Source organism: Panicum virgatum, chromosome 7K (genome assembly GCF_016808335.1).
Source record: "Panicum virgatum strain AP13 chromosome 7K, P.virgatum_v5, whole genome shotgun sequence".
NCBI lineage: Eukaryota > Viridiplantae > Streptophyta > Magnoliopsida > Poales > Poaceae > Panicum > Panicum virgatum.
The window spans coordinates 35,339,565-35,613,364 of record NC_053142.1 but is presented as its reverse complement, the minus strand read 5'-3'; the positions used below and the strand labels follow the sequence as shown (position 1 = coordinate 35,613,364).

The following is a 273,800-nucleotide window of genomic DNA, read 5'->3' as shown; positions in this document are numbered from 1 at the left end:
TTCCTTCCGCATGCAACACCATTAGAAAAGTAAGTAAATTTATGTGAAATATATACGAGGCACACATAGGAATAGTCAACAAAACATGTCAAAGCATGTTTATTTAGAATATCTGTTTTTCCAACCTTGCAAACACTGAAATATTTTTCTAGCCAAAATGCGAAGGAAATTGACACGAAACTACCAAGTGCAGTGCTGCCAATTCACTGCGGGGCACATGCGAAAAAGCTTAGAATTCATAGGGTGACAGAGTCGGGAACAAATTGCAAACCACATGCCTATAGCATGAATCTCGTAAGTGTTTAGTAGCAAGTTCAATCAATGCCTCAAATCAATAATTACTAGTCTCATACTCCCTCCATCCTGAAATAAATGTTGTTTTAAAAAATTTCAGACACATTACTCATCCTAAAAAATGATTTTGTTACCCTTAATTACTTCTAGCAATTGTGATTGAAAATCATGTTATTTATTTAGTTTTCTAGATCCTCAATAAATGCATATGCATTGAAACTAAAAAAATTAACATTTACTAATTATTTAATTAGCTCTATGCATTTTCCTATACATTGGTACTTCGTATTGCTTTAACTGGATGGATCTCATTACAAGCTAAAACAACACTGGGGTAAAAATTTGAATACTAAAATAACTCTTATTTTAGAATGGACGGAGTAAGTGTGTGCTGATTTGATTAGTAGCCTGCCTTGTGCTATGTTATGAGATCTGTGTGATCAAACCACAAGACTGAATTTTATATATGCCCGCCTCATTCACATCTTTTCGTTTGTTTGTTAGAGTTGTGCACATGATAAATATGTAAGTAATAGGCATGGCAATTCCACACATGGGAGTCATGTTAATTTCTACAATAATTTCTACAAAGAATAACATTGCATCAGCCATCATTGATAATAGAATTAGATTATGAAACTAAGATTAGTCAATGAAGAAACTTCATGCAAAAGGGGATCTTACCAATGCAAAAGATGCTTTCAGTTTGCACGTAGAAGGGATGCCGTGCGCCACCTGCTGAATTTGGTTCTGAATGATAATCTTCACTTCTAGTCAAATCTGGATAATCTAAAACTCTCTTTAATTTTGTTACTATGATTTATATATATGGCTGCATAATGTCTAGCTCAAATTTTTGTTTTCCAGGAAGAGGAAAGGAGAGGCTTCAAAATCCAAGAAGGGATCCAAGAATACTTCAAAGAAGTCTAAGAAAGCTGGTGCGGCAACCATCTCTACTTCCTTGGTAGTTTAAGAACCAGCAACCACCTCCATTTCCTTGGTCACTCAAGCACTGATTCGTTCAGGTCCAACAATAAGAAGGGCGGCAGTTTCTACTTCTACTCCAACAAGACCTCTAGATTCACCGGTGAGTGTTAAAATGTAACATATTGGTATTTTCCTGTAACATTAGCTCCCATTGGTATCTTATATTTTTACGGAGCCGAATGTTTTTTGTAGTATTTTACGAAAGTTGTCATCTTTCGTCGCTACAAAACCAATTTGATCTAATCACGATTCAAAATGGATTATAAAAACTGGATCGGAACTTTACACGTACACCCCTACTCGGGATTGCGACTATTAATCACGGTCCAAATTAAATGGTACTCCCTCCATCTTGAAATGTAGGTCATTCTAAAATTTTTCTAACAGATTATGGAGATGGAGAAATAACTCTCCTACCTCTAATTATTAAGCAATGAAACTCTATTTGGGTAACTAAATATGTGCTAATTAATGTAGCATGCTCTTTTCTATTGGAAGAGATCCGAAAACGATGCACAATTAAAATGGTTCGATCCACTCTCAGCCTAAAATACTTTACATTTTAGTACAAAATTTAAACTTAGAATATCCGACATTTCAGGACAGAGGGAGTATATTGCAAAAACCGATCAAAATTTTACACATAAATCCCTATTTTAGATGGGGACTATTCATCGCGATCCAAATCAGGGGCATATTCAGAAGTTCCGGATCGATATTTTACACATGTTCCCCTATTTTGGATCGCGTTCAAGAAAGTCCACCACGGTGGCCGGGGCTGCGACGGCCGCCGCGTCGCTGGAGGCCCTGGCGAGCAGCAGGTGCACCAGCCTCGCGGGCTCCCTGACCCGGCACCCGCCGCCTTCCCCGCAGTGGTAATAATGGCGGATCCAGGCGTCCAGCCTCCGCTTCTCCCCGTCGCACTTGGGGCCGGCCACGCCGACGACCTTGGCCAGGAACCCGTCGGCGCCGCTGCAGTCGCACCCGCCCGTGCTGCCGTCAGCGTCGCAGCCGTCATCTCCGTCCGGTGGCGGGGGCGACAGGCCTAGCAGCGCCATTAGCCGCGCAATGTCCTCCTCGACACCGCCGCCGCCATTGTCATCGTCGTCGTCGTCCTGCTGAAGCTGGACGCGCGCGTCCTGTTCGGTGAGGGCGGTGAGGAAATCCAGCGCTGGGCCGCTGCTGTCGCCGCTGGCGGCCACGCTGGGCGGTGCTGTGTCGAGGAGCAGCAGCAGGGACGCGGTCGTCGTGGTGCCCGAGAACGGCGCCGGCTCGGGTTGGCATGCCGTCGCCGGCGGCGCCGGCGACGGGTCCTGCTCCTGCCCCTGATGCTGCTCGGAGGCCAGCCGGTCCTCCACCCGCTGAAGTGAGGCGAAGAAGCCATCGTGCCGGGAGAAGGGCTGCCGCCGCATCGCGCCGTCGCCGGGAGCCGTGCGGTTGGGTTCCCCGCCGCTAGCGGTCTGGTAGGTCACGGGGATGAAAAGAAATGGGTTTTTTTATTCTTGCCATTACAATTTTTCGAAATGTCATTACAATTCACCTATTTTGAAACTTGTCATTACAATTCTTCACTTCTTTGAATCGTGCCATTTTATACGTTTTTGATGTCCTTGGACCCACTTGCAAACAAACGTATTTCCGTATGACCCAAAATACCCCTGCAACTTCTCTACCTTCAACTCACTGACGTGTGGGACCCACACGTCAGCTTCTTTTTCAACCTCCTTCCTCCTCTCTCCACCAGACCACCACCGCGCGGCGCAGCAGCATGTTGTCCACGTTCAGCGACTCCAGCTGCCGCCTCACCAGCGAGAACGCCGCCGCCTCGCCGTCTCCCGGGCCGTCCGGCGCGTCCACGCACAGTTGGGAGGGGCTCCTGCTGCCCGCGTCGGCGCGCGGGGACTGCTCGATGGAGAGCTTGCTCATGACCAGCAGCGGCATCTTGCTGACGGGCGCGCGCGCCCTTGCTGCTGCGGCCGCCGCCGCCGTCCGCGAGGAGCTCCGGCGGCACGCGCAGGCCCCAGTTGAACCGCAGGCTCGCCCCGCCCCACAGCGGGAGCACGCTCCGCGTCGTCAGCCGCATCCCGGACAGCAGCGCGCCGACCCCGCTCTTGGTCCCCGCCGCCGCGAGCACGCTCCCGGTGAACGAGAACGGCGGCCTGTAGCCGAACTCCTGCTCGCGGCCGTGGCCGAGGCCGTCGGCATCGGGGGGCGCCTCCCCGACCTTACGGGGCGCCGGGGCGGCGCCGTCGGCGGCAGAGCGGAGCGTGTGGGAGAGCGAGAAGTCGCCGAGGCGGGGCTTGAGCCGGAGGAAGAAGGCCGGCGTGGAGGGGTCGGAGGAGAGGAGGTTGAACTCGGCGGTGAGCACGAAGGGCGCGCGCGCCGGGGAGCCGAGCGGGCCGAGCCCCGCGCGGACGGCGAGCGCGAAGGGGAGGCCCGAGTCGTTGGGGCGGTACGAGAGGCGGAGCGCCGGGCCGGACGCGAAGGCGGTGGAGAGGTCGAAGCGGAGCTCGCGGCGCGGGTCGCCGCCCGCCGCGAGGCTCGACTGGAACGGCAGCCCGAGCACGCCGACGGGGAACCTTGGCCCGCATCAGAGCTCGTGGTACGAGGAGGTGGGTTCCGGGCGGCGGCGCCGGCGAGATGGAATCCCCGCGGCGACTGCGAGGTCGGGATCGATTTGGATTGGGAGTGGAAGGCAGAGGTGGGTTGGGGAACTCCTGCTCCCCGGCGAGGAGAAGCCCGGCGACGGCAGGGGGAGGTGAGCAGCGCGTGGTGGTCTGGTACAAAGAGAGGAGGGAGGAGGTTGAAGAAGAAGCTGACGTGTGGGTCCCACACGTCAGTGAGTTGAAGGTAGAGAAGCTGCAGGGGTATTTTGGGTCATACGGAAATACGTTTGTCTGCAAGTGGGTCCAAGGGCATCAAAGACATATAAAATGGCACAATTCAAAAAAGGTAAGAATTGTAATGGCAAGTTTCAAAATAGATGAATTGTAATGGCATTCTTCCAAAGTCGAAAAATTGTAATGAATCGTTCGTTCGTACCGCCGCTCGCGTGAACAAACGGCCAGCAACCTCCGCGCGCGACCATCCTTCAGGCGAGGTTGCCGTCTCGCCGGTGGCGGCGTACCCCGAGGTCTGACGCTCATCTGCGCCGGCAAGAGCAGATCTAGGTGGACATGGACTCTTCAGCGATGAGCTCTCCGATGGTGAACTCCTCCACAGCCAGCCACGCAAGCGGCAAGCTCTCCGATGGTGGCTATGAGCTCTAAACGATGTTGCAGCAGTAGCCTGTCTCGCATGTTGCGGCAATTGAGATTCCATGTTTCGTGGTTTATGATGATGATACGAGCTCAACCCAGCGTGAGCTTTTGACGTTGCAAATGCAGGCTGACCCAGTAGAAACACTGCACATCAACAATAATAATCGAGCAATGAACACAACAAAACGTTAGATTTGAACCTGCAGTGGATGATGGATCATTCGGTCCTCAATGCTATCATGTACTATGAAAGATGGCATTGTGATCTGATCATAGCCGTTCTAATATACCCCCACCAAATTCTAGACTGGTAATTATCCACCAGTTTCAAGACTGCTGCTCTAACAGCTGACAGATAAGACTTTACACGTGTCAACAAAGGCACGAACTTAATCTATCAGCAACTAAGACAGCCACTAAAGATGTACAAAAATCTGCAGTAAGGCATTCTTTAGTTACACCAATAATTTGCAGTTGCCAAACAAATGTTTCCAGTTCCCAAATCGCAGATCATGCTGCTCATCTTTGCCGAGACTTCGACTGAGGACCTATTGCAAGGAGAATCTTCTTCCTCGGGCCCTGAGGGGGGAAAAAAACATACATCAAAACTGCATCCAACTAGACAAACCAGTACAGACAACTGGTTCAGAAAAAAGAACTAATAACAACAATTCAGTAAGACTTTTCAAGAAATTGCTGAAGATCTATTTATTTAGGGTTAGGTTAAAAACAATCAACAGGAGGATTCAGAGTTGCAGGCAAAATAAACAAGAAAACAATGCAGGTTAGCATATACAATTAGAAACACATAATAAAACAGTGTTTTTCTTGAAGAAAACAGTGGTTTGCGTTAAACAATGTTGCATCTGAAGATAGGTCATTGTAGAACAATGTTTAGGGCTCTAAGACAAGAAAACAAGTCTAATGGAGAACTTTAATAATTGGAAGTAAACTTCTGCTTTGCTACATTTCATTTCTGACATCCATTAGGTAGATGTTTGTAAACAAGGAGGCCTTTTCAATTCTGGAAGATACAATGCAGGTTCAATTAATAAAAGCATGGGTAACCATTTTCAGCGAAAACATTCAAAGAATACAGTTAGCCACTCTTCCCAGCAGTAGTTGGAATAGGAGCTAGTTAATCTTTGTCGCCAAGTTGCCGCCAAGGCAACAAGGCGCACGCAAGACACCACAAGACTGGTTGGAAATGTTGAGTATAAACTGAGGTTGCATCTTTTTCCCCTATATATATTGAGAACTGAGACATCAGCCTAGGTTGCGCCACAGCCCACAACTCATATTTACTGTGAAGGGACAACACGAAGCCCTCTTGTTTGGTAAGGGACAAGGTGCTTGTCTTCTAGCCATTATTTCCACATTATGGCCATATAAGCCAAGTGTATATGCTTGGAGTGACAAAAGTATGTAATATAGCATAATATATTTAACATGAGCTCCATTTCTACCCAAAAATAAAGCTAATCAGTTTACTTTGCTAGCAGAAACAGTATGATTCTACTTTTTGACAGAAACAAGAACCAGGTAGCCTGTCGACTTCATGTTGAACTTCACCCAAGTCTCTTATCCATAGTCTAATTCAATTTAACCGTTATAGCAACAGTACTGAGTAGGAAAAAAAAATGTAAACTCTGAAGTTTCATACATTGCACATATGGACACATTTTGGCAAGTCCACATGCTAACAAGTGTTAGCTTTTCCACAGAGATGCTAATATGTTGCAGGTTAGCATGGTAATACCAAAAGGCAGCACATTTCTAACCTACCATTGGTACCCCCATGTCCTTGAGGTCGCTCTCTCCCATTTGTCTCAATGCAGCCATATCCACCTGCAAACAAGTAAATAGTTTGCCCAAAAAAATGTTGCAGTATGGTCACAATAATCACTCCATAAGTTATACATCCTAATAATCTCATAAATTCAAGTCTATGCATCACAATAGTCACATAGAATATCTGGATCAGGCATAAACTTAAAAAAAAGGTAGCAAAGTCTTGAACTATCGCATTGGAAAACAGGTAAAAAGCATGAATCCCTAACATCGAATAGATAACAATGCAAGAATAATGATGAGGACCTAAGAAGAAAACTGCAACATTCTATGAACTAACATGCTTTCTAAAACCGCAAGAGCTCTTCTAGAGAGCTTGTTCATGATCCATGCAATGGTACAATGACTAAATTGAAACAAAATGCGTGATATTACCCACAAAAAATATTTAAATAGATTGAAGCAAATAATTTAGTAATTGAAGCCTCGAAGGTTACCTCCTCAGCCTGAAAGAGAACAAGATACTTCTCCAGTCCCAGAGAACTCAGCAATTCAGTAACCGTTTGCGGCACTTCTTTCTGCAAAATTCCATAGAGCAATGTCATAACAAGCACAAGCAGTAGTAAATGATTGCATAGTCTAATAAAATTCATGTGACTCCATAAAATTTGTTAGTACAATTTTGATAAGGAACTTAGACTCCTAGGTAACCATGGGCAAACTGAACAAAAGTTAAAAGATCACATCCATTTCAAATGTGTTTTTTCTATGATAATATAGCAAGTTTCAATAAGCTGTATCAGGAACATCAATGAATGATCATTTTTCAATGATGAAGGTTGTTAGTGTTTATTCTAAGAAGGTTGTTGATACTATCAACAAATAACCACAAAAATGAGCAAATATACCACCACTCCACCAAGACCAAGCCAATGTGCAACACGGAGCTTATTGGCAAAGATACATGTCAAAATTTCAATTTCTTGTTTAAATGTTAGTTTCATAATGCCTACAGCATTACAGACCAGATAGCAGATGTGGTTTCAGAAACAACTTGAAAATGGTGAGAGCAAATAAATCAATGAAGTTGGCTCTAAAATTTCCTTTGTCTCCTCAGAAGCATTGATAAATTCAGGTCCATGAGAAAAAGTGCAGATACAAACCACAACAGGGGCTGTAGGCAGAGCTGAACTAGATGAAGTGATTCCATTAGCTCTCTGTACTGCATCGGCAGAAATGGTGGATTTGCCAGGATATGGTTGAGCTCTTGATGTGTCATGAGCATCTCTTGTAATAAAACTCTGAGGTCTTGAGGAACCAACAGATCTAAGGGATGGCAAAGACCTAATCTGATCATAAGCTCTTGGTGGAGATGCATCACCCCGAATGCTTGTGTGCCTTTCAGGTGATCTGTGCCTCAAACCATCAGTTGCCCATGAGGAGTAAGGTTTTCTTGAAGACTCCATCTTTAACAAATCATCCACACTTCTTGCAGAAGGAACTCGACTTACAACAGCAGAGGGCCTTGATCCTAGGACATCCTCTCTCGAAGAATATCTAAACCTTAACTCTGGAGGATTGTCTCTCATATCATACCTAGCCCTTGATTCTGGTGCATGGCCTCTTGCATCGTATCTCGACAAATTCTTCTGATTTCGGGAAAGCTTTTCCCGAAGATCCACTCCATTCTGTTCTGCGCCACCATTGCTTCTCTGTAACAAGCCTTTCCTCATAAGTTTCAGTCTCAGATCATCCTTGCCAACCTGGCAATCTTCAAATATTTTGCAGGCCAATGCAACAACATAAGTAGTGTTGGACATCTTCAAGTCCTAGTGAACGAATACTAGAAGTTAAGGTTTATTATCACCTGAACCATCATCTCCATGTGAGCTATCACTTTCTGTCTGTTGCCTGCAAAGCGAAAGAGCAACCACAGTGCTAAGCAATCAATTAAGAGCAGCCACAGTACAGAAGAACATAGAGTGAGCTAAAGCTTGCAGTGACGGAATGTAACAAAAAACAAACATAAACCGGACTACATGTACTATGGTCTTTCAAAAGAAAATGCTTAACAAAATATATGCTAAAGGTGGATGTCATATGCAGTGGAGGGTAGCGTAATGCATATCCATATATATAGATATTCTAATTTGGTAAAATATGGACAAGAGCTAAATTTTGGACTTGGGATGATAATAAAGTCAATGCCACACCTGAAGAAAGAACAGTATCTGAGTATTCAGTAAATTAATAACATCTGCTTCAGATGATCATCAATACAATGGAAAATATTTGATAGTAATAGCGGTAATCCAAATACATAGGCTACATGATGCACTGGAATTTACACTAATACATTAGAAGCATTTAGGCAAGTTTTTGAGTGACTAAAAGTTTCACATTGTGAAGCTTCACACAATTGGGAGTGAAGTACCACAAAGAAACGAATTCTGTCCTCATGTGATGCTGCAAAGAATACTTTGGATAGTACAATGTAACTAAGAAATTTGCAGCATTTAAAAACGATGAAAACAGCAGATCCAAGAATCCTTTGGATACCTTTTGTTTCTATGCCGGCTTTCATAAAAATCAGAATCAGTCACATTACTTCCTAACCTCTCCCTCATAGATCGTTTTTTCCCCGACAATGGCATTTCATCATCATTAGTAACATCAGATATAGCCCTCCTTTTGACAACCTGTGGTGAAGGAAATAAAGGTCAAGAAGCTGATATCAAATTTTCAAAACGCAAGTAGGCAATTCAAGAGAATTGGCAACTGTCCAGCTAGCATTTCACCTCATGGAAAATCTTAAAAGCTGTTCTTGAATACTTTAACAAATCCAAGATAGCGTAGAAACAACTTATTATACATAAAATAAAACATAACCATGCACATAGAAGAGGTCGTGTAAGTAGCTTTACTGAAGGATTGAATGATACTAATGATACTAGCAGCATAAAAGATGTGGGGCACTTCAGATCTCAATACCTCATCACTAACAGCACAAAAAATCTGAACGTGCATACAACAGATTGGTAATCTTCAATATAACCAACAGGTACAAATAAACACTACTGGAAAGGGCATGCCCTAAACAAAGCTTGCAAGAGAACATCCATTACACAAGCTTCTGTAGTTTTCCCCAAGTCAAAATATTCTGTCACTAAAGTGCTATCGAGTGCTACTTACCACATATGCACATAATAACAGTTCCCTCTTATTTCTCTCCAAGCATGCCGAAGAGACAAGCAAATAATACAACTGCAGTAGATCCAGAGATTCCTCTGCTAGACTCCACAGCATTAGAGCAACCACATAGGTATAGCTTGTGTCAGCTCACACACCCTAACAGTCAAACCTGAAGCTATTAGGTTGTCAGTCACCCACAAATCAAGCCACCTTCACAAGATGGTACCAGCGTCCCCTGAGCATGGCAAGTTTTTGTACCCTCGGCAGATAAAACAACCGAATCCAACAACATGCATGGCAGATTCAACACACCAAATCGCGTATCATCCCTCAAACTAATGCCCCACACCCCCGACGCTAGATTCGATGTTTAGCCAATAGCTACACGGACCTCCACCAGATCATTCTGGCCCCCCTTTCCTCTTCCGCTCCGTTTCTAATCAACACCCTGAACGACAGCGAATCCCTAGCGGAGAATGACGACAGGGGCGGCTCACCTGACCGCTGCGGCCGAGGGTGATGGTGACCTGGTGCCTCGAGGACGCCGACGACGAGGCCATCTCCGCCGCAGCCCACGCGCAGCGGACTCCCGCCCGAAGCCTAGGATGGCGAGGGGCTCGGCCGCTCCGGGAAGGGACCAAGTGGCGGTTAGGGTTTCGGGGGAATGGGAGATTGAGGCGTGGGAGGAGACGGAAGTTTACCGGCGCGTGGTACGGGATGGGGGGAGGTGGGGGAGGCTCCCTTTGGTGGCGCTGCGCAAGCAAATAGACGCAGGGGCGTGCGGGCCTTTTGCGCTTTTCGACCGTTTTTTTATTTTTTTTATTTTTACTCGATTTCTTTTGCCATATTTTTACAGTTTGTTTACTGGAGGATGAGAGGGAAGTGTCGTGCGATTTGCTCGTGGCGAACAAGGATTGTGAGCGATAGTGGATGGCCACATGATGTAACGGTTTTTCTTTCGTGAGAAATGAGAATGAGATAATTGAGACTGAGGAGCTGCCTTTTACTCTGGAGGTCCTTGGTTTCAAATTCAAGAAAGCTAAAACGTGAGTCCTTTCCTATCGAAATCTTATCATACTTGAAACATGCTAACTAATCTATTTTAAAATTAGTTAGTCTATTTTCTAAACACCACGGATTTGGATGTCTTTAGCGTACTTTACAAAGAATAATAAGATAGTGTGGTAATTAAAACTAAACAAATCTGAATGAGTTTAGGAGAAGAAATATATGTAGTGGTATTAGAATGTGCTCACATTTGTCAAAAAATAGTTATGGAGTAGTTTTTACCCATGGTTCAAGTACTGTAACGCATTTTCAAGTAATATTTTTACAAGAGACAATATTTTCCTAGTGCTCCATTCCAAGATTTTTTTTTTGCAAAATTCCACAGAGAAACATGTTTTTTTATAGCTCTTTATCACAAGATCGCAGGTTAACATCATTGTTCGCTACACCTTACGTATGCATCTTTTAGCTGGGCAAGACATATACTCTATTCGTCTTAAGTTATAATTCATTTTAATTTTATTTTGAATCAGGCATTTCTAAATTAATTCATTTATAGGGAAAAACATCAACATCTACAACATCCAATTAGTTATATTAAACTCACCATATAATATATCCTCACAGTATATTTTTAGTGTTATGAATATTAATATATTTCTTAATAATTTGATTAAAATTAGATAAGTTGTGTCGGTACCTTATAGCAGTGATACACCCACTCCTACTGCAGCAAGACAAGACTCGCGTAGTCATCCGTAACTACGCCATAAGGGGCGGAGCAGCCGGGCCCCACGGGTCAGGCTCTTACCTCACCGGGCCAACGGCCCCGGACTCGCTCCCCGCTCTGGGACGGGTCCGGTGACGCCACGTGTCCCTGAGGAGGGGAAGCTCCGCACCAACAGCCGAGGTCTCAGACTCCCTGCATCCATCCGGACCTCCCACGCGCGTAGAACCAACATACCGCCGGGGCGGAGTCCGGGGGCACCACGTGTCCCGCAGGCGCAGGCGCGGGCGCGAGTCTTCCGCTGGAAGACTCGCCCACCCACCGCATTCAATGCGGGTGGTTGAGGCGTGCTCTGCTGCCGCGGCACGCGGGACATCCTTTGTCAGACCTCACTGTAGACCGCATATTACCGAGGTACACAGTGCAGTCGCATGCGCCGCATCCGCGCAGAGTCCATCTGTTGAATTAAATGGATACGAAGGCACGGCACATTTTCATCATACCGCCTACGCCGCAAGCTACACGGCCCGTTTAGCTACGCTGCAGGCAACGACGCAAGCTACACCCTGGCGTCGTTTCGACAAGACAGGGCATGGCTATGCCGGACGGAGGATTCCCACGGGCAGAGCAATGAAATCCAGGAATGAGATCTCCGTCGCCTGCAATGCCATAATGTTTGTATAGTATGTCATTTTATACTATATCGTTGGGCCCACCTGTTGGGGACTCAACGGCCATGTACGCGCCTCCCTTGAGATATAAAAGGGAGGCGCTCGCTGCACACTTCAGAGATACTCCAGGACTCTCACAACACAAGCTCGGTTTCACGCCGAACAACCCTGCTCTCAACCTCTTGAGAGCACAAGCAATACAACACACAGTGGACGTAGGGTATTACGCTCCGGCGGCCCGAACCACTCTAAACTGTTGTGTTCATCGCGTTCTTCCACCGAGATTGGGCTAATCCTAGCTAACCCCCGAGTACGCACCCTCAGGGTTTAGGCGGGTGCACTACGCCACCCGGCTGTGGGTTTGCACACCACGACATTTGGCGCGCCAGGTAGGGGATTTTAGTTGGTCTTAGTTCATCTCTTGCTCATCTCCATGGTTCGGGTGGTTGAGCACTCCCACCACGACGACGACATGGAAATGACGGAGGGTGTAGCGTCATCCGCGCCACACGCCTCTCGCCTTCCTGCGCCAGGGGCAACCGTGCCCGTGGAGTAGCCACCGTCGGTAGCGGCGCGCGCTGCACGTCGGCAAGAGTCAGGGCGCCCGTCAAGGGTCCCCTCACAAGCTGCGAGCGGCGGAGCGCTGGCGTCAGCTAGGGAGTTGCTTTGCAACCCTCCGGCTGCTGCAGCCTCGCCAGACGCCCTAAGGCAATGGCGGGACGATGTTGACCGTCTCCTCCATCTGGCTCAGGCCCCCCCAGTTCTGCAAGGACTGGGCAACGACCTCCGCCTGGCAATGCGGTGGCACCCTACCACCGGCGCCAGGGCGGTGCGTCGGCATCCGTGCGCTCCCCCATAGTGAGGGGTGTACGAACAGAAGACCTGCGGGCGGAGCTCAACCGCAGGTGCGCGGGTGAGGACGCCTGCATCTCCGTGGAAAGGGCGCGAGAATGCCGCCTCAACATTGAGGGCCGCAACCTCAACGCCGACTTGGATGCAGCGGCACCCAAGCCTCCGGGAAACGCCCGGATACTGGCGGGCACCCCGATGGCTGGGGTGGGTTGAGCTACGCTGGCGGATCACCTCCGCGCGGTGGCATGGCCGTCCAAGTTCCGCCCGCACCTGCCGGAGAAGTACGACGGTACCACTAATCCGTCGGAATTCCTGCAGGTGTACGTTACCGCCATCACAGTAGCTGGTGGTAACGACGCTGTCATGGCGAGCTACTTTCATGTAGCCTTGACTGGGCCAGCCCGGACTTGGCTCATGAACCTCACTCATGGAACAATTCAGTCCTGGGAGCAGCTCTGTGCGAGGTTCACTGCGAACTTCGCCAGTGCGTACCAACAGCATGGTGTGGAGGCTCACCTCTATGCCGTGAGACAGAAACCCGGAGAGACGCTCCAGACATTCATCTCGCGCTTCACCAAGGTACGGGGTACCATTCCTTGTATCTCTGACGCATCTATCATTACAGCTTTCCGTCAGGGGGTACGTGATCAGAAGATGCTCGAGAAACTGGCGACGCACGAGGTGGAAAGCGTTACCACGCTTTTCTCCCTGGCTGACAAGTGTGCTAGGGCCGCTGAGGGCCGCGCATGGCACTCAGCCCCCCAAGACGGTGACGCCAAGGCTGGTGGCTCCGGGGCTACCGTCCAGGGGCGGTGGCAAAAAAAGAAGAACAAGAACCGGCGTCACGGGTAGCCACATCCCGGCGGCCCAGTCACTGCAGCAACAGCACCAGCTGCTGCGGCAGCCGCTGGGGGCCAGAATGCGCATGGCAAGCGCCCGCGCCCGCAAAGTGGCAACGGAGGTTCATGCCCAGTTCATCCCACCGCTCGCCACAGCGCCGCTGACTGCCGCGAGATCTAAAAACTCGCGAAGCGTGTCAGTGGGCGGCGTGAGCAGGCCTCCAAGGACGGCTCACCCCCTCCTCGCCAGCAGTCTGGCAAAGAGAAAGCCTCCGACAGCGAGACCGCTGTCTGGGAGAAGGAGCCGGGGTACCAATCCCCTGCTCGGGAGTTGAAGGGCGTTTACAGCCACGACAACTCCGACTCTGACAACGAGGAGCGCCGCAAGAAGCTGTACGTAATGTACGGCGGGAGTTGGGAGTTTGTCTCCTAGCGGGACGTGAAGACCTTTCGCCGAGATGTCCTTTCGGCGAAGCCGGGGGTCCCGAAAGTGGCGCCGCACCACAGGTGGAGGAACACCACCATCTTCTTCGGGCCATTTGACTGCCCAGAGAACATGGCCGGGGCTGGTGTACTACCTCTAGTCACCGCCCCTGTCATAGCCAACATCAGGCTCTATCACGTGCTGATTGACGGTGGGGCTGGCCTCAACGTCATCAGCTATGCAACGTTCAAGCAGCTGCAGATCCCGGAGTCCAAGCTGACTCCCTCTCGCCCATTCTCTGGAGTGGGCCCACATCTGGTGTTCCCTCTGGGGAGCATCACTCTGCCGGTCATGTTCGGGACCGAGGAGAACTTCCGCACAGAGAGCGTCCAGTTCGATGTTGCGGAGGTAAACCTCCCGTTCAATGCCATCATTGGCATGCCGGCTCTCTACCGCTTCATGGCCATTACCCATTACGGGTATTTGGTCCTGAAGATGCTTTCCCCTGCCGGTGTCCTCACCGTGCGGGGTGACCGCACCGCTGCCGTCGCTACAGTTGAGAAACTACATGCTCTGGCGGCAGAGGCTGCACGTTCCGAGGAGGACCCATCCACCTCGCGAGCTAGGGCACCCGCAAAGGCACCTAAGGTTCAGCCGTCCGACCCGGACAATGTTCCCGTGAAGACCGTACAGATCGGAGCAGACTCGTCAGGACCACCCGCATTGCGGGAAACCTGGAGGAGAAATAGGAAGACGCGCTCATCACCTTCCTCCGGGCAAATGTGGACGTGTTCTCCTGGGAATCGTCACAAATGCCCGGGATCCCCAGGGAAGTGATCGAGCACCGTCTGAGGATCTACCCCGACGCCACGTCGGTATGCCAGAAACCTTGAAAGCAGTCCATGGAGCGGCAGAACTTCATCCGTGAAGAAGTCCGCAAGCTGCTACACGTTGGCTTCATCGAGGAGATCCCCCACCCCGAGTGGTTGGCCAACCCGGTCATCGTCCCAAAGGCCTACGGGAAGCTTCGGATGTGCATCGACTACACCAGCCTCAGCAAGACGTGTCCTAGAGACCCCTATCCTCTTTCATGTATCGATCAGATTGTGGACTCCACCTCCGGGTGTGACCTTTTGTCTTTCCTAGATGCATACTCTGGTTTCCACCAGATTCAGATGTCTATAGAGGATAGGAAACATACTGCTTTTGTAACAGTGGATGGACTTTATTGCTATATTGTCATGCCATATGGTCTGCGGAATGCCTTACCCACGTTTGTGCGAGCTATGAACAAAACTTTTTGTAATCTAATTAGAGATATAGTTGAGGTGTATGTCGATGACATTGTAGTCAAGACTAAGGTAGGGTCAACACTAGTTGAGGACCTGTCCCTCGTCTTCGACCGACTGCGCGCCACGCGCACGAAGCTGAATCCCGAGAAATGTGTTTTCGACATCTCGGCGGGGAAGCTGCTGGATTTCCTGGTCTCACATCGAGGCATCGAGGCAAACCCAGCCAAGATTAAGGCGATCGAGGCGATGAGGCCTCCTGGCCGCATCAAGGATGTCCAGAAGCTTACTGGATCTCTGGCTGCTCTTAGCCGCTTCATTTCGAGGCTGGCTGAGAGGGCCCTCCCCTTCTTCAAGCTATTGAGGAGGTCCGGTCCATTCACTTGGACTGAAGAGGCTGAACAAGCCTTCCAGGAACTGAAGAAGCACCTCACCTCACTGCCAGTATAGGTGGCTCCAGAGCCAGGTGAGACATTGTTTTTTATCTTGCTGCGTCTGCAGAGGCGGTCAATATGGTGCTGGTCGCCGAGAGGACGGAGCAAGCTCGCCAGGGGGACACCAGGGTCCCTCTAGCCAAGGATGGTGAGCCGGGCCATGGACATGGGGATCCGGCAACCACTTCTCTGTCTGAAGGTCCGGACCCCGCACAAGGGGGTCCGGAGGAGCCTCGACCCAGTAGGAACCCAGAACCGCTGGGGGCCCAATGACCTGACGTGATGGACAAGGGCGAGCTGGACCCGGTGGCCAGGGTCCGGACCATCCAGAAGCCAGTCTACTACGTCAGCGAAGTCCACCATGAGGCAAATGCCAGGTATCTTGAGACGCATAAGATTATCTATGCCATACTTATTGCATCTAGGAAACCGCGCCACTATTTTTAGGCACACAGAGTTGTCGTAGTGACCTCTTACCCGCTGAGAGCGATCCTGCACAACTCCAACGCCACGGGCAACATCGCTAAGTGGGCAGCAGAGTTGGCTGAGTTCTAGCTGGACTTCCAGGCCCGCCATGCAGTCAAAAGCCAAATCCTGGCTGATTTTATAGCAGAATGGACTCCTTCCCCAAGCAATTATTGGGGTCCGGACCTCAACGCCGGACCCCCAGAGCCGGAAGTCAGGACACCAGTCTTCATCGAGCCCCACTGGACACTCTTCTTCGACGGGTCCGTCCGCAAGCAGTGGGCTGGAGCTGGTGTGATCCTCATCAACCCAAATGGAGATCAGCTGAATTAGATGGTGCACCTTGAGTTCAAGGCCACCACCAACATGGCAGAGTACGAAGCTTTGATCTTTGGCCTGACACAAGCCCTGTCTCTGGGGGTCCGGCAGCTCCTGGTGAAGGGAGATTCTCAGCTAATCATCAAGCAGGTCCGGGGGGATTGCAGCTGCAACAATCCCCAGCTCGCGGCATACCTCACTCACGTGAGAAAGCTCGAGAAGGACTTCGACGCCTTGGAACTGCAACATGTTCCCCGCGAATTCAACTCAGCAGCAGGTGATCTCTCCGTGAGAGCATCTACCTGGTCATCCGTGCCCGAGGGCGTCTTCGAAAGACGACTACTGAGACCTACCGCCCAGCCTGCCGAACTGGGAGAAGGGGATCAAGCTAGCACCTCGAAGCTAGCGGTCCCGGTGGCATTCCATCCGTGGTGCCCGCCCAGGGTTGTGTGCGCTGTTGAGGACCCTGGAGACCTCATAGCGCCACTCTCACCTACTCAGGGAGGTCCCGATGCATGGATCTCCGAGATCCAGGACTATCTGAAAGATAATATCCTTCCTGATGACGATGTGTCCGCTGAGCGCATAGTACGATTGACTAAACGTTACGCAGTGGTAGAAGGAGATCTCTACCGCCGTGGCGCCAATGGTATCCTCATGCGGTGCATTTCCCAGGAAGAGGGCCACGAGTTGCTCGCGGAGATCCATGGAGGCGAGTGTGGAAGTCATTCCTCATCTCGCACGCTTGTTGGTATGGCCTTTCGGCATGGCTTCTACTAGCCGACAGCACTCCAGGATGCGGCTGAGCTGGTAAGGTCCTGCAAAGGATGCCAGTTCCATGCAAAGCAAATATACACACGGCTCAAACTCTGCAAATGATCCCACCCGCATGGCCATTTGTCGTATGGGGCGTGGATATCTGGGGCCGTTCCCCCGGGCCGTCGGCGGGTACCGGTTCCTCTATATAGCCATTAACAAATTCACAAAATGGCCGGAGGTTACCCCTGTGGTGAACATCACCAAAAATTTAGTAGTCACATTCCTCAAGTCCATTGTGTGTAGATTTGGCCTCCCAAACCGCATCATCGCGGACAACGGGACCCAATTCAAAAGCAGACTCTTCCAAGAGTACTGCGAGGACATCGGCATCCAGCTATACTTTGCGTCCATGGCACATCCCCGCAGCAATGGACAGGTCGAGAGAGCGAATGCAGAGGTCCTTAGGAGACTCAAGACCCGCACCTATAACTGCTTGAAGAAGCATGGTGCAAAATGGGTTGATGAGCTTCCGTGCGTACTATGGGGCAACCGGACCACACCCAGCCGAGCCACCGGGGAGACCCCATTCTTCCTGGTCTACGGGGCTGAAGCATGCCCTCCCCCGGAAATTCACCTGGGCTCATCACGGGTTCAGGCTTTTGACGAATCCATGCAGGAACAACTGCGGCAAGGCGATGTGGACTTCGTTGACGAACGAAGGTGGCGAGCAGCAATCCGAAATGCACGCTACAACCAGGCGCTCAGGCGCTATCATCAATGGTTCATGCACAGTAGGGAGCTCCGGGCTGGGGACCTCGTCCTAAGGCGGATCCTGAACCGAGCAGGGCTCCACAAACTCTCCCCCAGCTGGGAGGGTCCCTTCAGGGTTACAGAAGTATGCCGGCCCGGATGCGTTCGCCTTGCCACAGAAGAAGGGGTGCCGCTACCTAACCCATGGAACATAGAGCATCTGCGTAACTTTTACACTTAGAGCAGGAAAATGAATTTTTCCTTTGTAATAAGATAGAATTAGCGTGCGGTCCAGAGCGGTGGGGGTCCGTTCTCGTAAACCTGGCCTCAGGCATCCATCGCACCATCGGCTAACATTAACGTGCGGCCCAGAGCGGTAGAGGTCCGCCCTCAAAAACCCGGCTTCTGGCATCCATCGCGCAAGCCATGTATATCAAGTTGCAAAGGAAAGATTTGCTCCTAGTTCTGTCTTTGTGTCAAAATTTTATTTCGCATTTCGATTCTTGAGCTTTTCCCTCTCTAACCCCCGTGCGGACTTTCACTCTTGTCGCTACAGCTAAGATCTGTATTGAGTTGCCGGACTACCGTATAGGTCCGGACCCCCTTGCTGCTGGGAGAGGGGTCTGGACCCCTAGGGACCTGCTTTGGAGAGGGGGTGCTTGTTTCCTGGGGTGGTCTGGAGTCCTGTGTAGCCGCTTAGCCGGTTCCGTACCCAAAGCCTACACGCTCCACCACCCTGTAACGAGTGCTCTAGTACCCGGAGCTGGGTAATTAGGAGCTCGGACCTCGTTCTAGCTCAAGGGTTGGCTTTCTAAGTCCTACACCGCAGGTCCAGCTCCATATCTCAAAGGATCGAGTACGACAGAATGGCCTCACCCACTGCTAGGGAGGGGTCCGGAACGTCGGAGCCAGGTCCAGTAAAGTCGTGTTTGTTTCCTGGAGTGGTCCGGAGCCCTGTGTAGCGACTTAGCCTGGTTCCGTACCCTAAGCCTACACACTCCACCACTCTGTAACAAGCATTGAGCTGCTTAGACCTGCGTATCCGGAGCCCCGGACCTCGTACTAGCTTGGGGGCCGGTCCAGAATAAGTCACGCGGGTCTGCTACTAAGCTTTGACTTTGAGTGGTATGCAGGTTAGGCCTTAACTGGTGGTAGCTAGCCTCAAACCATTGAGCCTACCTACCAGGGGGTCCCCGCATCCGCTTTAAGGCATCATGCAGATCGAGGTCTAGTCTCAGTGGTAGACAGACTCAAAACAACTGAGCCTGTCTCCCAGGGGGCCCGGAGCGTTCGCTTTGAGCCAGACACCAAGGATCGATTCTGCATGCATCAAACAGCTAAGTTGCAGTATCATTAGTACCATCCCAGCGAGTTTGATTTTCCTCTCTTTAGTTTTTTCTGCTATACAAGGAATAAGTCGCTCGTTCGACTTGCAATTTATGCTACACCTATGCCCAAGGACACTTGCTCAACCTCATACGGGGGTACGGAGCGTCTTCTTCGGCTCCGATGGCAGATAGGTTCTAACAACTAAACCTATCTACCAGGGGGCCAGGGTGCCGGGGTGCTGCATACCGCAAACCAGAGCAACTGACAAACAGCTAAGTTGAAATTTTCTTCTATTAAAATTTCAACAAGTACAATGTTTTTACATAACGCAAAAAACAAAATTTCGCCTGCTGTGATGGTCCAGCTCAGGAATCTACAGGCTCCCGCTTGAAATAATCAGCTACGAAGTCGACGATATCCTGCACACTTTCCCGAGCGGAGGCCTCCGTCTCCGCCACTGGACCATCGACGACGGGGGCTAGCGAGATGGCAAGGTCGTGGCTCCGGAGGCAGGTCAAAATGTACTCTGCCACCATCCGGCACAGCTCGCGGCCCTCGGCTTCAAGATGGCCAGCAAGGATCGGCTACAGGCGCCGGAGTCTATTTGAAGCAGAGTTCAGCACTGGGAGGGCGTTAGCAATTGAAGCTGGCGGCTCCGCCACTTGGATTGGACTCATTCCAAGTGGCACTAGAGCTGAGCTTGCTTCGCTCGCCCAGTCGATGATTCGCTGGGCCCCCATGCGCTGGTCCTCCTGCAGCTTCCGGACGGCCTCCTGGACTGCCTCCTGCACCTGGCATCCAGTGTCGCCTGAGCCGCCTCCAGCTGGCGGGCCTTCTCCTGGAGCGAGGCCTCCTTCCACGCCGCTGACTCCTTCAGGGTCTTAAGACACTCGCGCTGGTGCGCAAGGGCCTGCTCCATGCTGGTGGTGAGGGATTCCCGCCTGGCAAGGGACTTCCTCTCCCCCTCGAGCTCTATCTCGGCAACAGCCTGCTAGCTGGCGGTCTCCTGCTGCTCTTGGCGCCATTGATGCAGGGACTCGGAGAGTTTGTTGAGCTCTAGCTTGCGGACCTCGAGCCCCTGGCTGCGAGACTCGAACTCGGATCACTGGGCCGCAAGGCTGGCCTCCTCCTTGGCAATAGCCAGGGCTTTCTCCCATCCCGTCGCTGCGAGCTCCCGGTCGAACACCTTCCGGAGCCCTTTCCCATAGGACTCAAGGTCGGCCTCAAGCTCGGACCGGGCGGCGGCGGCACGGGAGGCTTCGGCCTTCGTGCGCTCCTCCAGGCAGATATGCCAGTCACCGAGGCGCTGACGCTCGCTCTCTAGAGCTGCCCACTCCCACCGGAATGCTGCCTCGGCGGTAGAGGTCGCCTCTTCTATCGTCCGCCGGACCCGGACCAGCACCCGGGGGAGGGGAACCGCATCCTCCTCTGGGGGACCCTGCAAGATATGCCTACCAGAGACCACCTCCAGCTCTTCCTCTGCTGCAGGTTGGGAGCTGGGGGAGGGGATATTCGGCACAAATGTCGGGACCTCGGGTACCGAGGTGCTCGCCGTTGCCGCGCCCGCTGCCGCTGTGCTCGCTGTCGCCAAGCCCGGTGTCGGCGTGACTGCCGCCGTAGCTGGGGCCTCGGGAGCCACCGCGTCGGGCGTTGCTGTGCCTGGCACTGGCGTATCCACCGCCGCCGCGTTGGGCGCCATCGGGATAGCAGAGGTCGCCGCACCCGAGCTCCCCACATCCACCGTCCCTTCCGCTGTTGCCGCCGAGGCGCCGGTCGCCTGGACCCCTGCTGACGAGCCAGCGGCGGTGGAAGAGCTGCCTGGGCGAGAGGCCGTGGCAAACAAAGAGAAGAAGCCCTTCAGCAAAAAGCGAAGCACCGGGAATAAGGGGAGTGAACGGAAGAACACTTACCCCGAAGCGCCGGGTCTCCAGCGTCCACGGAGGCTGGGCGACTGCTGCTGCCGTGGTGGCGGCGGTGGTGGAGGCTGCTGCTGCTGCTGCCGTGGCGGCGGCGGAGGCGCACCTCGTGGCGGAGGCGGAGGCGCACCTCGTGGCTGCTGCTGCCCTGGTGGTGGCGGTGGTGGTGGAGGCTGCTGCTGCTGCTGCCGAGGCGGCGGCGGAGGCGCACCTCGTGGCTGCTGCTGCCGTGATGGCGGCGGAGGCGCACCTCGTGTCTGCTGCTGCTGCGGCTGCCGCCGGGGAGAGGCACCTCCCGGCGGTGGTGGTGGCTGCCGTGGCGGCGGCGGAGGCGCACCTCGTGGCTGCTGCTGCCGGGGGGAGGCACCTCCCGGCGGTGGTGGCGGCGGCGCGGCTACTCCAGGGGTCCCGCGTGAGCCGGGGGCTCGGGAGCTACCCTGGCCCGCGTCCTCAACGATCCTCTGACGCTTTGCGGCGGGCTGCATAACTGGGGTCCCGTCGCTGCGGTGCAACCTGCGCCGGCTCGCTTCCTCCGGCGATGCGCTGGAGCTGCTCCGGGCCTGGCTGGGACCGCTCACGGTGGAGCTACCAGCCACGGCCTGCTTGCCCTTGGAAGAAGGGCCAGACCCCGCGGCGCTCGGCACGGCCTGTTCCCCGGACGCACCAGGGATCCAGATCCCACAGTCCGGGTCACCCCCAGTCTGGCGCGCTGCTAGCCCACCGTCGTCGAGGGTTGGCAGAGTGGCCAGCACTGCAGCCCTCAGGCTCGAGTCCTCGCAGAGGGGAACGATGCCCTGAGGGAGGATCAGGTGCTCCGGGACGAAGATCTCCCCCGTCACCGCCCGCACCAAGACCTCCAGGCCTTCCTGGGTCAGATCGCTGCCCTCCCCGCGGTGGGTCCTGCTGCAGTCTTGGAGTCCAGTGAAGCTCCAGGCAGGACGCGGCCGCTGCTTCAGAGGGGCGATCCGGCGCTTCAGGAAGTCCCCGAGCACGTGCAGCGAGGTCAGGCCGCTCTCCGCCAACGCCCTGATCTTGCTCAGCACGGGGTCAAACTCCGACGGTAGGGACGGCTTGGCCCTCCAGGATTGGCGGTCGGAGGCGGGTCCCCCGGTCGGCATGACAAGGCGCTCGTTGGTTTCGGTGGTGGCGACCACCCACTCCTTGCGCCAATCCTCCCACTTCACCAGGACGAAGAAGTGGCGGAAGAGAATGACGCAGGGCCGCACCCCCCACGAACATCTCGCATAGGTGGACGAAGATCGACGTCATGAGGATGGAGTGCGGTGTGAGATGCTGGAGCTGGAGGCCGAAATCCTCTAGCAGCAGCAGGAAGAACGAAGAGATCGGCAGCCCCAAACCGGTGGAAATGTGCGAAATAAACAGCACAAATTCCCCGGTGCGCAGATCGCCGAGGAGAACCGAGCCTGCTCGAATCCACCAGGCAGCCTCCTGTGGACTCCACCCAAGAAGGCGACGCACCGTGTTCAGTTCCTCCTCGGTTTTGAAACGACGGGAACGAACGAGGGACGCCATATTGCTGTGGAGGCGAGGAACAATCTGCGCAGGAGAGCAAGGGGCGAGGAGGCTCGAAGGCAAAGGGGCGCAAAGGTTTGGAAGGAAGAACACGAATGCGGAAAAGTAACCGCGGTATGCGGTTCGGTCCTTTATGAAGCCTGACCCATCCGGCGCGCCCCGGAACCGTCACTGGAAGCCAAGCGACGCTCACGCCTGGTGTTAGCCGCCCAGTCCATAACAAGGGGGCCCAGGCCCTCCTGTCAGGGAGGGCGGGTAACAAACAAAGGTGTGAAAAAGGCGGGATCTGAACCGTCGCCCGTGCGCGAAGCGAGACGGAAGCTGAGCTGACGTGCGCACACAAAGCGCTGGCATGACCTGGCTTTTCGGGAACTGCGCTGGTGGTAAAAATTCCATTTACCCCGGCCGCAGCAATGCCGAGTGTCGCTCGCGTGAATAGGTGTACCACTGTATGTGGGGGTCACGAGTCAGTAAGCCATTGCGATGTGACGAGGCAGCGAAAAACCCGATGGATGGTTAAAGCCGGACAAGACTCCTGCAGTGTGCATAGTCTAACGCCAGAGGCTTCGAGTTATGCAGAGCCAAATCACAGTAGTGGCCCCACCTACGGGTTCGTCCCCTCTTCCGAGATGGGCCTGGGGGCCACTGTCGGTACCCTGTAGCAGGGATACCTACTCCTACTGCAGCAAGGCAGGACTCGCGTAGTCATCCGTAACTACGACATAAGGGGCGGAGCAGCCGGGCCCCACGGGTCAGGCTCTTACCTCACCGGGCCAACGGCCCCAGACCCGCTCCCCGCTCTGGGACGGGTCCGGTGACGCCACGTGTCCCTGAGGAGGGGAAGCTCCGCGCCAACAGCTGAGGGCTCGGACCCCCGTAGGGGTCCCTGCGTTCGTCCGGACCTCCCATGCGCGTAGAACCAACATACCGCCGGGGCGGGGTCCGGGGGCGCCACGTGTCCCCGCAGGCGCAGGCGCGGGCGCGAGTCTTCCGCTGGAAGACTCGCCCACCCACCGCATTCAATGCGGGTGGTTGAGGCGTGCTCTGCTGCCTTGGCACACGGGGCAGGCTTTGTCAGGCCTCACTGTAGACCACATATTACCGAGGTACACAGTGCAGCCGCATGCGCCGCATCCGCGCAGAGCCCGTCTGCTGCATTAAATGGATACGACGGCACGACACATTTTCATCATACCACCTACGCCGCAAGCTACACGGTCCGTTCAGCTACGCTGCCGGCAACGCCGCAAGCTACACTCTGGCGCCGTTTCGACAAGACAGGGCATGGCTATGCCGGACGGAGGATTCCTACAGGCAGAGCAAGAAAATCCAGGAATGAGATCTCCGTCGCCTGAGATGCCATAATGTCTGTACAATATGTCATTTTATACTACATCGTTGGGCCCACCTGTCGGGGACTCAACGGCCATGTACGCGCCTCCCTTGAGATATAAAAGGGAGACGCTCGCTGCACACTTCAGAGATACTCCAGGACTCTCACAACACAAGCTCGGTTTCACGCCGAACAAACCTTGCTCTCAACTTCTTGAGAGCACAAGCAATACAACACACAGTGGACGTAGGGTATTACACTCCGGCGGCCCGAACCACTATAAACTGTTGTGTTCATCACGTTCTTCCACCGAGATTGGGCTAATCCTAGCTAACCCCCGAGTACGCACCCTCAGGGTTTAGGCGGGTGCACTACGCCACCCGGCTGTGGGTTTGCATACCACGACAAGTTGAAACTTAGGACAAAGCTAGAGTAGAATATTAGAACGAAACTGAGTAGCATATGACTAGATGAATTGGCTCAAAACTAGAGTAGCGTTCAAGTATGATCATGGTTGGAAATAGCCCGCTATAGTCTCGCTATAACCCGCTAATAGCTTTTTAGGAGATCTACCGCTACGCTATACAACATTTATCTGCTATATCCGCTAAAAGATGTTTTATGAGATTTAGCCATGCTAAATGTCCGATAAAAAGGTTTTTGTGAGACTTAGCAGCTCTAAATGTCAATTGGGTACTGTTGGGTAGTTAAGAGACGTGTTAGACTCAAATTTTAGGTGTTAGACCAACGATATTTATAATTTGTATGAGATTATTTATTATTTTATCATTTCGCTAAATGATTTAGTTTTCGCTATAGCCCGCTATAACTATTCTATAGCTTTTAGAGAAGGTTACCGCTAAACTTCATAGCCCACTATTTCCAACTTTGAGTATGATAAGATGGACGGCGAGCATGGCTCTAAAGTATCCATCTGAATTTGCGTTTACTAAAATAGGATGACAAAATGCTAAGAAAGCGGCATATAGCATCCATACAAAGGGGCTGTTCGGCTGGTTTGAAAGCCGGCTGATTTCGGCTGATTTAATAGTACCATGTGAGAAGAAATAAGCCAAAACAAACCGAAATAAGCCAGGAAAAGACAAGCGAACAGGACCAAAATGATTAGTTTCAAATCTGACAAGGTGACAATGAAGGATCTGGATTTTGATCTTTGTACTGGCATAAACCCTCCGTGGTGAGGCCTCAAACACGGGCTCTTTTCTATACGCACATGAATTTCTTCTAGAGCTGTACGCAGACGAACTCTTCTTTTATTTTGGAATCGGGTATGCACACGAGGATATATTTTCTGAAAAACTTCAAAGATATATACATACTACCGTTCACGATCATTCAACAACACGCATCTCGAGGCACCGGTCATCCCCCTCCTCCCGACGCCTTATCCTCCCCAGGGTTAACCGAACCGGTTCCGGTTCCGGCCGGTACCCAACCGGCCAAAATTCAAATTTTAAATTTGAATTCAAAAAATGAAAAATTCCCAAAAAATTCCTAAAAATACTTCAAGGTGTGATGAATCTAATGGTGTCAAATTTTCTCAAAAATTCATTCATTTAGTATAGTTTGTGGGAATTTAAAGTTAAATCAAAAAAGAAAAAGAAAAAAAATGAGCCGGCCCATGAAGGCCCACCGATCAAACCGGTCAAACCGGCCGGTAAACCGGTCAAACCGGTCGGTAAACCGGTAAAACCGGCCGGTAAACCGGTTGCACGGGAGCTTTTGAATTTCAAACCGGTCAAACCGACCGGTAAACCGGTAAAACCGGCCGGTAAACCGGTCAAACCGGCCGGTAAACCGGTCGGAATCGGTTGCACGGGAAAATTTGAATTTATTTGAATTTGGATTTGAATTCAACCGGTTTCCACCGGTAACCGGTCAAACCGGTCCGGTAAACCGGAATCGGAGCCCGGCGGTTACCGGAAACCGGTTGAGAAATAAAACCCTGATCCTCCCTCGAGCCCGCCACGGGGCACGGCTCAGTTGAACCCGTCTTCTCCCTCAGCTCCACTCCCAACCGGCAACCCACCATTCCCACGCAAACAAATGCTCCTCTCACTCTCCCCACACCCTTCCTTTCTCCTCTCCCTCCCCGCCACTTCCGCCTCCAAGCCCCGCGCCCGCCTCCGTCCTGTCCACGCCTCCGCCTCCGCGTCCCCCTCGCCGGAGCTCCTCGGCAAGTCGGCGCTCCGCCGCATCTCCGACAAGCTCCGCGGCCTCGGATACCTCGAGACCGGCTCCGAGACCCCCGCTCCGGCCCCGGACACGAGCGGGGACGCCGCCTCCGCCGGCGAGATCTTCGTGCCCACCCCGGCCCAGCTCCCGCGCCACCGCGTCGGCTCCACCCTAGACCCGAGCTGGGCCACGGCCGACGGCGAGGCCGGCCCCGCTGCGCGGCGGCAGCGGAGGGGGCGCGGGAGGGATGCTGCTTCGGCGCCGCCGTCCGCGGCGGAGCTGGCGCTGCCGCGGGACGAGCTGCGGCGGCTGCAGGGGATCGGGATCAGGGTGAGGAAGAGGCTCAAAGTCGGGAAGGCGGGCATCACGGAGGGGATCGTGAACGGGATACACGAGCGGTGGCGGAACGCGGAGGTCGTTAAGATCAGGTTCGAGGACGTCTGGGCTATGAACATGAGGCGCACGCACGAGATGCTCGAGGTGAGTGCTCCCTGTGATGTTTGTTCTTCTGGCTGTGCATGTCCAAGTCCAACTACAAAATTGGCATCCGGAGTCATGTCATTATCTTCCTTGGGGTAACACGCTTAGTAAAATAGGGTGTTGTTTGATATAATGGTGCTTGGTTTTGTCGAGCGCCACTGTAAATTTCATTTCCCGACTTGATAGAATAATTGAGGTTTTAGTATATGATCACAAAATCTTGGTGTGAAGCTGTCAGTAAGAAGAAATGAGCAGAATATCTGGTTACAATACTGGGTTGATGAGTTTGAAGTCATATGATCAGGATGTAGTGTGTTAGCATTCAGAAAACTATTGCTTCGTTCAATTATATTTCATTTCAAGTTCGATTTGACAAATGAGACATATCAGAGAAATAATGTATAGTTGGAACCAACTATCTCGGCTTGCATTTGACAGTTCAACATTCTCTGTTTCTTTTTGGTGATATAGAGGAAAACTGGAGGCTTAGTCATTTGGAGGTCTGGGAGTACCATCATATTATATAGAGGGACCAACTATAAGTATCCTTACTTCCATTACAGAGAAGAAAGTATGGATGGTTTTCTTGACGAAGAATCATCAGAGCAGAGCAGCTCGGGGGATGAGGATGAAGATCTTGGTATAGAATCAGCGGCGCTGAGTAGCAGTAGGGAGGAGGATGAGACTAGTTTTCAACATGATAGCAGTTATGAAAGTAGTGAGAATCCTGTTATAGAATGTGCAGAACAGAGGAGTACAGGAGAGGGAAAGAACCATACCGTAGGAGATTTGAGCCAGAGCTTAAGCAGAGAGAAAGATACAACTCATCCAATATTATCTACCAAACGGCTTCTTTTTGATACACATGAGGGAAATTTGGACATTAGAACTGCAGCTCCAAATGAACAGCATGCGAGATTGCACGGAAACACTCATGCTGATCGTCATGGTAAAGTTGGTCCTAGAGATCGGTCATCCTTAGTGGCTGGTGTTGGTTCTCCAAATAAGTTCCGATTACAGTTGCCTGGGGAGGTCAAACTTGCAGAGGAAGCTAATAAATTACTGGATGGGTTGGGCCCAAGGTTTTATGGTTGGTGGGGGTATGATCCCCTTCCAGTGGATGCTGATTTATTACCAGCTATTGTGCCAGGATACCGTAGACCTTTTCGCCTTCTTCCTTCTGGTGTGCCGTCTAAGCTAACAGACAGGGAAATGACTATCCTTAGGAGACTAGCTCATCCCTTGCCCTTCCACTATGCACTTGGTAATGTTTGTTACTTTGCTGTTTCCTCTGTCTTTGACAATATTGATAAGGATTGCTGGTATTAGATTCTTGTGTCCACTTTCCAGGAAGAAGCAGTAACCTTCAAGGATTGGCTGCATCCATGATCAAGCTATGGGAAAGATGTGAGGTAGCGAAGATTGCAATCAAGAGAGATGCAAACAACACTGATAGTGAACTCATCACTGAAGAATTAAAGGTAGGTAGGTACTAATCAAGTCATTGCCCAATACGGCAATACCCAGTCATACAGCACATTTTTTGTGTGCTCCTGCAATGTTCTGGTAAAACTGGCATAGAGTTTGACTTGGGTCACATATAATCAGATATGGGGATGTAAAGTTTTGCCTATGCTTCTTTCTTGCTTCTTGTGCATTTGTTCATCACCTCCACGTATGATCAGAAATCAGGAAGATATATGTTTGTGTCTGTTGTTATCCTAATCTACATGAAATTTCCAGCTTTCATTATTTTTTCAGTGTACTTACATTATCCATTCCCAAAATTTTGAATGGTAAATTCCACCTTTTTGTTTAAATGTTACAGGGATTGACAGGTGGAACTCTATTATCAAGGGATAAGGAGTCGATTGTATTCTACAGAGGGAAAGATTTCCTCCCCCCAGCTGTCTCTCTGGCAATAGAAAAACGCAGAAAGTTGGGCGGTTCTACAATCTACAAGCCCAAGCCTGACACTGAAGCAAGCACGCCTGCTCAAGATGCTTCTGTACTGAAGGTATCAAGTGATGTCCCTGTACACATTCATGAAGAGGAAATTTCTGTTCCAGAGAATAGAGCAGAATCTCTTAATACTGTGGCCCAGATTGTGGAGACCAGATTATCTCAGGTATGCTATTAGCTATCATATTTGTTATCATTTCGTCTGCTGTCTGAGTAAACGTATATACAAATATTTTTCAGGCCATAGCAGAGAAAGAGAAAGCTGAAAAACTTCTTCAAGAACTAGAAAATGCATCTCAGCCTTCAAAAGCTGAAACTAAAGAGGTTATCTCGAAAGAGGAGAGGTACATGTTGAGGAAAGTTGGATTGAAGATGAAACAATTTCTGCTGCTAGGTGGGTATTCTCCTCAACATTGCACTGTACTGTTCTGATCACAATAATTGTTTTAGAAAATGGAAACTTGCTCCACTCTCCACATACCAAACAATTAGATTATCCATTTCTTAGCTTTAGCTAGATTATCTGATTGAAAGGCTGATATTAAATCTTTATATCTAGAACTGTAATGAGTTTGCGGGTACTAAACCATATTCCAATCCGTTCTGGTCATTTCTTAGTTCTGATATTGACAGGGTGGGTCCTATGTGGTTTTCTGTTGCTTGAAGCGGAAAATTTTGGAACTATTCTGTCATCTCTTGTGAATCACCTGGGAAACTTCTATTTTCGTACAATCCTATACATCACAATGTATCTGTTACCACTTTACCAGCAATAGCAATTAACTCCTCCCGTCCAAACAGCCAGAGGGAGGAGGGACGCAACCCATTGTAAGGATAATAGCATTATCCCTGTGAAGGCACCTAACAAGATGCATAAGTGGTTTAGGAACAGATCTTACATCCTTGTTCCAGTCTTCCAGATAGAGATAATGTAAATTCTGCGCATGTAATACAGAGATTATCTTTAGGAAAGTTTATATTGTATAGCTAGGGCAATGGACAATCTTGTAGTTTCTCCACAGAATTTTCTTCCCACATCCCACTTCCATTTCTTGGGTCTTTCAATCACCTTGTTTAATTGGTTTGCAGGGAGGAGAGGAGTTTTTGATGGAACTATTGAAAATATGCATCTTCATTGGAAATATCGAGAACTTGTCAAGATTGTCTGTAAAGAACACAGCCTTAAAGATGTTGAATATGCTGCTCGAACTCTAGAGGCAGCGAGTGGTGGTATTTTGGTGGCAGTGGAAAAAGTGAGCAAAGGACATGCTATTATAGTATATCGAGGAAAGAATTACCAGAGGCCATCAGCTCTCAGGCCAAAAACTTTGTTGAGTAAAAGGGATGCTTTGAAGCGTTCTATGGAAAACCAACGTTGTAAGGTGCATCTTATATCTGTTGTATTGTTATGAGTCTATTGTGCTAATATCCTTGATATTCTGAATCATTTCTCTCGTTCATTTCAGTCCCTGAAGGTTCATGTGCTTAATCTGTCAAAGAATATTGACTACTTGAAGGACCAGATGAATTCCAGCTACTATAAAACGACCATTCGTGATCCTAGTGTCAACTCCAGAACATTACAACAGAAAAATGAAGTACATATTCGAACTTGAATGCAGTTCAATTGCCACTCAGTATATTCCATAAATGCCTGATTATTTGTTTATTTCCATATAAATGGTCAAGGAAGTGCCTGAAGTTGCTCCCAAGAGTTCAGAGCCAGAGGTTGAGGAGTTCGCTTCAGTTGTGATGGATCGAACCTTAAATTTAACAAAGTCCGGAGTTCCTTTGGATGACGATGATACACAGGTTATTATGAAATCTGTGCGTTGTAGTTTGGTCCTTTACAATCAGTTTATGCGAGCTAATGTGGCTACTGCACACTGTATTACAGAGCAAAGTCTGTCTCACTAAACTTGAAGATGACTCTTCACTGACTGCAAGTCCATGCCTGACCGGGAGATCTAGTGCAGTTTCATTCAATGATCTGAACAGACATGTGAGTTTGTCTGCTTTCCCACCATATGTCTTTGCTCCATGCTGAATTGCTGATGTTGATGAACTGATGTCGCAGCAAAACCAGCACAGCTCTACTGTGACGTTCGATTCAGATAGTCGTAGTGAAGGCGATTCAAAAGATGTGGATGCACCAAAATTTGATGTGGAATCTGATCCTCTCTTGCCTCTGAGAGCAACACCACTCTCAAATAAAGAAAGGCTTGTACTAAGGAAGCAAGCGCTTAAAATGAAGAAACGGCCAGTACTTTCTATAGGTATCTTTCTTGGTCTTATCCGAGTTTTTGCCTGCATTAACTTTAAGATGCTTCGCTAAGCATCTGATTTATGTCTTAGGGAGGAATAATGTCATCACGGGAGTTGCAAAAACAATAAAAACACACTTCAAGAAGCATCCTCTTGCTATTGTGAACATAAAGAACAGAGCGGACGGGACTCCAATCCAGCAGCTGATAACAGAACTGGAGGTTTGTAACTTGTAATAGAGAATAATTAGATCCTGAGTACCCGAATTCATCTAATATTCTTTGACGTACAATGGAAACAGGAGGCGACAGGATCGGTTCTAGTGTCACAAGAAACGAACAAAGTGATTTTGTACAGAGGTTGGGGAGCAGAAGTGGCCCAGAAAAGCTCAAAGGAAAATGGTACAGATGAAGATAAGGAGGTGATATCACCTCAGCTCCTGGAGGCGATCAGGTTAGAGTGTGGATTGCTCCCTGACGAGTCAGGATAGCTGAATGCCAGAGTAACCTCCCCACAGATCATGTTTTGAAAATGGATCGTACAATCATCGCTCGTGGATAAATGGATCATACTCGTATAGAGGACATATATATGCAACGAGAACTGAAGCTGCATAAGAGCAAAGGTGTGGAACCCTTCTCACTGACGTAGTGCTCATGCTGTCGAAGTGTCGATGCATTTGTTTGTCGCCGTCGCAATTGTTGACGACTGCGCATCTTTCCTGTCGTTTTTCCTTTTTTTTTCTGGGTGGCCCTTGATGCAATTATCCATTCGAGGATTTTGTGCGTTGTGCAGATAAGAACACAGACATGGCCATGTTTAGCTGTGCTGTCGTATCTTGTTCCAAGTAGATCTTACTCAACTCGTCAGCAGCTAACATCCGGCAAAAGGTAGTGCCGTCTGCTGGAATCCGGCCAAAGACCTGCAAGGGTGATGCACACATGGGTCAGCACCTTTGCTTGCATCATCCATCCATCCGTCCATTTGCCCTGGCCTTTGCAGCTTGCAGGCTGCAGACCGCGGGCGGGCAAGAACAGTGGTGCTACATGACCTGTCGATTTGTTTCGGCACTGCCAACACCAGCTCCCCTCCTGGCTACAGAATTGTGTCCAACCTCTCCGTTGTCTGATGAACAGATACTACAGCTATACCCAGATGAAAGGCGTCAAAAAAAAAAAAACTCCGTCGTCTGCCGTTGTAGACCCAAAGTGACTATTTGCCACACCATGCGCTGAAAAATCCTGCGCCTCGTCATGTGAAGTTACGTGAGGTTTGTTCTCGCAAGCGCCACTGTTTGGGGTCGAGCTCGCACTTCGTTGCAGGCTTGCAGAGTTACCCTGAACTGGGCTCTTGCTCTCAGTAGTAGTACTACTACCTCTCGTACGCAAGAAAGAATCGGTGTCGTGAATATTTTAGGACGTGCTAGATGCGGCTGCTCTGGTGCGGTACGTGCAGTATAAAGCCGTATCTTGCTGCCCTGAAAAGAAGAAGAACGGCGCCTATGGGCACGGCTTTGGACTCCTTTTTTTCCCCCAAACCTGACGCTTTGCCCCTGCAAGAGGACAAAGGGACGCCTTTTGGCTCTCGGCCTGGTGCGAACGCAAGCTGTTGTGCATGGATCGAGATCGCTTTTGCCTTCCTGGACATGCAGACGGCTGGGCGGCAGACGACGCACGAAAAGAAAGGTAAAACTTTTAGACTGTGTTTAGATCTGTAGTGGTAAAAAGAGTTACATCGGACATTATAGTACACTGTAGTACTTTTCGTTTGTTTGTGGTAATTATTGTCCTACCATGACCTAACTAGGCTCAAAAGATTCGTCTCGTCGTGTACATCAAAACTATGCAATTATTTTTTTTATTTACTTACATTTAATACTCCATACATAAGCCAAAATATTTGATGTGATATGGGAATAGTAAAGTTTGGAGAGAGAAATTTTGGAACTAAGGCCCTGTTTGGGAGGGCTTCTGGAGCAGCTTCACGAGCGGCTCCAGGTGAAGCCCTCCCAAATGTTTGGCCCCGTTTGGCAGGGCTTCGGCTCTTCCAAAAACAGCTCCGGCTCTGGCTCCTCAGATGGAGCGGCTTCTCTGGTGGAGTTGGAGCCGTTTTAAAAAATATTTGGCAAAACAGCTTCACTTGTTAGATTGATGTGTAAGCCGCGTGAAGCCACGATTTCATGGCTTCACCTTGCCTGTGTAAGCCGCCGACGGCTTCAGCACCGGCTTCACGTGTGAAGCCGGTTCTGAAACAAACGTTTGGGAGGGCTTCACGTGAAGCCGCTCGTGAAGCCCTCCCAAGAGCCGTGCCAAACGGGGCATTTGTTTTGTAACCGGCTTCACGTGTGAAGCCGGTCCTGAAGCCATCGGCGGCTTATACAGGCAAGGTGAAGCCATGAAATCGTGGCTTCACACGGCTTACACATCAATCTAACAAGTGAAGCTGTTTTGCCAAACATTTTCTAAAATGGCTCCAACTCCACTAGAGAAGCTGCTCCATCTGAGGAGCCGGAGCCGGAGCTGTTTTTGGAAGAGCCGGAGCCCTGCCAAACAGACCCTAAATAAGGCTGCACCCTGAGCGTGCCGCTGCACCCTGTTCAGTTGGTTCAAGGCAATCAATCAGACAGCCTCAACCCACTAGTCGCAGCCATGCCCAAGCCCAGCGGCTGCGGCTTCCCTGTTGTCTCCGCTGTTGGCTGTGTTTAGTTTTAAAATTTCTCTATCCAAATTTCACTATTCATCTATCACATCAAATCTTTTTCTTCATGCATGGAGTATTAAATATAGATAAATAAAAAAACTAATTGCATAGTTTTGATGTACACGACGAGACGAATCTTTTGAGCCTAGTTAGGTCATAGTAGGACAACAATTATCACAAACAAACGAAAATGCTACAATGTGCCACAGTATCCGATGTGACTCTTTTTACTACTATTTTACGGATCTAAACACAGCCATTGTGTCTCTATCCGTGTCCCCGAACACGCGGTTTCTCCCCTGCAGAATCTGAGCCCTCCTTTATTTTTCCATCCACACTGCCACGGCAAATCGAGCGCGGGGCCTTCATGATCGAACCTCTTGTCACAGCGCATGGCATCAACAAGGGATTTTCTTCCCCATCAAATCTATTCTTGTTTTGTGCTCTTTTTTTTCTAGAATATGCACTTTCCTACTTCTAATGTGTTAGAATATATAATTCATCAAAAACCAAATTGGATTAGTTGACCTTGTTGTTAGGCTATGGGCGGAAACATTAATGGGCCCAGATCTTAGAGATGAGCGAACCGGTGATCTCCACGTGTGCGGAGACACGGATGGGGACACACAGAGGGGACAGAGAAGCTCCAGCCAAGCCCAGCTGCATGATGTGCACGCTGGTCTTTCTACCGCGTCCGGAAACAAAGATGCTGACCATTTTTTTCCGTAGTTTTTGTGACATTCCTAGATGGTGCAAACGAGTTCAGTTTTTTCACGGAGACCAGAGCAGCTTGTCACACTTTGAAATTTTTAAATTTCAGGATGTGATTAAAATTAAAAACAAAGCAACAGTTTTCTCATAATTTTAAAATGTTATCAACATTTATTTTTCTTCACAGGGAATTTAGTATAAAAGAAAATATATTGGTTGTTTTCCAAAATAAATAAGATTGTTCTTTTGTGTTGCATTCATGCCGCACTGTATGGTTTTATTGTTTGTTGCTCAGTTTGAATTTGAATTCTTTTGAATTCAAATTTAAACTGAATGTGTTTGAATTATTTTCAAAAATGGAAAACTTTTCCTTTTCCCTTTCTTTTTTTTCAGTCCAGCCGGCCCATCTCCCTTCCCTCCCTCTCTCTTTCTCCCTTGAGCCAACTTCCCTCTCCCCTCCCTCCTTTCTTTTCCCTCTGCCTGCGGCCCAATCCCACCGGCCCGGCTCCACTCCTCCCGGCCCAGCCCGTCACACCACCTCCCCTCTCTTGCAGCCACCGCCAGGTGGACCCCACCTGTCGGGGTCGTTCCCCACCTCCCGCAGGCGAGCCGGACTCGGACTCGAGCAGAGTCCGGTGGTGGCACGCGCTGCCCGTGCCTTGCGTGGCCCGCACGCCGAGGCCGCCCCTCACCCCTATAAAGGGCAGCGCCCTCGGACCCAAACCCTACCAACTTCCGCCGCCTTGCCTCGCAAACCCTAGCTTGCGCCACCGCCTTTGGAGCTCCGCTCGAGCTCGGAGCCGTCGCATCCCGCCGCTCCGCCATCTCCCCTCGACGCCCGCGCGTCCCCGTAGCTCCGCCGCATGGTTAAGCCCCTCCTTGTCTCGTTTCCCTCCCTCTCGCGCGTTCCCGAGCCCGTGATGGCTCGCCGGAGCGTCTCGGCCGCCCCTCGCCGTCGTGCACTCCCTCCGCTGTGTCATCCTGCCGCACCGAGCCTCCCATCGCTTTCCCCGTCTCACGAGCTTGTTCCCAGGCCCGAAACCGAGCCGAACCAAGCCCCGGACCGCCGTTTGGGCGAAGTCCGGCGCCGGCGCTCGCCGCTGTGCGCCGCCGCCAGCAGTTGCTCAGCGCCGTTGCCGCTCACCCCAACCAACCCTAGCCCTTAGATCTGGATCCAACGGTCCAGATTAGGTCTAACCCGAGTCAACAGATCCAGGTACCGGTCAAACCTAGGGAATTATGCAGAAAAGCCCCCTAGTTTTTAGGAAATCAACCCGCCGTCACCTCCAGTTCAAAAGTAATTACAAAACAACCCTTTATTTTATGTTTTGACACCTGGACTTTTCTAAAATAGAACCCGCCGTCCAGGAGTTGGAGTTTTGCACGCTAGCCCCCGAGTTTAGGGTTTAATTATGTTTTAGTCCTCAGTTTCTTCAGCTAGAGCCCCTGTTCTTTCCAAAACTCTTAAAATAAGCCTCTGAAAATCTGTTTTAGCTATAGTTTCTTCGTTTTTGCTCCGTTTTTCGCGTTTCTTGCGCTCTGGTAACCATAGCAGCGAGCCCTATGCTTTAGTACGCTCTTTTAAAGTCTTTCTTTTGTTTTGGTGTATTGTTCTTTGATCTAATTTTTTTTGCTTTGTATGGTTGCTCGTTGATTGCTTCGAGTAGAAGAATCGTTGTTCGAAGATTGAAGATCAAGTTTTCCAAGTGAGCAAAAGCTAAGGAGCAGTAAGAGTAGTTTTTCGTTGGAGAAAGGCAAGTGACCCTAACCATCCCTCTATCTATGCTTTATTTATGAGAATACTTGATTTAATTGGAACATGGAGAACCACTCAGGAAAACTGTACAACCACAATACAATATGACTCTGGTCTTGGTTAAATAATTAGATCTATGTGGCGTGTCTGGGGCATTTGATTGGTGGATTTTCGGGTTATCGAGAATTGACGCAAAAAGCCAGGGACCAGTGCGTACATATAGTGTGTTGACACAAAAATCAACACACTGGAATCCGAGGGCAAGTGTTCGCCGAGTCATGAAAAGTCAACCAAGCGTGCTAGTAAATTTGACCTGGAATTGACAAGAGAGAAAACAAAGTCAAATTCGAGAGCGTATCGGCTGGGATTCCGAATATCTCTCAGATAGGCGTATCGGTAAGCTTTGCCGATACTATAGACGACAAAAAGATATTAAATGCAAGAGCATAGTAAAGAGCGCATCGGCAGGATCAGCCGATGCACTAAACGACAAAACCGGCTTTGAATAGCCGATCGTGTAAGTATGACAAGATCTAAGCTACGAATGTGTAACTTAGATGATGTGAAGCTAAAAACATATCTAAACCGGCTCTTGAGATAACATAAGTGTTACTCAAAAACCTAAAACCGATCCAGTGTGTTTTTAGTTGTGATAATGGCCAAAAAGCATAGAAAAACCTACAAATCTAGCCGATATCGATAATTGGTGAATAAATCTAGACGAGATGACATCGATGCGCCCGGAAGTCAAAGCCTAGATGAACTCGATAACTTTTGAATAGATTTGAACGAAGCCACAACGATGCGCCCGGTAGCTAAAGCTCAAATATACTCGGTAAAACGAAAACTCACCAGCAAATCAAGTCGCTCGAATATGAGACGTTCTTGATCAACTTAAAAGAACTCGTCGAAAAAAGAATAGAAAAGACGAAGTCGCCGAAAAAGTGCAAAGGAATTGTAAAGTTTGTTGTATTTGATGTGTATCAAGTTTTTCCGGCTCCTTACAACTGGTATATATAGCCTAGCGCTATCAAGTCCTAGCCGATTACGGCAAACATTACTTGACCCTAAAGAAAAGACTATCTAAAAGATAAACTACTTAAAATATTACAACCGAATCATCTAGATTTTCGTAGAGTCCGGATCATCTTCTCCTTCCTTGACTTCATCGGCAACTCTTCATCGGCCGAGTACCAGAGCGAACTAATCAGCATCTTCGCAGAATATTCTCCTGGTCCATCGGACGGACTCCATCGGCCGATTCCAACCCTGTGCATCTTTTGGTTTCTTCCAAATCGGCCACCTTCCCTTCACAAAAATCACCTTCTTTGACACGTGTCAAAAAACGGTGTCAACATAGTAATTCTTTAGAAAGACTTCGTAGCTGTCGGTGTCCTGACCCGGGGGTCCGGATCCCAACTAGTAAATGCCGCGTGTTTCCTCGTCCCAGATGATGATGCAAGAGGCAACACAGTAACGCACGGTTTATCCTGGTTCCGGCCACGGGGCCGTACGTCCAGCAGAGGGGGTGTGCGAGGGCACTGTATTATCTTGCACCCGGGGTGCTTGTAGTAGGGGATACAAGCGAGGCGAGAGAGGGAGAGAAGCTCCCAAGTCTCTGCTAGAAGTGGAGTCGGTTGAGGTGTGTGCTCAGTAGTGCTGATAGTTCTATGAGGGAAAGATCAGAGAACCTGCTTCCAACTTTGGATTGGAGAGAGCGCATCAGCCTGCGCAAAAGGAAGCCCACCCTCTCCTTTTATAGTTGTAAGGAGGGGCGGTGTACATGAGTGTAGGGGCGCGGAAGTCGTCGTTCTCCCTTGAATCGCGGGTACAGTGGTCGAACACTGTAGGAAGTGTACTGTGGGAAGGCGGCGCACGTCGCTGTCATCCTGGATTTCGTCCTTGGTCCCGTGGAGATGGCGGCGGCCGTCCTGCAGTGTCCGGGTGATAGTAATGGCGTGGGACGGTCCCGGACCCCCTGGTCGGAGTGCGGGCGTGCACATTAGAAGGTCCGGGAGCGCGTGGAAGTCCCGGACCCCACAAGGGGGAGGTCTGGGGTCTTGCCCGTGCGTGCTGAGTGCCCGTCTCGGAAGGACACGTGACATCGTCGGACCCCTTCCCCAGCGGGAGATGGTCTGGATGGTGGGTGTCGGCAGAACAGTAACGGGGGCGGCGCCAACTTGTCTTGTCCTGCGTTGAATGCCCCACAGTGTTGCTACAGCGACCGGGGTGGCAGAGCGGTGACCGGGGTCAGCGAATGGGGCGCCAGTCACATCCACTGCGGGTGTGGCAGTCTGACGCCGCCCGCCCTTTCAGCCGTGGTGGAGTGGCTGGCCTTTAATGCCTTCGTACGACGGTCGGTTGGGCGGCGGGGCCGTTTGTCCCTTATGCCGAGAGATGGCCTCGAGCGAGGCGGAGATTGGCCACCCGCTCGAGGGCAGATCCGCTGCCCTCGAGCGAGGCGGAGATTGGCCACCCGCTTGAGGGCAGATCCGCTGCCCTCGAGCGAGGCGGAGATTGGCCACCCGCTCGAGGGTAGATCTGCTGCCCTCGAGCGAGGCGGAGATTGGCCACCCGCTCGAGGGTAGATTCGCTACCCTCAAGCGAGGCGGAGATTGCCCAGCGGGTCTGAGAGGGACCCTCGAGCGAGGCGGAGGTCGTCCCGCGGGTTTGAGGGGGATGCGAATGGGCCGCATGCTGGGCTTCTTTGAGTCCTTCCCTTTCCTTTTTAGGAGAAGTAGGCCGTGGGCCTTCGTGGGCTCAGTCGTCTTATCGGGAGTTTGTGTTTTAAAAGTGGTCTTAGTACCACAATTAGGGTGTCCCTAATTGTGGCACCCGACAGTAGCCCCCGAGGCTTTGGTCGAGTCATGGGATTCGTCCAAAGGGTAATTCGGCGATTTCTCTCTTGACGTGTTTAGTCAAAGTCGTGCACCTGCTGGGCGCGCCTGAGCGCGGGCCCGGCGGGTGTGACAACACGCCAGTTGGGATAGTACGCCCGTGGGGGGTGTACTTCGAGGCGCGCGCCTCTTTGTTTGTTTGTTTGAAGGACAAGACGTGTCCGCGCGCTGAGGGGGGGCCAGGGCGACGATGGTGCCTGCTGCTTGGCAGCTGACGCTTTCGTCGCGTTGTCCCGCGCTCAGGGTCTTGACCACGGCTTCCCTGGTTGCTTTGTGGCGCGCCGTTTGAGGGCGGTCGGCCTGAGTCGATGCTGCGCTGCTTAGCGTCCAGGGGCTCAGCTTTGCTTTATTTCGTTCGGTCACGTCTCGGCGTGGTGACCGAGGGCATCTTTTGCCCGTGGAGTGCCGTGTCGTCACGGGCGACACAAGCCTCTGCTTTCCGAACAGCTTGGAGCTTGGTGCCCGGCACAGCTATAAATAGAGATCGTGGGGTTTCCCCTTCTTCTCCAGCCTCCTAACTCTTTCTTCCAGCATTGCCTAAATCTTGTAATGTTTCCTTTGCCTTTTCGTGACCGACCCCCAGATGGGGTGGCCTGGCTTTTTTAGACTTTTGGTGCTAGAAGAATGCTTGCGAGCGGCAGGGTAAGACCGGAGTGGGCGTGCGCTCCATCCCCCAGGCTCAATGGGATCAGCAGAAGAGCATTGGGCCCGTGGGGTCATGCTTCTGCGATGTCCCCTAGCCTGAAGGGGGATGGAGACGCCTGACCATGGCGTTCGTGCCAGGTTAGGCGGCTGTTCTTTGCATCGTCCCCCCAGGTGACAAGGTTGCTCTCGGGGAGACGGTGCGGAGGGCGCTGTCTGCCAGCTCGACCCCCCGCGTGGTCTTCGGTGGAGGAGACGCTAGAAGAAGGCTTGCGATGAAAGCATCCCGCTGGACCCGCGTGGTCTGGGGGCTGGTCCTCGCATCCCTAGCAGCCTCGCTGTTGCGTCAGCTAGGGGCTCGGTGCCTTTCTTCATCACGCGCTTTTCCCCAAGACAGGGAAAATTGCCACGTAGGTGGCAACGTGTTTGTATCTTTTGATGGCTTCGCGCCGGTAATCCTTTGTAATCTTTATTTGCACTTTGAGCAATAAAGTCCCTTCCTCTCCTACGGAGGAGATTACCGAGGGTATAGGGGCGTACATAGAGTTTACGACCCTCGAATATGTGTGAAGTCACCTTCGCGGGGGCGCGTCAGCGCACCCGCGGGTGTAGCCCCCGAGGCCTTGGGGGAGTGTTTGTACTCGTCCAAGGGCTAAAAAATGTTGTTCCGCTGGGTAGCTTTGCTGGGATGGCCGTCCAGCGTCTTTTTCAGCCGGCATCGGCACTTTTTCAGCCGGCCTCGGCATTCTCAGAGCTGGTACAGCGGCCCGGCGTTCAGCTTAACCCTCAGGGGAGCACACGTCAACAGCGGAGGGTTTGGTTCAGACACGTGGAGTCTTCACGATTGACAATTGTCGATTTATTCGAGGGTGTGGTTTTGAACCATGGTGTGCGAGGAGCCCCCGAGCCCAGGCCCGTACGAAGGCGTTCAGGGGAACCCTCGACTTTGATTACGACCCTCGTCGCCCTTTCGCAGGGAGGAGGGGTGAAGCGCACCATGCTACCCATGCCCGGGCCGCGAGCTATGGCTGCTTCAGTGAGCTATTAGCGGGTTGTTCAAGCGGACGTCCGTGCCCCGTTCGATAGGGGTCGGCTCGTGGTCCATAGACACGTCTCATAAAGCGCTCGCGAGGGTTCGCTAGGCGGGGCTCGAACCCATTCGGTAGGGTTCGAGGGCTCGATGCTCTCCCTCGATGGGATCCCCCTTCTAGGCACCCTCGACTGGCCTTGAACAATGCGTAGGATGTCTCGAACTCCGCGTTCGAGGGTAGCTTGTACGGTACATCCCAGCAGTCCCTGACTCTGGTGATCTGGGGCGCCTGTCGAACCCCCTGAAGGGCCAGGCTTCGACCCCCTGATCAGTAAGGCCTCGAAATGCGATTCCTTCGAGGGTAAAGAGACCCCATGGAGGAATATTCCGTCGTGATATGAAAACGTCGTAGAGTCCCGAGCCACGCGCGTGTGCGGGTCTTCCGCCGGTAGCGGGCGGCGTGGCCCGATTTGTGCGGCACGGTGTGGGCGCGCCTTTTCAGGCGACAGCCTCGGGCAGACGAAGCGGCGTGGGCGGCGGCTGACGGATGGGATAGCGCAACAGTCGTGTTTATTGCTGCGTGCGCGAGTGGGAGACTCCGCGGTCATGGGACCCATCCGTCAGCGATAGCAAAATCTACCGCATTCAATGCGGTAGATTTAGGCCGTGGCTACGGATGTGCCCGACTAGGTGAATAAATATGAAGAGAAAAGGGACGTTTTGGGTTCACCTGGCCATTTGCCTCCATCCAGCTTCGCCTTCGCCTTCTCCGCCTCCGTTGCTTCCTGAACCCGTAGCCAAGAGCGAGAAGGAGAAAGGAGAAAGAGGGAGAGAGAGACTTAGCCATTTCGGAGCCTTCCTTTTCCCATCCCCCCTTGACTTTCGGAGATGTCGGACATCCAGGAGCCCTTGCCATGGGGGAAGTCCTCCGCCACCGTCGCGGTTCTGGAGCAGCTGGTCGCCGATCGGCTGCTGCCGCGGAACTCCGACGAGGGGGCGCCGGCGTGGATTTCCCCGCACCCGGATGAGTCTGAGCCGAAGCCCCCGCAGGGCTACGTCGTAAGCTTCGTGCGCCTCCACGAGCGGGGCTTCGTCGTCCCCGTCAGCAAGTTCATGAGGGCCCTGGGCGAGTACTACGGAGTGGAGCTGCACAATTTCAGCCCCAACTCCATCTCGCAGGCGGCGGTCTTCGTCGCCGTCTGCGAGGGGTACCTCGGCATCGACGTCCACTGGGATCTCTGAATCCACCTGTTCCGCGGCGAGCTCTTCGTCGAGAACGCGCGGAACCAGCCGAGGCGGTTCGCGCGCGCCGGTGGCCTGACGCTCCATGTCCGCCCGAACCGGAGGAACCTTTACATCACCAGCAAGATGACGACAAACAACTCCGGGTGGAGCCGAGGGTGGTTCTACCTTCGAAACTTCAGTGGCGCGCTCCCGGCGTTTACCAACAAGGTTCTTCGGGAGCGTCCGGTGAAGTGGGACTGGGGGGTGTCGCCCCCAGCTCAACAAGCCAGGCTCGAGGGCCTCACCGACGCGCTGGCGCGTTTGGCGAGGAAGGGGTTGACGGCGGCGGCCGTCATCGCGAACTTTCACCGGCAGAGGGTGATCCCTCTCGTGGAGAGGGCCCTGCCGATTTACCAACTCACCCCCGGAAGCAAGGTTGAAGGCTCGAGGACGTCGAGCAAGCTTCTCTCCCGCACCAACGCCGCCCGGAGGGCGAAGTACGCGGTGGCGGATTTTCCCCAAGATCCCGCGGATCTTTGGAGGATCAAGATGCGCCCCGAGCCGGGGTATATTTCCCTGGTGAGTTTTGGCTTCGAACTCGTCGTGCGTCATGTAGTTCCTTTCCATGACCCCATTTCGTGTGTGTTGCACAGGGGTTGAGATGTGGCATCTCGAGGCCCCCGGCCCCAGAACAGCGTCTGATCAATCGTCTCCACGCGGAGAAGATGAAGAGGCGGAAGGACGCGGTGGAGGCAAAGGCCGAGAGGAAAAGGAAAAGGAAGGTGGCGCACGACAAAGCGCGCCAGCTCGCTCGGGCGGAGGGGAAACCGCAGCCCGCCACACCTGAGTCCTCAGAGGAGGACGAGGAGGAGGCCTCGGATGCCGAGGACCACGCTCTGAGGAGCGACGGTGAAGGTGCGCGTGCGAGCCCCCCACCATTCTATCTGTGGGACGAAGAAGAAGGAGCGCCCGTGGCGCCAGAGGAGCCGAGGGCTGCAGGGGGGTCATTGGCGAATCTCTCCCTCGAGGGTGCGGCGCGGAGGTCATCCTCGCCGGCGGGCGGCGAGGGGTCGCCTGCGCCCCAGGTGCTGATCCGCGGCCACGAGGCCGCGGCGGGAGAGGAGTCGTCCGCGCTGGCAGCCTCGAGCCATCGGGCCGACACAAGGGGAGCGCCATCGGGGCAGTCTTCGAGGGACAGCTCGATGCCCCAGGCTCGAAAGAGCGCCACGAGGAAGCGGAGCATGAGTGCTCGATCTGGGTAGGCCTTTTTGATTTCGTTTTTTGTTACGTATTTGGTAGATTTCTCGATCCTGCTCAACTTGCGTCTTTTGATTTCCAGCCCCGGGGCCGTTCCCAAGGACGCAGTGCGGCTTGCCCCGGTCAAGGCTCTCAAGACCGGGTCTAGCAGCACTCCGCACACGGCGCCGCAGCCCCCGCCCGCCGTGGATCTCGAGGCGGCGGCCGCTAGGCTACGGGAGGCCGTGGCCCGAGGGGCCCAGGCGGCGCAGTGAGCCCGGGAGGAGGAGGGTGACGCCGGTCAGAGCGCCGCCGGCCAGCGTGGCGCCGAGGCGGCTGCTCAGGCGGCCAACGCCGAGGAGACCGGCCAGGGCGGTGCCGGTGGCGCCGCCCAAGCGGCCGTTGAAGTTGAGGCCGGTCGGGGTGACGCGGACAGCGCCGCCCGACCGGCCACAGAAGGAGAAACTGGCGGGGACGCGCAGGAGCGCCCTGCTGGTCAAGCAGCAGAGGAGACCCTCGTCTTCGAACCCCCGAGGGCCGAGGGCGAGGGCCTCGCAGAGGACATGGCGCAAGAGGCGCCAGGGGTAGAAGGAGCCCCCTTCTCGGAGCCCACCGAGGCCCGGGACGAGGGTACCATTGCAATAGTGCCCGTGCCAACGGCGCAGGAGGGCGCGACGGCGGTGGTGGAGCTGCCGGACAGCAGCGAGGAGTATGGGGACTCGATGGATATCGACCCCGCTGATGCGGTGAGCGCCGCCGCACACATCGCCGAGTTCGCGTCGGCCAGCGCGGGCGGGCTCGTAGCGAGGGTGTCGTGGGGTTTCTAGGGGTACCCACAGCCGGGTGGCGGAGCGCACCCGCCTATTCCCCAGTGAGGGAGTACTCGGGGAAGTACTAGGCGATGGGGCTGAATCTACGCTGGGACAAGGACTCAAGAACACACGATTTAGAGTGGTTCGGGCCGCCGGAGCGTAATACCCTACGTCCACTGGGAGATGTATTGTTCTTGGTGGTGTGTATGAACCTATCCTCTGCTGGCCTTGGCTCTTGCCCAGCCTGAGGTTTTCTAGCGGTGCCCCCTCCTTTTATAGATCAAGGGGGGGAGCGGATACATTGGTCGTTGGGGCCCCGACAAGTGGGCCCAACGTGCTGTGCAGAGTACTTAAAAGACTACAGTGGTCTCGAATCTTTCCTCCGATATGCGTACTGCTGCCCCTCTGACTCAGGGGGGTCTTCTCTTGTCCCGTCAGCTAGGTGCCCGTTGGAGTAGCGTAGCTTGCGGCGTGACCTGCTGAGGCTATTATGTAGCGTCATAATGGGCGAAGCCGAGCCGTCGTATCCGACTGTTACGGCAGACTGGCAGACGCGGCATGGGCGGCGCCAGCGGCTCTACTGCCTTGGTAATATGCGATCAATAGTGTCCCCTGGTCAATCAAACGCCTCAGCTTCTGATATATTAATGCAAACATCCACCTACCCCAATGAATGCAATGGTGGGTGAACGTCTGTATGGAAACCCAGACAGCCATATCTTGCAGATACGTGGCGTCTCCAGACCACCCGGATGTGGGGTGTCGATTCCTTCCCTTAGTGAGGGGTCCGGTTTCTATACAGGGATCCGGGCCCCCATGAGGGGTCTGGGACCTTGCGGGGGTCCGGTCTCCTTGGGAGGTCCGGAGCCCCGGCTGCATGCGCACGAATTCCTGCCTCCTCCGGGACACGTGGTGTCTCCGGACCTTTCCCAATCGTGGGAACGGGTCCGGACCGTTGCTGGGAGAACAGGACTTCGGACCATAGGGGTCCGGCTGCTTGGATGTAGTTAAAAATAACTACAAGACCCTTGCCTAGTCACAGCAAGAAGGGGTACCCCAGTCCTGGGGTACCGACAGTGGCCCCCGGGCCCACCTTGGGAGAGGTACGAACCCGCAGGTGGGGCCACTACCGTGACGTGTTTCTACGCAGCTTGATTGCGTTGGTGTGCTCATGGAGAGAGCGGGTGTCCCGGACCCCTGAGGCCGGTACACCTGTTGCCAGGTTTAGGTACTAGAGTGCTCTCCATAGGGCGACGAAGGTGCAGGCTTAGGGTACGGAACCAAGCTAAGCGGCTACACAGACTTCGGATCGCTCAGGGAGCAAACACTGCTTCCCGGACCCAACTTTTGTCGAGCGGTCTCCGCCGGAGCGGGCCACCGGAGTGGACTTGGAGCGTTGCTGACGATCCGATGGAGCATGTTACCGGACCTCACAGTAAGGTGCAAAGAAACCAAGCCTTATACTAGAAGGGAACCCGGGACCTCTAAAGACAGCAGACTCGGATACTAGAGCGCTTGTAACAGGGAAGTGAAGTACGTAAACTTAGGGTACATTACCAGGCTAATCTATGCGGAGCTTCTCTTCCCCGGGATACGAGTGCCACTTTTCCAGAGCAGATCCTTAGGGGTCCGGACTGCCTTCCAGCTAGAAGGGGTGTTCCCACCTGACCATAAGCTAGCAACTCAACTAGGTTTGTTAGTAACAAGGAAAACTCCGTTTAAGAGGAAAGAATAGTTAAACCAAGGCGAATAAATGTAATCAGGGTGGAGCCTAGGTAAAACTGAGAAAGAAAAACTCCTTTATTATTGTGGTTGTCACGGTATACATCAGAGGCCGGGATTACGAGGTCAGACCTCCACCTCTCCGGACCGCTTCCTGCCTGTTTGCGCGATAGGGCCAGAGGTCGGGTTTACAAGGTCGGACCTTGACCGCTCTGGACACGCACGTAGGCGCCACGTTATTACAAAGGAGGAACTCTCTTAGTCTTTTCTTAGGAGTAACCTACGGCTGCATGCTATACAGCGTGTTCTTCTTCGGAGGTGATGGTTCCCTGGATGTGCTTGAACCGCATCATCTAGCATCACCTCGGGACCTCGGGGGACCCCTCCTTGCCTAAGAGCTGTCACATGCCTAGGTAGCATGAGACACATTCTTTGGCTTTGATTGGGAGAGGCCCCCTCCCCCTGCCGTCGCCGTTGCCGATGGAAACCAGACACCCTTGCGCAGCAGATGGACCGGTGCGACGCGTGGAGAAGTGCGGTCGTCCGCCGGCTTGTCCTTGGTGCTAGCGCCAGGGGCCCCCGCGCGAGGTGGTGGGGGTCCTGTCTGCAGCAGGACCGAGCAACGCTGAGGTGGATCTCCGGTGCTGGAGACGGCAGGAGGACACGGTCAACTTCCTCCGGGATGGCTGTCGGCTCCAGGCTCCATGTTGAGAGAAAGCCTTGAGCCGACGCCATGCCACCGCAGAGGAGGTGTGGCCGTTGCTTGAGAGAAAACCTTGAGTCGACGTAGGGGTAGCAGCGCCCAGCGGCGCCCCCGCTGTGCGCTGCCACGCCGGCTCTGAGGTGTTGCCGTGGCGACGCACAACAGACGCCGCTGTCGTGTGCCGCCATACCGTGGGCGTTGGCGCCCCAGTGCCATGGCACGTGGAGTGACTGCGGCCCTGGCTTCCTTCATCTTCTCGCTCGTCGTTGTAGAGGATGAACACGGCCCAGAAGCCCGAAGATCCAATCTGCGCCTGACCTCCCCACGGACGGCGCCAAAATGTCATGGGGTTTCTAGGGGTACCCACAGCCGGGTGGTGGAGCGCACCCGCCTATTCCCCAATGAGGGAGTACTCGGGGAAGTACTAGGCGATGGGGCTGAATCTACGCTGGGACAAGGACTCAAGAACACACGATTTAGAGTGGTTCGGGCCGCCGGAGCGTAATACCCTACGTCCACTGGGAGATGTATTGTTCTTGGTGGTGTGTATGAACCTATCCTCTGCTGGCCTTGGCTCTTGCCCAGCCTGAGGTTTTCTAGCGGCGCCCCCTCCTTTTATAGATCAAGGGGGGAGCGGATACATTGGTCGTTGGGGCCCCGACAAGTGGGCCCAACGTGCTGTGCAGAGTACTTAAAAGACTACAGTGGTCTCGAATCTTTCCTCCGATATGCGTACTGCTGCCCCTCTGACTCAGGGGGGTCTTCTCTTGCCCCGTCAGCTAGGTGCCCGTTGGAGTAGCGTAGCTTGCGGCGTGACCTGCTGAGGCTATTATGTAGCGTCATAATGGGCGAAGCCGAGCCGTCGTATCCGACTGTTACGGCAGACTGGCAGACGCGGCATGGGCGGCGCCAGCGGCTCTACTGCCTTGGTAATATGCGATCAATAGTGTCCCCTGGTCAATCAAACGCCTCAGCTTCTGATATATTAATGCAAACATCCACCTACCCCAATGAATGCAATGGTGGGTGAACGTCTGTATGGAAACCCAGACATCCATATCTTGCAGATACGTGGCGTCTCCAGACCACCCGGATGTGGGGTGTCGATTCCTTCCCTTAGTGAGGGGTCCGGTTTCTATACAGGGATCCGGGCCCCCATGAGGGGTCCGGGACCTTGCGGGGGTCCGGTCTCCTTGGGAGGTCCGGAGCCCCGGCTGCATGCGCACGAATTCTTGCCTCCTCCGGGACACGTGGTGTCTCCGGACCATTCCCAATCGTGGGAACGGGTCCGGACCGTTGCTGGGAGAACAGGACTTCGGACCACAGGGGTCCGGCTGCTTGGATGTAGTTAAAGATAACTACAAGACCCTTGCCTAGTCACAGCAAGAAGGGGTACCCCAGTCCTGGGGTACCGACAGAGGGCGTCCGAGGGGAGCCACCTCGGGGTGATCGTCCCGTCCGGTGTCCCCTCAGAGTTCCTTCGCAAGGAGCAGGAGGAGGAGGAGGCCTGGAACAAGCAGATGGGCGTTGGGCGCGAGATCTTGCAGGCCCTCGACCGCGCCTATCAGCTCCATCAGAATGCGGATTACCAGGTCAGCCAGGTAAGTATTTCCCCCCGGAAATTGCTCGGATTCGATTTTAGCTTTTGCGCGTCTTCACCCACGCCGTCCCTCTTTGCAGCAGCTGAGGGAAATCTCGCGCGAGAAGAGCGCCGAGATGAACCGGCTATACTCCCAGATGAGCCAGCTCGGGCAACACAACGTCGAGCTGGTGCTCAAAAACATCGATGCCAACACAAAAATGGCCGATCTGGGAGCGCGTCAGCGGGCGCTGGAGGAGGAGCTGGCGCGGGTTGTTGGTGAGCGGGACGTCCAGAGGGCGGCAGCGGAGGAGAAGGCACAGGAGGCCGAGGCACAAGCTGCCGAGCTGTAGCGCCTTCGGACGGCGCTCGAGGAGAGAGCTCGGGAGGCTGAGGCGCAGAGCGCCGAGTTGCAACGCCTCAGCGCCACTCTCGAGCAGCAGAAGGCCGAGCTCCTCCACAAAGAGGTGGCCGTGGTCGCGCTCGCCGGGGCCCTCCAGGAACAGGGTGTGGCCCTCGAAGAGAGGGAGGTGACCCTCCAGAACATGGGGGCTACACTTAAGGAAAAAGAAGCCTCCTTGTCCTCGCTCGAGGAGGCCGCCCGTACCCAGAGGGAGGAGGCGCAGAAGAACATAGTGGGTGAGTACCTTCGATTTTTCGTTGATTTGTTACTTTTCGTAACTGACGTCGGTTTCCTTTGCTCAGAGCTGAGGCAGAAGGTGGCAGACGAGACCGCGGCGAAGGAAGCGGTCCATACCGCGCTGACGGCGGCACAAATGGAGTTTGCTGAGCTGGAGCAGACCGCCGTGAGTGTGTGTCAAGAGCTCGAGGGGGAGGGTGCCGTCTCGGGCAGTTCAGTGATCAGCCGCCTGCGCGCGCTAGGCGACCGGATTGCCGAACACGCCAAGAGTACCTTCCGCCTCGGTGTCCTGCGGGCTCTTGCCGTGGCCTCGACGCATTACCTCATGGATCTCCAGAGGGTGTCATCGGGGTACGTCGTCCCGGATGATGCTGACGCGGACGCCGCATCGGCCATCATGGATGAAGCCGACGCAGCCGCAGAGGAGTTCGCCACCGTCCTTGCCGAGAAGCTTGAGGCGGACATCCCTCCCATCGCCGAATTCGACGCCCCTGAAGACCCGCAAGGGGGAGATGGGAGCCTGTAGGACAGTTGGGCCTCGAAACCCATGTAAATAGATTAGTGTTTATATCATAGTCGCACTTTGTAATCGCACTTTATGAATATAAAGGATTTTGTTTCGTAATTTGAATGTGTGGCCCGTCGAGGCCTTGTGTGATCGAGCCTGTGTTCCTTTACTTTATTTCCGTGTTCTTCGTATGCGAGGAAGTTCGCGTTCATAAGCAACGTAGGCGTAGGGTGGTGAGGGGGGTGCCGTATCCCGGAGGCGTAGGCGGCCCCACGACTCGGCCAACCCCGTACCGTAGTTGCTTACGCCTCGCGTCCGTTTTTTCCAAGGATACGAGAAGCTTAGGGTCGAGACGGAAATATTTCGAAAAAACATTGGCGACTTTTTGGGGATGTTCGGGGGTTCCCCCCGTAGTAGCCCCCGAGGGAGGCTCGGCTTTGCCGAGGGTAAAGCCGAGTGTACCTCAATGTTTGTGCGCGCCCGAGCCCTCGAGGGTCGGGAAGGTTCCCAAAAAGCGATAAGTGAAGCGTGCTTCCTTATTATTTCGGGAAATTGAAAATGCCATTACGAACAATAGAGAAATAGCTTGAAATGCTAAGGGTAGAAACGACGTAGCTGTTGTATGTTCCAAGCGTTGGTGAGGACTTCGCCATTCTCGTTTGCCAGCTTGTACGTGCCGGGCTTGAGCACCTCGGGGATTATGTACGGTCCTTCCCATGGAGGTGAGAGCTTGTGGCGGCCCTTGTTGTCCTGTCGAAGCCTCAGCACCAAGTCCCCTTTGTTGAGGTCTCGGCGCCGGACCCTCTGCGCTTGGTACCTTCGTAGGGACTGCTGGTAGCGCGCGGAATGCAGGAGTGCCATGTCTCGAGCCTCGTCCACTTGGTCCAGCGAGTCTTCGCGAGCTCGCTGGTTTCGTTGCTCTTGATATGCCATGAGCCTTGGCGATCCGTATTCCAAGTCGGTAGGGAGGATGGCCTCGGCGCCATAGACGAGGAAGAACGGAGAGAAACCCGTAGCTCTGATCGGGGTCGTCCTCAGACTCCAGATGACCGAGGGTAGCTCTGTGAGCCACCTTCGGCCGAACTTGTTCAGCTTGTTGAAGATCCTCGGCTTTAGTCCTTGGAGGATCATGCCATTGGCACGCTCCACTTGCCCGTTCGTCTGTGGGTGTGCCACAGCTGACCAGTCCACACGTATGTGGAAGCTGTCGCAGAACGCCAAGAACTTCTTACCTGTGAACTGGGTGCCGTTGTCGGTGATGATCGAGTTCGGGACCCCGAACCTGAAGACGATGTCGGTAAAGAATTGGACTGCTTGCTCAGATTTGATCTTGCCGATGGGTCGAGCCTCGATCCATTTGGAGAACTTGTCGACCGCCACCAGCAAGTGGGTGAAGCCCCCGGGCGCCCTCTTCAACGGACCGACGAGGTCCAGCCCCCACACGGCGAACGGCCACGTGATGGGGATGGTCTGCAGAGCATGAGCCGGGAGGTGTGTTTTTCGGGCGTAGAACTGGCATCCCTCGCAAGTCCGCACGACGTCAGTGGCGTCGGCGACCGCGGTGGGCCAGTAAAAGCCTTGCCGAAACGCGTTACCCACGAGGGTGCGTGGCGCGGCGTGGTGGCCGCAGATGCCAGCATGGATATTGCGGATCAGCTCCTTGCCCTCGGGGATGGGAATGCAACGTTGCAGGACACCCGAGGGGCTACGCTTGTGTAGCTCGTTGTCGATTAGAACGAAGGACTTGGCCCGCCTGGCAAGGCGTCGCGCCTGAGCGTGGTCCGAGGGTAGGACCCCTCGGATCATCCAGTCAAGGTACTGAACGCGCCAGTCTTGCGAAGCGGGGGCCTCGTCAACTTCCATCGCTTCGGCCTGGTCCGCGGAGGTTGTCCCGAAGTCAGTATCCATGGGCCCGACCCCGTCCGCCGGGGGGTTCCCGCCGGAGGGCCCGGCGGGCGAGGGGCCTGACTCCGTCGGTTGCTTGAACTCGACGGAGGGCCTGGAGATGTCGTGAGCGAAGATGTTCGGGGGGACGGTGGTCCGCCCCGAGGCTATCTTGGCCAGTTCGTCAGCGTCCTCGTTGTACTTGCGCGGGACGTGATTGAGCTCGAGGCCGTCGAATTTGTCCTCGAGGCGGCGTACTGCGTTGCAGTACGCCTCCATCTTCGGGTCGTGGCAGCTAGACTCCTTCATCACTTGGTCGACGACGAGCTGAGAGTCACCGCGCGCGTCGAGGCGTTTGACGCCGAGCTCGATGGCGATGCGGAGGCCACCGAGGAGGGCCTCATACTCCGCCATATTGTTCGAAGCAGGGAAATGCAAGCGGATTACGTACCGCATGTGTTCTCCGAGGGGTGAGATGAAGAGGAGGCCGGCACCGGCGCCGGTTTTCATCACCGACCCGTCGAAGTACATAGTCCAGCATTCGCCCTGGATTTGTGGTGGGCGTAGCTGAGTATCCGTCCACTCAGCCACGAAGTCGGCCAAGATTTGGGACTTGATCGCCTTGCGGGGGGCGTAGGTGAGTGCTTCTCCCATCAGCTCCACAGACCATTTGGCAATTCTACCCTCGGCTTCCCGGTTGCGGGCTATCTCTCCCAAGGGGAAAGACGAGACCACGGTGACGGGGTGAGCCTCGAAGTAGTGGCGCAGCTTGCGTCGAGCCAACACTACTGCGTAGAGCAGCTTCTGAATCTGCGGATAGCGTGTCTTGGTTTCAGACAACACCTCGCTGATATAGTACACCGGCCGCTGGACGGGCAGAGCCTGACCCTCCTCTTGTCTTTCAACCACGATCACCGCGCTGACCACTTGGGTCGTCGCAGCTACGTACAGATAGAGGGGCTCGCCGTCCGTAGGTGGTGTGAGAATGGGAGCATGAGTGAGCGATGCCTTCAGCCTTTCGAGGGCTTCTTGAGCTTCGGGGGTCCACGTGAAGCGCTCGGTTTTCCTCAAGAGTCGATATAGGGGTAAGCCTTTCTCGCCGAGACGCGAGATAAAACGGCTAAGGGACGCTAGGCATCCCATGACCCTCTGTACCCCCTTTAGGTCTCGGATTGGTCCCATCCGAGTGATGGCCGAGACTTTGTCAGGGTTGGGTTCGATGCCCCGCTGGGAGACAATGAAGCCCAAGAGCATGCCTCGAGGCACCCCGAACACGCACTTCTCGGGGTTAAGTTTTACCCCTTTGGCCCGTAGGCAATCGAATGCGATCCTGAGATCAGCAACCAGGTCGACCGCCTTCCTGGTTTTGACAACGATATCATCGACATATGCCTCTACGCTCCGCCCGAGCTGGTCTCCGAAAACGTGGAGCATACACCGTTGATAGGTAGCTCCGGCGTTTCTGAGGCCAAAGGGCATCGTAACGTAGCAGTACATGCCGAATGGTGTGATAAAAGAAGTCGCGAGCTGGTCGGACTCTTTCATCTTGATTTGGTGGTAACCGGAATAGGCATCAAGAAAGGATAGAAGTTCGCATCCCGCCGTAGTGTCTACGATCTGATCGATCCGCGGCAAAGGAAAGGGAACCTTCGGACATGTCTTATTTAGACTAGTGTAATCCACACACATCCTCCAGCTTCCACTCTTTTTCTTTACTAATACTGGATTAGCTAGCCACTCGGGATAGAATACCTCTTTGATGAATCCGGCCGCCAGAAGTTTCTGCAACTCCTCGCCGATCGCCGGCGCTTGAGCTCGTCGAAGCGTCGCAGGCGTTGCTTCACCGGCTTGGAGTTGGGTCGGACATCAAGGGAGTGCTCGGCGACCTCCCTCGGTATGCCAGGCATGTCCGAGGGGCTCCACGCAAAGATATCTGCGTTGGCGCGGAGGAAATCAACGAGCACCACTTCCTATTTGTCGTCGAGGGTGGCGCTGATCTGCAACGCCTTGCCGTCGGGGTGGCTCGGGTCGAGGGGCACCTTCTTGATACCCTCGGCGGGTTCGAAGCTCCCGGCATGTCGGTGCCTGGAATCCAAGGCCTCGCTTTCCATTTTGTCGAGGGTGGCTGCGAGGGCCTCGTCTTCCGTTTGAGCTTCCGCGCGTTCAACGCACTCGACGTCGCACTCGTAGGCGTGCTCGAACGAAGAGCCGATGGTGATGACGCCCTTTGGTCCCGGCATTTTGAGCTTGAGGTAGGTGTAGTTGGGGACGGCCATGAACTTGGCTTAGGAAGGACGACCAAGGATGGCATGGTAGGATCCTCGAAACCCCACCACCTCAAAGGTGAGCACCTCCTTGCGGAAGTTGGCTGCCGTGCCGAAGCAGACGGGCAGATCGATCTGGCCGAGGGGTTGGACCCGCTTCCCCGGCGCGACGCCGTGGAATGGCGACTTGCTGGGGCGTAGCTTGTCCAGTCCAATCCCCATGAGCTCTAAGGTGGGGGCGTACATGATATTGAGGCTGCTGCCTCCGTCCATGAGCACCTTGGAGAAGCGGGTGTTGCCGATGATGGGGTCGACAACGAGCGGATACCGTCCCGGGTGCTGGACGTAGTCGGGGTGGTCCTCGCGGCCAAAGGCGATGGTGTCCTTCGACCAGTCGAGGTAGGATGGCGTGGCCTTGGTGACGGAAAAGACTTCGCGGCGCTCACGCTTGCACTGTCGAGAAGTCATATTCGTCGTCGCTGCTCCAAAGATGAAGAAGGCGTTCTCCACTGGGGGGAACTCGTCATCTCCACCTTTGTCGCCAGCATCCTTCTTCTTGTCCTCGTCGCGATGCGCGATGCGGTTGTAGTATTTCTTGAGCATCTCGCACTGCTCGAGGGTATGGTTGACCGGGCCCTTGTGGTAAGGGCACGACTTCTTAAGCATGTCGTCAAACTGGCCACCACCGCCTCGAGGGGGGCCTCGAGGTCCTTTGCGGTCTGGGGCGGCTGCGAAGGCCTCCTCGGAGTCCTCTGCCTGCCCTGACCCGCGCTGGTTCGGTGGGGCCGGCTTCTTTCCCTTCCTCCCCCGCTTCTGTTTCTTGGCGGGGCCGTTGAGCTTGACGTTGCCGCCCTCCGCGGGCGCATCGTCCTTGCGCTTACTCGATTTGTCGTCGAAGATGGCACCAACTGCCTCCTCGCCGGCGGCGTAGTTGGTGGCAGCGTCGAACAACTCATTGGTGTTAACGGGTCGGCTTCTCGCAAGCTCGTGCACCAAGTTCCTGCACGTCGTACCCTCGAGGAAAGCGTTGATGACCTCGACATGGGTGACGCTGGGGAGCTCGGTGCACTGCTTGGAGAAGCGTCACACGTAGTCACGCAGGGACTCACGGGGCTTCTGGCGACACCCTTTGAGGTCCCAGGAGTTCCCAGGGCGCACGTACGTGCCCTGGAAATTGCCCACGAAGATATGGACCAAGTCGGCCCAGCTGTAGATCTGATCCGCAGACAAGTGCTCGAGCCACGTTCGTGTGGCGTCGGCAAGATGAAGAGGAAGGTTGCGGATGATGACCGCGTCTTCTGTCGCGCCGCCTAGCTGGCACGCTAGGCGGTAGTCGTTGAGCCAGACTGCAGGATCAGTCTCGCCCGAGTATTTGACAAGGGTGTTGGGTTGTCGAAAGCGCGGGGGAAAAGGCGCGGTCCGGATCTCCCGGCTGAACACCCGGGTGCCCGGAGGCTCCGGTGACTCGCCCCTGTCGTGCTCGGGATCGAAGCGTCCGCCCCGTCGAGGGGTGTACCTCCTGCCGTTGATGACGTTGCGGGCGTCGCCGTCGCCAGCGTGCCCGCGAGTGTCACGGATTCGCTCCCCTACGGGAACTCTTCCGATGCGCTCGTGCACCGAAGGTGCCTTCGCACCGAGTGCTACGGGTGCCTTGCCCTTCCCCGCTGGGGGTGTGTGCACAGAAACCTCACGGTCCTGGTGCACAGTCCCATCACACTGCTCCGGGGCCTTTGAGCGCATGCGAGACGCAGAACTCTCGGCCTGCTGCACGGCAGCTTGCTCGATGAGCTCCTGTGCCTCGCGGCGCAGGTTGCGGCCCGAAGGCGTCGATGGCTCGGGCATGGCTTGGAGTAGGTAGGCCGCAGCGACGAGCTTCTCGCCCGCCGTCTTTAGTTCCGGCGATTTGTCGACGTTGTCGTCGGCCTGGATGCGCTCCCGGGCAACACGTCCCGCCGCCTGGGCATGTGTACCGCGCGCGGTACGCTGCTGCTCGAGTGCGGCGCGCAGCTCCTGGGTTTGTTGACGCTGCTCATCGAGCTTGGCTTGAAGCTCTTTGAGCTGCGCCAGCTGGGCTTGTCGCGCCGCCAAGCCTGACGAGGAAGGTGCTGCAGGCGGGTTCGCCGGTTGCTTTGCCCGCGCGTCCGCCCCGGCATCCCCGTCGTTGCTTGGGGCGTTGTCGTTTTGCTCGTCCGCCAGGTCCACCATGAAGCACTCCCGGGAGGGGTCGAAATCCCCCTCGCTGGAGTCTTCGGAGCAGGTGAGGCAGTAAGCCGTCGCCAGCTGGAATGAGCGAAGAGCGGCGGGGTCACGAACCCCGGAGTAGTCCTCGGCCTCCTCGGCCGCGAAGTTGTTCATGAAGAAGTTGACGTCGTCGGCGATCGAGCTCGCCGCCTCGGGGTAGGATTCGTCGAGGGACGACGCGATGAGGTTGCGGATCGACAGAAGATTGTGACCCGGCAGATCCTCATACTTGGCGAAGTTAGTACTGATCGAAGAGGCGTAGGTGCGAGCGGCAGTGTTGTGCATCCCGAAGGGGAAGGGCGAAGGCGAGGTCGAGCCCACCCTGGGAGGCACTAGTGCTGCTGCGGATGATGGTGCCGGCACAGATGATGCCGAGGCACGTGATGGGGAAACGGTAGCCCCGTTCGCCTCGATGCTGAGTTGCGGCATGCCAGCCTCAACCCACGTGGGGGAGCTGTGGCGTGCCGCACGACGCCGCTCCGCGCGTGCTTGTCGCGAATGCTGACCCGAGCGGCTGTTGCGCCGGGCTGGCGTAGTCGGAGCGATGAGGTCACGTTCGGAGGAGAGGAGCTGCATGAGGTAACCGTTGCCGGTTGCCCTGAACTCGAGACTCCCGAACGAGATCACGCGTCCCGCCGGAAACGGATCCGAAACACCCATAGGGTACGGGTTGGATCTGTTCGCCATTCCTGGAGATCAAATGGGAAAAAAGAGAGAAAATGTCACGCGGCCCCCCTACCTGGCGCGCCAACTGTCGGTGTCCTGACCCGGGGGTCCGGATCCCAACTAGTAAATGCCGCGTGTTTCCTTGTCCCAGATGATGATGCAAGAGGCAACACAGTAACGCACGGTTTATCCTGGTTCCGGCCACGGGGCCGTACGTCCAGCAGAGGGGGTGTGCGAGGGCACTGTATTATCTTGCACCCGGGGTGCTTGTAGTAGGGGATACAAGCGAGGCGAGAGAGGGAGAGAAGCTCCCAAGTCTCTGCTAGAAGTGGAGTCGGTTGAGGTGTGTGCTCAGTAGTGCTGAGAGTTCTCTGAGGGAAAGATCAGAGAACCTGCTTCCAACCTTGGATTGGAGAGAGCGCATCAGCCTGCGCAAAAGGAAGCCCACCCTCTCCTTTTATAGTTGTAAGGAGGGGCGGTGTACATGAGTGTAGGGCGCGGAAGTCGTCGTTCTCCCTTGAATCGCGGGTATAGTGGTCGAACACTGTAGGAAGTGTACTGTGGGAAGGCGGCGCACGTCGCTGTCATCCTGGATTTCGTCCTTGGTCCCGTGGAGATGGCGGCGGCCGTCCTGCAGTGTCCGGGTGATAGTAATGGCGTGGGACGGTCCCGGACCCCCTGGTCGGAGTGCGGGCGTGCACATTAGAAGGTCTGGGAGCGTGTGGAAGTCCCGGACCCCACAAGGGGGAGGTCTGGGGTCTTGCCCGTGCGTGCTGAGTGCCCCTCTCAGAAGGACACGTGACATCGTCGGACCCCTTCCCCAGCGGGAGATGGTCTGGATGGTGGGTGTCGGCAGAACAGTAACGGGGGCGGCGCCAACTTGTCTTGTCCTGCGTTGAATGCCCCACAGTGTTGCTACAGCGACCGGGGTGGCAGAGCGGTGACCGGGGTCAGCGAATAGGGCGCCGGTCACATCCACTGCGGGTGTGGCAGTCTGACGCCGCCCGCCCTTTGAGCCGTGGTGGAGTGGCTGGCCTTTAATGCCTTCGTACGGCGGTCGGTTGGGTGGCGGGGCCGTTTGTCCCTTATGCCGAGAGATGGCCTCGAGCGAGGCGGAGATTGGCCACCCGCTCGAGGGCAGATCCGCTGCCCTCGAGCGAGGCGGAGATTGGCCACCCGCTCGAGGGCAGATCCGCTGCCCTCGAGCGAGGCGGAGATTGCCCAGCGGGTCTGAGAGGGACCCTCGAGCGAGGCGGAGGTTGTCCCGCGGGTTTGAGGGGGATGCGAATGGGCCGCATGCTTGGCTTCTTTGAGTCCTTCCCTTTCCTTTTTAGGAGAAGTAGGCCGTGGGCCTTCGTGGGCTCAGTCGTCTTATCGGGAGTTTGTGTTTTAAAAGTGGTCTTAGTACCACAATTAGGGTGTCCCTAATTGTGGCACCCGACAGTAGCGTTCCTATGCAATCACACCTTGGAAGTGTGGTATTGTGCCTGATCAGCACATATGCGTGGTTGGGTTTAAAGTTTTTCGGAACTTTTACGTGAATTGTGGTGAAAGTGTACAATCTCTGCAGAGTGTAAAACTGATATATCAGCCGTGCTCACGGTCAAGAGCGGCTTGAACCCTCACATGATTAATTTAACTTAAAGATGGATTTAAATCATATTCTGGTTATTTCTTGTGGCCTTGCTGAGTGCCAACCATAAGTGCACTCACCCTACTTACTGCTGCTCGGAAGGAGAAGGTTATGAAGTCTTTTGAAAATATTGATGAGTTCTAGGCGTACGCAACCCCCAATCGATTGCCTGTGAAGTTTGAAGCCTTCGTTTCCAGAATAAGCTGTATAACTCTGATAGTCTTTTAGTTGTTTTAGCTCTTTTTTTGTGATACTATTATTAATTATTCACTCATAATGTCTTTATATGTATGGAACTTGATCCTGGTATACATATAGTTATACATTCGGTTTCCCTTCATAAAAGTGTGACACAGCTGCAGCCCGGGCAGTGGCACAGTGGGAGCTACTACCAGCAGCAGCTGCTGCACATTGCATCGGATGCCCGTGTGCCCACCAATCATTCCTCGCGATCTCCTCTCCCCCCTTGCCGGCTTATCATGCCGCTCGACACATGGGGCATCCTAACATAACAGCCAGCACGAGACAATCCGTCATCAGCCGGGCACATGAACATGAATGCTCGATCTCGGCCGGGGCATCCCCGGAATCACAGCACAGGTGACCGGGCGGGGCTTCTGTGCACATGAAAATGAATGCTCATGCGCATCGCTTGCCTTCGCTTCAGGGGACACTGCTGGGTGGGCTCCTGGCTCCATAGATCCATGGATTTGCAGCGCCGCAGCAGGGAGCAAGGGACCGATAGATCAATGCGCTAAGCGTGTACGTCCGCTTGCTCCGGATCGGAGAAGAGAAGGGACTCGGACCAATCATGCACCATCTGTTTCTTTTCGTAAAATAATGGTCTGGTGGTAAGTTTTATGAATTTATTCCGGTAAAAATCAGTACTTAGATTCCTTTTTATTTTGTAAAATTCATGCGCCGGGAAAAAAACGCTGTAGTGCAAAAATCTTGATGAACATCCTACAGTTCAGGTTGGCGCAGCTTATTTCTCAGCTCTTTTCACAGATTCACCAAAAGCTACAGCAAATGGTAGAGTTGGTCACCAATTCAACCAACAGAAACCAAGAACGAAGTGCGAGCAGAATCTGCTTTTTCACCGGCTTCCGGAAAAGCAAATTCTGCACGACGCCGATGCATTCACTCTCGCGGCAGTGTAGCCTAGGGTAGCTGTTGTTGCTCATAGCAGTTCGAGGTTCCAAATCTTTTTGAAGGGACAGTAGCACTCATAGCTCGAAGATCTTGCGGAGATCTCTGCGCCGTGGACGCTTGACAGAACGGTGCACAGTGTGCACACCTTCCCCGTGATTCCCCATCATCAAAACAAAAAAAAAGGCGGTGGCATCCATGCACAACATACAGCGCTGGAGCATTTCACCGGCCTGCAATCTCTGGAAGGAGCGGCGCATCACAGCTAGCTAGCTCGCCATGTTACATGCTACGTGTATTCAGTGTGCTTACAAAAGAGAGGTAGGTGCATTGCACCGTAGAAACCACCGATGCATGCAGCTGCATCTTAGCTTGCTTGGAATTGAAAGAGGTTTTCTTTTCTTCTTTCTTTGGAGCACTGAGGTCAATGCAAGCTTATCAAGAATAACATCTTATATAATATAAGGTTTAATAGTTTCCAATGTAATGTAATAAATCTAATGGTTTTCTGTAAAGAGCGCGGATACGCACATTCAGTTTCATCCATGTCGTTGGGGAAAACCACCTATAAATGCAGATGTGGAGTGAAAAAGAAATGTATACTATACACTTTAAGCAACGTTGACTGATTAATATGTGACTTATGAAAATTTAATCTAGTAGTACATGCACGCATATCACACCACAGAATTCATGCATGGTAGAGAAGCCGGAGGCAGGGTAGACATCTTTGAGAACCAACCACCAACCAAACACAGAAACCCCACCTACCCCCTTCTTTCCGTGCTCCCCTTGCACCACCAGTGCAGTTTATTCTCAAACAAAAAGCGACCTGTTAACTTTGCCTTTTTTTTTCTTTTTGACTTTTGTACTTTTTTTAAGATAAATGAGCATGTCAGTATTTTCTAATTTGATTTGGTCGCTTCAAGCTCTTGTGGTCGGTAGTTCATTTACCTCTGTAAATTAATTAACATTGAGGATCTTAGGGCTACACCAATCCAATATATTTCAGTACTTGATGAAAACGAAATCAGATTTTTAGTGTAAAACACATTCCTATTTTGTAGATAATGCAAGTCCTATAACATTTTAAAATAACTATACAGACTACAAGGATTAAGACATCAGGCATTCAGGCCTCTTAATGTTCCCCTGAAAAATTATATGGATTTTTCACACACGTCATAAGGACTATATGTACGATATGTGTTGTTCATTATCCTCCCTTCATCCTAAAATAAGTGTTGTTTTAGTATTCAAATTTTATCTCACAAAGAGTGTTGCTAGCTTGTAATAAGATCCATCTAATTAAAGCAATACCAAGTACCAAGAAAATATTGTATAGAAAAACTCATAGAGCTAATCAAATACTTAGTAAATGTTGCTTTTCTAGTTTCAATGCACATGCATTCATTGAGGATCTAGAAAATCAAATAAATAATACAGTTTTCAATTACAATTGCTAGAAGCAATTAAGGGTAACAAAGTCATTTTTTAGTATGAGTAATGTGTCTAAATTTTTTCTAAAACAGCACTTATTTTGGGATTTGGGGGGGGGGGTTATTTGCACTATAAAAACTACGAGTAAATATAATTTTTCAGTACCCAATTTTTGAATTAATTATGTCATATGACCTTTGTTTCATTAGCATGGAGAACTGGAGTTGTAGAAATTATTACTTTTATAATTTATAGCATACTATATTGCTAATAATATATCCCATTTTAGCTTTTACAGATGATAATAAAATAAAAAAAACATATGTAAGAGTTACCAATACTTGATAGGTTTCTCACTGCTGTTTTTTTTACTGGCTCCAAGGGAAGGCCAAAGGTTGGGCACAGAAATGCCCTAGCTAGCCTTGGAGATTGGCCAAACTCCATCATAATCCACTGCCGTCACCATCACATTATAGGAGGAAGGGGGCCCTAGAAAGAAGATCAGCAAGGCAGATCGAGGAGCCCAATAAACCAAGGGAGATGTGTGCGGCTACTAGCGAGATGTGTGCCTCCATCATGCCACACCATGTGATGCGAGAGGAGCCTCTGCAGCCTCTCCTCCCCCTGCTACTTCCAAGATGCAATCATGCTGCCCCCGAGCCCCTCGGGCCCTCGGCCGCCATGATTGCCACACCGCACCTCAAGAGTCGCTTCCACCCACTTCCAAGATGAAGAGGCCGGAGAAGCTATAGCCGATGAGAAAGGGGGAGCGGAGAGAGAAGGGCGGCGGTGTGCGAGGGGGCCGGCGGAGGAGAGAGAGATGGGGGAGGTGACAGAAAGCGAGAGGGGAGATGCACGGTGCATGATGATGGCGTGGTTGATCTGCTCTGGTACTACTACTCTTATGTGAGTCAAGAAGCCATCATCAGATCGGTGCAGTTCTCCTCTCCTTCAGTCGTCTTCTTCCAGCAGACTAGCTCCTCTCTTCAGCTTCTTTTGTACCCTGCTGCGCCATGGCTTTGGGGAATCAAGCGTCTTGGTCCGAAATAATCCGTTTTCTTTCCAGCTAGGATCTACGTACTTGTGCAAGAGTATGTCATGCTATGCTATATATGTTACTTCTACATGCATGTTCCCGTTCAGTTTTCTATACATATAAGATTTGTGCAAACAAGATTTGTTTATTATGTCGATTGATTTCTTCAGTCTTTGTTTTGGATTTGTTCTATTCATGTAATATTTCATTAGTTATGTGGATTTCTCTTTATTTGATCTATTATTTCTAGTGAAAGAACTTCAGTGATTAGTTTGACGCATATGCATGTGTTTCTTGATTGATCGATCGATGATCCGAATACACGCGAAAGGCCGGGCGGTTGAGTTGGCTAGCCCGGCCCGGTAGCGTAGCGTGGCGCTCCCAGTAGGTCCTGAGTTCGAATCTCATCAGAAGCGAATTTCAGATGCTGGGAGAAAAAAACTCCCCTCGCTGTGCTGGGCATGGGCCAGGGTTCGGGGGATTCTCTACCCGGTTAGCCGGTTAGACTTCCTCTTAATGAAAAAAACGGTGGGGTTCGTTTCACACCTCCGGGTAGAGTTTTTTTTTTTTTTGATGATCCGAATACACATCTGTCCGTAACTATCCCAGTTGTTGTCTAGACCCTAGAGAGATAAGATCACTCATAGTAGGAGATGGCCAACATGAAATATATGTGCATACTCTAGATTCGATCTTCTTTTTAATTCTCTAAGAACATGTAAGTTTAGCTTTACTTTGTATGGTATATCTTTTCTTTGTGAGAAGAAGCACGGTTCATTACATTAGAGCCTAACCATGAATATTCACTATGCAAATCACGAGCATGAGTAAGACCAGGCCTGCTAATCAAGATCCTTTGACTACCCCAAATCTCTCTTGGGCTGTTGGGCATTGCATATCTATGAGGGGTGTGCAGCTGGTGCCAAGCTAAAGCTAGCAAGAGCTAGCCCCTGCTAGCATGTCATGATAGCGTATTGGCTGTCAATTAGCTGAGGCAGTCCTAGCTTCACATGCACCTCTTTCTTTTCCAATGCAATAGCAGCGTCCCAATGTGAGGATTGAAGTCTCCTAACAGAAAAGAAATGGGTTCTTCGAGAAAAACCAGATAGAGAAGAAATAGTTTAGTGCTATAACATGGCAGGTAGCTAGATATATGCATGGTTTATATTATATTGATTATCCTGTCATTTTATTATATATATTATATCCACTCATGGACAGTACACTCTCAAATACTTGTTCAGTGTTTCCTGAAAAAAAAAGTTGTTGTCTTTATGGGGATTTTATAGTTTTGAATCCTTGAACTAATGATGCACCAGAATATTAAGGTAACAATGGAAAGTGTATTGAATTTTGCATTGAAAAATATTACTAGGACTTGTTGTCACTAATCTGTTAAATAGTTTTGCTTAATGATGTGATTTAACTTTTACAATAGGATGCAAAGATATTAAGTGGTCAAAAAATATGTTATTTGGTAGCGATAAGCATGGTCTGGTTCGTCAACATTTACCTAGATGTTTTGCATTCTTGGTATATGCACAAAGTTCATTTGTACAACTATATTGATATGTAGTTTAGCGAATAAATTGTGAAATACGTCAAATGAACGTCAGCTTTTCATTTTTATTTCTCCATGTATAGCTATAAACCTCTATTACAATCCATACACACACTACAAAGATCCTAATTGTCTTGTAGATATCTTGTTAATTTACGGCATTTCTAAGTTCGTTGCTAGAGGTTTGTGGCATGCATTGTACTTTGATTCAGAGACATTTTGGTTCATTGGTTGTACGGTATAGCAACATTGGAATTAAACTGAAGTACTGTATGTCTATATAACTAACCAGTTAGTAGTACCGATCTACATGCATTATTTCCTACTGGTAGATATCTACCAGTAGCTAGTTACATCCATATACTAATTACCAGTCGATGCTAGAGTTGCTTACAAGTACTGTAGCACATTTATAATTATATAAGTTGTTTGCAAAACAGTTATATCAGAACTTCTGTAAGAAAAAATATATCTATTATAACTGATAAAAGAAACTGTTTCAACGTCAGTCAACTGGTAAGTTTTTTGTGTGTATAATAATAGGTACAAGTATGCTCTAGGTCTAGCTGATTTGATCAATGATCAATGCTATAAAATGTATATAGAATATATAGCAAAGTTATAATACATTGAAAGAAATTTTGAAGACAAGTAATTGTAGCCATATCATTTTCAAGGGATATTATTGGCATTCTAAGTTGAAACAACGCACTCATTGCATATATGTAATATGTAACCATGCATGGTTCTTTTACCCGGAGAGAATGCTGTGTGTTACTGTTACACAGCTGGTAATAGCCATATTACTGCCATGCATGATGCATGCGCATATGAAAAAATAAGATGCATTATTAGATTTGTGTTTGTAAATCTTTTTGCTCCACCCTCCTAGATGCATATCATCAATCGTGTTATGAAGAAAGTTGTGATAATGCCCAGACATTATGAGTTCGTTCAACTTGATTTCTCGGTGATGTTATCCATCATATGCTGCTGTACCTGTAACCTCTGAATCGTTTAATTTGAACTCTCGTCTTTCTTAAAAAAAAAAACCCAATGCATGCTGGTTTTGTACCTCATTTACTATGTATATATGTTGTGATGGATCATGTTTCAACCGTGTCAGTGGATCGATTCTACTACATACTCACCTGTCTTGTGCAACCAAAACATATAGCCATGTTTAGTTCCATGATGTTGTAAACGTAAAATTTTTTTGCGAAGGAATCTTATTAATTTGAATTACTAAATGAAGTTTATTTATAAATTTTTTTGCACAGATATGTTGTAAATTGCGAGACGAACTAATTAATCCATGATTAATTAATAATTAGCGGATGGCTACTGTAGCATCATTGTTGCAAATCATGGATTAAATAGGCTCATTAGATTCGTCTCGTGATTTATAGCTCATCCATGTAAAAATTTTTATAAATAGACTTCATTTAGTACTTCAAATAAATAAGATTCCTTCGCAAAATTTTATGTTTTTGCGTTTACGGGCCTGCTGGCTGGTCAGAATCGGATGAGCATTTACGCCGCCGATGTGGAGACTTCTCTCGTCCCATCATGGAAGTCGCGGCGCGTGACCATCCTTGACCCGAGATCACCAGGTCAGGCCAGGTACACGTCAGCCGGCCAGGGTAGATCCATAAATGAAGAAAGGAATTCGTCGCTTTCAATTCATTCTGGGGCGCGTTGGCCGGCCGGCCGGCCGCGCGCTGGGGGACCTAGCTTGCTGCTTCGTCGTCCTACCGCGGCTAGCTAAACGCCTGGCCCACTGCAACTGTAACAAATGACGTGGATCCTGTACTCTGCTCTAGCTCCGGCGGCCGACGACCGGCGAGCCAGCCACGATTGGCGCCGGCCGGACGGTGGGGGAGTGCGTTCTCGCCGTGGTTTGCTCGATCAATTGCGCGGGAAATTAATTAAATGGACGACCCTCTTCCTGCCACGCAGGCCACGCTTCCCTGCCGCTAATCCGTCACTACCCCCAGGTACTTTGGATTGATGCATCCTAGAGGAACAGCGGCCGCGTTCGCATGCCCAATCGTCGCCCCCCGCCGCGTCAGGTCAGATCCTTGCGTGGCGTCCCACGGCTTACGGCTCGTCCCTGAGACCCTGACTCACCCCACCCCGCTCGATCACGTACGGCGGCTCCGCGGCTATGTCCTGGTCGGCGGCCCCGCAGCTCCGAGCCTCCGACGCTCCGTGGTAACAGCGACGGCGTCCTTCTTGCTTGCTTACTTTTCCCGTCGCAGGAAAAGGAAGCCACGACGTGGCGTGCGACGGAGCCGATGCGATGCGGCTGCGGGATCGGTCACGGACGGGAAGGCAAAAAAAAAAAAAACGGCCCATGCCCACCGTGTGAGCCCATACGGGGCCGACGCCGACCGAACGGCCCGACCAAGCGGCCCATACCGTGGTTGTGCATCGCGCGTGCCATGTCGCCGGCCATCGGCTCGTCGGCGGCCGCTGGCTTGCTCCCGCTCCCTCCGTGCCGGCGCGGCATATTGGAGCTTGGGAGCAGCTTGCCACGACTTCCAAAGTTACAGTTGCAACACTTGCAGCAAACTACTATGCGATGTTCTGATAGGGAACACCCATTGACACTTTCCGAAAGTTTAAATTTAATTGCCAACCCAACATTCAGAAAGGGCTCAACAATCAGAAACAAATCAAGGTTCAGACGTGTCCATTCCGGCACTTACTACATTCTGATTTGATCTAGCAGTCCAGTTATACTGGCACAAAGCTCCGCGATGCTGCCATCACTGCGGATCGCCACCACCGTCCAGTTCCAGCGGCATCATCATCATCATCGTCATGGCTCAAGCCCAACAACTTGGACGCCAATCGCACGGCACGAGGGTGGAGAAGACACGGCAGTTTTCAGATGCATACGGAATGCGTGGCACATGATATGTATTTCCGATTCTTTCTTTTGATCGCCATTTCTACTAGTAATTAATATATTCCATCGCCGTTCTATCGGCATCACGCGACTCCACCCGGATCTCGATCGGCCGGCGGCCGCCGTGGTCAACGAACGGCGGCCAGGCAGGCAGGCATGGCGTCCGCGCTAGCCGGCCTCGCCGTGGTCTCGGCCGCGGCGGCTGGGGCCCTCTCCTACGCGCGACTCGCCACGGCGCGCTTGAGCCCCGGAATCCCCCGCCTCGCGGCGCTCCTCCCGGTGCTCCTCCTCCTCCCCGTCCTCCCCTTCGCCTTCGCCTCCATCCACCTCCGAACCATCTCCGCCTTCTTCCTCGTCTGGCTCTGCGGCTTCAAGCTCCTCCTCCTCGCCGCCGGCCACGGGCCGCTCCACCCCGCCCTCCCGCTCGCGCGCTTCGTCGCGTGCGCCGCGCTGCCCGTCAAGGTTCGGGACGAGCAGCAGCAGCAGCCGTCCCGCGCTCTCCCTTCCGGATTCCTGCTGTCCTACGCGGCCAAGGCGGCGCTCTTCGCGGCGCTCGTCTCCGCCCGGCGCTACAGGGCGCGGATGCCAGCGTACGCCGTGCCCGTGTTCGACGGCGCGCACGTCTACCTGATGCTCGAGCTCTTCCTCGCGTCCGCCGCGGCGCTCGCCCGCGCGCTGCTGGGCGCGGAGCTGGAGCCGCAGTTCGACCGGCCCTACCTCGCCTCCTCCCTCGGCGACTTCTGGGGCCGCCGGTGGAACCTCATGGTCCCGGGCGTGCTCCGGCCCTGCGTGTACCGCCCCGTGCGCGCCCGCCTCGGCGCCGCCGCGGGCGTGCTCGCGGCGTTCCTCGTGTCCGGAGCCATGCACGAGGTCATGTTCTACTACATCGCGCTGGAGGCCGGGACCGGGAAGGTGACCGCGTTCTTCGCGCTGCACGGTGCGTGCCTGGTGGCCGAGCGGTGGTGGCAGGGCAGAGGGCTGTGGCGGCCGCCGCGCCCCGTCGCGACGGCGCTCACGCTGGCGTTCGTCGCGGGGACCGGGTCGTGGCTCTTCTTCGCGCCCGTGATCCGGAGCGGGCTGGACAAGGCCATCATCGCGGAGTGCGAGGGGTTTCTGGCGCTCCTGGAGCGGGCTGGGCGGAATCTGGCCGCGGCACTTTGATCCGCTGGATGGTGCTGAACCTTGTAGAATGTAACCCAATTTGGTTGTATGCAGAGGGCAGAGATAGAGATTGCATAATTGATAGCGGTGACCACTAAAATTACTCAGAAATTGTTTCTACGATTCGATGATATCATGACTCCACTGTTTTGCGCTGTGCCATGAACCCATGATATCCATGCTTCCTTTGACGGATTCCAAGCGGCAAGCGGCAAACGGGCAAACACATTCCGCGCAAATCATCGTCGTTCAACCACCAACGTTGGAGTCCGAGTCGTCGGAGTCCAGCTTCCACCACGGCTTCCCCTTCGCCCTGCGTGCCAACTCTTCGACGCCATCGCCGTCGCTGTCCTCGAACACCACCGCTTCGTCGTCGTCGGCCTCCTCGTACCTCCACTCCAGCCCCTTGAGCACGTCCCTGTCCCGCCACTTCCCGGACACGGACGGTGCGGCACTCCTGGCTTTCCCCGAGATGACATCCGGCCACCAGAACCACACGTCGGCCCACCTCGCCAGCCCGGACTCCCCGCCGACCACAACCGACCGCACGCCTCTCTCCCTCGCCACCCGCAGCAGCGAGGCGAGGTCGTCCTTGCCAGAGACCAGCATCAGGCACCCCACGGACCCTTCGTCGAGCACCTGCTGCGCGCGCTCCCGGAGGGACGCGGCAGGCGTGCGGGTGAGCGCGACGCGGATGCCGGCGCGGCCGAGCTCGTCTGCGGGGGTGGCGGCGGCGTCCGCGCCAGCGGTGAGCTCGCGGGCAGCCTTCTCGTACTTGGAGAGCTTGAGGGAGAGCGCGGCTGCGAGGCGCACGCGGCGGTCGCCGCGGGAGGAGTCGATGCGGGCGAGGCACTTGGCGTGCTCGCGGGCGTGGATGGCGTCGAAGTGGCGCAGCAGGGCGTCGCGGGCGCGGAAGCGGCGCCCGCAGACGCGGCAGAGGTGGGTCGTGGCGGCGGGCACGGCGGGGGCCGGGAGGCGGTGGGTCGGGTGGACGAAGGCCGCGGAGAGGCGGAGGCGGCCGAAGGAGGTGGCGGCGAGGTGGAGGCGCACGGCGGCGTCGTAGAGGGGCAGCGTGATTGGGGGACGCGACGCGGCCAGGTCCCAGAGGACGGCCACAGCGGTAGTCGGTTTGCGGGCTGCCGGTGTGGCGGCGGTGGAGAGGGAGCGGAAGAAGAGAGGGGCGAGGAGTTCAGGGGCTGCGGCGAGGACGCGGCGCCGGAGGTGCGTAAGCTGCGGGAACATTGGGAGCAAATCGCACCTGGGTGGGGTGCGGACTTCAGCGGCGGCGCGAATGGTGATCGGCCACAGCCGGCGGGCGGCAAATAATCGGATCGCGATCCAAATTAGTCAGGATGGCAACGGGGCTGGGGAGGTCGGGGGCGGGGGGCACGGCTCCCGTCCCCGCCCCGATCCCCGAATCCCGTTCCCCGCCCAGGCCCCGATATGCTCAACGGGGCAAAATCCGTCCCCGGCCCCGGCCCCGGCCCCGACGGATCCCGGTTCCCCAGCGGGGCCCCGCGGGGGCAGCTACCTCCATTCTCGAGGACGCCGCCAAGGTCGCAGGGATGGACGGCGAGGACACTAGGGAGGCCGGCGAGGCGATGAGGGCGAGGGCGTGAGTGTAACATCAGCCTCGCGGACAGTCCGTTTGGGGGTTGCGGACGGTTCGCGACGGCTGTTTCACTGCTCCGTGACCGAGGATCGTCGGTCGCCGCCACGTGCCGACCGTCGAGCTCTCCCGGACCTCCCTGAACACCGCATTGAAGTCGCGCACCGCCCTCCACCCACACCGCGCCCAAACCCTCTTTCTCTCTCCCGACGCCATGGACGACGCGTGAGCACTCCCGTTCGCCGGCCGATTTCGCGAGCTCTCCTATATGGATTTCAAATCCACCGCACCCAAAGCTCAACCACCTCCCTAGCTCCCTCCTCAACCCCTTCAACCACATCCACAACCCCCACCTCGCCGGGAATCTCGGATTCCCCGGCCGTCAGTCCGAGTTTCGCCCAAACTCGACATCACCGTGGAACTCCATCGTCCGGGCATCGTTTCTTTCGTCCAAGGGCTCAAATCGACTGTAAGTGAGCCACTCATGCTCGTGCTCCCCTCGTTCCTCCACGTTCTTGTTGTTTCCACGCACGTTCACGACGATGTCGTTTTGACCGCCACGGGCCGCACATCGCCGACTAGGTTAGGCTTGAGTTCTTCGCGTGCATCACTCATGCTCGTGTGCGCCTCGTCCAGTAGATGGTGTAGTGCTAGCCCCGTCGTCGGTTGGGCCACCATCGACGGGAACGGCGTGCCGCGGCGCCGCGCCTGCCTCACTGGTGGCGCCGCGGACGGTCCACCTAGGAGGGCCGGACAGTCCGCAGGTCAGGTTAGGAGTTGTCTAGAGACGATGTTGTCTCTGGTGGTTTCGCAGAATTGTACTGCGGACGGTCCGCTATTGGAGAGCGGACAGTCCGCCGTGGAGTTCGAAGTTTGTCCAGAGACAAAATTGTCTATGGTGGGGTTCGCATAGTTGAACTGCGGACGGTCCGCCAAGGAGGGCCGGACAGTCCGCAGTAGAGTTTAATATTTGTCCAGAGGCGTCGTTGCCTCTGGTGGTTTTTCGAAGTTAAACTGCGGACGGTCCGCTGTTTGGGAGCGGACAGTCCGCCATATAGATTTGAAATTTGTCCAGAGAGGTAGTTGGTTCGGTGGGTCTGCAGAGTTGAACCGCAGACGGTCCGCCACTTGGGTGCGGACAGTCCGCAGGGCATTTCAGTTTGAAGTATAGTAGTTGCATCATTGAGCTGCACTCAATTATTTCATATGCATTCGTGCAGCATCAGCCGTTGAGGACGTCGTGTTTGAGGTGATTGCGGCCTTGTAGGAGCAGCCGGAGCAAGCCCAGGAGGAGAGGCGTGAGAACCCGGCCCAAGGCCCGCCTGACCCTACCTCTGAGCAACTGCCCGAAGGCAAGCCCCGGTGCACATCCGATTATTTCAAATTATGACACCTTTATATGTCTCTATTATTTGTGCATTAGGTTTAGGAATTATTTGAAACCCTAGTTGCATGATCCCTAGGTCTCCTTGAGTTATACTAGTATGTATAAGATGATAGAAGTGTTATGCTTAATGGTTTCCAGTAGAAGACGAGTGTTCTCCTGCCAATCGCGAGATATAGGATGATTAGAAGTCGAGTAATTTTCGGTTACTCGCGAGATATATGATATATGGCTATTTCAGTACATGAATATTTGTTTATGATTTGAGATAAATGGATAATGTGAGACCAGACGGGGAAACGATGACAATGTATAGGTATGGCAGCAGGGCAGGGTTTTTGGGTGTCTTAGCCCCGTCTGTGTTGATTAAGGACCGTCCGTTGTCGTCAGTGCTGATCGGAGATTGAATTGTACTAGCCGCATGCCGGGAGTAGGAGGTAGTCGAAACCGGTAAGCCGAGTACTGCCTTGCTTCGAAAGTACAGGACTTCAACTCACCTCCTGGGGTGGTCGAGTAGTCGCGGAGAATCGGGAATGCACGTGTTTTACTTTTGGTGGTCTCACGTTGAGCTCGGCTGACCATATGATGGTGGGGCGGTCCTGTAGTTCGAGGCAGGGAGGGGAAAAATTGGTGCGTGTGGTCCGACGGAGCTAATACATGCCGTGTTGGTTAGGTCTACCTTGCACGGTTAAATCGGATCGATTCGCCGTGTCTCGCGGATATGAGGGCATTGATCTCTTTGTCGCCTCGTAGGAATGAATTAGAAATATTAGTGACAAATGATGGAACTATTTTGAATCGTTATTGTAATGACCCAACTTGATTGCTTTAGAGATGCCAACATTAGATAAGTGTCTTTCTATATAAAATATGTGGCTAAAACATTGAAAGTAAGGATCCAACTATAGATGCTTTTCTGCAAAACAACTCACTAGCCAGAAAAGCCGTGCATGTCTAGATAGGGGCTATGTATACCCATGATTGGGTAAGCCTTGCTGAGTATTACTATACTCAGGGTTTGTTGCCATAATTATTTCAGGACACCCGGATGTCGACTTCTGTCCCTGCTGCGTTAAGTTCATCCGTCGTGACGCAGAGGGATGAGAGGTTGTGGAGCCAGACACCTAGTTAGGGAACTCCTCGGTGACCACTTGTGGTAGTTGTAGATCCTCTATGCGAACCTTAGTTTCGGCAATGTAATGTTGTAAATTATGTTTGTATTCAAATTTGGTTTGTAAAAATTTATGGCGGAGTCTTGTGTATATTGTTGTATTTTCGAATTTGTGACGTGCTTGTACCAACTGCGCTCGCCTTCACGTGGGACTATCGATGTTGTTTCGATCGGGACGTGGGCTGAGAAAAGACTGTCAAATTAAATCATTAAGCTAATGCGTCTGATGTGTTCAAATGACGGCCATTAGGCTTAATTTAGAGTTTTAATTTGGCGGTTTCTGTCACAGTGAGGAGGCCGATGAGGATGCAGGGACGGGCCGAGGTGGCGAGGCGGTGAGGGCGCAGGGACGGTCGTCGAGGTGGCGAGGAGGCCGGCGAGGTCGCGAGGAGGTCGCGTCCAGGAGGCGAGAACGAGGTCGCGAGGAGCGGCGGCGCAAGGATGGCCTTTTTTTAGCAAAGATACCTGTATTATACTTAAGGAAAATGTACATATAGTAGAAATACAGGTACGACACTGTGAATACAGGAGACAGCTGTGCCACCCAACATTGCAGAAAGGCCCTCGAAGAAAATAGAAATTACAACCAAGTCCCTGGGACCTTTCCCCTTCCAACTTCGGCAACAGGAGACTCCGCCGCCGCCCAGACCCGGAGAAGCTCCATAGCACGAAGGCGTTGACGAGCCGCAGTAGTCGCTCAACATCGAGGCCGGGACGATTTCGCCATTGAAGAAGCATCGGCCGGGGACACGCCCCAAGCCCTCAAGATCTTGGATCGACGCTCGCCGTCGACAGTCGCCAACGGGAAATCGAGCTCGATCCACCCGCCCGCCATCCGCTGAACCGTCAGCCGTCGCTGCACCCTTGACGAAGCACGCCGGCATCACCATCGCCACCCGGAGACGACAGATCAGCCGACGCACGGACTCGAAAGCACAGCTCACCGACCCCGCCAGAGACGCCGGAGTAGAGCATCACTGGTGCGAGGACAAGGTCGGGAGCCATTATTCGTCGGTGTCGTCGTCGCCTTCGCCACTCCGACGCCACCACGAACACCAAGCCGCAAAGGAACGAGATCCCTCCGGCAACACCTAGCTCTGCCGATGAGCATCGACGGGGAGCATACACTAACCCTAACTAGGCTATGTACATCCGCGCGACGATTCCGCGGCCGTCGTCCATCTCCAGCGCTAGATCGGCCACCGGAGAGGGCAGAGTTCGGCGGAATCGCCGCCGGAAATGCCCGTCGCCCTCTGCTCGCCCTAAGCAACTGTAGCTGGGGAAGAGAGGCGAAGAGTCGAGATTTTAGCGCAAGGATGGCCTTGACCGACTCAGGTTAGGATTGGAACGGACGACTGCTAGCTAGCTTCACGGGCCTACTTGAATGGGCTGTTGTTGGGCTAAAATTTATGGATCAATACAACACATAGTAATGGATTTCGGATCTGTAACGGAGTCCCATCCCTGACCCGTTATGTTTCGGGGCCTGCCACATTATCCCCGAGGGGGAAATCTGCCCCGTCCCCGTCTCTAACGAGGTGGATCCCCGCGCCGTAATGGGGTGGATCCCCGCCCCCACGGGTAGGGTTGAAAATGGACGGAAATATTCTCGTTCCGACTCGTTCCGTTTTCTATTTTTGTCCGTCCGTTTCCGTATTTGTGGTATCCCATTTCCGTATTTACGGAAGTAGAAATGAGATTTCTCCGTCCGTTTCTGAGGAATCCCGTTTTTACATGGAATTGACCCGTATTTATTCCGTTTTTCATTCCGTTTTTAATCTACATAAGATATGTCTAAAAATTGATATGTTCAAAAACATACCAATCACTAAGTATGCATGTTAACACATGGCATACTAGTGAATATTGGACTAATAACTTCGTACATGTATATTATTTTGTGACTTTGTTAATGTATACTTGAGAATATTTGATCGTGTTATTCTTTCCGACTCAACATCCGTATTGGTTCGTTTCCGTACTTCCGCGTAACCCGATCTCATTTCCGTACCCATTTTTTCCGAATCCGATCCCGTTTCCGCCAAAAAAATATAGAAACGGAAATAGAAATGAGGTTTTTCCGTCCGTTTTCATCGCTACCCACGGGAAATTCTGCCACATTGGGATATAAATGAAAATATTGGAGTGTTTTTTTTGCAAATAATCGTCCCGAGGCCGCCCAGCTCCGCCGCTGACGCACTATGCCAATACAGCATCCCTCCCGCGCCCCCTCTGTTGCGGCCGCGTAACGGAGCAGGCCTCGCGTCGGCTGTGTCCCAGCTTGGGTCTAGGGTGGAGCCAACGCGGTGGCGCAGGAGTTGGACAGCGGGGAGGACATGAAGATCTCGCCGGCGGAGGGGGTGTACCCGCTCGTGTCCGAGGCTGGAGTGGGGGTCTTGGAACCGGTATCAAGGTAGCCGAGGCTGCGGAAGCTTGTCAAAGCACCAACTTGCCGAGGAGCTCCGGTGAGTGGGGAGGGGGCGGAGGCGAGCGCAAAGTTTGGAGGCGAAAGTGGCGGGAAGGGAGAGGAATGTGAGCATCTCCAAGAGATTTTCTTATAGAGATTTGAGAATTTGATGAAAAAATACTCTTCAATAGACTCTTCAACTAGATATCTAAATATAAATATCTTCTATTCCAATTTTCTCGCTAGCAAAAAAAAAAGAGCGAGAATAACTCTCTAAACTATGCAAAAGATATAGAAAATTTGTTAAAGCACAAAAATATAGAAAACTATTTTTACTCAAATGGCTCTCTAAATGATGAAGGGTGTTAACTGGTAAAAATTTAATTGTAATAAGTAATATTTGTTTTTTCATAGTTGCATTGGCATCGCCATTGTCATCGTGTCTACCAATTTTTTTCAAAAAAAAAACAAGAAAGTAAGTGCCTACTATTTCGTTTTAAAAAAAAGACATTTTATGATGAATTTTTAATACAACTAATTGGATGCGGCTGATGCAGAAAACGCCAATAACAATTAACCAGACGCAGAAAACGTCAATGTGGCACTTCAGTAGTTGCTGTAAATAGGAATGTATACATGTTCACCGACAACTTATAAAGTCTGATAGGTTGTCAAAGAGGCTGACAAGGCAATAGGCCAGTTACCAACTCCTCGACGGTACCAAGTTTCGAAAGACGCATTATGCATCTGGGTTCCCAGCTCGGTGAAGCATTAGATCTTCTGCATGATAACAGAGTTCGCCAGGCCAGCTTGCTCAACAGTCTGGGTTGGATCGGTCAGCTGCTTGGGTGGGAAGCCAGTCTGCAGTTGATACGGCCTTGCAGCTCCAGGTCGGGATGCATCAATGAAGGATCTGATGTCGCCCACAGTGTGGTGCATGTTGAACCGGGCGACCATGCGAGTGCCATCGGCCAGCCTCAGCTGTATGGATGTAAATGGCTGGGAGTCATCCACAACAAAGCTGGTTGACCTCGAAGCAGCAGGGGCCGCTGAAGCAGGAGCAGGAGCAGGAGCAGGTGCAGGTGATGAACTCTCATCTGTAGAAGGTCCACCTCCAAGGGTTCTTCCAACACCCTGGAAAGCCGATCGGGGCCTTATCGGTTCCTACATGAACAAGACAAGGAAGAATAAATGTACTGGACTTGAGGTACTGCGAATGCTATTAGGTAACCCATAGATGGATGAAGGGTGGAGAACTTACCCGGTAATCTTCAAGTCTTTTCATAACATTCACATGAACTGGTGTGCTTCTGTCAGCAGGCTCCAGTTCCTGCGGGCATCGGGACATCTTAAGGCTCTGAAAACAAAACAAAGGCACAGTTGGCATGAATTCCTTAAGCTATGAAGAACCACAGCAAATCTTACACCTCTATGTCTTAAGCCTCAGCAATCATGTTATTATATTTACATTTACATGATTCTACAGAAAGATAAAATAGGCAGCCAAATAGTCCATGATGCTCTGTTACAATATAACCAACTTGAGTAGCAGCTCACCAAATCTTTATATTGAAAGAGAACTAACGGAACAGCCCAAGATTATGCTGTACAAGGCATGCGTATCAGGAAAAAGAAAATCACAGAGAACCAGCAATGCAGCCAAACAATTTTATGTTTTTATTCTGGCACAATACAATGGCACAGTAAGCCTGAGGTCTGTGTCAAGTTTTAATGAGTTAATTTAAGGGTGCTTTTGAGATTCCAGCTCATATTTTGAGTCAAAGATTGAGATTCACATGTGGTGAACCAGATATTGGGCCCAAAAAGTGGTTGAATGACTTAATGGCATTTTCAACATGATAACCTGTATTAAGGCCCTGTTAGTTTCAATTTGTGGATTGTGGCTTGCAGGATCCGACAATCTCCTCTAATTTACTTATTGGTTTTGACATTTCTTCAGTCTATAATTCAAAAGTTTGACCATTGTTCCACTAGTGCCATTTTATGCGACAATTTTTGAACTTATTCATATAGTAGTGGTCAAAGATTCTGAAGTTTGAGTGTTTGACAACACATTCTTATACGGTATCTACTTGAGAACAGAGGGAGTACTTGGTATAGATAAGTTATCTAGAAATATCATGCAGAAGGAATCACCTCAATGAATTCTGCATTTTCAGGATCATCATAGGCTCTCAGTGGACCGTCATCTACACTGAAACCATTGTTCCACAAGTGTATGACGTGGAGTATCTGAACTGGTTCCTGAGATGCAGACGCATCCGCAGGCGCAGCAGATGGTGCTGTCTCCCCTGAAAGCAGTCGGCCGGTCCCTGTAAAACTCCTCGAGCTGGAGGACTGGTTATCAAGGAAAGGGGGTGGTGCTTGGATAGCACCCGTCTGCCTGGCTTGTTCAAAGATTGCGTCTACATCATTCCTTTTAGTCGGATCTTGAACAAGCATCCCACTGCACATATATAAAAAGAAAAATTACTTGAGAGAACACAAGATCAACCTAAAAAACTTGAACAAAAAAATCAATCCAAAAATTGTGGAGATCTTCTCTAAAGCCATTTGTGAGACTAATTATGGTGATCTTCTTCTCAATGTTTTGCATTAAGTCTATAGGGAACAAAGTGGGCTCCATAAGTAGAAAAAGATGCCTTTGCACTTACCAGACAATGCACCATATGAAGTTATGTTGTCTGTACATCCAAGGAAAGGGTAAAACAGCTTTTACATGGGATGTTAATTATGAATATTACTTTCGTTTTGATAAGCGTTCAGTCCGTAGGAAAGCTTTAAAAAAACAAGCTGAGGTGCAAGTGCAACTATTAGGAACTCTCCTTTCTTTTGGCTTCCCACATAAAGTCCCCCCTCCAAGAGTGCCAACCAAATCAGTACATGTTTTAGTGCTACCAGATTCTACATATTTAAGATTGAAAGAACCGGCCTAAATACCAGACACATCATTTTTCTTTCTTTCAAATAATCATGGTGCACATCATGCTATACTGAAATTGAAATAATCAAGCAATGTGCCCAAAGAAATTACTGGGCATGTATCTCTATTGTAACTTCAAAATAACTTTTTTGCAAGGTTCTAAAAAACGCTAGACGCTAGGCGAACGCTTGCCTATGGTTTAGAGTTTTTTGTGATTAAACGTAGATTGAACATGATTAAATGTGTGTTGTGATTAAACGACACTATGATTAAACGCAACGCTTGGCCACCGTTCAGCGTTTAATCAAGATTAAACGACGTTTTAAAATGTTTTCTAGAACACTGCTTTTTTGTTGACTCAAATAAACTACTTAGACGTGACATCTACAATAACAATTTTCGATACCTTCAGTCTTCAGTGGCTATGTTCAGTGTTTCCTACCCACACCTAATGTTTATGATTCATTACATCAAATCACAATCAAAATAATCACATAATGATAAGGAATTTCAAGGCAACCTAAATAAATAAACTAAGGGTTTAAACATAACAAGATTTGCATAAGAGAAATATTTTTGCTAGCACATTGCTTCAAGTGTAGAACAACTTTCCATCATGTTTTGATCGATGCACAGAATAGAAGGATGTGGCACAAGTTTTAATATCCAACAGCTGCATTGATTTTGTTCCACGGTGCAAAGAGCATGTCACTTACTAGTAGTCTAAGTGTGGATGATTCACATTTTTCACCTGGTGCCTTTCCATGGACAGAAATATCGCATAATCCACCTAAATCATGCTGAGCGCAATCCAATCGTGCATAATTTCGATTAAAAAGTAGTACTACGCATAAAACTCAACTCAAGTTTTTGGTATGTGGCCCTATATCTCGCACAGCCCGCATGGGAGCCGAAAGCAAATCCACGCAAAACTAACAGTGGAAACGCCGAATAAACCCAAATCCAACGAGTTCACCCGCAATCCCCTCCCCACACTAACGAGAGGACCTAATAGATCAGAAAATTAAGAGGCTGCGATTCCCACACCCGCACGCACGATCGCCAGGAAATCCTACCAGTAAAGCCAATCGGTCAACATAACCCGCCGAGAGAGACTGAGATATACCTCTTCTCGCCGCCGGTGTAGTACTCCTGGGGCTCGTCGGAGTCGCTGCCGCTGCCCCCGGGGCCGGGGAAGCCTGCGGGCCCGCGGTTGATGTCGGCGAGCGTGCGGATGGTGGGACCCCCGCGGCCGCCGCCGGTCGCCGGCTTCTTCCCGCCGTTGGAGGAGGAGCTCATCGCCGGTGAGGTGGGGGGGTCGGGGTCGCGGCTGGGGGTAGGGTTTGGCTTGCGCTTGGCGTCGCGTCGTGTCGTGTGGACTCGGCGAGTCGAACAGCTCTGCTTCGGGTGGGTCGATAGAGGCGCGGTGGAGGCAGGGTTTTTTTTCCCAACCGGACACCTCAAACCGGAGCACTCCGGTTCCGGTAAACCGGACCGGTTTGACCGGTTACTGATAGAAATCGGTCAAATTCAAATTTGAATTCAAAAAACTCAGTTCAATCGGTTCGTACCGGTATACCGACCGGTTAGACCGGTTTACCGGCCGGTTTGACCGGTTTGAATTCAAATCCAAATTTAAAATCGCATGTGTAACCGGTTTGGACCGATATACCGGCCGGTTTGACCGGTTTACCGGCCGGTTTGACCGGTTTATCAAGTGGGCCTTAATGAGCCGTCTTATTTTTTCCTTTTCTTTTTTGTTTTAACTTTAAATGTCCAAAAAGTATGTTAAACGAATGAATTTTTGAGAAAATTTGACACTATTAGATTCGTCGCACCTTGAAGTATTTTTAGAAATTTTTTAAGAATTTTTCATTTTTTTGAATTCAAATTCAAATTTAGAATTTGGACCGATTTGATATCGACTCGAACCGAAACCGGACCGGTTCCCACCGGCAAGGGAACCCTGGGTGGAGGTGGGAAATATATGGGGCCCGCGGTTGCGGAGGCATCACGCCCCCGTTGCCGCAGCAGGAGAAGAATCGGACGGCGACGAGGACGCCGTCGTGACGTCGTCGGTGCGATGCGACGGTGCCCGTATCGTTAGAGGCCCGTTGGGCCGGGAAGAAACGCGCACGCACCGCACCGTACGCAAGAAAGAAGGCGTAGTCGAAGCCCATGTTGGATGGAGGCTGAGGGGCGGGGCCACCAGAGAACGAGCTCAATCAACAAGGAAAACCGATTTTCTTTTTCACCGTGTCTTTTGCAACAGATGCTACTTAACTCACAAGGCCCTTATCCTTATGTATGCTAATACTAATATGACCGAGCCTATGTAGGCACTTATTTGTATTGTAGATTGTAGATATTGGCATTCATACAGGTGCTTACTCGTGTAACAATAATATCCCGATCTTATCTTTGCATTACACGTGTCCTAAGCAATCCAATGAACACTACCTCGATGTTTATTACTTACGTGCCTGCGGCGAAGTATTCCTGTGGAAAGTGTACGTCTAAATTGAGGACAGTATTTTCCGGAGAGAGAGAGAGAGAGAGAGAGAGAGAGAGAGAGAGAGAGAGAGAGAGTTGAGGGCAGCATTGATCTGACAATCTGAGTCGTGGCATCGTCAAACTACCAAACCTGCAGTCAGAGTGTACGAGTCGTACTAGCAAGCAATTGGATGACTTGGCATATCAACCATCATACGGTCTGTTGGGAATATCTTATCGGATTGTGTCGAGTAGGAGTTTTTTTCTTTGAGGTGAAGAAGAACAGCAACCCCTGTAACGGTGCTCGGCCAATTTGGAGGTTGATACGGTCTACAACAATCCGCCGTCCCTCGTCCAAAAAACAAATACCAGCCCGGCCGAGAGTAGCTCCTCGTCGCCCCTCTACCTCGCCTATCCATATCCTGTTTCTCTCGGGCCAGCTCTCGCTTGATCGCCCTCTCCGCAATTGGCACCATGGTTGATATCTCGTTGCTGCACAACTAGCTATAGTTTGTGGCTTTGCGCAGTTCCAACACAAGTCTCCATGCATCCTGGCTGATGTAACTTACTTTGTGCGTGCACGATGCACATGCAGGTCTCCGCCGGCGGAATCGTCGGCGGCCCCGACGCCGGCCATGGCCCCGACGACGACGGCTTGGTGGTGGACTACATGGGCGACCCGGTGGACAAGTCCAGCACCGGCGGCTGGCTCGCCGCCGCCCTCATCGCAGGTATGTGCTGATGCTTTCCCTGCTTCGCTCGTGCGTGCGTGCGTGTTTCTGATGAGATCGATGATGATGTCCCGGCCGGTGTTCCCAGGCACGGAGCTCGCGGAGCGGGTGGGCGTGATGGGCGTCTCGACGAACATGGTCACGTACCTCGTTGGGCCCCTGCACCTCTCCAACGCCCAGTCGGCCAACATCGTCACCAACTTCATGGGCACGCTCAACCTCCTCGCCTTCCTCGGCGGCTTCGTCGCCGACGCCAAGCTCGGCCGCTACCACACCATCGCCGCCTCCGCCACAGTCGCCACCACCGTACGTGAAAGCTCAACATGTTTCCCATCATCACGAGATCTCGTGCTGTGGCCGCTGCTGACGCTGCGTCCGTGCATGCGCTGTTTTTTTTTTGCGTAATCGGTCTCTTCATTGCAGGGGTTGGTCCTGCTGGCGGCGAGCACGGCGGTGCCCGGGATGCGGCCGCCGCCGTGCGCCCCGGCGGACGGCGGCGGCGGGTGCGCGGCGGCGAGCGGCAGGCAGATGGCGCTGCTGTACCTGGCGCTGTACACGATCGCGGTGGGCGCGGGCGGGCTGAAGGCGAACGTGTCCGGGTTGGGCACGGACCAGTTCGACGGGCGCGACCCGCGGGAGGGCCGCGCCGAGGTGTTCTTCTTCAGCCGCTTCTACTTCCTCGTCAGCCTGGGCTCGCTCTTCGCCACCACCGTGCTGGTGTACGTGCAGGACAACGTCGGCCGCGCCTGGGGGTACGGCGTCTCGGCGGCCGTGATGGCGGCCGCCACGGCGGTGTTCGTGGCCGGCACGCGGAGGTACCGGTACCGGAGCCCCCAGGGGAGCCCGCTTACGGTGATCGCCAGCGTGCTCTGGGCGGCGTGGCGGAACCGGGAGCTCCCCTGCCCCGCGGACGCCAGCGAGCTCCGCGGCTCCAGCAGGGCCAAGGTGCCGCATACTGACAGGCTCAGGTAATTAGTTATGGAACACTCGTACAGTCTTACTGTACGTGGCGTTGCTTTGCATTTTTGTATATTATTTTTCACGCGAATTTACTATTTTACCAATCGATCTAGTACTAGCTTGTCTTCAATTTTTTTTCTAATTACACAGTACAACTCAAACACTCACAACGCGTAATTAGCATCTTCGAAGATTGAGCCGGCAAATTCTTAAAATAGCTTGTCATTAACTTACTCCTAAGCATATAGCTTAATTACTGGCTTTCAATTTTTTTTGTAATCATTAATTAATTTTGTAAGGCGGTGATGCCATTGCCACAAAATTAAGAAGCCGCGCCTGCTTAGTAGATCGAGTAGCAAAAGTAGTTGCCATGAAGCTAATTAGCTAGACTATTGACACAGAATCATGATGACATGACAGATGTGTATTTAATTTGTAGTATATAGGACATGAGAAGGGGCTAATATAATCTTGATTGCTATAGTATTGGAAGAAATCAAATCACGAAAACGAGGTAATTTGGATTGTGGGCTGATAAGGGTTTTCATACACTGCATATAGTGTGTGTGTATTAGTAGAAGGCTAGAATCATATCTTTCCTCGTTTTTGTAGTAAGTTGCTACTGACTAAGGCGGCCGAAATAATGACGAGCAAGAGAATCTGATGAGACATCGTGTGATCTTGCCAATACAACACGTAAGATCATGCTAGGATAAGGAAAACAGCAAAGGCCAGAATTTAACCCCAAACTGAATGTACTAGGTCCATGAGCCAATCACATCAGATACGACAATGCCCACACATAGCTGCCGATCGCAGCTGATCACTTGTACTTGGGCACTGAAGGGAGGTCACCGACATGCCAAGTTACAACAACATCATCTCCTCCAAAGAAACGTAGCACTGACGGTTGGGGAACAAAGCTTGGAGCGTTTTTGGGAGCACCATGGACGATTTTCGCGGCTCGCACTAACTTTGCGGGAACGGCCTGGAGCACATCGTCCATGGCTCCATGCTTTCAGCAGATTTTGTGGGGTAAACACACTGATTTGGGGAGCGAACGATGGCAATCAACATACTATGGGGCCGTTTATTCCAAAAAATTTTCACCCAAAAATTTTCACCTCCCTTTGAACACATGTATGAAGCACTAAATGTAATTAAATAACAAAACTAATTACACAGTTTAGATGTACACGACGAGACGAATCTTTTGAGCCTAATTAGGGCATGATTAGCCATAAGTGCTACAGTAACCCACATGTGCTAATGATGCAGTCAAAGGCCTCAAAACATTCGTCTCGCGGTTTCCAAGTGACTTCTGAAATTAGTTTTTTAATTAGTGTTAGAAAAACCCTCCCGACATCCGGTCAAAAATCGATGTGACACCCAAAAATTTTTGAGTTTGGGAACTAAACGGGCTCCCACAAACATCAAAGTTGATAGCGATAGATTGTGTGAATCCTAACACGAACCATTTTTGTTTCTTTTTAGTTTTATTTTATTTATTTATTTTGCATGGCGGCAGTTGTCGATTTAGCATTTTTTTTCTGATTTTTTTTATTTTTTGAGAGAACAGGTTTCTGGACAAAGCTGCCATCGTGGACGCGGACCTGGCGTCGGAGCACCCGGCGGCGGCGGCGGGGCCGACGCTGACGGAGGTGGAGGAGGTGAAGATGATGGTGAAGCTGCTCCCGATCTGGTCCACCTGCATCCTCTTCTGGACGGTGTACTCCCAGATGAACACCTTCACGATCGAGCAGGCGTCGCGCATGAGCCGCCGCGTCGGCGGCGGCGGCGGCTTCGTCGTCCCCGCGGGGTCCATGGCCGTCTTCCTGTACCTGGCCATCCTCCTCTTCACGTCGCTCAACGAGCGCCTGCTCGTCCCGCTCGCGCGCCGCGCCACGGGGCGCCGGGAGGGCCTGGCCTCGCTGCAGCGCGTGGGCGCGGGGCTGGCCCTCTCCACGATCGCCATGGTCGCCGCCGCGCTCGTCGAGAAGAAGCGCCGCCGAGACGCGTCGGGCGGCGCCGCCATCAGCGCGTTCTGGCTGGTGCCGCAGCTCTTCCTGGTGGGCGCCAGCGAGGCGTTCGGGTACGTCGGGCAGCTGGAGTTCTTCATCCGGGAGGCCCCCGAGCGGATGAAGTCCATGAGCACGGGCCTGTTCCTCACCACCCTGTCCATGGGGTTCTACCTGAGCAGCGCGCTCGTGGCCGCCGTCGGCGCCGCCACGGGGGGCGCCTGGGTGCGGGACAACCTGGACGACGGGAGGCTGGACCTGTTCTACTGGATGCTCGCCGTGCTCGGCGTGTTCAATTTCGTGGGGTTCCTCTGCTTTGCGAGCCGGCATGAGTACAAGCGCGAGGCGCCCGCCGCGGCGGTCACGGCGATCACGCAGGCCGTGGAGCTGACGAACCAGCCGGAGGAGGATGCGGTGATGGTGGCCGTGGCAGTGAATATGATCGACGTTTAGCGAAGTGAAGTGAAGCTCAGTCAGTGAAGTGCGCGTGGTGTTGCCACTGTGTAATCTGCGTTGTGTATTGTACATCTCAAAAGTTCTCATGAGAAGGGTAATTAACCTTGCCTCAAGAGATAGAGAGAGTAGTTTTTCTAATTAAACCTGAAAAAAGCAATTTCGGAAGCAAGACGGTGACAATGGCTGCCGTGTTTTTATTTTCCTTCTCATGTTTTTGCAAAAAGGAAACAACGGAAAGTAGTAACGCTTTTTATTTTTACTTTTCTCCCTTTTGAACTTTGCATGCCTGACAAGAGTCGAATTTGTTTTTTTAAAAAAGGGTATAGTCGTAGAGACTCGTATGATTGCTCATCTTTAAATCATTTTATCTCGAAGAAAGCATTTTATTTTATCCTGTCTAAAAAAACATTTTATTTTATCCTTAGAGCTAGAGTGATGACAGTTTGGTCCTAAGGCCCTATTTGAATTCCAGAGGCTTATAAGGCCTTCCGCAGTGTAGAGCAAAGCTTGAGAAAAAAAATCAGGTCCCACAGTAAAAAGTTAGCTTCACTTCTCAACTGCTGCAATGTGCAGGCTTCACTGCCTGAGCTTGTAATCCGTACAAAAGTATCACATCTCTGGCTCAGATAAGCAGTTGGGAGAGGTAGGCAAGTACACAACAATAATTCTTTAGGGAGTTGGCACCGGTGAAAGAATTTTCACTGCTCCTAGTTTTTCTAGCGCGGGCATTGCATATCACAGTGTGAGCAGTGATGCTAATTTCTTCTCTCTCCATTTAAAGCATCACTCTAGACCAACGTTGTGGAGGGCCTAATAAATCCTCCGGAATCTTAATATTTAGAAATATTAAATGTAAATTACTGATAAAATTCATTCCATAACCCCTAGACTTATTTGCGAGACGAATCTAGTGGGCCTAATTAATTTATGATTTATTGCAGTGATATAACAGTAACGATTCATTGATCATGAATTAATATACTTTGTTAGATTCGTCTTGCGAATTAGAGTTCTACAAATAATTTTGTACATAGACTTTATTAAATACTCCAAAATAGTAAAAATCTCTAGGGCTTATTTTTAGCCTCTTGGATCCTAAGAGCAACTCTAGCCGGGCTTTTAAATGGGACTCTATCTCTTGTTTTAGTCTCCCAATAGAAAAAACATCTCCAACCGGGCCCCTATACGAGCCCCCATTTTGGGGAGGCCACTAAATTTTGGTCCAGAGTCCCTAGAACTGGAGGCCCTCTAAATTTAGTCACCCTGCTGGAGTTTGAAGCCCCTAAATTTTTATAGGCCGGCTCCTAAAAGCAATATAGGGGCTCAAATTTAGTCTCTCCGTTGGAGTTGCTCTAACGAGCCTTAAGGCAAGGATAAAACGGATTGGAAAATCAAGAGTAGATACAGCCATATGAGCATGTATACCACTATCTGAATCCATGAATGCTAACTCAATAATTTTCCTGATAGCACCGAACACGTAACGCTGCTAGTTTGGGACATTTTTCCGGATCAGACCGTTGCAGTGAAAATGATCAACGTCTAGGTGGGATCGGAGGTGCGCATGGGCGCGGCGTGCTACCAACGTGTCTCGGAAGATTTTCTCGAACCGGACAACCTTTCAAACAAGCCATGAAGAAAGACCGTGAATCGGCGACACTGGTTGTTGTGTTTTTTTTTGTGGCTTTCTGTTCTTTTGCATTAGTTAATATTCTACAAAAACCCCAGGGCAGAAAGTTGTAAGGGCGTAAGGCTGATTTGCATTTCTGTCCGGGCTTAAATTTGATATCTACTGACCGCATCAGATCACACTCTCCATTTTCTTAGCTTAGCAGTTCATAGATAAAAGTGCAGAGAACTGCATCATGCATGCACTGACCTTTTCTCGTAGGATAAATTTGCCGCTGAACACTCTTTAATGTTGATTTTTGATGTTGGACACTACTCAATCTTTTATTTGCCAATAGACATGCTTTCAAGTTTGAATATTTGCTATAAAACAATATATTCCTTGAAGAAAAAAAGTAACAAGATCAAAATATCCCTGCGGACAGGCCGCACTGCCAAAAAAAATATAGACAAAGAAAAAGAATTATATATATCATTAGTTGCAATATAGATGAAAATGACACGATCATGCAAAAAAAATATAATAAAATAATAATAATATTTTATTATATATAAACATGTCTAGTAGCATGGGCTCGTAGAGGTATTTTGGTCTTGTTGTTCTCGAAAATTATTATTTCAATGTACATAGTGTTTTGTAGCAAATATTCAAATTTGAAAAGTATCTATTGGTAAATATAAAAATGAGCAGCATCTAACAGGAAAAATCTATTAGTTTTATTTCCTTCAGCAGAGACGTTCAGCCGTCGACAGATCGCACGAGCCAGCCGCCTTTTTCTGCCAAAAGTCGCGGCGAGATGGAGACGCTGGTGGGCGTGGCGACACGGCGACACCCCGGACCACACCCACGGTCACCGAAGTCTGCACGACGGCACGGGTGGCGGGTCGGGGCTACACGACGACGTGCGCGTGCGCCAATCTCCTCGCTGCTCAGGCCATGTTTGGTTATAACAGTAAAAATTTCGCGAAAAAAGAATTTTGTATACGTGGAGTATTAAATATAGTCTATTTGTAAAATCATTTTAGGAATGGATGCAACTTTGCGAGCCGAATCTAATAAATCTAATTAATACATGATTAGATGCAGTAATACTACAGTGACCATACTCTAATTATCCTCCAATCATGCGATCAAAAGCTTCATTGGCTACAGTATTGTTACAATACCTATAATTGTGAAAGTGCTTTTTATAATTAAACTTAATTTAATATCTCTAATTAGTGGTCAAATTTATAAAAAAATTTCTATCAAAACTAACCAAACAAGACCTCACATGGCAAGCTGGGCGCGCCCATCTCTCAATCATCGCGCGCTCCTCGCATTTCTTTTCCCGACAAAAGAGGCCTTCGCCTTTTGCAACTGAAGCAATTATTAAAAATTGCGAAGCACCGCGAGCTGGGAGCCTGGGACTGGGTGGCTCTGGGTCCTGGGAATATGGGGCTGTCCATTATTCCACATTTGATTAGTGACGCGGCCAGCACTACCGGAGTCCAGATCAAAAAAGTGGTGCGGCGCGGCGTCATACTCCAACTCCAGTACCCCACGCCTCTCGTGCTCGTTGCTTCGCCGTTCGACCACCCAACGCTAGCCGCAGTCCGACCTAGCAAGGCGGCGGCGGCGGTAGCAGCAGCAGCCAGCAGGGCGCTCCTCGGCTCCGGTCCATCTATCGCGTCGCCATGGCCGCGCAACCGACGATCCCGCGCCGCTGCCTCTTCATCGGCGGGGGCTGGAGGGAGCCGTCGCTCGGGCGCCGCCTCCCCGTCGTCAACCCGGCCACCGAGGCCACCATCGGTTCGTCCGGCCGCGCTCCCTCCTGTCGCCCTTCCCCGACCGCTTCGACAACATACCGCTAGTGCGCTACTGAACTCGGCGTTTTGTTTTGTGTGTGCGGTGAACGGTGAAGGCGACATCCCGGCGGCCACGGCGGAGGACGTGGAGATCGCGGTCGCGGCGGCGCGGGACGCGTTCTCGCGCGACGGCGGGAGGCACTGGTCGCGCGCCCCTGGGGCCGTGCGGGCCAAGTTCCTCAGGGCGATCGCTGCCAAGGTGCGAACTATGTGTCCCCTCAGAATTTGAAGTAGCTGGTTGATTTCAAGTTTGTTGGGGCCTTGAACATCTCGTTGCTGTGTAAACAGAGTTAGTTTCAGGGCGGCTAGGAAGGAAGCTCCTAGCTAAATTAGGGTGATACCTCTGGAGAACAAAAAATGACCCGTGATCGAGATGGATCACTGCTGAACAATTGTCAGATGACTATGGCTCTTTTGTTTGGCCAGCCATCTGGTATCATTTTAGTCCCGTTTATTAGTTTGACTGTTGTGTATGAACTTGTGGTAATCTTCTGTATTTTTAGGGCATAGAGGTTTTAGTTTTGAGGTAATAAAAGGATGGCAACAGTGCAGGCTCCCATCAAAGATAACCTTGTTCCTGCTATGCCGTGGTACTGACATTGGCACTTGTCTCTCAACATCGCATAGCAAAATCTTGTAATGCAGACATTCTTCAGCAGTTCAGCTATTAGCCACCGGCATTGGATGCTACTGTTGTCATTTAAGATTAGTTTGTGTGTCAATGTGGAAGGTTTACTAGTTTTCTGTTGATGCATTTTAAATGGAAAATCTAAATGCTGAACCACTGTTAGTATGGGGAAAATTTCCCATTGTCATCCATCTGTTAACTGTTAACTGACAGTAAATTTCTTTAAATGTTCGTTGCTGGGTGCAGATTAAAGATAGAAAATCTGATCTGGCTTTGCTGGAGACACTTGATTCCGGGAAGCCTCTGGATGAAACAAATGCGGATATGGTAGCTTCAATTATGTGCATTCTGATCTTCAGTGTGCCTGAAGAAACAAGATGATCCATGTTTTAATCAATGTCTTTACATGTTATATTAGGACGATGTTGCTGCATGCTTTGAGTATTATGCTGATCTGGCAGAGTCTTTAGATGAGAAGCAACGTTCACCAATCTCTCTACCTATGGAGAATTTCAAGTCCCATATACTCAAAGAACCCATTGGGGTTGTTGGACTGATCACTCCTTGGTATGACATCTGCTTTAGTTCAACATGTTCTTCAAACACTTAATTGCATGTCAGTTCATGAGTGTATATGGATTCCATTGTATATCAAATATTTTGATATTTCCATTAATCCCTTTCTTCTAAAGATCAAGTGTTTTGTGGGTACCAGAATGAATATTTCTTGTTTGTCTTTACATGTCAATGGTTTGATAAATAAGAAGCAAGCGGACACTCTGAAGTCCTATAAGAGGTTATCCTTTATGTTTTTATATGAGTAGCTGAATAATTGGTAATGTATTTGACAACCAAGATAATTTTGCATTGGTTTCCTTTTGTATCTCGTAGTTTAATTTCTTCGAAGCTACTTGTACAAGCTGCAACAAGTTATAAATGAAATTGGTTCTGTTTTTCTCGACGAACGATTAGGTTCTGTTTGATCTTTTCTTCTCAAAGTACATGCCATGACCATTTAGAAATGTATTTTTCTTCTTCAAGCCTGTTGTGGCCATATTTCAACCTTTTAGTCGTTATGTTCATTTTCAATTTTTGAGCCCTTCAAAAAATTAGTGATATTTTGAATGCATTTACCCCATGAACCTTGACATGAATCCTATTCTTACAATACAACATAGTATACTAGTGCATTCATAGGAGGACAGAGCAGGAATTAGGATGCTCTGATAAAGTGTAGCTATTTCTGCTGGTGTTTTGTGTAATTATTTTTCAGATGACCATTCTGATTCATTTTGTGTATTCCATGTTTAAATGAAGGAACTATCCTCTGTTGATGGCTACTTGGAAGGTCGCACCTTCCTTGGCTGCTGGGTGTACAGCTGTTTTAAAGCCATCGGAGTTGGCTTCTCTGTAAGACTTGATACCTTTGAAGTCACTTAATAATACAATTGTTATATCCTAGGACTAAAATCTGGTCTAAATTCAGGACTTGCTTAGAGCTTGGTGCAATATGCATGGAAGTAGCCCTACCTCCAGGTGTGCTGAACATAATTACTGGTCTGGGCCCTGAAGCTGGTGCTCCATTATCTTCACATCCTCATGTGGATAAGGTCAGACCTCTTTCTCGATGAGTATACTCATATGTTGATGGACATCATGTTATCTGACATGATTGCCATCAGTTCTGAAGTTCTCAAATTTTTTGGCTCTTTTTGTAGGTTGCCTTTACCGGAAGTACAGAGACTGGTAAGAGAATAATGACTGCTGCTGCCCAAATGGTTAAGGTCTGTTCTTTATGTGTTTAGTTGCCTATCCTTTCTCAGTAAATTTCCAAACCCTAATAAATTCCATCAGCTTGTGATCGTTATGCTTCTGTTGATGAAAAAAACCCTGTAAATCATGCTTTCCATATATCTTATAATCCTTATTCCATTGTTTATTCCTTCTTCAACAGCCTGTTTCGTTAGAACTTGGAGGCAAAAGTCCTCTTATTGTCTTTGATGACGTTGACATTGACAAAGGTCTCTTCCTCCCTCTCATGTTGCATTATGCCCTAATTTTATGGCAAATTCTGTTATCTGTACTAAGGTCTCACTGAATTTAAATCAGCTGTTGAATGGGCCATGTTTGGGGTCTTTGCGAACGCTGGTCAAGTCTGCAGTGCTACTTCTCGTCTACTTCTGCATGTATGTAGTTCTTCTAGCTGTTTAGACAGCAAGTAATAATATTTCTAACACATGACATGAGAAAATTCACAGGAGAAAATAGCAAAACAATTCTTGGATAGATTGGTTGCATGGGCAAAGAATATCAAAGTCTCCGACCCACTGGAGGAAGGCTGCAGGCTGGGGTCTGTTGTCAGTGAAGAGCAGGTAATGCTCATGAAGTACATCACGATTGTTGATGTTTTGTTGCAAATATGTGCCTTTTATGAATTTGTAAACACTGCAATGAAGAGATTATTATGTCCAAATCAAATAACTGTTCAAAATCATGACAATAGTGATAATCCCTTGCACAAGAAACTCTTTAATAGTTTTACTTCTTTGCACATTACCATGCCGAAAAATATAATTCTATGCAGTCATGTTTCAATATCAACTTACAATAGTCTGGACTCTATTTGCATGTGGCATTCGCAACTCTGCGTCTTAAAGACTTAAACTGAATAAGTGCACTGTTGTGTAATATACAGCAATCTTATTTATACAACTGAAGAGCTCTATTGCATATTTCAGTATGAAAAGATAAAGAAGTTCATCTCAACAGCAAGAAGCGAAGGTGCCACAATTTTATGTGGTGGTGCCCGACCACAGGTAAGCATCCTTAGTTCGATTCTCCCTTTTTGGCTCCTTGGCTATTGATCCTAGCTACATTGATCAACTTTCAGCACCTCAGAAGAGGGTTCTTTATTGAACCTACAATTATAACAGATGTTAGTACATCAATGCAAATTTGGCGAGAGGAAGTCTTTGGACCAGTCATCTGTGTCAAAGAGTTCAGGACAGAGAGTGAAGCTGTGGAACTTGCAAATGATACTCAGTGAGTCACTATTGCATGATTTTGCATATGGTAAAAGAAACCTTTCATGCCTGATTGTTTATTCGCCTTCTCTACCAATTCTTTTCAGCTATGGTTTAGCTGGTGCAGTGATCTCTAATGATGAAGAGAGGTGTCAGCGCATTTCGAAGGTAACTTAGTATGACATGAACATTGATTTGCTGCAAGGATGTTAGAATTATCATGAAATGGAAGGATTTCATCCCGTAACACATGTAAAATCTGTCACCTGCAGGCTCTTCATTCTGGTATTGTTTGGATAAATTGCTCTCAACCAACCTTTGTCCAAGCTCCATGGGGAGGGAATAAGCGGAGTGGTTTTGGTCGTGAGCTCGGAGAATGGTGAGTGCCACACTGCTACATTTACCAACGGCAAATGCACCTTGTTTTAAGTAATGCATCAATCAATATTAAAAGATCGCACAATTTGTTGTCATCACTGTTAAACAAAAGGTTCTGCAATCCTTGCCCTCTGAATTGTGTTCGCCATTCCTTTCAGGGGCCTTGACAACTACCTGACCATCAAGCAAGTCACCAAGTACTGCTCGGATGAGCCATGGGGATGGTACCAGCCTCCATCGAAGCTGTAAACGGGTTCACGCCAGGAGTGTGGAGCGTATCATTCACGGAAGACGCAACATCAATCCTGAGCGTGGACAGAAACTTATGTACAGTACGGTGCTCTTTCAATAAAAAGTCCTTACGACAAAGCGGCTTGTACTTGTGCTGTTAACGAATTCAGGACAGAGTATGCTTTATCATCGGCTGTTTAGTCTGCACTCTTATCATTCGCAGTTTCACACGGTGTGCAGTTGGACGAGCCAAGATTGCAGAAAAAAAACTCCCTCCGTCCCAAATTATAAGTCATTCTAAGAATCTTGGAGAGTCAAACTATCTCAAAGTTTAACCAAAATTATAGATAGATATATAAAAATTTATGACATCAAATTAGTGCACTATGAAAATATAGCTAACAAAGAATTGAATGATACTTAATTGGTATCATAAATGTTATTGTTTTGTTATATAAATTTGATCAAATTTGAAAATTTTTGACTCTCTAAAATTCTTGGAATGACTTATAATTTGGAACGGATTGAGTATTTGGATAATCTTGGGACTAATGGTATTTTTACACTTTATTATTACACGTGCTGGGTTCCTGTTTTCTCTTTTTAAGAAAAAGCGAGTTTAAATTTCGAGCAGGATCCGACTCTGCACTCACCGCTATCTCCTTTGAATATGAATTCTGATAGCGCACGCACTGTGCAGTGCTCCGTGTATATCTAGCTCGCCCCAAGTGACCTTTTCGAACGAGCATCAGATGCCGCCTCCTCAAACCGCGACCCCTCTCGCCATCCTCTCCCGCTTCCTCTCGTCGCCCTCGCCCTCGCCCCCGCCGCTGCCCGAGCTCCTCCGCGTCCACGCGCTCGCCGTCACCTCGGGCCTCTCCCCGCGCCCCGACCTCGCCGCCAAGCTCGTCTCCGCCTACTCCTCCGCGGGGCGCCCCGGGCTCGCCGCGCTCGCCTTCTCGGCCTCCCCATGCCCCGACGCGTTCCTCTGGAACTCCCTCATCCGCGCCCACCACTGCGCCTCCGATTTCGCGGCCGCGCTCGCCGCGCACCGCCGTATGCTCGCGTCGGGCGCGCGGCCCTCCCGCTTCACCGCGCCGCTCGCCGCCTCAGCCGCGGCCGAGTTGAGCGCGCTCGGCGTCGGCGCCTCCGTGCACGCGTACTGTATCAGGTGCGGCCTCCTCGTCGGCGATGGCGGCTCCGTCGCCGTCGCGTCGTCTCTGGTGTACATGTATGCCAAGTGCGGCGTCGTCTGGTACGCGGTGAAGGTGTTCGAGGAAATGCCCGATAGGGACGTGGTCGCGTGGACTGCGGTGATATCTGGGTGCGTGCGGAATGGGCAGTGTTCGGAGGGGTTGCACTATCTGGCGGAGATGATCAGGCTTGCGGACAACGGCGGGACGAGGCCAAACTCACGGACAATGGAGAGTGGCTTGGAGGCTTGCGGGGTGCTAGGTGAGCTGAACTCTGGTAGATGTTTGCATGGGTATGTAGTGAAGATCGGCGTTGGCAATTCCCCGTTGGTGGCTTCTGCACTTTTCTCAATGTACTCGAAGTGTCACAACACCGAGGGTGCGTCTGTTTTGTTCCCGGAATTACCAGAGAAAGACGTGGTTTCCTGGACTAATTTGATTGGAGCTTACTGTCGGAGAGGGCTTATTAGGGAGGCCATGGAGTTGTTTCAGGAGATGAAGGAGTCTGGTGTGCAGCCAGATGAGGTTCTCGTTAGTTGTCTGCTTGCAGGGTTGGGTAATAGTGGAAATGTGCGTGGAGGGAAGGCATTTCATGCAGTTATAACAAAGAGAAACTTTGAAGATAGTGTTTTGACAGGAAATGCTTTGTTATCAATGTATGGAAAATTTGAATTGGTGGACGTTGCATGCAGAGTTTTTAGATCTTTGCATCAACAAAATGCGGAATCGTGGAATTTGATGATTGTAGGATACTGCAAAGCTGGATGTGATGTCAAATGCTTGGAGCTGTACCATGAGCTGCAGTTCAGAGATAAGAATGAATTCCTGTGTGATGCCAACAGCTTGGTTTCCGCAATCTCGTCTTGCTCACGGCTAGAGGAGCTAAGACTAGGTCAATCTGCACACTGTTATTCAATCAAGCACTTGCTTGATGATAATATGTCAGTTGCAAATGTTTTAATTGCCATGTATGGAAGGTGCGGAAAATTTGATCATGCCTGCAAAATATTTGCCCTGACCAAACTGAAGGGGGATGTTGTCACGTGGAATACGCTGATTTCCAGCTATGCTCATCTGGGTCATTCAAATTCTGCACTATCACTGTATAATCAAATGCTTACTGAAGGTTTGAAACCCAACTCAGCAACTTTGATCACTGTCATTTCAGCTTGTGCAAACCTGGCTACATTGGAACACGGAGAGCAGATACATTCTTATGTGAAAGAAATGGGGTGGGAATCTGATGTATCAATCAGTACAGCACTTGTTGACATGTATGCTAAGTGTGGGCAACTTGGAATTGCAAGAAGGATTTTTGATTCTATGCTTCAACGCGATGTTGTTGCTTGGAATGTGATGATATCAGGGTATGGGATGCATGGGGAAGCAAAACAAGCATTAGAATTAATTGATGAGATGGAGAGTGGAAGTGTTAAGCCTAATGGTGTCACCTTTCTTGCCATTCTATCTGCTTGCTGCCATTCAGGGTTTGTTGAGGAGGGAAGGAAGCTGTTCACTAGAATGGCAAAATATTCACTTGAGCCTAACCTGAAGCATTATGCCTGTATGGTGGATCTCTTAGGGAAATCTGGACACCTCCAAGAAGCAGAAGATATGGTTTTGGCCATGCCAGTAGAACCTGATGGTGTGGTATGGGGAACTTTGCTAAGTGCCTGCAAAGTGCATGACAACTTTGAGATGGGTTTAAGGATTGCAAAAAAGGCATTTGCTTCTGACCCAGAAAATGATGGATATTACATTTTAATGTCTAATTCATATGGCAGTGTTAAAAAATGGAATGAGATAGAGAAACTAAGAGAGATGATGAAGAATCATGGAGTGGAAAAAGGTGTAGGTTGGAGTGCAGTTGATAATCGTGGGTGATTTCAATTTTAGATATGCTCCTTTCATCACTCATAATTAATCTTTTGGTTTGTTTTGCAAAAAGATAGTGGCTTTACAGACAGAGGTCCAAATTTGCTGATCAATGAAAGCATTGGCTTGTTGTCGAATGGTAAGAAGGCCATTGGAATTGAAATGTCTATCATGCGTTGGAAGTAATGCATATAAATGGTTATGCCGTAAAAGTTAAGGCCATAAAAATATTGACTATGTTTCTTTGGGAGAGTACAGAAATTGATCCACTGTGCCATCTGTATCATAGAAGTGGGAACTGGGAACCGTTCAGTTAAAGGTGTATACATAAATAGATCTGTGCACCAGCTGGCTGTAAGCATGGCAGATACAGATTGTTGCCAGTAGATTTCTGTATGATGAAGCAGCTCCACTGGTAGATATTATTTGACCATGATCATGGTGTCAGTGTCACTATTGCAGTTTTCTATAAAAAGTTCTGAGCTAGTATTATGTCACTGCAATTTTGCCATGATCATGGTGTCAGTGTCACTATCGCACTTTTCTGAAAGAAGTCCTGATCTTGTATTATGCTGCTGCAATTGTTGGGTGTGAAAGAATTTACACATCTGAAAATGTGTACTCGGCTGCTTATAACAAGGTAAGCTCATTCTGCCAATTGATTTTTTTTAATATATAACTTCCTTTTCTGTTTTTACTTTATAGTATTATTTTTTCACTGTGCAGCTCCAGCCTGAACCTTGAACTTTGAACTTATTTCTTTCGGGTTTCATCTCTAGCCTACCCCAACTTGCTTGGGAAAAAAAGACTATGTTGTAGTAGTTTTTGTTTTTCACTGTGCACTATGGGGTTGTTGCGGAGTGAAAACTTGTCCAGATTTCCCTGTTACTTTTCTCGTGTGAAGCACTGTTCGTTATGGCTGCGTCCAGTTTTCTATTACTTCTCTCCCTGTGATACATTGTCTGGCGTGGCTGCCATTTCTTTCAACTGCTAATGAAACATTGTCTTTGCATGGTCAGGTAAATGATTACTTGCATAGTCCTCGCAAGTCATGACAAAGCACAAAGGAGCTAGCCTTGGCTGCATGTAAGAGTCAGGTGACACAAAAGAGCCCACAGAAAAATATCACAACCTTGCCTGGTTGCATAAGCATTTGTTTTTCGTCGGCAGGCAGGCGCGTGTGGTCACGCGCCTTCTAGCGACCATGACGATCAACTTACATGATTAGCTTTTCAAAAAACTTACATGATTACATCGTGCTTGATTGGTCTCCGGTTGCTGCAGGTTTGGTTCTTCATCACTGGATAGTCGATTCTGTTGCATCAATTTAATTAATGGGCGATCGTTTAAAAGAAAACTTAACGGGTCATACTGACATGTTAATCTATCTGATTTGTAGGAGGACAGAAACTTCCTGCATGGAAGGGCATGGTACGAGTCAGAATAATGAGGTAGGGTCGGAAAGTGATACCTTGTGTCACGTCACGTGCCTTTGGTGCCATGCCACGTTGAACCAGAGCTAGTTGCGCTGACCGGAGCAAAAAGCCGGCTGCAGCATACTCCGTATGCAGTTGCTACATGGCATGACTTTTATTGTGTCATGTTGCTCAAAATTCCTAGGGTCCATGCCTTCGGAGCACTAATTGGTCTGTAAATGATGCTTAGCAAGCCAGTGCCAGTGCCAGTGCCACACAGGGAGATGTAAACTGAAAACCTCTGACCAACTTGTCACTTCTTTTGTTGCTTGCTGACGACATATGGCTGAGCACGGCTGCGCTATCGTGCGGGCCTGAAAGAATAAATGAAACCAAACGCCTCATAAATCCTGTTTCGACGAATGGCACCTTGTGACATTCAAATATGACTTTTGCTATTTAATCTATTAACAGATATCTTTAGTGCCAAATCTGTCAGATTCCTATACGTTTGATTGCGCTTAGGATTTGTGTATAACTATCTACTAGATTTTATATGTATAAAAACCAGGCAGATTTTATCATATATATATTCTTTAAATATTCTTCAAATCTCTGGTACTTCCTTTTCTTCCACCTGAGAATTCTTGCCGAGTTTTTATACTAGTTTTCTAATTCTAAGTCCAAACAAACTCTGTTGTGGCTCAATCACCGAATCACGTGAGGAGCACGAACCGAACCTTCTAGCAGCTTCTCCTCGCTTTCCTTCCTCCTCCGTCCGGAGCCGAACTCCTCGCAAAATCCTCAGCGCCGGCCATCTACCAACCGATGGACGCAACGGCCCGCGACGTCGCAATCGCGCCGCACGTTACCGCCGCGGCTGTTGTGCTGCTAAAGAAAACAAAAACGCCGTTACGACCAGGGGCGTCCGGTTCACCCGGGGCAATGAAAAGATCTTCACGAAAACGCCCCCCGGGGCGGCGAACGCGGCACCCAACAGAATCCCCCCCCCCCCCCCCCCCCCCCCCCCGCGCGGATCGGACGGCCCCGATCCCACGGGCCCACGCAACCCCTAACCACCGCCCCGCCGCGGAGGGGGGCAGTCCCGTCATTTGCCCCCCGCCGCGGCGGATCAGTAAACGCGAACCGAAAAGCTCAGGAGATTTGGCTTCCCTTTCCTCTCCGCCCCTCTCTCTTTCCTTAACTCCGCGCCCCCACCACCCCCCGTGTTATCTATCCATCCATCCGCCCCCCGAGTCTGTCCTCGCCTTCCCTCTCGCCGCTCGCCCGCCGCATCGCTTTTTAGGGTTTTCTCCGCCGCATCGCTCGCTCCCCACGCGCGCGCGTCGACGAGGCCGGCAGGTCCGCTCCGCCCCCAGCCCGCGTACCGCCCCGGCGAGATGGGACACAGCGACGCCGCATCGCCCGCATCGGCGGCCGCCGCGCGCGACGCGAAGAAGAAGAGGGTAAGGGCGGGGTTGTATCCGTTTGCCGGTGGGGGTGGGGGTGGAATGATCCCTGCGATTCGATTCGGGTCCGGCGGGTTCCGGGTTGGGGTGGATTTGATTGCGCCGCGTGCTGATCTGATCTGAGTTCCTGTTTTTTCGGGTGCGCCTCGCAGGGGAACCGGACGGCGGCGAAGCTGAAGCAGAGCAAGCTCGAGACGCGCCGCGAGCAGTGGCTGTCCGGGCAAGGTCTGATCTCGTGCCTGTTATTTCTGATGCTTTTAATCCGCAGTTTGTGATTTGGGGGATTTCTTGTTGGGGATTCGGCAGTGCTGTGCATGCGAGAGTTGAGATCTCCCAGCGCTGGATCAAGGCTTTATCTAACCTTTTGTGATCTCTCCTGAGTTAGGAAAGATGAATACATTGTCCGGGAAATTTTTATAAGGGCTGCCGTAGAATGCAATATCTCGTTTATTTGGGCGGATATAGTTGGATTGACAGTGTTTTCATTGAGGGTTTGTTAAAAATCTGACCCCCCCTTTTTTTTGTGTTTTGGATTGGTCCAGGCAAGGATGGGAAAGAGACCAAGGTTGCGGCTTCGCCAACAGGAGCAGGATCAAATGCTGGCTCACCAATCCTCGCTTCCCCGCACCCTCCACTCCCTCGTCGGCGTGCGTACACGAGGTCTAGGGGAAGTGATCCGGACGACAGGGAGGAGGCTGGCGCTGCTGGACTAGAGGTAGGCAGCAGCGACCTTGACTCCCCAATGCACAGCCCTGGCTCTGACAAGTCCCAGGGCGATGGTGGCGCTAGGAGGAAAGGGTTCTCCGGCAATGGTGGTGGCCCCAGCCTCAGTAGTGGCAGCAGTGTGTGGTCCAGCTCGAGGAGTGTGAGTGATGCTGAGGAGGATGATGCAGGCTGCCCTGAGGATGAGAGTGAAGTCTTGGATGATTGGGAAGCGGCTGCTGATGCACTCTATGATGATGACAGTCATTGCCACCACCACCAGACTTCAGTTCCGACCACACCCCCACCAGCTCCTACCAATGCAGCCCCTGCCAATGCAGCAAGACCAGAACCGATTCGGAGGGCTTGGGCACCTGATGATATATTTCGTCCACAGAGTTTACCAAGCATCTCCAAGCAGGCCAGCTTCCCGGCGAGCATTGGTAACTGCTGGGCAGGGATGGGGATGGGTGCTGCACAGCAGGGTATTCTCTCATTGCCGCTGTCATGCCCGATATGCTATGAAGATCTTGACCCAACGGACTCTAGCTTCCTCCCCTGCCCTTGTGGGTTTCATTTGTGCCTCTTCTGCCACAAGAGGATCCTTGAGGCAGATGGGCGCTGCCCAGGTTGCAGGAAGCAATACAATACTGTGTCTGCAGCAGAAGGTGGTGGCGGCCCAAAAGCAACAACAGTTGGGACTGGACGAGAGATGGCAAATATAGCACCAGTGCGGCTATCCCGTTCTTGTAGCATGGGTCCAAGATACTAGACTGCCAGGGTTATACTAGTTCTATGTTGTAGCTCTACTCATTGCATGTTACTGTCGGATATGCTAGTTTTTTGCGTATCGTCTGCTTTTGGTATAAAGAAATGTGAATATTGGAATAGGCGCTGAATCCATATAGACTTGTCCAGAAACTATGTTTTTAGATTGTTCCCGTTGCATGTGGTGCTGGAGAACTGTTTGTTGCTTACAGTTTGTGAGATAATATATATGCTATATAAGGTGACTGTTGTGTCCTTACCTACGAGTATATGAGCAGTAACTGTTGTTCAATGTGTGAACATGAAGTTTAGCTGTTGCCAATCATATTACATGTTATGGATCTATATATTCCTTTTCTTTGTAGGTTTGATCTGTGAGGGTAGCTCCCAGCACTTACATAGAAATTTGTTATTTTGTTTCTTTGTTCGGTTTCTGTCTGCTGTTCCTATGGACATTTAAGCATGTAGCATTTAAGTTGATTATCACTTAGCTAACTTTCAGATTCTGTTTCACCAATACTTGCCAGTCTTGGCATTCTTATTATTCTGCTCTTGGCACAAAGGGACATTATCTCCATCATATTGTAAGTTGGTACATTATGTCTTCTCTTGCTCTGTTGTGTGATCTTTCAGTTCAAAATTTTATATCTTATGTGTACGTCTCCACTTCATAATAACCATGTAAATTGGTATATGTAACAATACTTAATCTTCGCTTCATAACCATGTAGGTACGCCTGTGACCACTTACCATGAACCTAATCCCTGGTCCCTCAAATGCTACCCTAGTTAGCTACTATAAATTTCATGAGCATATGCATTCACTTTTAAGCTTTCTACATGTGAGCTTGAGCTGGTGTGAGGAATCCTTTAAATTCAGCATTAAATTTTGCATTGGACATCATAAGTCTTGTTGAACTACATGTATGCATTATAAATTTCTGATCCTGCTTTGACCTGTTTACGATATCTTTTGTATTCACTGACTATCAAACCTAGTGTCTCTGTATGTTCAATTATGTGGAAGCCCTAGAATTTGTTCGGGAACAATTAGTTTGCAGAACTTCAAAGCTAAGCTTGGTACTGTCATGAGCCCTTCATTTTACTGGAGAAGGGAGAGGAGATTGGAGCTTAGCAGCTAAACCTTCAATATAGCCTTAGCTAAGTTTGTATTGAGTGGAAGTGTTTTGTCTTCAAAATATCATGGACGTGTGCTGTCTTAAAGAGTGATCGTGCGTTGCCTTAGTCTAGTTATTTCATCACCCTGAGTGTATTTCACTTGTGGGGATTGCTTGCCCTAGGTATGTTCTCATTACATGTAAGCTTGTCATGACCATTATGATCTGGTGTTTTCTGTGAAGGTGTTCTGAATTTATGTATATTGGACAGAACTAGAATGGAGAAATGGCACTGCAGATTTGATTAATTGATTAATGAGAATTTCAGCTTTGTTGATTTCATGCTACCTGAGGTTCCAAGGCTGGGCACAGTTATTTGAGCGTGTTTTCGGCATGACCAGTAGTCCATTCAAGGTGCGCCTCAACATGGAAAATATTGAATGTTGGCTTCAAAGATTGACATTGTATACTGTGCTTGATGAGTTGGGCTGTACACAGGAAGTGAAATATTGCCATTGCCCACCGATTCTTGCAAAATCTTGTTCTAAAACATTTTGTGCTTCTAGGCGTGCGTTTATTTCATGCATCAAGCTTTCGAAGTGCAAATCTTTAGGTGTGCCTCACTGAATTAGATTGCAGTCCAAAATCAGGTTATCACGATCTGTAATCTGGTACTATGGGCTAACCGGAACTACCAAACGAGCTCGTGCATGATGAGATTGGCCTAGTTATGGTGTCATAGTGTTTTTTCACCCCTGCCAATACTCGGTCATCATTCTGGGAAAAGATTACATGGTCTTTTTTCCTTTCGAATATAATTGGAGAACAATCCTCTCATTACTGTTTTGACATTATGTCAAGAAACAAGTAGTCTGTTGCATTTTTCAACAAAAAAATAATATGGATCCAACAATAATTTGGAAGCACTATAAGCCATAAGCACCAGTATTACTAGGCATGAATAACTACATTTCTGGATGCATAGTGCGACTGGGTGCATGGAACACTTCTGGAAGAGTACTGTACATGCAACACGTTAAAGTTAAAAGGTTTAGATAAGGAAGAATCTGCATCCAGAAGTCAACTTAAAGCTGATACACAGATAACAAACTGAATGAGAACTGCAAAAGTTGTCACTTCACACCTAGAGTAGAGATAAACAAGCACCACAACAAGCCGATCTCTTATCACGGGAGTAGCCTACCAACTTCCCTCTTCAGCCACAAGGTGCGCAGCCTGGGTTCGTAGGAGAGAAAGATCTCCCGGTTCTCGGTGTCCTTGAAAACATCCGAGGCTAAGACCTTGACTTCATCAGACACATCCGCCATTGTGTTCATTGCTTTGATGCAGCTTGAGATTGTGAACTGACCGGCTTCCTTTGTTTTCTGTTCTTTCACGCGAGCTTGCTTCATCCTGAAATTTAGATAGGCCTCCATGATCTGCTGGATGTCTGAAACCTTTCGTTTCTTGCGCCTGTCTCTCTGCAGCTCTACACAAGAACTTGACTGTGCCTGTTCATCAGCTCTCTGTGGCCTGCTGCCTGCGCCATGCTGTTGTCGTCCTGGTACCTCCTCGGTATGGTTATGCAGAACGTCAAGATCATCTATACTTTGTGGTCTTAATGCTTTTCGTTGAAGTAGGCTGATATTGTTCCATGTCTCTTCAAAGTTTGCATTAATCGTTCCACTAGGCCTTCCAGACATGTCTGGGGTTGGGCTCATGTTGTTGCCTCCTTCATCAACATTTACAACAATATTCTGAGGTGAATTATGTCCACCTTCAGCAATAGGACCTATGACAGATGCATGTATATATCAGAAAAAGCAAGGGTAACACTGCAATTCTTCTCATTAGTCTTTATCGTGTTGAGCAGTTGGGGTGGCGTGCATGTACATGTGCATGCTTACCGTCAAATAACAGCTCCAGCGAGTCAAGCAGTGGAAAGCTCTTACTTTGGTACTTCCGTGCCTTGGGCATATCCTGCCAAATTTAAAGAGAATATTAAACTCTACTCCCTCCGTTCCAAAAAACAAGTCACTCTAGGATTCATAATTTGTCCTAAAAAAAGTCATCTTACCCTATTTAAAAAGTGCATGTGCATGCAAGAATTAAATAGGGGCAAACAAGGTCACTTTACCTTCTTATTAATTTGTCCTAGAATTCCTAAGATGACTTGTTTTTTGGGACGGAGGGAGTAGAAGAGTTAAATCCTCACCTCAATTATCTCATCCCAGATTTCATCTGTTGCTTTAATCATGGATGCACTCTGGTCCCATGAAACACCATCACGCTGGAGGATCAATTTTATCAATTTGTAATCTCTCTTCAATTGAGTCTCGTGCTCCTGGATTTGCATTTTACTAAACTTTGCTTCTGGGTACCTCATGTTGAAATCCCTAACAATTTTCCTCCACCCCTCTGTTCTCCATCCATTTGGGGTACGATAATGTGAATTATTGTTCTCCTGTAGTATATCAACAAGGCCCTTTTCATACTTCATCATCCATCTTGCTCTGTTTGCCATTTAACCCTGCAACAGGCCCGAAAGCATAAATTGCATTGCTCTGAAGAGGTAATCTAAAACTAAAATGGACAAATGTTAAAGACAAAAATCAATTCAATAAGCCTCATGTTTTGCGCTTACCTATACTACTTGGTACATGTAACTATATGATAAGTGCACTAGACCTATACTACTTGGTACATGTTCTTTAATGACTCAATAGTAAGTTACATGGCATTCTCATTGGAATAAGAAACCCAGTTCTGTAGGTAGAAGGACAGCTATTCACTAATATCTACATGAACCTAATAGTACTCTGTAATACAGAAAGAAAAGAGTGCATTTTATCTCTATTGAAGGTGAGCGTGAAGGAAGCATGACTGTGCCATGTCAGCTTTTTTTTCACAAGCTGTCCATTTACTATCGAGACCAGTGAACTAAGATACAACAATCAAAAGGTTTTTAAAATTATTTTCACATCTCACCCAGAACCCACTAAGTACATACTCTTAGAATCATATACATAATTTTATGGGATAATAAACCTAAACAGGACGTCAGATTTGCTTGGTTTTGTGCGCAACTATCCACCCACAATGTTTTCTTAAGCAATCGGCGAACAAGTATGCCAGTGATTCTACTACCATTTGGAAATCATTGAGAATACACAAGTCATTCATTCAGTTATCGGCAGCACAGGTTTTCCTGTACTAGTTTGCTACTGCGAATGGAATTACTGCAATTATGAACAAACTCAATCATGGCGTGCATAGAAGTCGTCTTTCCCCTTCTCTACAGTACACAAGGGCGAAAGCAGGGCAGCCAGGCTTCCGGCGTCGATTTCGTCGCCTCCTCCTCGCCTCCGGCGACTGCGCTGGCGCCGGAGGTGATGAGGAGACGCGGAATCGACGTTCGGTGTATATACCCCCTCCTTTTAGCTTAAGCTTAGGTAGGTTAGGGTTAAGTCTGCTCCCGGTGGAGGCGTCGTGTGAGCTTTGCTGCTTCCTTGAGTTCATCTTTGGCTTCGGCAGTGTCGCGGAGGCCGTCGATGAGCGTAAGAGGATGGCCTGCTTCCTGTGGATTGGTGGTCTTGCTCCGGCCGATGCTGACCCACAGAGGATTTTGCCTCTCCAAAGCTTCTTAGGCAATCTTTGGAGGTGTGTGTTTCTTACCCTAATTGTGGTTGGGATGGAGGTCGTTCTCCGCCCCTGGTTAGGGTTTTGGTTGGTCTGGGTCGTGGTTTGGCCTTTCGGGGTTCTTCCTTGCGATGCCGGATCTCTTATCCGGGTCGGTGGTTTCGCTGGCGACGCCGGTTCTCTGCCTGCTCGTGCATCCCTGCATGACGGCCGATGTGCGCCAGAGGGGAGATGTCTTGCGGTTTTCCAATGCTTTGGGTCTGCTTGGGAGGTGCGGGCTGGGCTTCCTCCTGATTCGAGTGCTCCTGTCTCCCCGGCGGCGGAGTGGTGGGCGGCACTCAGATCGGGTGCGGTGATGAGGACTGTGGATCTTGAATGAAAATTTGAAGTTTTGTAGGGTCTTCTATGTAAAAGTTTGCTCCTGGAGAATTACTGAGAATGGATCTACTTGTAATTTCATACTTCTCCAGGGACCAGGTTGTAAACCTACCAGGGGTGTAAGCTTGTTTTTATCAATATAATCTGGGCTTCCAGCCCCTTCCGCACAAAAAAAAAACATGGCGTGCACTGATATTTCAACCCGACAATGCTCACAATCTGTGTAGACATTGCTACTAAACAAATCAAACAAAACACGAGCTCTCAAAACAGAAAATCATTGCATCAATGAGCCAAACTATAAAAGATATAAGCAATTATTTGCTGCTTTGTAGAGAGATTAGCCTCACTGAGATAGTGGCTCTCAGGACCAAATACAGTCAAGCTCAAGCAACATAGGCGAAAATGCATGTGGATAGTTGGAAACATATACATCTAGCTCCAACTGCTTGATCAGCAACAAACAGAAACCTACTTGCACAGACGCCCAATTCATAAGCCCGACACGAATTTAATCGAACCCAAGTTACATGGCAACGAACAGAATCGCATCGAGCAACCACCGATTCGACATCATCGAGCAGCATTGAGCGAGCCGAGGCCTCGGCAGCAAACGCTATCAGCAACGCCGCGTCAAATCCAGAGACTCACAGGATTGAGGCCGCACGAACCCACCCCGGCGGATTCAAACCCGCTTGGAACGCGGCCTAAACGGGAGGGGAGGGGGCGCAAGAGCAGGGCCATGGCCCAAGTCAAAGGGGAGAGAAGGATCTAGGTACCTCCGTCCTCCGCCCCGAGTTCGCGGGAACCAAGCGAAGCCGCAGCGGCGCCGTGGCCGGGCCGCGAGCCGGCCGCTTCGAGCTCAACGGCGTCGAAGCCTCGCGTGCCGCGCTCCCCAATCGCTGCCCCGGGCCGTAGGGTTTCCCCTTCCACCGGTTGGGCGTGGAGGCCGGGCTGTTTGGTAGTTGGTACCCGTGATCTGTCCCCAGCCAAACGTCGTTTTGCTACCGAAAATCCAAATTAGAGAGAGGAGGGGGGAAATCTCGAATTCGTAAAAATTGCTGAAGGACTCGCGTCAATCGGTGTTCAGTGTTCCATCTAATTCAAAATACATTTCTATACAAAACACTATATAGATTTTTTGTGTGGGCACAAAATTGCATAGATTAACAATTTGTAAATTCTAAATTGTAAGTGGTGTATTGGAGGAAGAGACCCTCGTGTGAGCAAGGGTACAAGAACACCGCGTGGGATCACGTTCCCCCCCATTCCAGGAGGGGAGTGTTTTTTTTTTTTTTTGAGTTAAGGAGGGGAGTGGGTTTTGAACCCGCTTCTCGTCAATCCGTGTCATTTTAGTTAGCGGTGAACCCGTCCGACCCAAGGATCAGTAGCACCCAAGGACATCAGCTTGAGAACGGAATGCTATTGTTGACAAGCTTCTGAAGATCAGGTGTACTCATCATATAAAGGGAACGTTTGAGATATGCACGTAGAAAATACACCCATTCGTCATTTCCTAGTTCACATCTCGAGTGAGCTCTATATTTCTCAATTTCTAGTTTCTATGGACAGCAAATGAAAGAATCATCAAGATCCATAGCGACATTACACTTCTCGATAATAGAGACACATATGCTTTGCACTAGTAATGTATGCACACAAAGAAATTTCTAGCTACATGGTGGACATATCTTGCACTTCTAATTTCTGCACTTCCACCAGATGACATGTTCCCTACTTAACAGATCATTTGGGACATTTGAAGAATGGTTTCCCACTCCTTTGCTTGAAGCTGATCTTAGGGATTGAATCCACGATTCTTGGCACCCATTCTCTGCAGCGCAATTTTCTCACTTCTCGGACAATGAAATGAGCTGCAAAACCAGAGAGAAGATTTTTGCTTCAAAATAATAAGAGAGACAAGAGTTGCTGAATATTGGCTATTATGTAACGGCCTGAACTTCTACAGCCCATCGCACATTAATAAAGGTAAACAAAGCAAAGCCACACACCTGACTAGCGACCTCAAGCAGATGCCTGTTACTTTGTGGTGAGTCTGTCAAGATCACTTGTGTTTGAGATTTGTGTTCCTCTGCTGAACCCATACGACGGAGAATCTTGTCAGTGGCAGAATCATCAGTACTATTCTCAATCTGCTTGCTCTTTCGCTTCCTACGGTTGAATGTGTACATGCATGCAGTTCGATTTGAACTGACAGAGGATATGGTTGCATTTTCTTCATTGGTTGAGGAGCTGACAATAGGAGCTACACCAAATTTTTCTAAATCCAAGTTGCAAATATGTTGGCTCTTATCTTCTTTCTTGTCTGATATAGTATTCTCTGGTGTTCTGCACTCTGAGAGGTCTTCTTTCATGTTAACTGCATCAAGATAATCATGTTTAAACAATGATAATATATATGGATGAGAATTGAGTGTTTCAGAATAGTACCTTCATCTTCAGTGCTCTTTTTCATTGGTTCCACGGTCTGCATAGACCTATTGTCAGAATCAAACGGACCCTGCAATGGATCAGTCAGATACTTCGTGGCTTCAGTAACATGTTGCCCAACATGATTTCCACCGTGTCTATCACATATCTTTGAAGGAGAAAGATCATGTTCAAGGGCCTGAAGTAGCAGCATACATCCATTGCCATCAGAAGTGTTTGGTGCTTCATTTTCTGTTTTCCTTTGCACCTTATTTGCAGCATGCTTATATATAGACCCACTTCTTTTGCTCCTCCTACGCTTGCAGTATCTTAGATTTCCAGTTTGGAATACTTCTGCCTCTAGGCAGCAAAATTTTTTAGCAATTACTTTCTTTCCACTGATCGAAAGATTTTTCACTTGACCAGCATTCCGATCACTTTGTCCCAAGGGTGTCTCCACACTTTGAACATGCTGCTCACGTGAACTAGTATTTTTGGCACCTCTACTGCAATAACATATGGCTTCCTTATGTGTTGCCCCAGATAATGCAAGATGATGATTGCAATTGTGCAGGCCCTCCATTTTCCCCACATTTTCATCCTCCTTTAAATTTCTTGGAATAAAATAAATTTCAGAACTTACTGGCGATTTACTTCTATCTCTCATGCACATCTTAGAATGATGACTGCTCATCTCACTATCATCAGTTTTCTCAGGGTCGGAGCATCTGATTCTGTTTTCTTTAGCTTGAATCTTTGTCTGGTTCAACTCATTTTTTGCTCTCTCCAGCTCTCCTTCAAGTGAGAGTATAGTACTTTGGGCACTATGCAGATGCATCTCAAGTTCTTCAATCCTTTTAATGTGAGCCAAAGATTCCAATTTTGCTTCTTTGATCTGCACACACACAAACACATTTGGAAATCAGACAAATGAGACAGAAATCACTTTATCATTTTATAACGCAATAATTTAGGAGAAGTTTATAGGGTCGTAGATACAGGAAGAAAGTGCAGAATGATGGTTAGAGGTTCAGTGCTGTTGTCCATTACATATTAAATATTGAGGTGCTATCAGAAAAGGTAATCATGTTTAAATTATTATAGTTAAGAGCACAGCTTGCCCATTTCACGCCAAACTCCAGCATCAAAACTAAGTCATCTCAAAATAACCAACCCTTAATCACCTTGACAGAAAGTGAAAGGCGCAGTGCAAAATTCTGACAGTGCTCATTGAGTCAGAGTAACATGATTCAAATTTGACAGCCATTTGGAAGAAATTGATTGTTAGAGACCATTAGAATCCAATAAAAAAGTACAGGTTATCACACAAGTTCGTGGGCATTCCCCCTGCTCAAGGAGTCGCCAAATCAAAGTAGACAAGCAGCAACATTATCCCCCTACGCAAGTATTCAGGAACCTGACTGATGTAGCTGCATATTTCAATACCATAGAACTGCACAACTTCCCATCTATCAAATACGAATTGGCAAGATAACCACTCCCAATCCAAGCAAGCAAGGACGTTCCTGAACAAAATTAACGCCACTAGATGCCGCGTTGCACACTGATTTATTTCAACTTCACGGAAAGGGGGGGAGGTCGGAATTAAACACGACGGTGGCAAAGAAAGGCGACCTTGGCGTCGGAGATGGCCTTGAGGCGCAGAAGTGCGGCGACGGCGTCATCCCTAACGGCGGCCATCCCTCCCGCAAGCGCGGCGGCGCGCCGCTCAGCTGCGAGGATCCGCGCCGCCGCCTCCCTGGCGGCGTTCAACATGACCTCCGCGTACGCTCTCTTCACCGCCTCAATCGTCGTCATCTCGGGCTACCCAAGAGATGAGAGCTCCGATCCTTCGCCAATGGCGGAAGATCGGGAGGCGAAAATGTGCGGGAACTTTGGTTTCCTCCTTCCCTGGGATTGGGAGGCTGAGACGGCCGGAGTCTGGTGTTTCTTGGTTGGGCAGTTTTTTTTTTTATAGGGTTTCTTGGGTAGTTGGGCGGAAATGTGGTGGAGTGGAGCGGGGGCGGCGCGAGAAGCCGCTGCGGATGGCGCGGTTACCGGTTGGGCGGAACAGAAAGGAAAAGGGGAAGTTACATATTTGCCCCTGATTTGAACTAGGGATTTTTTCAAAAACGTTATTACTACCGTATGATTGTACAGTATTTGTGACGTGTCTACCGTATGACCGTATGCAAGTTTTTCTAGATTAAAGGCCATCGTTACAGTAGTAATTGTCGCAAATCCACGATGAGTTGAAGCAGTGCAAAAGTTAAAAAACTATAACAATATAGAAGAGAACTAGGTCTGTATCCGTGCGTTGTTACGGGTAGGTAAAAAAAGTTTCCCACATGTGAGGATACAGGCAAACAAAGCTCCTAGATAAGAGCCAAACTCTTACACTCAATGGAGAAATATGTAAAGCTCAGTTGAAAATATAGCAAATATAGCCAACTCCATATACATTTATATTTTTCATCAAATAGTTCTATGCACATACGTTGCCACAGGAGGCAACAAATTTTCAAAGCAATAATTGGAAAGTTAAACAAAAAATATGGTACATAAGATATATTTTTTCAGTTATATATATCCATGCCATACAATGATTTGAATATCGATTCCATAAGTCTAAATTCCTAAACACAGACCGAAAATGTCATATATTAATGCGGGACGCTCCATTTGCATATCCATATGATCAGAGCTCCGCCCTACCATGCTCCTGTAGTCCTGTGTTCCCACCACCTCATCCATCTCCAATGGCGTCCCCGACATGCAAATGTCATATATTTCACAGTATACCTTCTAGAGAAAGTGATAAAAGGGGGGAAACTATTGCACCTGTGAACAAAAATACTACATATTATTACTCCTATATGCCACATATAATTGATCAAATCTTGGCCAAAATATTTGGGGCCTACCATGGCCTTGTAAACAATGTATAAACTGAAGGGTTCAAAGAAAATAATTAGCAGTGATTTAATTGGAGAAATGATAGTTGAACTGACCATACAAATAAGCTTTTGCTAATGTATGTGAAAAATAACATGCAAAAGTCAAAACAGATGTCTGAATGATGTAAACAATAGGATCAAAAAGTTAATTTGGAAAATACAGAGTATGATAATGCTTTAAAAAAATCAAAGTGCTAATCAATAAATCATTTTTCTGACTCAAAGTATTGCAATCTCAAAATATTTCACGAGAGACTCAATTTCAATAATTTATAGACTCTTGTGGATCCTTTTCCCTTTTCTTCAGGTGTTGGAGGATCCGTGAAGGTCATGTTGTTGCAAAACAACATTAACTATCTCCCATTATCGATACTTCCTAAAATTATAAGTGCTATAGAAAGTGGCATACCAGCCATCTAGGATTTAGATCAAACGTCATAGGTTAATTAGCACTTCTAACAATGCCGATTATAACATGGCAGGAGAAAAAAATATAGCTATGTCAAACAGATAATATGGCAACTAATTTATTTATTCAGCTAGCAGTCACGGCAATACACAACTGGACGAGATTGACTCTCACGGCAATAACTTGTATCAGAGATAATGACGGATCCAAACAAAGGATAAGCAGCATAATCCACGACAGCTTCGTTGATCAATCAGCACAAGCAAGCAGACTGAATATTCATGATATATGAAATAACCAGCGGTCAAACAGCAATAGCCACACACCACACGTATGGCTAATAATTCAACGATCTGAAACAGTACTTGCACAAAGATAAATCGATTTGGCTTACATTGATTGCAATCCAAACCCTAGATAATTTCTTCCACCCGCGGTGAACCACGATCAGAAGAGAGGGAACTCTAAGAATTCCAAGCGACGCACTCGAGCCGAAGAATCTCGATCACGCACTCCACGCAAATCCACAAGGATCTGGAAACACCCGCTAGGGTTTCTCGAGCGGCGGCTCGACGAGGGAATAACTCCACAATAAAATCCAATCTAATCAGTACATGGCTGACTAGCAGCTATTTATACGCACGCAGGCGTAGACCAGGCCACGTCACAACCAGACTCTAATACGTACCTGACTTAGCCCAAAAGCCCAACCCATATATGAATTGAAAAATAGCTAGCTAATTAATACTCACGCCGGCACATATATGAATATATGATAAAATATCCGGCTGGAGTGTTAAAGATATATTCTTGGACGTAGTTGTGACGTACTCATCTTTCTTGCATGCGGCCATAAGTCAAGTTGGAATTTCCTTGATCTCACATAATATGGAGCCAATCTGCACGAATTGCTTCTCATGTTGCTTGCGCAAATTAACTCCATAAAAAATTAGCTTGGTTGACATAATAGCTCTACAAGGTAAATCCTCTTCCTTCGTCATGTTTTGCCTTATATCAAATGAAAATGCACCAAAGTTTATGAAAGATGGATCTTTCGTATTGTTAGATGATAAAACACCTGAAATATTAACTTGCGGAGTCATGGGCTCATCATTAAGGAAGAGGATTTACCTTGTAGAGCTATTATGTCAACCAAGCTATTTTTTTATGGAGTTAATTTGCGCAAGCAACATGAGAAGCAATTCGTGCAGATTGGCTCCATATTATGTGAGATCAAGGAAATTCCAACTTGACTTATGGCCGCATGCAAGAAAGATGAGTACGTCACAACTACGTCAAAGAATATATCTTTAACACTCCAGCCGGATATTTTATCATATATTCGTATATGTGCCGGCGTGAGTATTAATTAGCTAGCTATTTTTCAATTCATATATGGGAGCTGTGTACGGATCAAAGTCAATCGATTCTAAAAAGAAATACGCTTGAGGTACCAAATCCTAAGGCTACTTAAGGAGTGCTAGTGACAATTGAAGGAGCACCAATTATTTCATGCTTCAATGGCAGATATATGCAGGGCAAACAAATCAATCAAAGGTTTCAGCATATAAGGGACCATACATGTGCAAGAAGGCCATGATGTTAAAACAAAACTTTACAAAGCATAGAAATATTCTGTAAGAGGAAAAAAATCAGTAGGCAAAGTGACTTAACTCTCTTAATATTATGTTCCGTGAAAAAAAAACAGTAATGCTGGCTTGTGCTCCTTCCTTGCTGAGAAATTCCTAATAAGGTGGGATTAGCAGTCTTGACTACAATCATGATATAGTCAGACAAAATCAGCATTTTAGCAAAAAGTGAGTTGTTCTTCAATTCCGAATATATTCTGCAATAAAATCTACAATCAAACTATGTGAATGAAAGACTTTCAATGATACATTAGCATGTCCAGTTGTCCACCATTTGATAAGCAGTCAAAACATCGAACAGGCTAGGGGCAGTGAGCGTAGACATGGTGTTGTTCCTACTGCAGCTCCGCGCTTGTGCATCTCAACTCTACTGAGCTCAATGATCTTTCTGCAAAGAAGCCAACCAAAGCTACATCACTAATTAGTTGTACTGAATGCGTATACTAAATATACTATACTCAGATGTCCTGACTGTGTATACTGAACACTACACAAATGCTAGCAGATAGAAAGGTAATGCTGGGCATATATGAAATTATGAATATTGGTGAGAAATCTTCACCCAGTAGGACGACAGGTCAATCTCGAAGTTAACCATCAAAGGAACCACCACTGCGCCACTGATGACCCACATCAAGAACCCGCCTACTGCAAGGACCTAAGCATGGAGTTCAGTAAACACAGGTTAAGTAGAGAGAATGTAACAATAAGATTTCAGAAAACTAAGCAAAAGCTGGTTCAGTTTGCAAAGCAATGGGATCGAATCTACCTTGCATGATCTTCATACTGTATATATATCAAGGTTGCGGGCGCTCGTCAGCAACCGTAGGAATTTGCTATTGGACAGAAATTAACAACAAAAATCCTAATTGACCATGGACAGAAATTAACCGCGGGAATAGAAGAAGATGAGGAAATTGAAGAGTACCTTGAGCCCGCAGGGGAATCACCAACGATTCATCCATGAGCACGCGTCGATCTGAAGGCAATCTATAGAATTGAGGTGAAGTCACGCGGCCTAAAGGATCCACGGATGAAATCCTAATTTCTTATTAGACTATTGGAGGTTCATCACGGGGATAAGAAGAAAAATCATGTCGGGCCATTGGTTGCAAATCTGCGGGCGTCATGAATCAGAGACTGACCTGGACTCCTGGAGGTGCTCGTCTGTGCGGGGGGCATGGCGCCTGGCAGGCGGTGGCAGATCGATGCGTCGATAGGGGACGGACGAACGCGACGGCGACGGTGATGGCGAGGGCGTCCGGCGTCCGCCCGGAGCTTGCGCGGCCTCGATGGCGAGGGCGTCCGGCAATCGACCCGTTCTTGCCCTGGACGCTGGAGTCAGAGGGTTGCGCCGTCCGTGTGAAGACTCGGCGATGGCGGAGTCGGCATGGAGGCGGCGACGGTGATGGCGAGGACGTCCGGCGTCCGCCCGGAGCTGGCGCGGAATCGATGGAGAGGGCGTCCGGCGTCCGCCCGGAGCCGGCGCGGACTCTGGCGCGAACGGCGGCGGCGTGCGGGCGTGGGAGAAGCGGGTGCACGTTTGGCAGGGAGCGAGATCGGCGGCGGCGGCGTGCGGGAAGCGGGCGTCCGCTTTGGCAGGCGGCGAGATTCGTGCGGAAGGAAAAGGATCACAGGCGAGATTCGTGCGGACGAATCATCACCGTAGGAGGCTTAACCAAAGTTGAGGAGGAGAGGATGATGAGCACAAAAAACGTCACTTTTAACCTCTTTTTAGTAGTAGAGATAGAGATATAAAGGGTCAAGCAATAAAAAAAACTCTTGTACATTATAAACCTAGTTAAATAACCGTGCGTTGCAAGAGGTAAAAAATAAATGTAGAACAATCATACCATACAACCATAAATGGATTATTGAATTATATTACAATAATTTAACAGTTGAAATTAAGTGTTGGAGCTTATCATTGGATAGGTCCATACTCGACTGGTAACCCTACAATGTTCCATAAATCTTGAATTCTTGGCTGTTCAAACATTCGATAGTTTTTTTATTTTATTTACAACCTACTATATATTCCATCAAAAGTTCAAAAGGTGAAAACTTAATTTTACAGTAGTTAGTTGCTAAACAAAAACGAACAACCAAAACTGCTTGTGCCAAGTTTCAACTTTCATTTTCCTCGTCCATGCATATTTATGACACCCGAGCTTTTATTCCTTTCGAACTGCAAACTTTGGTATGTGGTTTGTTGCTACATTATGCTATCATAGTTGTGATTAGGGCCTCGTGATGCAGCATAGAGCATGTACCCAAGCTTTATGGATGTATTTTTTAGGGTATATTGAAAAAATAGAGTACAAAATGACTATGAATATGGAACAGACTCCTAAAAACTCAGAATGTGTTTCTCTATAGTCTGAAAAAATGTAAGAAAACACTATGACTTATAAGGCCTTCTCCGGTCGTGGAGGTGGTGCACCGAGGAAACACGGGGCACGTAGGCTGACAGCCTGTTCGGCTTGCTGTTTTGGATGGGCTGATTCCTGCAGCGGCTAATTTATGTGAGAGGATAGGTATTGTAGGAGCTGATACTGTAGCAGACTACATGTGGTATAGACTCGAGCACACAAGGGAGCACGTGATGCGCCATTACTGTAGATACAGTGTACTGTAGCTACAGTGAATCAGCCCAGAAAAGATAGTGCAGCCGAACAGGCATGAGATCGCGATTTTTCCAAACCGAGTCCTCCTTCTCCAGTGGTGTGGGCCCCACAGCGCACCTTCCCCCCGGGAGGCTATTTATCGCGCGCGCTGCTGGAGGTCGAGCTATCGCAGAAGGGAGGCGCAGCTCGCTGGTAGGTGGGCCCGCGCGCGCACTGTGCTCCTTCAACCTCGAGCCAGCGATGGTGGTTGGCGCCGGGGTTAGGGGAGGGGGTGGCCGGGGTCCGAGGGGTGGTTGGTGGGCGGCGCGGCCGCCGGCGAGGTCGCCGGCGGCCGGGGTGGTGGAGGGCAGCGGCGGCCTTATGATTCCGGTTTGCTGGGGGTGGAGCGGCTCCATGGCCGCCGGCCATAGAGGAGGGGGTCGGGGGCGGCGGCAGCCAGGCGGTGGTGGCGGTTCGGCCGGCGGAGGGCGAGGCGGCGCGGGAGCGCCGCCGGCCGGGCGGGGGCCGGACAACCGGTGGGCGGTGCCGGCGGCGGGGGCGAGGAGAAGGCGGCGGCGCGCGGCGGCGAGCTCGGTTAGCGTGGCGGCGGTGGAGGGCAGCGGCGGAGGCGCCGCCGGAGCCGGGGGGCGCGGGGGCGGCGGGGGCGCTGTTTATCTTCCCCGCGCGGCTCGCTTCTGCGATTGGACGGGTTCCAATAGCAGAATGCGATAAATAGACGCCCCTCCCCTCCCCCACCCTTTGCCCTGCGCTGCACCTGTGGTTGGCCGGCGAGCAGAAACTGGCTGGTGGGACTGTTCAATTTTTTAGTCACGAGGAATCGGGGCATATATTGGGTGCGGTTCCTCTCTCTCTCCTCGAAAGTGCGCATGCTCCAGTCGTTGCGCCGATTCCTTCCGTTGCCAACTGGGACGAGGGTGCGGCCACTGGAGAAGGCCTAAGTCTACCACAACTCGTCGTGAGTCCAAACAGACAGACTCCCAGAGTTTGCGGTTCATTGGAGATAGGAGTTTTCTTCTCAGGATCTGAGAGATATCTCTCCGATCCTCTTGTCAATATTTTTCAATTCTTTCTTTTCTTGTGCAGATGGGATAAAAAGAATTGGATTTCAGTTTACTTCATGGAATCCAATTTTGAATAATAGCACAGTCAACATCTATCCATACCTGCACATCCAAAAAGATAAATGAGTTTAATATATTTAGCATTCAACTTGCATAGTGCTTGCACCTTACTACGGGCACTATAATAGACCTACATAAGATTACCAACTTTATACTCTTTCATTTCGTGTACAGGCCGTTTCGTGATCATGGAAGGCATTCAATGTTTGGTTCTGATTAGAATTCCGATTGATTTGTTCGGATTTCTATTACGATTCCGATTAATTTGTCTGGTTCCGATTAGGATTCCGATTGACAGAATAAAATATTATTGATTTCTTTACAAATAGTAGAGATATTGACGTCTAAGACCGCTCATAGGATATTAGATCCATCACATCTTAAGATTGTAATCTTACCAAGGACACTTTGTCTATTACTAGAAAGAATAGCTACATTAACAAGATAGTACGTAGGATCTAACGTGGATTTTAGTCGCTATTCGCCTGGTAGATAGGGTGCAACTCTGCCTCACCAGCCGTATCTCTGGTTTTGCATCAGGGAAGCCAGCGCTTTCTGAATTTTTCTTCCTGGAAGCTGGAACCTTTCGTGATTCTTTTAACTTTGTTCTCGGTCACTTTCATCGAGCACCATGAAATCTTCGATGGAGCAGTTGCGGTCGGTAGTGCCGTAGTGGGATAGCTGAGAGCATCTGCTTGCGACCTGGTAAACGGCCATAAATCCTGCTGCAATATTTTCCGCATTTCACTTTGTAGACTCTAGTTTTTCTATGTTTCTTAGGCCTAAGAGTGTGTGTCTCCTAGTTATTTATGTAATCACAACTATTGTAAGAACTTATTTTCTTCCTCTCCTTATATGATGCGTCAGTGCTTCTGCCTTTAAGTTCCAAAAAAAAAAACTTTGTAGGCTTGTAAGCTCGTATAACAGTGTAGCACCGCAATCAGAATACAAGAAATTGCCCGCACGCTCAGATGGTCTTTCTTACCCATCGTCTCTGTCAGAGTGTACACTTTGCTGACGCCATTGCCCCAACTGATCGATCCATTCATCTGAAGATTTATTTTATTATAATATAATTAAAAAATCGACGGAGTCAAAATTTGACCCCAAAATTGTTCCGCCACCTACCACTACCAGCGCCATCCGTTTCCCGCAACGATGCGGCGGAGCAAGACCGGCGTCTCCGCCCAAAATCCTCCGCAGGGGAGAGGAGTGATCGCGACCCTCCCGGCACCCGCGATCCAAAACCCCGGACGCGCGAGGTCCTAGTGCTCAGGCCACGAGCACGCACGAGGAACAGGTGCCGCGCGGCGCAGCTGACGGCGACGGGGGGCGCCGTCGCCGAGGCACCGGCGCCCGTAGGCTGTTGCCTCGACTCGACCCGACCAGGCCGCGCCGACGCACGCACGGGCACGGCGCCCCGCCCGGCGGTGGGTGGCGGCCCGGCCGCGAGGAAAAGAAACGAGAGAAACGCCCCGCCGCGCCGCGCTCGTGGCTCGTGCTATCGATTTTGAAATTTTCAATTCGTACTCCCCACGAGGAGCGGAGGGTGGCCGCCATGGAGGCCGCCGCACCAGATCAAGATCAGATCGGATCGCTAAACCCACTCACTAATCTAATCGCTCCCCGCCATTCCAGCCCAACCCAAAAACAAAGCCCCCGTTTCTCTATTTAATAACCACAGAGCCGCATCTTCCCACGCTCCCGAGCCTCGACCGACCGGGAGTCCGTGACGCTCGCCCACCACACCCCCACCGCGCCGCCTCACTCACGCCGGGAATGGCCTGCTCCCACCTCGCCGCGGCGCCTTCCGCGGGGTCCGCCGCGGCCCGGGCGCGCTCGCCGGCGTCCTCGCCGGCACCCGCCTTCTCGCGCGTCCCGGCGGCGCGCCGTACGTGTCCGCTCTTCCCGGTTTCACCCTCCCCCCCTCGGGCCTTCCTCGCCAGATTCGGCGCGTTGCTGACCGTATCGCTGCTTCCCTCCCCGCAGGATACGCGAGAGGCGGGCTGTCAGTTAGGGGCGGGAAGGCAGCGTCCCCCGTGGCCGTCGGCGCGGCCGCGGCGGCGCCGGTGGCGGACCTGGACGGCCGCCCGGCCACGGAGAAGCAGCCCATCATCGTCATCGATAACTACGACAGCTTTACCTACAACCTGTGCCAGGTATACGGCCTTTTTGTGTTTAGGACATGTTCCCTTCTTCCGAATTGTTTTGTTCTGTGATCTGTGTATGAGATATCCTTGCTAGTGGGGATGAGTGAGTGGTGGCGACCTCGATCCATCGGCGGGCTCATACTGCACACGTGACATGTGTATTTTATCTAGTGGCATGTGTGCAGTATTGTTCACGTGTTTTTGCTCAAATGCTGATGATTGCGGCAGATTGTTTTTTATGCATTTCTGGATAATTATTTGAGCATTTTCCCTCTGACTTTAATGATGTTGAAAAAAATGTTTTACTATCTGTAGGGTGAAACGTTCTGCCCTGGTGGAATAATTTCTTTGATTTTCGGTCATGATGGTAGATCTAGGATAATATGTACTGTATGTATGTAATGCCACCTTGCCTTGTCCGTGATAATGGTATCCTTTAAATTTTTTATTGGCCGTTTATAATAGACAACAGGAATGCCTTTTCAATTTACTTGTATTTAGATCAACTGATGGATCCATGATCACAAGATTGCTCGGAATGTATTCCATGACGCTGTTAATACAATATGAACCTTGCTATGGGATTTGAATCTTAAGTAGGCCTCCATATCTGGAAGGGATCATCCATGTACCAAAGTAAAGTCTAAACAACTGATATTGCCACTTTTTTTTGTGAACAAAGTCCCATAAAAAAAATTGGTAGGCACGTCGGTAATTTACATCAACAGTGCTTGTTGAAAAAAAAATTGATACGGAAGGTGGAAGCCATAATCATGATTGCATTCTTTGTTCTTGGGGATGGCGATCACATGTTTCCAGTTCCACAAATTGGTTATATCATCCATCATTGCATGATCTGAACTTGAAATACGAATTCTAGGTTTATGCAGTAGCTGTTGGCTTGTCGAACTTGGTTCTCATTTCCATTGAATATCTTCGAGTCCTCACTACATTTCTATTAATTTCTACCTGGAATAGCTTTTCACAGGCACTGAATTTGGCATCTAATTTCTTCATGGGATTAGATCTCGAAAGATGAACGCTCTAGGTGGTCAATGGAGTGTGTCCTAGTGCCTAATAGGGATTAGGCATATCACTAGGCTCTAGGTGGGAGGGTGACCCGCTAGCTCTTAGGTTTTGAGAAAATTGGGATTTTGCCCCTATGGGAAGCGGGTTTCGCTGCAATGCCATCGAAATTGTGGACTTCGCTAGAATGTCCTTATGAACGTTGTGCTTCACGCTATTTTGCCATTTCGAGATTTTTGATAAATTTACAAATTCCGCAGCTCAATTTTTAACTTAGATGGACACTTTTGCCCCTGCTTCCTTCTCTCTTCTCCTCTATTCTCCCCGTGCGGTGCGGCTGGAGCGCCGGCGTCCTCCCCGGAGCCCTCGCCCCGCAGCCGCCGCCTCCACGAGCCGGCGCCCCGCGGCCGCCGCCACCAGGAGCCGGCGCGCCTGCGGCCAGCACCCCCCAGCCGCCGCCCCAAGGAGCCCCTGCTGCGCTGCCGTCAGCTGCACGTCGGGTGGTCGAGAACCACGCGCTCCTCGACGCCATCGACGACCTCTCGGCCAAGGCCTAGGACGAGGCGCGCAACCTGCTCAGCTCCAAGCACCTCTTCTTCCGCGAGATGTGCGCCTACCACAACGGCGGCGGGTCGCACGCGCCGCCGCACGCTGCGGCGGGAGGCGACGCCGCCTGCCTCCACCACCCGCTGCCGGCGCCCGCGGCCTCGTCTGCCGCTCGCCACGTGCAGTTGCAGCACCAGGCGGCCCCGTCCCCGCCGGGGATGAAGGACTCCTCCGCGGACGACGACGACGAGGACTACGGCAATGAGGATGAGGACGGCCACGTGTACCACCGCGCCCACCACCACCACCAGCAGCAGCACAACAGCGGCCGGCTAGGCAAGCGTGGGCGCGGCGAGGACAGCGGCGCGGCGGAGGACAACGCCGGCGGGAAGCGTGTGCGGGCGGTTGTGTCGGTCGAGCAGTCGGCGGTGGTGCAGCAGCTGAAGGGCGAGCTCGCGGTTCGACGGCGGACCCGCACGGTGCTGGGTGCGGCGGCCCGGTGCTGGCTGGCGTTGGCCGCGGGGCGTCGGCTCCAGAGATGGAGGAAACGGGAGTTAAGGAAATGGGAGTAACAGGGGAGAGGATAAGAGAGAAGGAGGCAGGGGCAAAAGCGTCCATCCAGGTCAAAAATTGAGCTGCAGAATTGGTAAATTTGTCAAAAATCACGAAATGGCAAAATAGCGTAAAGCGCAACCTTCATAAGGGCATTCTAGCGAAACCCACGATTTCGATGGCATTCCAGCGAAACCCACTTCCCATAGGGGCAAAATCCCAATTTTCTCTTAGGTTTTAGGTAGCCTTTTGAAACAATGGTTAATATCGAAGGGTGGCCTATTGGAATGCTCCTTAGTAATAAAGCTATAAAAGGTATACTTCTCAAAAAATAAGTTTATTTTGGTAAAACAAGTATGCGTGCCTTTTTTGTGTTCAAGTGAAAAAATTGGAATTGGTGCTTCTGCATTTCCTGACTCTTCAACTGTGGCGCCCATTAATTGAAAATACTATACCACGAAGATAAAGCATGTGGAGGTCATTAATATCTAGGCATTAGTTAATGCCAGATTTGTGTTCAGAAGCATGTTTTATGTGACAAATCAGTGACTATTAGATCCTCTGAATTGTCCCCGTTATTTTATCGAATAACTTGTCAGGTTACATGCCATGATTTGAAATGTTGACTTTGATAATACTAAAAAGTTCACTTGACAAAACTACCTTAGCTTTGTATCTCTCCGTTTCAAATTGTAGGTCGTTTTGGCAAATCTAGATACATAGATTTTGCTATGTACTTAGATATATGCTATGTCTAGATACATAACACAAATTATGTATCTAAATTTGCCGAAACGATCTACAATTTGAAACGGAGGGAGTAACGTTGAAATGCTTATACTGGAGGTAGGATGGCATACTGCTTTGTGAAGGTAGACATTTCTTATGGTCACGTCATTATTATTGACATTAAGCCAACTTAGTGTATTTCTGTTCTTCCTCATAGGAGCCATCCATTTATCCTTTTTTGAAATTCACATTTCATTTCTACACTTTTATTAAAACACAATAGAGTGGAAGAAAAGACATATATATGCTATGAGCCAAATATTCCTTTGCTGACATTTTGTGTTTAATAATGAAGTATATGGGGGAGCTTGGATTAAACTTCGAGGTATATCGCAATGATGAACTGACCATAGAGGATGTAAAAAGGTATATATAGTTCTCTCATAGCAGTTTTTAATTTTGATGTAGATGCTTTTTATCAAAAAAAAAGGAAACTCTCAGTTTGATGATCATGCTCCCTTTTTTCATGTATTATAGGAAGAACCCAAGAGGAATACTTATTTCTCCAGGGCCTGGTAAGTTTGTCTTGCTGAATATCACAAGAGTTGAAGCTCCTGAGCATACTGTACATGAATATCACAAAATACTTTCAAATTTGTTCTTTAGGTGAACCGCAAGATTCTGGTATATCATTGCAGACTGTTCTTGAATTGGGCCCAACCATCCCAATTTTTGGAGTTTGTATGGGTCTGCAGTGCATCGGGGAGGCATTTGGAGGTAACATTTATCTTTATACCAGCTCACTAGTTTTTTCATGACCTCATCTTTTGTCTCTCAAACCTTTATGTACATGAATATGCAGGAAAGATTATCCGGGCTCCTTCTGGAGTGATGCATGGAAAAAGCTCTCCAGTTTATTACGATGAGGAATTAGGAAAGGCCTTATTCAATGGCTTGCCAAAGTATGATTTGATTTCCAAACCACTGAATCAGCCAAATTTTATTTTGATTGGGATATGTATTGTTTTACTGGTCACATATTCACATAGCTTATTATAGTGCTCACACTTACTAATTGCCATAGTCATTAGTTTTCATCAAGTGCTATTTTGTTACTTAACATTTTGACATGCAACTTACGCTGTTTGTACAGAAGTTATTAGTTATAGGAAACATCTTGTCAGTCATTCTGCTTTTAATTGAAAAGTCATTCAGCCATGTATGAGAAGTTCCTTAATTTTTGTTTCCTTTCTTCAAGAACATAAACCTTTCTTACTGGAGTTGTTGAGGAGATGATTGTATATCATTTCACTTAGTATTGATAAAATAACACTTTTGTCAGGAAAACAAAGCTGTTTCTTAATTCTGTTTGTGCTACTCCTACTAAGCCTCTGCCCTCGATTTGACACAATATCCTTTGCTTCCATGGACAGCCCTTTTACTGCCGCGAGGTACCACAGTTTGGTGATCGAGGAAGAAACCTTCCCACATGATGCTCTAGAGGCCACTGCATGGACTGAAGATGGGCTTATCATGGCCGCCCGCCACAAGAAGTACAAGCACATCCAGGTATTTCTACTCCCCAGTGCTTCACGCACGGGCACTCCAGTTGATGCTTCCGCTGGCCCTTCAAGCCAGGTTGAGGATGTTTACCTGGAGCTGTATACTTGTGGGTGCTATGTGCTAACGGCTAACGCTGACTGTTTCAGGGCGTCCAATTCCACCCGGAGAGCATCATCACCCCTGAGGGCAAGAAAATCATCCACAACTTCTACAAATTCATTGAGGAACTGGAGAAGCAGCGTTCGTAGGGAAGATGTGCCACCAGTGGCTCCATAGATCAGGCCGAAGCATAGGAAAGTCGCTTGGAACGCACGGTTGCAGGATTGGCACCGAAAGTTAACTTGGAAGCAGCTTTCCTCTCTTCATTTTTCTGCGTTCATTGTAATGAAAGCCGCGTGGACCCAGATTCTGAATAAACTCATCTGATGAAATAAGCACCGGTGCTGGTGCTCTTCCGATGAATAAATCCGGTTATTTTCGGCAGGCGGGCTTTGGCGACATCTTTGTTAGTTCTGGCCTTCTGGGCCTTGTGGCCGCGGCAAGACGGCCGTAATAGCATCTGGTGTTTGCAGGTGATGATACGCTAGCAACCTTCTGCTGTTGGGCACGTCGGCACCGGCCACCATCACCGATTCACCGCGGCCGCGGTGTGCATCCTAGCCGAGGTTGGCGTCGGCCGCTCCGTGCACTAGGACAGCGCCCACTGGGATCGGGCCAGCTGCCGAGGTGCAATACGGCGGTCGCCGCTTTGCAGACCGGCATTTGCGCCGGCCGCCGATAGGCACAGGCGGGCGGCGGCGCGGTTCCTGCGGAAGCCATGCCACGCAGGACACGGCATGAGTCCCGTCAGCCCGGCATGAGCGAGCAATCCTGGGGTGACTGCCTGACTGGGGAGGCGTGGGCGCTCCTGGAGTGCCGGTTCCGCGCATGGGAGTAGGAGCGAGCATATTCTCGCGACGAAATAAGTGTGTGCATGCTATGATTTTTGTGTTCTTTGACGATGCACCGAGGTGGAGTGGCGTCAAACGTATAGCTGCGCGCGCCGTGGCTCATGATGTGCACGGTGCATCGTCCAACTCAAAGGGTACGGTATCCGCTGCATTTTATATTTTTTTATTATTCCTGTACTGTAGACGGGTTGTCGCAGGAGCTACTGCCTTTTTGGGATCCAATCTAAAACAAACCCGAATTCAAATAAAGATAAGGAGCGGATTGTGTGGTTCGGACCTATCAAGCACTACAAGTAAATGCTTACATCACAATTTGGTTATACTAGTCTATGATCACGTGCTGTTGCACTAGATAGTAATTTTAAGAAAAAATAGTTAAAAATTGATAAATAGAGGCGGGGTAGGTAATCAATTTTATTTTTTTCTTTACTCCTCTTTTGTTCATATTTTAACACGATACTCATATGTATATTTCTCTTATCCATATTCAATTGTGCTATGCTTTTCTTACAAATTATTCTATGCAATTTTTTGTTTGTATTATATCCACGTGTATTTGACATACATTTAACTAAAAACTTAGCTTGAGCAAAGTGTTTGACATGGAACACCCCCCCCCCCTCCCTATGGTTTGGTATATAATTTTCGCTCGAGTACGTTACGTGTGGTATGCCTAGTGATAGTGACACATGCATTTATATCCTGAGACTCTACTGAGTTAGCTTTTTATTCATTAACAATGTTATGAGAATATGAGTATTTTACAGGGATTTTCAATAAGGAGCCAAGAGGTCCATGGACTCCTATAAAAACGGAGGCGGAGATTCGGAATTCAGAAAGCAGCAGTCCCAGCTTTGGACCTGTTTAGTTTGCCTAGAATTCTAGAAAACACAATTGTGCATTGTTTGAGGATGCATCCAGAGTGTCGGCGCAAGGAGGGAGGACCGGAGATACCATATCTGTTGACGCAATACAAGTCGTCGTTGTTGTGCTATTCATGACCATATCCTTGTCCCCCGTGAAACGCACGAATACACATTATGGAATACTGGGTACAGATGATATACGCAAGTACAGCTGATGTAGATACATCGTGGAAGATATCGCAAAAACCACATAGGATTTGCAGGATTGCCTCACATGCAGCACCGCCCAGAACATGATCCAGCGGACAGACGAGTAGCACGGCGCCCTAAAAATAGCAGGCGCCCCTGTCACCCTAGGCTGCAGCTCCCTATTTTTAGGCGATAGACTCGGGTGGAGGAAAGCATGTGAGGCACTGCATGGTCCGGCAAACTGAGATCGGCTCAACAAATCTTGTGGCAGAGAGCCATCCACCTACAAGTGAAGTGACGCGCCCACACTGCCACTTCTACCGCGGCACCACAGCGCACTACCGCGAGCCCTCCATTAATTAGGCATTCTTGCACCCATCAAAGCTCACACCCCACCACAGCAATGGCGGATCGGCCTCTCCCTCAGCTATCATACCAAGAACCCTTAGCCGGTTACATGAGATTAGTAGCCACACCAAAAACCCATGGTGGAAAGGAAAATGAGTTTTGGACTGTATTCAACCTCCCTTTGATGGCATGGAAAAGGGGTTTTGGACTGTATTCAACCTCCCTCTGATGCACCAGTTCGCTTCCCAGCTAAAGAGCGAGCATCGTCAAGACATCGTAGACCACGGATTCGGCTGCCTCCTTCATCTCCCACACCATTACCAGATGAGCCGGAAATTTTATTGCTGGATGCTCTGCAAGATCAACACCGAAGATTCGACTATTGCAGATGAGAGAGGCGATCGGGCATCTCTCACGCGAGAGTAAGTCCACTCCCTCACTGGCCTCCCAATGGGGCCTCAGCGTATGAAGGTTGACAGTGACACCGATCAAGCCGAGGGGTCCAGCAAACTTGCTGCAACAGTCCTCCAATGCTAGGCCAGACGGTGGTTACCATTGCGGAGCTGGAGAACACTTTCAAGCAAGTAGTCACTGAGCCTATCACTCCCACTTCAAGAATAGTGGTTCTTTCATCGTTCATCAGCCTCGCAGGCAGGTACTCCTTAGCCTCTCATGGTCGTTGTGGGCCGTCGCATCCTAGTATATAGATCCCTCTTTCCGATTTATCCATGGTTCAAGAGTACGGCTGGTGCTCTTTCGTGCTCGATGAGATCATAATTGGAGCAGCCAGGTACTCTCTAGCCTTTCATGGTCGTTGTGGGCCGTCGCATCCTAGTATACAGATCCCTCTTTCCGATTTATCCATGGTTCAAGAGTACGACTGGTGCTCTTTCGTGCTCGATGAGATCATAATTGGAGCGGCCAACGCTGTCAAGAACCTATTAGACCAAGGGTCAACTTCAAATCGTCCCTGACTTGCTCTTGGTCCAACCGGTTCTTGACAGTGTTGGCCGCTCGGATCATGATCTCATCGGGCACGAAGGGGCACCATTCGTACTCCTCAACCATGGATAAATCAGAAAGAGGGATCTGTATACTAGTATGCGATAGCCCACAACAACCATGAGGGGCTAGGAAGTACCTGACCACGAGGCCGATGAACGACGTAAGAACCATTTTTCTTAAAGCGGGAGTGATAGGCTCGGCGACTACTTGCTTGAAAGTGTTCTCCAGCTCCGCAGTGGTAACCGCCCGCCTGGCCTGGCATTGGAGGATCGTTGCACAACAAGTTTGCTGGACCCCTCGGCTTGATCGGTGTCACTCTCAACCTTCATATGCCGAGGCCCCATTGGGAGGCTAGTGAGGGAGTGGACTTGCTCTCGCGTGAGAGATGCCCGAGCGTCTCTCCCATCTGCAATAGTTGAATCTTCGGTGTTGATCTTGCAAAGCAGCCAACAATAAAACTTTCGGCTCATCTGGTAATGGTGTGGGAGATGAAGGAGGCAGCCGAATCCGTGGTCTATGAGTCTTGATGATGCTCGCTCTTTAGCTGGGAAGCGAACTGGTACATCAGAGGGAGGTTGAATACAGTCCAGAACCCCTTATCCTTGCCATTTGGGTTTTTTGTGTGGCTACGAATCTCATGTAATTGGCTAAGGGTTCTTGGTCTGGTAGCTGAGGGAGAGGCTGATCCGCCATTGTTGTGGTGGGGTGTGAGCTTCGATGGGAGCAAGAACGCCTAATTAATGGAGGGGTCGCGGTAGTGCGCTGCGGTGCCGCGGTAGAAGTGGCAGTGCGCGTCACGTCACTTGTAGATGGGTGGCCCTCTGCCACAAGATTTATAGAGCCGATCTCGTTTTGCCCGACCATCCAGCGCCTCACATGGTTTCCTCCACTCAAGTCTATCGCCTAAAAATAGGGAGCTGCAGTCTAGGATGACAATGGGTGCTATGCGCTAACGGCTAACGCTGACTGTTCCAGGGCGTCCAATTCCACCTGGAGAGTATCATCACCCCCGAGGGCAAGAAAATCATCCACAACTTCTACAAATTCATTGAGGAACTGGAGAAGCAGCGTTCGTAGGGGAGATAGGTGCCACCAGTGGCTCCATGGATCAGGCAGAAGCAGAGAAAAGTCCGCACGGTTCAGGATTGGCACTGAAAGTTAACTTGGCCGCCGAGAGGCACAGGCGGGCGGCGGCGCGGCTCTTGCGGAAGCCAGGCCACACGCAGAAGTCAGAACACGGCATGAGTCCCGACAGCCCGGCATGAGCCAGCAATTTGGGGTGACTGGTGAAGCGTCGGACCTGCAGTAGTCGCGAGCGTATTCTCGCGACGAACTAAGCATGTGCAGGCCATGATTTCGTTTCGGTGACGATGCACCGAGGTGGAGTGCGTGGCGTGACACGTACAGCTGCGCGCGCCGTGGCTCATGATGTGCCCGTCACGGATGCATCGTCCAACTCTAATGGTAGCCGCTGCATTTTATTCCTGCACTTGCCAAGAGGTAGATAGTTGTCGTAGGAGCTCTCTCTCTCTCTCTAAAGTCTAAACCAGTCACGAGACGAGACAACAGGAAAAGAACATCAGTGCACAAGCTAACTAGATCGCCAGTACTGGATTGTTAAAGATAAAATCGTTTCTAATGAGCCGTAGACTCCAGGCAACACAGCCAAAAAGGAAAAGGTAAAAACAGCAGGCCTCTCAGCGCCCTCTCTAAGACTTTTAATTTCCTGTCACTCACCGACATTTACATGCGTTCTAGACCACCCCTGCAGATCTCTACAGACACACCACACAAACTGAGCAAGTGCACATCTGATGTTTGTTGCACGAGATAGGATTTTTAAGAAACAAAGTACTTGAAAATTCACAGGAAAATATAGAGGCGGGGTAGCTAATTAATCAATATTGTTTTTTTTTCTTTACTCCTCTTTTGTCCATATTCTAACACAATACTCATATGTATGTTTTTCTTATCCATATTCAATTGTGATACGCTTTTCTTACAAATTATTCTATGCAATTCTTTGTTTGTATTACATCCACGTGTAATTGACATGCATTTAATTAAAAACTTTAGCTTGAGCTAAGTGTTTGACATGGAAATACACACATGGTTTCATGCGTACATATACGTGTGGTATGCATGGTGACACAAACATGCATTATATCCTGAGACTCCACTGAGTTAGCTTTTTATTCATTAACAATGTTATGATAATACGAGTATTTTACAAGGATTTTTCAATAAGGACACGGGGGGCGAGGAGCCGAGAGCTCCATCATGGACTCCTATAAAAACAGTGGCGGAGATTCGGAATTCAGAAAGCAGCAGTCCCACGCAGCTTTCCATTCGAACTCGGGCAGGCGTGCAGAGCCCGTCCACGTTCGGCGTCCGCCACGCGCTTCGTCTCTACCGGCGTCCGGCGATCGATGGACGGCGACGGTGCCTCGCAGGGGCAGCCGATGCTGGAGAAGCGGCTGAGCCACCGGGAGCGCCACTTCACGGCGGGGGAGGTGGTGCGCGACGTCATCATGGGGGTGTCCGACGGCCTCACCGTGCCCTTCGCCCTCGCCGCAGGGCTCTCCGGCGCCAGCGCGCCCTCCTCGCTCGTCCTTACCGCCGGCCTCGCCGAGGTCGCCGCCGGCGCCATCTCCATGGGACTCGGAGGGTAAACCACCTGATCAGAATGCGTCTCTCTCTTTGCTTCCCTCCCATTCAGTCACGGATGATCTAGCCGAAGTTGCCAGCGCCTTCTGTTTTGTCTTTTCCGTTTAGTGCCAACGAGGTTCCAGTTGTTTCTGAACTTTGATGTCAATATTCAGTCATAGGACAGACTTTTCAATTCAGGTACTTGGTTGATAGAACGCTTCTTCTTTTTACAAAATTAAAACATTCTTAGTTAGGCGTTGTTCTTCATCATAGATAGCGTCTTGAATTTTGTGCGCAGAATCAGAGGCATGTTATGTTCCACTTTGAGTATTAGAGTGCTGCCTGTAATCATATCCGTAGCATACGAAGACTGAACTGAAAAAAATCATAGACCTGTAAGCTTTGCATTGTTCAGCAGATACTGACGTCCTCTAGCACCAAGCCACCACCAACTCAACTTGTAAATTGCCCTCGTCCAAACCAAAAAAAGGGAATCGTTAGGAGAAAAGGTAGCTCGTGATAGAAGTGTGTGGCCCCTCTCTTCGGCGCGAGCACGCTGTGTTGTCACAACTTTTAGGCCCAGCAAACTGGAGAACAATAATTTAATCTTTTTTTTTCTGAGGGCAAGATAAACACCACGCTGTTTTCAATTCAAAAAGGTGCCACTAAGGCATGATTCTGAATTTCTGGTCCGCGCCCGCGACATGTGGTAGGTACCTTGCGGCCCAGAGCGAGGCAGATCATTACAAGCGGGAGATGAAGAGGGAGCAGGAGGAGATCATCACAGTCCCGGACACCGGTATATGGATGTCACGTGAACAACCGTTCATGAAACATTGTTGACAGATCCCTGTTGTCCTGTGTGTATATGAATGGCATCCTGACCGTTGGTGTTTTGAATGCTTGATTGATCATCCAGAGGCTGCTGAAATTGGAGAGATCATGTCGCAGTATGGGCTCGAGCCACACGAGTATGGCCCTGTCGTAGATGGGCTCAGGAGGAACCCTCAAGCTTGGTTAGACTTCATGATGAGGTATGATCACTGATTCCACCTTTTGAACAGCTCCGCAAACCAATTTTTGTACTTGGAAGAAAATGCCCATGAATCCTGATGAGATTAACTTGGAATAGTTTGACATAATCTGAACGGTTCCGCGGTAGTTTATAAAGCTATCAAGAATGAAAACATTTATATTTGAGAAATGAATGAAAAATGTTAATAGTCATTAACCACCCAATGAAATATGGTAAGAACTTAGAAGTATCATTAACGGATGGTGGTAAATGCTTTTCTCAACTAACCAGAGCAATGTGTTCAGGTTTGAGCTGGGATTGGAGAAACCAGATCCGAAAAGGGCACTGCAGAGTGCCTGTACAATCGCACTATCTTATGTGATCGGTGGGTTGGTCCCTCTCCTGCCCTACATGTTCATCTCCACGGCTCAAAATGCCATGCTTACATCTGTTGGAGTCACACTGGTGGCGCTGCTTTTCTTTGGCTACATCAAGGGTCGCTTTACAGGGAACCGCCCATTCACCAGCGCTGTCCAGACTGCTATTATTGGAGCGCTTGCTTCAGCCGCAGCATACGGGATGGCAAAGGCTGTTCAAGCTAGATAGTTGTTGGAGGGCTCAAGTATTTCGTAACCAAAGTCTCACTAGGCTGCAATAAATTAAGCAAAGCTGTAGTATTTCTCCTTTCGAACATCTCACTACATTATCTAATAGCAAATGAAGCTAAATGCTAGTCTACTCTATGTTTTACTTAATTATGAATAAATATCGGGAATATAAAAGTAAACAAAATACCTCTGTGCGTCACTTCAGTCAAATAAAGACTGAACATGAAACTTCACTACATATTCAACCGTGATGACAAGCAAGTTGAAAATACCACAGACGCCTATATGGGCCATCAAACCAAGATGGATGATGATATCACAAGTTCAGCTCCTGAAAGAAAAGAAAAAAGATGTTAACGACAGGTAGGTATAGATGGATACAGGTTCTTTAATAATTTCTTAAGAAGAGATACCTTGCAATAATCCCATTTCTGCCCAAGCTGACAGAATTGGCTGTGAATTCTGATTTCGACATTTGAAACAGATGCAAATCTGTTATGTTGTCCTGTAGCATGACTGCAAAGTACAAGTAGTTTGGACCCAACAGGCACAACCACAGCCATGCACCAGGTAGACCAGTCGCTAAGACATCTCAGATCTTGGCAAACATGTCATCAAGATGCATTGACTGAACAGAGAATCATGAAACATATTTAGTCCTTGATTTGCCAGAACCTCTGTTTTGCCCTCCCTGACAGCAGTCTTCAAAGCCGGGGTATCTGTGCTCAACAAGGTACATTCACATGATTCATCAGTCTGAGCATGCAAACTATATTAATGTTGCCTTTTCAATCTTCAACACCTAAGGTTGTTACAGGTAGGGAAGTACAAATAACTGCATCTATCCAGCAAAACTATCTATTGTCATGGTAACTCTTAGTTGGCTTCTTGAGAACTTCATTGATTAGTTTGGTATAAGCCCCAAAATCTGAAACCATTCCTTTTGCACTCTTCAGTTCTTCAGCATCTCTAACTTTTCCATACTTGCAGTGTCCATCCAAAAGAATGTTGTAAGTTATATCATCCGGGGGCACCCCAATATTAAGCATCGCATTCAGAAGCATGTCCGCATTCTTCATCTGGCCAAGCCTGCAGAACCCATTCATAACCACATTATATGTCACAACTCCTGGTTTTAGACCCTTATTTTGCATCTCTTTCAGCAGCTTAAAGCCTATCTTCACATCACTATTCTTACAGAAGGCATCAATCACCATTGTATAAGTTGTGTTGTCAGGTTCCAAACCAGCCTCCATCATCTCGCATAGAACCCTTTCTGCTTCAACTGCACGCCCTGCCTTGCTCAGTCCTGAGATGAGCGCAGTGTAAGTGACCTCGTCCAATGCAACCCCTTCATCCAACATCTCCCGCTTCATCTCCACAGCCATGTCCAACTCCCCCTCCTTGCAGCAGCCATCAATGAGGGTGGTATAAGTCACCTTATCTGGCTTGGGACCAGTGTTCCTCATCTCCTCCACAATGTCATTGGCGGCCTTCAAATCTCGAGCTCGACAAAGGCCATTCACCAACGAATTGTATACCACCAAATCCGTGTGTACACCCCTTGTTGCCATCTCCCGGTACAAGTCCAACCCAGCTGCCACATTCCCCTCCTTGCAATGTGCATCTATCAATGTCGTGAACACTACAGTGTTGGGGTTCACACCTCTCTCACACATCTCCTTAAACATCTCCACTGCATCTGGTATCCTCCCAGCCCTGCACAACCCCTGCATCAAAGCTCCGTAGGTGTACACATCTGGCGCGACACCTGCCTTCATCATTAGCCCTCGCAGAGCGTTTGCACCGTTCAGATCGGACGCCTTGCATATTCCTGACATCAAGGTGTTGAAGCTCACCACCGTCGGCCGCACACGTCTCCTCAACATTTCATCGAACACGTTCCGCGCGCAGGCAAGTTCACCCGATTTAATCATATCACGCATTAGCACGTTGAAGAGCTTGGCCTCTGGGGGAGCACCCGCGTCGAGCAGCCGCAGGTAGAAGGCGTAGGCTTCGGTAGCAGTGGGAAGCCGGCTCATGATGCCAGACCAGGCGGGGACTGGGACGTGGACGGCGCTGCGGAGCGCTAGGAGGACGAGGGAGCAGGCGTCAGGCAGGAGGCCCTCATCGGCATATGCTCTGGCGAGCTCCCACACGAGAGGGGCCGGGTCATCGGGGGAGACCGTGGAGAGGAGCTGCGTGAGGAGCCGCTGCGGGGAGCCGTGGCCGAGGCGGGACGCCAGCATACGGAGGAGGGGGAGCGCAAGGTGGGGGAGACGGTGGCTGTGGAGGTGGTGGGACATGGAGAGGAAGGAGGCCGGGGTGTGGCGGAAGAGGCCCGGAGGGGAGGCGAGGAGGACGCGGAAAAGGGAGAGAAGCGGCAGCGGCGGGACGGAGAGCGGGTTGCGGCGGAGGAGGGAGAGGAAGTGCGCGGAGGTGAAGGCCGGGAGGAGGCGGAGGAGCGGCGCGGGGTGGACCGGGAGGGCGAGCGCGACTTCGGACGCGGCGACGAGGAGGAGGGAATCGTCCTCGGACGCGGGCGGAGGCGGGGGCGGGAGCGTCGACCGCGGCGCGGCGTACCATGGGGGAGAGACGGGCGGCGGGGTTTCGGCGGCCGGCGGCCGGCGCAGGATGGGGCGGTGGCGGAGGGTCTTGCGCATTGTGATCGCCTGATCGATGGGGGAGGGAGAGCCGCCAAGTTTAAAGATGTTCGTTAACTTCCACCGCTGTGCAGAAACAAATTCAAATAAAAACTGTTTTAGTTGGTATAAAATCTGCACGGCAATACAGAACAAATAGCAACTGTTGGTTGCTTTCAAGAACAGGGGACAATTATTTTTTTCTAAATCAAGCTCGCCATTCGTGCAAGCAGGAAAAGATTTAATAAAATCATCTCAACATTTCCTCTTAAATTCATCTTAGAAAACGACCAGGACACAAATAGAAACGATCTGCATTGATCACTGAAGTTACTGAATACTGAAGCCTTTGAAGATCACAGGAGCAGGAATTTTCGCTCGTCATCTGCACTTTTCCACCGCACTGAGGTGCTTGAGCACTAGATGGAAGAAATTAGACTCTGGCCAACATTCAAACAGGATGGTCCCTAATGAAGTTTCTGCAAGTTTTCGCAGCATGTTAGAAACTACAGATTGAGACAATTCGAATGTGCTTTCATTATGTTAAACATGGTATGACACATATCTGAAAATTCTAATGCTGAAACCAAGCATCCAAGCTTACCGGTGCAATGATTTATATTATGGTATTTTAATATTCAGACTGAATAGTAACAGAACTACACAAGTTTCCTAGTGTTCATTCCAGCATCTTTATACCAAAATCTGCTAAATACTACTCAGACTCTCAAGAACAACAGACAACTAACAATATAGCAATGAGCAAGCAAGGTAGAACGATCTAGTACCGGTTTTGACCATATTAAGTACCTAAACAGCTTATAAAGATGGTATATATATACAGGTAGATATTACAGATTTCTCCTGAAGAGAGCTTGTCATACTAGAGCATCCTCTCTGAGTAACCAAAACCTGGGCATTATGCCATGTTTGGCTGCTGAAAACTGATCAGAGGACAAAAAACCCAAGCAGGCAGTGACATGCGACTTCCCCAGCACAGGGCCTTCCTCACTCATACATCCAACTACTAGCTACTTCCTATCTCTGTCATCCTCGCTTGTTTCCGACACAGCAGGATCAGATGCGGCTTCAGGCTCCCAGCCTTGCATTCCAGATTTCATTATCACCCATTGCAGCGACTCGATCACCTGTCGGTCATACATCTGCTTCTGCCGCGCCATCTCCTGCAATTGTCTCGTCTCCCTCTCCACCAAAGCCTTCTCACTGCGCAGGCAGGCAATCTTGGCCATGGCCTCATCAGCAGCGGATGCGGCTGCCAGTCTCTCCTTCTCCAGTTCTTCGAGTGCAACCTCCTTCAGCAGCCTTTCCTCCTTGAGCCTCCTCCTCAGATACTGCACATTGCCTTCTTCCTCTGAATCGCTGGTCTCGCCTGCATTATCCTCTTCGTCCTTGTCAGCCTCCTGGTCGAATTCGGAAGCCAGCGACCTCGCGACCGGCTTGTCAGGGCAGCCGCTGGAGGCATCCGAGCGGGTGCGCTCGGCTGCGCCACGGCGGCCTCTCTTCAGGGCCTGAATCTTCGACCCGCACACGGCGCACACGACACCCCCCACGCGCAATGCCTGCACCGAGGAGTCCGTGGTGCCGACGAGCCCCTCCACGGCGGCGCAGCGCCTGCTGAGGCGGCACACACTGGCGGCCAGGAAAAGAAGCGAGACTGCGACGAGCAGGTGGTGGGCGCCGACCGAGCCGGCCAGCTCAGTAGCCCGCCGAGCAGCCCACCGCGCCGCTGAAGCCCACGCGCCGCCGGCCTCCTCCGACTCGGACGCGTGGAGCACCGCCACGAAGCCAAGCGCGGAGCCGACCAGGAAGAGCACGGCGCCGGCTCTGGGCATACGGGCCGGGGAGACGCCGCCGAGTGGCTTCAGGAAACCGGCGCCGGAACCTCCTCTGTTCTTCTTGCGGCCCATTGCGGCCAAACTAGGGCAAAATCGCTCAAGATTCAGGTGAGACTGCACCCAAAGACGCGAGCTTTGAGGGCTCGTGCCGCGGTTTCGACCGATTCGGTTGGGGCTGGAGGAAATCTTGGCGATTGCTGCGGATTCAGGGGCGCGTCGTGGGGGGATCGGAGACGGGGCCGCTTGGGTTGGGAAGCTAGGGGGAGTACTAGCTGCCGTAGGGTTCAGTTGGGGAGCGGACAGCGGAGGGACCAAAGGCTGGTTCAAACTTTTTTCAAAAATTACTGTAGCAATCAAAAAAACTTTTTCCAGAAGGCGGCCTTAGGGACTTCTGCAAAAAGCTCGGAACCAAAACAGTTTATAATTACTGTAGCATCACTGTAGTAAATGTAAATTAATTAGGCTCATTAGATTCGTCTCGCGAATTAGCACTCAGCTGTTAAAAAAATATTTATAAATAAATTTTATTTAATACTATAAAATAGTAAGATTCTTTTTGATGTAATAGGGACTTCTGAAAAAAGTTTGGAACCAAACAGGGCTTAAGGCCTTCCCAAAAATTTTCAAGATTCCTGTCACATCAATTTTTTGGACACATGCATGAAGCATTAAACGTAGTTTTAAAAAATAACTAATTGCATAATTTAATTGGAAATGACGAGATGAATCTTTTAAGCCTAATTAGTATATGATTGGGCACTAATTACCAAATAAAAACGAAAATACTAAAGTAGCCAAACTCAAAAATTTTCACCAACTAAACATTCCCTAATCGAAGATTTTCCAAGGATAAGTTGTGGGCGGTGTCGCTGGCGTGCGGGTCGAATATATCGAGGGGGCCCACCTTGTCGGCCTATGGGTTTCTGTTAGTGCGGGGCCGGAGAAAAGGATGGGGGCATGGGAAGTCGACAAGTCGTCTCGTCTTTTTGGAGAAAAGGGGGCGGGTACTCTGTAGCAGTGGATGACAGATGGGGTCACATTGACGTGGGTCCCACCTGTACGTGACGTGGTATTCCACGAGATATGTATGGGAATACTACGTGGGCGAGCAGAAAGGCGTGGGAAGATCCAAACGGCCAAAGTACGCCGTGGATCTTTTTGTCAACAGAATTTGTATGGCTCGTGACTTTTTTTTGTGATGCGCGAAGAAACCAAGCAGGCAAAAACGCTGCGAGGAATGGAGTAGGAGGTGAAGGGATGATATTTCCAAGTAGCAAGTTTCGTTGGAACTTCCCTGGAACTAATCACCTGAATTTCGACGCGATCTCTGTAATTTCAAGTTTTTGGAGGTTGCAAGCAAGTTCCATGAACGAAACGAGCAAGTTTCTTTTCTTGTTTGAGTATTTAAAGAAGTCCCACAGATTTTAAAATGTCTCATTTCACCGTTCTAAACCTAAGAAGGATTGTCAAATGAAAGGACACAAAAAATAGAAAACTTAACCACCAATGTGGGCCTTCTGCAGCCCACACGTCTAACAATCTTAAATCTCGACCTGTGCTGTGCTCCAGCCTTCAGGCCCTTTTTCAGCCCATGAGCTAATATATAGGATCTCAAACTTTTTGAACCCACATGACGTATATAGGATCCAATTGCTGAAGGTCTTTTTCTTTAGCCCAACAAACGTGTTTGATCATCACTTTGCTTTTTTTAGTCGAGGTGATCGTTGCTCTTCTTATTACATGAAAAAAATGACCAGTTGTTAATCAGAATAATATCATTTTTACGCCTAAAAAACAAACACCTACCCGTGGTTGCACGTGGTCAAGTTATAACTGAGTGCATACGTACGGTACTTAAGCTGATCTTGCTCATTCTTGATAAACAACCAACGCACTTTGCGCTGTACAAGGAAAGTGCGCCTTTCGATAAAGAGGATTTAATCATGCCCGTTAATCAGGAGCGGAACTAGGAATTAGAATTATTCAAAGAAAAAAAAACTAGAAATCATGAGTTGGCTCGCTTAGGCCGGTGCCAAATCCACGGATCATCCGATTGTTTGGATGAATCCCCTCCTGAATTTGTAAACAACCTATCGGCTTGTGATTTGTCTGAGGCACGAGTTTCTGAATAAAGCAGCAAGACTTGATCGATGAGGTGCAGTGGCAGTCGCCACAGCGTTCAAGACTTGAGCCTCAGGGTTGGGGTCAGGTCATATCCCCTTTGGGTTTAGAGAAAGACAGCGAAAGCCCTGATCGATGGTGGTCACGGGTTTGAATCACGAGGCGGGCAAGAGCAGGGCTAATGGATCCCGGCGTAAAGAGCAGTGTTGTGAAGCCAATAGGAACCAGAAGAAGCAATCGCAATACAAACGTATTTTTGGAAAAAGTCCACATTACCCCCCTCAAACTCTGCAGAAAGTCTAAAACTCAACCCTGAAATTTGAAACCGGGTAAATTACAACCTCAATCTCTTGAAACCAGGCACAAACACCCCTTCCGCCCAAACCAAGCTGGTTTTGGTCCACCTGGACTCCACGTTGGTAAGGGGAGCCATTAATAGACTGCTCTTTCTCTCTCTGTCGGTGGCTTCTTTTCTCCCCCCCTCTCTCTGTTTCTCTGAGCTCTCTATGATGATCCCTTGATGGGCTTCTGCACATACTTGCGCCACGAGTACTCGTCGGTGGGGATGTCCGACACCTTCGGGCTAATCGCCGGCACGCGGATCGTTCGCTTCACCCGGTGCTTCCTGCGGATTCAACAGATTCATCGATTCATTTTCTTTCGCTCCGGTTCAATTCGTCGCTTATAATTGATGGATTCGGCGACAAGCGCTAGCATCTAGGATGGATTCCAAGTTACCTGCGCTTGGAGCAGTGGCATCGGCCGCTGGTGGCCCCGTACTTGCCGCCGGAGACGTTCTCCGAGTGCGCGTGCTCGTGGCACCTACGCTTCTGTCCGGCGCCGGACGACGACAGCGACGGCTTCCCGCAGCTGGCCGCGCCTGCGGCGGCGGGAGCATCAGCGGCGATGACGACCTGCCGCCGCCGCACCTGTTCGACACGCTCCCGTCGCCGGTCGTCACCGACGACAGGAACGACGAGCTGGCGCCGGACACGCTGAACCCGGAGTCCCTAGATATTCAGGAATCGAGTACTCACCTTACAACACTAGAATCCCCTCCCCTCCTTACTGTAGTTGCTTCAGGTGATGCGAAAATGAAGTCAAACAGAGCAGCACGAACTCGATCTAGAAACACGAAGGGGGAAGGTGGCTGGCGGCACCCAGGGAGAAATTGGGCAGGGGTGTCGGCAGTGGACCTGTTTTAGGCCCCCATTGCCGAAGGGGATGAGCTCCCGATCCACGCGCCGGCCATCTCCCTCCACTGCTCGCCGGCAATGGGAGTCTGGGACCACTCTGCTAGGGTGAGACCGTGCGTGAGTGGCAGCGAGAGAGAGGGGGAGGAAGACAGAGCTAGCGATAGAGAGAGAATTGGAGGAACAGAGCGCCAGCTATTGTATTGGCCTCTTGCCAACGTGGTCAAAGACCAGACTGGTTTGAGGTCGAGGGGGTTCGTTGTCTGGTTTCGGGAGATTGGGGGTGTAATTTACCCGGTTTCAAACTTCAGGGTTGAGTTTTAGACTTTCTGCAGAGTCGAGCGGGTAATGTGGACTTTTTTCTATTTTTACTACCAACATTCGTATTGGCTTCATGGGTAAGAGCTGGGCAGTAAAAATTAGCGGTAGGGGACACCAACATTCAATGCCCACTCCGATCAGCAGTGTTGTGAAGCCAATAGGAATCAGAAGAAGAAATCATTATGTTCTGCCGGCAACCAACGGTGCTATTCTTTTACACCAAATCAGCATCAGTTACCGGCCGCCGGCCACCAGCCAGTCAGCCAGCCAGCAGTAATTTTCTCTCACAGCAAATCAGTACCAGCCACCAGTCACAACTAGCCGAACAGAGCGAGTGGCGAACCCACATAACCGGCGTAAAGAATCAGAGAATCGCCTGGCTCAATTCTCTCTCTTCTATTCTCTTTCCGCCGGCTAGGATTTTTTTGACGGGTGACGCACCCAGCCCCGCCTAATTGGCATTACTATTCTTGCTCTAATCACTTAGGGCAAGGGCAATGGCTGTTGCCCCCCCCCCCCCCCCACCTTAAGGTAGGACCTACAAATAGTTGGACATAGCTATGACCAGCTTCACAATGCTTATGGTTTGTCTTGAAAATAAAAAAAGCATCTACCTACACCTGCTCACTATTCTAGTGTGTGAGAGAGCAAAAGGGGAGAAATTATTTCTTTATTTACTATGACTTGACCTTAAGCTTAAGGTGCACCATAGAAATCTTTTGGCTATATATCTATTATATAAATATTTGAGTGTTAGAAGAAGCCATCACATTCGCTGAAAGAGGCTAGAAATTCCAACATTAATCTAAAATAGAGAAAATTTTGGACCATTGGATTTTATGAAGATCTAATGTCTTAGATTAATCAAAGAGTCCATGCCAAATACAATCAAAGATATTTAGTTATTGTAAAAAACAGTATGCATATATTAGATATAGAAAAGAAAAGAATGTAAGATTAATACAAGGAGTCCATGCCAAATATGATCAAAGATATTTAGTTATTGTAAAAAAGAGTATGCATATATTAAATATAGAAAAAGAAAAAAATAGGATTAATTCAAAGAATCCATGCTGAATAGGATCAAAGATATTAAATTATTGTAAAAAATAGTATGCATATATTAAATATAGAAAATTAAAAGAATATCAGAGTTATAAGATCAATATATCTCTTTACTAATTTCTCATCTGTTCATTAAAAAAAGAGAAACAACAACAACCAGTCATACTAATAAAAATAGAAAATTAGGGCTTTATTTTTTTCTTTTTATAAGGAAATAGTAGAGAGGCAAACGTCCCACCTTTAACTAATTCCATTGGCCGAATTGACCAGATCAAAAATACAACAAATTTATAGAGGGTGCAAATCATAAAAAGTAGAAGGGAAGAGAGAAAGGTTAGGACTATCTAATTTCATGCACTAGGTTTAATTTGGACATCAATCGAAAATCATGTTTCTTGGAGTGTGCAATCGATCTCACAAATATGACATAAATGACAACAAACTCTACTCGGCAGTGTATTAGTTTTGAAAGAGAAAACGAGGACAATTACATATGCATGTGTCAATCAAGTCAACCATGCAGCGTTCTAAAATTTGTTTTGGATCATCATCATCCCCCTTTGCCTCGCATGTCGATCTTCAGTCTGTTTGCTTGATTCTTAATTACAAAGCGTCCTTGGTGAGAATGGCTAAAGGAGCCAAAGTCAAACTAGACATGTGGATATCGATTATCACATATTTTAGGCTTTTTTAGTGGATCACCAACCCTATTCGCCTTGCGGTCTTCAATATAATACTTGATTCTTTATTGTGAAAGCAGGTCTTCAATATAATACTTGATTCTTTATTGTGAAAGCATCCTTGGTGAGATTGGCTCGAGGAGCCAAAGTTGAACTAGATAGATGGAGATCGATACATCATAAATCCAAGGCAATGAGATGCATGTCACCAATAGCATAACCATCAAGAGGGACGAAAAGGGTGTGGCACTCATCCTGTTACCGCTGAAAGAACAAGCAAGGCAGCGTTAAAAGAAGCCACCACGTTCGCCAAGAGCATCTAGAAATCCCCACATTAATTTTAAAAAGAAACATTGTATGTCATGAAGATCGAACAGTCTAAACTAGCCTAAAAAGGCCATGTTTAAAACTAGCCCAAAGAGTCCATATTAAATACGTTCATCGAGAGGGTCTATAAATCCACACATTAATCTAAAAAAGAAGAATATACACCGTTGGATTTAATAAACATCTAACAATCAAAATTAATCAAAAAAGTCTATATCAAATATAATTAATAAATATCTAATTATGAATAAAAAATAGGATATGACCGTTCGAGATCGGCTGGATGTTACTCAGGTGCTCTAACAACTAGGCTAGACTTTCTTTCACTTAATATTATTCAAAATATTGCACAAATCAAAGTTCAACATCTAAGTTACAAGTTGTTAGCTTCAACATCACTAACACATACATATAAATATATTTAGTACCTACATATAAAAACTTTGTAAAAAGATAAACATGTATCCAAGTTGATCCCATCTTGTGAATCATCGAACTTAAATATTATGTGCTACAATATGCGTCCACATTCAAGGTTACCTAATATTATTGAATCATCATATTTAGATTTTGCAAGTTAAAATATCATAAATATAGAAATGTGATATATAATAAAGCTATTTAAAATCCGATGATTTAATACAAACTCATAGGAATCTGCAAATAGTATTCAACGAGTGCGAACGAGAGGTACAGTAAATAAAATACGAAATAGACTATTCTGTTAAGATAAAAAAATTAAGAAAATAAATAAAAAACTAGCTACTCGCACTAGCACGGGCCACCATGAAAAAAAATGTGGTTTCACCATTAAAGTCAAAACTAAAGAAGTTTTAGGAGGAGATGAGGTCCAACTAAATAAATTGTTAATGTGCGATCTAGGAAGCATGTTAGCAACAAAAAAACCATTGGCATGGCCATGGAGAAGTATAATTTAATAGCATTGTTTAAAAAAACTATGAGTAGAAAAAGTGAATACGAGTGAGACTTTGAGAGAGTGATGACGGCCATAGAGGATGGTGAAAATAAAGGAGATTGTACCTTGCCAGCTATAATAATAAATTTGTAGAGCCCGTAAACAGCACGTAATATAGAGAAAATATACCGTGACCATAAAACAAAATAAATGCATATATGCATAAATTTTAAGGAATTGCAGATGGAAGAATAAAAATAAAAACTAGCCACCCGCGCTATTTGCGCAAGCCACCTTGCTAGTTTCTACTTGCACAATGTATGAGGTGCACCATATAGATTACATTTATGGCTTAAGGTCACTTTTTGAGTACATTGTGACTGCCCTTAGCGGATGTCGCTGGCCAGGTGGCAGGAAAGTTCTTGGCTGTGTGTGATTTGCAAAGGACGAACGAGGAGAAGGGCGCCATCGGTGAAGCCGTGAGCGCAGGTAGTGAGTGGAATGGGAGGCGACGGTGTAGCGGGCTTTCGGTGGCTGCCACCCAAACCTGAACAAGCCCTGCGGTTAAAATCGTCGCAAAAGTGGACGCGCGAGTCACTGCAGGGTCCCAATGCAACCGGCGTGTGCCCGCACTGCGCGACGCCCCCGCAGCACAGTAGTAGATGTCCAGAGGAGAACGTGCAGTGCCTGCAGGGGCTGACGGTGATCAGCTCATCCGCCTGCCGTCTCTTCAAAACCGGCAGTCGTTGGCCACGCCGGCACCGCGCCAGAGCTCCGCTCGTTGCGCCGCAAACGACAAGATGTGAAGAATGCGAAGCCAATCAATGAACGATCCCTGTGCCGAGAGATCCGCTGGTTGGTTACCAGCCAACCCCGCCGTCGCGGGTAGCCGGCGATGCCGCCGGGGCCCTGCTCTTGTTTCCGCAGCCGCACCAGGCTGCCCTTGCCCACGGCCAACCACCGAGCAGCGATCGCGGGGCACACACGGACACACCAGTCGCAATCGTTATCGACAGTCGATACATGCTAGGGTGGGTATGAGAGACCGTGCATACGGTACGGGGCATGTTTGGGTCGCTTATAGAAAGGCTTGGCCTAATTACAAGACATTCCAAGAATTTTGGAAAGTCAAAGCAATCTCAAATTTGATCAAAATTATAGAAAGAAATATAAAGATTTATGATATCAAATTGATGTACTATAAAAATATAACTAATAAAAAATCTAATGGTACTTAGTCTATACTATAAGGATCCATGACAATTGAAACATTCCTCACCAAGTTTAGCCCACATACCCACCTCACAAACCACCTTTTTGAGGCCTACGTGTAAGGTGAAAAGTTTGACAGGGGAGGATGGCAGGCCGAAATCGTTGCGCATTCCCGTTGAGTCGCGACGTCGCGCACCCCTCCGCTGTTTTTTTTTCACCACGGGGTTCTCTACCCACCCCCTGCGTAACCGCGATGCTATTGGCGGAGCTTCAATTCTTGCCTTCCGTGATTGCAGTGTCGAGTTCTTCCTTTGATCCCTCCCCTCCCACCGCGGCGTTGCTCCCCTTCCTTTCCCTCCTCCCTGCCACCCTGCCTCGCTGCGCCGGCCCTCCTCGCTCCTCCCTCCCCACCGCACACCCCTCCTCCCTCCCCTGCTCGGTCCCCTGCGCGGAGGCGATGGCGAGGCGGCGGCGGCCATGGCGCGGCGGAGACGCGGCGTGCGGCGGCCCATGGCAAGGCCGCTCCCCTGCTCCGCGCCACCCCTCTCCTGCTTTGGGCGGTGCGGGGTCTGCGGATCCGGGCGGCGGGAGAGGTGAAATGCCCTTGTTTGGTTTTGGTAATTGAGTGAAAACTTAGGTGGACTAATAAGTGTTTATGTTGAGATACACAGGAGATTAGTCCACACAAAGACACTAGTATGAGCAACATGTGCCATGGAGGAGAAATGACTAAGGGTTGATGATATGCTCATATAGTGTGATCGAGGAGCTCATTGCATATGAGACATGACATGGAGTTATGTGACCAAAGTGGAGAAGATCAAGACAAGACTTGGCTTGATGGACCGGTTGCAAAGGAGAAGGGCAAGTCAAGGCTTTGAAGCGAGGGACCGCGAGGCGGTGAAGCTTGGGCAAGATTTGGTGCCGATGGACCGAGACAACGGTGAAGAACGAGCAAGGTCAAGATCGATGAACCGAAGAGGTCATGTGATAATATGAAGTGGATCATATCATTCAAGAAAGATCAAGCCAAGTGTTGACTCATGATGATGATCAAAAAGCTTGATGGAGTTTGGTGATTGTATGGCATCAACATTTGGGAAGATGAAATGGAATGCGCAAGGCAAAGTTATGACTTGTAGGGCATTTCATTTCACCGGTCAAAGGTTGTGTAGAGAAGTGCATGACCGGATTTAGGATAGATGGCCGTACTATCAAGAGGGGCAAACTTGTTTGCATATCGGTCATCTAGTGCCACTTGAGCGATCTAACATTGCGATGTTGCTAGGATCGAGTGGCGTGGTGAGATCAAGTGAAAGTTCTTTGAAAATGATTGTGAAATGCTAACACACATGCACATGGTGTTGTTCACGTGGTGGTGTCGGCGCATTTGCAAAGGAGAAAGAGTTGGAGTTGATGTTTATCAACTTGGGGAAGCAAGAAAGGATTTTCGGTGTTCTTCGGGGATTAGGTTGGCTCTTGGAGTGAAATACTACTTTGATCCATTGTGTTTTGAATCAAATATTGAGTTGGTTTGTGTAGCCCTCTGAATAAGCTTTCCATAGAGTCCAAGATCACCAAATTTGGACTTTGGAGCTAAGAGTTATGACAGTTTTACCGAGGTACATTTTTGCTGGAAAGAGACCTGCAGACGGTCCGCTCCTGGGGGGCGGACGGTACGTCGTTATCTCGGATGAGCTCAAACAGAACCATTTTTTGCTCTGTTGGTGGTCCAAAATGAACTGCGGACCGTCCGGTCCATGGGGGCGGATGGTCCGCCTTTAAAAGCTGAAACGGGCGCAGAAACTTGATAGTTCTGTCTTGGGTGTCCAAATTGTACTGCGGATGGTCTGGCCCTTGGGGGCGGACGGTCCGCCTCCTACTGAAAATTCTGGGACAGAAAAACTGTGGTTTCTGTGTGTGCTCACTTTTTGAACGGCGGACGGTCCGCCCCTGGGGAGCGGACAGTCCGCCGGTCACTTCCAGATTTAGTCAGAGACGTTTGCAAATCGGTTGGTTCGAAGTTTTGAACTACGGACGGTCCGCCCCAGGGGTGCGGACAGTCCGCCCGAGGCTCTAATGGTCGACTCTGACACATAATCATTGCAGTTCTAGCCGTTGGTTTTGAATGGCAGACGGTCCGGTCTGTGTGAGGCGGACAGTCCGCGAAAACTCTGTTTTCACGGGTTTTGAGTATAACGGCTAGTTTGGGGCCTCCCTATATAAATAGAGGGTGTGGCCGGCCATTTGAGGTGGCTGATCACCTTGGGGACTTGGTGTCCATGTGTGAGAGTGCTTGAGAGCCCTCTACTCACTCTAACTTGAAAGTGATCATCCGATCAAGTGAGAGAGCGATTCTAGTGCGATTACTTTGAGAGATTGCATCGAGTGGCACTAGGTGATCGTGTTGCAAGCCGGTGTGCTTGTTACTCTTGGAGGTTGCCACCTCCTAGACGGCTTGGTGGCAAGAGGCTCTGTTGAAACCCGCAAGAAGATTGTGCGGTGCTCCGGAGAAGAGATTGTGAGGGGTATTGTGCTCACCCCGCGAGAGCCGCCAAGAGCAACTCTAGTTGAGCGAGACGTGAAGAGCAACAAGTGGTCCGGCCGGATCATGTGCTAGAGCTCGGTGTGAGCACTCCACGTGGGAGAGTGTGACTTGAGAGTCACCACTAGCAAGAGGATCGGCGGCAACCTTGGAGCTTGTCTCAATGGGGATTAGCTTGGTGGCAACCAAGTGAACCTCGGGGTAAAAATCACCGTGTCAATCTTGTTTACTCTTCTCGGTGGTTTGCATTCTCCAAATCATAAGCCTTGTATTTATATTCATCTATATCTTGTGTTTGTGTAGTTGCTCTCTAGTGATTAGTTAGCTTGTGTAGCTTGCTAATCATCTTCTTGCTTGTGTAGCTAGAAGTAGAGATCCTAGTGTAACTAGTTAACTTGTGTAGTTTAATTAGTTGCTCTTGCTTAGATTGTGTAGTTAAGCAAGTTGAGCTCTTGGGTTTGGATTGTGTATCCTTGTCCTTGAGTATCTAGTGAGTTTAGGTTTGGCTTTGTGCTTTTGCTCATTAGAATTGTGTAGGAACTCCCCTTGTTTGTGAAGTACTAGTGCTTAGCCTTGTGTGGCTTGGTATTATAATTTTTAGGAGAGCTCTTGTTAGCTTGGCACTCCATTTGCTTTGTGTAGGATCTTTTTGGAGGTGCCTTAGAGTCATAGTTAGAGGGGTGAAGTCTTGGCTAAGCGAATAGTTTCAATTCCGCATAAGTTTCGGTTAGCCGGCACAATTAGTTTTAGAAAGGACTATTCACCCCCCTCTAGTCCGCCATCTCGACCCTACAAGTGGTATCAGTGCCGAGGTCTCTCATTTGTGGTCCTTACCGACCCGAGAAGATGGCGATTTATGGGCTAGATGTTGAGTGTCCACACATTTTTTATGGCACACACTTTGCACGGTGGAGAAATTGGATGACATGCAATTTTAAGTTTATTTTTCCCTCAAATGTGGTGGATGGTAGATGTAGTTTTTTCTCATGTGTTGGATGAAAGAAATCTAACTCAAACACAAGAGAAATGCCTAGATCGAGACATATAAGCTACTAACATATTGTTTAGATCTTTACATGATTGCATTCTTTGTGAGGTCATGAACATGAAAACCGCCCACGAGATTTGGAGTTATCTCAATGAGATATATGGGGCGGCCTCCGATGATGATAAGCCCAAGGAGGGAGCGCATGAGGATGATAAGCACATCCACGACATGGTGATTGTGGAAGATTGCTCCACCTCATGGACAAGTGATAATGATGATGATGATGATCAATCTACAATAAGCTCACTTGACAAGGTTGATGATGACGATTCAAGTGTTGCAAATAATGATTCTACGTCAAGCACACTTGATGGTCAAATTGATTCATACACGGATGATATTGCTACGCCAAGCTCATCTCCATCTCCACATTACTTCATGTCACAAGGTGACACAAAGGTATCAAAATGCAATGTGATTGATCTTAATTCATATGATGAGTTCTTGAGTAGATATGCTAGCTTGACCAAATTATTTGAGGAAGCGTTAACCAAAACAATCAAATTTGAAAATGAAAACTCTTTTCTCAAAGACATATGTGAACAACTTATGACATAAAGGTAAAATTTGAGAAGTGTTCACATGAGGAGCTAAAATTGACTCATGAGGAGCTTAGTGTTGCTCATGAGAATTTGGTACTAGACCATGCTTTACTCACTAACAAGCGTTCTAGTAAAGTAATTAAAACTAGTGAGAGCTCATCACATGGGTCAAAAGATCAATTGCAAAATGTTGCTAACCCTTGTGATGCAGGCAAGAAACATGTATCCACCTCATGTGATGATTTATTGTCTATGCCATGTACTTCACATATAGATGCTTGTTCTTCTTCTACTATGCAATATGAGACTAACCTTGTAGAAGAAAACAAAGAGCTTCAAAGTCAAGTGAAGTATTTAAGCAACAAGATAGAGAGATGGACAAAATCAAAAGTCACACTTGAAAGCATAATAAAAAACCAAAGAAGCTTCGGTGACATGAGTGGCATTGGTTCCAACAAGAGCAAAGCCAAAGGCAAGAAATAGGGCAAGAATAAATATAATAGGAAGATGAAGAAGCAAGAAGAAATGAAGCTATCTCATTTCATGTGCTTTCAATGCCATGAGATGGGACATCTTGCAAATGGTTGCCCCAACAAAGAAAAGCTTAAGTTGAAGAAGGAAGAAGAGAAGCTTAAACATGTCAAATGCTTCAAGTGCCGCACTTGGGGTCACCTCACCTCAATGTGCCCAACCAAGCAAATGGTGAAGCAACAAGAACCTCAATCAAAGCCACAAGTTGAGCAAGAGAAGGCACTCCAACCTCAAGTCAAGAGCAACCATGATGATCAAGTTGATGACTTGAAGATGATAAAAAAGAGAACAAGAAGGGTGGCAAGGCAAGAGCAAGGCATCCAACTCATATTCAAGATGCCAAGATGTTGAGCAAAAACAAGATTCAAGAGAAGAATCCACATGCTCACATCAAGTGCTATAGTTGTGCAATATTGGGTCCCCTAGTTTCGGGTTGCCCAAACAAGCTTGAGAAGAAGGCTCAAGCAAACAATGAGAAACAAGGCAATGAGAAGCATCAAATGAGTAAGGAAGAAAAGGCTCAACAAAAGAGAAGATGCTACTTATGCCGGGAAAGGGGACACATGACTTATTCATGTCCCTTAGGTAACAATTCTAAGCCTATTTCAATTGATGTAAATATTATGCTTAAAAAGGATGGTAATGGTACCTCATTTATTACTATTGTAAAACATCCCGCTATTCATACTAAGGCATTGCCAAAGTATGTTGCTCCTAACTTGAGAGGACCCAACCTAGTTTGGGTACCATCAAAACGTGGATGAATGTGTGTAGGTACCAAATGCATTGGAAGCGTGATTCAAATTAAATTATTATTTTTGATCTTATGATTGAATCAAGGAATTGAAGTTTTCTTTGCATATATACAACCCAATGCCAAGTCAAAACAATGAAGTCCAAGTGCTACAACATACAAGTATCTTATTCTTGTTGTGAGAAATTCATTGGAAATATTTGATGGCTTGCAAACTTAATTGTGTTAAATCTTACTTTTGGATGAAAAATCTTTTTGCAAATTGAAAAATGAGCTAAATGTCATTTACTTCTCAAATGTAGCTTGAAAACCAGTACATATGACATTTGGTTCTTATGTGCACTCTTTGTTTCAAATTTTTTATTTTTCAAAGCTTTTATGAGCTATTTATGAGTTTCCTTGATTTTACTTGTTTTATTTTTGATTTCTCGCTCTTACTCACTCATATGAGTCCTTGGATGGTGTTCATACTAGTTTTGAGATTTTTGGAATTTTATTTGAGCAATAATCCCAATTCAAAGTTGAAATTGTGAAAGTTGGTAAAATTCTGGGCTGTCTGAATTTTGGTAGCGCGGATGGTCCGCATGTAAGAGGCGGACAATCCGCCATTCATGAAGTGTTTCACCAGAGGCTCTGATCAGCAGAAAATTTCAGCGCGGACAGTCCGCCCATGGACTGCGGACGGTCCGCCAGATGCACTGGTAAGATTCGGTTACGCCGATGATGTGTCCACTATGCAAGCGCGGACGGTCCGCCAAGTATCCGCGGACGGTCCGTCTAAGATAAGTTGAATCTACTCAGAAACAAACTCTACTCTGTCCAAATCAGAATGTGAACAGTGGACAGTCCGCCCAAGGCAAGCGGACCGTCCGCTCTTGCTGTTTTCAGAAGGATCCTGGCAGCTAGACTTATCATGAGCTATAAAGGTCCTCAAGTTGGAATCATCTTTACAAGTAACTGAGGAACCTAGGTTTGGTTTTGAAATGATCTAGAAGCATGACGAGTATTGGGTACAAGGCCATTTGATTGAGAAGTATTTTTGGCACACTTTTGGTACTCAAGTTGAGAATCAAGACCAACCTCAAGTAGAAAGAAAAAGACTTAGAGCAGACTCTAAAATTACTCATTATGATAAGTCCATTGTTTGATCAATCAACTAAATTTATTTCAAGTGAGTGTCAGGAATGGTTCTTGTAGAGATCACTTCTCTCTGGAGAGAGGCAAGCCGCCCAAGAGTAGGATTGACAAGCAAGGTGCTTGGAAGGCCAACATAGAAGTGGTTATCTAGAGTCATTGGAGATGCTTAGTTGAAGATATCAAATGGGTTGATCAAGAAAAGCAAGCAACACCCAAAGTAGAGAGATTCATGAAAATTCAAGTGATATTCAAATGGTATTCTCTAATGCAAGCAAAAATCAAAGAGATGAAGCAAGCCAACCACAACAAGATGGTGCATTTGATGATAAGTGGTATTCATTTCATATGGGTGAAGATTGGTTTTCATATTGGTATTCATTGTCTTCACCAAGCTATTATAATTGGACTTCATGATGCTATTTGGAGAGCTAAATTGGAATCTAATGACTATCCTCTACTCCAACATAGTAAGGTGAAATTGCTTGACATATGCATTCATACTATGCTAAAGACATGATTAGTGTATATAGTCATATATAGTGATCATTCATGAAAAATAAAATAATTTTAAATGTTTTATGATGCCACTATTGCTTCTATGCTTGATATGATCTAGTGGTAATATATGACATGTTCATGAGCTAGTAAACCTAAGTAGTTGATCTAGAAAATGAGCTTTCAAGTGTTTAACTCAACATTGTCAAGATAACCCTTAGAATGAGGTGTGAAGAAGCTTGTCATTGGTTCAAACCGAGTTGAATTATTTGGGCAAGTAGTCTAGATCAAGTCAAAGAGAAAGAAGCTCATGGAAACAATCCAGTTCAAGAATTGATTATCAATGTCAAATTCAACAAAGTGGTCTATCATGATTTTACAAGTGATACTAGATTCAACAAAAGGTATATCATTGTATCTCTACAAGTGATATACATGGTCATACAAATAGTATTCATTCAAGTAGATCTAGTGTAATAATGGTGGTTCCACAAGTGATCCTCAACTTTAAGTGATCAATTCAAATCATGAAAGCTACCCTCATCAAGAAGAGCTCAAGATTCAAGTAGATTGACAAACACTTTGACATAGGGGGAGGAGCTCCACTACAAGGTATCAAGGTCAAGGATCCCACTAGTATCCTACATGTGGCATTTCAAGGTGGTCTTCATGCTTCCACATGTTGTTGTTACAAGTGGTGTCAATTCCAATCAACTTGAAAGTATCCATCAAAAATGAAGATTCAAGACTCAACCATCTACCTAAGTCCAACTCTTTGTATCAAACCACAAGCGCTTCATATGATTACCTACAAGGGGTATTCAAGTGGTAACCCTACAAGTACAGGAGGTACAACTTCAAGTGGTAGCCATTGATCTTCACATGGACAATTTCATGTGGTTTCGGCCCTTTTTATGGTCATTGATGACAAATGGGGAGAGGAATGAACAAAGATATGAATTATCCTTGGATGACAAATGGGGAGATGAGATGAGAGTGCGATCATGGACATGGATCAAGATGAGCAATATTGAGGAGGATCAATATTCTTGGACAAGAGGAGCACACAAATAGGGGGAGCAAGCTTTTGAACTTGGTTGTTTGCATTTGATATGTGTATATTCATATGCTTGCTTGCATTTGCATAAGTTTTAAAATTTATATATGCATTGCTTGTGTGTGATGTATGCTAGTCATAGAACTTGATTGATGTTTTGATAACTAGCATGCATAGATTGTAGCTAGACATTTTTTTTACAAGTGAATCAAGAGCCTTGCTAATTTTGTTGATCTCATGAGGTATCTTGAGTTTTTGATGAATGTCTAGTTACTCATTGATGCTAAGGAATGAACTTCAAGGATGCAACTCAAATTGGTATCACGCTTCAAAGGTTTATCCTATATACCTTAGCATCACTTAGTAGTGATAACAATTCCACAAATTTCATATTTATGCATGTGTGTGAGTTTAAAACCAAATCTCTTGAGCACACATGTAGGGGGAGTTATCACTACCAAGTCGGATTTTTATGGTACTTATCCAATCTTTTACAAGTGGTCTTAATGGTGGATAAGAAACATAAAATCCAAACCAAGTTAGCTATTTACACATGTGTGAAGTGCTAGCTTGGAATAAGCTTAATTTCCATATCTTTGTAGAGTTGTCATCAATTACCAAAAAGGGGGAGATTGAAAGGCCCTTGTTTGGTTTTGGTAATTGAGTGACAACTTAGGTGGACTAATAAGTGTTTATGTTGAGATACACAGGAGATTAGTCCACACAAAGACACTAGTATGAGCAACATGTGCCATGGAGGAGAAATGGCTAAGGGTTGATGCTATGCTCATATAGTGTGATCGAGGAGCTCATTGCATATGAGACATGACATGGAGTTATGTGACCAAAGTGGAGAAGATCAAGACAAGGCTTGGCTTGATGGACCGGTTGCAATGGAGAATGGCAAGTCAAGGCTTTGAAGCGAGGGACCGCAAGGCGGTGAAGTTTGGGCTAGATTTGGCGCCGATGGACCGAGGCAACGGTGAAGAGCGAGCAAGGTCAAGATCGATGAACCAAAGAGGTCATGTGATAATATGGAGTGGATCATATCATTCAAGAAAGATCAAGCCAAGTCACTCATGATGATGATCAAAAGGCTTGATGAAGTTTGGTGATTGTATGGCATCAACATTTGGGAAGATGAAATGGAATGCGCAAGGCAAAGGTATGACTTGTAGGGCATTTCATTTCACCGGTCAAAGATTGTGTAGAGAAGTGCATGACCGGATTTAGGATAGATGGCCGTACTATCAAGAGGGGCAAACTTGTTAGCATATCGGTCATCTAGTGCCACTTGAGCGGTCTAACATTGCGATGTTGCTAGGATCGAGTGGCGTGGTGAGATCAAGTGAAAGTTCTTTGAAAATGATTGTGAAATGCTAACACACATGCACATGGTGTTGTTCACGTGGTGGTGTTGGCACATTTGCAAAGGAGAAAGAGTTGGAGTTGATGTTTATCAACTTGGGGAAGCAAGAAAGGCTTTTCGGTGTTCTTCGGAGATTAGGTTAGCTCTTGGAGTGAAATACTTCTTTGATCCATTGTGTTTTGGATCAAATATTCAGTTGGGTTGTGTAGTCATCTGAATAAGCTTTCCATGGAGTCCAAGATCACCAAATTTGGACTTTGGAGCTAAGAGTTATTGCTATTTTACCGAGGTACATTTCTGCTGGAAATAGACCTGCGGACGGTCCGCTCCTGGGGGGCGGACGGTCCGCCGTTATCTCGGATGAGCTCAAACAAAACCATTTTTTTTGCTCTGTTGGTGGTCCAAAATGAACTGCGGACCGTCCGGTCCATGGGGGCGGATGGTCCGCCTTTAAAAGCTGAAACGGGCGCAGAAACTTGATAGTTCTGTCTTGGGTGTCCAAATTGTACTGCGGATGGTCTGGCCCTTGGGGGCGGACGGTCCGCCTCCTACTGAAAATTCTGGGACAGAAACACTGCGGTTTCTGTGTGTGCTCACTTTTTGAACGGCGGACGGTCCGCCCCTGGGGAGCGGACAGTCCGCCGGTCACTTCCAGATTTAGTCAGAGACGTTTGCAAATCGGTTGGTTCGAAGTTTTGAACCGCGGACGGTCCGCCCCAGGGGTGCGGACAGTCCGCCCGGGGCTCTAACGGTCGACTCTGACACATAATCATTGCAGTTCTAGCCGTTGGTTTTGAATGGCGGACGGTCCGGTCTCTGTGAGGCGGACAGTCCGCGAAAACTCTGTTTTCACGGGTTTTGAGTATAACGGCTAGTTTGGGGCCTCCCTATATAAATAGAGGGTGTGGCCGGCCATTTGAGGTGGCTGAGCACCTTAGTGACTTGGTGTCCATGTGTGAGAGTGCTTGAGAGCCCTCTACTCACTCTAACTTGATAGTAATCATCCGATCAAGTGAGAGAGCGATTCTAGTGCGATTACTTTGAGAGATTGCATCGAGTGGCACTAGGTGATCGTGTTGCAAGCCGGTGTGCTTGTTACTCTTGGAGGTTGCCACCGCCTAGACGGCTTGGTGGCAAGAGGCTCTGTTGAAGCCCGCAAGAAGATTGTGCGGTGCTCCGGAGAAGAGATTGTGAGGGGTATTGTGCTCATCTCGCGGGAGCCGCGAAGAGCAACTCTAGTTGAGCGAGACGTGAAGAGCAACAAGTGGTCCGGCCGGATCATGTGCTAGAGCTCGGTGTGAGCACTCCACGTGGGAGAGTGTGACTTGAGAATCACCACTAGCAAGAGGATCGGCGGCAACCTTGGAGCTTGTCTCAACGGGGATTAGCTTGGTGGCAACTAAGTGAACCTCGGGATAAAAATCACTGTGTCAATCTTGTCTACTCTTCTCGGTGGTTTGCATTCTCCAAATCATAAGACTTATATTTATATTCATCTATATCTTGTACTTGTGTAGTTGCTCTCTAGTGATTAGTTAGCTTGTGTAGCTTGCTAATCATCTTCTTGCTTGTGTAGTTAGAAGTAGAGATCCTAGTGTAACTAGTTAGCTTGTGTAGTTTAATTAGTTGCTCTTGCTTAGATTGTGTAGTTAAGTAAGTTGAGCTCTTGGGTTTGGATTGTGTATCCTTGTCCTTGAGCATCTAGTGAGCTTAGGTTTAGCTTTGTACTTTTGCTCATTAGAATTGTGTAGGAACTCCCCTTGTTTGTGAAGTACTAGTGCTTAGCCTTGTGTGGCTTGGCATTATAATTTTTAGGAGAGCTCTTGTTAGCTTGGCACTCCATTTGCTTTGTGTAGGATCTTTTTGGAGGTGCCTTAGAGTCATAGTTAGAGGGGTGAAGTCTTGGCTAAGCGAATAGTTTCAATTCCGCATAAGTTTCGGTTAGCCGGCACAATTAGTTTTAGAAAGGACTATTCACCCCCTCTAGTCTGCCATCTCGACCCTACAAGAGGACCGGCGGCGAGCAGGGCCCCCTTCTGGGCGAGGCTTCGGCGTCCGCGACAGCCTCCCCATCACCGGCAGTAAAAGAGGGGCCATCGGCCACGACGCTCGGAGGTCCGGCTCGCCAAGGCTGGTCGCAAGGACCTCAGTTCCTGGCCCCGGCGTGCCGCCGCAACGTGGCCGGCAGACGCGGCACTCGGAGGTCGGCCTCGGCGAGGCCTAATTGGGGACGATGACGTGGATGTCGCCGCGCGGGAGCCGCTGCTGGAGCCCTAGTTAAGGTTTTTGTCCACGGCGATCTTGGGCGACCGGCGGCGTTGGCAGCCTGCTCCGCGCAGCTCATGGCCGCCGTCAACGCCGTCTCTTGCCGCCTCGCCGGCGGACGATCTAATCGACTCGCAGTGTCGCTGACGCAAGGGTTGTCTGCTTCAGCCTGACGATCTCCTCGACTCCTCGTGCAGCATCGCCACAGGTTGGCATCCTCATGCAGTGTCGTCGGTGGCCAATCTGCATATTTTTTAATTGATTTCCTATCAATTAGAACTTCAAACCAATCAATTAGGGAAGTGAGGCCAAAGGGCCTCTAGCTGCATTGGTTAGAGGAACCCAGCGGCACTCCTCAGGTTCTGGGTTCAACTCTTCGTGGGAGCGAATTTCAGGTTGAGGTTAAAAAAACCCCCTTGCCTGCCTCATGTCCAAAAGCACTGTGGAGCCCGGCCTAACTCACAAGGCGACGGGCCCCGTGTACGGGTGGGGCAGGGGTTCGGGGGTTTTCTTGGCCTGGCCTAACTCACAAGGCGACGGGCCCCGTGTACGGGTGGGGCAGGGGTTCGGGGGTTTTCTTGGCCTGCTGTGAGAAGGTCATTCTACCTCTCAAACAATGTCGTGGGGGCGGTCTTACCCCCGCAGGTCAAGTTTTTTTCAATTAGGGAAGCGAGGAAGTGGAACCTGCCGATTGCTAGCGTGTGGCTCCGACATGTTGCATTACGAATCCCAGATTTCCAGTGCGTAAGCATATCGTGAACACACCTCCTTTGCATTCAGGTTTTAGTTCGATCATGAGGTCATTGTGTATGAGTATATATGTAACAATATCATATGCTTCAGGCCATTTAGTACATGCGTATGGGTATATATGTACCAATGTCATATGCTTCAGGTCATGGAGTACATTCATGACGTTTTGACGAACACATGCTATCAGTTGCAAGTAACAGCAATTCTCCCATTTGGTGGATTCATCATAATGTGAATATATAGGCCGGCGAACGCGGCGATGCAGAGCTCGGCGTCGGAGGCCAGGAAGGCGGCACGGCACTGCAGGAACTGGGGTAAGCCTCCGCTTCGTAATCTGTTTCTTCCTCCCTGATTTCTTTCCTGCTGAACGCCGAGACGTGCTCTGATCCTAACTTTTTAACCTTCTGATGATGTTGTGTGTAATCGTGCAGTTATCATGCCGCCATCTGCCCTTGATAGAAATTGGAGATGGCCCATCCTGTTGATTCCCCCTCTACTCTGCATGTTCCGTTATGTTTGATTTTGAGGGATGGCTCACGTCTTCACCTCTGGTCACAGATTTATATAGGAAAAACTGGATGGGCGTGGCCTCCCTGTATTGTTGGCGGCACAAACTTCTGCATTCAAGTAATTTTGATTTAATGGCAATAACTTCTGTATGATGAAGTTCATCTTATGTTTATTGACTGTACTATCTGATTTGTTGCCGTGCCTTTGCCCTTCAATATTCTAGGCCCTTATTAGCTCAACCACGAGTGCTAGGTTTGGGGCCACTATCTTAAGTTGTGAATTTCTGATTAACAAATATTGCGATTCAGCTGGCTAAAAATATTTGTCTTATTTCAATCTACCACACGTAGCTGAGAAATATACGAATCTAATGCAGTTAATCATATATTGTAGGTTCATGTTGCTCTTAGGTCATTTTGTTATTAGAAGTTTCTATTTATTAATTAATCTTGACAATTTCTTGTGTGGACATAGAGTTATATGAAAATCTGAAAAATGGGGCCACTGTGAGCTCAGCTTTCACATTTAATTACTATATAGCTTCAAAACTGATATTTTCATTTTGTGTGGTCATTAAGATATATTTTTCATACCTATATATATATTTCATGGAGTGATGCCTCTCATATCTTTCAGGTTGAAGGACAATGGACCCGAGGAGGCTAAGACTTGATGAGTTCTTACTGATCAGATCAGCTATATATCCGTTCAACAATTATTAAAAGCTGCAGATAATAGGTAAAATCTGGTCCATCTTTGACCTTGCTGATTTATGTCACCAAGCTTATACTTCAGTGGTTCTGAAGTGAACCTTCGCAATTCATTTTTTTAATTTCATATGATAGTTATTTTCCTTTTAACATGTTATCTACGATTAACAGGAGACAAGCTGGAATGGCATAATCTTGGCCTGGTGTTTAGATAACCTTGTAATCTCATCTTTAGGCATATTTTGTACAGAAAAGTTTTGTGTTTGCCTTCCTGATTTGGTCTGATGGATGATCAAGCTGCCGAGGCATTCCATCCCTTCTCCATTTAATAGGCTAAGGTGAGTTGTCTAGCATTACTCCATTTAAATGATGAATCACCCTTAAATATCAGGGGTTGGAGACTAACATAACACTGGAAATTTTTATTGGTTGAGTTCAGCATTTATCACATTGCTAAACACTTTCAAGCAGCTGGACCACAATATGTAAGTTTGGATTAGTCGAGTTACTTGTTGGTTCTGTTTATATTTACCATAATTTCTGAACTTTAAAAGTTCTCAAGTGAATTTACTTACTATAAGATAAGAAATCAGTGCTTCCATGTAATAAATAATTCAAACTGTGTTCAAATTTATGTAATGTCTGTTCATATAATATAATCTTAACATATATGGACATTTATTGGTACATGGTAAAATGACAAATTTATTCTCTATATGGTAGATTAGGTTTTCTGATACTCTACTGCAGTGAACAAGGGTTACACAACGTGCTAGTTTTGATTTATACTTTTATGATACTAGCACTGGGAGAATATATATACTTGAAGATTGATATTTATAAAGGTAATTTGTATGCCTGAGTTGCTACATTTCATATGATGAAGATTGATGCTTATGGAGGAAATTTGTTTCACCCTTGGCAATGCACGGGCATAGGAATATAGGATGCTGAGCACTGAGGCAGAACTCTACGATAGATATTTTGGCATTTGCTGGAAATGCATATTGGAAAATATTTCCTCAATGTGTTTAGAAATATCTTAGCAGCATCACATGAAAAACTATTTGAAAGAGGGTTATGTGGTATTTGACATTCTGATGCAGTTAAATTTTGTCACATGGAAAAAATATTTTGTACTGCTTTCAATAGAACATTTTGAGCCAGTTGATGTGGTTTATTTCATTCTCATTAGATGTAACCAAGTTTAATAATCTCATTTGTACTGCTTTCTATTTATTTTTCAGGAAATATTGGGTGCTACTAGCTCCATAATAGGTGAATTGATCTCATCTACAGTAGTACTCTTTGCTTGATCCATACCTTTTTTTTAGATTATAGTCACTCAGCTAGATTAGTTGACTTGTTGGAAAACATAGCAAGTTAGTTGACAGAAAGCCACTCAAAGTAGGTCCCACTCAACTGAATTGTGAGCTTTATCTATACTATGAATGTGGTTTGTATGATTGATGTGCTTGTGCTCAACTTTAAAACTAATTTGCAGCCAAATGAGCTTCTATTTTTTTATTTGTTTAAATGATCTTGTTGGATGACCAGTTGGTAAAAGGAGCTGTTAACCAGTTGGTAAAAAGAGCTGTTAACTTCAGTCTGTCTATATTGTTAACCTGATTCCTCTAACGTGTGTTTTTATTCATTCATAAACGTATTTTTTTCCTGAGATACTGAATTCATGCATTAATGTGAACTGGTTATGTCTACATGACAGCTGAATGGAAAAGTAGACAGATACATTGAATTGGTAACTGAGTAAGTGTTTCATTTTTCTCAAACCAATAAAACTCGTGCCTGTACTAGAACTCAAAATTAAAATTGCTGAAAACCAGCTATCATTCAAACAAGTCAGCATGAAATATCTTTGCATTGTTTATCCTGACAAATATTGAGAACAGAGGGAAAATCCAAAGGGAGAAAAGAGAGCTCGGCCACCAGCCCAAAGTCTGAAAATTTTAGATTAATTAACCTTTCCGCCACTTTGCCGATGTAATTAGTCTAGAAGTCACAAGTGTTTTGGTATTTCTTAAGACTGTAAACATGATATACTTGCAATGTTACCAGCTTCGGAAAATCTGATTTTATTGTAACATGATTTCGTTAAACTATTTTACCAATCTTAAGCAAAAGCTACTACCCAGTGAGGTGGAATGGATGGGTGACCTCAAGGCACACAGGGACGACTTGGAGAGCATGCAGAAAAGCTCTATGGCTGGAGACTTGTAGCTGTTTGTAAACATTCGCATTTGATATGATTTGGAGCACTTTGCTCCGAAGATAATCATACTGCTGACATTCATCTAGAGGTTCTGAATTTTCAGTGATGTCATGTCAATCCAATAATTGAAAAGAAACATATCGAGCTCTTGGGCCTTACTGTGTTTATGGTGATTGTGATAGTGTGATCTTTCGTATTGTAAGAAATTTTATGTTTTTTCATATGGGAACGAATTTGCTTAATATGCCCTCTATATTCTGAATCATTTTGCTTTAATCATTAAACTTTGTATCCATATTTAATATGCATTTTGGGTGTTCCAGTTGATCTTCTGTTCTGAGGTTATATTTGACAGGTTGCTCCAATTTTGATACAAAGTTGCCGGAGGGCAAGCATCGATACAGCATACCCACATGACATAGCACGCCTATCACGTCGACGACTGAACCATGAGGTGATTTCATAGCACAATCCAGCGAGAGAAACAATGCTTATATAGCCACAGTAGCGTTCAAAAATTAAGAAACTCCAAAACTTACACACGTATTTGCTATATATATATATATATATATATATATATATATATATATATATATAGCAAATGTGAGACGGGAACCAAATCATAAAAAAAATCATGAAAACTAAGGGATCAAATAACACACTTCATCCTTGCTTCTATTACGTGCAAAAAAAGAGACAAAAGTACGCTACTATTAAAAAGGAAGATAAGGAGAAATGTGTGAAAGCACATGAAAATTAACAACGGAGGAAGCCAAATTCCATGAATCAGAAACAAAGCCCAACAAAGAGCCAACGATTGAGGGTAATCTGATTGGCTATAGTTTTAATATGCATTCACATATTTTTTTAGTTTCATATATTTCTGTGATTTGTTGCAATGTACCTTAATTTTTGCAAGAAACAAACACAAGTGCTAGTATAACTTAGAGTCCCAGACACCAATATTGAGCAGATTGGGAGCAACCATAATTGTGTTGGCCATGCTAGAGTTGTGTTTGGATCAAGAAAGCTTAAAGATAGAGAGATGATGTTGCGTGCATGTTTGGTTTCTCTTGGTGAAGCCATGAGCCGCCTACATTTCGTAGACCTCTCTTTCATAGAAGCTTGCACGCATAAGCAATTCATAATTCCACCCATTGCTTGTATTAATATACTGTTGTAAGTACAAATTAATGTGATATTAACATATGTTGCTTGTCAAGTGAATTATTAAACACGTGCGGCACACGCACGCGCACCCTATATAAACAAGAAACTAAGTTATGGGGATTTAAGGGACATTTTTGGAATTAGGAAGTAAATGGGAATTAGAAATTAATTATTGTGCAAGAGTGACGTCAACAAGATATAATTGAGAAATAACCAAATAAATAAGGCAAGTATTATATTTTGTATTTTGTAGTTAAAATAAAAGATGATAGATTTTACGGATCAAAGATAGTGAAGATCACAAGATTTCTAAAATATGAATATAATGGAATACATCGAACATCATAATTGTTTTGCTAAAAAAAAGTCATGTCTACAGCATAGGCATGACATCAATGAATATTGAGCTTGCATGTAGGTACAGAGGCATTGCGCCTGGTAGATTTGCAGATTTGCAGAAGAGATGACGATGATGGCCTTGTTTGGTCGTGTGCATATAAACATGCACATGACCATGGTTGATTACATTTGCATCGTTGCACATGATGGCCCGGTGCCGGTTGCTTATAACTATTGACGTCGGCCCTTGAGCAGCATGCATCGAGCATGCATCGACGCGACAGCATTCGACAATGTAGGAAGCATGTAGTGATGCTAATATAGGGCGAGCGGTGCAGACAGGGTATGCATGTCCAGCGAACAATGGGAAAGTATGCAGCAAGCCAGACATCGCCTGTCGAGGCCCCAGGGAAGAACGCAACTTCGCCTCCTACTCGGCAAGAGCTATTTGGAGCATTATTTAGTTCATTTGCAGCGAATAGAACGCAATACATTATTAGAAAAGCAGCCGTGTTCATAGTGTTATCATATTTCGAACATTTACTTATACATACCATTATACACTATCTTATACACACCATTATACACTATCATATATACACTATTTACCTATTTTTATAATTATATATTTTTATATTTCAAATATTTTTTGTTTTTACCACAATTGAGACCTCATTTTTTTTCATCATATATAGTTTCTCAAAAATGCTTGTTGCAACTAAAATTTAATATAATTTTTTCGCAATATTATTCTTCAGACACGTGCGATGTCGCACGTGCACCCTACTAGTTTATATAATAAATGTTATTATTCTATCATATAAATTTGGTCAAATATAAAAAACTTTGACTCTCCAAAATTATTGGAATATCTTACAATTTGGAACGGAGGAAATACTCCTGATACCCGAGGACTACCTCTTCCACTGGCAGACACCTATAGCTAAGTTCGGTCGTTTTCTCAAGTACATCAGCAGCCATCTTCTTGGGGTCCAAGATCCAGCATTAGCATTAAAAACGTTTCGGGGGGTAAATGGCCCTTTCCGAATCCGTTTAGACGTACCTTTTGCCTGCCAGGCGCCAGCGCGGCTAGGATCTCATCTGCCAATCAGTGCGTCAGCCCGGTGGCAGGAAATCATAGAGCAACCTACTGGATCCGAAACTGATAATTGGACCGCCCGGCTGAGCCCATGAGCGATGAGGCCTTATTTAGATGTGTAAAGTTTTGGGTGTAAAGTATTGTAGCACTTTCATTTGTATTTGATAATTATTGTCCCGTCATAGATTAATTAGGCTCAAAAGATTCGTCTCGTAAATTATAGATAAAATATGTAATTAGTTATTTTGTTTAGCTACATTTAATACTTCATACATGTATTGAAATATACGATGTGATGGGGAATCTTATAAAGTTTTGGAATTTTGAAGGAAACTAAACAATGCCTGAATGAATGCTGATGCTGCCGCCAACCTACAAGAACAGAAGAGAACGTTCAATCATTCACACAAAAAAGGAAATGGAGTGAGCTTGCCGTTCAGACTTCAGAGATTGGCCAACTCCGAAGTCAGAACAGAACACATCCCGTTAGACGCTCTACGTGAACTGTCTGTCTCCGTCGTCAGATTAAGCTGTCGTCCTGTGATCTGTTGGATGCCCGCTAAATGCCTCAGGCGCCCCCCGTTTCCCTGCAGATCCCGTACGCGGAGCCTTTGCTTTGCCACGCAAACAAAAAGCGATCCAGCGATTCTCCATTGGAGGAGGAACACGTACTGCGTGTGTACAGCTGGGCTGCTGACGCTCGAAACCGCGTACGGGCAACGGCGCAAGCGTCAGCAGCGCAACCGCTTTCTGTTTGGCGCAAAAAAGAAGAAAAGCTCAGAGAGATTCGGCGGGTGAGGCCGCTCGAAGGCGAGCCCCACCCACCAACAGGTTTCATACGCGAAAGTCAACGTCTCCGCGGCCGTATTCGCGTCGCGCAGGACCAGAGTCCCGGCGGATTCTCCCTCTGCCTCTGGCAGTGGCAGGCACAGGCAGGCATCCTCCGGGTGATCTGCGATCCGGCGCCGTGCGTGGCGTGCACAACGCGTGCGCGCGCCGGGGGCCAACTGGCCAAGGCCAGTGCCCAGCCCAGCCGAGCAGAAAGCCGCCGCTCGCGCAACAGGCGTGGCGGTGGCGCAGCGCAAAGCCGCAAAAGGGCTCGGCATTGGTGTTTCTGTTTCCCACTGGAGTGGAGAGTGGACGACCGGCTCCTTTCTCCTCTGCAGAGTCTTCTTTTTTTTTTTTGATCGGTCCTCTGCAGAGTTTTTGGCATCGCACTTGAGCTTAAACTTCTGGTGGCGACAGGCCGGCTGATGCTGACGGCACGATGCGTACAGAAGAGTGAAACCCAGCGCATGTTCCGTCGGGGCATCCCGACCGGGCCGGTGTCCGTGGTCGCTCGGCTCGCCCGTGCCACGGCGCTGCTTAACTGAAAGGCGGCCGCATCAATGGTGACGCGCGGTGATTACTCGCAAACTTTCCCGGCGATTACACGCCATGACGGTGGCATTTAGTGGCCACCAATCCAGACGCGGCGCGGCCTCGGACGGTTACGGCTCCGGGACAGGACCCGGTCGCGCTCGAGCGCCCCGTTTACCTTGTCGTCGTGCCGGGCCAGCATCAGAAACTCTCCGCGTCTCGCCGCGCCGCGATGCGTCCACTTGCGCGCCACATCCGCACGAGGCGTAGCGTAACCACAGCCATGTACCAAAGGGATGAAGGGATCTCGAACAGGGTCGTCTTTGTTTACGTTAGGAATGTGAGAGTGTGCGATGCATGATTTGTGCTCGTCGTGTCTCCCGCACCGTACACGCCTAGCACGACACTTGTTGATGGGTAAACCATTCCGAAAAGCAGCAGAGATGCTTACCAGACAACCTCACAATCAGCGTAGGAGCTCAGCATGAAACGGAATATTTTTACATATATAAATATCTTTTTCCCATCCGTGGCCAAGAATTCATCAGGGCCGTAGAACGCCCCGGAAGCCGTCCAAATCTCACCGTGCACCGCATACCGTTACGGCGTCCCCTCTCCTCCCTGCTGTAATGCCATGCCAGCTGCCGCTAGACAACCCAGCGGTGGAAAGAAAGCTTCTTTCCAATATTCCTCCGCCTTGTTCCCATTCTCTCCCCCCCTACTCTTTCCTCCCCTGCAGCTGCAGCTGCTCCCCGCATGGTGTGAATTGTGATCAGCCCGCCCCCGGGGGCAAAAAAAGAAGAGGAAAGGAGCGACGCCGCCAGCTAGCCATGCTCCCGCCGCGCGCCGCCGCCGCGCCGGTGGCGCCGCTGCTTCTGCTGACCCTGGCCCTGGCGGCCGGCGCGGCCCGGGCCGCCGACGACCTGGCCTCGGACGCCGCGTCGCTGCAGGCCTTCCTCGCGCCGTTCGGGTCCGCGACCGTGACGTGGGACGCGTCCCGGCCGGCCTGCTCCTGGACGGGCGTCGTCTGCACGGGCGGCCGCGTCACGGAGATCCACCTGCCCGGGGACGGGCTCCGGGGCGCGCTCCCCGTCGGCGCGCTCGGCGGGCTCACCAAGCTCGCCGTTCTGTCGTTGCGGTACAACGCGCTCTCCGGCCCGCTGCCGCCGGACATCGCCTCCTGCGTCGAGCTCCGGGTGATCAACCTGCAGTCCAACCTCCTCTCCGGCGAGCTCCCGGCGGCGGTGCTGGCGCTCCCGGCGCTCACGCAGCTCAACCTCGCCGGGAACCGCTTCTCGGGGCGGATACCGCCGAGCATTGCCAAGAACGGGCGGCTGCAGCTGCTCTACCTCGACGGCAACCGCCTCACCGGGGAGGTGCCGGACGTCATCATGCCGTCGCTCACCGCGTTAAACGTCTCCTTCAACAACCTCACCGGCGAGGTACCCAAGAGCCTCAGCGGCATGCCGGCGACGTCTTTCCTCGGCATGCCGTTGTGCGGCAAGCCCCTCCTGCCCTGCCGGGCGCCAAGTTCGTCGGAACCACCGTCGCGGCCTCCCACGCTCGCGCCAGAAGCACCGGCCGGCTCTTCAGATATCCGCGGAGGAGATAGGCACCGCCTCGCCGGCGGCGCCCTCGCTGGCATTGTGATTGGCTGCGCGTTCGGCTTCCTTCTCATCGCGGCCGTTCTCGTCCTCGTGTGTGGCGCGCTGCGGCGCGAGCCAAGAGCAACCTACCGCAGCCATGACGCCGTGGCGGCGGAGCTGGCGCTGCACAGCAAAGAGGCGATGAGCCCCAACGGCTACACCCCACGAGTCTCCGACGCGCGGCCGCCGCCTTCGGTGCCGCCTGCCCTGCCCACCGCATCAGTGGGGAAGAAGAAGCTTTTTTTCTTCGGGAGGATCCCTCGCCCCTACGACCTCGAGGACCTGCTGCGCGCGTCCGCCGAGGTTCTCGGGAAGGGTACATTCGGCACCACGTACAAGGCCGCGATCGAGTCCGGGCCGGTCATGGCGGTGAAGCGCCTCAAGGAGACTTCGCTGCCGGAGCGCGAGTTCCGGGACAAGGTCGCGGCGATCGGCGGGATCGACCATCCCAACGTCGTGCCCCTGCAGGCCTATTACTTCAGCAAGGACGAGAAGCTCATGGTGTACGAGTTCGTGGCCATGGGCAGCCTCTCCTCGATGCTTCACGGTACGAGCTCCCGTTCTTCTCAAGCAATCCCACTCTGTTTCGATGTCGATGATCGAGTTGAATAGAGATTTTCTGATGGGGTTGGCAACTCAACTGCAGGGAACCGTGGCTCCGGCCGGTCGCCGCTGAACTGGGAGTCGAGGAGGCGCATCGCGCTGGCCTCGGGGCGCGGCCTCGAGTACATCCACGCCACGGGCTCCATGGTCACGCACGGCAACATCAAGTCCTCCAACATCCTCCTCAGCCGGTCGGTGGACGCGCGCGTGGCCGACCACGGCATGGCGCACCTCGTCGGCCCCGCGGGCGCGCCGGCGACCCGCGTCGCGGGGTACCGCGCACCCGAGGTCGTGGCGGACCCGCGCCGGGTGTCGCAGAAGACCGACGTGTACAGCTTCGGCGTGCTGCTGCTGGAGCTGCTGACCGGGAAGGCGCCGACGCACGCCGTGCTGCACGACGAGGGCGTGGACCTCCCGCGGTGGGCGCGCTCCGTGGTCAAGGAGGAGTGGACGGCCGAGGTGTTCGACGCGGAGCTGCTCCGGCACCCGGGCGCCGAGGAGGAGATGGTGGAGATGCTGCGGCTGGCCATGGACTGCACCGTGCCCACCCCGGACCAGCGGCCGGCGATGCCCGAGATCGTGGCGCGCATCCAGGAGATCGGCGCCGCGGGGTCGGCGTCGACGGCGCGGACTGGCCGGAGCGCGTCCATGGACGAGGCCGACGACCGGCCGCTGAGACCCACCGGATCGATCCGTCAGAGCTGAGGTCCGTCCGCCCGGTCACTCGTGTTCTTTTCAGGCTGCAGCGTAGCGATGATTTGGTGACTCATGGAAGGTTCTGAAGGAAAAAAAAAAAAGAGATCTTTTTGTTCTGTCTTCTTGCGCTTGTCGTAGAGCGTTGCCCGTGTGCTGTTTATTCGTCGATGAAGTTTCATGAATCTCTTGATACTTCTTCTTCCCGAATTCTTTCGTTTAGCAGCGTGTGTGCGGGTGTGTGCTGGTGGTGGTCAAGTTTGATTGTCGGTATTCTGTAGCTGGGATACCCATTTTTATTGTAGCAAGATAGGACTAGTATAGTCATCTGTAACTACACAATAAAGAGCGGAGCAGCCGGGCCCCACGGGTCAGACTCTTACCTCACCGGGCCAATGGCCCCGGACCCGCTCCCCGCTCTGGACGGGTCCGGACATGCCATGTGTCCCTGAGGAGGGGAAGCTCCGAACCAACAGCCAAGGGCTCGGGCCCCCCATAGGGATCCGGGACCTCCCGCGTTCATTCGGACCTCCCACGCGCGTAGAACCAACATACCGCCGGGGGGTCCGGGGGCGCCACGTGTCTCGAAGGTGCGGGTGCGGGTCTTCCGCTGGAAGACACGCCCACCCACAGCATTCAATGCGGGTGGTTAAGGCGTGCTCTGCCGCCGCGGCACGCGGGACAGCCTTTGTCAGGCCTCACTGTAGACCGCATATTATCGAGGTACACAGTGCAGCCGCATGCGCCGCATCCGCGCAGAGCCTGTCTGCCGCATTAAATGGATACGACGGCACGGTACCTTTTCATCATACCGCCTACGCCGCAAGCTACACGGCCCGTTCAGCTACGCTGCAGGCAACGCCGCAAGCTACACCCTGGCGCCGTTTCGACAAGACAGGGCATGGATATGCTGAACGGAGGATTCCCACGGGCAGAGCAAGGAAATCTAGGAATAAGATCTACTTCGCCTGCAACGCCATAATGTCTGAACAGTATATTATTTTATACTACATTATTGGACCCAGCTGTCGGTGACCCAATGGCCATGTACGCGCCTCCCTTGGAATATAAAAGGGAGACGCTCACTGCACACAGACACGATCTCACAGATTCTCAGACGCTCTTTGGACGGAGCACTAGACACGTCAAAACTCTCAACCTCTTGAAAGCGCAAGCAATACAACACACAGTGGACGTAGAGTATTACGCTCCGGCGGCCCGAACCACTTTAAACCTGCTGTGTTCATCGCGTTCCACCACCGAGATTGGGCTAATCCTAGCTAACCCCCGAGTACTCACCCTCTGATTTTATACGGGTGCATTACGCCACCCGGCTGTGGGTTTGCACACCACGACATTAGTGATAGGAGAAGTCTTGATGCGGTCACGCAATGTGTAATTAATTACTTCTAGTACCTGATTGATGTTTTTTTTATCGAATACGCAGGAGAGCTGCGTATCTTTGTATTAAGAAGAAGAATAGAGTTTTACAAACAACGCGAGCTGAATCGCCTGACTCGCCACGCAACCACTCACACAAGCGCTTATATTACACGCCTGAAATAACAAAAAAGAACCAGTGCTGAGGCGTAATTTACGTAACAAACAAACAACCTAACTTACGTGCACCAGCATCGATCCACCATAAGCCTTCCTGTCTGATCATATGGATGACCAGGTTAACACCAGCTGCAGCGCCTCTGAACACCCGGGTATTCCGCTCCTTCCAAAGATGCCAAGTAATTAGCGAGAAAAGGGTGTCGAACCCCTTCCTCTTGTAGCCTGGAAGTTGCTGCCGCAGATGCCACCACCAGTCTGCAAGGGACATGTCTTGCTCTGGCGCAAGGACAGTGAATCCTAGGTGCTGCAGAATTTCCCACCAAACTTGCAAAGAGAAGGAACACTGAAACAGCATGTGTTCACTCGTCTCATCAGCTTGATCGCAGAGCTTGCAGGTAGCATCAGCTTGCAGCCCATGTCGCAACCTTCTATCAGCAGTCCATAGCCTACGATGAAATGCAAGCCAAAGGAAGAACTTGACTTTCAGAGGAGCCCAGCAGCGCCATATAAGCTGAGCTCCATGCAAGGCAGTCGACCCAAGATGCAGGGCACGATAGGCCGATTGTGCAGAGTATCTTCCATCAGCCGACCATCGCCAAGTGAAGCGATCACTTATACCTGGTTGTAGCTGAATGTTGGCTAGTCGATCCCCAAGCCGGTTCAATTCTTCAAGCGTTGTAGCACCAGGTACACCAGTGATATCTCTCGTCCACCGATCCTCTGCAAGAGCTTGAGCCACAGTGCGCACCTTCTTAAATCTTGGAGGCACAAGTGCTAACAGCTTGGGGGCAATGCACTCGATTGATTTCCCTTCCAGCCAGCTGTCCTTCCAGAACAGAATCGAGGAACCATCACCAAGAACTGCGAGAACAGAAACACGAAAGAAGGCCTCAACATCTGGATCCACACAAATTTCAAGTGCTGACCAAGCCCTGTCCCGATCAGTAAGCTGCAACCACAACCACCTGGACTGAAGTGCAATCCCTGCCAGCTTCAGGTCCAAAATTCCTAGTCCCCCAAGCTCAGTCGGGCGACAGGCTGAAGGCCAGGCAACAACACATTTCCCCCTCACGTTCTGATCACCACCAGCCCAGAGGAACTTGCGGCAAATCGCATCAATCTCTTGAATGGCCCAAGGTGGCAAATTGTTAGCCATAAGCATATAAATAGGAACTGCAGTAGCTACAGACTTCACCACCACAAGCCGGCCACTTTTGTTCATCAGAGAGCCATGCCACGGAGGCAGCTTGGCGGCCACCTTCTCTATCACCGGCCGAATGTGGGACTTGGGGATTTTCTTTAAGGACAGTGGCAATCCCAAGTATTTAACTGGAAATTCCACAACCGGGCAGGGAAATTCACGCTGAAAGTCCGCCATCATGTTCCCAGGATCAAAGATGGCCGTGACAGAGCACTTCTGCAAATTTGTACATAGGCCTGAAGCCTGACCAAAAATGCTGAGCAGCTTGGCAACAGCATGGCCTTCTCTCTCAGTTGGTGCAGCGAACAGAATCACATCATCCGCGTGCGTGCGAACCTGATTGATGTTCAATGGAAAGGTTTTAGGCTCGAGCCCCTTGCAATGCGATTACCTCAGCTGATATCATGTCCGATCGTGCGTGCGTGCGTACCATGTCTCGCCAACTAACAACTGCACCACGAAAGCAAAGAGTTGCTTTTGTGCGAGATCCGCTGCATTGACTGAGCGCTCGGGATCGGCCAGTAACTGTCTGACTGAGATCAGAAGCTGGAAATTTGTTGCCTGCAGTGAGAGACGGCGTCGCCACAGCCCACAGGTTTATTTATAATCTTGAGAGCTCAGAGGACCTGTTCCTGAACTACCGACTGTTTAGTTTCCACCTCATAAATCACGTAAAAAAACATTACATTGAATATTTCGACACATGCATGGAGTACTAAATGAAGTCTATTTACAAAACTTTTTTTGCATCGATGGGGCTGTAAATTGCGAGACGAATCTAATGAGCCTGCTTAATCTATGGTTTGCAACAGTGATGCTACAGTAACCATCCGCTAATTATGAATTAATCATGAATTAATTAACATCATTAGATTCGTCTCGCGATTTACAACCCATCTATACAAAAGATTTTGTAAATAAACTTCATTTATTACTTCAAATTAGCAAGATTCTTTCGAATTTTTTTTGCGTTTCAAGTAAACAGGACCAGTCGAGGGAACAACAACGACAGCGACAACTGGACACGACTGACTGACGCAATGGCGTTTTTTGCGGAGCAACTAACAGAGCATGACCGTTGGTTGGCGCCTTGGCGGTATTCCAGACTACCCCCAGGATACGAACTGCCTGCCCCGCAGCTCCAAGCTCCAACTGCAGCACCGCGTCGAGGAGTGGTTGTACTTGTATCCTTCTAGGCCGTACTTGCCGACCACGAACTCCCGGCACAGCATGTCAGCATCCATCTGCGCCTTAATCCTCCAACTGGGATGCCGGGGAGCTGGATAGATCATGCCCGCCCTGTCATCTTAGTTGTCACGCAGGCTTTCCCTTAAAAAAGAAAGAGAAGAAGAGCGGATCGATGGAGCCGCGTCGCTTCCCCACTACATGTCCACCACAATCAGTGGGCGATCTTCCCCGGCAATAATGCCCGCCGCCGCATTATTGCCCGCCGGCCGGGCCTCGCCGGACCGACCGCCGGTGCCGCGCGCGTTCGCATCGCCTTTTCCGCCTTTCGGGAGGCGCGACTCCAACACCAACGCAGAGTGGCAATGCAAAGGCGCTCCGAGGCCGCTGATGTGATGCGTCGTGCAGGGAACAGTGCTAGCAGCAGCGGTGTACCGGGGTGGGCACATGAAGAGGACACGACGCGTCACGCGTCGAAGCGGGGGAACTGGTGTGCACGGCATGGCACCACGGCGAGGCAGGCAGGCGTCGTGGGGAGCAGTAACTGATGCCGGCCTGGGAACGATGCGACGCGAGGGCGAGCTGGGTGCGCGCCCGCCAGCACGGCCCGGGTCGGCGGATTCGATCGCCTTTTTGGGTGCGCCGGGTCCCCGCGCCCGCGCGGCGGCCGGGGTCAGGGGCTAGCGCGTCATATCGTCGCCGTCCGTCTCCGTCGCGGGGAGTGTTTCCACGACGACGGGCGGGATGGGTGGGCGCCGGACGGGGGGAGGTGGAGCCGGGAGGCCCCTCCAGCCTCAGCAGCTGCAGTCTGGCAAGTGCGAGCCACCAGCCCACCACGTGACGGGGCGGCGAGGGATGTCCCCTCCGGGACAGCGCCCGCGCCGCCTCCGCTATCGTGCGCCATTGCTCGTTGCAGTGCGGCGGTCTGCCGGCCGGCAAGGCCACCTCCTTCGGTGCGCGTGCGCTCCCGGCACTTGGGCGGCGTCGGTCAACACTTTTGCTGGAAGGAATCACACTGTTGCCTGTATATATGGCTGCACGAGGCCCACGACCGCTCGGGAGTACGAACCAGTGCCTAAGGCCCATATTTGGGGGCATGGCACGAGCTTTGGGCCTTTGGCATCCTCGTCGGCCACAGTAGCCCATTCTCCAGGATGGAGAGAGAGAGAGAAGACCGCCCAACCAAAGTCCAATCCCAACGCACAGTTTTCTTTCTTGTTTCCCAATCCAAAAAACGGCTCCGGGCCCACGTGCCATGACACAGACCGCCGCTTTCCGACATTCTTATCTCGCAAGAAATGGACGGACCTGACGCGCAATAAACCCCGGCAAAACCCACCCCCAAAAGCCACGCTCAGATCCGCACAGCGGCGCCGCCCCCCGAAACCGAATCCTCCTCCCCTTCGCTAGGGTTTTGCTTCCCCCCGCGCCGCCGCAATCCCCGAGAGAGGCGCCATGGCCGGCGGTCCCGCGGCGGTGTCGTTCCTGACCAACATCGCGAAGGCGGCGGCGGGGCTCGGCGCCGCGGCCTCCCTCCTCTCCGCGTCGCTCTACACCGTCGACGGCGGCGAGCGCGCCGTCATCTTCGACCGGTTCCGCGGGGTGCTCCCGGAGACGGTCACCGAGGGCACCCACTTCCTCGTCCCCTGGCTCCAGAAGCCCTACATCTTCGACATCCGCACGCGCCCGCACAACTTCTCCTCCCACTCGGGCACCAAGGACCTGCAGATGGTCAACCTCACGCTCCGCCTGCTCTCACGCCCCGACGTCGACCACCTCCCCACCATCTTCACCTCCCTCGGCCTCGAGTACGACGACAAGGTGCTCCCCTCCATCGGCAACGAGGTGCTCAAGGCCGTCGTCGCCCAGTTCAACGCCGACCAGCTCCTCACCGAGCGCCCCCACGTCTCGGCCCTCGTCCGCGACGCGCTCATCCGCCGCGCCCGCGAGTTCAACATCATCCTCGACGACGTTGCCATCACCCACCTCTCCTACGGTATCGAGTTCTCTCAGGCCGTCGAGAAGAAGCAGGTCGCCCAGCAGGACGCCGAGCGCTCCAAGTTCCTCGTCGCCAAGGCGGAGCAGGAGAGGCGCGCGGCCATCGTGCGCGCCGAGGGAGAGAGCGAGTCTGCGCGCCTCATATCTGAGGCCACCGCGATGGCTGGTGCTGGGCTGATTGAGCTGAGGAGGATCGAGGCGGCCAAGGAGATTGCTGCGGAGCTGTCTCGCTCGCCAAATGTGGCGTACATTCCTGCTGGTGACAACGGCAAAATGCTGCTTGGTCTTAATGCTGCCGGATTTGGCCGGTGATTCACCAATCTGTTTTAATTAAGCCTTTTGTTGCTTGAGCATCTTCCTGCCTGTGCTATGCTAAACTGTGGATCAAAAGACAATGATATCTGCTACTTTTGCTTAAATTTCAGTTGTCTTGGAACGAAATGTGTTAGTCTTGTGCTACAATAATATCTGGGTCTGGGGTTTGAATGCATTTTTTATTTGTCTGGTTAATGCGACAAATTGTTGACTTGTCAAGTCTGCATTCTATTTACCCCTCACTTTGTGTGCATCGGAAACTATTTATGCAGCCATCTGACAATTTTTATGCATAGTGCTTGACTTGTTGGTTAATGTCCTATGATTGACTTGTTGGTTAATTTCCTATGTGGTTTCATCTTCAATCTATCTTCTAATTAGTAGTGTGTTGTTGTGTTTGCAGATGTCTTCCTCTTGTGGGATGATATTTCTTACCTTTGTTCTAGAGTGCTGTAATTAGGTCTTAGTTGGTCTATACAGCCAATAGGCAATAGGTCCTCATAAGATTTAAATGCTTTGCTGATTCCTCATCAGATGATATGCTTATTTTGCTTTAAGGTTTTGTGTTTTGCAGTTCATGATCAGTTCTTACTTGGTAATTTATTCCTTGATGGACATGCATATTCTCGTCCTTTTGGAGGCTGGTATCAGGTTAATCTAGTTGTCGCTTGTGTGATAGAACTTACCAGGGCCTTATTAATATGAAACTGCATCAGATTTATTCGGAGTCTATGCAATAGGGTCTGAGTATTCTTATGATCTTAGGCATTGTAGGATTTTAGCTTCACAACATATCTTTGGATTTAGCCTCACAATTTGACTTAGTGGGCGGATGTGTAGGTCTTGATGAATTGAGTAATAGATGTTCACTGGTAACTGGTATGTTTACTCAGACCTGTCATATAGCCATAAGAAATCTCGAATGCTTGTCAGTGCTATCTTGGGTTGATCATTAACTTTCGTGGCAACAGGTTAGGTTTGAATGTCTTTCTGTTCATGAACAGTTGATGCATTAGGTACTTCATTTCTCTGGGGGTCTATGTATATTCTCTTCGTTCTGGAAACTGCTAGCAGGTTCATGAACTGTTTATGTGTTGGGTACTTTATTTCATTTGTGTTTATTTTCATCATTATTGAAGATGCTATCGAGTTATTTTTGGAGTTTATTTGTGTGTCAGAACTTACTATGGCCTTCTTTATATGAAGCCCTCATCAGGAAAATTTGGTAGCATGTTACAAGGTCCAGCGCAGGATTTGAGCACTTAAGTTTGGCCTTATGTATTGTTCGATTTTAGCTTCGCAATCTGGTATACCGGATGTGTTTGGCCCTGAGTATGACAATATTAGATAAGTGACGTCTTTTGATGTCTGATAGCCTGATTATATGCCTTGGCCTGTAGCTTAGTTAGAAACTCCTGGTTCATGTGCAGTTTTAAAGGAAACCATGACTGTTTATAGCTTTGTTTTAGCCTTTTCGGTAACTGCCTTTGATTATAGGTTTGGGTACTAACTATGGAGCTAATGAGCTGTGTCTATCATTTTAATTTCCAGTTTCTAGCATAATGTGTCTTGGATTTTTTATAGCTGTAACTGTAACTACATATGATGTCCAAATGAAGTTCTTCAAAAAAAAAAAGGTGTCCAAATGTTAATGTTGTACCAGCCGATGGATACTCCGCAAGTCTGGTCATGGCTGCAGTTTTGTAGCCTACTTTCTGTTATTGAATACTGAATTTTTTAGTTCATTCTCTCCTGCTGTGTGCTCCAATGTCAATAACTGTGTTTTGTGAATGTTGGTGGCTAGTGAGATTGGCGCGCTATAGTTAGTTTCTCGAGCACAAGGGTTCTTCACTAGGATCGAGTCTAGGCAATAGATCGAGTACGGGTACATGATTCTAGTGCGAGATACAAGTATTTCGAGTCCTAGATCTAGTAAAAAAGGAGAGAGAGTGGAGCAGAGTGAAGCAGATCGTCGGTCGGCGGCGGGGCGGACGAGCTAGTGCCGGCGGGCGCCATGGCGTCGATGGAGCTGAGGATGGAGGCGAGGAAATCGGAGTTGGTGGAGTGCAGATCCGACGGCGGCGATGGACGGCGCAGGTCCCGGCGGCCTTCCAGCCTCCACTGGCACTTGCTGCCGATTCCACCGGCACTGGTCGACGAGGGGAGCGACGTGGCGGCGGCGGCGGAGCTTCTTGTCGGCATCGCGCTAACCCTAGATCGGTAGGGACTGTAGGAGGGGTTTGTGGCGGCGAACCTCGTACTCGTGCCTGGCACCCTCCCTTTCTTTATATGGCGCTGGCGACGGGGGCCTACCAGTCACAAACGGACTGGGCGCCCCGATCAGGCGTGGTCAAGGGGTCCGACTCGGCCTTTGGGCCGAGTCGTGAGATCAATCCCAACATTCTCCCCCTCGATCTCTTCTTGTTTCTTATTTTTGTTCTTCATCTAAATCATCCCATCACAGATCAGTGTATAGGGCGTGCCTCGTCATGATAATTATTATTAACAGCCACAATCACCTTTCAGGTCTAAAACGAAATTCTTTTCTTTGGGCCATTTTTCGTCCAGGAATCATAGGCTTTCCCTTAAACCCATGCCGGCTAAGTGTTCTCTGAACACATTGGGTGGTAGGACTTTTGTAAGCGGATCCGCTAACATCTTGTTTGTTCTAATATGTTCTAAATAAATTGTTTCATCCTGGACTTGCTCCTTAACAACATAAAACTTTATGCCGATGTGTTTGGCAGCACCACTCGACTTATTGTTATGAGCGTAAAATACTGCTGGTTCATTATCGCAGTATAACTTCAGTGGTTTTTCTATGCTGTCGACCACTCTTAAACCGGGTACTAATTTCTTAAGCCATGTGACCTGCCCGGAGGCCTCGTAACATGCTACAAATTCTGCGTACATCATGGAAGATGCTGTAACTGACTGTTTAGAGCTCTTCCATGATATTGCTCCGTTTGCAAGAGTGAAGATGTATCCAGACGTGAATTTTCTGTCATCTACATCTCCTGCAAAGTCTGAATCTGAATATCCTTCTATTTCTAAAGATTCTGATTTTCTGTATGTTAACATGAGGCCAGTAGTGCCCCTCACATAGTGTAAAGTCTTCTTTACCATTTTCCAGTGCTCTATGCCTGGATTACTTTGGTATCTGCCAAGTACCCCGGTAACAAAACTTAAGTCAGGGCGAGTGCACACTTGTGCATACTGCAAGCTTCCGACAGCTGAAGCAGGCACTGCCTTCATTTGCTCGAGCTCATACTGGTTCTTGGAACACTGATATTTTCCGAAACTGTCGTCCTTGACTATTGGAGCAGGTGTGGACTTGCTCACATGCATACTGTATTTCTTTAATATCTTTTCTAAGTATGCTTTCTGCGACAATCCTAATACCCCCTTTCTTCTATCTCGGTGAATCTCGATTCCTAAAACGAACGAGACTTCACCAAGATCCTTCATATCAAAGTTCGAGGACAAAAATTTCTTAGTCTCCAGTAGTAGATTAACATCACTGCTAGCTAGCAGAATGTCATCCATATACAGGATGAGAAAGATAAACCTCCCATTCTTAAACTTTGCATAAATGCAATTGTCCTCTTTATTTTTTTTAAATCCAAACTTTCTTATTGTTTCATCAAATTTCAGGTATCACTGCCTTGAGGCTTGCTTCAAGCCATAAATTGATTTCTTTAGGTGGCATCCTAAATTTTCTTGGCCTTCCACAACAAAACCTTTCGGTTGTGCCTTGTAGACGTCTTCATATAGATCCCCATTTAGGAATGTCGTCTTCACATCCATCTAATGTAATTATAAGTTATAATGAGCCACTAAGGTCATTATTATTCTGAAAGAGTCTTTACATGAGACCGGAGAAAAGATCTCATTGTAATCTATTCCTTCTCTCTGTGTGAAGCCTTTTGCCATGAGTCGCACCTTATATCTTTCTATATTCCCTTTGGAGTCACACTTCGTTTTGTAGACCCACTTGCAGCCTACTATTTTAACTCCTTTGGGAATTTCTTCTAAGTCCCAAACTTTATTGGTACTCATTGATTTCATTTCATCTTCCATGGCTGCAAACCACTTGGATGAATTTGCGATTTTCATGGCTTCTTCAAATGAGGTGGGATCACCCTCAATTTGTATTTCTTCGCTATTATAGACTTCATAATCGTGAGAAATAGCAGGTCTTTTCCTCAAGCAGACCGCCGATAAAGCGGAACAGCAATAGCTTCGTGGGCCAAAAGCAGCAGCAGAGGGAAGGACGACACGTGGCTGCACCAGACTTGCTAGCGGTTGATTTCGTATGACCGGACATTCAAATACACTTTACTCTCAAATCATGTACCCATTTCAAATTTCGTTTGGACCTAAATGTTGTTCATAATCACCGTGTTCGGCTGGTGCACCAGCCTCCAGCACTACAGTATTTCTCTCTCACATCGCTCCAGCACTAGCCTCCAGCCACCAACCAGATAACAGTGTTTTTCTCTCACACCACTCCAGCCTCCAGCTCCAGCCTGCCGAACGCAGTCAATTAGTCCAACAAAACAAGATCCATTTTTATATATTTTTCGTTATTTATTTTTTTAGAAAAAGTCAACAAACTATATGTACTATTTCAACATTTTCAATATATTGTTTCAACATTTCTAACATGTTATTTAAATAATTCGTACATAATGTTGATCTTTTCCTCAAAATCATTGATTTAGTTTTAATTTTTTTTATATCAACATTTTTATGGTATGAGTTCAACACTACAGATATACTAGCTCAACATTTTAGTTATATTATTTCAACATTGCCATGTAAAATGTTGAACTACCTTATCTACTATGATTAAACTAGAAATGAAGAAGTTTGAATCTATTATTTTAGAATGTTGAATATGCTAATCCAATATTTTCTCATATTCTTTTTATTGAAAAATGAAAATTTTCCATGCCTGTCGGCTGTGCTGCTGCTGCCTTTCAGTATTTTTTTTTAGAAAAATCTGTTTTTCCGTAAGCATGTCCAATCGGCTTTGGGCTGCGGACATATAGGGCCCCTCTGCGTCACAGCTTCGTTGTTGGACTTCATCAGCTGTTAACGGGCTTTATAGTTATAGATGTTAAGACAAGGCAAATTTTGGCCACGGACATTCAAAAAACGATGTCTTTGCTGCAGCACACCGCCAACTACGTTTTTAGCCATGGCACATTAGCCTTTCACGTTAATTGGTTGTAGCACACCGCAGCCAAGAAACTATCAATTTCGCCGGATTTGGAGAGAGAGCGTTAAGTGTGTGGACAATTTTGCCCCTGGCTCCGTTAAGTGGCCCGACCCAACCGCTCAGTCGGTCTGAATGGTTTATGACTGGTTGTTCTGAATGAGACTGTATGTTTAGCTAACATCAATGAGACTGTATGTTGTGATGGTTCATAGTCTGAATGTATGTATGCATCGTTCATGACTGAATAAGTGACAGTCTGAATAAGTGACAGAACAAACAGATCACATAATTTAGGCCAGCAACTTGAGCTTACAGTCTGAATTAAAAAACAGTCTGAATAAGTAGGCCATCCACTTGAACAAATAGTCTGAATAAGTCTCTAACATCACAAGGCAGAATACACACGAGCATAGTTCTAGACATAACTGCCATCAAAGGCCACAAAAGCATAGTTGTAGACAACATGACAAGTCATCTCTCAAAAGCATTATTAGTACGTGAGAAACATAGAACTTCCACTTATTTCAGCACATCCATCAGTAGCTTCTTCTTGGCCTTGCCTTTTTCTTTCCTCAGTTGCACCTTGCCTCCATTGCTTTGTTTGGTTTTTTTTCCCTTCACAGCACAGCCTCCATCGGTTGATTTTGCACCATCTTCTTGGATCCTCCTCTTGCGACTATCAATAGATGTAAAACATTAGCACATTTAACAAAAATTGGTAGAAGTTCAAGGGCAGAGAGATATACCACCTTCTTGTGTTGCCTGCAGGACTGTTTGTTATTGCAATGGTGATAGAACATGACCCAGTTTGGGACTCTTTAGTTGATGTAGTGCTTGCATCCTTTAATTTCTTCTTCACTCGTTTCGGTTTCGGTGGGGCTGGAGGTGGAGCATCACTGTCATACACAGTCTCATTGCAAGTCTTCATCATGTGACCAAATTGGCCACACCTCTTGCACTGCCTCTGCGTTCGAGTAGATTTCCCTCCTTCTGCTGCACTCTTCATCCTTCTTGCTCTAGGTCTGCCAGCTGCCCTCTTTAAGACTGGTGGCCAAAGCTTGAAACCCATGTTCACCTTGGGCCAATTGTTCTTATCTGTCATAGGCATTACAATTCCTGCATATGCCTTCTTGAATAGTTCAACAGAGTAGTAGGCATCAACATAGTCCTCTGCATTCCTATTTCTCAGTGAGTTAATGAAGCAAAGGGCATGGGTGCAGGGGAGCCCAGTGATCTGCCACCTGTTACAACTACATGTTCTTTTATCTAGATCAACAATGTGTCTCCAAGTCTTCAGCTCTTTAGTTGTCCCTTGAACCTCAGCTGTGTTATTGTGTCCTCTATGAATCACATAGTTTAGGTTCCTACTCTTTGCATTCAGTTCTCTTGTTATGTGAGGAATGATCTTGTCAGTCATCTTGTTTGCTAATCTTCTTCTAAGGTCATGCTTCTCCATGATCATCTGCCTTATTCTATCCATCAATGGGATGACTGGTAGTGCTTTCTCCTTTCTGATCCAACTATTAAATGTCTCTGCAATATTGTTTGTGACATAGTCACACTTGCTTTCAGGTGAGAACCTCCACCGGTTCCACAAATGTTTGTGGTTATCTTCTATCCATTTCATTGCATTTGGAGATGCTCTCTGCATGGTGTTGTAGTGATGATCATAATGACACTTGTTATATGCTCTACATGCAGGCCATAGGTGTTTCTTGAAAACAGCCCCTCTATACCTCTTTTGAAAGTTCGTCACTAGATGTCTCATGCACTCCCTATGTTCCACACCATTTGAAAACACAGTTGTAACTGCACTATCTATACCTTTGCCTGCATCTGTCGATATCACAAGTCCAAAAGGTGAGCCTATTGCAGTTTGAAGCTTCTCAAAAAACCACGTCCAACTATCTTTGGTTTCTGACTCAAAGACCCCATATGCAACTGGAAATAGCCAGTTATGACCATCTACTGCTGAAGCTGATGCCAATTGACCCCTCCACCTTCCTGTCAAGACAGTGGAGTCAACACCTAAAAATGGTCTGCAGCCATTCAGAAACCCATCTACACAAGCCTTCAATGCAATAAACATCCTAGTAAACCTCATCTTTTCACCAACAGGAGCATACTCTATGTCCACTATGCTTCCAGGGTTGGTCCTTTCTACAGCTGCTTTGAATCTGAAAGCATCATCAAAACTGTCATTCCATTTTCCCAATATTTGCTCCAGAGCCATCCTTCTTCCATCCCAAACCACATAGTAAGATATCTTGATGTTGTACTTCTTCTCCAGCTCTGTCTTGAGTGCAGCAGTTCCAGTATTTGGCTGATCCCTAAGAGTGTCAATGACTCTATCTCTAACCCAAGCATTGGTAGCCATGCAGTTGTGGTCAAGCTTGGCAGTGCTAGCACAATTATGCTTAGCATAGAGTTTTTTTATCTGCAAAACAGGACAATGGCTACATCAGCTTACAAATCCATGGAACAAACAATACATCACATAGAAATATAAATATGCTTTTTACACAGTTAAAAGCAGGTATCATGACCTGCCATGTCTTGCCATCCTGCAGCTCAGAAGCATGAATCCTCCACCTGCACTTTTTACTTTTGCCTCCTTTGCCCTTGCAGTTCCCTCTGTACCTTTTTGCCTCACTATAATGGGCATGAATTTCAAACTCATGGAGCACAGCATACTGTTTAATTGCCCTCTTAAATGTGTCTCCATCTTCAAATGTGACACCAACAGCAATGGTTGGGTTCTCCAAGTTAGTCACATGTTCAACTTCCTCACAACCAGCTGCATCGTCAACAAACAGGTCATCCATCTCACAAGAGTCACCATCAGTTGAGTGCCCATCATGTACTGCCTGATCTTCACCGTCAGATAAATATGGGTGCTCATCATTTAGACCAACATATTCCATCTCATCGTCATCCCATGGTTCTTCATCAGTTGGAACATTCCCTCTCTTACATTTCTTAGACTTAGTTTTGGATGTCCCTATCTTATCCTCATCAACAGACTCAGTCAAAGTTGGAGGAAGAGGCTCTGTGGCAACGGACTCAGTCAAAGTTGGAGGAAGAGGCTCTATGGCAACGATAGCACCGACGACATGCTCTACAAAAGGTTCAACAGATTCACTTTGGCTATGGTCCACTGTCACTGTGTCATAAACTGACGCAAACAGAGCCAACCTTCTCATTTCCCAATACAGGTCCATTGCATCCATCAAAATGGCATCAGAGGTAACATTCATGAAAACAGACACAGTCCTGTTCCAAAAGCAAATTGATATTCCCTGATTCGTACCAAGCTTCACTCCCTCTGATATTTCCTCTATTAGGTCCTTCAAGTTGGTTGTATCACGATCCACAACTAGCTGAAGAACTGAGTCACGGTGTACTACAGAACTACCATCATTGCAAACCTCGACATACTGTGGAACGCGCACAGCAATTCTGCACGCCGAACTACTATCCATCCTAAAACAAAGGAAACAAAGATATGGAACAATGACAAGTGAGGAAGATCCAAACCCTAAATCGACCTGACCGAGTTGGTAAACCCAAATCCAACCACATTACGTAGTCTGAAACCATAAATCGAACGATATCAACCAGATAATGTATAAATGCTTACCCTTCTGGGACCCAATCCAGATTCAAGCCCTTGGACGGAGATGCGTTCCTCGGCCACAAGCTCTTCTTCCCTTGCCTCGACCCCACGCGCTTCTTCCCTTTCTCTGGAGCCATCTCCTCCAACTCCTCTATGCTGGGACTAGCTACTCCTCTTGTCCCATAGCGGCGGAGAGCAGGGCAACGACGGAGGAGGGCACCGACGGTGCGGGGGTTCAGAGAGGAGGGCCGAGAGAGGAGGAAACTGGTGGACGGAGAGAGAGAGAGGAGGAAACTGGTGGCGGCGACGGTAATCGGGTCTGGTTCAACCATGCGAGTCGGATTGGCCCAGGGGCACCACTGTCATTTACAAAATTTTCTCTATCCAAATCCAGGGAAATTTTCTCTGCGGTGTGCTACAACCAAGTAACGTGAAAGACTAATGTGCCATGGCTAAAAACGCAGTTGGCGGTGTGCTGCAGCAAAGGCAGCGTTTTTTCAATGTCCAGGGCCAAAATTTCCCTTAAGACAAATAGGGACGCCCGGAGCGGGGTGGTGGTCGCCTCGCTCGCCCGAGTCCCGACAGTTTGTCAAACGCCCATGGCAGAGCAAACGGATAGTCAGGCGCGGCGGGGTCCACGCATGCCGCTGGCATCCATCCTGGCTCCTCTCTCGCGGAGTCTACTTGCTCAAGGCATCTCGTGTCATGCCGCGGCGTAGCCACGCCGCCCAGTCACCCCCAAGCCACATGCCACGGTCACTCTCGGAGAGCGACTCTCCTGAGGCTATCTCCAACAATTCCTCTCTCCAATTCCCCCAAACATACTATTTACTATATTTTACTATATTTTTTAAAAAAATTCCTCCCCCTATAACTCCTTCTCTCCAACCATTTCACACATATCTATTCCCTCTATATACTATCACTCATTAACTAACTATTTATTTATCGTTTTTGAATTTAAAAAAAATCATACAGTATTTGTATTGTCATAATACACATTATCATCATGTTACGGGGCTCAAACGAGATTAATATCGTGAAGAAACAGTATAGTTAAAATATAGAGGGAGTTGAAACTCACCGTTTCAACTCCTCCGTATATAGGGGAGCTTTGGGGGACTGTTGGAGGGAATCCCCCTAAACTCTCCCTACGTAGGTTGGGGTGCGGTTCGGAACTGTTGTAGCAAGCCTAAGCGTCGTGTTCGAAGATCCCGGACTCCTGGTGTAGTGGTGTGCGTGCGAGCTTGCCCGGCCAACCCCAAAACTCGAACACAACACGGGCGGCTCCAAACAGCAAAAACAAGCTCGTTTGGGGGAAGCAAGCCGACGACGCCTCGTCTCAAAAGCTGCTCCCACGAATTCCAGGAGCAGCAACCGAAACTCGCCTCGCGTCCCGTCGCACCCCGCCCCCAAAGACGGCCAAACCCCAAGGCAAAACCCAGCCGACCACCGCTCCCCCGAGACACAGATCACCACGGCGTCTCCCTCCCACGGCCCGCGGTCCCGCCGGTCACCATGTCCCGTTGCCAACGCCGCGGCTGAGCGCTCACTGTTCGCTAGTGCTGGGTGAGAGGATCCGTCCGCATGCACTCCGCGCGTCCGCCGACCATGGGCGACCGGGCATCCGAGGAGCTCGAGCGCCGCAGCCGCTACCTCAGCGCGCTCGTCCGCCGCACCAGGCTCGCCGACCCGCCCCAGCCGGAGCCGGAGCCGGAGGTAGCGGAGGGGGCGAAGGCGGATGCCGCGGTGCCGGGGCTGAAGGCGGCGGCGCGCGTGGGTGAGGAGGGGAAGGGAGGGAAGGAGGAGGGGGAGACCAAGGCGAAGGAGAGAGCGGCCGTGACGGCGAAGGCGAAGGGGGAGGGGAAGAAGGTGGTGGTGTGCGTGCGCGCCGCGGACATGGCGCTGCCGCTGCAGCGGCGCGCCGTCCGGATCGCCGTCGAGGCCGTCGCCGCCATGCCGCGGCTCGAGACGAAGCGCCTCGCGCTCGCGCTCAAGAAGGTATAGTGGACTGAAATATTACTGCTCTTGTTCATTTACGATTTTTTTTTGATGAGCTAAGCAAGTTTCTCAATTGTTAAGTCAAATACCGAGCATGTTTATTTCATCCATCGCTGTGGACGGCCACAAATCAAATCAGAGGCAAATGCATGTAGAGATTAATTCGATTTGGAGTAAGATCTAGAGCTTAATTTTACTTCCCCAGTTTTTTTTACTAGTAGAGAGTACTGGAAATACCTTGCCACGTTTGTCCGGTGGGGGGTCGAGTTTGATGCAAATGCCACTTTGGCCAAAATGAAATAGGAGGTTGAGATGGCGCCAGATCAGATGGTTCAGACTTTTTCATTTATTGGAGGTGGTCCACTATGCAGCTGAAAGATAACTCGATTTATGAGATATGTTGTACTCAGAGGATGGGCAAGAATAGTTACATTTGCTGCTATAGGTGGTCAACAGTTTCATGTTGCAATCATAATTGGAGGTGAACATGGAAGACAGGAAGAGTGGCCCACCAATGAAGGGCTGATGTTTTTGTGCTACAGAGAAGCTAGAGGCAGAGAAGAGGTGGTAGAGGATTATAGGAGGAGAATGAGAAAATGTGAGGGTGCTTGACAGCTTGCTGAGGTAATGCTACTGTCCTTTGGCTATGGAGTCACATAGCTCAGATCAACTTTGGATGGGAAGTTCTCAATTTCTGGTTGAGCCAAGCTTGATCTGAGCTGTTGATTCCAGGATATGATGGGTCCTGCACATTTGTTAGGGCTAAAAGTTACTCCATCTCCATGCTTGGCACAAGGAGATGTAACTGTGCGTGGTATGGCTTTTGTTAATCTGATCGAAATGGTGATAAACTTCTTTTGTTTACCTGTCAGTTGAACCAACAAATGCTGAATTGGAGATATTATTATATTAACATGATTGAAGCATTTAGAATTACAGTGTTAGATTTGCACCTGCCCTTTCACTTGGTTAGTGCTTGTATATGTTGGCATGTCCTCCTTATTCCTAAGTTGCACCATTAGTGTGTAATTTATGAAAGAATTGCAGCTACTTGCGAACTGCAATATCTCATAGTCTGATTACCCGTTGATATTTTAGTGAAACTACCAGTTTTTTTTTTTTTTTGTGGCAGAGGAACTAACAGATGGATCCTGAGTTTAACACCTTGTATATTGTATTGAAATCAATTCTCTTAAATTCTGTAACTCATGTTAGCATGCAATGCAACCTGTATTTTTATTTAGGTTCCTACTAAAGCAGTGTTGCGCAGGCTTTCGTCTTAATATATTGATGCGCAGCTCTCCTGCGTGTTCGAGAAAAAAGTATTGCACAGGGGTTAGGCGCCTTGATGGAATCCAGTTTTGTTTGGTTCAAGTATTGAGGATTTCATTTCATCCCTGTGTTCTTCCATTCTTGTTCTTCATGATATCTGATGACTAATTCCTCTCCTTTTGTGAAGGACTTTGATACAACATATGGGCCTGCCTGGCACTGCATTGTCGGCACAAGCTTTGGTTCCTATGTCACTCACTCCTTGGGGGGTTTCTTGTACTTCTCAGTTGACAAGGTCTACATTCTACTGTTCAGAACCGCCGTCGAGCCACTCACCCATCCACAATGAGACCTTAAATCTGTTTACTCACACATGTGTAGATGCAGGCAAATTGTAATTTTGAAGTTATTAGATGATCCTCGATGCCTTTGAGTCGAAATCGAGTAGTAGAGGTAAATTATCCGCACACAAAGCATAGAACGGCCAAGCCTTTGTAGCTTCTACTTTGTACCACGTGAGGAGTTATGTGTCCTGTGTAACCATTGTTGTATTATGTGGTTTTTACAGAGCTGTAGCCTGACTTTTGAAATCTCAACATCAAGGTTTACCTCAGTTTCCAATAATACTCTGGTTTTGACATTAGAGCTAGTGGGATTCCTGATGATATCTGAATGCAGCAATCCGTTTCTTGCTTCTCAAATGTAAACCGACTGAAGATTGTTCTACGCCGTGATTCCACTGCGTTGTAAACCTGAATATGAGACGCATTGCAGGCATGAATCCTGTGAGTGCTCGTCGAGGTCCAACCGCACGATGGAGTGCCCAGAAAAGAGAGGAGAGCTCGTGCGTCACAGATTGCTCGCAACTGACAAAGTCGCTCACTGTGTTTTGTAGAGTCCGTGCGTCATCGATTGCTCCCATTATCTTTTTAGAATTCCTTTTATCGAGCTAGATCTCGAATTTTAACCGAAGGGGAGGATTGATGGTTTGGTAGAGATTTACAAATCACCCTAGGTGCAGAAACAACTACTAGTAAATAGTTGATCAAACCATAACAACTTCACCTCATTTTACCCGACCAAAGAAAAAACATTCATCGCTGAGATGGGTCGGGAAAAGAATCGAAGAACCGACAGCATAGACCAGCAATTGACGCAGGACCACTCACAATAAACAGGACGAAAAGGTAAAAATACAAGTGACACCAACAGTTTGGCTTCCCTACCCAACCAAACCCGGCTCCAGTGTCCCCCACCTACTACAAGTGGGACACATCGAGGCCTTGCCCGGCAACATCTCATATGGGGAGCCCCCAGAATTTTCCCGACAATAGTCATAGCACGGCTACAAGCATCGCGCCGAAGAAACCAGGGTCCAGATCATATTGCATAGTGTCATTAGACAGCAGCAAACACTAGCTACTAGTTTCTAGGGCACGTAAAGCCTGCTTCACTGCCCCTCGCTCGAGTCATGCTTCAGCGGCTCCCTGATCTCCTCAGCAGGGTCCTCCTGCAGCCAAGGAAAAGGAATACATTTGTTCAAGAATCAGGGTAATTTTCAGGAGGAAACAAGTAGTGCGCTGAGAAAAAAAATTAATGTTTGGGTAATGGGGCTTACCGAGATGTCGGATGTCCATAGGGTCAAGTTATCACGAAGGAGCTGCATGATCAAAGTGCTGTCCTTGTAGGACTCCTCGCTCAGGGTGTCCAGCTCCGAGATGGCCTCATCAAAAGCCTGCAGATTGCAAAAGGAGGGAATATCAGCATAATGTCTGTCGCATATCAGTGATATTTCAATAAAGAAGAAACTATACATAACCAAAATCTTTGAACTGTAGTTCAGAACATGGGGCTAAGCTACTTTCGACAAGGTCAAATGCATTACAATTGAGTAATATCACAAGCCACATAAAGTCTACTCTCAGAAACAAACTTGACCACGTATATTCATATAAAAAGGCAGAATACCAGCATTGGTAAATACCCATCTTTGCCCTAGGGCAAATGAAAAACAGCTGATATTTATGAACTACTGAAGATACCTAACCTAACCCAAAACTTATAACAGGCAATTTCAGCAACTGCAAAAGATAATTTGATATTTATTCTCCTAGTCACTTCGATGCAGATGTAAAGAATTTGTATAACAGATCAAGGACAAATTGGAATTCGTGACAGCTGATAGGCAAAACAAAGTAGGGGTCAACTTAAGCTAAACAATAATGAAAGGTTAGGTACACCAATAGCATCCTTTTCCTCGTGGACACAATCAGCACAACAGTTGACAAGCAATTAAAAGATGTTGCCTCCCAACATACTTATTCCAAGAAATTTCCACTGCTATACAAGTCAATAAAAGAATAGTGAGGAACCAAAACGTTCGGTTTCCTGTCCCTATCAGAAAGTGTGCACAGACCCATCCTTGCATAAAAAGTGCACACATTTTTAACAGCAGGTATGAAAACCAAAAGCAAATAGTATTATATATTAATGCATTTTTAATATCCATTATATGCAGGGCTTCATACATAATTAACAGTAATATAAAAGTGTCACCAAAGGGGGTGAACAGCATTTGAGTCTAGAAATGCAAAATAGGAGAAAAAGGTCACAGTACATATGGTCCTCTAGTGTGTAATATTGGCACACTAATGTCTTATGCCCATTTTCTCCTTACAGCACAATTAGCAATGGTCTTATGGTACATCATCAGCATTTCATACAAAATAGATCAGGAACCATACACAGGCATTCCATATCCACAGAAATAATATACTAACAATGTATCAAGTGATGCAGAAAAACTAACCTGCTTTGCAAGACTGCAGGCACGATCAGGTGAGTTGAGAATCTCATAGTAGAACACTGAGAAGTTAAGTGCCAAGCCAAGCCTAATAGGGTGAGTTGGAGGTAGCTCAGCCAAAGCAATGTCCTGATTGAAGCACAAACCAGATGCTTTCAGTACACTATGTAATAATATGTGAAGTAAAGAAAAAAAATCGCAAGCATGATGCTTCACCAAAAAATGGACACTGGTTAAGCGGGGAAAAAGGTTCACCTGGGCAGCCTTGTATGCCACCATGGTATTCTCAGCAGCATCCTTTCTCTCAGCCCCAGTCTTGAACTCAGCAAGGTATCTAATCATCACAATTGAATCAATCAAATGAAAACACAATCCCATAAAAAAATTAAAATCTTACTGGGCATCAGCATTACCTGTAGTAGTCACCCTTCATCTTGAGGTAGAAGACCTTGGACTCGGGGGCAGTGGATGAGGGCACAAGGTGGGACTCGAGCAGCTTGAGGATGCCATCACAGATCTTGGTGAGCTCAGTCTCAATCTTGCCACGGTAGTCCTTGATGAGTGTTACACGGTCCTCATTGCCTCGGCCCTCCTCCTTCTGCTCAATCGAGGAGATGATGCGCCACGAAGCACGGCGGGCTCCAATGACATTCTTGTACGCAACAGAAAGGAGGTTGCGCTCCTCGACAGTGAGCTCCTCTGAGTCAACAGTCTTGGCTACCTTCTCCATGAACTCAACCATCTCCTCGTACCTCTCAGCCTGCTCAGCGAGCTTGGCCATGTACACATTCTCCTCACGGGAAAGCTCCGCTGATGCCATCTTACAGTTCAGTTTCTAATTCTTGCAGTGCGCCAATTCTGCAGAGTTGTGAGAAGCAGTGAGCTAACATGTTTCTCGGAAGATTCAGATACATGAATACACTGGTCAACACTTGATTATCGGTGGCACTGGTACCATAGCTAGTCAAACTCGGACGGGGATTCTAGAAAACAAATTGTGGCCAACCCCTACCAATTCCCTAGTGGCTCAAAACACTTTAAATCATTACCGTATAGCACTAAACAAGAAAGGCTACGGAGTATTAACTGTGATTTAACCGTAGAAGTGAGTACTGCTGCATCTACTTGGATAATTTTGCCTCCATATAAACCTCAACTAAACTTTGATGGTAGAATATTTTGAAAGCTTATGTATTCGAAACTTAAATGCCCCCAGGCTTGACACCTCGTTTAACCTACCGAAGCCCCAGATCTGAAAAACTACGATCACGAACAAGCAGGGGAAATACAAATTTTCAGCCGTAAAAACTACCAATCATTCTATCAACATGCACACACCAGAATCAGCGGATACAGGCTTTGACAGCTTCGCACGGTAATCGCGTCAGATCAAGCGGCCATGGATCACTGAACTCGCCTATTCGATCTGAAGGGAGCCAAACCAGCAGTAAACGCGCCGGCAAATCCGTGCGGAAACGAGAGGTTTACGTGAGAGAAAAAATCCCGCAAATCATCTGGGAACAAAGGGTATCGAAGCAGCAGTGATCCAACCACGAGACGATAAGAGCCAGGGTAGGGTAGGGAGGAGCGGGGAGGGGAGCGGAGCGATACCTCTGCGTGCGTCTTCCTCGCGCTCCGGCGTTCGAAAGGGGTGGGGAGGAGGCTCTTGCGAAGGGGCGGCGCCGCGGCGCTGCCCCGGGGGGCCTAGAAAAGGGCTGCCTCCGAGTACCTCCGCCCAATGGTAGCGCGCCGCGTGTGGGCGCCACCGTGGCAGCTCCAAGCCCCGGCGCGGCCCATGTGGTCGTCGGGCCCCACCGCGCAGGCGCGGAGGCACAAGGCCGTCACGACGTGTGGGGACCGGACAGCCTGGTCCACATGTCAGGTTGGCCCGCACGCGTCGTGCGAGGGCCTGCTGCTGGCGTTGTGGTGGGCCCGGGGCGCCCTGGTGACAAGCTCGTCGGGGCCCTCCGGTCACGGTCCCACGCAGCGACAGCCTGGACGCGATGACGGAGGGAGGGGGGCGGCGGCGCGGGGGCGAAAGGAAAAGGCTCGTTGAGGCACTGATCCGCGGGCCCGCGGGGCTCGCAGGACACGTGAGACGCCCCCTCCGTGCGTCGGGTGCGGGTAAAAACTGGCGTGCGTCGGACGGCGGGCAGCGGCAGAGCGGGGCGAGCGAGGCCCCGTTTGGTTCATCTATGAGGTGAACAGTAACTCAAGGAATTTTTTATGCACGGGGATTAAATGAAGTGTAAATTTTTTTTACAGATGAATGCAATTTTATGCGTCAAAAAAATCGTAATTGACTACAGTAATGGTAAGTAACTATTCTATAATCATGTGGTTGAAAATCTCATTAGATTCGTCACGCGAAGTAGCGCAAGATTGTAAAGTTGGTTTTACAAATTAGCTTCATTTAATGTTAATCAAAATTTATATTAAATGTGCTACCGACCAAACCAAACAGGATCCGAGAATACGTGGTGCTAGGGAGGCCGCGGGGCCGCGAGAGCGTCACGTGACGTGGCGTGCGCGGCGTGCGCGAGGTGTGGAAAGCGTCGCGGCTGCCGCGAGCCTGCCTGCGAGCGGTTGGGCCGCACGACAAGCAGCCGCCCCATCTCCATCTTTGCGGCGGCCCGGCGTTGACGACGCTGTGGTGTGCCATTTTTTTGGGGTGGAAAGTGGAAACTGCCTCGGTATTCTGGGGGCGTGGTGCTTCCTCCTCCCCTCGGTTCCTCCGGCGGTCCGGCCTGGGGTGTTTTTTTATGGCCCTAAGCTAGAGTACAATGTGTAATATTTAAATTCACAAGTAGACGCACATTATATATCTATTCACACCACACGCAACATCTCTCTATAAGAGAAGATCTACTACAACTTATCTTCCGAAGATGCCTACTCATGTATCGAAGTACGATCGGAAGAGGGCCACCAAAAAATCTGCCTGAGAATAAATCTCGGTGCGGCACGCAGATTGTCCCGGACGGGGATCGAACCTGGGCGGGCACACTCCACAATGGAGGCGCTGCCGTTGCGCTACAGCGCATCCGCGGCCTGGGGGTGTTTGTGTTCTCCCATGCTTGCACCTTGGTGCTGTGTTCCTGCTCATCTTTTTTTGTTTTTTCTTTTTTTCTCTCTCCACCAGAGTAGCAGCCATACTGGATGAAATTGAGAAGCAACAAATATCTCCGTTTTTTTTATGTTAACCTATAATCAAAAGTACCAAATTACGCACACGACGGGAAAATGATTGTGGTACTGGTACATGTGATATAGATAAACAAAATGGTTTCGTTTTCGCATGTACCTAGAGATCCAAGAAAAATGGTGACCTTGATGCTTATAACATTCGAGAAGCTGGAGGAGAAACGGCAAGTTGGCTGGTAGAAAAAAATCAGCAAATTGCATTGTTAGAGGGTCCCTGTCAAGGTGTCATCTTCTGATCCTCCAGGACTCCAGGTAGATGCGCCTTGCCCAGTCTCCGTTTCACAAAAGAACAGGAACAACCAAGTTCGACCCTAACTTACTTTTACTAATTTTCGGTGTTGTGGGATTTCTAGGGTACCCACAGCCGGGTGGCGGAACGTACCCGCCTATTCCCAGAGAGGGAGTGCTCGGGAAGGTACTAGGCGATTGGGCTAATCTAGCTCTGAGACAAGCACACAAGAACACACGATCTAGAGTGGTTCGGGCCGCCGGAGCGTAATACACTACATCCACTGGGAGAGGTTTTGATCTTGGTTGTGTATGAATCTATCCTCTGCCGAGTCCTGGCTTTCACCCAGCCTGAGTTTTTCTTCTAGCGGGCGCCCCCTTTTATAGACCAAGGGGTGCGGATACATAGGACGTTGAGGCCCCGACAAGTGGGCCCAACGTGACTGTGCAGCATACTGCGCAGAGTACTCAAATGGCTACAGTGGTTACGAATCTTTCCTCCGATATGCTTCCATCCCCTGCTGACCCTCTGACGAAAGGTGGTCTTCTCTTGTCCCGTCAGCAAGGTGCCCGTTGGGGGAACGTAGCTTGCGGCGTGACCTGTTGAGGCTATTATGTAGGCGTCATAATGGGTGAAGCAGAGCCGTCGTATCCATCTGTTATGGCAGACTGACAGGCGTGGCGTGGGCGGCACCAGCAGCTCCACTATGCATCTTGGTAATACGCGATCAATAGTGCCCCCTGGTCAAAGAATCGCCCCGGCTTCTGCTATATCAAAGCGGATGTTCACCTACCGCAATGAATGTAGTGGTGGGTGAACCTTAGTATGGAGACCAAGCGGCTTTACATACGTGTCTGTGCTTGCAGACACGTGGCAGCTCCGGACCTCCCCGAGGTGGGGTGTCAATCCCCTCCCTTAGTGGGGGGTCTGGTTATTATAAGGGGTCCGAGACCCTATGGGGGTCCGGACCTCTACAGGAGGTCCGGAGCCCGGCCGTTTGGGCTGAGCGTCTGCTTCTTCCGGAACACGCGGTGCTCCCAGACCTTCCCCAGCCGGGGGACGGGTCCGGGACCGTTGTCAGGTGAAGAGGGCTCCGGATCGCAGGGGTCCGACTGTTTGGATGTAGTTAAGAATAACCACAAGGCTTTTGTCTAGACACAACAAGAGGGGGTACCCCAGTTCTGGGGTACCGACATTTGGTCTAGTTTTACGGCTGATGATACCACGCGCATCACTTTTTTTATATAATTAAGCAGGGGCGAGGGGGGATATGGACATCGAGCGCATCAGCTAGACTGCTATGCTTTGATCTCCTGCATATCGGTGTTTAATGTTACTCTCGTCTACTTCATCCATCACGCAATTCAGAAGTTGGTATTGCCGCTGGCGAACAGCATATGCGTAGGCTTCAACCTTTAGTCTAGTGCCCTGGGGGGCCTTTCGGTGCTATCTTGGTTGGTAGTACTTGGTGCAGAGTGGCGTAGGGCACGACGTCCACCGTCCACGGTCTATCCGCGTCCGGGCTCAAATTAAACCTACGCATCCGTTTCCTTTCTAGAGTGAACAAGAACAACGGGAACCTGACAACAGTTTTAGAACAAGCAGGAAAAGCTTCCAGCCCAGAAAAGTTACAAACTCGCATACGGGACGACTACGACGCATGCACGCGAAAATCTAGCTCACACATCTTGAGCCGTTGAGACAAGAGGAGCGAACCGAATCTGGAAAGTGCCCAACGCTCAGGCAGTTTGCAATCTCGTCCAAGTGCAAAAGAGAGACGGAGCCACATTTGAGGCCCATTTATTTTGAGGCCCAGCACAGTTATAGCAAAAACCCAATGGAGGAGCAGCGCTTATTTTAGTCGCTTTTTAGAGGGCTTTGGGCACCTTTTCCCTTTTTAAAAGGACTAGTGGAGATGCACGTACCACATATACGTGTTTAAAGAACAAATTTTATTTAAAAATATTTGGATTGCATCAAGACTACTAAATAGTTAATTCATTTATTAGTGTATCTTTGCAATTCAATATAAAAATTTGACCTTTCGCATGATAGAGAGAATAAAAAAAATCACATAACTAAAAATTAAGACAAATTATAATATTACTTAGAGATGCAAACAGACAATTCGACCTTCACATGATCGTTTAAATAAATCTCATAGTGTGAACCATATGTAACATCTTACTACATTAAGATACCAATACAAATAGTATACATTACAAGTGTTTGGCATTCAGAATTCTTGTATTCTGCAAATTAACAACCCGAATTCAAAATTCATTATTTGCTGGTGTTTCTAGCCAAATAAAGAGTGCCAACAAAAATAAGACTGAAGATGTAACCATGAAGAACTGGAAGCAGTTATCACCTTTCTCATGGCGGCATGCAGCTGATATCAGAAAATAAAATGTGATTTATAATATTTATGCTAACCAGACAGAGATATTTACCTTTTTATAATACATTTCATGGACTGCAAGGGCAAACTATCCTGAAAAAAAAAAGTCAAAGAGTCTATGCCGACATAGTGTCATATTATTTTTCTCGCATGCTGTATCATCACATAATTTGGGTTTCATATTATTTTGACATTACACACTTCTTATGTCTTAATGAAATTGTAACCCTAATATCCAATATATTTCACAACAACTCGAGGACAAAAGGGGTATAAAGAATTACAGAGCTTCACATCCCACGTAGTGTCACCTATTGTGGGAATCGAGTGGCAGCTGATACTTATTATCCACCAGAGATGAAGGGGAATCTAAAAAAAGAGGGAGGGGCAACACCATTAGGTTTCCCTCCTACAGTGTCATGTACTATTCGGTTCTACATACTACTATACTTAGCATCAACTACTATGTTATCCTCCGAAGATCTAAGATGAAAGTAGTGCTTAGATTGCTGGGACAGGAGGATGGAACTTCATCTTGCAAATCGAGGAACCAACCACTCTGCTTTGGTCAGACCATAGTAGACTGTCTCATCCAGGCCACAAGAGAAAATGCCGGCCAATGGGAGATCCACCGATGTAATAAGACCCTCACAGGAGTCCATCCTGGTGCTCTGTATGATCTGTTGTCTTACTTGGTCTGAACCCCTTTTTTGTCTCCACCAGTAACATATCTGCTGTAGCATCACCTATACTGTGCACGAAATTTCCAGCCAGGCTTGTTCCTCGGAATTTGACTCTTCTCTGCAGATAGAACATTTCCAGAAGGCTTATCATAGGGTGGTCTGGCTGCAGGTTTGTCGAACAGTTTCACAGGCTCAGCAGCAGAGGAAATATCAAGCTGTGCTTTCTTGGATAATTCCATGTCATCTTTCATCTCTGTAAGACAAAAGAAGAGCACAAGTCAGACAAGTTAGATTTAATTATCTCAAGAATTTGTATGCACACATATGCATGGAAGAAAAATGACTCAAATATAAGACCCAGATAATCAAAGAGGTATATATAGATAACAAGACAAGGGCATTAGTGCTGGCCGTTAGCTGCTTCTGAGTATATCACATAATTAAAAAAGAACTCCATATGACTTTGTACCAAATAGAAAATACAATAAATGTGAGAAACGCAGGACTCAGGTGGCAGGCTTTTGAAAGCAATAATATATTTACATGATAGATAAGAAATGAAATGTAACATATCAATAGTCACAGATGGGTTAACCACACTGAGGATTGCATATTTGCCTGCACACATTTGAGAAGAACTAAAAACTATCATAGCCCCTGAGGCTGTCATAATTATGTTACTACCCACACAGAGCAATATGGTTTTCTATAAAAATGATGATAGACTACAGAAAATAGTTAGAATTCAAAATCTTCTGCCATAATCTTTAGTGCAGAACATGATCACTGAAATACACTGGGAAATTCCACATATTGTTCAAGTATGATGGACCAATCAGTTACCTTTCAAGATCTCAACAGCAGCATCTTTCTTTTGTGACTCAGTTCCTCAGCAAACCTTCATCACAATTTACACACGTAAATTTTAGGACTGATTAATGTTTTACTCATAACCAATGACACGACAAACAAACAATCATGATCTATATCAGATATTATTATTGGCAAAAGGTGCTAATATATTTCTTAAGAAAATTGTAGTACAATACCACATTCAACGTTGAAAGGCTTACAGACGTTAACCTGATTAGTGATTACTTAGCAGACCGACATCCATTCCCTGAACTCTAACAATAGTTTTTTTTTCAGTATTTACTTGTCCCCGTCATACCATAATTTTTCACTTTTGACATTGTGAACTCATTCTCTTCCATTTGTTTCAACAAGGTGAGTTTTGATCAATTTTTCTACTGATATGCAAATGAGAATGCATACCTAGGTCATGAACTTGACAGATAATGCACAATAATCTTCACAATCAGATGGATCTTTGAATGTAGCTTCTACCCAAAAAATGAGAACAAGGTTACTGAAACAAAAGAATCAGTGTCAGAGAGAGAGCCGATCGGAACTCAGCAGGCTGGCGATCTGATCAGGCAGGAAGCTCTATGCGTGGCTGATCGGAGGCACGGATGTAGAGCTTGTAACATTTAGATTTCATGCTAATTTAGAATTGTACGTCGCGATGGCTTAAATGTAGACGGCAATGGTTCAATCCTAACCAACTGAAAAATATGGGAAGCTCGTGGGAGAACCAACCTTTTTCTTGAAGACATTGGCTACGGATACCTCAATTGGCTTAAACCCAGCAAAACAGTAGTATAATAGCACTGAAAAATGAACATCAGCTAGCAGCAGTATATTCAGCACTGAATAGAAGGATATCTAGACACTCTTATGAGGTACACTCTCACAAAACATAACTCAAATTTCTGAACTTCAAACTATCATTTAATAATAGATTTAGTAGACCAGTAATCATCGTGACTCAATGTGAGGTGAATTATAAGTGAGGGAACCAACCTTTTTCTTGCCTTACCACCAGGCAGGCGTTTCACCTCTTCCGACTAAGATGCAGAAGCATCCCTTGGAACAACAAAGCAGCACACGTAGATTAGAGATCAATTATTCAACCTTCTGAGAGGCTCGCATCTCCAGGAATTAACAACGCAAGACGGGCATGAGACTACACAACCTGCAGCGCTGCTGGTGGAGCCGTTCCAGATCCCCACGTCCTGGAGGCACTCCCCGACCTTCTCCGCATCCTTGCTGCTACCGCCGCCGCTGCTCGCCTGACCAGATCAACCACAGATTATATTAGGTCGCACCAGAGATAGCGGACAACGCGAAGGGGAGGAACGCTGCGGCCCTGACCGGATGAGGAAGACGCGATGAGCTCGTCCGGGTAGACCCCGAGCACGTGGGCGGCGTGGGCGCTGGGGTTGGGTCCGCATGGGGCTCGGGCTGGGGACGGAAGAGGATGGGCCGCGCGGGCGGCGGTGACGATGGAGGTCGCGAGGCAGCGCGGGCGGCTTGGGGTGTCAGAGTCGGGTTGTGGGAGAGGGCGATGCGGCGGCGGCCCCTGCACCACAGAGCGTGGGCGGGGTGGGCGCTGGGTTGAGTCGGTGTGGGGCTGTGGCCCGCGGGGCGGAGGAGGAAGGGCCGAGCGGGGTGGCGGCGGCGGAGTTCGCGACGCAGGCGCGCGCGGGCGGCATGGGTGACGGAGTCGGGTCAGGGGGCTTACAGATCTCTGGCCCTCCAGCTGTCGTCGGGCGCCGGCGCGGTGGAAATCGTCGACGGCGTCGCCGAGCTCGTACAACGGTAGGCCGTCGCGAGGCAGGGGCTCGGTGGCGGAGGATTGGCGCAGGGGCGGGTGAGGCAAGGGCGCGGGGTGGGGGAGGAATAGCGCGGCGGTGGGGGCGCACGGGGGCACGGCGTCTTGGATATGGATGATCCGAAAGGAAGGAGACCGCGAGGGACGGGGGAGAGAAAGGAATCCATGAGATGCTCGTCCCGGCGGCGCGTCTGTTTTGGAAAGAAGCTCGCCGAAATCAAGTGCTGCGCGGGGGTGGGTACAGGCGGGCGGGCATCAGGCGCGGTGGTGAAAAAAAACAGGCGATTATGGCAGAAACAATTCCCTTAATGTTGTTTTTTTGTCTCCTACTAAATTTTGTCAAGCAGCTAGTTCTTTTATATGGGCCTTCAGGAGGAGATTTGTGAGAGAGATGGCTGGGTTAATGTTGGTGAGAAAAGTTTTCAATTTTTTTATCTTTTATAGTATAGATAGATAGAAAAGAAGAGGCAAATAAGATGAGAATAAATTTTGTTACCACTCATAGCAGCAGGCATTTGTCCATAGCTAAATAAATCCCTAACTTTTCTTGGTGATTCTTCCGGTGCTTTGAGAATCTTCTTCAGCGGTAAAAAGGATTACTACTCTAATCTTATTTTCTGCTAAGGTTCGGGCACGCGCATGAGTACCCTGTGTGCACGGTGCACCCTTTGTAACCTGTCCTTTAGAAACGGTAAAGAATTCCTCCGTCCTTTTATTTGTCTCGTTCATCCGAGAGCCGCACATGTCTCTTGCCGATTTCAAAGCAACTTAGACTATCATCATTCTCATGTCACTAATAAACATCTGCCTCTCGCCTTTCTCACCGGCGGCTCCAAACACCATCAGTACCCATGTACTTTCGAGTTTCAATGAAAACTCTGTACTTGTACACATCAATTAGTCTGAGACCTCCCAATGAAACCAATCAGTACTCCTGTCAGTCCTGCCTGCTCTCTAGGTGTTTCACCTAACCCAGATCGCACAACCATTTCACTTTGCTCTCGCCACTGAACTCAGCTATCATCGCCAGAATTCCCGTGTATCTGGACGGCGTAAAGCTCCAGGTTATTCGCGTGCATTTGGACGGCGTAAAGCCCCCAGATTTGGCGTAAAGCCCCCAGATTTCAGCTTATAGCCGGCTTTAAAAGCTTATAAATTTTAATAGTCCGAAAGTTAGATGACTCGCAAAATCGAGAGTTCGTAATCACCTGGATTCTCGATTCTGGAAGCCATCTAATTTTTGAATTTTTCAAAATTGAATATTCAAAATCAGCCAGAAACCGAAACAAACGGAACCATAGAGCATATCCTCAAAGAAGCTTCCTCGTTCCGTGGAGTATACTTGGCCGAAGAAAAAAAAATCCCAATGGCAGTAAGAGATCGACCAGATCGATCGCCACTTTGATCGCGGATCGACTGTGCCCGAGCTTGACAGGACAGAGATTCCCAGGGATCGATCCGGCACATTTCCTTTCCAACCGATATTAGCTTTCATAATTCGAGGATGAACCGAGGCCGCTCCTTTTGTTTCGGCACCTAATCATCCTTACCGGGAACCCTAATGATCTACGCCGGCTTTATGTCTGCAGTGCGGGTACCTAAATTCCGGGGCTCCTTTTTCCCAAGAAAAAATGAAGCAGGCATGATGCCCATCACCGGCCGGTCATGAGCTGCTATAAGTACGAGGCCTGCGATGCCCGCCGGATTGCGCATCCTGAGCTGATCAGGTGATCAGCTGGTGTGTGTGCGGACCTGACGACACTGCTGGCCATGGTCTCCTCTTCGTCAGTTCTTCCCAAGGTCTGGGCGTGCCACCTGGTGGTGTCTTGGACACTGACTAATAAGATTTCAGAGTGTTAACGGATAGATGCCTGCTAACTATTCATGATGAACGTCCTGGGATGATGGTTTTGATGGGGGGTATTTTTTTTCTAATTTACCAGGTGGTCGATGACGCGGCAGATCAGGCCACCCCTCGCCGCGCCAAGTGGTGGTACGTGACGTTCCACAACGTCACCGCCATGGTCGGCGCCGGCGTGCTCAGCCTGCCCTACGCCATGGCGCACCTAGGATGGTAATGCCAATAACCGTCGCGCCATGACCGTCGTCGATCGTCCGGTGGCTCACTTTGAGACCTGCTTCTTCTTCTTCTCTTGTCTTCTGCAGGGGCCCCGGGGCGGCGGCGCTGCTGGCGTCGTGGGGGATCACGCTCTACACGCTGTGGCTGCTGATCCAGCTGCACGAGTGCGTCCCCGGCGTGCGGTTCGACCGGCTCCGCGACCTCGGCGCGCACGCGCTGGGCCCGCGCCTGGGCCCCTGGGTGGTCGTGCCGCAGCAGCTCATCGTGCAGCTCGGCTGCGACATGGTGTACATGGTCACGGGCGGCAGCTGCCTCCAGAAGTTCGCCGAGTCCGCGTGCCCGACCTGCGCGCCGCTGCACCGGTCCTACTGGATCTGCATCTTCGGCTCCTCCCAGTTCCTGCTCTCCCAGCTCCCGAACCTCGACGCCATCACCGCCGTCTCCTTCCTCGCCGCCGCCATGTCGCTCAGCTACTCGACCATCTCGTGGGCGGCGTGCGTGGCGCGCGGCCCCGTGAGCGGGGTGAGCTACGCGTACAAGGGCGGCACGGCGGCGGACTCGACGTTCCGGGTGTTCGGCGCGCTGGGGCAGGTGGCGTTCGCGTACGCGGGGCACGGCGTGGTGCTGGAGATCCAGGCCACCATCCCGTCCACGCCCACCAAGCCGTCCCGGGCGCCCATGTGGAAGGGCACCGTCGCCGCGTACCTCGTCACCGCGGCGTGCTACTTCCCCGTCGCGCTCGTCGGGTACTGGGCGTTCGACCGCGACGTCGGCGACAACGTCCTCGTGGCGCTGCAGCGGCCGCCCTGGCTCGTCGCCGCCGCCAACATGATGGTCGTCATCCATGTCCTCGGAAGCTACCAGGTCATCAAGTACTTACTATTTTGATAAGTTGTTTTTGTCCATTTGCGCGTGTATGTCTGATGTCACTGACTGAAGACGAAACTCGTGCATGGCTGATACTCAACTGGAACACAGAAACTTAAACCTCTGAATCTGCAACATCGACAGGTGTACGCGATGCCAATATTCGAAACCATGGAGACGATTCTGATCACGAGATTCAGGGTGCCTCAAGGATGGCTCCTCCGTCTCGTGGCTCGATCGGCTTATGTCGGTAAGAACTCAGACACTGAAGCCTTTAATCTTTTGCCTGTTGATTGAAGAATATGACATCATGATGCCTATGAATCTGAATCATGGATGGCCACGGACGCCGCCGCAGCATTCACGCTGTTCATCGCGGTGACATTCCCGTTCTTCGGCGACCTCCTCGGCTTCTTCGGAGGGTTTGGGTTCACGCCGACGTCCTACTTCGTAAGCCGCCTGCCTCCACATGCCCGAAAGACCAGAAGTTCTTGAACTTAACCAGGTTAGGTTACTACCAGCAGTACGTGACCAAACTTATTCGGTGATCTTCTCGCAGCTCCCCTGCATTCTGTGGCTCAAGATCAAGAAGCCGCCGAGGTTCAGCGCGTCCTGGCTCGCCAACTGGGTAGGCGCGCGATAACAGTTTCCCGTGCCACTCTGAATTCTGATCAGGAGTCCACACACAAAAAAAGGGGAGAGTTCAGAGTAAGAACTGATCTCTGGACGCTCACCTGTTTGGTCTGCGTTTCTTTGTCAGGGCTGCATCGTCGTCGGAGTGCTGCTGATGCTTGCGTCCACCATCGGCGGGCTACGGAGCATCATCCAGGACGCGTCGACGTTCCAGTTCTACTCCTGAACCCTGACGCCTGCGCGTACGTGACTGACATCACCCCCAAACAGATCGTCACCCCTCGTGCACGCGGGTTCTACCGTCTATTATTACAAGTTTGGGGTGTGGCTGCAGTCTGCCGGAACCGAGAAGCAGAGGGGCGATGCAACAAGAAGAAGCTCGCCGAGGCGTTACGTTTCTACAGATGATGATGCTAGATGTTTGTCCTCGTCTGTTGCTTCAACAGTCACGGCGTGGCCGAAAAATATGGCACAAATGAATCGGCGTGTGGTTCAGCGACGGGGCTATAGTTGGCCATTAGGCCCGAGGCCCGTGGGCCGGCCCAAAGCACGAGATTTAGGCCCGATACAAGGCCCGGCCCGACACGAAGTCAATTGGGCCCGGGCCGGCCCGGCACGAGCGTCGTGCCGTGCTTGGGCCGCGCCTCAAGCACGTGGGCCGGCCCGGCCCGGCACGAATAAAACCTGCTAACTCCCCACCTCCCAAATCTGACCCATCAATAAAAATCTCTACCACTCCAGCCCAATAGCCCATGAATATATACATCACCAAACCCTAACTCCACACCTCTCTCCTCTCTCCTCACCCCTCCCTCTCCCTACCTCCCGTGGCACTCGGCCGCCCGGCGCCCGCACCTCCTTCCCTTCCCCGCAACAGCAGCGCCAGCGCGCCACCCGCACCTCCCTCCTTTCCCGCGGCGGCCGACTTGCTCTACTCTCGTCCGGCGTCCGCATCTCGTCTCCCTTTCCCGCGGCATGGATGGGGGCGGCGGCAAGGCGGCTCCGCGCGCTCGGGACGGCGGCGAGGCGGCGGCAGCCCGGGCTGCGGACGGTGGAGAGGCGGCGGCCGTGCGCGCTAGGACGCCGGTGGGGCGGAGACCGCACGAGCTGCGGACGGCGGCGAGGCAGCGGCTGCGCGAGCTGGGGACGGCGGCGCGGCGGCGGCCGCACGGGCTGGAGACAGCGGCGAGGCAAGGCCGCGCGTGCGGCCAGGGGAGGGCGTCGACGCCGGCGTGTTAATCGGGCCGGGCCGGCACAGTAAATGGGCCTTCGTGCCGTGCCCGGGCCCAGACCTTCGGCACGTGGGCCGGCCCGGCACGGCACGAATAATTAAACGGGCCAATCGTGCCGGGCCTAATCGGGCCGGGCCTAAGTCGGGCCCGGGCCGTGCCGTGCCGGGCCGGCCCATTGGCCAACTATAGACGGGGCTTTTTTCCTGTGCTCTGAATTTAAATAAACTGTTCCAACATCTGCAAGTTGTAATTGAAGCGTGGAGATGAGCTGAATAATGTAACCTAAAGTGAAATGTGAATCCCATATGTGTGTGCCATGGATCTGTCCTTTTTTTTTGTTGTGTGTGTGGGTGGGGTAGGGGGGGGGGGGGGTTGAGATTCCTAGAACAGCACCGTTTTCTCACCATGTTCAGGAAATAACACCGCAAATCACAAAACAGCTCGGTCTTGCTAAATGAATCTATAAATAGCACTTCATCAAATTTTATCACTATTATTTTGATTATGAACCTCTTTTCAGGTACAAATAGATGAAATTGTCCGTACTACATTTCAAGTATGCTAGCCTCAGTTGATACAATTCAAGCAAGGGCATGGTTTCAGGTTCAAAAATGGCCGGATAAATAATTATTTCGTTAATTTGGTTATTACGATAGTTTTGGTTGTTAACACCCAGGTTATGACATGGATTAGCAATGAAGAAAAACAGAGTGCACGTAAGGACAAGGAGAAGGCTAATAATCATTCAGTCGACATAAGTAAAAGGCATGAAGAGAAAAAGAGAAGGAATAAACCAAGAGTAGATTGTACCACGGCTATACTTGATGATGAGATTATTATTATTATTGGTCACTAGTTGATGAAAAAAAAAAACTAGTGGTCCTATGTTGCATACAAGGTGGATGTATGATCTATGCACCCATAATATTTGGATTTACACCCCTATTTGGACTGCGAATATTAATCACGATCCGACTTTTTTCGTTACACCCTCTTCTTTAGATGACGAATATTAATCACGATCCGATTATTTTCAGTATATCCCTGGTTTGGATCGTTCGTGATTACTGATCGCTATCCGATAATTTGCATTTATAACCCTACTTTGGTTCTGAATATTTCCAAATAGCCCCTTGGTTTGACGGACCCTCCTCTCTCTCCGGCTCCTCCCGCGCCACCGCCGCCGTTGTCCCCGCCGGAATCGCCAGTCTCCGTGCCACCAATCTCCCACTCATGCCCTAGAACCAACTAGCCGCCGACTCATCTGGCTCCCGCAGCAAGGGACCCGAGTACAAGGCAGGCGCGCGCTCGATTGACCGGTCGCCACGCCGGAGAGGTCGAGAGGAGCAGCCGGCGATCCAGCTCACGCATCCCGGCGGCCGGGTATGGAAGCTTGACCCCGGACCATGGAAGCAGGGTCTGATCTGAGGTCACGAAATAGCCGGCGAATGGCGCGACCGTCGAAGGCCACGCAGCAACTTGATAGAGTTGCCTTGCTGGCTTGTCAGCTCACCAGCCACAGTAGTCACCAAGTCGCGCCCAAAAGGCGCTTATCCCCCTGCTCCGCCCCCGCTCGGCCGCGAGTCCGCGACCATGGCGGCGCCGCCCAGCCCCGCCCTCTGCAGCGCCTCCCCCTGTCGCGTCGCCACCCGCCTCGCCCCTCCAGCGTCGTCGCGGGCCGGTGCCGCGTCGCGGCTGCTGGTCTCGTCCGGCGGCTGCTGCTGCCGCGGCGCGCAAGGGAGCTCCGGGCTGAGGCGCTTGGTGGCTCGGCCCCCCGTGCCGTTCGCGGCCAGGCGCGGCGGCGGCCGCGGCGAGGTGGCCGCGGAGGATGGAGACGGCACGCGCGCGCTGCTCCAGGCGGCGCTCTGGGGCGCCGAGGCGGCCTACATACTCTGGCTCTTCCTCCTCCCTTACGCGCCGGTCCGTGCTGTGAGCTCGAAACGCAAATCTCTTCTGTTTCAGTGTTTTTCATGTTCCCAAATCGCTCTGCATTTATCTTCAGGTGTGAATTCTTGCTAGGAACAATGCAAGTATTATGATCCCAACCGCTGTGCATCTTGATTCAAAAAATCGTGTCCTGTGTCAGATGGTATCTTTCTGAAAAGAGTTGTCTGAAATTTTGATCACCGTCATGCAGGGTGACCCGGTGTGGGCAATCTCCCATGCTACCATCAGCGACCTCATCGGCCTCTCGCTCAATTTCTTCTTCATCCTTCCCCTGCTCAACTCCGGTAAGCACAATTTCCATATGGTTGTATCAATCTAAGTTTATTTACCAACATTATTGTGGGCCTAATTCCTTTGGTGACCCTGCTGGGCAGTGTAGCTGGCGTTCACCTGTTGGAGTCCCCAGTGCTTCACCCTGTAAGCGGCTGATTATTCACGTTTTGTTGTGAGATGGTAATTCAGGTTGCTCACTTATTTCTTGCACTGACTAAGTTGTGCCTGCTTGCCCAGATGGCAGAAGGATTGTTCAACTTTGTGATCGCTTGGACGCTGATGTTTGCTCCGCTGCTCTTCACGGATTCTAGGAGGGATCGGTACAAGGGATCGCTGGACATCTTGTGGGGCTTTCAGATGTTCCTCACAAACAGTATGCTCTCATAATCTTAGTCTTGTTGGCAATGCCTTCGTGTCATTTCAGATTGTCTAACAACATTTGTTTGTAATAACTCTTCTCTTCAGCTTTCTTGATACCTTACATGGCAATCCGACTGAATGACCCGGATACCGACAAGTCCCCACCACCAAGGTCACAGTTGGGTTCAGTTATGGTTAAAGGTGCACAGGTTGTGGGCGCCGTCGGCGGGGCGGTCTGCATTCTGTCCATTGTTTGGGCGCTCTTTGGCCGTGCAGATGCTGGTTTTGGAGACATCGCGGAACGGTGGGAGTATGTGCAGAATTATGTGTTCTCGGAGCGGCTCGCCTACGCGTTCCTCTGGGACATTTTGCTGTACTCAATTTTTCAGCCGTGGTTGATCGGAGACAACATTCAGAACGTGAAGGCGGATGCTACTGAGTTTGTGAATGTTGTGAAATTCATCCCCGTTGTAGGCCTGGTTGCCTACCTCTTCTGCTTAGAGAAAGAGGACTAGCTGCTACCTGTGTTTTTGTAAACTTCTGCAAACATTTGGATAAGCAGTAGAGTGAACCCTGTGCTTGGTTGCGGCATTTTCTGAAACAACTTTCTTTCAGGGATGCTCTTTGAACGGGAATTCGTTCAGTAACCAAAATGCCGCTGAAAAGAACAACTTTTTTTTTCTGATCGAACAACCTGGAGGACAAGCATTACTTTCTCCTACACTCTCTACGAAACGAAACATAAGAAGACTACAACTGAGTTTTTCTACGACACAATTCTAATTGCCTGATGAGATGCCAACCATTGCGGTAGTCAGTGGCCGAATGCTTCAGAAAGCGAGGACTGGAATCAGTGCCACAAAACCAAGTGCGACAGAGAAGCCATCGACTACCACCTTGGACCCACTGCTATATCGTGGCATCTGGCTGCTCACCCACGGTGACGGTGTCATACGTGGTGTCGCCGGCGTCCTCGTCGCCGGCGTGAGGGTCGATGCGGCAGTGGAGTTCGCGTTTGGGCGTGGAACGATCGCCGCCGGCGGCGGCGGCGTTGTTCCGGGCGGAAGAAGCCCTGAAACTGCAACAAGAGAGATCATCAATTCATCATCATCAGAGAAAACTTTTCAGTGAGTTGTCAATCCCTGAGAAGAAGGAAAAAAAAAACAATTTGCAAGCACGTAACAATGGAGATCCACACTTCCGAGTACGATGGAAAAGGGCTCACCTGCGCAGGCGCCAGCAGCAGACGGGAGGTCGAGGCGGCAGAGCCGGGGCATCGCCATCACGCGTGTCATGTCGACGGCGACGGGGGCCGCGCTGGGGTTGCTGAGCGCCTGGCAGAGGCACTGCGGCTCGTCGTGCACCATGCTGCCCAGGTTGGCGCAGCAGGTGTCCGCCGGCGCGGCGACGGAGCCCTCGACGTAGGGCAGGCATGGGAGGAGGCGGAACAGGTCGGTGCTGCAGGTGGCGGTGCTGCCGCTGCCGCCGGCCTGCGCGTGGACGCCGGCGACGGACACCGCCAGCAGCAGCAGCGCGACGCGGAGCGCAGGAGCCGGCGCCATTGGTGCTCGCTAGCTGATTGGTTTCTTGATTGGTTCTTCTTGAGGAGGTGTTTCGTGGTTGGTTGCGGCGGGTTTATAGCATTGGAGCGGCGGCGATGCACGGCAATGGTGTGTTCCTGGGATGGCGATTGCTGTGAGCCGGGACCTGCTGGCATCTGGAAACTGGCATGATGCATGGCGGTTTGGCAGATCGGCGTGAAGCCCTGCATGGATGGTGGAGAGTTTGGTGTGAGCAGCTGCAGCGTTAGGAGTTAGGATTCCATCGGCGGAGTAAGCAATGGGCAACGGGCATGCATGGCGCGTTAGCGCAGGGATGGCGTAGCTGCTGTACGCCGCCGGGTCGTGTTCCTTGTGAACTGGTGCATGTTACCGGCAACTAACTGGCATGTTGAAAAATGAAACTGCTGGGTGCTGATCATTCAGTCGGTAAGAAATTGAATGCTCAGGTTTTATTCAACATTAGAGCATCTCCAAGAGTGACTAAAAATTAGAGTCCTAAAATACTGACTTTGGGATCTTGCCAAAAAATTTTGGGAGGAAAAAATATCACATTCACCAACAGTTCCCAAAAAATAGTTCCCAAAACGGTTTAATTGCTGCCACATCATCCATCCGTGGGTCCACATTTTATCTTGTTCTCGTGGTTGACCCTCGCCTCCATTCCCAGCAGGCCACCGCTGCTCTTCTCTCTCATGTGTTCTTTGTTTTCCATCAAGCAAATCAGCAACAGTTCGATCTTCCTCTCCTCCGAGCTTGGCCAAACATCGATCTCCATAATTTCTTCTCTAAACCGAAGCACCCAAGCAATCGGCAGCTAGCAGCTCTCCTCTCTAATCAGAGCTCCACAGCTAGAGAGCCAAGCATGCCTGCTCCTCATCGATCCCTATTCTTCTTTGCACTGCTTCCAAATCAATGTAGCTAGCCAAGCACTAAAACCACCCACGCCATCTCTAAATTCCTTCCAATCAAAGCAGCTTGCGCTCCTCCGTCCTGCTGTTCTCCTACCCACCGAAGCAATCAGTGGTTTTAGCTCGAGGCCGAGCACCCTGCGCCACATCTTTCATCCCTTCTCTGTACGAGCAAAACAGGCAGCCAGCCACAGAGCAAGTCAAGCACCCCCTCTTCCGCACCGGTCCTCGCCTACCTGCAAGCCGTGGCGGCCTGAGTAGCGCAACGCCAGCATTGCCTGTAGAGGGCGGATGGCCCTTTTGCCGGCATCAACCCTAGAGCCTTGTGCGCCTGCACGAGAAGGATGGAAGGGGAGAAGTGAAAATGGCGTGCTGGGAAGAAATGACGCGGAATCGCAGAGGAAGAAAACCAGCGAACCGCCGATTGGGAGCGCAAGCTAGCGGCGTAAAAATGGCTCAGTTGGCCGCTAGTATTGGACGCGCGAGAATATTGGGCACCGTTTTTGGCATCTGTTGGAGCTGACGTTTGGTTCCAAAATTCACTTTTGGTAATGCATTTTGGGCACTTTTGGAGATGTTCTTACCTTCGAAATAAATTGGGTAGCGAAATTAGATAAACTTTATTTATTGCCAAATTTTGGCAAGAGTAATAACTATATCGCCAAACTTTTTTTTAATTTTTGAAAATTATATCGCCAAACTCTTTGCGAGGCAAACTTTTGGCATGTTGGGCTCTGATTCTCCCTTCGCAGCGATGGTCACTGGCGTTTTTTTTCATTTTTATATTTAGAAAAAACAAAATTTCAAAAATATATGCCGAATAGTGAAATTTTCAAAAATAGCTGCCTATAGGACCTAAATGTAAAAAAAATTACATTTAGGTCCTGGCGCCCAGGGCGCATTAAACAGTGAAATTGTAAAATCGATATAAAATCGTAGAAAAATGAAAAAATACAAACTCAACTGTTCTTGATTTTATGAAACAAGATCTACAAGTTTTGTTACATAAAGTTTTTCATTTGATCAATGTATCTTGCTCTATTTTAAATACCAGTTTAATGCACTTTTATTTAAATCTCAAGATCCATCCTTTGGATACATGTCATCTTTGGAGAGTGTTGCATATGGTGAGCATAGGCATGTACAAAATTGGTAGGCCCAGAAAATATTTCTAGAATAAGTTTTTAAATTAGATCTTGCAATATGTCTAGTTTAAATGTGTTATTTATCCATGCTGCTATACTGAGTATTAGAAGCCATAACTTATACAGTACCATTATTTTATTAAAAGGGTCAGTTGGATCCATGCCACTACAATTTCACGAAGTTGGATTTCATGTTGAAATCCATGCCATTGAGTGGCATGATTTTCAACGTGAAACCCAATTTCACGGAGTTGTGGTGGCATGAATCGAATTTTCCCTATTTTATTTCTAAAGGGCTGTAAAAAAAGTTTGGTAAATTTTGGATAATCACAACTAAACTGATAGTCACCTATGAACACTGAGCAAAACCTAGCATTGTCCTGTGAATGATCGTAGGCTGATGTGAAGCTGGAGTACGTCAGGTAAAGGCTCGTACTCGTCTACTCAGATTAATGCATGATTTAATGTGCTGCCCATATCATCATGGGCCGTGTTTGGTTTTTTTCATGGAATTACTGTAGCATGCTTTGACCGCTAATTTAGAATATCAAATGAAGTCTAATTACAAAACCACATCCACAACCCCTTGTGTAAATCGCGAGACGAATCTAATGAGATCTTTGACCGTGTGTTTCGAGGATGGTTACTGTAGCATCACTGTAGCAAATCATCGGTTAATTACCGTCATTAGATTCGTCTCGGAAAGTTACACTCATCCCTGAAAAGGTTTTGCAAATAGACTTCATTTAATACTCCATGCGGACATTCGTCTTTTTGTGTAAATTTGATGGGATGTTTTACCAAACATGGTCGCCAACAGATCTGTTGCTTTCTCCCTCTCTTCCAGAGGACGGTACTGCTGTCATGGTGTGGCTTCTCACGATCAGAGGGTGGTCGATCATATTGTCCAAGTGAGAGTCCCTGGATCACTTAAAGCGAGCAGACTGTACACCCGTTTTTTTGTTCTAGTAACTAAGTATTGGACATGTTGGAAAGAGGGAATGTTATGGCTGTTGTTGGGATTGAGATCGTGAGGGAGCGGCGGTGGCGTGCTACAGTACCCGTACAGTACCCCCGCGGTGATACAGTACCCCCGCGGGTACTGTTCACGAGATGTCGGCTGCAAGGACGAGAGAGCGGCGACTAGGGTTAGGGGTGCCGGGAACGCCGGCCGCGGGGTTTCGCCCACGGCCGGCAAGAGAGAAGGAATTTCCTTTTAATCTCTTGCTTGATTAGATTGATACATCTCTTCTCCTTATATAGAGAGGTGAGGGACCGAAGCCGACGACCAGAGGGGGGTCAATGGGAGCCGATCAAAATTTCTTCAAAATTTGAATCGTCGGCTTATATCCCGAAAATCACCCTTGCCCTCAAGCGTTCTGACCAAAGTTTGGATTAGCTATTGAAAAGCTAAACCAATACAAAAGGCCTCGAACGAGCGAGCGAAAACGCGAAGCAAATCGGAAGCGAATCGAGAGAAACCGCAGAACTGATCTGCCAGGACCGGTCTGACCGGTGCACTGGACCGGTCTGACCGGTCGCGGCTGTTCAAAAACTAGCAGACCGGTCTGATCAGTCTTGCCTACCGGTCTAACCGGTGGCACCCAGAAAACTCCCGAAAACTTGGATTCAAACGATGAATCTCAACCAAACGACCACAAAAATCGATAAAACTTGGGGGCTATGTTCATGGGGTAGATGTGAAGTTTTCCTCCAAGTTTCGTTGGATTTGGACTTCGTTTGCTCGAGATTTGACATTTGGAGCTTTGTTGGCGGGCTGTCTGGGAGCGACCGGTGTGACCGGTCTGAGTAACCGGTCTGACCGGTCTGGAATTTGATTTCCCAGCCCGACCGGTCTGTGCAACCGGTCTGACCGGTCTCTGCAGTCCAGTTCTGCGATTTGCATCGTGTTGGCTCTTTTGCTTCCGTGCAGCTACCTAGGGCTTTTCACTAGGAGATAGCTAATCCATAGCTACTCTCTCATATCCTAGGTTCAAGGGCTTGCGGTGATTTTGGGATATAGGCCGACGGATCGATTTCGGAAGAAATTTTGATCGGCTCTCATTCACCCCCCCCTCTGGTCGCCGGTTTCGGTCCTTCAAGAGGTTTACTTAACCCCTAAGCAAGCGACTAATTAACCCTAATAGGCTAAGGCCCAATAGGCCCTTGACCCCTCTAACACTACACCCCACCTGGACATGCAGCTCGTCCTCGAGTTGCAACCTAACGATGATGCTAACAATGACTCCACTAGACGCAAACCGAAAGTCTAAGAATAAGCCTTTTACATCTCGGCTTATTTTAAATAAATTGCAATTCTTTATTTTTGACTCTTGAAGATACGGCGGACACCCTCCTTGTGCTAGACCTGCACGTAAGTAGCCGCCTGGATCCCATGGAGATCATCGGAACGAGAGGCGAGGACAGGTATCGCCACCAGAAATTAGTCGCAACTGCGACCAGCGGAGACGTCCTCGTGGCGGCCGGTGACGGAACTTGATGGCGCTAGGCGATGTGCCTCCGCCGATGACAAGGAGGAAAGTGCCTCCCTTATCGCTGCTGTAGAATTGGAGTTCGCTACCTAGCGCGCACTTGAAGACAACGGCGAGTTGGCGCGAGCGCTGGTGGCCTTCCGACGGGACAAGGTCGCGCCCCCAATTGCCGAGGTCGCGCCCCCAATTGCCGAGGTCGATCGCTGTCAAAGCCGCCTCTTGCATCTCCAAGCGCATCTTCTGCAGCCAACGCCGCGCTAGGAGGCCGCGTGCTGCAGCCTGCAGCCGCACCGCTGCAAACACATGGCAGGCATCCTCCCACGCAAACGTCTTCTTCTTCCCGAGCTATGGCAAGGCTACTGCTGCAGAGCTCAATTGGTATCAGAGCTCGGTTGAGGTTTTCAGTACCTTAACCGGTTCGAAAACCACTCGGCGACCATTGCGAGTCTTGGTAAGATCCCGGTGTTTTCCGGCGAGGACTATGCCTACTGGAAGGTTCGCATGAGAGCATTGCTGCAGAACATGGGAGCCAATGTCTGGGAAATTACCACGAACCAGCTTTACGAGGTGCTTGCTGTTCGGACCACACCTCTCCAGGTGACCCAGCACGAGGCTAACGCCAAGGCCGTCAATGCCTTGTTCGCTGGCGTTTCTCGTGCTGAGTTCTCACGCGTCCAGGGTTTTCAAGAAGCCCACAAAATTTGGACGTGCCTTGAGAACTACCACAAGGGTACACCTCAGGTGAAGGCCAGACTGTTCGAGACTCACCGGCGTGAGTACGAGAACTTCACACAGGAGCCGGGCGAGAGCATTGACTTGATGTTCAGTCATTTTCAGTCGATTATGAACAAAGTCAATGCAAACAGATCTGCTGGTGCCCTTGAGTACACAGAGCACGAGAAGGCTCTCAAGTTGCTCTACATACTTGACCGCTGTGTGTGGGATCTCAAGGTGAACACGATCATTGAGTCTGCCGGCTATGAGACTCTGACCGTGAACGAGCTTTTCAGCAAGCTCAAGGCCACAGAGGTGGATAACCAGACACGAGCCAAGCTCAATGGTGCCCCTCCTTCCAAGAGCATCGCTCTTGTGACTGGCCCAGTTGGATCGAGCTCTAACGCTAACTCTGCTCTTGGTTTTTCTCTTGCCTCTTTGCCTTCTGTTTCAGATGAGCAGCTGGAGACGCTGGGTGACGACGACTTGTGTCTCCTCATCAGCAAGTTCCAGCGCGTCTACCACAACAGGCAGAGGAAGAAGAACCCCGGGTGCTACAACTGTGGCGATCTGAACCACTTCATCGCCGATTGCCCCAAGAAGTCCGGCGGTGGCCAGAACAACTCCTTCGACTACTACCGCCACTGCGACCGTGACGAGGGAGGCTCCAACAAAGAGCGTCGGTGACACAAGCACCGCAGTCGTGACCAGGGAGGACGCTTCGACAAGGAGTCGCTCAAGAAGCGCTTCCAGTATAAGGCCAAGAAGCGGGAGAAGGCCTTCCTGGTGCAGCTCAGCGACCTCGACAAGAGCTCCGACACCGACCGCTCTTCTTCACCGACCTCCGACGACGACGACAAGAAGAAGAAGAAGCGGGACAAGAAAGCCACCGGCTTCATCGGCCTTTGCTTGGCGGCCGGTCAGCGCAAGAGCTTCTGCACCATGGCGGGCGAAGCCGATGGTGCTCGTGCGTCTTCAGGTGGACATGCTACACTGACGCACTCCGGCTCTTCTCCTGGATCCGAGAGCGATTCAGAGGTAAACTCCACGATCGACCTACTTGATACAGAGGTTAGGGAGTTGTACGCCGCTCTCGACAACCAGAAGGGGCTGCTTAAGGAAGCAGCTAGAGAGCGTAGAAAGCTTAGGGTTGAGCTGGCTTGTGCTAGGGAGAAATCTAGTGAGGATGAGTGCGCTGGCTGCATATCTCACATGAATGATCTTGTTGTTGTCCGTGCCAAGCATGATAAGAACGTCGCGAACTTAGATGTTGCTAAGACTTCGCTTTCTGACGTGTCTCACGAGCTAGCCAAGGCCATTGTTAGTGATGTGCTTGAATGCGATGAGTGTCCTATCTTCAAGTCTGATCTAGCTTCTTTGCAGTCCAAGTTTGCTACTGTTGTTTGTGAACTAGAGGAGCTTAGATCTAGGCCTGCTTTGCTTGGCGCTTGTAAGCTTTGTCCCACGTTTAGGCCGGAGCTAGAGGAGAAGAACGCTTTGATCAAGTCTTTTGGAAAGACTAAGGTCGTAGAGTCTAGCCCACCTATTGACTGCTCTGTTTGCCCTGATTTGATCACTGATTTGGATAATCTTGCGGTAGAGAAAGCCAACTTGGAGAATGAGAACACATACCTTAGGGCGATTCTGAGTTGGGTTTTTAGCAGTGAGCCGCAGTTGGGCATGATGATTAAGCAGTTCAAGCGTGGTGATGGGTTTGGGGTCGGTTACACATACACGAAGTCAGACTTTGACAGGTTGTATGGTAAGATTGGCAAGGCTGCTGGAAACACTGCTAGCAGAAGCACGCAGCCTTCGCTTGTTGATCCCGCGGATGGTGTGCTTAAAGAACCACCGAAAGCACCTCCGCAGAAGCAGGTTTGGGTTCCAAAGCCCAATGAGCTGAGGAATTCCCTCGACACGCTCCTTGCTGCCGCAGCCCAGGTTGCCCAGAAGAAGGGGGCTGCTCCTCCTCGTCCGCAGGCCAGGCCTCCACCTCCCAAGCGTGAGGTGAGGTACCACTGCGAGTTCTGTGACAGGGAAGGTCACCTGGAGGAGCTTTGCTTCAGGAGGAAGCAGGCTGTGAGGCGAGAACAGGAGAGAAGGAATGCGGACATGTACTCTGCTCGGGTGCATGGTCCTTCTCGGCGTGGTGGTAGGCAAGATGCTAGGGCGTGCCGTGTAGGTGGAGGTCAGGGAGACGGTGGTGGTTACCGTGCTCCAGCGGGTGGTCGCTTTGCCGGTCGTGCTCCTGGTCGTTTTCAGTACGGCTATGGACCACGGGACCGAGGCTTTGGAGGAGGTTTTGAGGCTCCACGCTTTCCTCGCGGTGGTGTTCGTCAGTCACGCGGTAGACGGGACGGGGGATACGCTTTGTCTGGTTTTGCTAACCCTTCTGTAGAGCAAATGGCTCGACACTGATTTGCTTCTCACTTTGCTAACCCCAGTGTTGAGACATTTGCTCACCCTTTGTCTCACTACTGATGTGCAGGTCGGAGGCTTAGAGAACAGGTGGATCATGGACTCCGGTTGTTCGCGCCACATGACCGGAAATGACAAATGGTTCTCCAGCCTCACCCCGATGCGCTCAAAGGAGTACATTGTGTTCGGGGATAATGGAAGAGGAAAGGTACGTGGACTTGGCGCTGTTCGAGTTTCTGATCGCTTTACCCTGAGAGAAGTTGCTTTGGTTTCAAATCTTGGCTTTAATTTGCTCTCTGTTTCGCAACTTCTTGATGAGGGGTTTGAGATTCGCTTCAAGGAGGGTTGCTCGCGTGTTTTGGATTCCAGGGGAGATTTGGTTTGCCGGATTACACCTCGCGATCGAGTTTTCTTGGTTGACTTCTCTGGAACTCCTTTTGGACCTTCTCATTGCTTGATGGCTGGTCCTTCTTCTGATTTGTAAAAGTGGCATAGGAGACTTGAACATTTGAGCTTCGATTTGTTGTCGAGACTAAGCTCACTTGGCCTGATCCGAGGATTGCCCAAATTGAAGTTTGAAAAGGACCTTGTTTGCCATCCGTGTCGCCACGGGAAGATGTTTGCTACTTCACATCCACCTGTTAATCAGATGATGACCTCTCACCCTGGAGAGTTGCTACACATGGACACTGTCGGTCCTTCTCGGGTGATGTCTGTTGGTGGGAAGTGGTACGTTCTTGTGATTGTGGACGATTTTTCTCGCTATTCTTGGGTCTTTTTCATGAGAACCAAGGATGAGGCTTTCGAGTTTGTTCGAGACTTGATCTTGAGGTTGAAAAATGAGTTACCCCAGGCCATGAGAGCGATCCGCAGTGATAATGGCACAGAATTCAAAAACGCTTGTTTTGACGCCTTTTGCAGTGATTAAGGGATTGAACACCAGTATTCTTCTCCCTACACACCACAGCAGAATGGAGTGGTAGAGCGGAAGAATCGGATGCTGGTTGAGATGGCGAGGACGATGCTTGATGAGCATAGAACTCCTCGCAAATACTGGCTGAGGCGGTTAACACCGCTTGTTACGTGTCCAACCGCATTTTCTTGCGTGCTTTCATGCACAGGACTTCTTATGAGTTGCGGTTTGGACGCCAGCCCCGTGTTGACCATCTCAGTGTTTTTGGTTGCCGGTGCTTTGTGCTGAAAGATGGAAATCTTGATAAGTTTGAGTCTCGTTCGTCTGACAACATTTTTCTCAGTTATGCTTCTCACTCTAGAGCGTACAGTGTGCTGATTATTGATACTAACATCGTCAGAGAGACTTGTGAAGTCACTTTAGACGAGACTGCACCGTGCAATTCTTCTGTCTTTGAAGTTGCAGGAGATGATGAGCTCGGCACCTCCATCTTTGAAGATGAGGAGGAAGAAGCTGCAGAGGGCGACGCTGAGGCTACCACGCGTGCTGTGGACCCAGCTATCTCTGCCACGAGCTCGGACGATGACGACGGACCCGACCCGACTACGTCTACTTCCCGGGGGCTGATCGAGGAGGTGACTCAGGCTTCACCAGCTGCACCTGAGGAGGCCCTAGCTTTGGTTGAGGAGGAGGCGACTTCGACACGGGAAGCACCGCGACACATTCAGCGTCGCCATCCACCTCAACAGATGCTAGGTGATCTCAACGAGCGAGTCACCAGGTCCAAGGTAACAAGTATCGTTGGCTTTGCGTATTCAGCGTTTGTTGCCTCTTTTGAGCCCAAAGATATTGGACACGCTCTTTCTAATTCTAATTGGGTCAATGCCATGCCTGAGGAACTTGAAAATTTTGAAAGAAACCAAGTTTGGGTTTTAGTCGAGCCTCCACCTGCTTCTAATCCCATCGGAACGAAGTGGGTTTTCAAAAACAAGCAGGGTGAGGATGGTTTGGTTGTTCGGAACAAGGCTCGTCTTGTTGCCCAGGGGTTTTGCCAAAAAGAGGGTATTGATTTTGAGGAAACCTTTGCCCCTGTTGCTCGTTTCGAAGCTATTCGAATCTTTCTTGCATTTGCTGCTTCCAAGGGTTTTAAGATTTTCCAAATGGATGTTAAATCTGCCTTCTTGAATGGTTTTATCGAAGAAGAGGTTTATGTGAAGCAATCCCCTGGTTTCGAAAATCCCAAGTTTCCAAACCGTGTTTATAAACTTCAGAAAGCTCTTTACGGTTTGAAACAGGCTCCTAGAGCTTGGTATGATAGATTGAAAACTTTTTTGCTGGCTCAGGGCTTTAAAATGGGATATGTTGATAAAACTTTGTTCCTCATGCGATCTGGCACAGACTTTCTTTTAGTTCAGATATACGTGGATGATATTATCTTTGGTGGCTCTTCTCACGCTCTTGTCTCCAAGTTTTCTAAGCAGATGTCCAGGGAGTTCGAGATAAGCATGATGGGTGAGCTGCAGTTCTTCCTCGGGCTGCAGATCAAGCAAACTCCTCAGGGCACTTTTGTCCATCAAGCCAAGTACACTAGAAACTTGCTGCGGAAGTTCGACATGAGTGACTTATCTCCTCAGCCGACTCCGGCCAGTACATCTACGGCGCTTGATGAGGACTTGGATGGCGAGGCGGTGGACCAGAAGGAGTACAGGAGCATGATCGGCTCTCTCCTGTACCTGACGGCGTCGCGACCGGACATCCAGTTCGGCGTCTGCCTCTGCACGCGGTATCAGGCTTCGCCGCGCACTTCCCACAAGCAGGTGGTGAAACGCATCTTCAGGTATCTGAAATTCACCCCTAAATTTGGTGTTTGGTATTCTGCGGATTCTTCTCTGGTTTTGGTGGGCTTTTCTGATGCCGATTTCGGTGGGTGTCGGTTGGATCGCAAGTCGACATCCGGCACTTGTCAATTTCTCGGTACATCTTTGGTGTCTTGGTCCTCTCGCAAGCAGGCTAGTGTAGCGCTTTCTTCCACAGAAGCTGAGTATGTTGCCGCTGCTGCTCCCAGATACTTTGGATGAAACAAACCTTGCAGGATTATGGATTGAGTTTTGGTAGGGTTCTCATCTTTGTAGACAACATGTCCGCTATTAGCATTGTAAAGAACCCTGTCCTACACTCCAGAACCAAACACATAGATATCCGATTCCATTTCCTGCGAGATAACCATGAGAGAGTACACATAGACTTGATCCATGTCCCTTCAGAGAGGCAAACCTCAGATATTCTAACCAAACCGCTAGAGCAGGACACCTTTGCTCGCTTGCGAGGGGAGCTTGGGGTTTGTTACCCTTTTTGATCGCTGACTTTTCTTTGGTTAGCTTTGTAGGTCTTGTTTGCTCTTCTTTTTGTTTTCTAGGTTTGGTAGTTGCATTGTGCATATGCATTGTACATGTTTGCATTTTGTATTATCTCACTTGCACTAGCATTCTTGTATACACTGCTATGATCTTCTAGTGCCTGCTAGTGTGAGTTGATAAATTTGATCATGTATAGCTTGCTCCACTGTGTATATGACATCATCTGAGTTAAACTATTTTGATTTGAAAATCTGAAAACATGATCACCCTGTCTTGGCTACTAGCATGTTAGGTCGTGTTGATATGCTTTGCTATCTTATTCATGCTAGTGTAGCCTTTCGTTCAGCAATTCATACTTGAAATAATCTCAATTTGATAAAATTGCTTGAACTGCTCTTGAAATGGATTGAAAAGATCCAGGTGGGATTGCTTGTCGCATTGATCGAGCTTTCGGGATGGCTCACTTTGCACTTGTGAGAACCCGGGCAAGGCTGTGCATGACTGAAACGAGTGCCTTAAACTTTTGATTGTCCTTGACATAGGCTTGGCCTCGTTGCTAAGTGAAGCATGACAAGCTTTCAACCCCTGGCATTAAGAATTGCTTGATAAAAATTTGGTTGAAAAATGAATGTGTACAACATGCTTTGGCTGGTTTGGCTCACCTGTATGAGTATGAGTAGCACTGCTCTCCATTTCCTACTTGTTAGTGCTAGATCATGGGTGATGCTTTTATTTCCCCTAAACTGAACTTGCCTAGCTCTAGACTGATTCGATATACCCTGTTGAGCTAGATGCAGGTCTTGTTTATGGATGCACACGTGTTTGTGACTAGATGTTGCTCATTTCATTGTATCCCTGAATGCTTCCACTTACACCTCCTGCATTGCATTCATTGCATAGCATCTGTTCAGGGGGAGTTTCAGCTTCAGGGGGAGTTTTAGGTCTTTTTAGACTTGATGTGTGCATGTGCCAACAAGGGGGAGAATTTTGGGAGAAGTGATCGAACAAGGGGGAGACTTGTTTGATTTTTTGAAAAACTTGTTGTGCACAGGGCTTTGAGAGTGCATCATTTTGGGCGAGTTGCACTTGTGAGAGGGAAAAACTTTGGTTTGGGAGTGTCTGCTTTGATTCTGGCTCCTGGTTTTCTTCGTTTCCCTTCCACTTCCAGCATGACTGCGTCGAGCGTTACCTTTGTCTTTGAGGAGTCATGTTTTGGATTTTGATCGATTGCGTCGAGCCGTTGCCCTTATCTTAGGGGATTGATCTCTGCTTGAGTAAGTGACTGTTTTTGCTTTTCTGAGCTTTGTGTCACTTGCTTGAGTTCTTCACTTTCTTGCTTCTCTTTTTATCACTTCTCTGCTTTCAGGTGGTGTGTTGATAATGCACTCATCAAGGGGGAGATTGAGGAACGAGAGTACTCTATCCTGCCTGTGATGAGTGAATTGTCAACCGTGCGGTGTGATCGTGCGCTTGGTCTTTGGATTGCAGGTACACGGGCGTCGAGTGTCGGCGGGGAGCTGCCGTGGAGGTGCTGTGGCCAATGGACCGTGCGGTGGACGGCGGTGAAGGGCAGCCGGGACCGGAGCTCGGACCGGGCGGTAGCTGTGGCGTCCACTCCTGGATCGAGGGCGCAAGCGGCGACGGGAGGCGGGTTTCTTGGTTTGCGCCACAAAACTAAGGAGGCGGACGGCGATTGAAGACGCCAAATCGTGGAGGCACGGGCGTCGGTCTCGGGACTGACGGAGGCGACGGGCGTCGACGGCGTCTAGGGCCTCGCTGCGGGCGAGGAGGTGACGAGCGGCGTCTAGGGCCGTCAGAAGGCCGAGGCGGGAACGGCGTCTAGGGCCACGGCATGGAGGCGGGAATCTTCCCGCACGTGAGGTTTTGGCGGTTTTCTCAAAACCGGCCGCCCCGGGTTTCGCGGACCCTCCAAAATCGCGGACCGGTACTTCGTCGACGTGGCGGCATCGCAGCAAAGACTTCGAGTCGAAGAAAGAAGCTCCGCCGTCGATCGAGGGTGTACAGCGGGCTGCTGCAGGCCCTACCGGTCTGACCGGTCTGGCCGCAGCAGCTGGGTATAAAAATCCCACCAGCCCGTGGCTAGGGGAGCCTCTTGAGCCTTTTGTTTTCTCTTCGTTTTTCCTTCTCCCTGCCCCTGCTCTAGGTTAGGGCCAAGGTCTCCAACGCAAAGGGAGGTTAGATTATAGCTAATCTCTTCGATTTAGAGGGTGGATGATGGTGTGGTCGACTCTAGCCTTTGTATAGGTGAATTCCTCCGTGAATTATGAATGAAATTGTGTTGAGATTCACCCGTGTGTGCTGAGCTTTTCGTCCTCCCTTTCCCTTTGTGTTTTTGGACTTGATTTTTCCTCCTTTGAGGTGTTTTGTGTTTGGAGGAGTCAAGTTCTTCGATTCGTGGTTTGATGGACTCATTGTGATGATTCTAATCTATCTAGCCTAGTGCCAAACCCGAAGGAATCGCGAGTTCTCACGGATTGAGATTTTTTTGGGTTCTTGAGAAAACCCCAATTCTCTTTGACCTTCCCTTAATTTCTCACGATCTGTTAATCTTTTGGAAAAGATCTTTTGGGGATATGTTCATGTGGTAGATGCGAAGCTTTCCTCCAAGTTTCGTTGGATTTAGACTTCGTTTGCTCGAGATTTGACATTTGGAGCTTTGTTGGCGGGCTGTCTGGGAGCGACCGGTCTGACCGGTCTGGAATTTGATTTCCCAGCCCGACCGGTCTGTGCAACCGGTCTGACCGGTCTCTGCAGTCCAGTTCTGCGATTTGCATCGTGTTGGCTCTTTTGCTTCCGTGCAGCTACCTAGGGCTTTTCACTAGGAGATAGCTAGTCCATAGCTACTCTCTCATATCCTAGGTTCAAGGGCTTGCGGTGATTTTGGGATATAGGCCGACGGATCGATTTCGGAAGAAATTTTGATCGGCTCTCATTCACCCCCCCTCTGGTCGCCGGTTTCGGTCCCTCAAGAGGTTTACTTAACCCCTAAGCAAGCGACTAATTAACCCTAATGGGCTAAGGCCCAATAGGCCCTTGACCCTCTAACACTACACCCCACCTGGACATGCAGCTCGTCCTCGAGTTGCAACCTAACGATGATGCTAACAATGACTCCACTAGACGCAAACCGAAAACCTAAGAATAAGCCTTTTACATCTCGGCTTATTTTAAATAAACTGCAATTCTTTATTTTTGACTCTTGAAGATACGGCGGACACCCTCCTTGTGCTGGACCTGCACGTAAGTAGCCGCCTGGATCCCATGGAGATCATCGGAACGAGAGGCGAAGACAGGTATCGCCACCGGAAATTAGTCGCAACAGCGACCAGCGGAGACGTCCTCGTGGCGGCCGGTGACGGAACGTGATGGCGCTAGGCGATGTGCCTCCGCCGATGACAAGGAGGAAAGCACCTCCCTTATCGCTGCTGTAGAATTGGAGTTCGCTACCTAGCGCGCGCTTGAAGACAACGGCGAGTTGGCGCGAGCGCTGGTGGCCTTCCGACGGGACAAGGCCGCCCCCCCATTTGCCGAGGTCGCGCCCCCAATTGCCGAGGTCGATCGCTGTCAAAGCCGCCTCTTGCATCTCCAAGCGCATCTTCTGCAACCAACGCCGCGCCGCTGCAAACACATGGCAGGCATCCTCCCACGCAAACGTCTTCTTCTTCCCGAGCTATGGCAAGGCTACTGCTGCAGGTACGACTGGATGCCAGCAGCGCGCTGCAACCGGCAGCGGCGGCGCCGTTGCCTGGGTGCCATCTACGCCCCCGTAGAAGATGCCCTCACCGTGCTGCTGTGGAGGCACGGGGCTAGGGGCGGTAAACGATGGGAAGGCGGCCGCGAACCTTGACTCCAACAAGGTCAGGCGGGCCTCCATGTGCGCCTCCATGTCGCCCATGCTGCTCAGCAGTTTGGTCATCAGGGCGGCCTAACCCTCCATGGTTAGCGGCGGCGGCGGTGGCTCAGACTTGTCGTCGCCTGGCATATCTGATACCAGATTGTTATGGCTGTTGTTGGGTTGCATATCGTGAGAGGAGAGGGGGCGGTTGCTACCGAGCTACAGTACCCCGCGGGGCTACAGTAACCCGCGGGTACTGTTCACGAGATGGTGGCTGAAGGGCGGCTAGGGTTGGGGGCGCTGGAACGCCGGCCGCGGGGCTTCGCCCACGGCCGGCAAAAGAGAAGGGATTTCTTTCTAATATCTTGCTTGATTAGATTGATACATCTCCTATCCTTATATACAGAGGTTCACTTAACCTTAAGCAAGCGACTAATTAACCCTAATGGACTAAGGGCTTAACAGGGAAATTGCTTCATCGCTGCGTACCCACGACCACAAGCAAAGCTAGGCGGAAATGAGATTATCCCAACAATAAAACACGTCGAGGCAGGTCGATCGGGACAAATCAGCAGCAGCAGTTCAGCATCACCAGCTTTCTCCGTTTGTCAGTTGGGGCTTTGCCTCCAGAGTGGAGGAGGGTGCAGCCCTCCATGCTCAGCTGCGCCAATCAAGGCGGCAGACCTTCGGGGGATCATCAAGGAATGATAGCATCCTGCCTGCAAAACGCAAGACTTTCACTGCCATCAATGCCATTATGCCAAGGGCGGGTTTGGTAACCCACCAAATCATGCAGCAATTGCTTGCTGATGCTGCTGTTACCATTGATGGGACAGTGTCCTATACTCCTATCCTCCCTCGCTCTCTATCAGCTCAAGTCGTCGAGGGGGGCATCCCCATCGGCACCCCCCTGTGCGCATGTCTTTGCTTACAGTACGTGAGCTTCCCTTGGCTCTCAATGAGTTGTGTGTTATTGCTCTGTGTTTTGTCCTGCTTAAAAGTCTGTCCATGCACACACTACTGTTAAGTGTTAACTACTCCTGCTTAAAAGCTGAAGCTGGAGAAGGAGTAACTAATGTTGCACATCCTGTTTTCTCTCTAGTGTGCTCACAGCGCCTTCTTTTACTACCAATTTCATTTACGGTTTTGCCCCTTTTTTCTCAATAACAACATGAATCCGGATGAACATGGAGCCAGAAATTGGCACTCCCATCATACAGATGGCTTGAGGCCCTCTGGCGGCACTCAATTCCAACCACACCCAGGACCCCACACGGGCTGCTAGGGCCAGGGTATGGTACAGTTTATATAAATACAACTCCTGACATCGCCGTAAGACCAAGGCTGTGTTTAGATGTTTTGGAAAAAAAAAATTGCGATGAAATCTTATTAATTTGAAGTATTAAATGAATTTTATTTACAAAACCTTTTGCATAGATGGGTTGTAAATCGTGAGACGAATCTAATGATGCTAATTAATTCATGATTAATCAATAATTAGCGGATGGTTATTGCAACATCAATGTTGCAAATCATGGATTAAGTAGGCTCATTAGATTCGTCTCGCGATTTACAGTCCATCCATGTAAAAAGTTTGGTAAACAGACTTCATTTAGTACTTCATGCATTTGTCGAAATATTATGTGATGTTTTTTTTTCGTTTACGATGTTTTTGGGTGGGAACTAAACAAATGCCCGAGACCAGCAGTACGACGGGGGGTAATGCTGCTGCGGGGGACCGGTGCAGCCTTGGGGTAAGTCTGCAGATCACACAACAAACATAGGGACAGGTGAACAGATACAACAGGAGGGGACAATGGTGTGAAATTCCGTACCTAATCGACTTTTTTACTGGTTTGAAACCGAGGTTGTGTTTAGTTGTAAAATTTTTTTTCTCCAAACTTCACTATTCATCTATCACATCAAATTTTTTACCTCATGCATGGAGTATTTAATGTAGATAAATAAAAAAACTAATTGCATAGTTTTGATGTACGTTGCGAGACGAATCTTTTGAGCCTAGTCAGTCTATGGTAAGACAATATTTACCACAAGCAAACGAAAAATGCTACAGTGTGCTACAGAATCCGATGTGACCATTTTTACCACTTTTTGCGGATCTAAACACAACCCGAGGAGTAACGGATCGTGTACAGTATCGGATAACCTGCCAATGGTGTCTATCTGATTTAGCTGTACTTTTAACACTGAACTGAACACCTGCTTAACTGAAAACTGCAGGAGCAGTAGTACGTAGCATTTTCAGGGACAGCCGAGGCATGCTCAGGTAAGTCTTTTCTGAACTCTAAGTTCTGATCTGCAAACCTTGTTCTGAAATCATCAGAGAAAAGAAATCCCGTGGAGTTTTCACGATGAAAGGTCAGCAATTAGCAGCTCGGAGATACTAGTATAGTAGTATCCAACAAGACGGAAACGAGGACGCGGGTGCATGGACACAGTAATGCAAAAGCGCACGGGCAGGTACGTGCAACAACAATGCCGTCACTGCGCTGCCGCGTGCACCTGCCAGCCATCGCCTAGCGAATAGCGATTCCTTGGAGTGGCATTGACGCCTAGCTCTGCCGCGCCCGCGTACGTGCCTGGCTGCCAATCCTTCTTGCGATGATTGTATCTCGCAACCTTCGCAGCTTTCTCCTCTGATCTTCCCACCACCGATCCATCCATTCCGCCCCCGGGCCCCTTGAAATGGTTTGATACCCGCCGCCATGCCCAGCCCCTCCCGCCGCCTCCTGCTCTGCCTCTTCCTGATCGCATGCGGCGCCGGCCTTGTCTTCTCGATCACCGGCAGCGGTGGCAGCAGGACCAAGGAAGCTGGCAATGGCGAGGCCAAGTTCAGGGTGCTGCGTGGTCTTGACACTCTCGGGCTGAGGCAGAAGCAGCTTCACGCGGCCCATGGACATGGGGTCTCTCCGGCCCCGGCTCCGGCGCGTGCCGGCCTGCCTCTACTCCACAAGGACGCGCGGCTCCCGGTCCCCGGGAAAGTCGCCCACGGCCACAAGAGGGGGAATAATAATGCCACGGCGCCGAGCCGGAGCCCACCGCGCGGCGAGGGAGGCGACGGCGAGCGCGGGGGCAAGAAGAAGATAAGCATGCAGCTGGTCGTCGTCGCCGCGGCGGCCGCGCTGTCGGGGGCGGCGCTGGTGCTCCTCGCCGTCCTGGTGGTGTTCCTGACGTGCAGGAGGTTCCAGGGGAAGCGCGGGGGCGCCGACCCGAACGCCGGCACCAACAAGGTGAGCTTCGAGCCGGCGCCGGGCATGTTCTACCTGGACGCCATCAAGCCGTACCTCGACGACGCCGGGCGCGGCGACGGCGGGGGGAAGGCGGGGCCTAAAGACGAGGAGGAGCCGAAGCGCGAGGAGGAGGACGGCGGCGGAGCCTGCTCCGACGACGGCGCCGATTCGGTCCACTCCTCGTGCTGCTTCCACTCGTCGCACTTCTCCTACTCCGAGCTCACCAAGGCCGACGGCGCGTCGCCGTCGCCCTCCGTCCGGTCGAAGCGACGCGGCTCCGCCCCGACGACGCCGGCGGACAAGAGCAAGCTCGCGAGTCCGTTCTCGCCGCTGGGCCCGCGCACGCCGAGAAGCGAGGATCGGCGCCGCCGCGCGCGTTCCCCGAGCTCGTCGGCGTCTGTGCTGACATCCCAGTCGCTCAATGATCACGAGCTCCAGACAACTGCTCAGTCCGTCAGGTCTCTAAAGTTTCAGAGTGGCAGCGCGTTCCACGCAAAAGAAGCAGAGGTGGACACCGCGAGCTCGAACGCCGCGAGTAGCAAACCAGTGCGACCTCCACCGCCGCCGCCGCCGCCACCGGTGATGGTAAAACAGCAGCAGAACGTCCAGACAGGCTGTGGCGATCCGGCCGTGCCCCCACCGCCGCCGCCACCACCACCTCCGCTGATGGCGCCACGAGGACGGAACGTTCAGTCAAGTTGTGGTGGTCCGGCTCCGGCCGTCCCCGCGCCGCCTCCGCCGCCGCCGGCACTGCTAGTACCGCAGCGACACAATGGCCCTGCCCTCCCGCCGCCGCCTGCGCCGCCGGGTCTGTTGAGGCAGAGCGCGCCTGTCGTCGGCAAGAACGGCGCGCCGCTGCCCAAGCTGAAGCCCCTGCACTGGGACAAGGTGCGCGCCGCGCCCAACCGGCGGATGGTGTGGGACAGGATCCGGTCCAGCTCGTTCGAGTAAGTTTCGATCACCTTCTCTCTTGCTGCGCACTCTCCCCATCTGATTGGTGACCACGAACGAATTCGAAATGGTAATCGCTGTCGCTGCCTGCTGGTGCTTGTTGGCAGGTTGGACGAGCAGATGATCGAGTCGCTGTTCGGATACAACGGCGCGAGGTGCCCGGCGAGGCACGAGGAGGCCCAGAACCGGAGCCCCTCGCTCGGGCACCACGTCCTGGACCCCAAGAGGCTGCAGAACATGACCATCCTGATGAAGGCCGTCAACGCCACCGCCGACCAAATCTACGCCGCCCTGATGCACGGTGAGTGCTCCAATGAACTGCCCCGGCCTGATGCATCTGGACAAACGCGGATCCTTGACTCGTATTTTTTTTTTTTGGGCACGGTCTTCTTGGTCGTGTTGGTTGGTTCAGGGAACGGCCTGTCCGTGCAGCAACTGGAGGCACTGATCAAGATGGCGCCGACCAAGGAGGAGGTCGACAAGCTCGAGGGCTACGACGGCGACGTCGGCAGCCTGGTCGCGGCCGAGAGGCTCCTCAAGGTGGTGCTGACGATACCGTGCGCGTTCGCGCGCGTCGAGGCCATGCTGTACCGGGAGACCTTCGCCGACGAAGTCAGCCACATCAGGAAGTCGTTCGAGATGCTCGAGGTAAGCAAGCGAGACCGATAAGCAGATGGCCGGTGTATTGATTATTATCTCGTGATCGGATTGTGCTAACACTATTGCCAACGATGCTGTTCTTGTTGTCTGAAAGGACGCGTGCCGGGAGCTGATGTCGAGCAAGCTGTTCCTGAAGCTGCTGGAGGCCGTGCTGAAGACCGGGAACCGGATGAACGTCGGGACGGCGCGGGGCGGCGCCATGGCGTTCAAGCTGGACACACTGCTCAAGCTCGCCGACGTGAAGGGCGCCGACGGGAGGACCACGCTGCTGCACTTCGTGGTCCAGGAGATGATCCGGTCGCAGAAGCCGGCGGCGGCGCGCGCGGCGCCGGACATCGCGGCCGGGCTCGCCGCCGAGCTCACCAACGTCAGGAGGACGGCGACGGTGGACCTGGACGTGCTCACCACCTCGGTGTCGGGCCTCTCGCAGGGGCTGTCCCGGATCAGGGCGGTGGTGGGGGCGGACCTGGCCGGCGACGAGCGGGGCCGGTGCTTCGTGGCCCTCATGGCCCCCTTCGTGGCGCAGGCCGGGGAGGTGATCCGGGTGCTGGAGGACGGCGAGTGCCGGGTCCTGGCGCACGTCAGGGACATCACCGAGTACTACCACGGCGACGTCGGCAGGGACGAGGCCAGCCCGCTCCGGATCTTCGTCATCGTCAGGGACTTCCTGGCCATGCTGGAGAGGGCGTGCAAGGAGGTGAGGGGAGCCAGCAGGGGCTGCTGCCACGGACCGAATGGTGCCCCGGGCAACACTGTATGACAGATACTCCGGAAACGGGAAGGGGACACCACTGTAATTCTTGGTTTCGCCGCTGTTCTTGATCGTTAGGAATGAATTCGTTGTAGATCAGAAGCTTATTTCTTCTTCATTTTCATGCGCATTCTGTGGACGGTACAGCAATTGGCGAGTCACTCAAATCTGATGGTGCTTTTTTTTTTTTTTGCATCTGATACTCAAAATAGCTTTAGGAGAATCTAGCAGCTTCAACGTGGAGATGTGTGGTTGGGTGAATTCAAACATGGGACACCTGACCACCCCAAGATCTGTGCGACACAAGTTGCCGTTTGTCTGGCTCCTCGTTTTATCCACAATGGTCTCCATGCGCTTACTTTTTTGCCCCTGCGGAATTTGAATTCGTATGCGTCGCCTGCCGAGTTTCAGAGCGCCACGTTCGGTTCAGAACCCCTGCTCGTTTTCTCTGCCGCTATGTCCGCCACGTGCTCGCGCTCGTCGGCTCGAGGAGCGATCCAGGGGGCCAGGGCCCGCGGCCGTGTGGGCGACCCCAGTAGTGCTGTCTGTCGCCAGCCATATCCCTTTTCCAGGCCCAGCGAGCCGGCGAGGCCCGCCTCTCCTCTCTTTCTCACAGCGCGGGGCCGGTGTTGGGTTGCTCGTTTGGCCCATACCCAGCAGTCAGCTTTGATGGGCCGGCCCAATAGTTTTTGCACTATTCCCTCCATAAAAAACAAATCATACTAGGATTCAAAATTCATCTAAAGAATATGTCACCTTGCTCTATTTAGAAAGTGTACGTGTATGCAAGAATCAATTAGTTTCAAATATAGGTAATAAATAGGGGTAGATATAGTTATTTTACGTTCTCGATAATTTATCCTAAAATTTGGCCAAATAGTTTTTGAACTACTCACTCCGTCCAAAAAAAAGTCATTATTGATTCAATGTTTGTCTTAAAAAATAAGTCACCTTACCCTATTTAGAAAGTGTATGTGCATGAAGAATCAATTAATACCAAATATGGGTAATAAATAGAGATAAACATAGTCATTTTACCTTCTTTTTAATTTGTCATAGAATTTTTAGGATGATTTGTTTTTTGGATGAAGGAAGTATGTTGGAGGAGTTCCCATCGCTTCACGTTGGAGCATCTCTGCGAGATTACTCATCCCACCTCCCAATACAAAAGTATTCTTTTGTAATAGGAGGTGCTCTAATAGATTACCAATTTCATCTTTAATATTATCGGCGTCCGGACCTTGCGGTCTAGCACCAACTAGTAATAATGTTGCGTGCCCTAGTCTCTAGATAGTTGATGCAAGAAGGAACACAGTGACACCGGGTTTATCCTGGTTCCGGTCGTAGAGGCCGTACGTCCAGCAGGGAGAGGAGTACTGTATTATCTTGCACTGGGGTGCTTGTAGTAGGGGGTACAAGCTTGTGCGGGAGAGGGAGAGAAGCTCCCAGGTCCCAGGGTGTGCTAGAGGTGATTGAGGCGAGTGACAATATCTGAAGAAGTGAGTGTGCGTGCGTGTGTCTGTGCGTTCTTGGCTTCTCCCCTGGTATGTGTGCTTCTCCCTCCTTTTATAGACTCAACGAGGAAGGTTACATGTGTGAGATATCTACGGGGCTATCCACTTCTCCCCGGATCGGGGGAAAACTGTTGGTCGTTCTTGTCGCCGAGTGCTGTAGAGCATGATGTCGGGCATGGTCGTCGTCCTTGCGAATCCTCCGACTGCGCCCAGGGTGCGTCCGTATCCTGTGGCGCCAGTCGACAGTGTGGTGGTGACTGCTGAACGTACAGTGCCCGCGTCGGATGAGGTAGGGCGTCGAGGGCGCCGCAGTCCACGGCCTTGCCCCGGTCAAGGGCCATACCGCGTCCGAGGGTCGTCGCTCATGCCCGCCGAGGGTCCTGCAGGGGAGGAAAGTACAAAGTGTAGGTGGTACAGTGACGAGGCGGTGTCAGGCTAGCCCACACAGGGCGCCGCAGGCCTGCACCGTGCCGAGAATAGCGGCACAGGGGCCGGTACAGGCGGAAGGGACGCCGGCTGATGCCGCCTAACTCCCGCCCCATTCCGTGGAGTGGTTGGCGAATAAATGTGCCCCGTCCCGTCGGGTGGTTGAGCCGCTGCCATAGTCTGCCGATGGTGGCCTCAAGCGAGGCGGAGTTTCCCCCCGCGCCGAGGCCCAGCGGAGGGCTCGGCTAAGGGGTCTCGAGTGAGGCGGAGATTGCCTTCGCCCCGAGGGGCCTCGGCGGGGAACCCTCGAGCGAGGCGGAGTTCGCTCCACGGCTGGCGAGGCCTCGAAAGGGTCGTACCGTGGCGCTGGGCCGTGGGCCGAGTGTGACTTGGGCTTCCCGTACCTGAAGAGGACTTGGGCCAAGTGTTTGCGTTATTCTGGGGCGTTTTGACTCATGATCAGGGTGCCCCCAATTATGGTACCCGACAAATATCAAAATATTTTTGGTGATTATCAAAAGCACACCTCTTTCCTACTCGAATGGGTGTTCCTTGTTGCTTTGAGTACTATGCTACAACAACGGCTACCGAACGCAAAAAGTATTATTAGTGATGGTAACGGGCCACACACCGGGCCCGTTCTAGGCATAGAACCAGCCTCTCTCCGACCTGGGGTGGTAATGGGGATCATGGTCCTAGTGATCTCTTTATAATCTAACTTGATCCTTATATATTTTTAACTCAAAATAGCATAAAATTAGAGTCCGGCTCTTAAATTATCTAAATTAAAATTTGGAGCCCTTTACCGCCAATTCCGGCCCTGTCGTGGCGCGGGACTCGCCGTTCGTGCTGCGTGATTCGGATCGGGGATCGACATGTCCGTCTATGGATGCAACGCTGCTAGTAGGACACCGCGCGTCGTCGTAATCATCTCCGTCATCCGATCTGCGCGGGTGATCGAATGCACAATGCAGTGCGTTAACGCCCGGGCAGACTCCTCGTTTGTTCGTGGTCGTCGTCTCGTCGATCGACTCGAAGCGGCGGGTTATATATATCCCGGCGCCGTCGTCACGGTCGACGGCAGCAGGCACAGCGACCTCGATCGACACTGACACGGCTGTGCCTAGCAACAGCTCAAGCGCCGCAGCGGCCGGTGTTGTTCGGCCCACGCAGGCACGGACGGCAGCTGTTGGCCGATCCCCGTGGTTAAATACCGCGCCCGCCACCACCCGGTTCGCGAACGCAGCGCGCGAGCGCTTCCGATCCTGTGCTTTCTCACCGAGTGCTAGGCTGCTAGCAGCCATCAGAGAGCAAGGCGCGCTCCGGCGGCGTCGTCGCCATGGCCAACAGCGCGCCGCCGGGCGGCGCGTGGTCCTCCGGGCTCTGCGACTGCTTCGACGACGTCGGCGGCTGTAAGTCTCGTCTCCGTCTTTCAACGTCAACCCAACAACCGTGCATGCGCTATCTAACTGCTCGGTTCGCGATCGAGCCTAGCTCGCCGCCGCCGCAATGATCGATCGATGCCTCACGCGCTGCTTTACTATTGCTTGCACTGCTCCGATCCCCGCAGGCTGCCTGACGTTCTTCTGCCCGTGCGTCACATTCGGGAGGATCGCCGGCATCGTGGACCAGGGGGCCACCTCCTGCTGCGCGAGCGGGGCGCTCTACCTCCTGCTGTCGGCGGCGGCGGGGCTGGGCTGCCTCTACTCCTGCTGCTACCGCTCCAGGCTGCGGGCCCGCTACGGGCTCGCCGACAAGCCCTGCGCCGACTGGTGCGTCCACCTCTGCTGCGAGCCCTGCGCGCTCTGCCAGGAGTACCGCGAGCTCAAGGCGCGCGGATTCGACATGTCCCAAGGTACACCGTAGACCGTACACGTGCTGCGTGCCTAGCTTTCCGGCCGTGAGCGTACGGTGGGTGTTGATGATGAGCTTGAGCCTTGAGCTGATGAGCTTCCTCGTATCTAACTAACTGTGCTCTCGTATGCAACGCAGGATGGGAGGAGAACATGGAGAGGATGGGGAAAACAGGCGGCGCTGCAGCAACCGCCCCGCCCCACATGAACCCCGGGATGTCGCGCTAGCGCCGCGCATGAGTGGCAGATGCAGCTGGGCCATCCGTGCCGTGTCAAGCTTCCTTCCGACTTGCTTATTCTATCTGTACTTGCATCTTTGTTGCGTGTTTCCCACCTGTATTCGGTGTTGTAACGAATCGTTCGCAATCACTGTCTTAAGATCCATGCTTAATTAGCTTCTTTTTAATTGTTTCCGAATAATAGAAGTAGATTTACTGTTTATGTGGACAAATTTCCATTCCTTTTTCCTCTTTTCAATAATATATCGTCAGTTATGTGGAGAGTTTTTAACTGTATGTGTTTTTAATCACTGCATATCGGACCATACAGTGACAATGCTATGATCGTGCCTAATTTTTTTTTGGAAAGATGATTCGAGTGCCTAATTTTTTAATGCAAGATTTGCGAGAATGCTGAATAGTGCTATTCCCAAACTAACGATCCACATGGAAATAGTTTGAAAAATCACCTTTCAAACCACCCAAAGGGCCAAACTTACTCAGTTTCGACAGTTGGATGCCCTCCGTTATCAGGTTTTGTAGTTCAAGGCTGAAAATTAGACTTTTTTTGATAGTTGGATAGCCTTCGTTATCCAGTTTATTAGTATATTGAGAATGCTTCATTCGCTTGTTTTAATAGTTGTTAATTGAGACCAGAAATAGTGATGAAACCTACCAATATACTAAGTTCCTCTGGAATCTGGGACCACTGTGTCATGTTCAATTTTAGATTTATGCAGTAGCGCAAAAGACATATAGTTTGCAGTAATTTATACAAACATTTTATTTTAAAGATTTTCTCTTCTGCTTGATGCCTAAGTAAATATCTCCTTTTTATTGAAAGGTTTCTAATTTTTTCTTTACTATTTGATAGCAACTTTTAGAAAACCTTAATATAAAAAATGAAAAAACTCCATTAACCTTAGTGTAAAATTTAGACATGCTAAATAAAATATTGGGATCTGGCACTTTAAACTACTCTTTTTGGATCATGTTGCACTTTATTACTGCTCATGGCGTTAGCAAACACTACTGTAAAAGAAAAAGATACTAGACTGGACGCTTTTAATCTGATATTTTTCTCTCCTCCCTTTTCATATAGTTGCTGCAAGTGGAGGCGGCAAGCTAGAGGCAACAACTGCATACCTTGCAAGAAAAATTCATAAGTTACTTGATCTCTATTCCTGTTATATATCTGAAAATTGTGTTATTACTTGTGTGTACATGTATGGATTGCTTTACAAATTCATCTTAGCTGAACTCAAGATACCAAGATCTTATCAAAGACCTTAATATTTTCGCAGTTTGCTGACATGTAAATGATTTGTGTGGAGGTACTCTGGTTTCATGGTATTATAAATTAACTAAAGATCCAAGTTTCTATTCAAGTCCTTACTTCTCTTTATTAAGAGCCGATTTGTTTACATTCGTGAATACTGTTTAGAACAGTATGGATTGAGTTACATGATTGTGATTTAGTATAATTTAGAAATGGTATATGCAGTCATACCCTATGGATGTTCCTCTTTGCTGACCAGTGCATGTAAATCCTCCAATTCATTGTTGTCACCAGTGTGCAGTTTTGGACATTGACAATGTCTCAGGAAAAGAAACACAACTAAAGCATGAACTTTGAAATGTAATATACATATGAAAATATACTTATCATTGCCATATCAAAATACATAAGACAAATCTAGGCATCATTTCCGTGTGTCCAGTTTATACATTCTAGTCAAAACAACTTCAAATTGGACTCGTTTCCCCTCAACAAATAAGGGCTTGGCCTTAAAAAAATCTAGTTTCACTATATGGCTACACGTTAAAAAATGTTTTATCTATCAAGAAGCATTTTTGCTGATCCGAGATAAAAGTATTGTGCTATAGTTGTCTAGCTATTGTATTTTAGAGAGTTTAAGATCATAGGCTCGAGTAAAGGCTTCCACCACAAGTTGACCAAAATGAGGAGCCTAAATGGCATGAGCAATAGGTTTTACGTGTAAATGATGATGTATCCATGATTAAAAAGTTTTCTTTCCAAGCTACATGAAATAGATTTCTGAGTGTCCATAAAAAAATTATTGCTAACTGCCCAAAGTAAGCACAGTATTCCAAATACTTTCCTAGTTGTCATATGGCAACTCGTCATTTCCATTTATTTTCTTTGTAACTGGCTGAATGTCTAACTATTATTCTCCTTTCGAAAATTACAAAAATATGATTAGTAAACATCCATATTTTATGTCGATCCTTTTTATGGTACTTATTTATCCTACAATGACTACATGGATAAAGTGACATTATGGTCTTCTGGCATATACAACTTTCAATTCAAGACACTAAAAGCAGCACTTCAACTTTCTCAATACACACTTTATATCTTTTTTTTTATCAATAACTTCATATGGAACTAAGTAATTGTCATATGCTCATGTTGGTCGAACAAACTTGCAGAATGTGTGAAATAATTATAAGACAGACCATTTGTTGCATTTTTCAACAAAATGCATCTTATTGGGAAAGATATACACTACCATTGCCAATCGTCCATGGCATGCATACTTTATCTTTGTTGCTATGTGTTTAGTCCCGTTAACAACCAATCAGATTTTGGCTGCTTTGAGTTGCAGCCTTCGAGGACAATGAGAACATAAGCATTGTTATACAGCAGGTCTTCATGGATTTAGTTGTAACCTGCAAGCTTTCAGTTAGTCATAATTTGAAACACCATTAAAGAACTAAGAACAAAGTCAATAGGTCCTATGCAGAAAAGGTAGGGTTACCCTAATTTAGGAGGCGATGGTTGCTCAATAGTATTTTCTTGTGGCAGAGTATTAAGCTCAAGATGAATAGGAGTATTGTCATTCTCAACAACTGCAAAATTGTATGGTGCTGTTGAATCACGGTTGATTTCACCTGCTGCTTCTTTCTCGTAGAGCTGTTCATATAGAAATACATTACAATCAGTCATCAGATGGGTCCTATATCGTAGGAAATTATCTTTATTGATTTATCAAATACCTTTTTGTATAATTCAACATTTTCTTGACGAATTAGATTGACCTTTCTGTATAATTCCATATTATCTTGTTGAATGAGACTTCCCTGCAAATGAGCTAATACAAAATCAGCTTGCTAAAATCCACTCAAATATTGTATTTCCTATGAATATTGCAATGCTCCAGAACCTTCCGATTCAGTTCGTGAATTTCATCAACCAAGAGTTGGTCCTGAAAATAATAATCTTGAACCTCAATTGTATATTTTGGATGAGGCAATCTAGAAAAGGATAAAAACCATTAGCATGCTTACCTTTTTGGTCCGGATGCAACGAATGCTCATTTCTAGTTGATTTTCTAGATTTTGAAGTTCCTTAACCCCCAGTCCAGAAAGATCTTGTCCCATCAACTGCCTGTAGTCAATCAAACCATTTTACTCGATTGTTGTGCTTTGGGTTTGAATTATTTCAATGTAATTGATATCTATTACTTGACCTTATCGCATTTATTTTTAGGGATCCAGCCTTTGGGTATGTATGCGTTAGTGCTGTTTTGGCTAGAAATTGAGTGAGTTAAAAATGAGTCATAAATCTTTACACCCTTTTACATTTCTCTTGTTTGTGAAAACTGATATTTGTTTGAACCATGGACTATATTGGGTCAGAAGCTCACAACATATATCACATCCGTAAACTCAATTGTTTGCTAAATTTATTGTTATCTACCATTTTACTATTTCATACACTGAACGAATTTGGTGTTGGACGTGTTCTTGTTACCCTGCATTCCTTGGGTTGATCCGCCAGGATATATGGAAGATCTATATCATGGCATATTTTATTCGGTTCTTTCTAGTTTTACCTTTACAAACTAGACTATGGGTTTTCAATTGCACATTCTATGAGGAACTGATTTTTTTCTACATGTTGAATACAACATCATTATTGGTCTTATTCTTTTAAACTTCTATATATTTTTTGAAACAAACATCAGAATGGATTTTCTTCATTGAGTTGAAACATACATGTTTATTTTTTATTCAGAAATGATGCATCTATGTTCATGCTGATGTTTCCTATATCGATACTTTTATGTTAAGAAAAATTTCTGATTCATGTATATGTAAAACTTGCAGGGTTTTCTTGCCATACCGATGATTCTCTTGCAAGTTCTGCAGTTGTTGTCTCAAGCTTGCTGCCTCCCTTTGCCAGAACTATTGAATGTGAAAAGCACAGTTAAGTAATGCCTCATTCAGAGAAGCCAAAATGTATAACAAGTTTCTTAGCATGGTGGAACTATCAGTTGAGTGAAATATATATTGTTATTAAGAAATAACTAAAGTACATGTGACGGTATGCCATTATTTCAATAAAAAATTATAAACTATACAAAATAACAAGATGGGGATCGGTAAAAAAACAACAATCATATAAAAAGCAGTTACGGCAAATATATACTACCTCCGTTCCAAATTGTAGTTCATTTGACTTTTTTACCTTAAGTTTGACCGCTCGTTCGATTCAAAAAATTTGTGCAAACATAGCCAAATTTAAGTCATTCTTGAATATCTTGTATTGATAAAGCAATCCACAATAAAAGAAGTGATATTTTACACAAACTTTCGAATAAGACAAGTGGTCAAATTAGGGTCAAAAAAGTCAAATGACCTACAATTTGTAATGGAGAGAGTATTATTTAACTTGGTGTTGATATTCTATTTTGAACAATACTTAAATTAAACATTTTTTAAGAGCACCAAGCTGGACATATATTGGCATGCTACACTCATGTTTTGCTATTATCTGCGCTTCTTCCACACAGGTGTGATGTCTCAATGGAGCTAAATCAATCCCAGAGGGTGTGAAATCCTAATGAAGTGTATGTGCTAGGGAGGGACATAACGGAATTAGCGAACAAGTTAGGGAATGAGCTTAAACATGACATTGCCAATGGTTTCATTCTTTTCGAATTTTTTATAGGTTATATAATCTTCAAAGTTCAATATAAAATTAGATGGATTCTTATGTCGCTCATCCTTTCAGAGTATGGATTCATGCATATATATTAGATTATGGTTTTATAGGATTTTCTTAGAGGTAACTTACTGTGTTTCCCGTTGCGTGTTTCATTTTTCTACTACTTCTATGTTTTGGTGGTTTCATGTTTTTAATTGTTTGTATTCAAGATTTGAGATGAGTCGCAAGACTTTGGCTTCCTTCAGTGAAAGAGGGCTTTTCTTGGAGGGCAGCTGGCTAGGTTCAAAGGGACTTGTGATATTTGTGTTTACTGTTCTTAGTAACAGTTTGTATCAATTGGACATTTAATTTGCAGACTGTTTCCTCAATGAAAGAAATTCTACTGGTACAATGGCGGCGCCAATTGAGCACTCCAACGTAAGTTCCCTTTGCTTTTCCCTATGTTTTCTCTCCATTTTAGTGATTTGGCTATGCGCCATTTGCTGATCGATTCCATTTGATTTTGCTGGATCAGTAGATGGGGGATACATATGGTGTTGTAGATGCTAAAGACAAAGAAAGAATGGGGAGCAGAACCAGGACAAGAATGCAGTGGTGAATGAGCAGCAGAAGGTCCAGGATGAGAAGAAGGAAGTGAGGAAGAGGAAGGCTATGGCACCAAGATCTGATGTATGGGACAACTACCACAAGATCCTTATTGGAGGCATGCATACTGATGAAAACCAAGTGCAAGTGTTGCGGCTGTGAGCTCGACTGCCACTTAAAAAAGAAATGGTACAACCTCTATGAAATATCAATTAGGAATATGCAAGAATAATCGTAACAGAAATCCTCAGGACCTGTCACCTAGGTGTAGTAGTGTAGATACATATTTACTAATGCTGATTTTCACCTCAGCTGTACATATTTTGAAGTGTATACTATGTATTTGTATCGATTAGGAAAGTTGCGGCATGCATAAGGTGGGCAGAAATGGTTATCTGCTACTGACTTGACAACTTCAAAACCATGTTCCATTGCTAGTCAAGCTATCAGTCTATCAAGTATCTATCATGGTGGTCCTTTTATCTATATTACTGTGTTTGAGAAGTTCAAACAACTGTATCCTTTGTGGCTTTGTGTTAGTTTTTTAGAGAGGGATAGTTTTTTAGGGTGAGCTATTTGCAAATAGACCTAAAATAGCCCATCTGTTTGGCTCCTCTTTGGGTTATTTGGGGCTAAAAGGGGTGGGCTCAAAAATGGCCATGGAATCCAAACAGGGTCAATAGAGCTCAATCATATATGAAGATCGTTAACTTCATATGACATGCCTAAGCTCATTATTGCCTCTGCCAGAGGAATAAATTTTGGCTCCTTGGTACTGTGGTATAATGACATTTATTATCAGAGTCACAAGAAGTTTATTACTATCTTTTGTGTCATTTAAGTGTTATACTTACCATATATATGCAAGCGAATCGATATTTATGCTACCTGACATCCATATGGAATTAGGTATATATTTACATGCAATAATGGATGAAAGGCCTCACTATATATATTTACGAGCGATAATGGTATATGCTGTAACATGGCAGTAGCGATAATAATTACTGCTCAATCTATTAAACTGTCTGAATCATCCCAATGATTTTCGTTATTTGCTTGGGTGCGAGCTATCTGCCTTATATAATAGAGTTAGTAAACTGATCGATGAAAGAAGCAAAGAGAAGATGCCTTTCTTGTCAGCGCATTTACCTATTTATGTCCATTACTGTTTTCATATTTGTGTATTTCCAAGTTATATTATTATTAGTGGTAACAGGTCGATTAACCGTCATATGTGAAACTTTGGACACCGTCACTGCCATGTTCATATAAGTATGTTTTCCTGTTAAGCAATATCTATCTTTCTATACATTCGTACATACCGACTTTCATTTTACTATTTCTTTAAAGAGATATATGATGCGTGCGTACAAGGGAGAAGACATGAAATAGTTTTCCGATGGAGATGCACATATGGTGGATGCAGCGCTCCTGTACTAACGTCCTTTCAAGTATTAGTCAAATGATGGTTCAGTTCAGATCTGAGCACAGCATTTCGAGCTACTCTACTATGATGTGCAGTGCAGACCAAATACTATAGGCCTATAGCTACGAAACTGCAATCAATGTCTGCTATATATATATATATATATATATTCTTTACTAATATAGTTAATTTATTACTTTTGTCACTGTTGACACCTTGGGATTTTGTTTGCTAAATCTTTATAATAGAAAGTACAAGAAACACAAAAATCAGCAGAAAACGATGATGTGATGCATTTGATCAACATTTAGCTAGCTAATTTCTGTTGAGCTCACTTCTAAATTAAAGACATACCTTAAGCTCTGTATTAGGGTTTGCCACAAGCTGCTGCTCCTCCTGCTTTGCTCTGCCGTATCGATCAATTACTGACTTCATGCTGCGCAAAGGGCAACACCATACCAATAAAACTTATTGTGCGTAATATGAAAAAAATATTATCTACATTGTAGATAGGCAGACTGAGTTAATTACTAAGACAACTCGACTTTCTTAGATAAAGTAAACCATTGAAAGGTTATAATTATGTACGCAGGAATGTCATATATGTGCACATAGATAAACACTAGAGGTACATAACTAATATTCATATTTTCAGTACCTAGCGGAAAACCGTGGATTGAGTACATAAAAATATGCCTTTATATAGTTGCTCCTTAAAAAAAATCTTAAATCTAGATCTAATAGTATGGTTCTCCTTATCACCACCTAAATATACTCCCACCTTGTGGGATAGTATTCATCCTTTTCTCTCATGTTGGTGCCATAGTCACATATTACTTTTAAGGAAAAAGTCTATATCACCTCCAACCTATGGGGATTGGAATACATAACTACCCAACCTATAAAACGGTCTATATCACCCCCTGAACTTTTCAAAACCGGTCAAATTACCCCCTAAATTAGTTTCGAAAAATCATAGTAAATCACAAAAAATCATAAAATAGAAAATTCAATTGTGTTGGACTCCAAATGAGTAGATATACACTGTGAACATATAATATGGTATACTTTATTACATTTTTTTACAGCTATGAAGAAAAGTATAGATTTAAAACTATAGCAAAAAAATATATACTAAAGCATACCATATTATATGTTCATTGTGTAGATCTACTCATTTGGAGTCTAACACAATTGGATTTTCCATTTTATGATTTTTATGTGATTTACTATGATTTTTTAAAACTGCTTTAGGGGGTAATTTGACTGGTTTTGAAAAGTTCAGGGGGTGATATAAACTGTTTCATAGTTGGGGGATTATATAGTTCACCCCCATAGGTGAGGGGGTGATGTAGACTTTTTCCTACTCTTTAAATCCTCACTACCGCCAAGAATATAGCCTGCATCCAAGGGCGAAGCCAATCAAAATAGCATTGGGGTCTTGTGTGTTGCATACCGGGGTCTTTGTTTTTTTAAAAATAGTATAGAATAATAATCTCTATTGATTTTGCACAAATCTATCAGGGTCCGCCGACCCCGACAACAAAGAGCAGACCCTGACAACAAAGGGCAGCTCCGCCCCTAGCATCATCGTTGTGGAACACAACCAACTCCTCTTATGCTTCCAATTATATGATAGCATATGCAACTTGCCCTCTTCCGTGCACAAGGCAACAAAGTATCACATGCTTCGCATCCTCTTCTCTTTTTCGTGTTTCTGATAGCCACACCGCTAGATCTACCACACTTAGCCGCTATATCCGATGATATTGGAGTGCTTGATCTAACTCGCCAATCGACCTCCTTATCCCTCCCATCTCTAGGCATAAATCCACCAAAAGCATGCAAGATACCTTTCTAGATCTAAGGTCAGCGCGAGCAAACCACAACCCTAATAACCCCGCCTTGACTAGAGGCAGTGATTGCCATATGGTTGGAGTACTAGTTGACTTTAAGAGAAAAACAAAGATGGGAGAATTTTGGCAATTCAAATTATATATATATATCCTTTAAAAATGACATGAAAACAAATCAAATTTGAAAAGATGGTAAATCAAAATCTGAAAAGCTATTCTGAACCTGAAGTAAAGAGGTCCATATAAACCACTGTAAAATTGTTCTCAGCTCGCCGAACTCTGGGTATGGCCACTGGCCAGCAGCGGCTGCAAACTTACATATGTAGTAGCTCGAGGAACTCCATTTGATTCAAGTTAAGTAAGTGCAAATAATTAAGTTTTCCAGAAAGAATGAAACTTGACGAGCAGAAACCACATACACACATACGTCTGGAGCTAATTAAATAAAAACGAAGCATAAATTTCAGGCCGAAATACAGGCAAATTAAAAGCTAGTACGCAAGAACTCCATGGAATCAGTTATAACCTGGTGCTGGCGTATTCGTAGAGGCGGCCGGTGCTGGAGAAGATGACCAGTCCGACCTCCGCGTCGCAGAGGATGGCGAGTTCCCTTGCCTTCTTGAAGATCCCGTTCCGCCGTTTGGAGAATGTCACCTGCCGGCTCGTGGAGTTGTCGATCCGGCGGATGACTATCTTGCCCCGCCCCATCCTCAAGCTCTGGCTGATCTTGCAGGCACGCAAGGATAGTAATGGAGAGAGGGAGAGAGAGGGAGAGAGAGAGAGAGAGAGAGAGAGAGAGAGAGAGAGAGAGAGAGAGAGAGAGAGAGAGAGAGAGAGAGAGAGAGATGGGAAGAAAGAACCCAGCCTGCCGGAGCTCTGGATGGAGAGGGCTCCCAGCTGGTTCCCCAGATAGGCAAATTATTGGAGGGGCATCAGAGGTGTGGAAGAAGACGAGAGAGAGATTAGTCCTTTGCTGGTGGCTTTGCAAGTTGGCTTTCCTTTAGTTTGCTTTCCTTCCTTTATTTAGCAAGCAAATCAAGGAGGCGAGATTTCCCTCCCCATTGGCTAGGGTCGCCAGGATGGGTTAATTTAATGGAAATGCTAAATTAATGGTGGTAACCACGGGGCTTGGTAGCTTCTGGAAAGAAAGGGAGGATGCCTGAAATTGGTTAGGCGCACAAAAAGTTAAAAGTAAACGCGCATTGCCAAATGCACCCATATCTTATGCTGTGCCTAAACGTCACACCTCAGCATCATCACATATCAAGCTATAACCTTCTCTTAACACCTTTGTTTTCCTACTAATAACACCTTCAGCATTTGTAGTATAGGAAGTGGTGAAATGCGCACTCATGTGCATCCACGCTTGCATCATATATACTCCCTCCATACTAGAAAAGAAAATCATTTTGAACAAGGTTTGGGTCAGATATTGAAAATAAAGCTTTATCAACAACAGATCATGTGAGCCTTAGTTTGTAATGTGAGCGTTAGTTTGTAATGTGTTTCGCAAAAAAAAATATAAAGCTTTATCAATTACAGATCATGATGGTAGATGGAGCACTGATTATTACTTGATATATTATTATCAATGGATTGACTGATCGAGGACAAGCAGTGGCTTAACCGTAGAGAAGCACTAGGTCCGTCTTTTTTGCCTAAAGACTTTACAAGTTTTAGCAGGCCAAGAAGCTGCAAGCATGAGACATGCACACGTGAGCGCGCCACCACCTGAGCGAGAGCTGTCGCGTGAGCCAAAGCCAATACAGGCATGCATGCATGGTTTTTTCAGCCCAAGCAGCTTGGTGTTCATCGATCCTGCTTCACACATAAACCTGAGTTAGGTATGGACGACTAACATTTGTGCCGGTTGAGCGTTCACAACTAGAATATAAATTCTCTAAAAATATTAAAAAATGAGCCAGCATCGTTTGTAAAATATATTTTGTTTTTTGGTAGTGTAATAAAGTGAGAGCCTCAGGTTATGTGGTTATAACATACTAAAACTAGCACAAACCATTCTCACTAAAATTTGAGCATTCTAAATCAACTGTTGTAGTCATACTACAACTACACGTACAAAGTTATTATTGATAATTCATCATAACCCACAATAGATATGGTTTTAGATGGAGGAACTCGAGAGCGAGCAGCTGGTGAATTGTGCGGGACAATTTCTAGGGTAAGTGGCAAGTAGGCTGTGGTTTGGATCTGGCCGGACAACTGTTTGCTGAACAAAGCGAGTTGAGGGAACAATGTGGCTGGCTAAGAAAAATCGTGGAGATGTCTGAGAAAGCACACAATCCGTGTGCTTAGCGTTGATTGGTGGATGGCTGCGGATATGCGGATCGATGACATGGCATCGCACATGAGTAGATAAATTTCTTTCTGATAGATAAAGGCCAAGCACAGTATTTTGTTTCCAAATTATATGCAAAAATTTAAAATGCGGATTTATTGAAACATATAATGATTTTTTCCATAAAGCCATATGATTATTTGATGTTCAATATAGCTTTGGTAGTTCTCTATAGCAATGATTGCTTATGAGGAAGCATCAATGAAATGATCGCTCTAGCGTGTTCCGATAAGTTCTAGAACCGCTAGACTAAATTAATCGGCATCTGATGCAATATGGGACCCACAATACCGGAAACCGATGTGACCGTATTAGCCCATAGTTTTAATGAAAGTGTTTATATTTGTCTCGTTACTAGTGGCGTAGCACGATAGGCCTCTAGTACACTTTTGTTATCTAAGTATATATATATACAGTTTCATTGGAAATAGATCTTCTTTCCATCCAAATGCTATCAAAGAAGTAGCCTAGTACTGGTAGTTCCATATTATTACATTTAGAGCTCATAATATTTAACAGACTAATTATACTGTCTATGGGTTCTTTTGGTTGAACTATCAACACCAGTCAACCATCCCTATAGTAGGACGACTGGCTAGCTACATACGGAATCGTTTGCCGATTTAGGAATCGCAACCAGAGGTAGAACCGTAGAAGACATTCACGGTCCACACACTTTGGTCTAGCTTAGCAGAGAGGATCATCAGTGGATCACGGCACCAGCGTCGCCCCCAACAGCTAACTGTGGCGGTCATCAGTAACTTCGACACAACAGCTCGGAAAACGAAGAAGCCCTCGGTCTTCTATTGGCTGATGACATGGATGCAAGCCATCCGGCCACCATGTGAGGGCCATGCTGCCACACAGTGATCCCATGTTTCGGCGTAGCAAACGAGCATAGGATACAGATTTCCCGATGTGGCCGCAGCACTCGCACAGAGCAGCCGGATCATCCCACCAGGACAGCAGTACTAGTAGTCTAGTACGAGGGGGGCTTTTTCGGGAGCTGGTAACTTTGCACGGTAAATTGGATTCCAAGTGTCAATCATACCCTACCTGCCACAGGCTAAAAGCAAGATCTTGTCCAGCAAAAGCAGCTATCGGTTGATTCAGTTAGGCTGCAGGTGCGAAGCACAAGCAAGGGTACCTTTTGTTTTCCTATGTTTGAATGCTAACGTTCTTTTTGGTCCTGGTCCTGGCCCTCGAGAGATTAAAGGTACAGGCAAGTAGGAGCAGTGTTTGTAACTTAAATATGTAATCATGACATTGTTAATTCTTTAAAAAATAATATGTTTATTGTCCGATGCTTGAACTATATAAAATAACTATGTCGAGCGAATTGAATAAGTCGCACGACGTGGCTTTGTAGGTGGAGATAAGCTTGGGGTTCCGAAATGCCACCCAACCACACATAACCAACAAGGTGTCGTTGAAGGGAAGTCTCTCCAAGGATAGCTGCTACACATGGTGGCTACCATAGGATGCAATAAAGAAGGATAATATAAATATTAGCGTGAAATTAGACAATCACATGTCGGAGATTCGAGCTGTCGGCTGCTTTAATCTGGATTTTGCATTTATGGACATCTGGATTTCTACTTTTCATCAGTCTAGCAGTATTAGGGGGCAGGGGTGCATTATTCCTTTTCATTCTTAGAAAGGAAGATTTCATAGATTGTTTCCGTCTTTTGCACTATCTTATAGGTTAATTGTTGCTATGCCGCTGTTTTCATATGGGGTCCAATAATGTTATTATTGTAGAAGTGACATTCTTATGTGAGCCGACTAATATGGGCTTCATCATTTCTAATACGTATGCAACTTTATTCTGATGTACATGAGCAGTCTATTTGGAAACATCACGTATGTAATATAATATATTAAAATGAATATGCCTTAGTTGTTGATAAAATGACCTACAAACTTTATTCCAAAAAAAAACATAGCAATGTGTTTTCGAACAACCATTCTAGCTAATAAGGCCACATCATTTTTAATATGTGTACTACACAAACTTTTTTTAGTTTCAAATGTTGATAGACCAGGCCAGAAATCTCTACCAACCGTACCAATGAATGAAAAGTTCTAGTGTAGAGATAAATGAGACTTTCGCTGCGTATACTCTAAGCCAGAAAGTGGTCAATATGCTACTGAAGTTAAGTAACGCAGATATTTATTATTTGCATGTTTGTCTTACCGATATATTTTCCATTATAGGATGTGTCAAGCTGTTAAATCCCAAAGCAAATTAGCATAGTCAAGTTGTTAGGGATACAAGTGGGTACCCATTGGTGTTTTTGGGTTTCTCATTTTAGTTCATTTTCTCTTCTAAATTAATTACGTAGCATGCTGCTATTCTAATTCATTTTATCAAATTTTGGGTCGACCCAATAATCCAAAAAAATATGGGACTTGCATCCCTAGTTGTTATCCATAAGAAGGACCCGTGTATGTTATATAGCTCAGTTGGATGGTATGGCATTTGCACAAGGACTTACATTGCATGGGTGCGTGTTAAATTCAAGGGGTTTGAATGACTAAATTGCAGTAATTTGATCATAAATATAATATCAATATCCAAGACTATTTTGCTCGAAAAAAGACTTTTGCTTGTCCATATATTCATTCATCTCGATCACATAAAGAGGACTTATCTGCCAACAAAGAGATACGTGCACTAATAAAGCTACCAAAGATAGCTGAAACAAGGATATGGTGCCATATTTGACCTAAAAAGGAGGAATTTTGGTGGGATAACCATATTATCTCATCTAATTCAACTATTTTATAACATATTGTAAATGAGAAGAACGCCATGTGGGGTAAAACTAATCTAAATTTACCTTTCAAAAATGTGTCTCTAGTAGTCCTAGAAGTATGTTAGGTGCTCAAACTGTATCCGTGACAAACAAATAAGATTGCTTAGCAAGCAATTCTCCTCTCTATTGCTTATTGCTCTTGGAGAGGTTTTCAATTTTAGAGGAATGGTTCAAGTTCATAGGCTAGGCACTCTTAGTTGGTACTACATCTCTATTGTTGTATGTGTGTGGATGAGACTTATATGAACTTGAGACAAATGTTTGAACTTTCAACATTATAGGACATATTTTTATTTTGTTCCAACAGGACAAAGCTTGGGTTGAAAGCCCATAATATACACCGCCGAGCGCATTCGTATTGGACCAAGTTTTGGATTTATAGAACTGTGCTCGAGCGAGCCCAAGTAAGTGCATAAATGTGTTGTCTCGTCTCTTACATGTTTTCTATATCATGGGCGGATCTACCACTAGGACCGCCAGCACGGCCGTGACTCTAGTCTTGGGCCCAGTTTCTGGGGAGATCTCTTCTAAATTTCGGCCTATCCAAAGTTAATGCATGCTGATATTTGAGATCCTCGACCATCTTTATTTTTGTTCACCCCATTTGCATCACCTAGAGATAATAAAAATATACTAAATAAAAGTTATACCTAATTCAAATAGTTCAACTCATAGTCATTTTTCGATTAACCTTAAAAACTTAAAAAAATCTGTAAATTGTCTCAATCTACCGGCTATTGCATCTTGTATAAAAGCTGGGAGGATCGTCCAAACCGAGTCTCGAGCTCGAAACCCTACACACCCACTTGCTTTTGCTCAAACTAAACCAGCTACCACCTGTGGATTCAGAAAATCTCTCTCAACGACAGCGTAGATCCGTAAGGCAGCCTTTCGCATTTGATGCGCTACTAAACATGGCAGCTCGAGCCGAGACTAGGTTTAGGCAGCGATCCAATCTCCCCGGTGGAGTGGAGCCCGTGCGCGCATGTGGGCGCCCACGCGGCGCTGCCGCCGCGCCGTCTGAGGCCGGCTGACTCAGCCAGCGGCAGACAACCACCTAAAAACCAGCGACCTCGGCCACCTGATCGCGCCAAGCAGAACGCCGCCATTCTTTAATCCGGCGCCGCCACAAGCGTCAATCATCAGACGGGCAGAAAACGGCAGGGCGGCGAGATCGCGGCCGTGCGGGGACATTGCCATATGCGGCAGATTCCTCCTTTCCAGGCAAGGCCCCGTCGTCTTTTCCACAGGGTTTTCAGCTTTCGAGCAAAATGGCGCAACACTTTGCGAGAAACTGTCTCTTTCTCCTCGGGCTGGAGGTTGAAGGCGACGCACTACTTGCTGAAAAAACGGTTTCTGAGGCCAATTGACCAATCGGTCTGTACCGGATAAGGCGACCTCCACTTCTTTTTCTTGGCCTCCCCTACCTAGGAGGTGCGGCCCGTCCCATGTGGCCGGCCGTGGGCGAGATGATGAGGTGCCCCTGCCCCGTGCGCTGTCCGATCCTTTCGCCGCTTTTGAGGTGGCGAGCCGGCGAGGGGAGGCGGAAGCTCGAGGCAGCCGGCAGCGGCGCGTGACGAGCCTGCGTCTCCCACGTCCGGCCACGGCAACCCTGTCGGACAGAGGTTGACTGGCGGCGTCCCAAAGCTTAGGGAGAGGCACCCAGCAAGGAATTGAATTGAGGCCCACTGACCGCGTGGCAATCCATTATCTGCAAAAAAAAAAAAATAGTAACTAGCATGCCCGCCATGATGTCTCGACATCGTTCCTTCCGAACAAGGAAGCCATCCCGTGATATGATCCCCGTCATTGCGGTGTGCCCTCTTCTCCTCCTCCTTCCGATGCATCAAAACGTTGGTGGACGGACAATAGAGACCTCCTCAACTCGCGGCTTCCTTTTAGCCGTTTTGCGTCAAATGTCGCCGCGCCGGCAAACGTAAAGATTCCAGAGTCCCATCAATTTCTATCTGGGCGTGCGAGGGTGCTAATAAAAAAGAAGTCCTCAGTCTGACACCTGATTTCCAATGCTAGTTGAGCGCCCAAACCGGATTTGTGATAATCAAAAGAGTAAAAGCGATCTGAAAACGTAACTGACATCAAAGAAGTACTTATATCTCTACAAAAGTGATTGCATCCATGGCTTTTCCAAAATTAGTTGATGTGCCCTTGTTTGTTACATTTTATATACAGTGGTGAACTTTTTTCCCCTGTGTTGCTAAGATGATGTTAGTGGTTTGCATTTCTTGGTGATGTGGAAATCACTTTTGTCTTCGCATCAAAGAAGCATCTAGTGCTCACATAAGGTCAATCTCAGTGGGAGTGTTATAAGAGTGTCATGGATATTAAATTTGTTAACATATACCAATAGCATGAGGAGAGAGAAAAGATGAGTATCATAATGTGAGAGGAATGTCATCACCATGACACTCCACTAGCACAGTTCTTAAGATTCCAGTCTAGATAATTATGTCGATGACAATCCCACTGAGATTGGCCTAAGAGTACCATTGTTCACTTTCTTTATCTGTTCTTGCCGGTTCACAAAACATTTGCTTTAAAACATTGTCGGTCACACAAGAAATTAGTCATTTTTCTATATCTTGATGCTCACAATGTAATAACTGACTGAGACACAAAGAAAACACCCCATTTTTATTTGGCACTTTCTATATCTGACTATGTGGCTTGCTTGCATTGGTCCAAAAAAATACTGACTGAAATTCTAATGAAATCTATCCATTAGTAGTCATTCCACTCCATGACCAAATTGTTCAGCTCACGAAGATCAATATATCACACGATCATTTCCATGAACAAAACCATATCTGAGAACAGATTGAACCGAAACCGATCTAAAAGGCCATGTACCGTGTGACTTCAACATTAATTAACAATAGACAAGGCGTGTCAAAAGACCAATAAAAAACAAGTTTGCAAGGCTGGAAGAACAGGGAGGGGAGGGAGTGAGGGACTCATGTTGACAGGCTCCCGCCGCCCTGCTGCCAGAGGTTGATTATGTCGGTGGCCTGGTTGAGAAGGATGATCATCTGCTTCTGCGAGATCCACTCTTTCTCCTCCAGCTTTGCTCTCAACTCCTCCCACGCGTCTTTCCGTGGCCAAAAGTAGTACGGGCTTAACGGAATGCTGCCATAGCCTGGAACCAGCTGGTCAAGTGCTATGCCAATGTTCTTCTCCATCCAGATGAACTTGAGTACCAGCATCGGGTCCTGTCTCTCGGGCACCGCCACCTTATACTGCCATTCAAGATTTCAATTTATATCATTTTTCATTCTGATGATGAAACCAATTACCTCCATCCTAGTAAAGCTAAGTTTGTAGTGTTAACACAGTTCACATCACAAACTAAGCAGAAAAAAAAAGAAATGTTAAAGCTATTGTGCCGTTTTAGTTAGCTTCATGATGCTGCTACCATTGGTGTGTCTGCACCAAAACCCACATATTAGTAGTCTGAAGTGTAATTTTTTAAAACATGGAGTCATTTTAGTCCATTAGTAAACAATTATGTTTCAACAGTGAAAGCAAAGGCCATACATATATGATATATACCACTCTGGCTACGAACTACATTCAGAACATTTTCAGTGCATCAGACTGTACAGCTAAGCTATGGCAGCAAATCAAGCTCATTTAAAAGACTCTCACATTACTTTCAACACAAGCATAAATCATACTCGGCAGAAGCTCAGAACTACGAAAGAACATATCCTAACGCGCTCAGTTAACCTGATTTATCCCTTCTATCAGTTGTGACTTGTGACTCCACTGACACCAAATTCATAGCTAGGCGCAAATAGGGGTGGTAAAGGGCCCAACATTTTGATCTAGAAAATTTAAGGACCGGGCCCTAAAAGGGCCGGCTCTAATCTTATATAATTTTGAACTAAATAATTTAAGAGTCTTGTTGGGCTATGAAGAGGCCACTAGAGTCATGGCCCATTACCACCCCTAGGCGCAAACTGATGTTCTACTGAATTGAGCCTAACCGATTCAAGACCAGAATTGACGAATCAGGGTCTAATTCATTTGGAGCTGAGTTTCACTGAGATTCTTGACATTTGTGAGAGACCAATGAAACACGACTCCTCTACAGTTCTACTGTATAAGAGGGCTGTAACAGGCAACGAATGGGGCCAGTAATCCTCGAATCCCGGTGGGTTTGGGAGACCATTACCTCCTCTGGCTCCTCCTCGTAAAACGCATCCCCGCCTCCACCTAGTTGCACCTCTTCTTCCTCTGCCTCGACGGCGTCGGCAGCGGCGGCGGCGGAGACGCTGCGGAGCGAACGAGGGGGCGGCCTCCTGGTCTCGAAACGGACGATGCGAGAGCCGGCGGAGGACGAGGCGGCGGCCAGGGAGGTGGAAGGTCTGGGCGGGGCGAGGCGGGCGCGCGGGGCGAGGGCCGGCGTGGTGGCTGGGTGGACGGCCATTGGGAGCATGGTGTCGGACCAATGTTCTTCCTCCACGGATAAGAGGAAGACGAAGCTGCGCTAGAGCCTTATCTTCATTCCCCTTTCTCCTCCCGAGTGAGCGAGCGAGCAACTCTGCTCGACTCCAAATGGGAAAACGGCGGGCCGGATGATCACTGGGGCTAGGCCCAGTTACAGGCTTGGCCTGTTTAACGCAGGCCCTACATCTTATCTTACATCCAGCGAAATGCAGGCCAATTCATTCTCACTCTGTTCGCTGCATTCAACCAACAATATTTTTCTCACACCAAATCAACACCAGCCAGCAGTACTTTTCTCTCACAACAAATCAGCACCAGCCACTAGCTCATTCTCACTCTGTTCGCTGCATCCAACCAACAATATTTTTCTCTCACACTAAACCAACACCAGCCAGCAGCCACTAGCCAGCCAACAGTACTTTTCTCTCACAACAAATCAGCACCAGACACAGCACAGCGAACAGAGCGTCTGCATTTCTACTATATGACTACCATTTCCTGCTTACAAGGAACGGAAACACAAACACTGCGGTTTTATTTCTTTAAAAAAACGAGCGTTGGTATGGACGAAACAAAATTCATCTATAAACAATTAAGATTTAACCATCAATCTTCATTTGAAATTTTGTGGCAAACCAAATTCCTGCCAGGAACAGTAGACAAATGGGGCATCCCTAATATGTAATGTAAGTTGCATGGCAAAATACTGTACATCAGCTGTATTCTTAAAACATCAAATTCGAAATGGTCCAAGATAAGGTACTTGATGCCTGGAAAGTAAACTTTCTATTGAACAAATCAAATCTTATGCTTATCACGGAGACTCAGTCGCTCAGACCAAATCAAAAGTGCAATCCCAATCAAGCTCCAGGAGATGATCAGCTAGGTAGGCATTGGGTCATCAAACTGGCAGGCGGGTGAGCAAAACATAGCCCTTTTTTCCAAAGAATTGCCAGTGCTATATCTAACATGAAATGAGAGAAGAGAGTTCAAATCACGCTGATAAGTAGCTGCACTATGCATAGAGTTGCCAACAAAAGGCTTCAATCTTCTTCATCGTCTTGCTCTGATGATCAAAACCATGACCAAATATTAGTAACCCATCAAGAAATAAACTCAAAATGAGGATCGTTGCTACCAAATGAATGATGCCCTTCTTTGCCATATGATTTCAGAAATGCAAGTGATGCTTCTCAAGACTTGGAAGTAACCAGCTATAAAATGGAGAAATCATGCATCTGCTAATATTCTGTCAGTGAACATACCTTACCCATGATGCTTCACTAGTGGCTCAGTCCAACCCATTCATATATTTTGCCATCGAAGTAACCGACTGTGCGCATTCCTGCCCAAATACCTAGATAAACAGCAATATTTCAGTCAAAAGGATGGAACTATTATCACCATTTTATATCAGAAATGATAGCAATTCTTCTTGGATTACTAGGCTAAGTTGCACGGATACGCGTATCGGTATCGGAAGGATACGGATACGCGGATACTCCAATTTCCCAAAAAACCCGATACGCGGATACGTTTAATATTTTAAAAAATAAAATAAAAAGAAATAATGCAGGTCTAAACTTAAAACTGATAGCAATAAAACCTCACAATTAACTACTTAAGTGTACTATTATTACAGAACAGCAGGTCTGAAGGTCTCAAATATAGTAGTCTCAAATTTAGGAAAAGCAATAAAAGGCATTCAGCCTATTCAGGTTTGCAATTCATGCAGCAGCAAGTTCCTATTACTCATTTGTCTCATTGTCTTCCACAACATCAACCTCCTGAGCATCCAAACCAAAAGTCACAGCTTGCAATTCAGGTTCATCAAGGGACAGGTCAGCCACTTCAAGAATACCAATACCACCAAGTGAATCAAAAGAATCCCCTCCTACATCCCACATCCTTGTCTCTCCTGACTTGTATGCTTCAGTTCTTCTTGACAGATGCCTCAGATTTGAGTGCACAAAGACCAAATCTTCTGCACGCTCTGGAGTTAAGGCATTTCTCTTGACACTATGGACAAAACTATAGGTGCTCCAGTTTCTTTCACAGCAAGAAGATGAGGCTGGTTGGCTAAGCAATTTCATGGCCAAACTCATCAATAAGGGAGCAGATTGTCCATGATTTGTCCACCAAGTCATAGGGGAAACAGCCCATCTATCATGGATTGAGTCAGGATCATTAAATTCTTCTGAACAACTAGAGAATCTTGAGTACTCTTCTTTTACTTTAGCCAACTCTTCTAGCATGGGAAAGAACTTCTTAAAGCAAACCATCCTCATTTTTGATACCTCTTTATCCTTGTGGGGTGGTTCACGGCCAACACCTTCTTCAAGCCACTTTTTGCTATAGTATCTGCAATATGGCATTATGATTTTAGTGAATGAAATCAATAATATCTGCAATGGTAGTTTGTAGTTTTGTACCTTGGATTAAGTGAATGAGCTAAACAATGAAGTGGATTATTTCCTTTTGTCCACCTAGCAATCAATATGTCATAAATAACTGAGTACAAGTCTGATGATTCATCTTCTTGCTTGCCCTCATATCGATATATAACTTTCTTCACTTTCTCTATCATTGAATCCCACATCTCATAAACTAAGTGAAGACATGGAGTGTCGGTATCTGTTATACGAATCATTTCATATATAGGAGTAGTAATCCTAAGAATGAAGTCCACCTTGTCCCACCATACATCACTAAGTATCAAGTCCTTGACAATTTGGGCTGTTGGAGTTGGAGAATCATCTCTGACTTCTCTGTACACACTCCATCTGTCACTAATCACCATTTGTTGGAGGGCTGTTTTTACATCAACAAACCGCTTCAACATACATACAACAGAGGCAAATCTTGTTTCAACAATAGAAAGTAACTTCAAACGGCTGAACTGATTGAACATTGAAAGCCGCATGCCATGATTCATTATGAAATTCTTTATCAGAGCAGCCTCAGTTTTAACATCATGCATAAATTCAAGTTCCCTCCAAACAACCATTTCTTCATCAGAAGGGTTGTCTCGTATTTTAGGTTCACATATACTTTTCAAAGCAAGATTGAGGGTATGCACAACACATGGTGTCCAAAATATGTTATCATACTCAAATTCTAATATGAGACCAGCACCTTTGCAATTTGCAGCATTGTCTGTAATGATTTGCACTACATTTTGTCGACCTACTTCTTCAATTATACCCTTCAACTTTTCAGCAATGTATTCTTTTGATTTGTACTCACCTTCACAATTATCAGCCCTCAAGAACATAGGTGCCTTGTCAGAAACAGCAACAAAATTGATGATTGGTCGCCTCTGAGGATCTGACCAACCATCAGAGCAGATTGTGACTCCCTTCTCAGCCCATGTGCTCTTTGTGCTGTCCAACAAAGTCTCTAGGTGCCTCCTTTCTTGCTTCAGAAGTCCCTCCCTAGCTCTGTTGTAACCAGGAATCAAATAACCTTGCATGTTGCGGCTGCAAGCAAAGGCAAAGGCTTCTCGAAGGTATGGATTTCTCAGAAAATTGAAAGATACTCCTCCAGAATAAATTGCTCTACAAATTAAAGCATCCAAGTGCTTACGGTCTTCTAATGCCCAAGCTTTTTCCAATGCAGAAACAGGCCCCCTCTTGTTCCTCTTGTTGGTGTCAGCAGTATTGCTTGAGGAAGGAGCAGTAGGCAAAGAAACAGTTCTTGTCTTCGATCTTTCCACCAAATCCTTGCACCTTTCAACTTCCTTCCTCATGTCACTAAGCATTTCATATGTAACATTAGGACATTTACTTATTCCCAGTCTTCCCTTCTGCAGCAAATGAGCTTCAACTCTAGTGTAACTACTCAGTTTTTCCATTGTACAGTACTTGCAGCGCCATAAAGTATTTCCTCCACCAGTTTTAGCCTTCTCCAGAATGGTGACATGATCCCAAAGTGGAGCCTTGATGTCTATTGTGTGTGTGGCTTCATATCCTATGCTAGCACTAGCACTTGCACTTGCACCTGCACTAGCACTACTCATATTTGGGGATGCCATCTACTGCATACAAGCAATCAAGCAACAAGAAGTCACTAACTGCGTGTCTGCATTGCAGAAATATAATAGATCGAGAATGGGGACAGGAAGACGAAGTGGGGAGCAAAGAAATCAAGCAACAAGCGGCCACGAACTGAAGAAGAAGAGGAGATCGAGAACGGGGAAGTGGATTAGCTCACGGGAGTTCGCTGGAGCTTGGATCCATATCGCAGGGGCGGAAGCTCGTCGTTGGCGGCCGGCGGGTGAGAAGCGATGGAGGCTCGTCGCCGGTGAGCCGACGCGAAGGCTCGTCGCTAGTGGCCGGCGGCCCGCGAGCAAAGGCGGAGGCTCGTTACCAGGCGAGCAGGGGCGGCGAGCAGGGGCGGAAGCTCGTCGTTGGCGGCCGGCGGGTGAGAAGGGACGGAGGCTCGTCGCCGGCGAGCCGACGCGGAGGCTCGTCGCCGGTGGCTGGCGGCCGGCGAGCGGAGGCGGAGGCTCGTCCCCAGGCGGAGATGCGGCGCGAGGAGGTTAGGGCGTCGGTGCGTCGGGGCGTGCGGCAGGTTGGGCGTCGGGGAGATAAGGACCCTTCTTAGTGGGCTGGGTCGTATCCTCAGGCCTGATATGTATCGGCCCACGTATCCAATATTCGCGAAAATAATAATAATTCGGATACTCGGAGGATACGTATCCATCGCGTATCCGTACCCGATACGTATCGGATACGCGATACGCTACTAAACTGACGTATCCGTGCAACAGAGTTACTAGGGCCATGAGTATTCAACAAGGTTGAGACTTGATTTTTCAATGGAAAGTTTACTTTCTAGGCATCAAGAGACATAATATTAATTATCCTAGACAAATAATGTGATGTCAGAAGTATGCCAAACGTGTATTATTTTTGATTTTCTTTCTAACTCTTGGATATAGTTGATAGGATCTGATGCAAAGAAACCGCATAAAAATCACACAAACAACAAACAGGTTGATTGCTTTTAAATTGCATAATTCTACATACTGATGAACTTAAATTGCAGATCAAGATATCCAATATAATGCCATCCCACCAGCGCTCATTAAAGTTTGGCAATATATATCTGAACATTAGCTTAAAAAATGTAACAGTAACCATACTTCTGTCATGTTGGAGCGCCCATACCAGCATCACCACAGGCATTGTGCACCCTCTAGAAAGGAGGGAACATTGGCCACAGAAGGCATCGTGCACCCTCTGGAGAGAAGGGAATGTTGGCCACAAAAGCTTTCTCGTCAAGTTAGTTGTCATCAAGTTAGTTTGGTTTAAGATTGAGTTTGTTCAAGTTAAGTTAGATAGATAAGGGGTTGTTAGGAGATATGTTGGTCAAGGACTCTATAGGGGGTTGTTTGGAGATATGTCGGTCAAGGACTCTATAAGGGGTTGTTAGGACTTAGGAGATATGTCGGTAAAGGAGTCCAGTGTGCAACAAACATACTCATCTACTGTTAAATTGTCCTTAATCCCCTGATTCTGGATGCACTCTCGCAACATTTCTTGAAACCCATGTCTTGGCCCCACCAGTGACCTATCTGTGTCTCTGTTGCAAGTTGATGCTATCTTTAGCCACTTCTTTGGTGCTAGTTAACCAACAAAAGGGTGTCATGTTAGAGCAAGATTGCATAGGGAAACTAATGCCACTGCTGGCAGCAAATTGGTTATGGCTTGGTCAATAGGCAAGAATCATGTTGCAAGGTTGTTGATAAGTTGCAAGAAAACTAGACACGAGCTCCTTCCAGCCTACGCAGCAACATGAAATTGTCTTAGCAGCACTTCGTTAATTAATTGATTTCTATAACAGCATCTATCCCAGATGGCCTTTATCTCAAAGATATTTCGCAACATCAACATCTTTGCAATGGCAAATAAGCAGCAGTCACTTGGATATTTAACAACATTGAAGTTGCAGAATCGCACAATGACATAAAAGGCATACACGATATGCATATTACACCCATAAAGAAATAAAAAAGAGCATAAAAACTGTGCCAAAAAATCAGTACCTCCAAAAGGCACAAGCAGTCTATTTCATTGGAGCAACACCATTATCACCATGATCACCATCTCTGTCCTTCTCATCAGACATGGTCCTACTTGCAACACATTCAACTTTTGCTTGCTTAATTGAGCTCCTTTTGCTATACTTCTTCTTATAAGGATTGACCAACCCATCCTGCTGTAGAGTCACAGGAGGACATTTTCTTTTAGCTTTCATGCCCTCCTTGGTGTGTTTACCTTTCACACATTCTAGCGCAAGAACCACTGTGATTAAGGAATAAGATCTCCTAAAACGCTTTAAAACCTTGTTGCGACCTGGTTCTTCTTCGTCATCAAGCTGAGCCACCATATTGGTTACACAAATCTCCTGATTTCCATTGGTATTCCTTCCAGCAACCACACCATTATTCCCCCTGCCTGGCTCGACAGAGGCACCACTAGATGAGTTCCCTGACCGTGAAATCCTCTGCGATCCATTCATCGCCAGATGCAGCTGCAAAGCTAGCTCCTCATCCAGCAGCACCGGATCACCACTGCCCCGCCCCGCGAACCCAGCGCCAACGGCTTCCTTACCCCGCTTGGAAGGCGACTTCACCTCTACAGCCTTCCTCAGAGCGTCGCCCCCAGCCACGGAGGTAGGATCCCGGGGGTAAGCCTCCAGATTCATCCCCAAATTGAAGCCCCCGACCTTCGGTCTCAGGGTGGGGCAGCAATCGACGCAGAAGAAATCCTCCAGGTCGACGGGCTGGATCAGGGCCGTGCGGTGCTGGGCTGGGATGCAGGATAGGTGGACGAAGCGCCTGCAGCGGCGACAGGAGACGGCCGAGTCCTCGGGCGGGGGGTTGTCGAGGGAGAGGCAGTAGGAGCAGACGGCCGCGGAGGTGACGAGGGAGAGGCATTCCGCGCAGAGGAGGACGGCGCGCCACAGGGAGCCGAACGGGCGGACCGGGCGGCGCTTGGGCTTGGCCCCCGGCTGCTGCGGCGTCGGGAAGCGGACGCCGCAGCAGTGGCACTGGGTGAGGTCGGGCAGGGCGGGCGCCGGGGGCGGCAGGGGCGGGCGGGAGGCCGCTGCGCGGCGGCGCGGGCGGTGCTTGGAAACGAGGCGGGGCGGTGGGGCGGGGTGGTCGGCGACGGGGGCGAGGGCGAGGGCGTTGGGTGCGTCTTGCACCATGGGTGAGGCTGAGCTAGGGTTGGTCCGGGATGGGCCTGCGAGGAGGGGGGGGGGGGGGGGGGAGAGGTAGCCGGTAGCAGTGTGGGTTTGGTTTCGGCCTTGTCACTCAAGTGCGAGAACGGAGGCACGGACCAGAGTCCAATTTTTCGGCTCCTTCCGCGTCCACACACCCACTAGTACGAAAGTACCCCTAAAGTTTGACAAAAACCACACCGCTCGCGCCTCCGCTGAGACCGTAGCTGGCGCTCGCACCCTCCATCTTCCCCGCGTGGCCCAGCGTCCTAGGTGGGCCGGGAGAGATGAAGTACTAGAAAAGACGCGCGGCTGGGCCATGGCTGGTCGATTTGTTTTTGCACATAAGAGTTCATCTCTTTTGCCTACAGGTATCTGAACACATGGGAGTTGAAGAAATTGAGGTTTACCAAAATAATGAAGCACGTAGTGTCCTTAAACCATCGGAAACTCATTTATACATTATAGACATGACAAAGAAGTTGAATAGGGATATATATACATAAATGTTCATATTAATTCATGGTTCGACACACAATATATAAATATATTCGCAAGAGGGATATTTAGTGTTTGAACTATCACATAACCCAACTTGTGAAGAAACAGAGTAAGAAGATGGCATTATATACACCAAAAGAAGAGCCACTTCCAAAGCATTGTGAATATAGTTGTGTTTGTCACAAAAGCAGTATAGATATTGGTGTGTTTGGCTGGGACACAAGAAGTGACAAAAGGTGGTTTTGAAGTAAGCATCAAAATAGTTGTTGCATGGCCAATATCTGAAAAAAAAGAAGCTAATGTATTGTTAGAACAATAGATGTTAAAAACAATTTGTAGGATTATGAGCAGTAAATTGACAAAATGTAAGCTTAAAAGTAATATTTTAATATGGAATGCAAAAAATTCAGCATTTCAACATGGCAAGAAAGTTTTATATGTATTCCTATTGTATCTTTCAAGCGGCAATATGGAACTTTAATATGAAGTAGCTATGCAAAAGCGAACATTCTGTGAATTAATGTGGTGCGCATGCATGCCATTCCAATTGCCAGTTTTATGTCAGCAATGACAGACCTGTAACGGTAGTAGAATACAGACAACATGAATTCTAGTGGTGTCTAATGACCAACTCGAAGCAAAAATTCCTAAGATGGTATAACCACAGAATGAGTGTACAAACATGTATGTATGAAGTATTAAGTATTGAAGTACCTGTTGTAATTTTTTACTTGGTTGATGGCTGCATATCAGATTTCTTGCCTTTCTTAAAGACATGCTTTTTGTCATCATCCTCAATATCATCATAAGGCCTTCTTTTAGTTGCAGCTGGTGTGTCATCCCAATTTCTGTAGTGGAGATAAATAATATTTTATTAGATTATGCATTATTAAGTAGAGGCATAGATAAGAATATGTGAGTGAATGTTTACCTTGGTGACTTATCAATGTCCATATCATCAAATTCTGCTATGGATTGAGTTAGCATTGCAAGTTCCTACAGTGAAAGTAATATATTAACAATGTATGCATAGTCTAAAATGGAAGCATATTCTGTTTCAGTATGATATTATTGGTGCTTATACCATCTTACCTGATCTGTTGGTGTTTTTGAAGATATAGTCATTAGATCAGGTAGATCCTTGGTTGGAACCAAAGCTGATGATGTTCCTGATCCTTGTGCACATAATTGAGTGGTTAATAATGGGAGTACTTCCTGCTTTCCATGGCGTTCTTTTATCAACAGGACCTCAAATGATGGATGTTCAGTCCTCATACTCTTTTTATGTAGAATCCTTACGACAAATGTGAACTTGTGGCCAATCCATTATGAAATGTCGCTTGGAATTATATCTGGATCATTGTATTTCCTTAATGTTTCAGCACTCTTACCAATAAGTTCAGTAGCTCTTCTTTCGAACATCATAAACTCAAGACTAAATGTGTTGTCTGCAACTATAAATGGTATTTTGTACCTGTACATGAAAGGTTGCAAGAATTTGTTTGATTAATTTAATTAAGTAGAGGACTGAAATGATTACAGATTTATTCAGGTTTAGTATTTCTTACTTCCATTCAAATTGTTTTGAAGGGCAGCCTCCATCCTTTGTACACTGGAATCCATCAGATGTTGAAATCATTTTTGCTGAGCATGTGCGACAAGCACGATAGCACCAAAGTTGTTTATCTGGTATTCCTATGATCGTTACAGTGCATTGATATCGTTCACCCTATAAAATAAAAAACTTTAAGATTATATAGGAGTGCATTGGCTGTCTGCCAAAAATGAGATCTGGATATAGTGGCAGTAATCAAGCGCAATTACTGAGTGCCGTGGCAGTTTTTGGCTGGATTTTATCTTTATGTTTACACAGGTATCTTACAGTACATCAGGACCTGACTAACAAGTGCATTGCTTGTCTACCAAAAATGAAGCTGCCTACTAATCACTCATTGCTATTTGCTAGCTGCTGTAGTAGCAGGAACAAAATTTGACTACCTTTAAATTCTCTCCTCCATTTGACAGTACATATTCTCTCTTTTCTTTTTTCTTTTGCTGACAATAATATGAGGATGAGGAGTCCGGCTACTGCTCATTGCTATTTAATGCTGGTTTAAAAAAGATAACCATATTTTAGCTAGCTTTTAATTCGCTCTCCTTCTACATAAGCTTTCTACATAAGCTAAGGAGTAAGGAGTGCCTTGCTTGCCTGGCAAGAATTAGAGCGGGGGAATGGCTAGTAATCATTGCCGGATTGCTGGCTGCTATAGAGGGATGAACAATTCTGGTTGCTTTTAAATTCTGCCAACCCTTTTGCACTACCCATTTTTGAAGCCTGGATATGATATAAAAGATGCAAACAGTACATGGCAATGAAGTTGTCAATATATACCTTTTGAGTAAAAGGATCTATGTCGTTCAGCTGTAACAGATTCTTTTCTTCAAAAGCTACATGAGTCTGATCTTCATTTGGTAAATCAATTTTTTCAACAGCTGTTGCGTCCAGCGGTAAGCTGAAAGATAAACAAATATGATCATATGGATATATTATGTGTGCAAAGCGTATTTATATATTTTAGACATAACATTTATGCATAGAGTAGAAACACTTTAGGAGGTGCTCACATGATGTGTTAGCACGGGTTCCAAATCCTAACAAATATTGGTTAGCACATTTTAGCATTCTCGCCTGTTAGGTTTGAACTGCATGCTAGAATTTAATTTTTAATAGCTGTCTTTGCATGCTATAACTGAACATTTTTTCCTATCTTTTATCCATGCCGATGTCTGGTCAGCTTGAAGAAAGCAATTAAATGTATGTATAGAAGTCCAAGGACATGTAATAGTAGTTGTAGGAAAAGTGTGTGCCTTCTCTGAAAAGCTTTTATTGCAGGTACGTCATTCTCGTTGATATACCAGCAACAAGCTGATGTTCCACTTAGAAATTGTGTTCCATCTTTATATTGTTTCATTAAGGTGCCAACAAAGATAGCAATTATATGGTTCTTTTCTCCAATTTTAAGGACAGCATCACCATCAAACTCTAGAACCTGCATACCTGATAGAGACAAATCTATTGTATTTCCCCTGCTTAAAGTTGTTTGATACTTGTATTATTAGTGATCATATTTGGGATGGAAATATTAGATATCAAATATTATGGACTGAAGATATACCTTAGGTCCTGCAGCTTTATTATTCTTCTCATCATGATGTCTCCTACAGTGTTACGCACTACTGCAGGATTTGAGACAGCGGTGATTTTTCCAAGTACATCTGAAATAATGTTTATACATCAGCAAATTTTAGTTGCATACATTTGCAGAAAAAAAATAATTGTAAAAGGGTTGTTGATGTTGAGTAGAGAATATACCTAGGAATCGTTCTTTATTTTTAACAAATTGTGGCAATATTTCAATTGGAGTCAATGAGAATGTGTATTTTGGAAATTCCAGATCATGAGCATTTGATTTGGCAATGGTAGTCCTTCTGTTCAGCCTCAGCATATATGGGTTTTGCACCACCTTGTATCCAGGTTTAGCTTTTTCAACCACAAACTTGCCAATGAAAATGATTAGTTTTTCGCACAGCTGAGGCTTTAAAATTGGTATTACATCTGGTGGTATTTCAGCATAGATTGCATCACCCTACATGTAGAAATTTTTGTGATATAGATTAGGAATGTTAAAATATGCATATTTTTGGTTTGTATTAGTACTTGTACTGATGATGGAAATACCTTCTGGTCAATGAGAACCAAGTCAAGATGCTTTATATTCCCTTTTTCATTTCCTCCCTCTCTGAATTCCCACATCCTTGATACTCTTACATGTAAAACAGCATTTGTTGTTGATAGACGAAGATCAGATATTGTGGTAAGCTCACCCTGTGATTGAAATTTGCATTTCATAAAACATATATGTAACTGTAAGTAATATATTATTGGATATAATATTTACAGTACCTGCATTGGTATCATTGTCAATATATAGCTACTCTGCAAAAAAATGAAAGAGATGATGTTAGAGTATAACAATAGAATTGCTAGACCATTTCTAAAATTTCTCTAAATACAATATTTGTAGTTGTATTTCCACAAGAACCATCATTGTTCTCAATTAATATTTTCAGGCCTTTTTTGTTGTTCACTCTTGAGATTGCAACATATAATTGGCCATGTGAGAAAAGTGGCTTTTTAGGTAAAGTCCAACATTTGTAAGTGTTTGTCCTTGGCTTTTATTTATAGTCATAGAATAACATATTTTTATTGGGAATTGACGTCGGTACAATACAAATGGCCAGTGAGAACCTTTTGTAGTAAGATTTATTCTAGGAATATGTATCTTGTCACCTATGCGAGTTTCTATTATAATAACTGCTTCAATAATATAGTCTGCTAGGTTTGTTATTATAAGTCTAGTTCCATTACATAGTCCTAGGCTTTGATTTAGATTTTGAAGTAGCATTATAGGAATGCCAATTTTAAGTTTTAGTCTATGTGCTGGGAAATTATTAGCATTTAGAGTATTTAGATATTCAGTTGGATAAAGTATATGAGCATCATTAATAGCGTCCATACATTTAGATATTGAATCTGCACTAAAATATTCTTTTTCAGAATTTGGTATTAAGTCAACCATGTAATTATTAATCTCTTCAACTATATCATTTGTTGTAGCTAAAATCGCTCTATTTTTAATATATTCTGGATTGTTGTAGTTATTAAGAAAGTCTGGATATGTAGAGTCAACCAAGACCTTTATTTTACTTCCTGTTGTATACAACAATAAATTTTGAGGTATTTCAACTATATTACTATCAGGGTCCTCTTTAGTTTCTGATATGTTATTTATTTTCTTAGATCCATTTCCGATTCGAAGTATCCAATCATTGAAATCACTCAGTTCTTTATATTCAAGACTGTTGCTTTTAATTTTCTGTAAACGCATATTTTCATGCAAATATATCTTTGTAACATACTTCCATAGGTATGATCGAAATATTGATGCATTTATAATTTGTGCCTTTGAAGCATTTTCTATTACTGGTAATATTTGCTTTGGATTTCCTCTTAGGACAACTACTTTTCCTCCAAATGGTATGGCTTCTAGTTGGTTATCTTTTTCAGATAAGAAATCCTTAAATGACCTATCAAGATCCTCAAAGCATTGTCTATTTGTCATTATAGCTTCATCCCATATAATAAGGTCAGTTGCGATGAAAAGGTCAGCTAATTTTGTTCCTCTTTTTACCTCACATATTGATAATTCATCAATCTCAATTGGAATATGAAATCGAGAATGTGCTATGCGTCCATTTGGAAGTAATAGTGAAGCTACTCCAGATGAGACTACGGTTAGTACTATTTTTCTTCTAGCTCTTAGATATGACACTATTGTGTTATATAAAAATGTTTTTCCCGTTCCTCCATGTCCGGCTATGAAAAATATGTTTGGCTCATGTCTTAGTACACTGTCAATTACTTTGTGGAAGGCTTCCTTTTGACCTGTATTAAGTTGGTTATATAATATGTTGGCTTCATATTCAAGTTTTACTATGTTGTAGTTTAACTCCTCTTCAATGAAATGGTTAGTTGCTATAAATTTAGGCGATGTTGTCCTTTCTGGTAGGTTATATTTTGTAATACTGATTCCATTTCTAGATAGAAGTTGCTCTATTTCTGCTAGAACTGAATCGTGAAGTTCAGATTCTGTAGGATTGTATACGAAAGGATGGTATTGTAGTTTTAGATCATGTTCAATATCTTCAGACATTTTCCTCCTATTGGTATCAAAAAAATTTCGTTCATCTTATAGATTACAATATGCTAGGAGAGTGACAAATAAATTTCGTAATTGTGGTGTTGTAGCCCAATTTATGGCTTCATTAAATGCTGCGTACCATTCATTGTCATCTTGTAATAAGACTCGTGCTGCACAAGCTTCTTTGAATGTTCCATATATTATCCCATTATATGTTTTCAAATCATTATATCCTCTAGCTCCTTTTACTATCATAAGTAGTAGCCTTAGATAAAACCGTTCTCCTTCTATTGGATTTACATAATATAGATGACCAATTTTAAAGTTTTGTTTGCGTCTTGTCCATTTTCTGTTGTGGTCGTCCCATGTCCATTGCTGTGGGAATTCACAATAAGTTAATTATCTCGCTTCTGGATATTGTTTGTTTGCTTCGAACCATTCGGTTAATTTTGTCTTTTGGAATTTGGGGTCTTTTGCTATTGCATTTAATTTGCCCTTTTTACATAGCCTAACTATATTTTGTAACGGTAGATGGACCGGCAATCTCTCAACTGATGGCCAATGGTGGTGTATATCATAGCCTAGTAATCTCCAAATTGCATTTTGCTCACATATGTATCTACATTCCAAATATTCTTTAATTTCATCTATATCTTTAGGTTGCTGGTCATTTGTTTGTGTATGCTCAAATAGAACTATTGCTTTATCTGGTCCTTTATGGATATATTTACAAAGATATTTGAGTAGTCCACTTTTGTTTACATATTCTACATTTATGTGAGCTTGATATTTTTTAGGTAACTTTAAATTATGAGGAACTACCCATCTATTATCCAAATTATGGTTATCTCTAGATATATAAATACCAGTGTCTCAGCGCCGGTATTGAGTAAATCCGTTTTCATTGAAATTTGTTTCTTTTTGGAATTCCTTTGGATAGTATTTAGAACATTTTCCTTTTTTCATACAAGGGCATTGTTGATTTTTTTTCCTCCACATGGGCCATGCATCATATGTTCTGCTACAAGAACATATTCTAGTGGATCTTCATGTGGATTAGGTATTTCAGCCGATATCCATAGATCTATCATGTCTGGGGTTATTTCATTGCCTTTTTTATCTATCCATTCTAAGATATGGACATGGGCAAGCCTCTTTTTTGGAACTCTATTGAATATAAAATAGCTATTATTGGACCAAATATAGTGCCAGACCATAAATCTTGTAGAAGTTCCTGTAGTTTTATATGGAATACTCGTACAATCACATCAGGTCGACCATTTGATTTCTCACCAGGAAGTATATTTGAAGTTATTTCACACCATTTAGGGTTGCATGTAAATGTTATGAATAGATCTGGAGGCCCATATACACGGCATATTGCTACTCCATCATGGTAATTCTGTATCATATATCGTCTTGAGCCTACATGACTTGATGGTAGTAAAATTCTTTTGCCAATTTGGCTACCATTAGTTATTCCTTTTTCTACAGCATCAAATATGCCTGGTAAGTATTCAGCTCTTAGTTTGTCTTGATTTCTCGAAATGTACATTAGTCTATCTTCGTCTTCCATTGCTCGTGTGTCAACTATGACTTGTTTTGATAATCTACTATAGCATATGAATGGATTTGGCTGCCCTGGTCTATAGTGCATATGGTATTTGAAAAACTCGTGCATTGTGACTGTTTTTCATTTCATTTTACGTGTGTACTCTTTTTGTTCGTAGTAAGGTATGCCAAGTTGAAATCCTCTTTCTCCATATGAAAATAAAAGAGGATATTGTAATGCCATATAAGCGGGATGGATAATTGATATACGTTGCAATCCTTTTTGTTTTGTGCTTACAATTATATCTCGTTGGCATTTTTCTAAAGTTAAATCTCCAACTATTAGTAATGCAAGTTCATCTATATGCGGCATTTCATATTGTATTGGGTCACCCTTATCAGCTCCTATTATTCGAATGCTAACATCTATATCTTTATATTTTTCAAGCATGTCGCGTGCATGGCGGAAGGTTTTTACGAGTGGATTGTTTTCATCTAGCATTTCTTTTAGTTGTCTTACTATTTCAGGATCTATATCTATTTCTGATGGTTCTTGCTTGTGCAATGCTTTAATTCTGTTGCTTATTTCATTTTGTGTGTCAAAAATATATAGTTCAACATATTGTGGTTGATTGTTGTCTGAAGGTATTAATGATCCTATACGATGATGTATTTGGCCATTTATCTTGAAAACGTATGGTCCATCTCCTTTATTTATTTCATTTATAATAGTTGCACCTATGGATGTAAAAGAAAATAAACTATTATATTGTCTAATTTTTTGGAAGAAATGTTTTGATCAAGGCTGATCTCTGTTTTGTAAAAGGTTTAATAGGAACTTTGGAGGCTCCCTGTATTTTGGTATTTTGATGGTTCCTTTTTTGCAGCAGTTTGTGTATATTGGTTCTTTATTTTTATATGTGCCTTTTTTGTTTCTCTCATTGTACCAGAACATAGCATTACAATGTTTACATATATATTCTGGTTTTCCTATATACGATCTTTCTTCATATGATTCTTTCAGATATTCAATATATTTAGGGCTAAATGATACCATCCCTTGTTTACTATATAGGTACGACTGAGATATATCAAGGGACTTGCTATATGCGTCATTTTGTTTTTTTCTTTTTGAGTTGTCGTCTTCATTATTTTGCCTTTTCCTTTTTTACCTGCTATTAAATTTGCTCTATTTTGTCTAGCTTGTTTTGTGTCAGGATTTTTCTCTATTGGTGTAAATTCTGAAAATTTCCTTTTAGTGCGTGCCATACTAAATTGTATGGAGCCATTATTATAAATCGGAAAGAGAGGAGTATTAGTAAACATTAATAGTAACAAAGAAGTAGATGACTATAATATAATAATATAATAGTATCTAAATCTGAAATTTAGATCAATCACATAATTTGTAGCACGAATCAATAAAGACAAAAGCTGTGTAGTAGTGGTGATATGTACCTTGATCTAGAATCTTCCTTTTTTCACCCTCCTGTTTCATGTCAATGTAGTGTACTGCAGGAAAACAGAAGAATGAAATTGGTTTAGTATGAAAGGTTTTGAAAAGGTTATTATTGTAGAACATGGACATGCCATAATTGGTGTTATTTAGACTGCTAGGTCAAGTTTTGGTCATGTTACTTTTGTTTCCTAGCTCGTGTTTGTTAGGATGTCCGATCTCTCATATTTGGTCCCCGTATGAGGGTAGGAAGTTGTATGGGGACCTTTTTTCTCTCTCTAATGCAATGAAGCGCAGCTCTCCTGCGTTATCTAAAAAATAATTTGTGTAAGAAATTTTATTTTCTGAACTTTATTTTGATTGCCAATGCCACTGGTTTGCAGATGAACTGGTTCAGTTCTAGCCTTTTTGTTTACTATGAACCTAACATGTTCTAGTTCCAAACTAAACATCACATGCCAGCTCCTAATGAACTGATGCAATTTGTAGACTTGGTGAGTTGGAATGAACTGGAACAGTTTCTTCCTGTTAATGCCATGTTCCTGTTTGCGATTGATGGGTTAAATTGGTTAGAGGCTTACAGCTGCCACTTTTATTATGAGAACCATTTTGATTCTATAATTTCTCAATTATATGAGAAGTAATGAAAATTGTGAGTGGTTAGGTAAAACAGTGAGCTCCTGAAACTCGTATGTCCATGCCTTATTTTGCATCTGCCCAGCCATGGCACATCATGTTAATCCTATTCGTCAGCATGCTTACTGAATGAACCAAATGACTAAATGATAGGAAACCACCGCTTCCATTCACTAATTAGTCAGGTCCACACATGCAGGTGGCCACGTCCACACATGCAGGTGGCCACTTCTGTTGTCAGGAAGATCATGCTAGACGAGTTTGGGTTGCAGTACATCTGCGCCATCGCGGGCCGTTTCTTCGAGGCAGCCATGGCTTTTGCGGCCATGGTCAGTGTACTGGCCAGCATATAGGGCTTGTGTTGGAGAAGTTAAAAATGAATTGGCTATCTACCTAGTTCTTTTAGGTGTTCGGTGCTCTGGTTCTTGCGTGTGTGTTGGGGTGGGAGGGGTGCCTGAGCTCATGGAGATTGCTGGAACGGGGTGTCGGGATGTTGTTTAAGAATTTGAGAGCATGAGGAGGTAGAAGAGGGAGAGGGATTTCCATTTTGGCAGTTTTCTTGGAGGATTGCGCCATGGCACCAGCAGGAGTAGCAGCTCGCGGGAGTGTTGCTTGCGCTCATGGGGACCTCGACCTCGTGAGCTTCTTTGAATCCCGCCGCCTTGAGTCTCTGGATCGGCCTAGGAACTGTTGCACGTAGTACCTGGGTGAGCTTCGGCTGTTTCGATATGGGATTGTGATGAGCAAGTGCGCCCGCGGAGTACGCGCGGAAGCTGCCGTCGTCGTCGTCGCAACTGCCGCAGCAGCGCATGCGCTGACGGATGGAGCAATAGGGCGAGCGAGCGGCCGTCGCCGCCACCTGGATCTGCGCCGTGTGAGGGGAGGCGAAGGGCACTGGCCTGGATCGACAGAGACGGGCGCTGGCGGCGGGCACATCTACGCGGGCCGGTGGAGGGCGAGCGACGCGTACCAGGGACTGAAGGAGGTAATGCGGCGGCATATGGCCGGGCGGTGGGGGGTGGACTCAGAGGCAGCCACGAGGGCCATTGGCGTCAGGCCACGAGTGGAGGGAGCGCCGGCGGAGGGAAGTCCGTTGGTGGAGCGAGCTTACGGAGGTCCGCCGGTGAACTGAGCGCCGGCGGAGGAGGGTGCGCCGGCGGCGGAAGCGGTTGACGTCGACGGATGGCACATTCATTCATAGGTGCAGAGCAATGCAAAGGGACTATCGTTGGTAGGGGAGTTGGGGAGATTACATACCTAGGAGGAAGCAGCGAGATCGACAACGCCCTTGTCGACGTTGGCTGAGGTAGGATGATTTTTTTGTTGCAATCCGGAAGTGGAAGGGGTGATGGTGATTTTCGCTGGTTTGGGAACTGAGATGCGGAAGGGGAAGCGTCGCTTTTTTACTGATTCCTGTTGTTCTCGATTGCTGTAGAAGTGGAAAGAGAAATCTAGAGTACGCGGAACGGGCGGGAAGAGCAGGCGGGACGGGCGAGAAGAGCAGGCAGAACGAGCGGCGCATTTGCATTAGACATTGTTAGGTTCCATCCGATTTGAATCCAACGATAGGAAAAAATTTTGATGACATATCCCAATCACAGCTCAGGGAATAACCCAGGTTTCGATTCTTAAAGATTGGCCTCCTTCCTACTCCAGCTTCTCTCTAAATCCAGCCCCATTTTTGTACATCTGATTCTCCTCAAATTACCCCCCCCCCCCCCCACCTTATCCAATCTGTCCTCAATTACTACAAATCGTATTATGTGTATCCAATCTGTACTCAAGCACTGCAAATTGTATTATCATTATGTTTGAGTAGTGGAAGTTCATAACGGAACGGGGCCGCGAGGCACTAATGTCCAAGGTCACGCGCGCAGGTGCAATACAATTTGGTCACAGACGCCGGTGCAAATGGTTTGGGCTGCAACAGTTTTAATAATTTGGACTTTGCTATGGGCTTCCTTAGTTCGGGTGCTTCACGGGTCAGCGCTAAAACGAATTGGTTTGGTTTGGGTTCCACATCTCTAGCAGTTCGGTCCTAACTTGGTGTGGATAGCACCCATTTGATTTCTTATGGGCCGTAACCATGGGCTATAACCAAAGCGTTCTCGTATGGGCTCCTCGAGTCCTCCTGGCCGCCGCAACTCCTCCACCGCTCCTCCTGGCTGCCGCCGCCAGGACTTGCGCAAGAGAGAAGCGCTTGGCCATGGACGTGAGCGGCAACCGGAGGAGGAGACAGACGGCCTCCTCGTCGTCCTCACCACCGCCGCCGCCGTCGGTGTCGCTCCCCGCGTAGTAGGGCTCCTTGCAGCCAAGGCAGTTTCCCACATCGGTGATGCACGTGACCGCGCCGGCCCTCTCGGCGGAGGCGTCGAGCACGTGGCCGCGCATGGCCTGGTTGAGCCCGCTAGTGAAGATGGTCCCCGAGATGTAGCTCGTCTGCGCCCGTACCTCCGCGGTGCCGTCCTGCTCATCCTCCGCCGCGGCCGCCGCGGTTGGTGCACCGTCGGAGTCTGCGGACGCCGCGACCGCCCGCTCCGGCGTGGGCGGGATGTGCTCGATCAGACAGACCCTCGAAGGTCCGCTCAGCTGAGATCCGCCCGGAGAAGGTCGAAGCTTGCCACACACCACCCCTCGCGCTGCTCCCATGAATCCACGGAGGAAGCTCGGAGGTGACAACCTGTTTTTTATTCCGTATGGTGTATTCTCAGTATGCTTGTGGCCTGTGTGAAAGCGGATGGCATAGTTGTTCCATGCCTTGGTAGTGTTTTCTCAAAAACCATAGATTGAGAAATGGGTTTCAATGGGTTGAATCCATGGATTGTCAAACAATTTGATTTGATTTGGCTTGAAATCATATAATGGTTTGGTGTAGTTTGTATTATTAACATGGAGGGTTGGATAGGATTGGATGGACTTAACTTGTATTGTGGAAGTGGACTGGTGGGGGTTCAGGTTGGATCCTGGCCCATTAGCAGGGCGTCGCCGCACCGCTCGAGCAGACGTTAGGGTTGTGGGACTTTCAGGGGTTAAGATTTGAGGTTGCCAGGACTGCTGTACTGCCGGACCTATAGAGGGGCGGGGGTGGTCGCCGGACCGACAGTGGAGCCGTTCAAGATGGTGGCGAGGTGGGAGGGTGGGGGGATGGTTGCCGAGCAAGGATGGTAGCAGGGTTGTAGGGGATGCCGGCCAGAGTTGGAGAAGAAGGGAGATTGCGCGACAGCGGCGGAGCTTGGTGGTGCCAAAGCCGGGAGGCGGCGAGGGAGGCGGGGGACTTGGTCGACGATGAGGACGAGGGGTGCGTTAGTGTCGGTGTCAGGAAGCGGTGGTGGAGGTGCCGGAGCCGGTTTGTGGCGGTGGAGGCGAGGGAGCAGTGCGGCCACGTACGGCCCATGACAATGGAGGCAAGCGAGGCTTCTATTAGGCTTCTCCTCGACTGGAAAACAACCCCCTGTGAGGGAACAGCGCAAGACTAGAGCCGTACAAGGAAGAAAGTAGGAAAAGAAGGAACAGCTCAAGACTAGAGCAGTACAAGGAAGAAGGTAGGAAAAAGAAGGACTAGAGAAGGAAGAAAGAGATGCGTGAAAAAGGAGGCGGCAATGGAGACTGGACGCCATGAAAAAGAACGAGACTGGATAAAAGGAAGAAAATTATGTGCCCCCAAAAAAAAGGAAAATAGGTAATGGGCGTAAAAAATGTTTGGGTGGACAAAGCAATGGGTATCATTGACTATATGACAAGGCAATTAATAATTAATTAATCTATAATTCATTGATCTTTTGTTGCATATTGAATGATATCATAAATTAAGAGACAGATATAGAACATCTTGGGCCGCTAGAGTCGTGCCAGCACATCTTGGGCCGAACATCCTTGTTGTCTCCCCCATCTCTTGAGAGAGAGAGAGAGAGAGATAGAACTAATTGTAAGCTCTAGATACATAAAGTGTTGTTGCCGGTATCGCTTTAGGGTTTAGGGAAGCGTGGCTTCAGCTCCCGCCGGAGCCATCCGCAATAGATTGGAAAGTGATGGATTGCGGATGACTGGCCTGCAAGTGGTGGCTAGGGTAAAGATTGTCGGCCATGGTGAACATGCCTCTGACTCTCTCGCTATTGTTGCTATGCTCGTTGCACCTTGCATCATATCACCATGTGACAGTGTGGGTGGAGGAGGACGGGGAAGCAACGGAACATAACAGTGGGAGAGCATAGAGAGAACTGGCCGGAAGGAGTGTGTTGCATGCACAATGTCTGGATTTGCGAGGCACGGTGCGTGCGACAGCGGAACGAGTGGAATTGGGGGGGGGGGGGGGCAACTGGAAGATGGTGCTTCAAACGATACAGATGAGAAGGGGATGCATTCGTGCAAGAGATATGACATGGGTGGGAGGATGCGAGGTTGGAAGGACAAGGCGAGCGAAATGACAGATGAAGAGGAGCAACAGATAGAGAGAGGGCCCATCTATCAGCCACAAATTGGCGAACAAAACGAGTGTTACATGATTTTTATTAGTTGGATTGGTTTGGAAAAGAAATTTATTCCAAAATAACAGGACCCAATATACTACATGTACAAAATCGGTACTGTAGCATCAACATACGAACTTGAATAGTTCATCTTGGATCCTCAGGCATATACAGTGCCAACAAAAAAATGGAGTTCTTCCCTTTCGACTATCTCCACTATATTGCTGATGAAGATGGTTGTCGAATTACAGAGCAAATATGAGAGGATTTGGTCACTGTTGTACAGTCTACGAGAAACTTGGCCTACTTGAACGAGTAATAACAGACTCTAAATTCGGTACAACCATCTTGCTCACACGTTTGATCATGGTACTGTCAGATTAACCCAAGAAACGCGATTTAACAATCAACATAGTAGTCCAATATTATTATTTCGGAAATCCCTCACTAGCTATTTACTGTGTCATTCTCCCCGGCTGCATGCTAGCAACATTTGCAGGGCCCACCAGCGTCAGAACTACGGCGCCGGCGCCGGCGAGTACGCCTCGGGCGCGGGCACCTCGACTGACCTCGTCATCGTCAACGACGCCGACGACGAGTACGCCTCGGGCGTGGCCACAACGGACGGACGTCTGCAACGACGATGACGACGAGTACGCCTCGGGCGCGGGCACCACGACTGACGTCGTCGGCAGCGACATCGACGACGAATTCACCAGGTTCAGTATGCTGGTCCCAGTAGTTTCTTCTCCTCCTCCGTCACCTGCAGCAAGGCGTCCGCGTCCGCGTCGTCCCTGCTGGCCGCCGGCCTCAGGTCCTGCTGGTTCAAGGCGCCGTCGAGAAGCAGCCCCGTGAACCCCGCGCCGGCGAAGGCCGCGTCGGCAGCATGGACGCCCCACTGCTGCTGCTGCTGCTCATGCTCCTTGCACGCCTCCTCGTACGCCTGCATGGGCTGCATGGCGGCGCGCGCGGCCGCCGCCGCCGCCGCCGCCGCACCGTGCGCCTCCAGCACCGAGGCGAGCGCCGCGCTCTCGGAGAAGCCTCAGCGTGGACGTGGGCGACTCGAGCCCCCCCGTGCGCCGCGGCGGAGGGGCCCGGCGGCGCCGAGACGGAGGTGGACGCGGCGAGCGCGCGCAGCCTGGCCTCGCGCGCCAGGCGCGCCTCGGCCTCGAGCCGCGCGCTCTCCCACTGCGCCGTGTGGCTGAGGTGCGCGGCGGCCCTGGCGTGCTGCGCGCCCGCGGCGCCGCCGCCGCCGCCCCGCGCCGACCGCGTCGGAGCGCGGCTTGTGCGTGACCGGGTCGATGCCCATCTTGGCCAGCCGCTTCTTGAGGTGCGTGTTCCAGTAGTTCTTGATCTCGTTGTCGGTGCGCTTCGGCAGGTGCGTCGCGATCGCCGACCACCTGCGTGCACAAAACGGGCGGCGGACGCCATGAGATCCTCAGAGATGAACACGGAGAGAAATCTGCACCAGAAGCTAGCCAGAGTAAACAACCCGCAGTTGCGGCGAAGGTTAACGGGGCGCATGGCCGAGCACAGAGGCGATGCAGAAAGTGACAGCAACTGTGAGTCAAACGGCAAGTGAGCAGGTGGCTACAGTGGACCGAGGAGCTAGCTGCCTTGGTCCACAGCGACGGGGGCCGGGCTCCTCATTGAATGTGAAGCTTGAATGCCGAATCATGTGGAGAAAAGAAAGGAAAATTCGGGGGCAGTGGCTCCCATGGCCCAGCTTTCCTCACACTTTTTCCCGAGTTGATGCCTGTGCATTGATGGATCGACTCACGCAGAGCTCAGCGGTAGCTGTTCGTCAGGCAAAAGATGAACAATGCAGCACGGTAGAGAAAAAAGCTCCCTTGTCTCCTCCTGTGCGAGTACGACTACAAGAACATGTGTAAAAAAAAACGTAGGTTGTTCGTGTAAAAAACGCTGCAAGAACATGTGTACGGTGACTGGAACATACTCCGAGAGAGAAAAAAATACTTGGAAATGTTTCCCCATCTCGTGGTGCTCCTGCGGTCCTGCCTAGGTACCCTCTCATGCATCTCCCAATCATAAATGTGGCAAGACCACGGTGCGGGCATGGCTGCTAGTGTGTTCTTGACCAGCCGGTGATCCGCTAGAGCCAGAGCTACCCACCAGTCAAAATTCTGGGTCCAGAGTGCTACCAGGACGATCCGATCCCCCACCCAGCAAAGCAATCGATCGAGCGCTCACCTGTTGCCGAGCAGCGCGTGGAGCTGGATGATGGTCTGCTCCTCCTGCAGGCTGAACTTGCCCCGCTTGATGTCCGGCCGGAGGTAGTTCGTCCACCGGAGCCGGCAGCTCTTGCCGCACCGCTGCAGCCCTGCCACGGCCATTTCCCCGCACGCGCGTCAGTAACGAGACCAAGATCACCCCCTCGCAGAATGCTGCGAAATTGAACCGGCCGGGGCTTGCCGGCTAGCTCACCGGCTTTGGCGGGCAGCGAGCGCCAGCAGCCGTGGCCGTGCTGCTCGATGTAGGCGAGCAGCTTCTGGTCCTCCTCCGGCGTCCACGGCCCCTTCTTCAGCCCCTCCTTCACGCAGCACGGCGATCGCCCCATCGCCCGTCCGTCTCCGAGCACCGGCCGAGGTTTGAGCACCGTGCACCACCACTCCTCTCGGCTGATCTTCTTGCTCTCCCACTCGGTCACTCACACGGCACTTCAACTCCAACCTCGCTCCTCACTCCTTCCCCTTAATACCCCCCTCAGGATCAGGGCAATTGACTGCGAGGGATCCTCCCCCTTTTAGCAGCAGGCCGGGCGGGCACTGTGAGGGACTACGAGCGCAGCTGCTGCAGCAGCAGTGCCAGTGTGCGCCAGCGAGCAGGGGTGCCCAGCCCACGCGAGAAAGCGACGCCCTGATCAACTGGGGGGCGTGTCGGCGTTGCGCAGCGCGGCCTTGGCCTTGGCCTGGGCGCGTCGAGGTCGGTGCGCGGCATAAATAGAGGAGGAAACGCCCGGGCGCGCGGTGTGGCGCTTGCCTGTATTGGGGCCGGGCCGCGATATCTTCTTCGGGGGCCGCGATCCCGGCGCGCGTGGGGCCCGCGATGTCAGCGTGCCGGGGGGCGGCGCGAGGGCAGTGCCGGGATTTCGCCCCGCGTCCCACCACAACTGACAACCCCAACCCCGGCGCGGAACCGTGGCTGCCAATCGCGATCCACCGATCTGAGGGCGAGCATTAAACACTCGGGGGTGTCGGGGGGGCCTCCGGCCTCTGATGGTCCAGATTCCCCGGGCTCGCGCGCGCCCTGGCGCTGGCCTCGCGCTCGCGCCGCACCGTCGTGAGGTGGACGCCGCACGGCGTGTCGCGTTCCCACCGCCGCCGACCGGCACGACGCCCGCGGCCCTACTGCTCCGTCGCGCGGACCTGGCCGGAGGAGGAGGCGGCGGCGAATCTCGTTCTGCCGCGCTCGCAGGCAGGCGGAATCTCGCACGGCGCGCGCCACTGTAATGTATACTGTATCGGACGATGATGCGAAAATCGCTTTGATCCATGATCGGCATACGCGACGCACAGTGCGCCTCATCAAGGCACGCGTACGGGGGTCTTGATCCGGCCCCGTTCTTCCATCCCGCCGCGCAGAACGCACCCCGGTGCCCTGGCGCGCGGCGGCGGCGCTCCACCGATCGGATCTCGCAACACACCTCCGGGGCCGCCGCGACGCGGGCGCCTCCGCCGTCGACTCGCGCCAACTTGCGAGGAACGGCGGCAACGTCGCGTGGCGCCCGAGGACGCCGAGTTTACGCTGGCTGGGTCCTGCCAGCGCCCGCGGCAGAGCTGCCGCCGCGCAACGCGACGGGGGCGTGCGAGTGCGAGGCCCGGTCGGCTCGCGGGATGGGTGAAACTGAAACCGGGACAGGGCTCTGGGCGGCATGACTCTGTTGCCATCCCTGGCATCTTTGGGGAAACCCCTCATGTTTCACTCATTGATTTCGTTGCCGCGCCCAGAGTGAGAAGTGGGCGTCCGGTTCCGTGCCCGGCCTTTCCTTGCCCGGCTCCGGGATCCGCCGCGGTGTCGCTCGCCTCCTGGTTGCATGCCGATGCGGGGCGGCCCCTTGCCGTTTCCGGGGGTGCCTTGACTGTGCGGCCAGCGCGGCGGCCCGGCCCCGGCGTGGCAGATTTCGCCTGTCATATTTTCATTCCACATCGCCCCCTGCTGGTATGCTACTTGACAATGAATTTACTTGCTCCGTCGAGCCCATGCGCCCTGAAACCGGCTCGTACCAGTGCGTTCTTAGCAATTGGCAGCGCCAGCAGCCGGTGCTCCGTTGGTACCCGGTTTACACTTGCAGTAAACTCTGCCCGCCAGGGAAGCTGTCGGTGCTAACCTCTCTCCTCTCTCGCGTAATCAATGGCGCGGTTAGGACACGGTACCGTACCTGGACCGCCATGAAGCTCGCGAGACGAGTAGTTGTCCTAAGCCCAGGCTCAGCACAAAGCATTCCGCCGTGATAAAAAATGAGAACGCATGCAGCAGCAGAGAGCGCTGATGCTGCTGTACCGGGCACTGAACACCCTGTAAAATTCCGCCAACCTGCCACCGCGAGAGCGCGCCCCCGGTGGTGGTGGCCATACGCCGGATGGCTTTTGCCATTTATTCCGCTGCTCCCGCGGCCACGGCCACGGCCACCCCGCCGTGCCCCGGGGCGGCGAGTACCACCACAGCTAGCTTGCCGCGGGGGACGGGGACGGAATCATTCGCGGCGCATGTGATGCGCACGCGCCTCTCCTCCCTCCCTCCCTCTCGGAGAATTACGGTTACCTCGCCTGATCTCGCCTCCCCGATGAACGAAGCCTGCGATTCCATCAAGTAGCGTATCCGGATTCCGGACCCCATCTCTGCCTACGGCCAGGCTACGCGCTCCATTATCCTCGTGGCCTTGCACGCAAGTGTCACATCACGGTGTAGACCCCCGGGGCGGCGGACCTTGCGTGACGTCCGCGGGCACTCCTCGCCCTCGGCGTAGACCAGCTCGGCGATCACACGGCCATTCCCGTTCCAGTTCTAGACATGAGCGCGGCGGCCGGCAGCGCATGTGCGCTTGCTGTACTACCGCTGCCGTCGGAGGCAGCCGTCGATGCTCGATTTCACGGCCTGCTGCGCGCGTACACCCCGCGGCGGCCGATTTGATGGTCGAGCTGAACCAGTGCTTGATTAGGGCATGGATGCAGGTGAGTAAGTAAGCAAGCGGCAGGCGAAACAAAAGCGGATCGGTCGCCTACTGGAGTAGATGTGTACGTACGCGCGCGCCATCAGCGTTCAGCGGGAGCTTAACCCCTGGTGCCTGGCCTGCAACGGGAAACGGGAGCCCCGTCCAGCTAGCGATCCGTCCCCATCGGCCATCGCCTTCGCACCGTTTGGGCAAGCCGATGTGGCTCGCCACCCGACTACTCACCGGACGGCGACGGGCGACGGGCGACGGCGACTCTTTCTCGGACGGTGACGTAGGGAGCTCCGGAATCCCCGGTCCTTGGGAGCCGAAAGCAACGCGGGTCGGAACGGCCACGGCCATTTCATCATCAGCCACGTATGGAGTGGGTCCAGGACAGCATGACCCGGAATCAATGCGGCGTTTGCTCCTCTTCCTCCCCCTGCAAGCGCCATTCAAGCTTGTTCGGAAAGGAAATGGCGTGGTGGGCCCTGGCAACGTGTCAAGACTCGGGCTTGACTGTACGCCCCCCTCAGCAGAAAGGAAGGATCAGTCAGGATGGACGCG

General features: G+C 48.7%; 30 protein-coding genes, 5 long non-coding RNA genes and 3 pseudogenes across 54 annotated transcripts; 16 read left to right on the top strand and 22 right to left on the bottom strand.

The window, feature by feature from the left end:
- Positions 1-1,800: 1,800 nt before the first annotated feature.
- On the bottom strand, positions 1,801-2,693 carry LOC120642352. Its single transcript, XM_039918815.1, has one exon. It carries the CDS (start codon positions 2,691-2,693, stop codon positions 2,016-2,018), a length of 678 nt encoding a protein of 225 aa, XP_039774749.1. The 3' UTR covers positions 1,801-2,015.
- Positions 2,694-2,890: 197 nt separating this feature from the next.
- LOC120642351 lies at positions 2,891-4,199 on the bottom strand (annotated as a pseudogene).
- A 530-nt stretch (positions 4,200-4,729) lies between these two features.
- On the bottom strand, positions 4,730-10,269 carry LOC120642350. Its single transcript, XM_039918814.1, has 7 exons — positions 10,022-10,269; positions 8,892-9,031; positions 8,200-8,243; positions 7,496-8,103; positions 6,830-6,910; positions 6,327-6,389; positions 4,730-5,120 (listed from the first exon to the last, which is right to left on the bottom strand). Exons 1-7 carry the CDS (start codon positions 10,082-10,084, stop codon positions 5,061-5,063), a joined length of 1,059 nt encoding a protein of 352 aa, XP_039774748.1. The 5' UTR covers positions 10,085-10,269; the 3' UTR covers positions 4,730-5,060.
- A 15,897-nt stretch (positions 10,270-26,166) lies between these two features.
- On the top strand, positions 26,167-32,172 carry LOC120642349 (CRM-domain containing factor CFM2, chloroplastic-like). 3 transcript variants are annotated; one of them, XR_005662576.1, is made up of 13 exons: positions 26,167-26,847; positions 27,319-28,111; positions 28,177-28,328; positions 28,676-28,975; positions 29,050-29,203; positions 29,899-30,191; positions 30,276-30,407; positions 30,499-30,621; positions 30,707-30,811; positions 30,887-31,085; positions 31,165-31,295; positions 31,376-31,699; positions 31,870-32,172. XR_005662576.1 is itself a non-coding variant. In XM_039918812.1 (12 exons), the coding sequence occupies exons 1-12, from the start codon at positions 26,239-26,241 to the stop codon at positions 31,562-31,564; spliced, it is 3,180 nt and encodes a 1,059-aa protein (XP_039774746.1). In that variant the 5' UTR covers positions 26,167-26,238; the 3' UTR covers positions 31,565-31,983. The 3 variants fall into 3 exon arrangements, 2 of the variants coding, with proteins under 2 accessions (XP_039774746.1, XP_039774747.1); XM_039918812.1 differs by having other exon boundaries at positions 31,376-31,983; XM_039918813.1 differs by having other exon boundaries at positions 26,169-26,847; positions 28,198-28,328; positions 31,376-31,983.
- Positions 32,173-65,641: 33,469 nt separating this feature from the next.
- Positions 65,642-67,314, top strand: LOC120642347 (probable long-chain-alcohol O-fatty-acyltransferase 4). The gene has a single exon (XM_039918809.1). It carries the CDS (start codon positions 66,179-66,181, stop codon positions 67,181-67,183), a length of 1,005 nt encoding a protein of 334 aa, XP_039774743.1. The 5' UTR covers positions 65,642-66,178; the 3' UTR covers positions 67,184-67,314.
- Positions 67,262-68,797, bottom strand: LOC120642348. Its single transcript, XM_039918810.1, has one exon. The coding sequence runs from the start codon at positions 68,423-68,425 to the stop codon at positions 67,433-67,435; it is 993 nt and encodes a 330-aa protein (XP_039774744.1). The 5' UTR covers positions 68,426-68,797; the 3' UTR covers positions 67,262-67,432.
- Positions 68,798-74,303: 5,506 nt separating this feature from the next.
- Positions 74,304-78,124, bottom strand: LOC120642346 (plant UBX domain-containing protein 4-like). Its single transcript, XM_039918808.1, has 4 exons — positions 77,825-78,124; positions 75,912-76,221; positions 75,016-75,111; positions 74,304-74,918 (listed from the first exon to the last, which is right to left on the bottom strand). The coding sequence occupies exons 1-4, from the start codon at positions 77,995-77,997 to the stop codon at positions 74,526-74,528; spliced, it is 972 nt and encodes a 323-aa protein (XP_039774742.1). The 5' UTR covers positions 77,998-78,124; the 3' UTR covers positions 74,304-74,525.
- A 1,704-nt stretch (positions 78,125-79,828) lies between these two features.
- Positions 79,829-83,362, top strand: LOC120642345 (protein NRT1/ PTR FAMILY 6.4-like). Its single transcript, XM_039918807.1, has 4 exons — positions 79,829-79,922; positions 80,011-80,228; positions 80,346-80,890; positions 82,462-83,362. The coding sequence occupies exons 1-4, from the start codon at positions 79,862-79,864 to the stop codon at positions 83,351-83,353; spliced, it is 1,716 nt and encodes a 571-aa protein (XP_039774741.1). The 5' UTR covers positions 79,829-79,861; the 3' UTR covers positions 83,354-83,362.
- A 3,034-nt stretch (positions 83,363-86,396) lies between these two features.
- On the top strand, positions 86,397-91,341 carry LOC120642344 (betaine aldehyde dehydrogenase 1-like). 2 transcript variants are annotated; one of them, XM_039918806.1, is made up of 15 exons: positions 86,443-86,777; positions 86,890-87,032; positions 87,708-87,788; positions 87,880-88,028; positions 88,779-88,871; positions 88,948-89,071; positions 89,180-89,245; positions 89,416-89,482; positions 89,571-89,647; positions 89,720-89,833; positions 90,200-90,277; positions 90,352-90,503; positions 90,592-90,652; positions 90,757-90,863; positions 91,021-91,341. In XM_039918806.1, exons 1-15 carry the CDS (start codon positions 86,663-86,665, stop codon positions 91,109-91,111), a joined length of 1,518 nt encoding a protein of 505 aa, XP_039774740.1. In that variant the 5' UTR covers positions 86,443-86,662; the 3' UTR covers positions 91,112-91,341. The 2 variants fall into 2 exon arrangements, with proteins under 2 accessions (XP_039774739.1, XP_039774740.1); XM_039918805.1 differs by having other exon boundaries at positions 86,397-87,032.
- A 489-nt stretch (positions 91,342-91,830) lies between these two features.
- On the top strand, positions 91,831-96,014 carry LOC120642343 (pentatricopeptide repeat-containing protein At4g39952, mitochondrial-like). Of its 5 annotated transcripts, none has more exons than XM_039918801.1 (4): positions 91,831-94,801; positions 95,181-95,247; positions 95,332-95,445; positions 95,561-96,014. In XM_039918801.1, the coding sequence occupies exon 1, from the start codon at positions 91,846-91,848 to the stop codon at positions 94,168-94,170; it is 2,325 nt and encodes a 774-aa protein (XP_039774735.1). In that variant the 5' UTR covers positions 91,831-91,845; the 3' UTR covers positions 94,171-94,801; positions 95,181-95,247; positions 95,332-95,445; positions 95,561-96,014. The 5 variants fall into 5 exon arrangements, with proteins under 5 accessions (XP_039774735.1, XP_039774734.1, XP_039774737.1 ...); XM_039918800.1 differs by having other exon boundaries at positions 95,181-95,258; XM_039918803.1 differs by lacking the exon at positions 95,332-95,445 and having other exon boundaries at positions 95,181-95,258.
- Positions 96,015-96,795: 781 nt separating this feature from the next.
- LOC120642340 lies at positions 96,796-98,778 on the top strand. Its single transcript, XM_039918797.1, has 3 exons — positions 96,796-97,042; positions 97,198-97,270; positions 97,588-98,778. The coding sequence occupies exons 1-3, from the start codon at positions 96,977-96,979 to the stop codon at positions 98,517-98,519; spliced, it is 1,071 nt and encodes a 356-aa protein (XP_039774731.1). The 5' UTR covers positions 96,796-96,976; the 3' UTR covers positions 98,520-98,778.
- A 1,754-nt stretch (positions 98,779-100,532) lies between these two features.
- Positions 100,533-104,648, bottom strand: LOC120642342. The gene is made up of 4 exons (XM_039918798.1): positions 104,430-104,648; positions 101,849-102,163; positions 101,541-101,613; positions 100,533-101,425 (listed from the first exon to the last, which is right to left on the bottom strand). The coding sequence occupies exons 2-4, from the start codon at positions 102,155-102,157 to the stop codon at positions 100,821-100,823; spliced, it is 987 nt and encodes a 328-aa protein (XP_039774732.1). The 5' UTR covers positions 102,158-102,163; positions 104,430-104,648; the 3' UTR covers positions 100,533-100,820.
- Positions 104,649-105,109: 461 nt separating this feature from the next.
- Positions 105,110-108,098, bottom strand: LOC120642339. Its single transcript, XM_039918796.1, has 4 exons — positions 107,716-108,098; positions 106,102-106,975; positions 105,663-106,030; positions 105,110-105,524 (listed from the first exon to the last, which is right to left on the bottom strand). Exons 1-4 carry the CDS (start codon positions 107,896-107,898, stop codon positions 105,501-105,503), a joined length of 1,449 nt encoding a protein of 482 aa, XP_039774730.1. The 5' UTR covers positions 107,899-108,098; the 3' UTR covers positions 105,110-105,500.
- Positions 108,099-108,524: 426 nt separating this feature from the next.
- On the bottom strand, positions 108,525-112,719 carry LOC120642338. 5 transcript variants are annotated; one of them, XR_005662572.1, is made up of 3 exons: positions 112,241-112,719; positions 111,658-112,113; positions 108,525-111,483 (listed from the first exon to the last, which is right to left on the bottom strand). It is a non-coding gene; the product is annotated as an uncharacterized LOC120642338 (long non-coding RNA). The 5 variants fall into 5 exon arrangements; XR_005662573.1 differs by having other exon boundaries at positions 111,658-112,085; positions 112,241-112,718; XR_005662574.1 differs by having other exon boundaries at positions 111,658-112,074; positions 112,241-112,718.
- Positions 112,720-116,528: 3,809 nt separating this feature from the next.
- On the top strand, positions 116,529-121,892 carry LOC120642337 (anthranilate synthase beta subunit 1, chloroplastic-like). The gene is made up of 8 exons (XM_039918795.1): positions 116,529-116,734; positions 116,833-117,002; positions 120,202-120,272; positions 120,384-120,421; positions 120,513-120,623; positions 120,709-120,808; positions 121,280-121,415; positions 121,556-121,892. Exons 1-8 carry the CDS (start codon positions 116,623-116,625, stop codon positions 121,655-121,657), a joined length of 840 nt encoding a protein of 279 aa, XP_039774729.1. The 5' UTR covers positions 116,529-116,622; the 3' UTR covers positions 121,658-121,892.
- A 5,187-nt stretch (positions 121,893-127,079) lies between these two features.
- On the top strand, positions 127,080-129,218 carry LOC120642336 (vacuolar iron transporter 1). The gene is made up of 4 exons (XM_039918794.1): positions 127,080-127,435; positions 128,130-128,215; positions 128,336-128,450; positions 128,737-129,218. Exons 1-4 carry the CDS (start codon positions 127,197-127,199, stop codon positions 129,035-129,037), a joined length of 741 nt encoding a protein of 246 aa, XP_039774728.1. The 5' UTR covers positions 127,080-127,196; the 3' UTR covers positions 129,038-129,218.
- On the bottom strand, positions 128,625-131,708 carry LOC120642335 (putative pentatricopeptide repeat-containing protein At1g09680). Its single transcript, XM_039918793.1, has 3 exons — positions 129,453-131,708; positions 129,227-129,370; positions 128,625-129,080 (listed from the first exon to the last, which is right to left on the bottom strand). The coding sequence occupies exon 1, from the start codon at positions 131,700-131,702 to the stop codon at positions 129,894-129,896; it is 1,809 nt and encodes a 602-aa protein (XP_039774727.1). The 5' UTR covers positions 131,703-131,708; the 3' UTR covers positions 128,625-129,080; positions 129,227-129,370; positions 129,453-129,893.
- A 646-nt stretch (positions 131,709-132,354) lies between these two features.
- LOC120642334 (protein FLOURY 1-like) lies at positions 132,355-133,847 on the bottom strand. The gene has a single exon (XM_039918791.1). The coding sequence runs from the start codon at positions 133,607-133,609 to the stop codon at positions 132,713-132,715; it is 897 nt and encodes a 298-aa protein (XP_039774725.1). The 5' UTR covers positions 133,610-133,847; the 3' UTR covers positions 132,355-132,712.
- A 2,022-nt stretch (positions 133,848-135,869) lies between these two features.
- LOC120642333 lies at positions 135,870-137,080 on the bottom strand. Its single transcript, XR_005662570.1, has 2 exons — positions 136,397-137,080; positions 135,870-136,283 (listed from the first exon to the last, which is right to left on the bottom strand). It is a non-coding gene; the product is annotated as an uncharacterized LOC120642333 (long non-coding RNA).
- A 16,699-nt stretch (positions 137,081-153,779) lies between these two features.
- On the top strand, positions 153,780-157,566 carry LOC120642331. 4 transcript variants are annotated; one of them, XR_005662568.1, is made up of 6 exons: positions 153,780-154,182; positions 154,300-154,495; positions 155,015-155,116; positions 155,260-155,933; positions 156,336-156,366; positions 157,242-157,566. It is a non-coding gene; the product is annotated as an uncharacterized LOC120642331 (long non-coding RNA). The 4 variants fall into 4 exon arrangements; XR_005662567.1 differs by having other exon boundaries at positions 157,225-157,566; XR_005662569.1 differs by lacking the exon at positions 157,242-157,566 and having other exon boundaries at positions 154,427-154,495; positions 156,336-157,190.
- A 4,317-nt stretch (positions 157,567-161,883) lies between these two features.
- On the top strand, positions 161,884-164,449 carry LOC120642330 (probable inactive receptor kinase RLK902). Its single transcript, XM_039918790.1, has 2 exons — positions 161,884-163,478; positions 163,578-164,449. The coding sequence occupies exons 1-2, from the start codon at positions 161,915-161,917 to the stop codon at positions 164,237-164,239; spliced, it is 2,226 nt and encodes a 741-aa protein (XP_039774724.1). The 5' UTR covers positions 161,884-161,914; the 3' UTR covers positions 164,240-164,449.
- A 5,040-nt stretch (positions 164,450-169,489) lies between these two features.
- On the top strand, positions 169,490-170,681 carry LOC120642329 (prohibitin-3, mitochondrial-like). The gene has a single exon (XM_039918789.1). It carries the CDS (start codon positions 169,629-169,631, stop codon positions 170,481-170,483), a length of 855 nt encoding a protein of 284 aa, XP_039774723.1. The 5' UTR covers positions 169,490-169,628; the 3' UTR covers positions 170,484-170,681.
- A 5,404-nt stretch (positions 170,682-176,085) lies between these two features.
- Positions 176,086-177,514, bottom strand: LOC120642328. Its single transcript, XM_039918788.1, has 2 exons — positions 176,460-177,514; positions 176,086-176,386 (listed from the first exon to the last, which is right to left on the bottom strand). Exons 1-2 carry the CDS (start codon positions 177,476-177,478, stop codon positions 176,230-176,232), a joined length of 1,176 nt encoding a protein of 391 aa, XP_039774722.1. The 5' UTR covers positions 177,479-177,514; the 3' UTR covers positions 176,086-176,229.
- Positions 177,515-180,579: 3,065 nt separating this feature from the next.
- On the top strand, positions 180,580-183,248 carry LOC120642327. The gene is made up of 2 exons (XM_039918787.1): positions 180,580-181,327; positions 182,787-183,248. Exons 1-2 carry the CDS (start codon positions 180,914-180,916, stop codon positions 182,946-182,948), a joined length of 576 nt encoding a protein of 191 aa, XP_039774721.1. The 5' UTR covers positions 180,580-180,913; the 3' UTR covers positions 182,949-183,248.
- Positions 183,249-183,718: 470 nt separating this feature from the next.
- LOC120642326 (14-3-3-like protein GF14-6) lies at positions 183,719-187,167 on the bottom strand. Its single transcript, XM_039918786.1, has 6 exons — positions 187,014-187,167; positions 185,816-186,260; positions 185,658-185,736; positions 185,409-185,531; positions 184,218-184,334; positions 183,719-184,109 (listed from the first exon to the last, which is right to left on the bottom strand). Exons 2-6 carry the CDS (start codon positions 186,220-186,222, stop codon positions 184,050-184,052), a joined length of 786 nt encoding a protein of 261 aa, XP_039774720.1. The 5' UTR covers positions 186,223-186,260; positions 187,014-187,167; the 3' UTR covers positions 183,719-184,049.
- A 4,204-nt stretch (positions 187,168-191,371) lies between these two features.
- Positions 191,372-194,474, bottom strand: LOC120640181 (annotated as a pseudogene).
- Positions 194,475-196,111: 1,637 nt separating this feature from the next.
- LOC120642325 (lysine histidine transporter-like 6) lies at positions 196,112-199,722 on the top strand. 2 transcript variants are annotated; one of them, XM_039918785.1, is made up of 8 exons: positions 196,112-196,393; positions 196,537-196,667; positions 196,760-197,537; positions 197,685-197,790; positions 197,899-197,990; positions 198,100-198,168; positions 198,301-198,415; positions 198,508-198,670. In XM_039918785.1, exons 1-7 carry the CDS (start codon positions 196,364-196,366, stop codon positions 198,397-198,399), a joined length of 1,305 nt encoding a protein of 434 aa, XP_039774719.1. In that variant the 5' UTR covers positions 196,112-196,363; the 3' UTR covers positions 198,400-198,415; positions 198,508-198,670. The 2 variants fall into 2 exon arrangements, 1 of the variants encoding a protein (XP_039774719.1); XR_005662565.1 differs by adding an exon at positions 199,594-199,722 and having other exon boundaries at positions 196,113-196,393; positions 198,301-198,670.
- An 835-nt stretch (positions 199,723-200,557) lies between these two features.
- Positions 200,558-202,632, top strand: LOC120642323. 2 transcript variants are annotated; one of them, XM_039918781.1, is made up of 5 exons: positions 200,558-201,334; positions 201,543-201,636; positions 201,732-201,769; positions 201,863-201,998; positions 202,091-202,632. In XM_039918781.1, exons 1-5 carry the CDS (start codon positions 200,999-201,001, stop codon positions 202,498-202,500), a joined length of 1,014 nt encoding a protein of 337 aa, XP_039774715.1. In that variant the 5' UTR covers positions 200,558-200,998; the 3' UTR covers positions 202,501-202,632. The 2 variants fall into 2 exon arrangements, with proteins under 2 accessions (XP_039774715.1, XP_039774716.1); XM_039918782.1 differs by having other exon boundaries at positions 200,560-201,325.
- A 6-nt stretch (positions 202,633-202,638) lies between these two features.
- LOC120642324 (non-specific lipid-transfer protein C6-like) lies at positions 202,639-203,807 on the bottom strand. Its single transcript, XM_039918783.1, has 2 exons — positions 203,211-203,807; positions 202,639-203,063 (listed from the first exon to the last, which is right to left on the bottom strand). The coding sequence occupies exons 1-2, from the start codon at positions 203,545-203,547 to the stop codon at positions 202,816-202,818; spliced, it is 585 nt and encodes a 194-aa protein (XP_039774717.1). The 5' UTR covers positions 203,548-203,807; the 3' UTR covers positions 202,639-202,815.
- Positions 203,808-221,055: 17,248 nt separating this feature from the next.
- LOC120640180 (formin-like protein 2) lies at positions 221,056-224,148 on the top strand (the record flags this gene model as incomplete). The annotated part of the gene is made up of 4 exons (XM_039916044.1): positions 221,056-222,548; positions 222,660-222,853; positions 222,965-223,200; positions 223,307-224,148. Coding segments are annotated over 4 exons (2,589 nt in total), but the record flags the coding sequence as incomplete, so codon positions are not given.
- Positions 224,149-227,166: 3,018 nt separating this feature from the next.
- Positions 227,167-227,984, top strand: LOC120642321 (cell number regulator 2-like). The gene is made up of 3 exons (XM_039918780.1): positions 227,167-227,315; positions 227,474-227,758; positions 227,896-227,984. The coding sequence occupies exons 1-3, from the start codon at positions 227,243-227,245 to the stop codon at positions 227,982-227,984; spliced, it is 447 nt and encodes a 148-aa protein (XP_039774714.1). The 5' UTR covers positions 227,167-227,242.
- A 2,438-nt stretch (positions 227,985-230,422) lies between these two features.
- Positions 230,423-237,659, bottom strand: LOC120642320 (MADS-box transcription factor 27-like). The gene is made up of 8 exons (XM_039918779.1): positions 237,346-237,659; positions 235,318-235,399; positions 232,125-232,186; positions 231,287-231,386; positions 231,163-231,204; positions 230,996-231,079; positions 230,758-230,912; positions 230,423-230,668 (listed from the first exon to the last, which is right to left on the bottom strand). The coding sequence occupies exons 1-8, from the start codon at positions 237,525-237,527 to the stop codon at positions 230,650-230,652; spliced, it is 726 nt and encodes a 241-aa protein (XP_039774713.1). The 5' UTR covers positions 237,528-237,659; the 3' UTR covers positions 230,423-230,649.
- A 7,058-nt stretch (positions 237,660-244,717) lies between these two features.
- On the bottom strand, positions 244,718-246,586 carry LOC120642319 (30S ribosomal protein 3, chloroplastic-like). Its single transcript, XM_039918778.1, has 2 exons — positions 246,190-246,586; positions 244,718-245,251 (listed from the first exon to the last, which is right to left on the bottom strand). Exons 1-2 carry the CDS (start codon positions 246,451-246,453, stop codon positions 244,970-244,972), a joined length of 546 nt encoding a protein of 181 aa, XP_039774712.1. The 5' UTR covers positions 246,454-246,586; the 3' UTR covers positions 244,718-244,969.
- Positions 246,587-247,056: 470 nt separating this feature from the next.
- Positions 247,057-253,723, bottom strand: LOC120642318. 4 transcript variants are annotated; one of them, XR_005662563.1, is made up of 3 exons: positions 252,514-253,720; positions 247,730-247,821; positions 247,057-247,530 (listed from the first exon to the last, which is right to left on the bottom strand). XR_005662563.1 is itself a non-coding variant. In XM_039918776.1 (2 exons), exons 1-2 carry the CDS (start codon positions 250,495-250,497, stop codon positions 248,213-248,215), a joined length of 2,214 nt encoding a protein of 737 aa, XP_039774710.1. In that variant the 5' UTR covers positions 250,498-252,507; the 3' UTR covers positions 248,049-248,212. The 4 variants fall into 4 exon arrangements, 2 of the variants coding, with proteins under 2 accessions (XP_039774710.1, XP_039774711.1); XR_005662564.1 differs by having other exon boundaries at positions 247,735-247,821; XM_039918776.1 differs by lacking the exons at positions 247,057-247,530; positions 247,730-247,821; positions 252,514-253,720 and adding exons at positions 248,049-248,825; positions 248,897-252,507.
- Positions 253,724-254,162: 439 nt separating this feature from the next.
- Positions 254,163-255,288, bottom strand: LOC120642317. The gene is made up of 3 exons (XR_005662562.1): positions 255,124-255,288; positions 254,907-255,040; positions 254,163-254,473 (listed from the first exon to the last, which is right to left on the bottom strand). It is a non-coding gene; the product is annotated as an uncharacterized LOC120642317 (long non-coding RNA).
- Positions 255,289-255,344: 56 nt separating this feature from the next.
- On the bottom strand, positions 255,345-256,790 carry LOC120642316. Its single transcript, XR_005662561.1, has 3 exons — positions 256,585-256,790; positions 255,761-255,921; positions 255,345-255,666 (listed from the first exon to the last, which is right to left on the bottom strand). It is a non-coding gene; the product is annotated as an uncharacterized LOC120642316 (long non-coding RNA).
- Positions 256,791-257,066: 276 nt separating this feature from the next.
- On the bottom strand, positions 257,067-265,074 carry LOC120642315. Its single transcript, XM_039918775.1, has 7 exons — positions 264,855-265,074; positions 262,964-263,017; positions 258,157-258,189; positions 257,932-258,078; positions 257,566-257,839; positions 257,369-257,468; positions 257,067-257,250 (listed from the first exon to the last, which is right to left on the bottom strand). Exons 3-7 carry the CDS (start codon positions 258,169-258,171, stop codon positions 257,229-257,231), a joined length of 558 nt encoding a protein of 185 aa, XP_039774709.1. The 5' UTR covers positions 258,172-258,189; positions 262,964-263,017; positions 264,855-265,074; the 3' UTR covers positions 257,067-257,228.
- A 3,276-nt stretch (positions 265,075-268,350) lies between these two features.
- On the bottom strand, positions 268,351-270,886 carry LOC120640177 (annotated as a pseudogene).
- Between the last annotated feature and the right edge of the window lie 2,914 nt (positions 270,887-273,800).

What these genes read in the sequence shown, in the direction of transcription:
- LOC120642334 (XM_039918791.1), bottom strand. Translation starts at nt 133,609, where the DNA reads ATGGGCCGCAAGAAGAACAGAGGAGGTTCCGGCGCCGGTTTCCTGAAG.
- LOC120642318 (XM_039918776.1), bottom strand. Translation starts at nt 250,497, where the DNA reads ATGGCATCCCCAAATATGAGTAGTGCTAGTGCAGGTGCAAGTGCAAGT. An exon ending in GCTCATTCACTTAATCCAAG is followed by an intron (nt 248,826 to 248,896) that starts GTACAAAACTAC and finishes GCCATATTGCAG; the next exon opens with ATACTATAGCAAAAAGTGGC.
- LOC120642335 (XM_039918793.1), bottom strand. Translation starts at nt 131,702, where the DNA reads ATGCGCAAGACCCTCCGCCACCGCCCCATCCTGCGCCGGCCGCCGGCC.
- LOC120642319 (XM_039918778.1), bottom strand. Translation starts at nt 246,453, where the DNA reads ATGCTCCCAATGGCCGTCCACCCAGCCACCACGCCGGCCCTCGCCCCG. An exon ending in ACGAGGAGGAGCCAGAGGAG is followed by an intron (nt 245,252 to 246,189) that starts GTAATGGTCTCC and finishes CTTGAATGGCAG; the next exon opens with TATAAGGTGGCGGTGCCCGA.
- LOC120642348 (XM_039918810.1), bottom strand. Translation starts at nt 68,425, where the DNA reads ATGTTCCCGCAGCTTACGCACCTCCGGCGCCGCGTCCTCGCCGCAGCC.
- LOC120642315 (XM_039918775.1), bottom strand. An exon ending in AAATAAAGAACGATTCCTAG is followed by an intron (nt 257,469 to 257,565) that starts GTATATTCTCTA and finishes ACATTATTTCAG; the next exon opens with ATGTACTTGGAAAAATCACC. An exon ending in ATAAAGCTGCAGGACCTAAG is followed by an intron (nt 257,251 to 257,368) that starts GTATATCTTCAG and finishes TGTCTCTATCAG; the next exon opens with GTATGCAGGTTCTAGAGTTT.
- LOC120642349 (XM_039918812.1), top strand. Translation starts at nt 26,239, where the DNA reads ATGCTCCTCTCACTCTCCCCACACCCTTCCTTTCTCCTCTCCCTCCCC. An exon ending in TGGAGACCAGATTATCTCAG is followed by an intron (nt 28,976 to 29,049) that starts GTATGCTATTAG and finishes AATATTTTTCAG; the next exon opens with GCCATAGCAGAGAAAGAGAA. An exon ending in CATTACAACAGAAAAATGAA is followed by an intron (nt 30,408 to 30,498) that starts GTACATATTCGA and finishes TAAATGGTCAAG; the next exon opens with GAAGTGCCTGAAGTTGCTCC.
- LOC120642320 (XM_039918779.1), bottom strand. Translation starts at nt 237,527, where the DNA reads ATGGGGCGGGGCAAGATAGTCATCCGCCGGATCGACAACTCCACGAGC. An exon ending in GTTGCATCCGGACCAAAAAG is followed by an intron (nt 231,205 to 231,286) that starts GTAAGCATGCTA and finishes TATTATTTTCAG; the next exon opens with GACCAACTCTTGGTTGATGA. An exon ending in ATGTTGAATTATACAAAAAG is followed by an intron (nt 230,913 to 230,995) that starts GTATTTGATAAA and finishes CTATATGAACAG; the next exon opens with CTCTACGAGAAAGAAGCAGC.
- LOC120642325 (XM_039918785.1), top strand. Translation starts at nt 196,364, where the DNA reads ATGGTCTCCTCTTCGTCAGTTCTTCCCAAG. An exon ending in GCCATGGCGCACCTAGGATG is followed by an intron (nt 196,668 to 196,759) that starts GTAATGCCAATA and finishes TGTCTTCTGCAG; the next exon opens with GGGCCCCGGGGCGGCGGCGC. An exon ending in ATGTCCTCGGAAGCTACCAG is followed by an intron (nt 197,538 to 197,684) that starts GTCATCAAGTAC and finishes CAACATCGACAG; the next exon opens with GTGTACGCGATGCCAATATT.
- LOC120642343 (XM_039918801.1), top strand. Translation starts at nt 91,846, where the DNA reads ATGCCGCCTCCTCAAACCGCGACCCCTCTCGCCATCCTCTCCCGCTTC.
- LOC120642329 (XM_039918789.1), top strand. Translation starts at nt 169,629, where the DNA reads ATGGCCGGCGGTCCCGCGGCGGTGTCGTTCCTGACCAACATCGCGAAG.
- LOC120642324 (XM_039918783.1), bottom strand. Translation starts at nt 203,547, where the DNA reads ATGGCGCCGGCTCCTGCGCTCCGCGTCGCGCTGCTGCTGCTGGCGGTG. An exon ending in TGCTGCTGGCGCCTGCGCAG is followed by an intron (nt 203,064 to 203,210) that starts GTGAGCCCTTTT and finishes CTCTTGTTGCAG; the next exon opens with TTTCAGGGCTTCTTCCGCCC.
- LOC120642321 (XM_039918780.1), top strand. Translation starts at nt 227,243, where the DNA reads ATGGCCAACAGCGCGCCGCCGGGCGGCGCGTGGTCCTCCGGGCTCTGC. An exon ending in CTTCGACGACGTCGGCGGCT is followed by an intron (nt 227,316 to 227,473) that starts GTAAGTCTCGTC and finishes CGATCCCCGCAG; the next exon opens with GCTGCCTGACGTTCTTCTGC. An exon ending in CGGATTCGACATGTCCCAAG is followed by an intron (nt 227,759 to 227,895) that starts GTACACCGTAGA and finishes TATGCAACGCAG; the next exon opens with GATGGGAGGAGAACATGGAG.
- LOC120642342 (XM_039918798.1), bottom strand. Translation starts at nt 102,157, where the DNA reads ATGGCAAACAGAGCAAGATGGATGATGAAGTATGAAAAGGGCCTTGTT. An exon ending in TCTGGGATGAGATAATTGAG is followed by an intron (nt 101,614 to 101,848) that starts GTGAGGATTTAA and finishes TAAATTTGGCAG; the next exon opens with GATATGCCCAAGGCACGGAA. An exon ending in GCTGGAGCTGTTATTTGACG is followed by an intron (nt 101,426 to 101,540) that starts GTAAGCATGCAC and finishes CATCTGTCATAG; the next exon opens with GTCCTATTGCTGAAGGTGGA.
- LOC120642352 (XM_039918815.1), bottom strand. Translation starts at nt 2,693, where the DNA reads ATGCGGCGGCAGCCCTTCTCCCGGCACGATGGCTTCTTCGCCTCACTT.
- LOC120642336 (XM_039918794.1), top strand. Translation starts at nt 127,197, where the DNA reads ATGGACGGCGACGGTGCCTCGCAGGGGCAGCCGATGCTGGAGAAGCGG. An exon ending in ATCTCCATGGGACTCGGAGG is followed by an intron (nt 127,436 to 128,129) that starts GTAAACCACCTG and finishes GACATGTGGTAG; the next exon opens with GTACCTTGCGGCCCAGAGCG. An exon ending in CATCACAGTCCCGGACACCG is followed by an intron (nt 128,216 to 128,335) that starts GTATATGGATGT and finishes TTGATCATCCAG; the next exon opens with AGGCTGCTGAAATTGGAGAG.
- LOC120642323 (XM_039918781.1), top strand. Translation starts at nt 200,999, where the DNA reads ATGGCGGCGCCGCCCAGCCCCGCCCTCTGCAGCGCCTCCCCCTGTCGC. An exon ending in AGTCCCCAGTGCTTCACCCT is followed by an intron (nt 201,770 to 201,862) that starts GTAAGCGGCTGA and finishes CTGCTTGCCCAG; the next exon opens with ATGGCAGAAGGATTGTTCAA. An exon ending in TCAGATGTTCCTCACAAACA is followed by an intron (nt 201,999 to 202,090) that starts GTATGCTCTCAT and finishes TCTTCTCTTCAG; the next exon opens with CTTTCTTGATACCTTACATG.
- LOC120642345 (XM_039918807.1), top strand. Translation starts at nt 79,862, where the DNA reads ATGGGCGACCCGGTGGACAAGTCCAGCACCGGCGGCTGGCTCGCCGCC. An exon ending in CGCCGCCGCCCTCATCGCAG is followed by an intron (nt 79,923 to 80,010) that starts GTATGTGCTGAT and finishes CGGTGTTCCCAG; the next exon opens with GCACGGAGCTCGCGGAGCGG. An exon ending in CCGCCACAGTCGCCACCACC is followed by an intron (nt 80,229 to 80,345) that starts GTACGTGAAAGC and finishes TCTTCATTGCAG; the next exon opens with GGGTTGGTCCTGCTGGCGGC.
- LOC120642347 (XM_039918809.1), top strand. Translation starts at nt 66,179, where the DNA reads ATGGCGTCCGCGCTAGCCGGCCTCGCCGTGGTCTCGGCCGCGGCGGCT.
- LOC120642339 (XM_039918796.1), bottom strand. Translation starts at nt 107,898, where the DNA reads ATGACGACGATTGAGGCGGTGAAGAGAGCGTACGCGGAGGTCATGTTG. An exon ending in AGGCCATCTCCGACGCCAAG is followed by an intron (nt 106,976 to 107,715) that starts GTCGCCTTTCTT and finishes GTGTGTGTGCAG; the next exon opens with ATCAAAGAAGCAAAATTGGA. An exon ending in TGCTTGAGGTCGCTAGTCAG is followed by an intron (nt 105,525 to 105,662) that starts GTGTGTGGCTTT and finishes CTGGTTTTGCAG; the next exon opens with CTCATTTCATTGTCCGAGAA.
- LOC120642346 (XM_039918808.1), bottom strand. Translation starts at nt 77,997, where the DNA reads ATGAGCTCCTCCTCCAACGGCGGGAAGAAGCCGGCGACCGGCGGCGGC. An exon ending in TACACCGGCGGCGAGAAGAG is followed by an intron (nt 76,222 to 77,824) that starts GTATATCTCAGT and finishes ATATATGTGCAG; the next exon opens with TGGGATGCTTGTTCAAGATC. An exon ending in AAAATGCAGAATTCATTGAG is followed by an intron (nt 75,112 to 75,911) that starts GTGATTCCTTCT and finishes TTTTGTTTTCAG; the next exon opens with AGCCTTAAGATGTCCCGATG.
- LOC120642330 (XM_039918790.1), top strand. Translation starts at nt 161,915, where the DNA reads ATGCCATGCCAGCTGCCGCTAGACAACCCAGCGGTGGAAAGAAAGCTT. An exon ending in CCTCTCCTCGATGCTTCACG is followed by an intron (nt 163,479 to 163,577) that starts GTACGAGCTCCC and finishes ACTCAACTGCAG; the next exon opens with GGAACCGTGGCTCCGGCCGG.
- LOC120642337 (XM_039918795.1), top strand. Translation starts at nt 116,623, where the DNA reads ATGGCCTGCTCCCACCTCGCCGCGGCGCCTTCCGCGGGGTCCGCCGCG. An exon ending in TTACCTACAACCTGTGCCAG is followed by an intron (nt 117,003 to 120,201) that starts GTATACGGCCTT and finishes TTAATAATGAAG; the next exon opens with TATATGGGGGAGCTTGGATT. An exon ending in CATCGGGGAGGCATTTGGAG is followed by an intron (nt 120,624 to 120,708) that starts GTAACATTTATC and finishes ATGAATATGCAG; the next exon opens with GAAAGATTATCCGGGCTCCT.
- LOC120642344 (XM_039918805.1), top strand. Translation starts at nt 86,421, where the DNA reads ATGGGGCTGTCCATTATTCCACATTTGATTAGTGACGCGGCCAGCACT. An exon ending in TGACGTTGACATTGACAAAG is followed by an intron (nt 89,483 to 89,570) that starts GTCTCTTCCTCC and finishes AATTTAAATCAG; the next exon opens with CTGTTGAATGGGCCATGTTT. An exon ending in CTGTTGTCAGTGAAGAGCAG is followed by an intron (nt 89,834 to 90,199) that starts GTAATGCTCATG and finishes TGCATATTTCAG; the next exon opens with TATGAAAAGATAAAGAAGTT.
- LOC120642350 (XM_039918814.1), bottom strand. Translation starts at nt 10,084, where the DNA reads ATGGCCTCGTCGTCGGCGTCCTCGAGGCACCAGGTCACCATCACCCTC. An exon ending in CCCTCGGCCGCAGCGGTCAG is followed by an intron (nt 9,032 to 10,021) that starts GTGAGCCGCCCC and finishes CCTTCACCACAG; the next exon opens with GTTGTCAAAAGGAGGGCTAT. An exon ending in ACATGGAGATGATGGTTCAG is followed by an intron (nt 8,104 to 8,199) that starts GTGATAATAAAC and finishes AAATATTTGAAG; the next exon opens with ATTGCCAGGTTGGCAAGGAT.
- LOC120642327 (XM_039918787.1), top strand. Translation starts at nt 180,914, where the DNA reads ATGCACTCCGCGCGTCCGCCGACCATGGGCGACCGGGCATCCGAGGAG. An exon ending in TCGCGCTCGCGCTCAAGAAG is followed by an intron (nt 181,328 to 182,786) that starts GTATAGTGGACT and finishes CCTTTTGTGAAG; the next exon opens with GACTTTGATACAACATATGG.
- LOC120642340 (XM_039918797.1), top strand. Translation starts at nt 96,977, where the DNA reads ATGGGACACAGCGACGCCGCATCGCCCGCATCGGCGGCCGCCGCGCGC. An exon ending in GCGACGCGAAGAAGAAGAGG is followed by an intron (nt 97,043 to 97,197) that starts GTAAGGGCGGGG and finishes TGCGCCTCGCAG; the next exon opens with GGGAACCGGACGGCGGCGAA. An exon ending in GCAGTGGCTGTCCGGGCAAG is followed by an intron (nt 97,271 to 97,587) that starts GTCTGATCTCGT and finishes GGATTGGTCCAG; the next exon opens with GCAAGGATGGGAAAGAGACC.
- LOC120642326 (XM_039918786.1), bottom strand. Translation starts at nt 186,222, where the DNA reads ATGGCATCAGCGGAGCTTTCCCGTGAGGAGAATGTGTACATGGCCAAG. An exon ending in ATGAAGGGTGACTACTACAG is followed by an intron (nt 185,737 to 185,815) that starts GTAATGCTGATG and finishes TGTGATGATTAG; the next exon opens with ATACCTTGCTGAGTTCAAGA. An exon ending in TATGGACATCCGACATCTCG is followed by an intron (nt 184,110 to 184,217) that starts GTAAGCCCCATT and finishes CCTTGGCTGCAG; the next exon opens with GAGGACCCTGCTGAGGAGAT.
- LOC120642328 (XM_039918788.1), bottom strand. Translation starts at nt 177,478, where the DNA reads ATGAGACATCTAGTGACGAACTTTCAAAAGAGGTATAGAGGGGCTGTT. An exon ending in CCTGCAGGCAACACAAGAAG is followed by an intron (nt 176,387 to 176,459) that starts GTGGTATATCTC and finishes ATCTATTGATAG; the next exon opens with TCGCAAGAGGAGGATCCAAG.